Source organism: Staurois parvus, unplaced genomic scaffold (assembly GCF_062004578.1).
Source record: "Staurois parvus isolate SC_StPar_1 unplaced genomic scaffold, SC_StPar_1.0 ptg000839l, whole genome shotgun sequence".
NCBI lineage: Eukaryota > Metazoa > Chordata > Amphibia > Anura > Ranidae > Staurois > Staurois parvus.
Genome location: NW_028318635.1, coordinates 3488082 through 3713410, shown reverse-complemented (window position 1 = coordinate 3713410; position 225329 = coordinate 3488082). Strand labels below are relative to the sequence as shown.

Sequence of the window (225329 nt, the reverse complement as noted above, 5' to 3'; positions counted from 1 at the left end):
AGCCCACATGAAAAAGAGAGGGTGGTTTTTCGGAGCATGGGGACTGATGTTAAATTGTGGGGATTGTGGCTATTCCCGGAAGAAAGAGGATGCCTGGTGTGGAGGTGAAATACTGGAGGATCAGGGTTTGGGGAGATATCCCCAGAGGTTAGGAGAAGAAGAAGGGTGAGGAAAGTAACATGGGAGCGGGATGTACACGAGTGTACATGCCTTCCAGTCCTGGTGTTTGGGTCAGCAGGAGAGTGAAGTATCAGCAGGAGGTGATGAGAGCAGTAGTAGGGTGATGGTAGCAGTGAGGGTGAGATGTACAAGTTTTGGGGTGGAGCAGAGGGATAAAGAAGTGAGATTTTTGGAACGAAGGAAAGTAATATGAAAAAGAGGAGTAGAGGGGACATATTAGAAGGTACACGGAGTGGGACACAGACTTGTAAGAGATGTTTCCCAGGGTGTTTGCTTGCAGTTTGTCCAGCATGCAGTAGAGTTTCTTGCTGTTGTTGTATCTTCCTGCTGCTTGAGTTATCCTGCTTTAGTTAAACTGCTGTGTTTAACTGCTTCTTAGCACTCCAATAATGCAGCACTCATGCAAAAGCAGCACCCCATCTGTGTCTGTGCCCCCCATCTGTGATCCCCCCATGAGCTGATCTAAATTTATAGGGAGATGGTTGATCCAGAAGAGGGGAAAAAAATCCAGTAAAGCATGATCCAATTTGCTCATGCAGGGGAAAAAATTCCTTCCTGATCCCCCAAGAGGCAATCGGATATTCCCTGGATCAACTTTACTTATAAATGTTAGTAACCAGTTATATTCTGAGTATCCAAGAAAGAATCCAGGCCTTTTTTAAAGCAATCCACTGAGCTGCCCAGAACTAACTCTTGAAGTAGTCTATTCCATATTTTCACAGCTCTTACTGTAAAGAAACCTTTCCATGTTTGGAGATTACATTTCTTTTCCTCTAGATGTAAAGAGTGCCCTCTTGTCCTCTGCGATGACCTCAGGGTGAATAACTCTACACCGAGTTCACTATGTGAACTACTGATGTATTTATACAAGTTGATCATATCCTCCCCTTAATCTCCTCTTCTCAAGAGATAATAAATTCACTTCCTCTAATCTTTCCTCATAGCTGAGCTCCTCCATGCCTCGCATCAGTTTAGTTGCCCTTCTCTGTACTTTCTCCAGTTCCCCAATGTTCTTTTTGTGAATTGGTGCCCAAAACTGAACTGCATATTCCAGATGAGATATTACTAATGATTTGTACAGGGGTAATATGATATCTCTCTCTGGAGTCTATACCTCTTTTAATACAAGAGAGGATTTTGATTGCTTTAGAAACTGCAGCTTGGCATTGCATGCCAATATTAAGTTTGTGATCTACCAGAACTCCCAGATCCTTCTCCACTATTGATTCCCCCAGTTGTACCCCCCCTAGTATGTGTGATACATGCATATTCTTAGCCCCCAAGTGCATAACCTTACATTTATCAACATTAAACCTCATTTGCCACATAGTTGCCCAATTAAACAGTACATTGAGGTCGGCTTGTAAATTGGAGACATCCTGTAAGGACGTTATTCTACTGCACAGCTTGGTGTCATCTGCAAAGACTGAAATGGGATTTATAATCCCAGACCCTATATTGTTTATACATATTTTAAAAAGTAAGGGTCCCAACACTGAACCTTGGGGTACACCACTGACAACCCTAGATCATTCAGAGTATGATTATCATTAACCACTAATCTTTGAATATGATCGTTTAGCCAGTTTTCTACCCATTTACATACAGATTTTTCCAAGCCTGTAGACTTTACCTTACACATTAGCCGTGTATGGGGAACTGTGTCAAACGCTTTTGCAAAATCCAAGTATACCACATCCAGTGCCACCCCTCTGTCCAAGGTTTTGCTCACCTCCTCATAAAATGAAATCAGATTTGTTTGACAACTTCTGTCTTTCATGAATCCATGCTGTCTGTTGCTTAAAATATTTTTTCCAGCAAGAACTCATCTATGTGGTCTTTTATTAAACTCTCCAGTATCTTCCCAACTATAGAAGTTAAACTAACAGGTCTGTAATTACTTGTTAAAGATTTGGACCCCTTTTTAAATATTGGCACCACCTTGGCCTTACGCCAATCCAGTGGTACTATGCCAGTAATTAAAGAGTCCCTAAAAATTAAAAACAATGGCTTTGAAATGACAGAGCTCAATTCTTTAAGGTGTATGCCATCCGGTCCAGGTGCTTTATTCACCTTTATTCTGTCTTTTTGGATCATATCAATTGTGAGCCAATGTGAATCATCTGGAGCTGTGTCAATACCATGCCCATTATGGACAAGAGCTCCCCCATGCTCCTTTGTATACACAGAGCTGAAGCAGGTATTAAATAAATTTGCCTTCTCTTTGTCCCCAGTCACCCACTCTAGATTATTTTGTAAAGGGCCTACATGCTCAGACCGGACCTTTTTACTATTAATATATTGGAAGAATTTTGGGGGTTGGTCCTGCTATCTTTTGCAATCTGTCATTTGTTTTCAATTTTTGCGGCCTTTATTTCCTTTTTGCATATTCTGTTATATTCTTTGTAATGTTTAAATGATGATAGTGTTCCCTCATTTTTATATTTAATAAAAGCTCTTTTCTTATTATCTATAGCTTTTTTAACTTTGGCCGTAAGCCACATAGGCTTGATTTTTAGCCCTTTAAACTTGTTGCCCATGGGAATATATATTGCAGTGTGTTCACAAACAGTCTTTTTGAAGAACTCCCATTTCTGTTTTGTGTTCATTGATGCCAATATTCCCTCCTAGTCTAAGTCTTGTAGAGCAGCTCTCAGCCTTGGAAAATTAGCTCTCTTAAAATTGAGCATTTTATTTTTCTCATATGTGCTTACTGTGTACAGCTAACAATAAATGAAATCATGTTATGGTCACTGCCACCCAGATGTTCTTTTATATGGACATTCGTAATAAGCTCTGCATGGTTTGTGATTACCAGGTCCAGCAGAGCATCATTCCTAGTTGGGGCCTCTATGAACTGTATCATAAAAGTGTCCTGTAGTAGGTTTAAAATTTTTTGCCCTTTAACTGTTCCTGCAGTACCATTACTCCAGTCAGTTGCCGGTTAGTTAAAATCGCCTATTATTATCACTGTCCCAGCCCTTGCAGCCCTTTCGATCTGGACAAGGAACTGAGTCTCCACCTTCTCATTAACACTGGGAGGCCTATAACAAACTCCAATGATTACCTTTGTAGTACGCACCCCCATGTGCAGTTCCACCTATAATGCTTCAGCCTCATCACATTCTCCATCAAAATTCACACATTGACAGATATTCCTTCCTTCCCAGTGTGAATTGGTAGCCCCATGAAAAACCTGAACCTCCATGTATGGGAAGAACAAGTACAATCTTCCCTGCCTCCCAAAGCATAGGGAAGATGTATGGAAGATTCAACCTGATTGCCCTAGCCAGGTTAGAACACTGTCGCAAGGTGCAAATATTAATGTAGACGTTTCGGAAGGTTACCAAGCTGCACTAGGAAGGTGGTCTAGATATAGTGTTGCATGTTACGGTCCCTGCTGTACAGCATCACTTTGCCACTTGTTACTTTACTGGCATAAATACTAGTACTGTCTCACTTTAGGAATGTTTAGAAAGGAACATGTTCTGTGCTAATAGTAAGAGCATATGCCATTCTTGCATTTTACTAAGTCTGGTATACTCTGCCAAGCAAACATGTCTACATAATAATGGCAATTATACTAGCTTCTTGGAATGATATATTTATTTATTGACTAATAACTTGGCATAGTACATCATCTGTGAACAAACTATTGCTTTTTTATCCAATCGTAAGTTTACTTACCCATAACAGGGGACAGGCGCCAGTGAAAAATGGCTGTGATGGCTTAGCTTGGAATTGCGCATGAGCAGATCCAGAATCCGGAGCTGCCTGACTCCAGAGACCATCCGAGTGTGAGTGTTCAGTCGGTGCTGGCGGCGGAGAGTCTGGTGGAGGCTGTGTGCTACTCACAAGGCGAGCGTGATGACATCATGAGCATTTCCTGCCACACCGCCAGCCACTATGAAACCCAGGAGCCAAGCAGCTGGAGCCAGAACCTCATGTGTGAGTGTGAGTGACACTGACATGTATGAATGAGATTCATTGTTCCACGTTTTTGAGCATTTAAGAAGACAGAGCCCTATTTATTGGAATTAAATTGTTAAATGGTGTTTACATAATTAGTTGGGAGCAGTGCAACACTTTTTGCTAACATGAGACTCTGCATTCACACTTGAGCAATTTGAAGCTTGAAGCTCCAAATATGCTCAAACTTAAAAAATCAACTGTTCTTTATGGTGCCTGTTCGTGCGATCAGGTGTGAATCTTCCCAATAGTAAGCAGCACAGTGACTAAGTGGTTAGCACTTCTACCTAGCAGCACAAGGGTTGCCGATTTGAATCCCAACTATGGCACTACCTGCATGGAGTTTGCATGTTCTCCCTGTGCCTATGTGGCTTTCCTCCCTCACTCCAAAGACATGCTGGTAGGTTAATTGGATTTTGTCTGAATTGGCCCTAGTATGTGTATGTATGAATATGGGTTAGGAACCTTAGCGTGTAAGCTCCTTCAGGGCAGGGACTGATATGAATGTACAATATATGTGCTGCATAAATTGACGGTGCTATATGTGTAATAATAAATAGGGGCACAAACAGAAAAAAAACTGACTGTGGTCCTAAAGCCTCACCACTCTATCCAAATCTAAAACAAAAAGTTTCTTTATCATTCATCAGTAAAAGAAAAAGGAATCCGTTCTTCTGAGATGATTGGATTATACTGCTATTTACTGGTGGTTTTAGACACTGGCAAACAAAAAAGCAGTTAGACAGTCAGGTATAGCCTCTACCATTCCCAGAATGTTTCTGTTTTTTGCTAATATGTTAGGAGGTTGGAAGTCTTTGCAAACTAAAGTTTACCCTGTTTATTATTATTTTTATTTTATCCAAGCTTTTTTTTTTCAATTAAAGCCTCATCTTTATGCTGCTGAGCTAGGCTCTCTGTGCACCTATCTGGATTGGCATTTCCATGGCAATGCCATGGAGGCTGTACCTTACCCCACTGGACCAAATATTGTGGGACCTGCTTGGAATATTACCTTTTGGGCACTGGGTTCTGCCTGTAGTGCTTCCCAGACCTTTGGACACTATGTTAGTTAGCCACAGGGTGCTTTCTGAGCCGTGGTACAGTCTCTAGGAACTCTTAATAAGTACGCTGTATGGGCTAAGCACTAGGACCTACTACATGAATTGATAACATTGAATTCCAACATTACTCTCCTGTTCTGTGGGTTTCCTTGGAAAGGATTTATATGTTGAGGAAATAAATTCTTCATTATTAGCTTGTATCATGCATGCATTCTACTAGTGCTGGTACCAGTCTGGGATCACTAAACACCCCATAACTATCAAACCTTTTCTGGTACACGTCCTTCAATCTATTCTCTACAGAGTCTGGAATATTCCTCCCAAGGTTATAAACTCCTCCCACATTATATACATCCTCCAAACTCTTTTTAGATCAATATCTCTTAGATGGGGATTTTTGGTAAAAAGTGGGATGTTCCCCCTGTGGATCTGGTGATATCCCATCTCCATGAAACGCTGACTGCACCTTATGAGGATAATCCAGTGTTTAAGGATCTTACTGACAAAAGTTTGGAAGCCCTTTACAAATCCTTGTTTTTTTTTTTTTGCTAGCAGGCCCTACTATGCACTGTGCCTTAACAATGATATCTGTCTGTCAAACCTTAGGGGAATGGAAGCTTATGTCAAAGTATTAAGCAAAGGTTTTTGCTGACTCTTTGGTTGTGGAGCACTTGTTGTTGTTGTGTTGATGGACAGTACCATAGCAGTGGCATACATTAACCATCAGGAAGGAACCAAAAGTCTGGCTGTGGCATATGAGGGTAGAATGGGCACAACTTCACGTTCCAGCCTTGTCTGCCATTCACATACCAGGTGTGGACACTTGGGAGGCAGGCTACATCAGCCAGCAACACATGGAGCCTGAGGAATAGTCTTTTACAAATAGAAGTGGTCTGGGACCTGTGTTACAGATAGGGAATGCCTGATGTGGACCTTCTGACTCCATATTTAACAACAAACTGAACAGCTGGTGTCTCCAGATGCAGAGATCCTCTAGCAGAAGGAGGGAATGCTTTGGTGGAAATACCAGAGTATTTCCACCTCTGAAACTTCCTCCCTATCTTCTCCAAAGATGGAGTTGATTCCATTGATTCTTATAGCACCTAACTGGACCAAGGGGATGTGGTACTCTAAACTGATCAAATTTTGGGCAGACAAACCATAGGCTCTTCTAGATTATCTGTATTTCCTGTTCCAAGGACTCATTTAGCACCCTGATTTACAGGCACTGTTTTTAACAGCATGGCTGGTGAAGCCCAGGTCCTGAGAAACAGGGGTCTCTCAGATTTGGTAATCCCCATGGTATTAAAAGCTACGAAGTGTACCTCGTGCAAGGTCTACCGCTACATGTGCAAGGTTGATTTCTCCTGGTGCAAGAAACTTTTTCACCCTGGGAAATATTCTGTGGGAAGAAACCTGATGTTTAAGCAATCAAGTTTGGATAAACATTTGGCCCTGATTATCATCAAAAGACAAATTTCAACCCCTGCAACTTTATTCCAAAGACCAACAGCCTCTCATTAATTATTTAAGATTTTTTATATAGGGTGTCTCTCATGTAGCTAATTTTGTTCAACCTCCTGTGAGTTATAATTGGAATTTGGTTCTATTGGCTCTTCAAAAACTGCCTACACAGGTCCAACCACTCTGTGTTGTGATCTGCTCCTAAGTACTGTTTTTCTACAAAACTAATGCGTATTGAGAATGGAAGTTATACCGGACTAACCAACAGCTTTTTTGTTTCTCAGTGTTCGAATCTTCCAGTAGGCAACTGTATAACTCAAACATCTCAGAAATAACTGAATCCTGGGTCCCTCCAGGAAATAGATTTTTCAGTGAATACAAAACCCTTTTTTGCCTTATGTTATACTTTATTGTTGTTGATTGCTCCTTATATTGATTGTTGAATGTAAACTTGCACTAAGAAAAATATGTGTGCCATTACTAATTACCTTTTAAAAATTTTAGTTATCTGACTGACTTTGATTGTAATGTTTTACTGCTTCAAGTAAGGTTCAGAAGGATATTAAAAAAAACAACATGCATTAATTTTTCCATACAGGTTTTAAAGTGATTAGGAAAAAGTGTATCATTTATGACTAGGCAGAATATATGAAGAGCCAGTGTGGCTGATTTACCAATAGGTAAGTGAATGTTCACTTGTCTTACTGAAAACAGTAAAGCTGTGCTCATTATGAACACCCAGTCATGTGCAAACTGTATAGTTGCTTTTACAGTTGAATGATTAAAATTAATGCAACTTCACCTTATTCATTAAGATGAGTAAATGTTTAATAATAAACATTCTCTTTGAGAAGTAAAAATACTTTTTTGTAAATCATCTCAATAACTTGTCCTTAACGTAGTTTTAAAGCCTATTTTTTTTTATTAAATAGATGCTACACAGAGCATTCCCGTACCTCCTCTTTTGGAGTCCCCTGCCAGTACTCTCCGCTCCTACTTTCCTTTGTGTGCCCCTATAATAACCCATGTGTTGAGGGGGCACATGTGCAGACGTGTTCCTAAGCTAGACTGTGTGCATCCTTAGATGCACACAGTGCGGCTCAGCCTCACTTCCTACTCCACAGGATTCAACTGACAGCAGCAGGAGCCAATAGGAGCCTGTGAGAACAGGAAGTGAAAATAGAAGACCTGCAGCCAGGCAAAGCACTGGATCACTGACAGGCTCAGGTAGGTGTTTTGGGGTGGGGGGCAGGGGGAACAGTTAGTAGGATGGTTTTTACATTTATGCAGGAAAGGCATTAAGATACAAAAAACTCTTAGACTTTAGAACCACCATTTATAGTGGATGGGTCTCTCTAGCTCATTACTAGTAGTGAATATTTTGTGTCTGGCACTTCTAAAGTTAGAACAATAACTTTAGGGCTATTTATGAATCTATAGAAGTGGTACCTGTCAGTCTGTGTTTTCATTAATGATTCATGACTAGGCACAACCAACATTTATTTTTTCTACCTAAAGAAAAAGTGGTGACAAAAAGGGAGAAATGTGAAAATTTTGGAACAAATTTCTACTAGTGTATGGTCAGTTTCAGCAACGTGATCAGGTATATACTGTCAGATTCTGCTTCTCCAACAGCACTTTCCTAAGGAGGCCTTCTCTGGGTCCAGTCCCCCAGACCCAGTGGTTGTAAATGAGGTGGAGTTGGTTTGCGTCTAACTCCACTGAGCATCTTTCAAATCCTCCTTAACCCTCCCTCTCTATCTTTCTCTTCTTTCGAGACTCACTGCATTTGGCTGTTTTCTCCCATTTCTCTGAGGATTGTAGTGATCTACTGGCCTCCTGGACTGGTGTCGTGCTTTCTTGATGGCTTCTCTGCTTGGCTACCCTACTTTCTCTCCTCTAGAATACCCACTATCATTCTTGGAGATTTTAACACCTCCATTAATGTGAACAACCCGGCTACATCCCAACTCTTCAACCTAACCTCATCCTTTGCCTTAACACAATGGATACAGTCCTCCACTCACTCTGATGGGAATAGATTAGACCTTGTTTTCTCCCATCGTTGTACTCCCTACAACCTCACAAACACCCCTTTTCCTCTCTCTGATCACAATCTCATCACCTTTTACAGTGTCCTTGTATTCAAACACGAATCCCTCCAAGCAGCAGACAATTACCTGCAGAAACCTTTACAACTTAAACCCTTCTCTTTTCCTCTCTGCAACTGACCGCCTCTATGACAGAATCTCTCCCCTGCCCTAACCTGGCCACTTCTGTCTACAACAGTCCACTTTCATCCACACTAGATTCACTTGCTCCTCTAACTACACAAAGTATCAGGCCCCAACCATTTCAACAGTGGCAGACTGACGACACCAGAAATCTTAAGCGACATAGTCATGCACTGGAGCGATTGTGGCGTAAAACCAAATCTCAGCAAGCATGCACCCTATATAAATCTGCTTTCTTAACATACAAGTCCTCCATCCATGCTGCAAAACAAGCCTACTTTATCACTGTTATTAATACCTTGTCATCCAGTCCTCCTTGTTGTCTCTTCTCTACTTTTAACTCTCTGATTTCTCCACCTTCACCTCCACCCAGTAACTCACTCACTGCTTACGAGATTGCAAACCATTTAAAAAACAAGATTGATGCAATTCATAGGGGCATCTCTGCTACACAGACATCTATACCACTTAGCATACCTTATACTAAACCTCCCTCAACACTTTCCTCTTTTGACCTTGCTACTACCGAAGAGGTCACTAAGGTTTTCTTAAAAACCCATCTCGCCACATTCCCCCTGCGTCCTGTCCCCTCTCAACTACTACGGTCACCCTCTTCTTCTGTCCTATACTCCCTCACTCACATCGTAAATCTCTCCCTCTCTAATGGTGCCTTCCCCACCCCTCTAAAGCATGCACAGATCACTCCCATACTTAAAAAGCCCTCGCTGGACCCCACCAATCTGAACAACTTAAGACCCATCTCCCTGCTCCCGTTTACCTCTAAACTCTTAGAACACTTAGTCTACAATCGTCTAAGCTACTACCTCACTGACAACAACCTTCTTGACCCTTTACAGTCTGGCTTTCGCTCACTACACTCCACTGAAACTGCCCTACTAAAACTCACTAATGATTTACTAACTGCTAAAACCAATGGACACTACTCCATACTCTTACTACTTGACCTCTCTGCGGCTTTTGATAATGTTGACCATCCCCTCCTCCTCAAAAAACTCCACTCTCTTGGCCTCTGAGACTCTGCTCTCTCCTGGTTCTCCTCCTACCTATCGCAATGCTTCTTCATATAACTCTGTCTCCTCCTCTCCACTTCCTCTTTCTGTAGGGGTCCCCCAAGGTTCTGTCCTTGGACCCCTTCTTTTCTCCATCTACACCTCCTCCCTTGGTCACTTGATATACTCCCATGGCTTTAAGTACCATCTCTATGCTGATGACACACAAATCTATCTTTCTACTCCTCACCCCTTCAGTCTCCTCTCACATTACTAACCCATATCAGCATGGATGTCACTCCACTTCCTGAAACTAAATCTTTGCAAAACAGCGCTCATACTATTCCATCCAGCCTGTGCCCCCTCCCCTGACTTCTCCTTCAAGATTAATAATACAACCATCAGTCTCTCTCTTCTCATGCCAGGGTACTAGGTGTAATCCTGGACTCCCATCTGTCCTTTCAGACCCAAATCCAATCGCTGTCCAAATCTTGTAGACTTCACCTCTGCAACATCTCCAAGATACGCCGGTTCTTAACCGCTGAAACTACTAAGCAACTTATTCACTCCCTTGTTATCTCTCGCCTTGACTATTGTAACTCCCTCCTCATTGGCCTTCCTAATCGCAGGCTATCCCCTCTTCAGTCTATCATGAATGCAGCTGCCAGACTCTTCCACCTTACTAACCTTACTAACTGTTCCATATCTGCCATCCCTCTCTGCCAATCCCTCCACTGGCTTCCCATTGCCCAACGAATAAGATTCAAAACATTAACAACAACATATAAAGCCATTTATAACTCTGCCCCAAATTACATCACCAATCTTGTCTCCAAATATCACCTAAACTGTCCTCTCCGCTCCTCCCATGACCTCCTGCTCTCTAGCTCCCTTGTCTCCTCCTCCCATGCTCATCTCCAGGACCTCTCCAGAGCCTCCCCATCCTCTGGAACTCTCTACCCCAATCTATCCGACTATCTCCTACTCTGCCCACTTTTAGGCGATCTCTGACAACCTATCTCTTCAGGGAAGCCTATCCTGCCTTCAGCTAAAAACAGAGTCTTCTATTTCTCCTATCAGTTCATCCCCCACAGTTATTACCTTTTGTACTACCAGCCCCTCCTTATTAGATTGTAAGGTCCAAGGAGCAGGGCCCTCCTAACCCTCTTGTATTGAACTGTATTGTTGCTGTATTGTCCCCTTTTATATTTTAAAGCGCTGAGCAAACTGTTGGCGCTATATAAATCCTGTATAATAATAATAATAGGGTAGCCAAATTTTTTCAATAGACTGCCCTACACTGCAAAAAAGCTTCAAGTGGTTTTTACCAGTTTTGCCACTTGTTTGTTTTTTTGTTTTTTTTTTAGAAAATGCACATCTTGCCTGCCCCTTTGGCTTGCCATTTACAATGCATTGCACTGCAAGCACAACATGCAATTTTATTTTCTGCGTTTTTACGGAACACATTTATTTATTACAGGTACCATAGCTCCCAACTGTCCCTGATTTTGAGGGACTGTCCCTCATTTGGAACAAAGTCCCTCTGTCCCTCCTTCCACCTCATTTGTCCCTTATTTTGGTCTGATCTATATAGTTGTAAATAAAATGCACTATTTATCTATCAAAAAGTTTTACAGTGTTAAACATTTCACCTAATTTTTAAATTGCTGCATTTGTAAATTTCAAATGCCAATATAAAGGAATAGTAGTGGTAAAACCAATCTTTTTTTTGTATAATTCTCCTTTAGGGGGGTAGGGCAGGGGTGAGTCCTATGCCAATATACTTTTGCTAATAGGTGTCCCTCGTTCTCATCTCAGGTATGCAGGTACTTTTATATCACCATCAATTTATGCAGCACTTTACATATATTATATTGCACATTCATATAAGTCCCTGCCCTCAAGGAACTTACAATCTAAGGTCCCTAACTCACAGTCATATATACACATACTAGGGCCAATTTAGGGCCCTTTCACATGGGTGGACCGATCTGTATCATTCATTGCCCTCTATGGAGCAGCAGATGTAAATGGACATGTGTCCATTTACACCTGCCTGCATCTGATTAAAACAGATCGATGGGGATCCATTCCCCATCCTCCTAGTGGATTGGATGAATGGACAGGTGGTCCATTTATATCCAATTTCCCATAGAGGACAACAAGCTATGTCCATGTTCTCTCTGTGTAAATGTCATCCATCTGCTCAATGGGGATCAGTAGGCAGATCCCCGCTGAGTAGGCAGATCCACTGGCAGAGTCCACACTGTGTGAAAGTGGCCTTAGACAGGAGCCAACTAACCTACCAGCAAGTCTTTGGAGAATGGGAGGAAACTGGAGTACCCAGAGGAAACCCACCCAAGCACAGAGAGAACATGCAAACTCCAGGCAGGTTGTGTCATGGTTGGGATTCAAACCACCAATTTTAGTGCTGTTAGGCAAAGGAGCTAACCACTTAACCACTGTGCATACAAGATCTTGTGATTTTCAGCATGTTCATGTGATAGTATAGCATGAATGCATCCTCAAGCTTCACATGACACTATGCTCGGTGTGAACAGGCACAACTGAAAACGCTGGGATGATGTTGAATGTTTGGGAGCTTTGAGCTACAAAATGCTCAGGCATGAATGGGGCCCAAAACACCACAATATAAATAAATAGTAAATCGAAAAAGATACAACAGCAGTCTAGTAAAATAATACAAATCAGTACTAGAATATATACAGTAAGATTTGTTTTTAGCACTAGTTCACACCAGAATCGCATAGGAACGCAGTCCACGTTCCTTTGTGTTCCCCTGCAGTGTGATTTGGTAGCCCATTCATTTGAATAGTCTACAAATTGCACTGGGACACAAAAAAGTAGTGCATGCACTACTTTTAAAAAGCGTGCCGCACCAAATCGTATAGTACTGTGGTAGAATGCGATTTGGTGCCTGCAAGCGCACTGCATTTGGGATGCTGTTAACAATGTACTGGCACCAGCAGCAGATACCAAAGCCAGTGCGATTTGAGCGCCGTGCGGGAGGCGCACATGAAACCCGCCTTTCCAGCGCTGCTTTCTGGTGTGAAACAGACCCTGGACAAGACCAAGCCAGACATCTGAGAATGTGTTTAATAACAAAGGATTTCTAAACATTTCTGCTTGTGTTCAGTATTCCATAACACATAGTTTTCAAGAAATGTTTATATATATATCAGAGGTCTGTTGACATATCTTGGTGTACTTGTCCTAGCAGATGAATAGTAACAGGAAAGTTGTATTGAAGAGCTCTGAATAGACTGCAGATCTTTTCCCACCATCCTGGGCTGAGCAATGTTTGTGAAATCTGCCCTCCCTCCTGGCTCCATAAAAGATGGCAGATCTAGGAAACAGAAGTCTGTATTCTCCACTGCCTTCTAAAAACAGCTGGATGTCCCCTCCTCCCTCTGCCTGCGATCTCCCCTCTGCTTCCTCTTTTGTTTCATCCATTGAGTGGAGCAGGCTGAGCCGCATCACAGCAGCACACAGGAGATCTCAGCACAGGCTCAGCACTCATCATAGGTACCATGTATCCATCTCTCCTCTATTGCCAGCCCGAGGATGTTACAATGACTGACAGTGTCTGATGGTCCCTGCACTGGATTGCCCTTCACCCCCAGGAAGGACAAGGAAGGATCGGGGCTCCCAGGGAGCTGCCTCTGCTGTCACCGCTGTGCCCACTCTGGCTGCCCTATCCTCCCCCACCAACTTGTGTCCTTTGGCTGCAGGGAGTGGCTGGGAGCTCAGAGCCAGGGACAGACTGCAGGGCTGGGCTAGCACTCTCTGATACCCTGCCTCCCCACTGGATGCTGCTACTGCTGCTGCTGACATATCACAAGGTAAGGTCCTCATGGCTGATCATTCAGGGGTGATGATGGGGTGGTCAGATCCTGGAAGGGAGTTTCCCACAAACCTCACTGATGAAGATCTGCAACAAAGGAGCAGGCTACGACACAACCGGCGTGCTATGTATGGGCGGACAGCTCCATGCTGCCTGTCATCTACACACCCTGTGTGTGCAGCCACATGGTCACATCTCACTTATCCATGGCAGTCATCTCAGGTGGAAATCACACTTATATCCCTGCCTGGATGCATCAGCCGCCAATTGTTCCTTCCATGCATTGGCAGCAATGGAAAATATATGTATTATATTGTAGATTATTGTACACCAGTGCAAGCTGTATGACATTGTCAATCAGCACTGCTATGTTCATGTACATGTGTCTGCTGTCACACCCTTTTATAAGGTATTGAAAGGTAGATCTCTGTCTGTCTGTCTGTCTGTCTATCTATCTATCTTTTATTTATCATCTGTCTCCTCTATCTATCTATCTATCTATCTATCTATCTATCTATCTTTCCTCTACCTAGCTGTCTATCTATCTATCTATCTATCTATCTATCTATCTATCTATCTTTCCTCTACCTAGCTGTCTATCTTTTATCTATCATCTGTCTATCTTCTATCTGTTTGCCTACATTCTGGTCTATCTATATTCTATCTAGGTGTCTATCTGTTAGCTATCTATCTATCTTCTACCTAGCTGTCTGTCTTTTATCTATCATCTGTCTATCTTCTATCTGTCTGTCTACATACCGGTCTGTCTATCTTCTACCTAGGTGTTTATCTGTTAGCTATCATCTGTCTATCATCCATCTATCTGCCTACATTCTGGTCTATATCTATCTATCTATCTATCTATCTATCTATCTATCTATCTTGTACCTAGCTGTCTGTTATCTATCATGTCTATCATCCATCTATCTGTTTACATTTCTATCTATCTATCTATCTATCTATCTATCTATCTATCTATCTATCTATCTATCAATCTTCTACCTAGCTATCATCTGTTTATCATCCCTCTATCTGTCTACATTCTGGTCTATCTATCTATCTATCTATCTATCTTCTACCTAGGTGTCTATCTGTTAGCTATCATCTGTCTATCATCCGTCTATCTGTCTACATTCTGGTCTATATCCATCTATCTATCTATCTATCTATCTATCTATCTATCTATCTATCTATCTATCTATCTATCTATCTATCTATCTATCTATGTCTGTCTGTCTGTCTGTCAAGTGATCTGTATATGCAGGTTCTACAGTTTTTTGCTTTTACTTTTAGGTAGTGATAATCACCAGATCTTACCTATCTTTCAAAATTACTTTTCCACAGTCTACTCAAGGATTTCCAGCCTTGGTCTTGTGAAAACTGCCTATAAGTCATTTCTGAGACACCTCAGAGCTAAACTATTGACACACTATGACACAGTGAGGCGGAATCATTTCATGGATAAGGAATCAATTTTTTTCCTTTAAAATGTATGTAGTAATGTGTATGACTCCACAAATGCAATATTCTGATTGGCTTCTTAGGCTTTCTCACCTACCTCAAATCTTATGAGAGTCAGTCTAGCACTTTGGTTCAGGCATGCATATAATCCATGTGTGTGCTTTATTATATTCCTGATAGTGCTTTTGCATAATCTTGATGCTTCCTTGTGTTTTATCAGTTGATTTTCATCCAACTGAAAATATTGGTATCTCTTTCCAAAATCGAATATACCTATTATATAACAGATAAATATACTGGAGAGATAGATAGATAGATAGATAGAGAGATTGTTCATATTTTATTATATATATTCTAAAAATTATAAAAAAGAAAACTCAAATGCATGTGACATGTGACACACCCATCTGTATATTGCCGCATATTATTTTATTCTAAGGTTATATACTGGTTAATTCGTATCAATGACAAACTGTTTTACAGATTACAGAAGTCATTGTTGCACTGCAGATGAAACCATTTACCAAAAATAATGAGAATTATACTAAACATTTTTGACTAACATAATATTTATCTGAAACACTAGAAGTGTATTAACTATGAAGATGTTTGGCACTGGTGTAACAGGAAATAGTGTGACCAGATGAAATAAACATATTACAGATATGTTTTATGTGAACAAAAAATGACTTGAGTTTTGAGTACTTGAGTTGGTGAAAATACTGTTTGTAGCAGGCCAACTCCGGAATCAGGAAGAAGGTTATGCCAAGTGGACTAAAAATTGCACTATCACTCTTGAAGGGAAGACATACAAAACCTTTTGTTGGACTTCCACTGCATTTAACTTTTTAAAGCCTAAAATGGTGGCTAACACAGTTCAGAAATTTGCAAATGTCTTTCTGACAAGTACTGTATAGAAAGAAATATTTTCTTTCTGGTTGCTGAAGTAGTTTAGCAACAAGCATAGCAAAGGCAGTAATTTCTTGGAGACCCAATAGCCTTGGGGCCCAGCCTTAGTCATGGACAGGGCTTGGACAGGTCCTTGAACAGTTGACAACCAGATATATCACAGAGCAGTGATTGTTACATTTTGTGATTCTCCCTTGATATATGCATGGAGGTTTTTCCAACCTTAAAACCATATTTGAGTGGATCCCTAAATTCCATGGTTATGTGCACATCAGACAAATCTATATATAAGAATTCAAGAGAGTCAAATAATGTTGAATCCACAGTTCTCCCTGGATTATCCATATTAAATAGAGGGAAATGGTAAATTATCTTACTTCTCCTTTTCCAAGGGGACTGCAGGGGTTTAGCTATAGAGTTTGTCCATCCAAAAGTGTTTTTTTTTTCAGTTTTGTAACATGCTGCAGAGGATTACCTCTGTGCCTGAGTTCCTGGGTTTGCACACCATCTGTTGCCATTATGAGCACTTGGTACTCCCTCTACTGATTTTTTTTTTATTGTTATGGGCAGTGCAACAGGAGTAACACCCAAAACTCCCAGGTGGACAGAACCAGATGTGGGAGTTGGCAGGAAGATCTCAGTGGTGGAGTGTCTAAGACTATGAATAACCAGGGGCAGATTCAGGACAATCTATAGCTCAAATAAAATCTTACCCTTTATACCTTTACCCGAAGTAAAGAATTAACCTCAGTGGCAGGAATAATGCTTTAAGGGCCAGATAAAGGCCTGCACAAAGGGCCGCACTTTGGAGACCATTGCATTACATTATGGGAAATGTAGATAAAAAATATTTCCCCAAGAAGTGATATAAGCTTTGTATTACCTGCCAAAGGAGCCCGTAACCTGAATTCAGCACATTTTATTCAGGTCTTTGGGCTCTCGAACCTAGGTACCAATACGTTATCTCTAATAATGTGAGCCCCAAACTGGCTACTGCTTTTTTTTTAAAAAAAAAGGTGTTCTGTGATTGGAGAAGGAGAGATTTTGATGTTAAGGTGCCACTTGTCCACTCACAGAACACCTTGTAGTCTTTGAAAATATATACTTTTCTGAATGGAGGAGTTTCACAGTAAGGCCCCAGCTGTCAGTTTTACTGGTAGAACTTAAACTGACATCACCGTCAGAGGCTGTATATAAGTAACGTTTCTCAACAAGGAAGCATCACCACCAGTGGTACACACACCACTGAATGGACCTAGCTGATAAGGTTTTTGCCCATACTTCAGCTTTAATATTCTTGGGCAAAATATACAATAATAATACGTATATTGGAGAGACAGTCTAATCTAGTGGAAGCAAGTGTCATCAATGACATGTCTCTCAGATGCTGTTTGAAGCATCTCAGAAACATTTAGAGCCAAGAATAAGCACTTCCAATATGCATTAACTGATAAATGTTCTACAGTTCAGGAGAATGTAAAAACTTGGGTTTGTCATATTAACACTGGTCCTTTATTACATACTGAGTCACTGACTTGGAACGCAGAAAGGGAACTCATAACTTTTCTGACCTCACTGGCTATGTACACGTCTGTGACTCACTAAGTGAAGTCACCTATTAAAGCCAGGATCCTCATGACAATGCTGGACTTTGCATCTTTAAAGCCTGATTTGGCGATGGCAGCTTTCATATTTGTATCTTTACAGGTATTCAGAAGAGGGTTAATTTGGCAAAGTATGAGGATACAATGAGAAAATTACAAGTGAATTAAGGTGATCTTGTTGTGTGTACTTAAAGTTAAACTCTGGGCACATAAACCTTTATTCAAATATCTACCTCGATAGCCACAAGCGATAGAAATCTGATTTGTGTACCAAGTGTGTTTAGAAACCCAGTGATTACCTTGTAAAAATAGAAGTGATATCTTCACTGTGCTGCACATAGCCTATGCAGAAAGCAGAGCTGTACAAAGCACTCAACAAGTCCACCTAATACAGACTGCCTGCAGAAAACTGCAGGAGGGGGCGGATACAAGACCAGGTACCCTGCACAAGGAGAGAGAGCAACACTGTCTGGTCTTTATTACAGGAAGCTCTTGCACACAGGCAAAGTTTCACTTTGGATTGCACTTTTTGATAATAAGCAGTAGCACCTACAGTGATGGTTTAAATTCCTTCATCATGACTGTATTTATCATAATGGCATTTGTGGGCACATGCCTAGGACAGCAGGGCTAGAAGTGGCATCACAATTTGACACTAGTGACTAAATTCAGTAGAAGTGTAAGGCCTATTTCATATGGCCAGCGTGGTGGCGGTAAAAACAGAAGGCTGACACCCCCCCAGTAAAAGCAGACATAGGAGCCAAGTTGGGTCTGTATACATGCTGTGGCCGCAATGCTTTCCTTCACATCCACTGCAAATTTAACTCAACTTACCAGTTTGACAGGTGGCAACACCTGTCAAACCCACCCATTGCGGTCACTGGTACTGCACCGCATCCACGTGCCAAAAGCTCGGTTTCCAATTGTGGCACTATTTCAGTACAAAATCACCTTGGGATTGAACACCATGGACACTGTGCCTCTACCTCCTGTTAGGGCCAGTTCACACCAGAACACAGTGCTGGAAACCTGCGTTCTGTGCATGTTTCCCGCACCACTTTCAAAACGTATTGCACCTGCGATCTGCAGTGGGTGTCAGTGTTAACTTAGCAACACCCCAAATACAGGGTGCAACACAGTGCATTTGCCAATACTGGATCACATGCAACAGTTACACCATGTATTCCAGTTGCTGTGTGTTTTTAAAGTAGTGCATGCACTACTGTTGATAAGGTCCAGTGTGATTTCAGCCCATTCAAATGAGTGGGCTGAAATCACACTGCACCTGGATTGCATATGAATTGCATAGGGATGCACAGCACGTTCCTGTGTGATTTATGGTGTGAACCAGCCCTTAAAGTGCTACTAAACCCAGTAATATCAGTGTGTATATGCAGTAAAGCATGCTTGTTATACTCACTATGGAACCCAAGGAGTTAATCCTCCACATTGTGTAAAAAGGCTATTTGATCCTGTCTTCTCTGATCTTCCCCTTCTTCCACAGTCCCCAATCCATCTGCCGACATTACAGAGAGGCACTCTGCTCAGTTTGGTGTGTATTGCTAGAGTGTTTTTTTTACTGGGAGGGTGCATGTGATCAGCACAGGGCCAATCAGTACTGTCCAAACAGAGGGTCAGGGGTTATGCAGCCTTATAGGACAGTCAGATGAGAATGAAAACTCCCCCTACAAGCTTTAACCAGTGCTTGGCTGAACACTGATAGAAGTCACAAGACTGCTCTAACTGCTGATGAGAAACGGTATTTAGCAGTTTATATTTACTAAAATAATTGCATTTCCATTTTCTGTGTACTGTGGGAGACCAGATATAGTGAACGCAGGGTCATGGGTTTAGTAACAGTTTAAATAGCAATCCACTGTAAATGGCTTTTCAGAAGCAGTACAGACTGCTATCTGTGTGAAAAGGGCCTAAGAGAAGGAGTCCAGGAAGGGTGACAGAAGTTACAATACTCTTTAGTCCTCATGCACACTTGACGTGTTTACAGCGGCTGTTTTTGGCTTTTGGTGTTTTTTTTTTTCTACAGCCAGTAAACCCTCCAGCATGTTATCCTATGTATCCATGCACACATAGATTGTAATCAGCATTTTTTGGCAGGGGCGTCTTTTGGCTGGAAAAAAACCCAGAACTAGTTGGTTTCTAGAGTTTTTTAGCTGTAAAAACCCTCTAAAACTGAAAATGCAGTTAAACGTGGTAAACCTGTGTTTTTCTTTACCTTTTTTGAGTTAAAAAAAGTTTTTTTTTGTAAAAAAAAAAAAGCTAAAAAATGCTGCTAAATGCCAATGTACAAATGCTAAAAAACGCTGAAAAACATACGTGTTTATCGTGACTTTACACAGCTAACGTTACCAGCGTTAATAAAACGCCCAGTGTGCATGGAGCCTGAATGGTCATAGACGTAAAAAAACATCTTCTTTTCCCTGGACTATGCAGATGAAAAGTAGTGCTGCATGTGAAGCAGGCCAAAGGATGCCTCCAGTAGCACATTCTAGCTCTAGTTTTTTACTACAATAACTACACAACAGGAGAGATGGATCATGTACAAAAAATACCTCATTGTTATGATTGTTTCTTATTCATTGTTATCATTTTTTCTACAGCCAGTAAACTCCCCAGCTTGTTATCTTATGTGTTTATGCACACATGGACTGTAATCAATGTTTTATGACTGGAAAAAAACCCAGAACTAGTTGGTTTCTAGAGTTTTTTAGCTGTAAAATCCCTCTAACGCTGAAAACGTGGTAAAATGTGGTAAACCTGCGTTTTTTTGACCTTTTTTGAGTAAAAAAAAATATTTTTTTGTCAAAAAAAACCGCTAAAAAATGCAAACACAGAGCCTGAACATTCATAGACGTAAAAACCATCTTCTTTTCCCTGTTTCGTGGACTATGCAGATGAAAAGTAGTGCTGCATATGAAGCAGACCACACGATGCCTCCAGTAGCACATTGCAGCTCTAGATTTTTACTACAATAACTACACAACACAAGAGATGGAGCATGCACAAAAAGACCTCATTGTTATGATGTGTCAAGGACAGCACAATGTTTAAAGATGGTCCTGCCCTTCACAGCATCTTTGATTACTCTCCTGTGCGGAAATGTTCTTGATCAAACATTATTATTATACAGGATTTATATCAGTTTGCTCAGCGCTTTACAATATAACGGGAGACAATACAGCAACAATACAGTTCAATACAAGAGGATAGGAGGGCCCTGCTCCTTAGAGCTTACAATCTAAGACATGTTTACTACTTTGTTTGGAACCCATCCATGATTTTGAAATGACTAGAAGACCCTGCTTTTCTGTGTGTTTATTCCAATCATCCCTATTGTTCATAAACTATTGGTGACAGCTGATATCATTTTCACCCAAACCACATAACAAATTCTTGGATGTTTAGATCCAATTGATACCATTGGTATTAGGACATGTGGGTTGTATTTTTATTATTTACATGTACAAAGATAGAAGCTGTGTTGTATTTTCAGCCATTTTGGACTAGTTGGAAGTGATTTTACAGTGCTTGTAAACAGCCAGCCCAGTGGAGCTTTAGAGAGCAGGCCAAATTGTTCATCTCCAATAAATGGTGTAATTGCTTCCTGTTTCATTGTGCTCTTTTCAACTGCCAAATGCAATCAGGGAAATTCAGCTTTTGTTTGGTGTAATGCTGTATTCACTTCATTTATCAATGTTTGGTATACAGACTGTATTCTGTAGTGCTTTCTGTAACAGCAGCATAAATAAAGTTATTATATGGTGTTTTATATTATACAGTACCCAAGGGAGGACTTAGGAGGAAATACTGTGCAGTATGTGTTCCTGCTGAGAACCAAGGCTTCAATGGATGCATGGGTACTAATATGTTAAGTGCTCTTTGTGTAGTGTGTACTTTGGGCATGTTTTGTGAGATGTGTCACACATAGCACATGTGTCAAAACAGCTTCCTTTTTCCCCAGAATATACTTTGAGTACTCCTTTTTAAGATGTTTGTTTGGCCCTGCTATTGATTATTATCATATTTTATACATTCTCGTCAATGTTCACATCAGTGCACAAATGTAATCAATGTCTTCATGCTGCTTAACATGTGTGTAAGGCCAAGACCAATAGTTCCATAGGATTTAATAGGCATGCGTTTTTCTTCCTCTTTCTTTATGGGCTCTTTCACACGGGTGTTCCGTATGTCTGTTTTTCTTCCGTCCATTTATGAATGAAAAACGGACACCCTTGTATTTCTATGGACTAGTAGATGTAAACGGATGATCATCTGCTTACATCCGTTAATGTCCGCATCCGTTAAAATCTGTTTTTTTGAACGGAAGAAAACCCTATTTTTCTTCTGTAGAAAAAAAAACGGAACGGACAAAAGTCGATGTAAACGGATGAAAGATGGATGTAAATGGACATATGGTCTTTTTTTGTATTGGTAAAGGATGTAGAAAAATGGATGTAAACTAATGAAAGACGGATGTAAACTGATGAAAAAACTGATGTAAACTGATGAAAACTGATCAAAAAATGGATGTAAACTGATGAAAAAACGAATGTAAACTGATGAAAAACTGATTTAAAAAACGATGTAAACTGATGAAAAACTGATCAAAAAATGGATGTAAACTGATGAAAAATGGATGAAAAAATGGATCTAAACTGATGAAAAAACGGATGTAAATTGATGAAAAAACGGATGTAAACTGATGAAAAATGATATGTAAACTGACCTAAACTGATGAAAAACTGATGTGAACTTATGAAAAACTGATGTGTTTTTTCTTGGAAGAAACGTGACTGAACTGATGAAAAAAAAACCAGAACGCCCGTGTGAAAGGACCCTATTGCAAAAACAGAAGGAAAACTGATCATTGTGAAAGCAGCCTTATAAATACCGTTTTTGTTCTCTTCTTTATTTATAAGTGATCACATGACCTCTGTTCTCAGCTGCGTAAGGGGCTTAGACTGGTGAAGGTGGAGACTGCAGGGGAGTGTTTCAGCAGGAGGCAGTGAAACAACAGTACACTGATCTTCCCAGTGATTAGCTGCACAGGGGGCGTGTCAGCACAAGTCTAACCATTGGATTACAAGCAGACTGTGCTCCCAAGAAGAATGCAAAGAAGAAAACTGACCACATTGGGATGGATGTTCTTCCATGCCCTGATGTGGCCAGTTTGAAATAGGAAAGCAGGGTAACTGGCAGGATCGCCAGGCAATTCACACAAAGGAACCAATACAAAGAGAACAGGATAATTTTGTATAACAGTACATAGTACAACAGACACATATCAGAAATATGAAATGTTGGAGTAACATACTCTTTAATATTAGTCCTGGTGAAATAGCAATTTAAGTTCATACTGTATATAGAATCCATGGGCTCCAAGTCTTCAAAAAAATTCACGTTTATCATGTAAGTGTGCAGTCAAGTTCTCCATCTGCATATAGCCCACTTAGATATTATTGTGTTTTAAGTGGATTTCGAATGGTAGGAAATTACTGTGTGGGGCAGGGTTGCCAACTGTCCATAAATTTACAGACAGTTTGTAAATTTTGGCTCGATTTTTACCCTGTCTGTAAATATCTGTTACGGATGTAAGAAATATGGCCGTGAGACAGCTTCAAAGGAGAGCAGCGTTACAAATGTCCAGTGTGCATGAGGCCTAAAGGATATTTTTGTCATGCAGTATATTTGTAAAGGGGTCCAGGGCACTCACCAAGGCAAAGTCCTTGAGGACAGGTCAGGTAACACTGTGATGATCACACCACCAAAGTGCACTGTACACTTTTCCTGAGCCCTTTGCAGGGTTTTGTTCTTAACCTCACAGTCCACTGTCAACCTAGATGTGACACCTCAGAAGTTAGATGGGTCAGCATTGCAAGGGTTTTTATGAACTCTGTCTGCTCAAAAGGGTCATAACGGGTTGCCCAGGGGAATGCTAACGATTGCTTGGACTGTATAATTTAGGTCATCTTGGCTTTTGGCCCTAGGTATGCCCAGAAACCTAATATTATTGTAGCAATTGTGATCCTCAGTGTCATCTAAGTGTGTCTATATTACCTGGATATACTGTTGCTGAGCAGAGACCACCTTTTTAAGCGGCATGGTGTCTGAGTGGTCTCAGCAATATCCAGGCATTGATGGAAGATTTGCAAGTCAGAGGTCAGTCATGTCCTGGACTTGCTTTTTCTCTTAGTGTGAAAACATACTACCAATGTTGTGTGTAGTGGGGAACAGTGCAAAGTATTTTTTGAATGTACCTTTGAAATCCTGAGTATCCTTTTCATCCTCTGATTATTATTATTATACAGTATTTATAAAGCGCCAATAGTTCGCTCAGCACTGTAAATTACAGAGGGGAACAGAACATGTGACAGAACAATACAATGCAAAACATGAGGGGATCGAGGGCCCTGCTCTTTCGAGCTTACAATCTAGGAGGGAGGGGATGGTGGCACAGGAGGAGATAGCTGTGGGGGATGGAGTGGTAGGAAGAGTGGAGGAGGTCGGCAAGTTAGCAGGGGGCGGGGTAGGCTTCCCTGAAGAGATGGGTTTTCAGGGTGCGCCTAAAGGAGAGGAGAGTAGGTGATAATCTGATGGGTTGGGGCAGGGAGTTCCAGAGGATGGGTGACACCCTGGAGAAGTCCTGGAGGCGGGCATGGGAGGAGGAGACCAGGGAACTAGAGAGAAGGAGGTCTTGTGAGGAGCGGAGTGTGCGTGCTGGGCGGTACTTGGATATTAGGTCAGTGATGTAGTTCGGGGCCGTATGGTGGACAGCTTTGTACGTCAGCGTTAGGATTTTGAATTTGATCCGTTGCGCAATCGGAAGCCAGTGGAGGGATTGGCAGAGGGGGGTGGCGGAAACGGAGCGGTTGGAAAGGTGAATGAGTCTGGCAGCCGTATTCAGGATCGACTGAAGTGGGGATAGCCAGCGGCGAGGCAGGCCAGTGAGGAGGGAGTTGCAGTAGTCGAGTCGTGATATGATGAGGGAGTGGATGAGCTGTTTGGTGGTTTCTGGAGTTAGGAACGTGTGGATTTTGGCGATGTTGCGGAGGTGGAGTCTGCACGAGTTTGTTAAAGAGTGGACTTGGGGCTGGAAGGATAGGTTGGAGTCCAAAATGACACCAAGTACTCTGGCCTGCGGGGCGGGTTTGATGGTGGCGTTGTTGGACATGATGGAGAAGTCAATGGGGGGTGGTGTCCGGGCTGGAGGGAAGACAAGAAACTCGGTTTTGGAGAGGTTCAGTTTAAGGAAGTGGAGCGACATCCAGTCTGATATGTCGCTCAACAGGTGTGTGATTCGGGCGGAGACCGAGGGGGTGAGGTAGGGGGTTGAGAGATAGATTTGTGTGTCGTCGGCATAGAGGTGGTAGTTGAAGCCGTGAGAGTGTATGAGTTGGCCAAGGGAGGAGGTGTAGATGGAGAAGAGAAGGGGCCCGAGGACAGAGCCTTGAGGGACCCCAACAGAGAGGGGGAGTGAGAGGGAGGTGGTGGCATTATAGGTAACGCTGAAAGAGCGTTGTGACAGGTAGGATGAGAGCCAGGAGAGAGCAGAATCTCTGAGGCCGAGGGAGTGTAGTTTTTTGAGGAGGAGGGGGTGGTCGACTGTGTCAAAGGCCGCAGAGAGGTCAAGGAGTAGGAGCACTGAATAGTGGCCATTAGCTTTGGCGGTTAGCAGGTCGTTGGAGAGTTTGAGTAAGGCAGTTTTGGTGGAGTGTAGGGGACGGAAGCCGGACTGTAGGGGATCGAGGAGGTTGTTGTCGTTGAGGTGAGAGCATAGGCGGGTGTAGACTAGGCGCTCGAGGAGTTTAGATGTAAATGGGAGCAGGGAGATGGGTCTGAGGTTGTTCGGGTCATTGGGGTCCAGGGAGGGCTTTTTAAGTATGGGGGTGATGTGTGCATGTTTCAGAGGGGAAGGGAAAGTGCCGGAGGAGAGGGAGAGATTAAAGATGTGGGTGAGGGAGCGTAGGATGGAGGGGGAGGGAGGTTGTAGGAGTTGTGAGGGGATAGGGTCGAGGGGGCAGGTGGTGAGGCGGGCATCAGAGAGGATCTTGGAGACTTCTTCGATGGTAGTAAGGTCAAAGGTGTGGAGTGTTGGGGGAGCTTCAGTATGAGGAATGTAGGGTGGGGTGGGAGAGGAGGTCAGAGCAGTGGTGGGGTCTGATGCTGATGTATTGTGATCTCCCAAGGATGCCTTATGGTTGGCAGTGAAAGAAGGGGAGATCACAGTCTCAAAGGACCTTTGGAAAAAATCCTTGATTGCTTCCCTCCGAGTCTCTTAGGGCTTGTTCACTCTTGACTAATTTCTAACTCTTGCCAAACGCCCCTATAGCGTTTGACAGGCATTAGATAGGCATTTGGATAGTGTTTTAACGCTCCCCAAATGCTCTATGAGCGTTTTTGAGGCGTTTCCAAGCATTAAAACCACACCACAAATGCCTATAATGAAGTTTAATGGTATAAACGCCTCGCAAACGCCCCTCAAATGCTTACCAGGCGTTTGAGGAGCGTCACCATGGACTTGAATGGGAGGCTTCAACTCCTCCTGACTCGACATGAGGCGTCAATTTTGATGCGACGCTAACGTTTTTGCGTTTGAGGAGCGTTAAAAACGCTTCCCAAACTCCTGTCTAATGCCTGCTAACAAAGATAGTGTGAACTTAGCCTTAGACAGTCTAACTAGACCTGTATACCTTACCTCCCTAGCACATAGTGATGCAGGATAACACAGCTGTAGGTGCTCTGGGGATGTTTGCAGGCAATCGGTGGGAGAGCTTCTGAAAGACACATCTACACAGACCCATTGGTAGGTTTCTGCTCTGGTTTCAAGAATGTGTCATTCATTCATTCTATCAAAAAATAGAATGTGTCAATCATTCATTCATTCTATCAAGAAAATAGAATGTGTCAATCATTCATTGTAATATTACACAGTAATAATGCATATTGTAGCTGACGGACATCATTGTATGCTGATTGCTGGCACTCTACGCCCTATGGACCAGTTACATTTGCTTCCGTCTCGGATATTAAAGGGCTGTAGTTTGTAACTCAACTATATCGCTTGTGTAACTGAAGCACTGCTGTATCTGTAAGCTGGTAAGCAGTCATTTAAAAAAAAAAATAATAATAATGTTTAAACAGAAGCGGCATTTGCTCTTTCCTTTATAAATCTGTCTTCCAGTGCTTTGCTTTTTTGATCTATGACTGCTCCAATCTCTGCGTGGGTGTGTGATTTTTTTTTAAGCCTCTATAAATATAGCTGTGTATTAATGTTTTTGGGGGGGTTGTGATTTGTCTGTACAACAGCAAATGGATTTTACTTCTTGCTATGAATATAAGGCAACACAAAAATTTCTAATAATTAACTATTTTAAAGGTTTAATGTTTAAAGTGTATGGTACCCCAACATTTCATGAGATCACATATTAAAAAAAGTTTGTTTTTTTTTGGACACAGTACAGGAGATGAGATATATATATATATATATATATATATATATATATATATATATATCTACACACACACACACAAACATTTTATTTATTTTCCAGGTACTTACAGTCATGGCCGAAATTGTTGGCACCCTTGATATTTTTCCTGAAAATCAAGTATTTCACACAAAAAAGGTATTGCATTAACACATGTTTTGCTATACACATGTTTATTCCCTTTGTATGTATTGGAACAAATATAAAACAGAGGCAGAAAAGCAAATATGACATAATGTCACACAAAACCCCAAAAATGGGCTGGACAAAAGTATTGGCACCCTTAACTTAATATTTGGTTGCACACCCTTTGGAAAACATAACTGAAATCAGTCGCTTCCTATAACCATCAATAAGCTTCTGACACCTCTCACCCGGAATTTTGGACCACTCTTCCTTTGCAAACAGCTCCAGGTCTCTCTTATTGGAAGGACACCTTTTCCCAACAGCAATTTTAAGATCTCTCCACAGGTGTTCAATGGGATTTAGATCTGGGCTCATTGCTGGCCACTTCAGAACTCTCCAGCGCTTCTTTGCCATCCATTTCTGAGTGCTTTTTGACGTATGTTTGGGGTCATTGTCCTGCTGGAAGACCCAGGATCTTGGACGCAAACCCAGCTTTCTGACACTGGGCCCTACAGTGCGACCCAAAATCCTTTGGTAATCCTCAGATTTCATGATGCCTTGCACACAGTCAAGGCACCCAGTGCCAGAGGCAGCAAAACAACCCCAAAACATCATTGAACCTCCACCATATTTTACCGTAGGTACTGTGTTTTGTTCTTTGTAGGCCTCATTCCGTTTTCGGTAAACAGTAGAATGATGTGCTTTACCGAAAAGCTCTATCTTGGTCTCATCTGTCCACAAGACGTTTTCCCAGAAGGCTTTTGGCTTACTCAAGTACATTTTGGCAAACTGTAGTCTTGCTTTTTTATGTCTCTGTGTCAGCAGTGGGGTCCTCCTGGGTCTCCTGCCATAGCGTTTCATTTCATTTAAATGTCGACGGATAGTTCGCGCTGACACTGATGCTCCCTGAGCCTGCAGGACAGCTTGAATGTCTTTGGAACATGTTTGGGGCTGCTTATCCACCATCCGGACTATTCTGCGTTGCAATCTTTCATCAATTTTCCTCATCCGTCCACGACCAGGGAGATTAGCTACAGTGCCATGGGTTGCAAACTTCTTGATAATGTTGCGCACTGTGGACAAAGGCAAATCTAGTTCTCTGGAGATGGACTTGTAACCTTGAGATTGTTGATATTTTGCCACAATTTTGGTTCTCAGGTCCTCAGACAGTTCTCGTCTCCTCTTTCTGTTGTCCATGCTTAGTGTGGCACAGACAGACACACAATGCAAAGGTTAAGTGAACGTCTCTCCTTTTTATCTGCTTTCAGGTGTGATTTCTATATTGCCCACACCTGTTACTTGCCCCAGGTGAGTTTACAGGAGCATCACATGCTTGTAACATTCTTATTTATCCGCAGTTGTGAAAGGGTGCCAATACTTTTGTCCAGCCCATTTTTGGAGGTTTGTGTGACATTATGTCGAATTTGCTTTCTTTCCTCCCTTTTTTTGTTTTGTCCCAATACACACAAAGGGAATAAACATGTGTATAGCAAAACATGTGTTAATGCAATACGTTTCGTGAGAAATACATGATTTCCTGGAGAAATATCAAGGGTGCCAACAATTTCGGCCATGACTGTATATAGCACCGTCAATTTACACAGTACTTAGTGTACTGTGGGGCTGCACAGTGGCTTAGTGGTTAGCACATCTGCCTTGCAGTAAATGGGTCATGGGTTAAATTCTGGACCATGGTGCCTCCTGCATGGAGTTTGCATGTTCTCCCTCTGCTTGCGTGGGTTTCGCCCAGGTACTCCGGTTTCCTCCCACACTCCAAAAACATGCTGGTAGGTTAATTGGATCTTGTCTAAATTGTCCCTAGTATATGTGAGTTAGGGACCTTAGATTGTACACCCCTTGAGGGTTAGGGACTGATGTGAATGTACAATTTATATGTAAAGCGCTGCATAAATGGACGGCACTATAAGGCACTAAAGTACCTGAAATAAATAAATATATATTGTACATTCACATCAGTCCCTAACCCTCGAGGGGCGTACAATCTAAGGTCCCTAACCTACATTCATACATACACATACTAGGGCCAATTTAGACAGGATCCAATTAACCTACCAGCATGTTTTTGGAGGCAAACATGTTGCCTTTCTATTTTAAACTGAATGGGGTTTTTTTTCAAGATAGGGGTTCCCATATACCGTATTTTTCGCTCCATAAGACGCACCTGACCATAAGACGCATCTAGGTTTTAGAGGCGGAAAACAAGAAAAAAATATTCTGAACCAATGGACTGCAGACACAGTACAGAAAATGACCAGAGACTGCAGGCATAGTACAGGAAATGACCAGAGACTGCAGGCATAGTACAGGAAATGACCAGAGACTGCAGGCATAGTACAGGAGATGACCAGAGACTGCAGACACAGTACAGGAGATGACCAGAGACTGCGGACACAGTACAGGAGATGACCAGAGACTGCGGACATAGTATAGGAGATCACCAGAGACTGCGGACATAGTACAGGAGATGACCAGAGACTGCGGACAGTACAGGAGAAGACCAGAGACTCCAGACATACTACAGGAGATGACCAGAAACTGTGGACATAGTACAGGAGATGACCAGAGACTGCGGACATAGTACAGGAGATGACCAGAGACTGCGGACATAGTACAGGAGATGACCAGAGACTGCGGACATAGTACAGGAAATGACCAGAGACTGCGGACATAGTACAGGAGATGACCAGAGACTGCGGACATAGTACAGGAGATGACCAGAGACTGCGGACATAGTACAGGAGATGACCAGAGACTGCGGACACAGTACAGGAGATGACCAGAGACTGCGGACACAGTACAGGAGATGACCAGAGACTGCGGACACAGTACAGGAGATGACCAGAGACTGCGGACACAGTACAGGAGATGACCAGAGACTGCGGACACAGTACAGGAGATGGCCAGAGACTGCGGACAGTACAGGAGATGACCAGAGACTGCGGACAGTACAGGAGATGACCAGAGACTGCGGACACAGTACAGGAGATGACCAGAGACTGCGGACACAGTACAGGAGATGACCAGAGACTGCGGACAGTACAGGAGATGGCCAGAGACTGCGGACAGTACAGGAGATGACCAGAGACTGCGGACAGTACAGGAGATGACCAGAGACTGCGGACATACAGGGGTTGACCAGAGACTGCGGACACAGTACAGGGGATGACCAGAGACTGCGGACAGTACAGGGGATGACCAGAGACTGCGGACAGTACAGGGGATGACCAGAGACTGCGGACAGTATAGGGGATGACCAGAGAATATGGACAGTATAGGGGATGACCAGAGACTGCGGACAGTGCAGGAGATGGCCAGAGACTACGGACAGTGCAGGGGATGACCAGAGACTGCGGACAGTGCAGGGGATGACCAGAGACTGCGGACAGTGCAGGGGATGACCAGAGACTGCGGACAGTGCAGGGGATGACCAGAGACTGCAGACAGTACATGAGATGACCAGCGACTGCGGACAGTACATGAGATGACCAGCGACTGCAGACAGTACAGGGAATGACCAAGAGACTGGGGAGGGTGGGGGAGTGGGTACCTGAACTTGACAGGTACCTGCTCCCACTTCCGTGGAGTTGTCCTCCCTTTAATGTGGGCACCCAGCTGACAGCCGGGTGCCCAGTGCCCATGCGCAAGAAGTGCTGCGCTTTGTGATTGGTCCGGCATCTTCTGGGACCTGCCATGTGTCGCAGAAGACGCCGTACCATTCACAAATGCAGCGCTTCTCGCACATGTGCACAGGGCACCCGGCTGTCACAGCGGAGAGCTCACACTACAGAATGCCAGCGTGGGAAGACTGTACAGTGCAGGACCGAGGAACAGGTAAGGTTCTGTTACAGAGACGAGCGGCCGGCCTGGTATTCTTACACGGTGGGGTGGTGGGAATACCGGACCGGCCGCTCCATAAGACGCACTGACATTTCCCCCCCTTTTGTTTTGGGGAAAAAAGTGCGTCTTATGCAGCGAAAAATACGGTACTTGAAAGAGTAGTTGATGCTTGGAATAAACGTCCAGCAGACGTAGTGAGCCAGTTAATAGTAAATAGCTTCAAACATGCCCACAGAAAAAAAACACACGAAAAAGGGCAGACTCAATGGACCACTTGGTCTTTTTCTGCCGACACTTTTCTATGTTTCTATACTTTAATATAATATCTGTCTGTCAGATACATAATTATAAATGATACAATTGTAGTAGAGTTATGAAGTATTTAGCTACTCTAACTACTAGAGTAATTTTTTCTCTATATAATAATGTCGCTGATGGTGTATGTTATGAATACAATACATCCATATGTGTTCCTAGTTGCTTATGTATTCAATATACGTTGACACTTCATGGGATATTGTTACTTGGCTGGGTTTCGGAATAATTGATCATAATTCTTCTATCGTTTACAACCCAATTTCACCAAAACCAGTGACGGGTTGATTGCAAATCTCTCCAATGGGGGCACAAATAGCAACAAAACATATTTTTGTAGAATTGGAAAACCTGTGAATCTCTGAAATTTTTATTGCTGTCTGTTTCTTCCTGTTTATCCCTTTGACACCTAGGGGGTTATTTACTAAAAATGGAAAGTGCAAAATCTGGTGCAGCTCTGCATAGAAACCAATCCGCTTCCAGGTTATATTGCCAAAGCTTAACTGAACAATCTGAAGTTAGAAGCTGATTGGCTACCATGCACAAGTGCACCAGATTCTGAGTGCTTCTGTTTTAGTAAATCTCCCCCCTAGTGTCACAGGGATAAAAAGCAATATAAACTCTCCCTTAGAGTCACAGACATCAATAAAAACAAGTTTCTCCCCTTCTCTACTCCTTCTAAAACTAAAAATATTTTGGTTGGAGATGGCTTTAGGTTTTATCATAAATTATGAGATCCATTAAAAAAAATTTTTTTTGGAAAATCTGCTAATATGTGACATAATGACAAAACAATGCCACAATAATAAAGGCATATTGCATGTATAAATTTAATTTTGTCTCAAGAGTACTTTGATTCTGTAGCATTTTTTCAAGTGTTTGGGGACTCGGGGAGGGAACTTGAAAAAACCATTTAGATACTGCTGTCTATGTTGGCCTATTTCTACAGTAGTTTTTGGATCTAGAAAATACCATGGCTAATTATGCACCTTTTACTTTGTAATAAGCACCCTGTAGTTGTGGCAGAGAAATATGTAGGAAGTCCCCAAATGCAAACGTACACTGCCTGTAAACATCAAAGTATGGTCGGATGCACATGCATGACCTAGATGCCTGAAATGTTTTCATAGGTCCAGCTTCAGATGTAAATGCCCAGGACATCTGAACAGAAAGGAAGAAGATGCATTTTGACATCTCTGGTGCAGAATTATCTTGGGGGAAACAATAGTGATAAGATGAGATCTTCTGACTTGTCCGATTGCCAATGCCCCATCACTTCACACTGATGCGTGCAGGTTCTCATAGACATGAAACTATGCCTCAATCTGTCTTTGTAGGCAATCATCTGGTATCTACGGCTACCTTTACATTTAATAAACAGGGGAAGAAAACAGCATATCCTCTTGACTTATATTCATGGCTGGCAAGCAGTTCTATACAGTATACAGGTGAAACTCCAAAAATTAGTATAACGTGCAAAAGTTAATTTATTTCAGTAATGCAACTTGAAAGGTGAAACTAATATATGAGATAGACTCATTACATGCAAAGCAAGATAGTTCAAGATGTGATTTGTCATAATTGTGATGATTATGGCTTACAGCTCGTGAAAACCCCAAATCCACAATCTCAGAACATTAGAATATTACATGCAATCAATAAAACAAGGATTGTACATAGAACAATATCGGACCTCTGAAAAGTATAAGCATGCATATGTACTCAGTACTTGGTTTGGGCCCCTTTTGCAGCAATTACTGCCTCAATGCGGCGTGGCATGGAAGCTATCAGCCTGTGGCACTGCTGAGGTGTTATGGAAGACCAGGATGCTTCAATAGCGGCCTTCAGCTCTTCTGCATTGTTCGGTCTCATGTCTCTCATCTTTCTCTTGGCACTGCCCCATATATTCTCTATGGGGTTAAGGTCAGGCGAGTTTGCTGGCCAGTCATGCACAGTAATCCCACGGTCATTGAACCAGGTTTTGGTGCTTTTGGCAGTGTGGGCAGGTGCCAAGTCCTGCTGGAAAATGAAGTCAGCATCCCCATAAAGCTTGTCTGCGGAAGGAAGCATGAAGTGCTCCAAAATCTCCTGGTAGACGGCTGCGTTGACCCTGGATTTAATGAAGCACATTGGACCAACACCAGCAGATGACATGGCTCCCCAAATCAACACAGACTGTGGAAACTTCACACTGGACTTCAAGCATCTTGCAGTGTGTGCCTCTCCATTCTTCCTCCATACTCTGGATCCTTAGTTTCCAAATGAGATACAAAAATTGCTCTCATAAGACTTTGGACCACTGAGCAACAGACCAGGTCTGTTTTTCTTTAGCCCAGGTAAGACGCTTCTGACGTTGTTTGTTGTTCAGGAGTGGCTTGACGAGGAATACGACATTTGAAGCCCATGTCCAGGATCCTTCTGTTTGTGGTGGCTCTTGATGCACTGAGTCCAGCCTCAGTCCACTCCTTGTGAAAGTCCCCAACACTTTTTAATGGCCTTTTCCTGACAATCCTCTCCAGGCTGCGGTCATCCCTGCTGCTTGCGCACCTTTTTCTTCCACTTTTCCCTTCCACATAACTTTCTATTAATGTGCTTTGATACAGCACTTTGGGAACATCCAACTTCTTTTGCAATTACCTTTTGAGGCTTTCCCTCCTTATGGCGGGTGTCAATGATGGTTTTCTGCACAACTGTCAGGTCAGCAGTCTTTCCCATGATTGTGATTCCTACTGAACCAGACTGAGAGACCATTTAAAGGCTTAGTTACCCTTTGCAGGTGTTATGGCTTAATTAGCTGATCAGAGTGAGACACTTTGAGCCTAGAATATTGCACCTTTTCACAATATTCTAATTTTCTGAGATTGTGGATTTGGGGTTTTCATGAGCTGTAAGCCATAATCATCACAATTATGACAAATCACGGCTTGAACTATCTTGCTTTGCATGTAATGAGTCTATCTCATATATTAGTTTCACCTTTTAAGTTGCATTACTGAAATAAATGAACTTTTGCACGATATTCAAATTTTTTGAGTTTCACCTGTATATATGTGAAAAACGCAGGTATTAAGGTTTATAATGCCTTTAAAGTTTTGATGCAATATTTTACAGCTGCCTTAAAACAAACATGTCTTTTCCCCCTACAGTGGCTAATTAAATATCTACAGCTGCACATACAGTATGCTGTATATTTCCTTCACTCTTCTGCCTACTCATTTAACCTCTTAGCGCCGGCGCCTCCCGGCCCTTTAAGAGTTTCAGAAGTTGGGCGGGTTTTTAGAATCATGTGACCACCGTGATTCGCCGTCACGGCGGTCACATGATTGGAAAAGGTCCCGATCAAAAGGGGATATCGGGATTTTTCCGTGAGTCACGGACATATGTGCTGGGAGCGCGCAAGGTGCGCGCTCTCAGCACATATGTATTTTCTAATTTCATGCAAATATGCGGCCCTCGGCGTCAAGGCGCAGACGCTGAGAGGCTGCATATTTGCATGCGTTCGGCATCAAGGGGTTAAGCTCTGGTAACAAAGAAAATACTTGAAGCTGGATGAGCTGTGTGTAAGCTCTAATTGGATGGACTCAGAGCTTACACAAGGCTGTCTTCACTCCTGGTTGCCAACCAGAGCAGTAGTGAAGTGAAGGAATGGTGAGTGTATGCTGCTGGGGAGGGAAGGATCAAAACAAAACTGTTAGTTTGCTGCACATGGGTAAAACACAAGTTTGCTTTAAATATTGGAATAAACAGTTATGCAGAGAACTATTCATATTAAACTTTCTTTCACTAATTTGTTAATTTACCACTAAATCCTCATGCACACTGGACGTTTTTACAGCGGCTGTTTTTGGCTTTTGACGGTTTTTTTCTACAGCCAGTAAACCCCCCAGCATGTAATCCTATGTGTCCATGCACACATAGACTGTAATCAACAATTCTTGGCTGGAAAAAAAACCCAGGACTAGGGGGTTTCTAGAGGAGTTTTTTAGCTGGAAAAACGCTCTAACGCGGAAAAACGAGGTAAAACTCTGCAAACCGGCGTTTTTCTATTTTTTTGACCAAAAAACCGCTAAAAAATGCAAACGCAGGAAAACATCACTAAACGCTAATGCAAAAACACTAAAAACCTCACATTTTTAACGTGACCCTACACCGCTAATGTTGCGAGTGTTATCAAAACGTCCAGTGTGCATGAGGGCTTAAAGAGGATCCTAACCCTAGAAAAAAAAATGAAAAGTCAGCAACTACAATTACTGTAGCTGCTGACTTTTAATAAATTGACACTTACCGTATTTTTTGCTCTATAAGACACACTTTTTCCCCCCAAAAAATGGGGGAAAATGTCTGTGTGTCTTATGGAGTGAATATGGAGCGGCCGGCCCGGTATTCCCACAGCCACCGTGTTAGAATACCAGACCGGCCGCATGGCTCTTCTGTGCAGCAGAACCTATTCCTCGATCCTACCTATTCCTCAGTCCAGCGGTGTCCTCACCGTCTTCTCTCCCTGGCATCTCTAGTGGGGCACCCGGCTGTGACAGTTTGCGGCTTCACAGCCGGGTGTCCACTGTGCATGCGCGAGAAGCACTGTGCTTTGTGAAAGGTCCTTCAGTCTTCTGGGACCTGTCACGTGTCCCAGAAGATGGAGAGGGAGGACAACTCAGCGGAAGTGGGAGCGGGTACCTGACAAATTTGGGTACCCACCCCCTCCTCCCTTCCACTCCCCAAAGGTCTGCAATCTCTGGTCATCTCCTGTACTATGTCTGCAGTCTCTGGTCATCTCCTGTACTATGTCCGCAGTCTCTGGTCATCTCCTGTAGTATTCCCACAGCCTCTGGTCATCTCCTGTACTATGTCCGCAGTCTCTGGTCATCTCCTGTACTGTGTCCGCAGTCTCTGGTCATCTCCTGTACTATGTCCGCAGTCTCTGGTCATCTCCTGTACTAAGTCCGCAGTCTCTGGTCATCTCCTGTACTATGTCTGAAGTCTCTGGTCATCCTCTGTACTATGCAGTCTCTGGTCATCTCCTGTACTATGTCCGCAGTCTCCGGTCATCTCCTGTACTATGCAGTTTCTGGTCATCTCCTGTACTATGTCCGCAGTCTCTGGTCATCTCCTGTAGTATGTACGCAGTCTCTGGTCATCTCCTGCAGTATTTCCACGGTCTCTGATCATCTCCTGTACTATGTCCGCAGTCTCTGATCATCTCCTGTACTATGTCCGCAGTCTCTGGTCATCTCCTGTACTATGTCCGCAGTCTCTGGTCATCTCCTGTACTGTGTCCGCAGTCTCTGGTCATCTCCTGTACTGTGTCCGCAGTCTCTTGGTCATCTTCTGTACTATGTCCGCAGTCTCTGGTCATCTCCTGTACTATGTCCGCAGTCTCTGGTCATCTGTACTATGTCCGAAGTCTCTGGTCATCTCCTGTACTATGTCTGCAGTCTCTGGTCATCTTCTGTACTATGTCCGAAGTCTCTGGTCATCTTCTGTACTATGTCCGAAGTCTCTGGTCATTTCCTGTACTATGTCCGCAGTCTCTGGTCATCTCCTGTACTGTGTCCGCAGTCTCTGGTCATCTTCTGTACTATGTCCGAAGTCTCTGGTCATTTCCTGTACTATGTCTGCAGTCCATTGGATCAGAGTATTTTTTTTCTTGTTTTCCTCCTCTAAAACCTAGGTGCGTCTTATGGTCAGGTGCATCTTATGGAGCGAAAAATACGGTACTTGTCCAGGGATCTAGTGCTGACTTCACCTGGGCTGGTTCTTCGTCAGTCTTTTGGTCTCCTGCACTCCAACATGTTTACTAAAGAAAGCCGGCTGTGACTCCTTGTTCCTTCACAGCTGACCTTCCACTGCGTATGCAGGTGCTGTGCTTTGTGAATAGTCTAGTAACCTTTCAGAGCCTGTGATGTGTCCCAGAAGGCTGCGGGAAAAGAGGGGGAGTGGGGCAGAACTTCCGCTTGGATCACTTAGGTGACTTGAGTGGAAGTGGGATCGGGTACCTATCAAAACTAGTAATATGTAATATATGGCAGCTTATCTTTCCTTAAATATTCACCTGGTGATCCTGCCAGGAACAAGACCATGTACAAAAAGTTGTCCATATGCTGTGCAGGTTTGCGCAAATGTTTACATGCATATACCATAATTGAGCCCTACTGGATGCTTCTGCTGCTCAGGGCTGTTATCAAATATCAACAATGTGTAGCCAGTGGCTCTGCTGACTACACACTGTTGATGTTTGCATTTCCCCTAAAAGAGTCATTCAAGCGGCAGAATCACATAGACAGATTGGCCTCAGCCTTCAGCCATTCAGAATCGGCCAAGGTCATTCTCAGAATGCATTGGTGCTGCTTGAATGATTCGTTCAGGGGAGATGTAAACATCAATACTGTGTAGCATCGCTAGCTACACTTTATTGATGATTACAGTGCCTTGAAAAAGTATTCATACCCCTTGAAATTTTCCACATTTTGTCATGTAAATGTATTTTATTGGGATTTTATGTGATAGAACAAGTGACACATAATTGTGATGTGGAAGGAAAAATGATAAACGGTTTTCAAAATTTCTTACAAATACATATCTGACAAGTATTCAATGTATTCAGCCCCCTTTACTCTGATAACCCTAACTAAAATCTAGTGGAACCAATTGCCTTCAGAAATCACCTAATTTGTTAATGGAATCCACCTGTGTGTAATTTAATCTCAGTAAAAATACAGTTGTTCTTTGAAGCCCTCAGAGGTTTGTTAGAAAACACTAGTGAACAAACAGCATCACGAAGGCCAAGGAACACACCAGACAGGTCAGGGATAAAGTTGTGGAGAAGTTTAAAGCATAGTTAGGTTATAAAAAAATATCCCAGGCTTTGAACATCTCACAGAGCACTGTTCAATCCATCATCCAAAATGGAGAGTATGGCACAACTGCAGACCTACCGAGACATGGCCGTCCACCTAAACTGACAGGCCAGGTAATGAGAGCATTAATCAGAGAAGCAGCCAATAGGCCCATGGTAACTGGAGGAGCTGCAGAGATCCACAGCTCAGCTGGGAGAATCTGTCCACAGGACAACTGTTAGTCGTGCACTCCACAAATCTGGCCTTCATGGAAGAGTGGCAAGAAGAAAGCCATTGTTGGAAGAAAGCTATAAGAAGTCCCATTACCTATTTGCAAGAAGCCTTGTGGGGACACAGCAAACATGTGGAAGAAGGTGTTCTGGTCAGATAAGACTAAAATTTAACTTTTTTGGCCTAAAAGCAAAACGCTATGTGTGGCAGAAAACTAACACTGCACATCACCCTGAACACATAATCCCCACTGTGAAACATGGTGGTGGCAGCATCATGTTATGGGGATGTTTTTCCTTAACTGGGACAGGGAAGCTGGTCAGAGTTGATGGGAAGATGGATGGAGCCAAATACAGAGCAATCTTAGAAGAAAACCTGTTAGAGTCTGCAAAAGAATTGAGACTGGAGCGGATGTTCACCTTCCAGCAGGACAACGACCCTAAACATACAGCCAGAGCTACAATGAAATGGTTTAGATCAAAGCATATTCATGTGTTAGAATGGCCCAGTCAAAGTCCAGATCTCAATCCAATGGAGAATCTGTGGCAAGACTTGAAAATTGCTGTTCACAGACGCTCTCCATCCAGTCTGACAGAGCTTGAGCTATTTTGCAAAGAATGGGCAAAAATGTCACTCTCTAGATGTGCAAAGCTGGTAGAGACATACCCAAAAAGACTTGCAGCTGTAATTGCAGCGAAAGGTGGTTCTACAAAGTATTGACTCCGGGGGGCTGAATAAAAATGCACACCACACTTTTCACATATTTATTTGTAAAAACTTTGAAAACCATTTAGCATTTTCCTTCCACTTCACAACTATGTGCCACTTTGTGCTGGTCTATCACATAAAATCCCAATAAAATACATTTATGTTTTTGGTTGTAACATGACAAAATGTGGAAACTTCAAGGGGTATAAATACTTTTTCAAGGCGCTGTACATGTTGGCTCTGAGCAGCTGCAGCATCCAATAGGGCCAATGTACATTGTTTGCATGTTGTTTGAGCATCAGCATACAGCATAACATCATTTCAAATACTGACGGATTTTTCTATTATTTTTTTAAACACTGCTCAACACAGCGCAGAATTATACTGCCCAGCACAGCTGTGTGAATGGGCCCCTAGCCTTTTTTACTGCTGCATACAAAACTAAATGCTGTAGAAATCTGTACACATTTTGGTGCCCATGTGATTGAGCCCTAAGGGGGAGTTCAGCTTACTTTGGAAAAATGTCCTGTTATGTCGCTGGGACAGGAGATGAAGGGAAATGTTCCCGATGGGATTTGGACATGACAGGGGTACTAACCATCTGCTTCATGTTGCAGTACAATGTGAAGCAGATGCAATTATTTCTTGTTCCAGACATTTTCTGATTATGCCTGCACAGGATAATCCCTTTACAATTACACACAAATTGTTTATATCAGTGTTAAATGAGGTTTGGACTGCTCAGGTGCGCAACCTAAAATTAGAAATATCAGTACATTTTAGAAATTACACCTGTCTATAAAGACTATTTATACAGATAGCAGTGCTTTTGTGCATGTGTAGAAGTGTGCGTAGGTGGGAGGTGAGAGCGAACTATAGAGCACCACAGGAAAATAATATGGGCCTTCTCAGTCTGCAATCGTAGATGTTAACCTGGAAAAAGAGAACTGGAGGGACCTGTTAGTGCATTCAGAAGCTAGTTCGCTAAGGTCAATTTGACTACCAGTACACTTCAAAGGCAATCTCTTAACAGAGGCCTAACCCATTTGAAAAGAAAAAAGATAGGAAGCAAACAAATGTTGGCGTTTGAACAGATTTCCAGCATACATTGTCATCTATTGTCAGCCTAATATGTCATCTATTGTCAGCCCAATATATGGATATTGTTAATTGCCAAAGGCTTCGTGTACACAAGCCTACCACGACCGCCGGGTGCAGGAAAATGCTAATCGCGGCAAAAGCACGGTACCGTGGTTGCCGTGGTTTTGCCACGTTTTGCGTTTTCCTGTGGCTGGCAGTCAGGGTAGGCTTGTGTACACAAAGCCTTATGCAGGCCATAGACGGGCCATTTATTGGCCGATAACTGAAAAATCAGTCGTTGCCGATGCTGCCACCAATGTCTACGAAAAATGGCCGTTTTTCGTGGATTCTCCAGCACGACCGATTAAAAAGAAATGAGAAGATCCACAAAAAACGGCCAACGGCATTGCCCCACTAATGGCATGAATATTGGCCGATTTTTCATGCGGACAAAAATTCGGCCGATAAACGACCTGTCTATGGCCTGCATTAGGCAATTAACAATACCCATGCCATGATATTAGGCTGACAATAGATAACAATGTATGCTGGAAATCTGTTCAAACGTCAACATTTGTTTGCTTCGTATCTTTTTTCTTTTTGAATGGCAGACAAAACTTTCCTATCCTGAACGTGATTCTTTTGTGTTCAGGAGAGGGTGGTTTAACTTCATCTAAACGCGGCAGCTCCTAAACTCTGCTAAATGCCTATGTGTACTGGACACGCAGGCTTTTATGGAGTGGAGTTTTGGAGCTTTGGCAAAAAAAATGCCAGAAGCTCCTAAACTCGAGTTTAGGAGTTCCTCGTATATATGAATTATGCACACTGGACGTTTTTACAGCTGCGGTTTTTGGCTTTTGACATTTGGCTATTTTCTACAGCCAGTAAACTCCCCAGTATGCTAACAGCAAATCCCCCTGCGCTCCACAGAACCTAGTGACCAAAAAGTCAGCTGCTATCACCTCTTCTTTATACCTCAAGATAGTGCACACAAATAATATTAATGGTGAAGCGCTCAACTTATATAAAAGTGAAAATTATCTCCTACCTAAATATTAATAAATTATTCCCAATAAAATATCTAGTGCAACGTCCCCACATATAAATTATACACCCCCTGGTGGTATAGTGATAATCAACCAATGCTTTATGAACTGTGCAAAGTGATACATATATCCAAAAACAATTCAATGAAAAATCAAATGCAAAATAATTAGTGATGCCACACTGTGCAAAAATAATGAAAAGTGTTCAATAACTCCACTCCATGCTGTAATTGTGCTCTTCGTGATAATCTTGATGTGACTCCACTCAATAATAGCCAAAGTGCCCCCACACCTTCCAAATTCGACCCTTGCGGGTCACAAAGCTTTATATATAATATATCTCTGCCAGGTTTTTCCTCCTCCACTGCCTCCACCGACTTAATCCTCCTCCAGGCAATGAGTTCCACTCAAATCACTCCCCTCACAATACGGACACAGACACAGGGCGCATCTCTAAGTCCCAGGCCACGAGCCTGGGCGCATCTCTAAGTCCCTGGCTCGTGGACTGGGACTTAGAGATGCGCCCTGTGTCTGTGTCCGTATTGTGAGGGGAGTGATTTGAGTGGAACTCATTGCCTGGAGGAGGATTAAGTCGGTGGAGGCAGTGGAGGAGGAAAAACCTGGCAGAGATATATTATATATAAAGCTTTGTGACCCGCAAGGGTCGAATTTGGAAGGTGAGGGGGCACTTTGGCTATTATTGAGCGGAGTCACATCAAGATTATCACGAAGAGCACAATTACAGCATGGAGTGGAGTTATTGAACACTTTTCATTATTTTTGCACAGTGTGGCATCACTAATTATTTTGCATTTGATTTTTCATTGAATTGTTTTTGGATATATGTATCACTTTGCACAGTTCATAAAGCATTAGTTAATTATCACTATACCACCAGGGGGTGTATAATTTATATGTGGGGACGTTGCACTAGATATTTTATTGGGAATAATTTATTAATATTTAGGTAGGAGATAATTTTCACTTTTATATAAGTTGAGCGCTTCACCATTAATATTATTTGTCCCCAGTATGCTATCCTATGTGTCCATGCACACATAGACTGTAATCAATGTTTTTTGGCAGGGGCGTTTTTTGGCTGGAAAAAACCCAGATCTAGTGGGTTTCTAGAGAACTCAGCTGTAAAAGTGCTCTAACGCTGAAAAACGTGGTAAAACATGGCAAACCGGCGTTTTTGGACTTTTTTGAGCAAAAAGAAAAACGCTAAAAAACTGACTGATCTTTGGGTGACCTTCTCAAACAGATATAACAAACCACTTGCATTGGAGTACAGTGGTACCTTGGTTTACGAATTTAATGTGTTCTCCGGGATGTTTCGTATTACCAAAAATTTGTAAATAGAAATGCGATTTCCCATAGGAATGCATTGAAAAACACCTCCTCACTTGACGCCATGTGCTACCCACAGACTCCAGCATGCACGGGATCGGCGCTATAAACCTCCCAGGCGCAATGCATCCTTGGGAAACTTGTTTCGTATTGAAAAAAAATTTTGTAAACCTAGGCATTATTTTCAATGGATTTTCATTCGTAAACCAAAAACTACGTTAACCGAGGCGTTCGTAAACCGAAGTTCCACTGTATTTTACAAATTCAAAGGGAGGAAGTAAGGGCTCATTCACACTTGACTTTATTTCTAACTCTTGCCAAACGCCCCTATAGTGTTTGACAGGCGTTAGACAGGCGTTTGGGAAACGTTTTTCACGCTCCCCAAGCGCCCTATACGCAGTTTTGAGGCGTTTGGTAGGCATTTCCCAAGCGTTAAAACCGCACCACAAACATCACCTGCCAGGCGTTTGAGGAGCGGCACCATAGACTTGAATGGGAGGCTTCAACTCCTCCTGACTCAACATGAGGCGTCAGTTTTGCTGCAAAGCTAATGCTTCAGTGTGAACAGCACCGTGTGCTGCCATGTGCAGAATTTTCATAGGCGTTTGAGAAGCGTTGAAAACACTTCCCAAACACCTGTCTGACACCTGCTGACAAAGCTAGTGTGAACTTAGCCTACGAGAAGTCAGTTGTAAGGGTTTATATGTTTTAAACCCGCAGTTTTTTCTTCTACTTCTCCTTTATATTAGTATTTAAAGCTAAACAATGCAATAATATGAATGAAAAGCTGAAATGAGTAAGTTGAAAAGTTTAGCGCAATAATGACTAATTCCTTGGTCTCTAATTGCCCGCCATTTTTGCAAATTGTGATGCTTTTTTTTATCTCTTCATATGCTGCGCTTGTGTATTTAGTTTATTTCCTTGTCTATACTTCAGTGCATTTATTGTACTATTCATCAGAAAACTTGTAAGTTCTCTTTTTTGTTGGTCAGTGCTCTTGTTTCTGACTGTTACTCTGATGTTGTCTATTCTATAATAAAATCCATTGTAAAAGAAAAGTTTAGTGCAATAAAACCAGATTTCAATGTAAATAGTATGTTTAGTTTTATAGATCATTAGGACTCTAGCCACAGAGTATTGTCTTGGAGAACTAATGATGTGGCCCTCTAAAGACAGAAGATCACTAGAAGCAGTTTACTACCTTTGTGGCGGTAGACAATCACTGTACTAAGTCACATCCTGTCGGTCTTGGTGTGTTTGTTTTTCTGTTTAAAGGATTGGAGCACTTTGTAACAAACACACATAAATACCACATAAACATTACAGGTCTTACACCCCGGTCATATCGGGTGCGACTTGGCATGCGATTTGTATATCAGGCAACTTGCAAATGGCATGCCAAGTCGCACCCTATTGTCTGCAATTAGAGCGATCATATCGGTGCGGTTCTGACTTGTGTTGCGATTTGCATAGACATCTGTGTCAGATGTCTTGAAAATCGCAACAGAAATCATCAGGTCACCCGATTTTGAAATCGTGCGACTTCACTGTAAGTCGCACAATTTCAAAATCGGCTTTGATGTGACCGGGGGCTTAAAGGTGGTCAAGTGTAGATATCTATACCACAAGTTCTACTATACAGGAAGGTGTTTACAGTCTACCACTCAGTGTATCCCTTCTGCCATACCATGTACAGTGGGGCAAAAAAGTATTTAGTCAGCCACCAATTGTGCAAGTTCTCCCACTTAAAAAGATGAGAGAGGCCTGTAATTGGCATCATAGGTATGTCTTCCATTTTCTAATTATTGCTCCCACAGTTGATTTGAATCTTGCTTGTTTGTAGGTGACCAAATACTTATTTTCCACCATAATTTGCAAATAAATTCTTTCCAAATCAGCCAATCTGATTGTCTGGATTTTTTTTCTCATTTTGTCTCTCATAGTTGAGGTCTACCTATGACGCCAATTACAGGCCTCTCTCATCTTTTTAAGTGGGAGAACTTGCATAATTGGTGGCTGACTAAATACTTTTTTGCCCCACTGTATGCGCTGGGAACAGTCATCGAATGGTCAATGACTAGATTGTTTAGAGAGATGGCCCATGGTTCCAGGAAGGAACCACAGTGACAGATTTTATACAGTAGTTGACCTTGTGATGGCTATGGCACGGAGATCTGAATAAGTCTGCATCTGAGGTCTGTAAGTGTGTATAGCATTTTGACATTGACTGGGGTGGATAGGAAATAAAGACATTTATTTTAAAGAATGCCCATACTTTAAAACCTCGATCTTAGGCTGGCCATAGACGAATTGTCAGCCGATAAACGAAAAATCGGTCGTTGCCGTTGCTGCCACCAATGTCTATGAAAAACGCCCGTTTTTTGTGTATTTTCCAGCATGACCGATAAAAAGAAACGAGAAGATCCACAAAAAACAGCCGACGGCATTGCCCCACGTTCGTGCGGACGAAAATTCAGCCAATAAACGACCCGTCTATGGCCTGCATTAGATTCTTCTGACACTGACAAGCTGACACTCACTGTAGTAGTTGGCAGTACTATAGTGATAGCTGCTGTTTTCAGTGTCCTGTGTCCAGGGGGTAATTTGCATAGCGCTACTGCCATGAAAATAATTTTTTCTTGTTCTATGATTGGATGAGGTGGAGATCGTGATGCCTCTCCTTTCCACCTTGTCCAGTCAGACAACGCCTTGTATTTATGAAAAAAAATGCAAGGCATTCTGTGAATGGTGGCAATGCTGAGTGAGCAACACCTTGTGGTCATTCTGCAGAGGGAACCCGGAAGATAGCAGCTATTGCTGCAGAAGATCAGTCTACTGGAGTGATTGTCAGCTTTCTTAGTGGATCCTCAGGTTTAAGATATATATACTTAGAATGGTCCAAGATGGAGATAATCGCGGGAATCTGGCGCAGCTCTGCAATCTCTGAAACCAATCAGCTTCCAGGTTTTATTGTCAAAGCTTAACTGAACAAACTAAAGTTAGAAGCTGATTGGTTACCATGCACAGTTGCGCCAGATTCTGAGTGCTTCAGTTTTAGGCTACATTCACACTTAGGTAAGCGTTTTTCAGGCGTTTTTTTTCAAGTATTTTTTTCAGGCATTTCTGAGCATTTTTTGAGCAGATTTGCAAATATTATAGGAGTTTTTTCAGGTGTTTTGAATTTAGGTATTTTTGTTGTGGCCAATAGAAGTAGCTGCTGTTTGAGCTAAAAACACCAGAAAAATCGCATGAAAAAACACTGGTAACAAATTGCTTGAAAAAACGCTCTTTTCAATTTTCTTTCCTACAGGAAAGAAGATTGCATCGTCCATGGTCGGCTTAACACACCTGTGCATATCTGAGGGGGCCCTAAGCTGTGTTGTTCTTCAGGGGTCTAATGCAGGCCATAGACGGCCGATATTCACGCCGTTAATGGGGCAATGCCGTCAGCCGTTTTTTGTGGATCTTCTCGTTTCTTTTTATCGGTCATGCTGAACCATATCTTCAGACTGAACCATAGGCATGCACATGCTTAGTTTGGTGTGTATTGCTATAGAGGTTTTTTTTTCCTTGGGAGAGTGCATGTGATCAGCACAGGGCCAATCAGCACTGTCCAGACAGGTCAGGGGATTTCCATCCTCCTAGAGCAGAAAGCAACTCCTCTTACAAGCTTTAGCTAGTGCTGGGCTGGATACTGATAGAAGTCACAAGACTGCTCTAACTGCTGATGAGAAAGGGTATTTAGCAGTTAATATTTACTAAACTAATTGCACTTCCATGTTCTGTGTACTGTGGGAGACCAGATATAGTGAATGCAGGGTCCAGGGTTTAGTATCACTTTAACTGTGCTCCCATTGCATGAACTGAAGGCACAAGTGTTAATTAGATGAATCTAGTGACCTTCTCATTTCAAGAGATAATTTTTCTTTCTAGTTAAACTGGAGGGCTTAAAATTCACTTCATGCTGCAAGAGTGATATAATGAGAGAATTACTAAAGGATTTGGGAATATTCACACAATAACATGTATGAAGATTCACTTCCATTATCCCGTCATGTACAGATGGAATTAGTAACAGGGATTTTCATTTCACTTGACTGAATAATTGACGTGAATTTATTGTGTAACAGTCTCAAGTTCTTTAGTAAATCAGCCTCAGTGAATTCCAGAAATACCTTTTTACTCCACTCAGGATACTGAGATATAAATACAATGTTTATTTTTTTTAGGGGAGATTTGTGTATGCTTTTCCACTTGATTTGAATTATTATTATAGAAAAATTAGGTTACAAATCTTTTTCTAGTATTTTGTACTGCTCAATTCAAATGGTTGGAAAGGGAACCACTTCAGTACCGGACAGTTATACCCTCTTCCTGCCTAGGCCAGTTTTCAGCTTTGAATGACAATTGCACGGTCATGCAACACTGTACCCATATGACATTTTTGTAATTTTTTTTCACACAAATAGAACTTTCTTTTGGTGGTATTTAATCACCACTGAGTTTTTTATTTTTTGCTAAATAAAACAAAAAACACCTGAAAAGTTTGATAAAAAACGCACTTTTCTGTTATAAAATATTGCAAATATATAACATTTCTTCATACATTTAGGTCAAAATGTATTCTGCTACATTTCTTTGGTGAAAATAATAATAATAATTTAATTTTTTTTTTTTTCAAATGTTTCTATTTTTTTTTTATTTTTTATTACATTTGTTCTTTTTTTTACTATTTTATTTTTCAGCACACTGTGACCAAAGCAATACAATGTTACCATAGTAACATTGAACTACTCTGGGCAAGTGATCCGGATTTGTTTTTTTTTTTTAACACATTATGATTGCTAATACCAATGTATTTCATTGATATTTGCAATCATTGTTACTGAATGAAACTGAATAATTCTGCCTTTTGTTGTGATTAGCTGTGATTCGGCAAAGTGGATTACATGATACAGATGGGCTGTGATTGGCCCTGTCTGTATCATGTGACTTGCCCAGTCACAGCTAACAACACAATTGTATACAATGAATGGCATGACAGGAAGCCATCCATTGTATACAATTGACATGTGATCTGTTGTGATTGGTCACAGCGGTCACATGACACTGGCAATGGGACGGTGTAGTGATATGTCATTGGCTGTGACACAGCCGGTGACAGATCGTGCCGCTGCGTGGCCCCGCAGCCGCATGAGCAGCTCATTTTGACAGGACGTCATATGACGCCCAGTCACAACGGCTAGTGTCCCGTCCGGCCGTCAATCTACTATGGGCCAGGCGGGAAGGTGTTAAAAAACAAACATGTCTATTCTTACTTGATCTGTGTAGTGGTTTTGCACAGAGCATCCTCGATCCTCTTCTTCTGGAGTCCCATGTCTGTGTTCATGGCTCCTCCTGCCTTCCAAGAACTCCCTTTGCAAGTGACTTCCTGGGGGGGTACTCATACAAGCTCAATCCTGAGCCACACTGTGTGCATGTATTGACACACACAGTGTTGCTTTGCCCCGCACTCTCTTGTCTCTGGATTTGATTGACAGCAGCAGGATCCAATAGCTCCAGCTGCACTCACTGATTCCATTGAGGAGGGAGAGAGAAAGCAGCACCGGATCAAGATCGGGCTCAGGTAAGTATTTAGGGGAAGAGCTGCATCTAAAAGGTTTTTTTGCCTTTCTTACTTTTTTATCCCTGGAATGAATGTTAAATCTTTGCCCACTTATTTACCTAAATGATGGTAACTGAATTTGTGGACATTTCCATACTTACCTACTGTTTGCAGTGGTTTTGCACAGATTAGCCTGGATCCTCTTCTTCTCGGGTCCCCCGCAGGCTCCTCTTTTTTGTCAGGTGCCCCCACAGCTAGCAGCTTGCTATGGTGGCTTGGCCCTGCCCCCTCTCTCTCCCCTCATTGGCTGACTGACTGTGATTGACAGCAGCGGGGGCCAATGGCTCCCGCTTGCTGTCTCAGCCAGTGAGGAGGCAAAGACTGGGGACAGCCGAGGCTGTTGTTGACATCGCTGGATTGCGATGGAGCTCAGGTAAGTATTGAAGGGGCTGGGGGCGCTGCTGCACACAGGTTTTTTACCTTCTTGCAAAGAATGTATGAAGGTCAATAACCTTCAGCCTTTACAACCACTTTAATCTGTACGTAGTAATAAACACACCGCCTAAACTAAGCTAATTGGCAGACAGTAGGCATAGTAGTCAGACTTGAATTTCTATGTCATAATTATTCTCCTCACAATCATACTGAGACTCTATACAAATCCCGATTGTCTGAAAAGCAATGTCTCAGGCACATCCCCCATGTATATTGTAACAATGCATAGCCTAGCAACAGGTTTCTAAGGTATTAAATCACATCATGGGGGTTTGCCTATTCAATATCCTGGAAGTGTGAGCATTGCAGAGTACTGTTGTAGCTACTACAGAGAGTTACTGCAGACATACTAATATTGCTTTTAGTTTGTTTAGGTGAACATAAGGTCACACTAAACTTTGTTTAAAAAAATTATTTTTTGTAAGTCTTTTTATTTATTTTTTGAACATTCTTTATTTATAACGCTCTTTCACAGAAAAAACATGCAACAATAAGGCAAGTAGGTGGATTTCGCCATAAAAGACAATGACCCAGGTTCAGTTCAGATACATAAAAAGTCTAATTGCCATCCCCAAAAGAGCGTAGTGTAATACACTGGGCCGAGAGTCAATACAAACAGACCAGTCTGCTAATCATAAGCAAACACTAACAGCATCCAAAACAGAAAAAAAAAGAAAAGGAAAGAAGGGAGAAGGAAGAAAGAAGAGGAAGAAAAAAAGAAGAAAAAAAAAGGGGGGGGGGATACAACAGAGAAAGGAAGAAGGGATAAAAGCCACAGCAAAAGGGGCAAAAAGAGAATGAGGAAGGGACTTCAAGCCATCGAGCGCAGCAGGGAATCATATTCACTTGAGCAGGTAAACCAGAGACCAGTGGATCCATCTCTGGTGAAACTGGGGTCTTTTTATTTGTAACTCAAAAAGTACCTTCTGTTGCTGTCTGCCTCCTTCAGATTTCTTTATTTTCTTTTGCTGTGATCTGACTTCCTGCTAGAGGGTGGCTACTTTTATTCTCTATGGTCCCACTGTATGTAGGATTGTAGTCACCCTCTATCTCTTTCTTGCTCCCGAGATGTACTAGGGACCATGGGATTTGTAGTGTGCGAAGAATAGTGTACATGACCATAACTAATGTAGACTTCTTGTTCCAAACTAATGGAAGTGATAGGAAAAAGGAGAGGTTTGGGAGCTCACTGAGGACGTTACAAGGAGGCATAAACACAGTATAGACACAGCCGTCTATACCATGGCGGTGGTATAGACGGCTGTCCCTGTTGCTCCTGTATTAATGCGGAGTTCCACTCAAAAGCGGAAGCGCCGCTTATTTGCCTCCTGCCCCCCTCTGCTGCCATATTTGGCATCTTTTGGTGAGGGAGGGGGGAGCGGGTACCTGGTTTTGACAGGTACCCACTTCCAGCTCATTTCGCCATGGTGAAGTGACCTGGAATTTCGGCCCTCTCCTTGCTCCCGCAGTCTCCTGGGAACTTTCACAGGTCCCAGGAGACTGCCTGACCAATCAGAAGGTGCGGCACAACTCATGCATGCGCAGTGGGCACCAGGCTGTCACAGGCTGGTGTCCACACTAGAGATGCTGGCACCGTGGAGGACAGAAGGGACTGCGTGTGTGAGTACATTTCTGGACCCTGGGACAGGTAAGTGTGTATTTATTAAAAGTCAGCAGCTACAGTTCTTGCAGCTGCTGACTTTTAATAAACACAAAAAGGGCTGGAACTCCGCTTTACACCCCGTTCACATCAAAGCCAATTTTGAAATCATGCGACTTACAGTGAAGTCTCGTGATTTCAAAGTAGGGTGACTTGCCGATTTGAGGTGCGATTTGCAAGACATCTGACATAGATGTATATGCAAATCGCAACAAAACTAGTGCATCCACTACTTTAGAAATCGGTGCGGCTCCAACCAAGTCGGAACCGCACTGATATGACCGCTCTAATAGCAGACAATAGGGTGCAACTTGGCATACGATTTGCAAGTCGCATGGCATGCAAATTGCATGCCAAGTCGCACCTGATGTGACCGGGGGCTTAAGAAAGGGGAGGAATTTAGATCCACTGTTAGTGGCAAGGTTTACAGGATCAAGAGCTTCATCAACCATAATACTAAGCATCTAATATATTTGATCACCTGAAGAAGTTGTCAAGTACAATATGTTGGTAGGATGACTAGGAGGCTACGAGATCGCCTCCATGATCATGTTTATGACATACAAAAGAATCATTCTACCAATGTCACCAGTCATTTTAAGAGTGCTGGTGGAAGTGACCTTAGTGCTTTGAGCATACAGGGCATTGAGAGGGTGGACAGGTCTCCTAGGGGTGGAGATGGCTTTAGATTGCTGTGCAAACGTGAAGTGTTTTGGATTTTTTATTTGCGTACACGTATTTCCAATGGTTTGAATTTTGAATGGGATCTTACCTATTTTTAGGAGTGACTTCCTTGCCCTGCCATGGCCCCCTCCCTCTCTGATGTGATTATGTTTTACCAGCTTTTTGAACATATGCGTTTATTTGACTACATTTGTTTATTTGGTCTGATCTTTTTTGATTCTTTTCAATCTCTCTGCCTGTTCCATTGCCTTATTAGCCTTTTTGTTCTTTATTATATCTGGGATGGGGAGGATAGGACAGAGACTTTGTTATTGATCTGAGGCGTATCTATTTTTATAATTTGTATATCTTCTTATTTGGGATGGATCCAATATACATACATTTATACATGATGTGATGTTTTCTTCATGTTGTTTTTTGTTTCTTCTTCCCATACATTCTTTACAGCTTTATTTTCATTTTTATTTATATTTTTGCCATCTTCATTGTGCGACGTGGGAATTCTTGCACATATTCTGTGGTTGGCTAGTTGGATTTTATGCATTGCACTTTGGGGATGTTAAAATTGTTGTCAGTTGCAGAACTGTCTTTACCTTTAAATCGGTTTGGTGTAGCAAGAGGTGGACTCAGTGTTGATTAGGAGGAACAGCTGTTGCTGGTGCTTAAAACCAACATTTTGTACATGGGTCCACTGGGTAATGAATAAGCTCTGTTTTAGCGTGAAACGCGTTTACCTGCCAGTCCCCACTGTATTTCCACTGTCTGTATTGGTTTTATCTTGGTTCAATAAAGTGGATTGTTTGGAGTGCACCTGAACGGACGTCCTTTGTTCTCATCTATGCAGCACATGAGCTGGGCTACAGGAGGAATTGTGTTTGGAGATTTGGAGTCTACTTTGAGCAGCAATAAACATATATATTGTTGCTGAGGTCTTATGTTGCTAGTAGGGATCTACTGTTGAGGGAGAGGTTGCTGGCTGCTGGGGGATCTGTTGTTGCTGCTGGGTATATGTTGTTGTTGCTGCTGTGGGGTGATGCATTACTGTTGTGTGGGGTCCACTGTTGCTGGAGGAGTCTAATGTTGTGTGGGATCTAATGTTGCTGGGGTCTGTTATTTCTTGGGGGAATATTGTTGCTGGCTGCAGGGTATCTATTTTACTGCTTTTCTTGTTATCATTAACAAATTCCATATAAATTATTCTGCACCACAAAATGATTCTTGGTTCTGTATTCTCTAAAAGGGGCAGGACTGGGAGTTGGTTAGGGGTGGAACCAAGGGATGGTGCTCAGAGGAGGGTAGGGGTCGGAGACAAGGGGGGGACTCAGAAAGGGGGAGTTCTTGCACCTATTCTCTGAGGGAAAAAAAACCCTGGCCACAGGTGTATCAGATTGAAATTCTTAACGCTGACTTTTATTATTTTGTTTGAACAATAAAAAACTGACAGCAGTGCTGGCCTTTCCCTACTCCAGTAAAAAATAAAAACATTTTTATTTCACTTTGTGTTGCTGTTGCAGATTTCCTCTCATTTCCTGTCCAATAAAGCCATCTAATAAAACCATCAGGACAGAAAGCGAGAAGAAATCTCTCTAATAGTGGCCATTTATGCTTTGATAAATTACACATTTTTTCTGATTAGTGTCTAGCGATAGGAATAATGATTTATAGTTGACAACCCATTTGATCAATATGCCACACATTGGGGAAGGGGATTCCAATAAATAGATTTTATACGATCAGAAGCTATAGATCACATCTGTTTCTACCATGTAATCTCCTGATCTAGTCCTGCAAAATAAAGGTGTCCATTTATGAAACTGAGATCAGCATCGATCCTGAGGATCGCTGCTGGTTTCAGTACATTAGTGGTTTATGAAACAGAGAAGATCAGCAGAGATCATGTTCTCTGCTGATCTTCTCTGCACACAAAGAATCTGCAATCGACAGACACAGAAATGGCTAGTTTATGAAGGAGCGATGTCAGCCCTTCACTGGCGATCTGTGTGATAACTCTCCCTCCCAAATTCTCCAGCCCAGAGGTCCCAGAATCTGGGAGCGAAGGGAGAATCACTGGAGTTCTGAGGAGGAAGGAGAAATTCTTGAACTTTCTTCTTCCTTTTCAGAGCCACCAAGACAGTGGGAAAGCCCCCCTGCCTTTCACAACACCTCCAAAACCCTAAAGCAGTTTATAAATATATTTATGTTTGTGTGTGTGTATGTATATATGTGTATATATATATATATATATATATATATATATATATATATGGGTTTTTTTTATATGTGCACAGCCATCCAAAGCAGTAAGCAGTGTGCTCGAGCTGACAGGGAGGAGAACTGTTAGTAAACAACACAGTTCTCCTCCCTGCCGGAGATCCTCGGAAATCACCGGGCACCAGCAAGTAATCACCGGTCAGGGCCTGGTGATTGACAGCCACGACCGCGAATGGTGGTGCTGGTAGGGCGCATGCGCAGCTCACGCACGCCCCCTACCTGGAAATGCAGAATCACGTATATACAGTTGCAAGAAAAAGTATGTGAACCCCTTGGGATTACATGGAGTTTAGCATGAATTGGGCATAAAATGTGCTCTGAATGTCATCTAAGTCACAACAATAGAAGAACACAGTCTGCTGAACATAATACTACACAAACATTAGATGTTGCCATGGTTTAATTGCACATAACATGTAAACATTCACAGTGCAGGGAGGAAAAAGTATGTGAAGCCCTAGCTTAATGACTTCTCCCAGAGCTAATTGGAGCCAGGAGTGAGCCAACCTTGACTCCAATCAGTGTGATGATATTGGATGTGTTGCTGACAGCTGTCCTGCCCTTAAAAAACACACACCTGTTTTGGGTTTACTGGTTTCAAGAAGCACTGTCTGATGTGGACCATGCCTCGCAGAAAAGAGCTATCAGAAGACCTACGATCAAGAATTGTTGACTTGCATGAAGCTGGAAAGGGTTACAAAAGTACCTCCAAAAGCCTTGATGTTCATGTGTCCATGGTAAGACAGACTGTCTACAAATGGAGAAAGTTTAGCACTGTTGCTACTCTCCCTAGGCATGGTCGTCCTGTAAAAATGACTGCAAGAGCACAGCGCAGAATGCTGCATGAGGTAAAGAAGAATCCCAGAGTGTCCGCTAAAGACCTACAGAAATCTCTGGCACATGCTAACATTTTTGTTGACACATCTACAATAAGGAAAACATTAAACAAGAATGGAGTACATGGGAGGACACCACGGAGGAAGCCATTGCTGTCCAAAAAGAATATTGCAGCACGTTTGAAGTTTGCAAAAGAGCACCTGGATGTTCCACAGCACTACTGGCAAAATATACTGTGGACAGAAGAAACCAAGATTGAGTTGTTTGGGAAGAACACACAACACTATGTGTGGAGAAAAAAAGGCACAGCACACCAACATCAAAACCTCATCCCCACTGTAAAACATGGAGGAGGGAGCATCATGGTTTGGGGCTGCTATGCTGCCTCAGGGCCTGGAGGGATTGTTGTCATTGATGGGAAAATGAATTCCAGAGTTTATCAAGACATTTTGCAGGAAAAGGTACGACCATCTGTCCGCCAACTGAAGCTCCGCAGAGGATGGGTGATGCAACAGGACAATGACCCAAAGCATACAAGTAATTCAACAAAACAATGGCTGCAACAGCACAGAATACGCCTTCTGGAGTGGCTCAGTCAGAGTCCTGACCTCAACCCGATTGAAATGCTGTGGCATGACCTTAAGAGAGCGATTCACACCAGACATCCCAAGAATATTGCTACACTGAAACAGTTTTGTGAAGAGGAGTGGTCCAAAATTACTCCAGATCATTGTGCAGGTCTGAGCTGCAACTACAGGAAACATTTGGTTGAGGTTATTGCTGCCAAAGGAGGGTCAACCAGTTATTAAGTCCAAAGGTTCACATACTTTTTCCTCCCTGCACTGTGAATGTTTACATGTTATGTGCAATTAAACCATGGCAACATCTAATGTTTGTGTAGTATTATGTTCAGCAGACTGTGTTCTTCTATTGTTGTGACTTAGATGACGTTCAGAGCACATTTTATGCCCAATTCATGCAAAACTCCACGTAATCCAAAGGAGTTCACATACTTTTTCTTGCAACTGTATATGTGATATTGCACAACCGTTTCACCCTGTAGCAGTATTTCTGCTATAGGGCGGTCGGAAAGTGGTTAATATAAAACTATTGATAATATTCCGCCCTGGTCGATCGACTAAATTTCATTGAATCTGATCTAAATTTAATCTAAATTAATCAGAAGGGAAGTTCGATTGTTTGCAGTTTTACTCATTTTGATTGAATCGCACCATGATCAAGCATGTGTGGCCACCATAATGGATCCCTATATAACAGTAAACACCTGACTAATCCTTCCATGCTTTATGCAAACCAAAAAGAAAACTTTTGGTTGGAAATACACTTAAATTGTATGGCTCTGTTTGAGTCAGCGCCATGGGAGTATATAACTAAAGACTTCTTTAGGGTTCTACAACACAACAGTGATTTTGGATTGGGGCTTTGCAGGCATTTCAATTACTGGATTATAAATAAAATGCTAATTTTATTTGTCACAAGAGAATATTAAAAATAAGCAATGTTAATACATCTAGTGATCACAGTGCAGCTAGGAGCCCAATGAAGCATGTCCGCTTGGGGGAGGCTAGCCCACCTGTTCTCACCTGTTAGCAGCACTTTCTTGAAGTCTAACTGTCTATAACAGCAATGGGCAAACTACGGCCCGCGGGCCGTATACGGCTCGGCGGACCTTTTAATCCGGCCCGCGGAGCGTGGCAAACATTGGCTGTCAGGATGTAGGCGGGGCAGCGTGACGAACTCCTCTCCTCTCACAGTCCGCCCTGAAGACCGGAACGGCGCGGGAACACGGCGAGAGGAATGCGCGGAGCAAAGGTAAGTGAATTGACACAATATGGGGAATGAATTACTATAGGGGGGATGAATTACTATAGGGGGGATGAATTACTATATGGGGGATGAATTACTATAGGGGGGAATGAATTACTATAGGGGGGATGAATTACTATATGGGGGATGAATTACTATATGGGGGATTAATTACTATGGGGGATGAATTACTATATGGGGGATGAATTACTATGGGGGATGAATTACTATATGGGGGATGAATTACTATAGGGGGGATGAATTACTATATGGGGGATGAATTACTATGGGGGATGAATTACTATGGGGGATGAATTACTATATGGGGGATGAATTACTATGTGGGATGAATTACTATGGGGGATGAATTACTATATGGGGGATAATTTACTATATGGGGGATGAATTACTATGGGGGATGAATTACTATATGGGGGATGAATTACTATATGGGGGATGAATTACTATATGGGGGATGAATTACTATGGGGGATGAATTACTATATGGGGGATGAATTACTATGGGGGATGAATTACTATATGGGGGATGAATTACTATGGGGGATGAATTACTATGGGGGATGAATTACTATATGGGGGATGAATTACTATGGGGGATGAATTACTATATGGGGGATGAATTACTATATGGGGGATGAATTACTATGGGGGATGAATTACTATATGGGGGATGAATTACTATGGGGGATGAATTACTATGGGGGATGAATTACTATATGGGGGATTAATTACTATGCTTACTATGGGGGAATATTACTATACTTACTATGGATGGCATGGTAGTGGCTGGGCCGGCCAGCAGCTAGTCCGGCCCCCGGGTCCAATATAAGAACCCATTGCGGCCCTCAAGTCAAAAAGTTTGCCCACCCCTGGTCTATAACATGCTTTATTGGGCTCCTAGTTTCCATTGGAGAGGATGACCCTAGTCCAAGATTCTCTAATTTGGGAGTATATTTGTCTTAGCCTGCTGTATATTCCATCTTGGGCTCCTATATGGTTTTTCGAGTGGACAATCTGTATTCCAGCATCCTTATCAAACTAAAATTGGTGTTTGTTGACCTTGTTGAGCAAGACGTTCCTGGGCCCACTGGGAAGTGATGGTGGCACACATCTCCAGTGTGATGTGTTCTTACCAGTTGTATGTCATGTGATCCATTGGATTCTGTTTGTACCTTCTCATTTGCCTTGAAGAAGAGAGTAGCTCGAAACGCACCAAAATATGAGAAATTGTTACCCAAGTTGTACTGTGATCACTAGATGTTTAAACAGTCTTGCTTATTTTTAATGGTTTTGTATTATGTGGCAAATAACGTTTGTATTTCATTTATAATCCAGTAGTTGAAATGCCTGCAAAGTCCCAATCCAAGATCACTGTTTTGTGCTATTTTATGCATGTTGGCATTCTTGGATGAAGGGGGAGACACCTATAGATGTCCGGGTTCTCCAGAGTTTTGTTTTTTTTAATTGTTATATTGCTTTTATTTTTGATTAATTTAGGCTTGCTTTTAAAAAAAATGGTAAACCTAAATGGCCCCTAGATCATAGGGATACTAATTGAGTCTACACATATTTATATAAAAGTTCCCATGCATGGATCCATTTATTAAAGGATTACTTTTTCTAAAACTTTTATGTGTGTTAACAATACTCCGCTCAGTAAATTGCAGTATAGTATTACCATGCAGAAAAAAAGTGAGAGCAGCTTTCTTTCTTTGTGATCCTTTTGCTGTACAACATAATAAAACTTGTAATGCAGCTCATGTCATTCTCTGTGACCAGCACAAATGAATCCAGGCACATAAACAGGGTGCATTGATGTTTGGGCATGAGAGATGCTGTGTTCCAGTAAATTAGGCTCGGTACAAAACTGATGCATTTCTAGAAGGTCTCATTTGTATTCAGCGTGGATGCATCTGCCAGTCACAGTCTGTAGAGATCATTCTCTGGTCTCCCCGCTATGCCACATTTCAATGGCGTTAGGACTGTGATTGTTTAGCAGTCATTGAACAATATCAATGGGGTTGTTTAAAATACTTAGCAGAGACACTTATCTAGTCATTCAGCAAAAAAGATTCACTTGTGCCAAGACACCTTTGTCTGAATCCTAAACTGATGTATCATAATATTTAAAGCAAGTGGCAATACACAGTGGATATTAATTTTACGGAGCGGTTTTACCTGCTAATGGATTTGTATTTCTATCCAACCAGCTCTGAGGTTTCCACAGCTCTACCACGGTGGGCTCCATTCACACAGCGGTATTTTCCTCTTTACAATTTGTGGTAAAAAGTTTACCACGATTTTTCAAGATTTTTTTCACAATTCACAAGAAAATGCTACTAAAATATGGCATGCGGTATTTCATAAAAAATATACTGTATTTATCTCTCATAAAACCATGCAGCATTTTATCTCATCCAGGGGGATGGATACAGTGGAGAACAATTAGAACCCCTTTAGGTTTTATTGCTAATAAAGGTGTCCGTTTATGACACAGAGAATAGCTGCGATTCAACGGATCTCAGCTATTCTCTGGCCATTCACAGTTTATGACACTCAGGAGATCATGTCAGCCCTTCACTGGAGTTCTGTGTTCTCCCTCCAGATTCTCCAGCCCAGAGCTGGAGAATCAGAGGGACTGCAAACTAAGCAGAGATAATTTACCTCTGCTTAGTAAACTGATCTTTTACAGTAATCTCGCGAGATTATAGTAAAATCAGCCGTTTTCTAGAGTTTGTAGACCGTTCTCCAGCGTTTGGAGACCGTTCTCCCTTCGTTCGGAGAACTGCTTCATAAACTGCATTCACAGGAGAACTGTGTTCTCCGAGTATGCCGGAGAACTGAGCAGCGATCTATTACCGCTGGTTCATAAACGGACACCTATGAGGTAAAATGGTTGAAACCATAAAAATATGCTAACTCACTAATTTAGTGCAGTCCCTGCAGCATGTTTATTAATATAAAAGAAAAAAGGTGACTGGAATACCAGTCAAAGGGAAGCTGCTTTCACAGGACAAAAGTGGTGTATCAAAAACAACTAAGTTACATTAAGTAAATGCAAAATATCTTTCTAAATGTCAAATATTGAAAGAAAATAGTATCAAAAAGTACACACACACATACATACATATATATATATATATATATATACATGTATATATATACATACACACACACACATATATATATATGTGTGTGTGGTGTGTGTGTGTGTATATATATATATATATATATATATATATATATAGTGTGTGTGTGTGATTCTTGATGCTATTTTCTTGCAGTATTTCACAGTTAGAAAGATATTTTGTATTTACTTAAAGTATAACTGAAGGGAAAACATTGTTTAGTTTTGGATAGGGTGGAGAGGTATTAAAACCCCTATTTGTCCTGTTTACCATTATCATGAAGGTAGATCTCCCCAGAGGGACAACAAACTGACAAGGGTTCTAACCCTCCATTACTCTATCCAAAAATGAAAAAGAAAGTTTTGTCTTTAGGCTATTTTCATACTGAGTTTTTGAAGCGTTCTTGCATTAGAAAAAGCACCTGAAAATCTCAAGAAAAATGCTTCCCTATGTTTGTCTATGTATGTTTTCACACTGAGGCGTTGTGCGTCCGTTGCGGTGTAAAAACTCCTGGAGCATGTTTGTGCAGTAAAAAAAAATGCCCCAAAAATGCCTCTTCCAGTTGAAATCAATGGAAAGCGCCTGAAAAATGCCTCAAAAACCTTTTTGGTGCAGGTTTTAAGTCATGTGTCCTTTAACAGCTTCCCGACCACCCTATAACAGATATACTGCTACAGGGTAGCGCGGGTGCACAAAATCACATGTATATATGTGATTTTGCATTTCCAGGTAGGGGGCGTGTGCGCGCCCTACCTGCTCCGCCATTCGTGGCCGCAGCTGTCAATCACTGGCTCCCGAACGGTGATTACTTGCCGACGCCCGGTGATTGCTGAGCATCTCCGACAAGGAGAAGTACTGTTTGTAAACAAAACAGTTCTCCTCTCTGTCAGCTCATGCACACTGCTTTACAGCCATGCAAAACAGTGTGATTACAGTGAAGCACAAACACAGGGCCCCATAGTAAAACACACCCAGCACACAGTTAACCCTTTGATTGCCCCTCATGTTAACCCCTTCCTGCCCAGCACCATTAATACAGTGTACCTGCTTTTTTTTTTTTTTTTTTTAGCTCTGATCACTGTATTGGTGTCACTGGGGATGTCAGTGACACCAAGTCAGTTCCCCCCAGTGTCATTATGCCTGCCTCAGTCCCGCTATAAGTCGCTGATCGCCGCCATTACTAGTAAAAATAAAAAATTAAAAAAATTCCAATTTCTACACTGCCATTTGTAAACGCTATAACTTTCACATAAACCAATTAATTTACACATATTGGGATTTTTTTTAGCAGGCATGTAGCAGAATACATTTTGCCCTAATTTTGTGACGAAATTTGATTTTTAAAATTTTTTTTGCTGTTTTTAATGTTTAATAGCAAAAAGTCAAAAATATTGTTTTTTTCTCAAAATTGTTGATCTTTTTATAGCAAACTGCATCAAAACTGCACCGAAACGGAGTGTGGTGTGAACTGTAAGCAAAAACATATCCAGAATGCATCTGGAGTGCATTTTTGTGGTGTGAACTAGCCCTTAAAGTAGAGCTATAGGCAACACTTTTTTTTTTCATTTTTTATGTAAGGGAGGGTTATAACCCTTGTCAGTTTGGTTTTTTTTTTTGGGGAGATTTCCCCTCTGTTACTTTTCTGGGGACAACTCAAAATTTGGGATTTTCTTTTACTTTCATTTTCAATAATAAGGGTAAACAGGACAAATAGAGATGTCTATAGGTCTATGTCATCCGCTCTCTGGGGACTATACCAGTCCAGTTAGAACCCTGAGAAGAGATGCTGTGGCCATGAAAGATTGAAGCTTTCCTTAGGATTGCGATGTGAGACACTGAACCAACAGTCAAGTGATCATCCAGTACCAGGTTGCTCTCACTGTGTATATCCCAGAGGAGTACTCTTTCTGTGTTTTCAATTTACTGCTTGATGTTCCCCTTGGCTGACCAGTGGAGTGGTCCATGCAAATGTAGATCATCTGGATTTTCTGAATTATGCTGCTTAAAATTGCTTCCTTTGGTGTGTCTTTTTCCTTGTATTTTTTTTTTTTTAAAGACTGGTGTAGCCATAAACCTCAACTTTTAGAACTTCTCCCTGTTTGCTCAAATAAATTGCACTTATGATTGGTATTGCTTGCCAAGTGACTTTCCTTGTCATGGGCTTGTTCTGTGAACTGATTAGCAACCAATAATAAAAAGTATATGAATAAAAAGTATATTTCCGTAAAGTTATCATTTGGGCCAGTCAAATCAGTGGGTGCTGTAATTTAATTTATTCAGCAATTAATTTTTATCCCCATCCTGAATGGTTCAGCCCAGCTCTGTTTAAACCTTTCAAGGTAGTGAGAGTTTGCAGTATATAAAATTGCTATATGCAGCTGCCGTCTATAAAATGTTCCAGCTGTAGTATACATTACCTACAAGAATATACGCAGAGGTGATTACACAATAATGGTGGATTTTCTTCCCTTCAGGAGGTACAAATAGAATGCTCTTTTATTAGTCAAAGCTTCCTGAATTGAAGAAATATATTTCACGGGATTGCACCAGATCCTTCAGCCGTACAAACACTGTGACTCATACTGACAGTAAGCTAGCGTGGTTTGGGTTCTCTGACTTCCTGTTAGAGCTACAACTGCTTTAATTACTTCCATATGTCTCAGTGTTTATCCTACTAGCAAGAAATGACAGAATCTGCTGGGTTCCCGTTGGTCTTTCCCATAGGATAGCATGTGGAATTTGTAGGGTATAAAGCCCAAATGAATAAAGATGAAAGGAAACCAGTATAAGATAAGTCATTCTTTCCTGTTAAGGAAAAAAAATAAAATTTCATCTGATTTACCCTTTTTTTTATAGCTATAAGGGTTTTCTGTGAAACAGGAAGTTTGGAAGCTAGAATTTACAAGCATTGCAATCTCTTCCATCAGAAGTGCTGCATTTTGTATTTGGTGTAGCACAGCAGGGATTAGTTTTGTACTTTTATGTGCTTTAAGTGGTATCTGATTGTTATACTGCAGATTTGAAATACAATGAAAGATGTACTATATGCTCAGGGCCAATTTATGTAGCTCCACCGTGACTCAAAGGAGGAGAGGAAGAATATAGGTGGGTGAGCCCATCAAGACATTGAGTAGTGTTTTGGAAGAGCCATTGAACTGGTATTCTGGTAACAGGTAATACTGCCATATGTCCACGTTCCTTAGAGGGTCATACCATGATCTGGGCTCTACAGTTGAAAGTAGCTGCTGCTATCATAGGAAGTTATCTGGATAGTTAGGAATATGTCTGTGAGTCTAACACAAACTGCTACCCTAAATTAGCTGAACTCCAGACGTATTTTTTCAAGTCAAGTAGCAAGTCCTCTCCCGTGTTGAAACTGATTACTATAAATTTCCTGCAAACTTGCATCTCCACAATAACACCTTCAGAAGCTCCAGCAGCTATCTTGAGCCCACCTCTCATTTTCTGTGTAAATGATCTTAGTCATCAGCAGGGGCAGACTGACAACTCATGGGGCCCCCGGGCAATAGGGGATCATGGGGCCCCTGTGTCTTTGCCCAAACTCAAAAAAGCCTATGAAAAAGGTACCAGGGGCATCTCATGGGGCCCCCTACTGACCCCGGGCCCTCGGGCAGTGCCCGAGTTTCCAAATGGTCAGTCCGCCCCTGGTCATCAGTACCACATCATTATCATCTGTACTGTTGTTGCCCACCTCTCACAGGTAATAGCTTTCTCAGCCATCAATCATTTAATTCCCAACCATTATATGAAAGAATTTATCCATGGGATCCCTTTAGATGTTCAATCAATTGATACGTAGATTGCACAGCTTATGTCTGTGGCATCCAGTGGCTAGCAGGGAGGAGCATGCACATCTAAAGGGATGTCAAGGATGTGTTCTTTCACATAATGACTCTGAAAGAAGATTTGAGGCAGGGTGCTTTAATGTTTTCAATGGCCTGCTGGCCCCTCCCATCAAACTCTAAGCAAAGACCATCAGACAGACACAGTGTTGACGTCACTGTCTCTTAAGGGCTTATACACACTTAAAAGTACCCAAGAGAAACAAGGGGAAATAAGTCTCTCAATACTTTTGTAAAATTGCATTACACCAAACCTCATGGTGAATACAAGAACATGCAGTTGCCAATGCTTAAGAGAGTCAATTAATGGCAGCTCATTTCTCTGCAAGTTTGGAACACGTGTGATATTGCACACGCTCCTGACATGCAGAGATGTAAAACAAGCCTGAGAATGGAGTGCCTTAAGACTGAGAATAGTTTTAAAGGGTGCATTGCTGAAAAAAGGTTGAGAAACACTGTATTAATGCATAGAAATGCAAGGCAATGTGCATACTAATGCATGCATTGTCAGTGCTTTTTTTGTGGAGTACAGTGTAAAAGGACTCTAAGGGACCTTTTACACTCCCTGCATGCTAAACGCTCTGTGTTAGCATGCAGGCAGATTTCCATTTTTAGCTGCAGTGAGGTAGGGGTGTGATACACTTTTCAGTGCATTTACTTTATTTACTTTACTTTACTTCTTTTTTTTTCAACTCTATTGGTGCATTCATCAAAAACCTTTTCTCAAAACCTTATACCAGATACCCTAAATCTTAATGCAATAAATATCCAAAATAAAGTCCAAAGTGTCCACAAAAATAACTCTTCCAAATGTTGTGTGAAAATATCCAATTCAATTCACCACTCCAGGTCCAGGATACCTCAAAAATATGAAACTAAATATAGTGCGTTATCCTTAAAATTATCCAACGGTGTGTGATTCCATGCAAAACACTCGTGGAGAAGAAAAAAAAAAAAAAAACTATGAACAAACATAGCACTCTGTGAATCTAAAATTTAAACGTGAATATCAGCACTGCAAAAGATATGAATACATAAAATAAAATACAAGTGAACAGTCCGTGACTCCCCCACTTGTGAGGTGAATTCACAACAAGCTGCACAACCTGTGATAATGTGTTAAAATCAATGGTGCCACACCATAGTGGGATTCAATGCAATTACCCTCTCTCAGCTTAGACCAGCATACACAAGCACTCCAGGGTGTTTGCAGCTTTCACCCTGCGGATATGCCCAATTCAATCTCCCCCGCTCCTCATAAGGGCAGAGAAGACAATAATCAGTGGAGTGTGAAGGGTAACATAACAGCTTTAATCGATTCTTACATTAATACAAGGAAAAACCGTCCATCCTTTCCAGCAGTTCTCGAGAAGAAGTCGGTAGTGACGAAACGCGTGAGGTACGTGACGTCAGACGCAAAACCGGAAGGATCGGCGCGGACATCTTTGTTATTGGAATTCGGCTGTGAGAACTGGTGGAAAGGATGGACGGTTTTTCCTGCATGTGTTAATGAGTCTGAAAAGGGGAGAAATCTGTAGGCCACCATTGCTACTACCGTTGGACCTGCTAGGTGCCTGGCAAATCCCAAGCATGCAAATGTTGAGATATAATTGCTGCCTACTTTTATTCGTTCAGCAACTCGGAATGTTTTCAAGCCAGTAAATCACCATTTTTGGAAGGATGCCAGCAATTGGCAGAATATGTATTTTTTTAAAACAGGTTTCCTTAGGCTCCTTTCACACGGAACAGATCCATTTTTCTCAGTGGGGGATCTGTCTGTTGATCCCTTGCTGAGCTGAACAGAGCGGGCAGATGACAGGTCCATGTCCGCTTATGCAGAGCGGACACAGGCACAGCCTGCTGTGTTCTACGGGCAATCGGATGGAAACGGACTGGCTGTCCGTTTACACATGACTTGCCTTCCAATTCAATCCTGCCAGACGGAGGGGGAATTGGAGGTAGGCGGGTGTAAACAGACATCCTTTTACATCCGATGCTTCATAGAGGAGAATGGAAAGTCTGATTAGATCTGCTTGAAAAATGGACATGCAGACCTGATTGGACTGCTTGTGTGAAAGGAGCTGTATAGTACTTGCATTAACTTTATTCTGGTTCATTCAACATGCACAGCCATAGTAGAGGGGGCACTTGTATACCTACATCATTTTGGTTCCTCCCCAAAATTTCGATTTTGACAGATTGCCTTTGGTTTTTAAAGTGGTAGTAAACTCATTTTTGTGTTTTGTTTTACCTATAGGTAAGCTTATAATAAAGCTGCAGGTAAAATGAATATCTCTACTGTTGCTGTATTGTCTCCCGTTATATTGTAAAGTGCTGAGCAAACTGTTGGCGCTATATAAATCCTGTATAATAATAATAATATCTCCAAGCAGCAGCAGGTGATGTCACCGATGGGTGCTCTCTGAAGGAATGGCATACCCGTGCTGTTCCTTAAGAGCTTTGTGCCATGCCTGGGGCTCCTGTGCCCATGAGCAGGAGTGACGTCATCGCAGGTCTGCCAGTCAAACGACCGGAGCCCGCGAACCTGGAAGGAATACCGGGTGAAGATGAAATCCCAGTCAGTGGTGACAGCTCACCGCTGGAGGGCTTTTTTTAAGGTTTTAATGCTATCACATTATTATATTGCCTTTCTTTATTGCTTTTTTTTAAGTTTTATTACCCCCTTAACTGCTTCCTGACCGCCCTATAGCAGAAATACTGCTACTGGACGGCAAAAGTGCTCAAAATCACATGTTTATATATGTGATTTTGCAATTCCGCCATACGCTGCTGCGGTTGGCAGTCACCGGGCCCCAGCCAGTGATTACTCGCCGGTGCCCAGTGATTTCCAAGAATCTCCGATGGGGAGGAGAACTGTTTTGTTTTTTGACAGTTCTCCTCCCTGTCAGCTTGGGCACACTGCTTTGGATGGCTGTGCACAGCACAGCCATCCAAAGCACTGTGATTACAGTGAAGCACACTGACACCGCCCCCTAGTAAAACACTCCTAACTAACACAGTTAACCCTTTGATTGCTCCTCATGTTAACCCCTTCCTGCCCAGGGCCATTAGTACAGTGGCAGTGCTTTATTTTTTAGCACTGATCACTGTATTGGTGTCACTGGGGATGTCAGTGACGCCAAGTCAGTTCCCCCCAGTGTCAGAATGTCTGCCGCAGTCCTGCTATAAGTTGCTGATCACTGTCATTACTAGTAAAAAATGTAAATAAAATTTAAATAAAATCCCAGTATATATCCTGCCATTTGTAAATGTTATAACTTTCATGTAAACCATTTAATTTACACGTATTGGGATTTTTTTTCACCAAAGACATGTCGCAGAATACATTTTGGCCTAAATTTATGGGGAAGTTTGATTTTTTTAAACATTTTTTACTGGACATGTTTAATAGCAAAAAATCTAAAATATTTTTTTCTCAAAATTGTCAGTTTTTTTTACAGCACAAAAAATAAAAAATGCACAGGCAATCAAATACCACCAAAAGAAAAAAGGGAAAAATTGAATTTGGGTGCAGCGTTGCATGACCGCACAATTGTCAGTTAAAGTAACGCAAAAAAAATGACCTGGTCAGGAAGGAGGGTATATCTTCAGGAGGGCAAGTGGTTAAAAGTATCTTGTGTTTTGTTAGAAAGTGAGCTGATTTTGTCTAATCAGGTACCTATCTTGATGAGTCAAATTTTAGCAGGCAATATCTGGGTGGGATATGGGCCTGTGTTGATAATCAGCCTATGTTTTTTAAACACTAACCATTTCATTGTATTACAGTCATGCAATTTGTAACATTTATTAATGTCTGACACATAATGTTATACTTTGTATAAATCTGTTATGTCCATGGCAGGTTCTGTGTATCCAACAATAGATGCAGTTTTTACAGTGTATGAATTGCTCATAACATTCATCAAACTGGGTCTTAATTATTCAAGTGAAATGGAAGTCCATCATGTCTTGTACGATGCTCGGTGGGACTTAGTTTGTGTCTTTCCACTGGGGTACTAGGTCATAAATGACATGTGCAGTCTAAAAGTCTTGGCTGTTTTTGTCCACATTGTCCTCAGAATGTTGGTCAGCCAAGGGGAACACCCTTAGTTCTGGATGATGTAGATATGTGAAAATGGGTGGTCCATACAAGTCTCTTGTTATGTCATCAAAACAGTACAAGTATGCAGTTTACAATAACAAGGGTAGTATAATGTTCCTCTTTCTAAAAGCAGCTGCCAGCCTTTATTAGATGTTAGTATACTATGTACTATAAAGACTGGTTAATTCACACATCCAGATAGTCGCTCTTGTGTTCCAGGAAGACATCGAACACCTTTTGTTTTGATGCACCTGGAATGTGTTTAGCTGATATAAACTGGAGGTTTAGTTTATCATTAACCTCTTCCCAACCGCCCTATAGCAGATATGCTGCTACAGGGCAGCACGGGTGTGCAAAATCACGTATATATGAGTGATTTTGCATTTTTGGGTAGGGGCACACACGCGCCTACCCGCGCCGCCATTCGCAGCTGTCAATCACCGGGTCACAGATGGTGATTACTCTCTGGTGCCTGATGATTCACGAGCATCTCTGATAGGGAGGAGAACTGTATGTAAACAACACAGTTCGCCTCCCTGTCAGCTAGTGCACAGCACAGCCATCCAAAGCAGTGTGCTTAAAGTGAAGCACACGGACACAGCACACAGTTAACCCTTTGATTGCCCTACATGTTAACCCCTTCCTGCCCAGTGCCATTAGTACAGTGTCAGCGCTTTTTTCTTTAGCACTGATCACTGTATTGGTATCACTGGGGATGTCAGTGACACCAAGTCAGTTCCCCCCAGTGTCAGAATGCCCACCGCAGTCCCACAGTCCCACTAAAGTTAGCATTACTAGTAAAAAAAAAAAAAAAATAATCCCAGTATATATTCCGCCATTTGTAAACGCTATAACTTTCTCGTAAACCAATTAATTTACACGTATTGGGAGTTTTTTCAGTAAAGACATGTAGCAGAATACATTTTGGCCTAAATTTATGACAAAATTTGATTTTTAAAATTTTTTTACTTGACGTGTTTAATATAAAGTTCAAAATTTTGTTTTTTGTATTCAAAATTGTCAGTCTTTTTTTTTTTATAGTGCAAAAAATAAAAATCGCACAGATGATCAATTACCACCAAAAGAAAGCTCAATTCATGTGAAAAAAGGACATAAATTTTATTTGGGTGCAGCGTTGCATGACCGTGCAATTGTCAGTTAAAGTAACACAGCGCCGTACCGCAAAAAAATGGCCTGGTCAGGAAGGGGGGTAAATCCTCAGGAGGGCAAGTGGTTAAACATCAACTATTGCAGGCAAACATTTGCAATATGTGTGTACTAGGACTAAAGCCTAGTACGCATGATGAGAATATCGGGTGAATGATCATGCATTTTTTTTCATGCAGTCTCATATAAAAAATTAAGAGGTTAGTAAAGTTAGGAAATTTCTCGTAAGACAGAATGCATCTTCGAAAGTGATGTAATGTATTGTCTTGTATTATAATGTATTCTTTCGTTTCCAAGCATGCACGGTCTTGTCCCCCGTCCACCCCCTCAAAAAAAAAAAGCAGCTACAAATACTGTAGCTGCTGACTTTTAATATTAGGGCACTTACCTTTCCAGCGATCCAGCTGTGTCCTCACCCCAAGCTTATTCTTCAATCGACCATCGGGTGCTAGCGCCACCATCTTGTCTAAGGGAAACTGGCAGTGAAGCCTTGCAAGTTCACCACCGGCCTCCTACTGCACATGCATGAAACACGCTACACTTTATGAATGGACCACAGTCCTCTGGGAGCTTGGAAGTGTCCCAGAGGGCTGCGGGGGGTGGGGCTGAACTTCCAGCTTAGTTTGCAGCGGGAGTGGGTACCTGTCAAAACCAGGTTTCCGCTCCCCCCCAAAAGGTGCCAAATGTGGCAGTGAAGGGAGAAGGCAGAAAAGCAGAGCTTCCCCTTTTGGGATGAACTTTGTTTTAATTATAATTGCTTCTGCACTCACACTTTCTCTTTTCCCCTCTATAAAGTCCCACAAACACTTGTAGATCCTGCCAGTGAAGTCATTCAAAGCAGCTTCATGTGATGGTGTAGAACTTAGGAGAATTGAAAAGATGGATTTTTCCGGTGCCAAGGACACTTTTAGGCCTTATATAAAAATGTACAACTTTATTGCTACTTGATTACAATGAAATAGAAGTTAAAAAGCAAGCAATGCCTACCTGGAACTTGCTGAATTGACTACAATGTATTGTAGGGTCACCCACGTATGGGGATTTTGTTCCTATGGAAAGCATTTCTTGCTTTTTAACCTCTATTTTATTGCAATCATGTTGTAATACAGTGTACATTTTATATATGGGCAGCACACTGGCTAAATGGTTAGCACTTCCACCTGGCAGTACTCGTTGGTCGTTGGTTCAAATCCTAACCACGACACCACCTACCTGGAGTTTGTATGTTCTTCCTGTGCCTGCGTGGGTTTCCTCCCACACTCCAAAGACATGCTGGTAGATTAATTGGATCCTGTCTAAATTGGCCCTAGTATATGAATGTGAGTTAGGTACCTTAGATTGTATGCCCCTTGAGGGTTAGGGACTGATGTGAATGTACAATATATGTGTGTGTAAAGCGCTGTGTAAATTGACAGCTCTATATAAGTACCTGAAATAAATAAATATAGCTAAGAGCGTCCTTGGCACCAGAAAAATCCATCTATTCAATTCTTCTATGTTCTATATTAGCAGGATTAGGTGCTGGTAAAACACTTAGAGTATGATGGTGTGACAATAAGTCTGCACTACTCTTGAATTCAGAGCAGAGTAGTCACTCCGATGTAGTCTCTGTCAGCATGCACTGCAGTGGGACAACAATGTTGCAGGGGGTGTGGCTATCAGCATTGCCACTGCTGATTTATAATTTTGTAGTTTGTCAATCATCACCTGGCCACACCTGATCCTGCCCATTGCTTTCTGGATTGACAGCATTGCCTCTGTCAGTAAAACCCTACCATTGTGATTTGCAGTCTCTGGAAAGGGGAGAGTGTGAGACAATCGAATGAGGACATTTTTGTTTACTTCATGAAGCTTGTACATCACACATTAAGGGCCGGTTCACACTATAGAAACACAGTCCAGCTGTGTTCCGGATGCGTTTTAGCATGTACGTTTTTGATGCGTTTGATGCATTCCGGTGCATTTTTTATGCATTCCAGTTCATATTTTCCTTTCTCTTTTTCTTCAATTTAAATAGGGACATGTGCGTTCCAGTGCTTTTTTTGGTACGTTCCACTTTTGATGCGTTTTACTGCATTCCAGTACAGTTCTGTGCAGGAAAAATTCAGCCTATTCTACTTTTTTTCTGCACCCAGAACACACTGGAACTGCAAGCATTGATGTGAACTATGACATTGAGAACCATATAACCTACTTTCTGTGCATTTTGGATGCAGAAAAAACGCAACTGAAACGCATGTAGTGTGAACCAGCCTTAAAGCAGAACTTAACTCTCTCAATCAACATTGACTGTTTTTAATCCTAATGAGGCTAGCCTTAGTAAATAGAGAGGAAGGTATATTATATTTACATTTTTTTTTGCAATTCTTTATTTAGACATTGTGTATTTACAAAAGAAGTGCCGTTACTCCAATACACAATCAATGTAAGCAAGAGCTCCAACAATAGCTCATAAGAGCCAACAATAGCTCATAAGAGCACAACCTGTCAGTAAATTTCCAGTATCCGATAACACAAGAAGAGGTACATTATGTCTATATCAGAGACTGGTAAAATACCAAATATACTGGAAGGAAGTGGTAATAATTCCAAGATACACAATGCCTGAGTAAAAATATTTTACTGTGGGAAACCACCTCATTCGCTTAAACCATGGGAAAGGAGGTGGAGATGGAAGTGAGAGGGGGGCACAGGAAGGAGAGGGAATGTGAAGACGGGTCTGGAAGCAGATCCGGGGGCCGAGGGAGGCAGGGAAGCACGACACTCCACTACTCCATCCATTCCCCCCCTGGAGGGCCAGCCAGCATAAAGAGCCAGGAACATGCAGTAACACCATATTTACTTGTTTTAACCTTTTTTGTTTTACATTTCTTCAGTTATTTCCTGGTTTCTTGCCTAGGCCAAAATGATGGCATACATCCCAGGAATCTTCATGGACATTTCATCTGGAGGAGGGGCTTACTCAGCTCATGCCTCCGTGCCTGAGCTCAAGATGGCTGTAGCTAGGAATGCTAGGGAGGTATTTTATCAACAAAATAACGCCTGGGGCATGAATGGATGTGTGAGTTTGCTTTGAATATTAAAAATTAAGTAGATAGTGTTTTCAGTTTGTGGTGCTCAGATACAGTTCATTGAATTTGTTTAGACCAGGGATTCTTGAACATTTTCATATGAGGACCCAAATAAAATTGTCACTGTGCTTGGACACAAGAAAATATAACCAACATGCTATCACAGCTACACAGAGAAAACTAACATTCGCCTCATAATAATAAAAATATACAAACAGTAAAAATATGTTTTTCCATTCAAGTATAGTTCTTTTTTTCTCAATTGTAAAGCAGTAAAGTGAAAATCTAACATATTGGCAATAAAACAATATTTATAATTTAAAACAGAAGAGATTCCTGAGTGTCATTCCAGTAGAATTGGAAAAGACCTAGATCACCCCATGGCACTTCAAGGAGAACAAGAACAACCTGGCAAAAGCTGAGTGTGGGCAAGATTGCCAATAGAGGACCCCAGAAGAGGGGGTATGAGGTGGCTCTGTGCAATATTGCACAGAGCAGGTAAGTATAAACCAGTATAATATTTTAATTAAAAAAAAATAGACTTTACAATCACTTTACGTTATAGTAATAGAACTGTACTTCTGCATCTCTGTGTCTGCCTAAAATAAGGCACACTGGCAAAATGATGTCATCTGTGTCTGCTGTATACAGAATGAAGAATTTTCCAGGTTTTCCCTTGCTCATAGATCTGATAGATAGTACATTGTACATTTCTGGCAAGAACAGTAGCAGGGGGCTGAGTGCTGTGGGATACAACAAGAATACACATAGTGAAGAACATAAAGGCTACTTCACAGGTACTACAGATTTATGTGGTTGTATCATCCCTAGGATAACATTGCAAAACTAGGATGTACATGTTGACACTGGATACTGGCTAAAGGTAGACCATGATGGAAGATGAAGGCACTGTCCTACCAAATGAAACACTTTGACATTATTTAACATAGAAATGTGGGTCTACGTCAACATAGGAATGTTGCTTGGTACCTTATTAAAGCCCAACTCTGGGCAAAATATGACCTCCCTTTTATCCCTCCCTCTCCCCCCCAACCATCCTGCAGACATTTTATTTCTCCTTACCTTGTAAAGCAAGTTATACTTACCCAAGTCCCCCATTTAGGTCCCTCGACAGTGCCATTTCATCCCAGAGATGTGCTTTAAACATCCTCCAAAATGTTTGCCACAATGTAATTATTATTATTATTATTATTATTATGGCTTTTTATAGCACCAACAGTTTGCACAGTGCTTTACAAAATGAAAGCAGACAGTGCAATTACAATACAATTCAATACAAGAAGAATCAGAGTGACTGCTCTTTAGAGCTTACAATCTAAAAGGAAATGCTATGTCATTAAAAAGTTCTTTTAGCCTCCAAATTGACAATTGCCAGAGCTTGGAAGAAGCAATTCACCTGTTTTTCTGAGGTTGAATCCAGATGGTTTCTTCATAAATGAACAGTTGACTAGCATCCTCACTAACAGCCATGCTAAATTTCTCAAGAACCCATGGGTCGCATACCGTCATCCTGCTCTTTTAGTATAGTACTCACTTGCTTCATTAAGGGCTAATGTGGTGGTAGGGAATCCTCTGTGTCATGCTTCTCTTTTTACTCTCCGATTCCTTTACCCCTTCTTTCCCATTTTATCTTACAATCACAGCTTTTCTTATTTTCAGTCTTTTGTCCTTTCCTTGCCTTTATCTCTTTTTTCCTCTTTGATACTGACCATCAGTTAGCTCCAACACGATGCCATCTCTCATACCTTTCTAAGTTTTTTGATTCCAGCTACAATATTGCTGGCCTTTTGCAATTTTCATACTTATCTATATATGAACAAAGACATCATGATAACTATACTGTACCTTTTCTAGTTTTTTGATCGCACAGTTACTATAACCTTGGATTTTGGCTCTTTTTTTGGCTCTTTTTTTGCAATGTTAAAACCAATAAACTAGATTGTAAGCTCTAATGAGCAGGGCCCTCTGTTTCCTCTGTTTGTACCAAATTGTATTGTAACTGTAATGTCTACCTTCATTTTGTAAAGCTCTGCGCAAACTGTTGGTGCTATATAAATCCTGTATAATAATAATAATAATACAATTTGTTGCTCTGAGTAACACCTACACATTCAAGTCTTTTAGATGTAAGCTTTCTATTATCACATTTCTGATGTCTGCTATGAGATGCTATACAACGCTGTGCTGTCATTTAAATTTGAAAGCGTTTTTGTTGACCTATGGAATATTTGAAGCCAACCTCCATACAATTAGTTTATTGACATTCAAGCATTTTACCTTTCTAATGATTTGTGCACTGGCATTTCCAAAAATGATACCTTGTAATTTTTAACAAATAGAATTTTTGCGTATCCAGTGGACTGTCTGTTTTTACCTATTTGCTACAGCTTTGATTGGTCTTTGGTAAATTGTACACAATCTGTTAGTCTTTGTAGTGCAGCGGGGCATGCAAAATTTGTAATGGTATAAACCGTAAGGCAGGGTTCACAAAGGAACAAACAGCTGCTTTACCTGTCTGGCAGCTGTCCACTGCCAACTGCACTAGGGGACAGTGTGGTGCTCAATTTCAGCACATCACATGGCTCCTTTTTTTTGTTTACCAAATTGAATTGTAACTGTAGTGTCTACCTTCATTTTGTAAAGTGTTGCGCAAACTGTTGGTGCTATATACATCCTGTATAATAATAATAAAAACATATTGACATAGAAAAAACTGTGAGTTCCAAATAAACACGTTAGCCATTAGGCAAACCTATAAGATACAAGAACATAATCTATTTAAAGATGTAAGCAGTTAAAACAAAAAAAAAACATTTATTTCTGGCTAGATGACAACATTATTATTGACTCTCTGTGGCATTATTAACTTCCCTAAACCTTGTATAATTGTATTTATTTATGTGGCTTTTAATACAGGTGTGTTTTTGCATAAGGAAATGCACACGTTTGAAAAGAGAAGCACATACTTTATTTTCAAAGGAACATATTTCGGCCAGGGAGGAAACTCTAGCAGTGAAGATGAGGAATCCAGACTTTTGGCTTTTCAAGTGACGCTCTGGGTGGAGAGCAGACATTTCTTTGTCATATGTCTGTGCACAGCCAGCAGTCCTTATGAAACTTTTTTCTCTGTCTATGTGTTCAGCTTTGCCCCATAGTTAAAGTGGCTCTAAAGGCACAGGGTTTTTTTTAAACTTAACCTCCCTAGCGGTCTGATTATGTCAACATTTTTGTGCTCAAAGTGGTACTTTTTTTGCATGGAAATATGTATTTTTTTTTATTGTAGGCCTGTAATTTTTAGGAATAACTCACTGAAATCTGTCTGAACAAGTCTAGTAAACATCCCGGGTATGTTAAAATCTGAAACACAAAATCATAAATTATAATTTAATAAATAATCATAAAAAATAATAATATAATAATAATAAATTTAATGCAATAATATAATCAGATCAAAAACACTGAAATTTGAAATATAGCGCCAAGTTCGCACATCACTGAGCAAAGTCACAAAATCGTTTTCAGTGTCTGATGACAAATTTCCCCACGAATCATTATCACTCAATTCTGCAAGTGGTTCTGATTTACTATTGCTGTTCTCTAGCTGGTCTAAAACTGTTTTTGACCTAAAGGGGCGCTTTTTGGACGCCATGGACATTTCTCAGTTTCCAGGCAGAAAGAACGGTAAAAATGCAGGCAGGGCACAGGACAAAGCACTCGGGACAAAATGTATGTGAAATGCTTTGATACAGTAATGTTTTACTATGTGATTTTAGTGAATTTAGTGAATGTCACTTTTTTCACATTTTAAAATTTCCTGACGTCGCAGGGGACTGAACCCAGAAGACAGATGCTGGCATCGGCCGGAGGACAGTGCAGGGGACACTGCAGGAGGGACATCGCAGGAGCGCAGGACAAGGTAAGTGAAGAAGAGATCCCGGAGCAGCGACGCATGGTATTCCCGAGTGTAGCTCTGGGTTACCGCTTGTGGTGCTGAAACTTTACCCCGAGCTACACTCGGGAATACTTCCAGGGAGGTTAATGCATTCTCTTCATTAAAGTACACATACAGTCCAGCTCAAGAGTGCAACTGCATGAGTGCTCCCATAACAAGCAGCTTGCTATTGTGTACTCTCAGAAGAGAAGGAGAAGAGAACACCAATGGGGGACTCAAGAAGAGGAGGTTCAGGGCCACTCTGTGCAATACCAGGGCACAGTGCAGGAAAGTATAAATCTGTTTTTATTATAGGAAAAAAAATTGTTTACCAAATTCCTGTTTGCTGTTGTGATCTAACTTCCTGTTAGAGGGTGGCTATGTTTCTTCTCCATGATTCCACTGTATCTAGTAACGTAGCCACCCTCTTCTAGTTCGCTCCCTAGTGACTAGAGACCATGGGATCTGTAATGTATATGGAGCAGCGCACATGACCGCAACTAATGCGCACTGTTCCTTCCAAATCAAAGGAAGTGAGGGGGAAAAAGAAAGGTTCAGGAGCTCAAGAAGGATGTTACAAGGAGGCTGAGAACATAGTAAGAAACTATTTCATGAAAAATAGATTACTGAGCCATTAAAGCGCTATTAAACCCAAAAGCAAACATTTATTATATTGCAGCTTACCAGTTCTTAGATGTGATGGCTGCATTAGTTTTTTTAGGCTTTCTTTCTTCTATTTTCATCTGGCCATCCAGCCAGTAAGTCTGTTGTTTTTCAAAAGCACAAGCTCTCCAGCAGAATGTATCAATTACAGAGAAGAGACAAGCCATTTAACACTGACGGGTGCTTACGATGGTTATTTTTTATTTATGTAAAACCTTCCTAAAAGAATAAAAACTGTTGCAGTAACTGCTTATAATGTTTTAACTGGAGTTTGGCTTAAATTTGTTAGGGTATTTAAATTTGCAAGTACATCTAACACTTCCCTCCCCCAGACTGACAAATGTCCAAAGGTGCCCCTATGCTCCTTCATCCGGAGTGGGGGCACTCTAAAGCTGGCTACACATTATACAATTTTCTTGTTTAATTTCCTTTAGATTTCCTTTTGTTTTACCTTCAACCATGTAGTGCAAGGGCCTGCCTGATGGCATACAGTTTGAAAATGTTTTGGTTTGACCTCATATTATATGGTTTTAGTAAATCTAAGGAAAATTGTACATCAAAAATTGTATAATGTGTAGCCAGCTTAATACAGGAGATGTGTTACTGGCCAGATTACCAGGTGAAAACAGAGTGAAAGAAAAATAATGCAGCCGCCACTTAATACCACCTTAAGTAGTGTAAGTATTATTTTTGAAAAAAAAAAAGAATAATTTTATAGTGTCACTTTTAAACAATAAAACAATAAACCAATAAATGCACAAGGTCTATGCCCTATTATGACAGCAAATATCTACAATGTATCTCTTTATGTGTCACTTTTTAGTTACAGTACCCTTTAAATCAGACTTTCTCAACATTTTTAACATGGAGGAACTCGTAAAATAACTTTCATGTCCCAAGGAACCCCTGCTAATAATTACTATATCTACAAATCACAGTACATTAGTGCGATCAGTACATTGAGATAAAATAATAAGGAATGCAGCATAGTTAGCATACTCTATGCTCTGGATTGTTTTTTATGATCAAATTATTTTTAAATGAAAGGAATATCAAAATGAATGACGAGAAAAGAGACATTTGCAGTGTTCTCTCACATAGGTGCTCAGTGGAGATGGACCCCCTTACATTGGTGGTCAGCAGAGAAGTGTCCCCTTACATTGGTGGTCAGTGTAGAAGTGACTCCTTACATTGTTGGGCAGTGTAGATGTGTCTCCTTATATTGGTGGTCAGTGGAGAAGTGTCCCTTTGCATTGGTGGTCAGTGTAGAAGTGACTCCTTACATTGTTGGGCAATGTAGATGCGTTTGCTTACATTGGTGGTCAGTGTAAATGTGTTCCTTTACATCGGTGGGTAATGTAGAAGTATCCCTTACATTTTTGGGCAGTGTAAATGTGTCCCCTTGCATTGATGGTTGGTGTAGAAGTGTCCCCTTACATTGGTGGTCAATGTAGAAGTGTCCCCTTACATTGATGGTCAGTGTAGATGTGCACCCTTACATTGGTGGTCAATGTAGAAGTGTCCCCTTACATTGATGGTCAGTGTTGCTGTGTCCCCTTACATTGTTAATCAACGTATAAGTGTCCCATTACATTGATAATCAGTGTAGATGTGTCCCCTTACATTGGTGATCAACGTAGAAGTGTCCCATTACATTGATAGTCAGTGTAGATGTGTCCCCTTACATTGGTGGTCAATGTAGAAGTGTCTCTTTACATTGATAGCCAGTGTAGATGTATCCCCTTAAATTGGTAGTCAATGTAGAAGTGTCCCTTTACATTGATGGTCAGTGTAGATGTGTCCCCTTAAATTGGTGGTCAATGTAGAAGTGTCCCTTTACATTGATGGTCAATGTAGATATGTCCCCTTAAATTGGTGGTCAACGTAGAAGTGTCCCCTTACATTGATGGTCAGTGTTGCTGTGTCCCCTTACATTGGTAATCAATGTATAAGTGTCCCATTACATTGATAATCAGTGTAGATGTGTCCCCTTACATTGGTGATCAACGTAGAAGTGTCACATTACATTGATAGTCAGTGTAGATGTGTCCCCTTAAATTGGTGGTCAATGTAGAAGTGTCCCATTACATTGATAGTCAGTGTAGATGTGTCCCCTTAAATTGGTGGCCAATGTAAAAGTGTCCCATTACATTGATAGTCAGTGTAGATGTGTCCCCTTAAATTGGTGGCCAATGTAAAAGTGTCCCATTACATTGATAGTCAGTGTAGATGTGTCCCCTTATATTGGTGGTCAATGTAGAAGTGTCCCTTTACATTGATAGCCAGTGTAGATGTGTCCCCTTAAAATGGTAGTCAATGTAGAAGTGTCCCTTTACATTGATAGCCAGTGTAGATGTGTCCCCTTAAAATGGTAGTCAATGTAGAAGTGTCCCTTTTCATTGATGGTCAATGTAGATGTGTCCCCTTAAATTGGTGGTCAATGTAGAAGTGTCCCTTTACATTGATGGTCAATGTAGATGTGTCCCCTTAAATTGGTGGTCAATGTAGAAGTGTCCCTTTACATTGATGGTCAGTGTAGATATGTTCCCTTACATCAGTGGTTAATGTAGAAGTGTCCCCTTACATAGGCAGTCATTGAAGAAATTAGAATTGAACATGGGGACCAGAATTTATTTTACTGGTAAGGTTTCAGTTATAACAAGGGAGTTTGTACAAACAATTTTGTCACAGATAAAACTGACACTCATCACACCACCTTTGCATATAGGCTATTTCAGTGGCACAATTTTTAAGTTTGATAGAAGATGCTCAGCTTAACCTTATTTCGACACACATATTATGCTGCAACATATGGCCCAACATATTGTAATAAAATCTGCAAAGCATTAATGAGAAAGCTTGGCGCAAGGCAGGCTTCTGTACTACTTGCTTGTTACAGTTGGTGGATTTTGTACAATAATCGCAAAAGATTTTAGCTTTGCCAGTGTGCACTAATATCAGATTAATATGTAGGTTGGGATCTAATAACTATACCTACTTATGTTTTAGTAAATAGTAATAACTGTACTGTATAATGTACTTATTTATTTTATATTTATTTCAGGTACTTATATAGCACCGTACATTTATGCAGCGCTTTACACATATATATATTGTATATTCACATCAGTCCCTAACCCTCAAGGGGTGTACAATCTAAGGTCCCTAACTCACATTCATACATACACATACTAGGGCCAATTTAGACAGGGGCCAATTAACCTACCAGCATGTCTTTGGAGTGTGGGAGGAAACCAGAGTACCCAGAGGAAACCCACGCAGAGGGAGAACATGCAAACTCCAGGCAGGTGGAGCCGTGGCTGGGATTCGAACTAACGACCCTAGTACTGACAGGCGGAAGTGCTAACCATTTAGCCACTGTGCTGCCCATAGTGTACTTCTTACAAATTCAATGCACGCTCCTGGATGTTGTAGTTAAATCATTTCAAAGCTCTGGGTCCTTCTCTTGAAGACCCCATCCCTCTTTGAGGCCCTGCCAGTAGTGTGTTGCACTATCTTTTTATATCATCTTCATCTGGTGTCTTCTGGTCAGTCATGTGATGTGCTGGGTGGTCTTCGGTCTTCTACCTGTGGTGGGTAGTCGCAGATAATGCAGAGGGTGATGCTGATTAGATGACATCGGTGCTGCTCTCTGCATCACTGTATCGTAATAGTGCAGGGCCCTGTGCTCAAGGGGGGCAGAGCCATGGCATCCCATGCTCCAGTCTATCTTAGTGTTCTAGGCTAAGTGTCGTGCAATAAGACTTGAGGTGAAGGAGAAGCACTGTGGGACAGCTCTGGATTTTCTTTAAACCTCCAAGTGGATATTTAAAAAAATAGAACAGCCTGGCTTTAAAGCAGAAATTCACTCTCTCTGACTAGTTTTAATCCATATGCTGCTAGCCTTAGTAAATAGATAGGAAAGTTGATCATATTTACTTGTTGTACATTTTTTTACATTTCTGCTGTAACTTTCTAGTTTCCGTGCCTAGACAAATGATGTCATACATCCTAGGAGTCTTCAGAAGGAGAGGAGGGGCTTTCTCATCTAAACACACCCTCCTGTCTGCATGCTGGAGCTAAGGGCAGATGGATTCCAAGACGTAAATGCTAAATGAATCATCTGCTTGCACTCAAGATGGCCACAGCCAGAAATGTGGTGGGGTTAAGTAAAATAAGCATGGAAACATGGATGGGGGAGTTTGCTTTGAATATTATAAATTAATTATGTAGCATTTTTGGTTTGTGGTGCTCAAGTACAGTGTAGTTCTGCTTTAGAATGTTACTAAACATTAAATTATATGTAAATGCACTAGAGTTACATAAAACCCAGGGGATTTATTTTTAAATTCATACAAAGCAAAAAGAGTAATAGTAATTAATGTACATATATCAAAAGGTGCTTGAAACAAGCTAGTCTACATCAGTGTATGCATACATATATACACATGTTCATGCCGTTATACCCTGCATCATGACACAGCAAAAATAATTTCTCTTGGATCCCGTAGTGCCACCCGCCAAATGGGACCTATTCAAGTGAATAGGGCGGTCTCGCAACCATGTACATTGCTTTGAGGGACTAAAACAGGTAGTGAGGAGGTGACATTTCGCCTCCAACTGCCTCTCAAACACTCTCCGAAAAGTAATCCATCACTCTTCAGAAGGTACCAGTTGTGTAAATGAGCCCTAATGGCATTATATACAACGTACTTGCACATACCTACTAAATGTTAATTTCCCAACTTTAAGTAAATAAGTATATTCATGTAAAATATGTTTTCAAATATATAGCAAATTACAGGTATATTTGCATATTTTAAAAAAATTAAATATATTCAAATTAAAAATGCACACCAGTTTCTCATTAAATATTATTAGTTTTATTGCAATTATTTCCTTTCACTTGTTTCACATTTTCTAACCTTTCAAACTTAGATTTCTGATTATATTGCATTTGTATTCCGCAAATATATTGTTTTGTGTAAAGTTGCAGGGAAACATCCTGAAACAGTGGATTACATTGCTTAGTGATGAATAATAGCTGTGATGGATCACCTTGATAAATGTCACTAAAGAAACCCCAAGTAGCTACAGAGCAGAAGTCTGTATTACTGGGCATATAAATCAAACATGACACTTCTTTCTGCAGAGCCTCGCCAACTCCAAAAATATACAACATAGCAAAATCCTTTCAATGTTAGCAGGTAATTCAAACTTGTACATGTTTGGTTTACAACTGAACATGGGGCAGAGATGAAAAACACCATTTAATCTAGTTGTGTATTCAATAAAAGTCATTAATGTATTTTACATAAAACCCTCAGAAGTAACCCATTCAGTTTAGCCACCTGACTGTTAGATGAAGGAAAGGCCTGTAAACATTCTCTGTTTCTTTGTGGAGAACCTAATTCCAGAAGAGGAGAACATAGATATAATCTCATCATTGTACAGCACAGTTGTCAAACACAAGGCCCGCAGGCCGAATCTGGCCCTCCAAGCCATTTCATGTGATCCTTGCACCTCTCCTGCAGGTACCCCTTTGTCTCTGCCCCCACCTTGTCTCAGCAGTCGACAGCAGAGAGGAGAATGGAACTCCTCTGCTAAATCCTGCACTTCTCAGTGCAGCTGCACTCATCTCTGCCTCCCCTGGTCTCAGCATTCAGCAGACTCTGGTAACTGACTCCACTCCTCCTCTGGTCCTCCTCCAAATCCTGCACTTTCTGCTTTCCAGCTCTGCCCGGAGGGTGTGGGTTTCTTGACATCTGATGTAATGGGGGGTGGGGTGCTCTGAACATCTAGTTTTACAGATACAATTGGCCCTTTGAGGGAAACCATAATGCTGATACAGCCCTGCGATGAAATGGAGTTTGACACCCCTGTTGTACAGCATTCTTTTACAGTATACGTGGTTTTATAGAGTCTTTGTTTAAAGAATATAGCAAGGATGTATACGAATCTTAGCTTAGAACTGGTGATCTAGTCATGTTTATAGCAGTGCAATCTCAATACAAATGTACCTTACAGCGATATTCCTTAACAGAATCTTACATTGTAGGAGAAATATCTAAACTGTAAATATTGAGCGTCTGCAGACCTGTTGGAGACTCATCTGTATCCCTGTCCAGTATCATGCAGACTTACAATGTCTTGTTTTTTGTTACAAAGTTAAAGTATATGAACAAGAAAAACGTCTATATATTCCAGATATTTCGAAAATTGGGTATACATGTGGATATGAACTAGAAGTGTTTAGGTTTAACAGGACAGGGTAGTAAAGATGGGATTAATTAGGAAGGGTCAAGTTAGAGAGTTTGGAGGAGAAAGGGAAGTATCAAGTAGGGCATGAGGGATATGAGGGCGGAAATGAGTACTAGAGCATTGAGTATGAAAGGAACGAAAAGAGGAAGAGCAGTCAGAGTCTCGGCTGGAACCTGGGCTCATCACACCCCAACGTGGACTGAAGCCCAATCTTCAGAGGGTAATTCAAGGTCAGTTGCACAGCATACTTGCACATTGTGGCACACTTACTTGTGGATATACTCTCCTCCAGCCATGAAAATTGATCGATCGTTCCACGTACAGAATTTTTCTTCTGATTCTGAGAAGAAATACAAATCATTTAGGAGTAGAAGTGTTTCACAAACAGTATATATTTTTTATATTCATATATATATATATATATATATATATATACACACACTGTATTTCAGCTGCGTATTTGGTTGTTTACCTTCAGATGATCTAGTGTGGAATGTATCCATTTTACCACAGTACCACTTTATATTATATGTACTGTAGGCTCATTGGTATAATAAAAATATGATCACTTGCATGTCATATCCATTTTTGATCAGATTTGTTGTCCCTGACATGTTTGTTGTGCCTCCAAGCTTGTGTTTGGGCAGTGTGGGAGTTTGCTGCCCTGTGCTCAACAGCAGGACCTTTTCTTCTGTCTACCCAAAAACTAGTTGAGAGGAAAAAGTTTATTAAGTTATTTGGAAGAGAAAAATTACATCAAAATGGGAGGAAGGTATTCTATGAAACATTTTTGTAAACAGAAAAAGTTGCAAACATTATGAACAAGTCCTGGGGGGAAATGCTTGGTAGACAGCGTAAATTCAGGGACGTGGGATACTTTGGGATTCTGATTACAAGCCATATCAGAAATATATAAATGGCTTTAGTGTTGGCAAGGGCCTATCTATGGCAAGCAAAAAGTCAAATGATGCTAGATATGGCACCCATACTTTTTATCTAAGATAAAAAAGTGGAGATAGGATTTTCTGAAGGGAAAGTAGAGATGGAATGATCAATGATTATTATTCTTTCCTTCAATTGCTGTGCTTGACTGAAAAATTAAGTAGCAAAAAGATAATTAGTATAATTTGAGCTAATGTGAGACATTTTCAGTAGTTCACAGATTGTGAGACGACATTAAGCACCAAGCACAAAGTTTGATCCACTAGCTTAACCTTTTTATTTAATTTTAGTTTTTTATACTTGAGGTTTCTTATTTTCATTCTATAAAACAGGCACAATAGTATATTTTTTACTACAGTAGCAGCTGTTTTTCCATAATCCATACCTCTCCAGATAAAATATCAGCATTGCTTTTAGTGGCTCAATCTCAGCCCTGAGAGCTGCACAGAAAGAGAGGAACAGTAAACGGCACTACAAAGCAAGGAGCAACTAAAAAAAAAAGGAAAACAAAATGGCTGGCCCATGTACATATAATTATTAATTATATACATACAGTATTTATAAACAAAGTTTTAAAGTGGTTCTAAAGACAGACTTTTTTTTACCTTTTTTACCATGCCTTTTATGCATGTTATTTAAAAAAAAAAATGGTATCCCTAACAATCACTTTAACTGCTTTAGCTCCACCCCATAGCAGAAATACTTCTAAGGGTGGCAGCTGTGCGCAAATACATTACGTATATATATGTGATTTTGCATTTCCGGGTGATTACTTGCTGGCACCTGGTGATTGCTGAGGATTCCAGATGGGGAGGAGAACTGGTAGTAAACAAAACAGTTCTCCCTGTCAGCTCCTGCACACTGCTTTGCAGCCATGCAAAGCAGTGAGCTTACAGTGAAGCACAAACATAGAACATGATGTAAAATGGCACACAGTTAACCCTTTGATCGCCCCACGTGTTAACCCCTTCATGCCCAGTGCCATTAGTACAGTGTCAGTGCTTTTTATTAGCACTGATCACTGTATTGGTGTCACTGGGGATGTCAGTGAGACCAAGTCAGTTCCCCCCAGTGTCAGAATGCCTGCCGCAGTCCCCCGACTATAAGTCGCTGATCATCGCCATTACTAGTAAAAATTAAACAAAAAAGCCCAGTATATATACCACCATTTGTAAACGTTATAACGTTCATGTAAACCAATTAATTTACACGTATTGTGATTTTTTTTTAGCAAAGACAAGTAGCAGAATACATTTTGGCCTAAATTTATGACTAAATTTGATTTTTTTTACTGGACATGTTTAATAGCAAAAAGTAAATATTGTCAGTCTTTCTTTTTTTTATAGCACAAAAAATAAAAAACGCAGAGGCGATCAAATACCACGAAAAGAAAGCTCAATTCGTGGGCCAAAAAGGACGTAAATTTAATATGCATGCAGCGTTGCATGACCGCGCAATTGTCAGTTAAAATAACGCAGTACCGTAATGCAAAAAATGGCCTGGTCAGGAAGGGGGATAAAACTTCTGGAGGGCAAGTGGTTAAAACAGTACAATATGATAAGGATATTTGCTAACCATATATCATAGCTCCCAACTGTTCCTGATTTAGAAGGACTGTCCTGCTTGCGGAACCAAATCCCTCTGTCCCTCTTTGCTCTTTAATTGTCCCTTTTTTGGGTCTGATGCATAGATCTCTATAAAGAAGTGTACAATTTAGTTACTAGAAGTGTTATACTGTGATTGAAATGCTGGTATAAAGAAAAAGTAGTGGCAAAAAAAAATCACTTGTGAGTTTAACCTGTAATTTTTTGGCTAATAATTTACGGTAGTCCAAGAAAAATTGCTCAAAGATCTGGAACTTTTTTAGGGTGCCGATCATATACAGGGGTTAGACAAAAAAATGGAGGTGTGAGCATGATAACATGTTTCACGTTGAAAGTGGAAGTGATGTAATATATACAGTCCCATGAAGACTAAGATTGAGCTCTGCAGTCACAAGGGTCTCCAAACTACGGCCTGATGGCCGGATGTGGCCCTTTGCTAGCCTTTATCCCGCTCTTGAGGCACTATTGTTCCCAATGATATGAGGCACTATTCCTCCCACTGACACCAACAATGGGGCGCTATTCCTTCCACTGAGACCAATGGTGGGGTGCTATTCTTCCCACTGATACCAATGATGGGGCGCTATTCCTTCCACTGATATCAATGATGGGGCACTATTCCTCCCACTGATACCAATGACGGGGCAGTATTCCTTCCACTGACGCCAATGGTGGGGTGCTATTCTTCCCACTGATACCAATGATGGGGCGCTATTCCTCCCACTGATACCAATGATGGGGCACTATTCCTCCCGCTCACACCAGTGATGGGTCACTATTCTTCCCACTCACACCAATGATGGGGCACTATTCCTCCCACTGAGACCAATGACGATGTGCTATACCTTCCACTGATTCCAATGATGGGGCAATATTCCTCCCATTAATACCAATGATCGGGCACTATTCCTCCCACTGAGACCAAAGACAATGTGCTATACCTTCCACTGATACCAATGATGGGTCACTATTCCTCCCACTGATACCAATGATGGGGCACTTTTCCTCCCACTCACACCAATGATGGGGCACTATACCTCCCACTGATACCAATGATTAGGCACTATTCCTCCCACTGATACCAATGATGGGGCACTATTCCTCCCATTAATACCAATGATGGGGCACTATTCCTCCCACTGATACCAATGATGGGACACTATTCCTCCCACTGATACCAATGATGGGGCACTATTCCTTCCACTGATGCCAATGATAGGACATTACTCTTCCTCCTACTGACCACCAACCCTGAGACAATCTGTATTCTCACTGATGCTGGTCCCGGGACATTTTCTACTCCAGTTGGCCACAAGCCGGCCCCTCTAAAGTCTGAAGGACAATAAACTGGCCCATTGTTTGGAGACCGCTGCAATAAAAGCGTGATTTTTCATTAGCAATTATTGGTTAAAGTGTCCCCAACTTATTTATATTACTAATTAAAAATGACTTATTTCTAATTACTGTAGATTGCTAAGCTTCAGTGATCTCAACATGTTTTGCCTGTAGAGACTTTCTCAGGAGATATTTAGTACTACACCCAAGTAACTGTATAAAAATGAACAAACGATCCATTGAATTACATGCTATATGAAATAAGTAACAACAAAAAAATAACAAAAGTAACAAAAAAATGGTAGTCCACGTAACTTGCATTGCAGGGGTGTGTCCTTTCCTGTACATACCTTATACTAATGTGTTCCTCTTTCCAGAAAGTTAGGAGGTATGGTATATTGATTACCGTATTTTTAGCTCCATAAGACGCATTTTTTTCCCCCCATAAAATGGAAAATGTCAGTGCATCTTATGGAGCGAATACGGAGCGGCCGGCCCGGTATTCCCTCCGCCGCCGTGTTGGAATACCAGGCTGGACACTCAGCTCTTCTGTGCAGCAGAACGTGCTCCTCTGGCCTACCTATTCCTCGGTCCATCGGTGTCCTCACCGTCTTCTCTCCCTGGCGCCGGCATCTTTAGTGTGGGCATCCGGCTGTGACAGCTTGCGGCTTCACCTGGTCATCTCCTGTACTGTGTCCGCAGTCTCTGGTCATCTCCTGTACTATGTCTGCAGTCTCTGGTCATCTCCTGTAATATGTCCGCAGTCTCTGGTCATCTCCTGTACTGTGTCCGCAGTCTCTGGTCATCTCCTGTACTATGTCTGCAGTCTCTGGTCATCTCCTGTAATATGTCCGCAGTCTCTGGTCATCTCCTGTACTGTGTCCGCAGTCTCTGGTCATCTCCTGTACTATGTCTGCAGTCTCTGGTCATCTCCTGTAATATGTCCGCAGTCTCTGGTCATCTCCTGTACTGTGTCCGCAGTCTCTGGTCAGCTCCTGTGCTATGTCTGAAGTCTCTGGTCATTTCCTATACTAAGTCTGCAGTCCATTGGTTCAGAATATTTTTTTTCTTGTTTTCCTCCTTTAAAACCTAGGTGCGTCTTATGGTCAGGTGCGTCTTATGGAGCAAAAAATATGGTATTTTCTTGTGTTTTTTAAAAAAATCATCAGAGACTATAGTTTCTCTTTATCATTGTCACATATAGTTAGCACTGAAGCGTAGAAGAAAACCCATGGCTACGATATGTATATTTTATCATACAGCAAAATGCAGCAACCCATGGCAACTTTCTAGAACCATCTTTCATATTTCTGACTGCTTTATGCTGCTGAGAGGTTAAACAGGACAGCTGCTATTGGTTATTCCACATTACTGCCTCTAAAAATAAGCCAAAAAGGAGACACTAATAGCATGGCAGTCTGTTTAATTTCTTAAGCTTTGTGAAGTCATGCAGGTCACATTATTTCTTGATGCCTCCAGCATGAAAATTTAATCCGGGTTTTATCCTGATAGGCTGACTGAACTTGCTGACAAATGCTGAGTACAGGTATATAAAGTAATATGATTCATTTATGTTTAGACGGGGATATAGTAAACCTCATCGCACAGGATTTGAGGAAAAGCATTTTGTACTTGGCAGTCTACCAGCTATTGGCCGGGAAGATATGGCAGTTAGCCTTACTTTAAGAGATAGATTATACATTTCCTGGCAGCCCCTCACCCTCTTGTGTCTGCTCCATCCAAACCCTTTCATTATGCAGCCATCAACTGGCTGCCACGTGTGATAAAACATTTGGAATTGATTGTATCAAATATAAAAAGGGAGTCCTCATCTTTTTTTGCTGAAGCCCAGACAACACATGCTGTACTGTCAGATTCTGTCAGTGCAGCGAGCTTGTGAAACCCTTCTGGAAGCATTGAATGGACCAGCAGTAATGTGATGATTACAGGAAGTGAGCAAGCAAACGCTGGATTCTGCTGCTGTGGAGTCTGTAGGTCATTTGTTGAGCTCCCAAAGATGAACACCAGACAAATAGCTAAATACACAAAAAAAATTAAATGTGTAAAAACAGTGTTACCTCTGTCAAAAGATTTGTGATTCTGTCAGTTTCGTTTTGTTATCCAGCCACCCTTGTCAGACAGTCCTAAAAACTACAAAGCAATTTAAGCTGAACTCCACGGAGATGTACAAACTACCCTTGCAGTGGGAATCCCTTGGGCAGCAAGGGTTAAATGCCCCTTTTTGACTAAGGCAGTGGTCTCCAAACTTCCCAAACAAAGGGCCAGTTTACAGTCCTTCAGACTTTAGAGGGGCCGGACTGTGGCCATTGGAAGTAGGAAATGCCCTGACGTCAGTGGGAGTAAACAATACCCTATCTTTGATGTCTGTGAGAGGAATTGAGCCCCCTCTTTGGTGTCATTGGGTGGGAAGAATCATGCCCCATCATTGGTATAATTGGGAGAATTTGTTAACCCCGGCATTGGGAGGAACTGTGCCCCATCGTTAATGTCATTGGGAGGAATTGTGCCCCTTCATTGGTTTCAGTGGACGGAATTATGCCCCATTGTTGGTGTCTGAGGATAAAATATTGCCCCAAGGGCCAGATAAAAGCAAGCAAAGGCCCACACCTTGCCCCTGGGCCACAGTTTGGAGACCACTGGTCTAAGGGAACAACAAAAAGTAGTTTTTCTTTTCTTAGCCCACACTGTCAACATCAGCACATGTTGACTTGTGGAGGGGTACTCGGTGTCCTCATTTATAATGTAGAACCTCTGGTCCTGCATTGTACGTGACGACATCGGCTTTGGGGGACCAGTGAGAAGGAGCCTCAGGCGATACGTTAAGTAAAACTGAATTTAAATGGTATCCTGGGCAAGAAACACACATTTAACCCTTGCTGTGCAGGAAGGAACCCTACAGGATTCAACCTCTAACCACGCAAGTAACGCATATGTGTGATCACAGAGAAGGCAGGCTTTAATGCCCACACGCCACATGTATGTACCCGTGGATGACCAAGCTTTCTGTGCTGAGAGGGCACTTACTACGTAAGTTCTGACTGAGCTGTCATAGTCATCTCTTCGTTCTTAATCACGGTCAGGAGCTGATGGGAGGGACATCTGACTATGCGACCACCGTGACTATGCGCCAATCACAGTAGTCACTTGATGGATACGTCTGTCCAGCTCCCTGGGTGTAAAGAGCCATTTAACTACTTTCCACCCGGCCTATAGTAAAATGACAGCTGGGCGAGCCTTTCGTCCCTCTGGTAGGGCGTCATATGATGTCCTTCCCGGATCGTGCCTTGCGTGTGCCCGCAGGGCCACGCTGTGGTGAGATCTGTCACCGGCTGTGTACCTCGGACACGGCCAATGACATATCTGTGTACAGGCCCCGTTGCCAGTATCATGTGACCTGCTGTGACCAATCACAGCTGGTCACATGACAGTTTATACAATGGATGGCTTTCTTTCATGCCATCCATTGTATACAAGTGTGTCTAGTTGTGAATGGTCACAGTGATCACATGCACAGGCTGGGCCAATCACAGTCCATCTGTGTCATGTGATTAGCCATGGCCATTCACGGCTAATCACAACAAAAAAAAATGAATGAATTGATTTCATTCAGTTAAATGCTTGCTTATAGCAAATAAATTCTTTGCTATAAGAAAATTGTGTAAAACAAAAAAACACTGATTACTTCCTCAAAGTAGTACAATGTTACTATGGTAACATTATACTACTTTGGTCATAGTGTAATATGAAAAAAAAAAGAGAAAAAAATTTAATAAAAAACAAAGAAAAATTAAAAAATAAAATTAAATTTAAAAAAAATTATCAATTTTTTTTTCGTACTGTCACCAGTCAGTGTCCCTGATCACCGCCACACAAGTTATATGATGATTTTGTACTGCACTGGTGAAAGTATGTAAAAAAAATTGTGAAAATTATTTTTTTAATTTCTTAATTTTAGGAAAGAGTGACAAAAAATTTAAAAACTCGCCATGCCTCTTATGAAATACTTTGGACTGTCTACTTTGCAAAAAGGGGTCATTTGAGGGATATCTGTACTGTTCTGACATTCTTGGACCTCATGAAATTAGTCCTCAGGTTTGATCAATTTTCAAATATATAACATAGTTTATGAATTCTATAACTTTCCTACAGACTAATTAAAAAATACTGATTTGGGTTATTTTCACCAAAGAAATGTAGCAGAATACATCTTGGCCTAAATTTATGAAGAACAATTATTTATTTGCAAACTTTTATAACAGAAACAAAGAAAAACGTGGATTTTCAAAATTTTCAGTCTTTTTTTGTTAATTTAGCAAAAAATAAAAACCCCAATGGTGATTAAATACCACCAAAAAAAGCTCTAGTTGTGTGAACAAAATGATAACATTTTAGTTTCGGTACAGTGTTGCATGACCACGCAATTGTCATTCAAAGTGTGAGAGTGCTGAAAGCTGAAAATTGGCCTGGGCAGGAAGGGGGTAAAAGTGCCCGGTATTGAAGTGGTAAAAAGGATGACAGGACTGACGAGGAAGAGATTAAAGTGAAACTAGACAATATCCTTAATCTCCAAAAATAATCCATACACATCTGTTATTTAGTGGCCCTATAATTTTTTTTTCATAAAAGTTTTTGTTACTGTATTTTTCAGCCTCCTTGCAAGTTCCCCAACCTTTCCTTTTCCCCCTCACTTCCATTTCTTTGGAACTAGCGATGTAAATTAGTTGTGGTTATGGGCACTTCTCTATGCATACTACAAATCCCATAGGCCTTAGTCCATCTCAGGAGTGAGCAAGAGAAGGTGGCTACGTTCCTACATACAGTAGGGCCATGAAGAAGGAATGTAGTCAACCTCTAGCTGGAAGTTGGATCACAGCAGCAAAAAAACTGTGGAGATTTGGAGGAGGCTGAGAGCAATAAGTCAATCAGTAATCACATGAATAGGTGTAAGCAAGATGTCACTTCTGACATCATTGCTTACTACGTGTAAAATCTGTGAATGATCACAGAGATCACATGGTACAAGGCTATTCACAACAGCCTTGTACCATGTGACAAGCTGTGACCAATCACAGCTCTCACACTATTTCTCAATGGCTGCAGGAATGCAGCCAGAGAGAAGGAGAAATGATTGCTTTTACAGCCTTTGTGGGTGTAAAAGCAATGAGTAAAAAAAAAAAAAATCTTCATTACTCCCCACAAGTAGTATCACTATGGTGACACTGTACTGCTAGGGTGACAGTATGTAAAAAAAAAACAAAAACAAAACATAAATAATAATATGAAAAAATAAAGTAAAAATGTAAAAAAAATATTTTTATTGGTTATAAACTAATTTGGGTTCTTTTTTTTTAATAGAAAGATAACTGAATACATTTTGGCCAAGATTTACAAAGAAAGATTATTTATTTGTAAACTTTTATAAGAAAAACACCTTTTTTCAAAAATTTGGGACTTTTTCATTTATATAGCAAAAAAATAAAAATCCCAGTGGTGAATAAATACCACCAAAATAAAGTTTTATCTGTCTCTAAAAAATGCAAAAAAATTCATATGGGTACAGTTTTGCATGACCGCGCAATTGTCATTCAAAGTGTGATAGCACTGAAAGCTAAACATTGGCCTGGACAGGAAGGGGGTAAAAGTGTCTGGACATGAAGTGGTTAAGGTTGCTTTATGAAATAAAGCCTGGTGTAGGACTTTTCCTGCCTATAACTGAATAGTGCTGACCCATCCTTTCCCGGACTATGTGCTGGCATGCAGAGAATTACAAGAGACTGATATCAAAACAGGCCCATAATTCTTTTTTTTGTTCTGGACTGAGTGCCTAAGGATCTGATCCTTTGTTTTTATTGCTTCTACAGTCAGGTCCATAAATATTGGGACATCAACACAATTCTAACATTTTTGGCTCTATACACCACCACAATGGATTTGAAATGAAACGAACAAGATTTGCTTTAACTGCAGACTGTCAGCTTTAATTTGAGGGTATTTACATCCAAATCAGGTGAACGGTGTAGGAATTACAAGTTTGCATATGTGCCTCCCACTTGTTAAGGGACCAAAAGTAATGGGACAGAATAATAATCATAAATCAAACTTTCACTTTTTAATACTTGGTTGCAAATCCTTTGCAGTCAATTACGGCCTGAAGTCTGGAACGCATAGACATCACCAGACGCTGGGTTTCATCGCTGGTGATGCTCTGCCAGGCCTCTACTGCAACTGTCTTCAGTTCCTGCTTGTTCTTGGGCATTTTCCCTTCAGTTTTGTCTTCAGCAAGTGAAATGCATGCTCACTCGGATTCAGGTCAGGTGATTGACTTGGCCATTGCATAACATTCCACTTCTTTCCCTTAAAAAACTCTTTGGTTGCTTTTGCAGTATGCTTTGGGTCATTGTCCATCTGCACTGTGAAGCGGCGTCCAATGAGTTCTGAAGCATTTGGCTGAATATGAGCAGATAATATTGCCCGAAACACTTCAGAATTCATCCTGCTGCTTTTGTCAGCAGTCACATCATCAATAAATACAAGAGAACCAGTTCCATTGGCAGCCATACATGCCCACGCCATGACACTACCACCACCATGCTTCACTGATGAGGTGGTATGCTTAGGATTATAGGCAGTTCCTTTCCTTCTCCATACTCTTCTCTTCCCATCACTCTGGTACAAGTTGATCTTGGTCTCATCTGTCCATAGGATGTTGTTCCAGAACTGTGAAGGCTTTTTTAGATGTCGTTTGGCAAACTCTAATCTGGCTTTCCTGTTTCTGAGGCTCACCAATGGTTTACATCTTGTGGTGAACCCTCTGCATTCACTCTGGTGAAGTCTTCTCTTGATTGTTGACTTTGACACACATACACCTACCTCCTGGAGAGTGTTCTTGATCTGGCCAACTGTTGTGAAGGGTGTTTTCTTCACCAGGGAAAGAATTCTTCGGTAATCCACCACAGTTGTTTTCCATGGTCATCCGGGTCTTTTGGTGTTGCTGAGCTCACCGGTGCATTCCTTCTTTTTAAGAATGTTCCAAACAGTTGTTTTGGCCACGCCTAATGTTTTTGCTATCTCTCTGATGGGTTTGTTTTGTTTTTTCAGCCTAATGATGGCTTGCTTCACTGATAGTGACAGCTCTTTGGATCTCATCTTGAGAGTTGACAGCAACAGATTCCAAATGCAAATAGCACACTTGAAATGAACTCTGGACCTTTTATCTGCTCATTGTAATTGGGATAATGAGGGAATAACACACACCTGGCCATGGAACAGTTGAGAAGCCAATTGTCCCATTACTTTCGGTCCCTTAATAAGTGTGAGGCACATATGCAAACTGTTGTAATTCCTACACTGTTCACCTGATTTGGATGTAAATTCCCTCAAATTAAAGCTGACAGTCTGCAGTTAAAGCACATCTTGTTCGTTTCATTTCAAATCCATTGTGGTGGTGTATAGAGCCAAAAATGTTAGAATTGTGTCGATGTCCCAATATTTATGGACCTGACTGTAAAAACCAACACCGAACAGTTTTACATGGCAGATATTGTAAAGTTCTCTAAGTGCCAGCAATCAATCCCCAGAAACGGATCTGAAAGCAGTCACCAGCCTAAACTTTAAGACCTTATTCACAGATGTGTTTAGGGGCAGACTATGAATCCCTGCAGGAGACTCAGCGGGGTTTCTGGGAACAGCTGTGCACGGAAACCCCATACAAAGCAATAAGAGGCAGACAGCGCCTGTAGCCATTCACAAGTAATCAGACAAGCAGTGATTACCTGTGGTTGATTGGCCCTTGACTCAAGCAGTTTGCTCCAGGGCTGATCATCCACACATAATCGCTGCACTTCTGATTACATGCGAACGGCCGTGAATGGCTGCGGGCACTGTCAGCCTCTCATTGCTTTGAATGATAGTCTACAGCAGGAATCCCTAGTCTGCCTCTAAACACATGTGTGAATAAGGCCTTAGTTGACATTTTTATTAATTTTATTTAAACTGGGGTTTTATAAACATTTAATCAGATAAGTTGTTTGAGTCATTTTCTTTTTTTCTTTTATTTTTTGATAAACAAAGCTTTTTTTCAATAAACAAGGCTCTGTCCATTTTTGGGCCCATGCAGCCGCACCACCCGCACAGAGAATTACGGACCCGCGGGCGGGTGCCATTAGTTCTAATGGCACGCTGCCCGCACTGGGAAATGAAACCGTACTGGGAACCGAGGTTCCCCTGCGGGCTGCATTTTCCAAAGTAGTGCAGGGACTTCTTTCCCTGCGTGTCACGGGCACGGGAGTCCATTCAAATGAATGGGCTCTCATGCTTGACCAAAGCACGGCCGCATAGGTGTGCACCAGAGGTTAGGGCTCATGTACAATGCAGCTCCTAAACTGACGTTCAGGAGCTGTTCAGCGTTTTTTTCAGCAGCCCCTGAACTCTCCCTAATGTTTTCCTATGTGTCCATGTACACTATGTCGTTTACAGGCAGTTGAGTTTACAGTAGTTTTTTTGAACGCACCAAACTTGCGTTCAGGAGTAGATTTTACCAGCATTTCAAACGCGAAATGCGTGTAAACGCGGTTAACCACATTTCTAAGCGTTTGCATTTAGAAGTGTTTTTTAACTGTTCCATATCCAGATGCTGTCCAGAGCCTTTTTCATCATCAGAAATGAATGCAAAGAGTTTTCCAGGTATTCAAATGGCCCTGGTACACCAGTGCAGTCAGTTCCAGGTTTTGCGTGAAGGAAAAAATGGTAGAACGCGCTGCATTATGCTCGTGATGGGATCCATAGTGAATACAACCAGAAAAGACATGTCATCTCAACACATATTGCTCTCTCTGCTTCTGCTCTCTCCATTCCTCTCAAAATGTCTGAAATAGTTAATTATTTACTATTTTTCAGTGCATTCTGGGCATTTGGGAAGGTCTCCTGAGGTTATCTTTTAAAAACGCTTCTGAACGCAAATGCACATAAACACAAATGCACATAAACGCAGTATGCAAACACGGCTAAACTGACGTTTTTTAACCTACGTTTTCCAGCAGTCAGTTTCCATCGTTCAGAAGAGTTTTCCAAACGCCCCGTGTACACGAGCCCTTATCCTGAATAGCCTTCAGTAATACAGCTGCTATAATGTTTATATTAATATGACACAAGAGTAAAAGTATCACTGTGTCAAATTTCCCAACTTTTTTCAGCATATGTGAACATCTGTTGTAATGCTTCCTATGAACTAGACCGGTATTCAAGCATCCTGCTGACTTTCGTATAAAACACATGTGCAGTTGCCCTGAGCTTCTGATCCCTTCAGGATAAACTATTTAAGAAGCTGTTTTATAAACACCTCTCTATAATGGAAGTTGTAAGGGTACCTTGCCATGTTTGTGGTATCTATTCCATGTGCTGTGCTAACTTTTATTGCAGTTCTAGCAAAATTAGGTTGTCACTTATCTCCATAGTATTACTTACATTTTGTTATTTTGCTTTGAGATTGACTACATCCTTCAACCTATAAAATTAAAATCATTTACCTAGCTCCTGCCTCTAAAGATCCTGGCTTACAATAGGCTAGTGCAGGGGTCTCCAAACTTTCTAAACAAAGGGCCAGTTTACTGTCCTTCAGGCTTTAGGAGGGCTGGAGTGGCCAGTGGGAGTAGAAAATGTCCCAGCCTCAGTAGAAGTAAAAAAAAATTACATTGTGCTTGTAGTCAGTGGAAGAAGGAATAGTGTCCAGTCATTGGTATCAGTGGGAGGAATAGTGCCCCATCATTGATGTCAGTGGGAGGAACAGTTTCCCATCATTGGTGTCAGAGTGAGAAATAGTGCCCCATCATTGGTATAAGAGGAAGGAATAGTGCCCCATCATTGATGTCAGAGGGAGGAATATTGCCCCATGACTGGTATCAGAGGAAGGATTAGTGCTCCATCATTGGTATCAGAGGAAAGAATAGTGCCCCATCATTGGTATCAGAGGAAGGAATAGTGCCCCATCATTGGTATCAGAGGAAGGAAGAGTGCCCCATCATTGGTATCAGTGGGAGGAATAGTGCCCCATCATTGGTATCAGAGGAAGGAATAGTGCCCCATCATTGGTATCAGAGGAAGGAATAGTGCCCCATCATTGGTATCAGAGGAAGGAATAGTGCCCCATCATTGGTATCAGTGGGAGGAATAGTGCCCCATCATTGGTATCAGAGGAAGGAATAGTGCCCCATCCTTTGTATTAGTTGGAGGAATAGTGCCCCATCCTTGGTATCAGTTGGAGGAATAGTACCTAGTTGTTTATATCAGTGGGAGGAATTGTGCCCCATCATTGGTGTCAATGGAAGGAAAAATGCCCCATAGTTGGTGCTAGTGGAAGAAATGGTGCCTCCTTGTTGGTATCAGTGGGAGGAATATTACTCCGAGGGCCGGATAAAGGCAAGCAAAGGGCAATATTCAGCCCACGGGCCACAGTTTGGAGACCACTGGGTTAGTGTATAAGCCATTGCTTTGGTTTTCAAATGAAATCAAATGGTTTTTGGTACTTCAAGGTAATGCACATGGCCTGGTATTATTCCCTGTTTGTAACCATTTTCTTTTCCAAAAACATGTAAAATGTCTGTTTCAAATACAAATTTAGGCTCAGGCTTCCTTTTATTCATTTAGTTTTTATTAGAAAAAATTTTTTTTTCGAGAAAAAGACCAATTTAGTGTCTGTTTCTGTCTACTTCCGAACAATGTAATTTACCACATAGCAGTTGCACAGGAGAAACAGAGAACCAAAACAAGAAAAGTAATAGAAGAAAAAAAGGGAACACTGACTACCCTGAGACCAGGATCATTGATTCTTCAGGTCTTTCATTCTGAGAGTTACAAACCTGCAAATATGCTGTGAAAGTTTTAAAAGTTCTTCAGCTGTTCCATATATTGTGGTTCGTAGTCTGTCAGTTACACTGTGGTAATTCCTCCATTATATAGTTTATTTATTTAACCAAGACATAATAGTTTTAATACATTCATTTACAGCACAAAGACACATACACTATATTAGTATATTTACTAAAGGTAAATATACTGTGCACTGTCTTTGCAGTTGCTTTATATCCGAGGGGAAGCTCTGAAATGGGACGAAGCTCTACTGATTTCTTTTATCCAATTATGTGCAAGCAAAAATGCTGTGATTTTATTTTCCTTGCATGTTCCCCTCAGATCTAGAGCCACTGCACTTTAAGTGCATTTGCAGGGCATAGCCTATTTGCCTTTAGTAAATCATCCCCAATGTTCTTTGCCAAGTTTATTAAATGAAAAATTAAACTCACAGTTAGTAGAAAATCAAAGATAGCACTGCTCCCAAGTGCACACGTCTTCCCTGCAATGCTGAGTTCAAACACAGGTTGCCTGCCCATGAGCGTGTCTTCGCTCCATACACCAAACTCTATGTTTTATTTACTCCAAAATCTTGCATTAATAATGACATCTTTGTGAATCCAGTTAAAATCCCCAAAAAATCTCCCTTTAAACATCTCTCTTATATTGCCTTCTTGGGCTGGTGGAGGAGTTGGCACCTCTGCGTGCACAGCAGACCCTCCTTTCAGTGACCCTGTTCTGTGCTCGTAAGGCTATTGTCAGGAATGGACTCGCCACTGGTGGTGGGACTCAACTGCCTTGTGGGCTGCAGTACAAGTGCTGGCCAGCGGGTGCTCTCAGCAGCCAGAATCTCACTCCTGCAGTCAAGCTATCACCTGAGGCTGATTGCAGGAGGTGTATTTAAGCAGCACCAGGCCTGCAATCAGTGCCTTGGTGTATTGTTCCCATGTGTCTGAACCTGATGTCTGCCTGCCTTCCTGATCCCTCTGCCTGACTCCTGACATTGATAGAACTCTGCCTGCACCAACCTCGGCTATTCGTGACCACTCTCCTGCCTGCTCCTCTGGTACCTTGTTTGCCTGATTGTTCCTGACCCAGCCCGTCTGACTACGCTCTGCCTGCTCCTTTGTACCTTGTCTGCCCAATGGTTCCTGACCCGGCCTGCCTGACCACTCCACCTCACCAGTCCTGACTATTCTTGTCTGTGTGCTTGTACTTTCTGTTTCAGTTGGAGGTTTGGTTTTGTTTATATTGTGCATTTATATTTTTGTATAGCCTCTAATAAATTATATTGTTTACACCATACTTGAGCCTGTGTTTCCCTGCGTTAGCCCACACACCTCTGGTCATACCTGGAGCCCTGACAGCTATCTTGCTTCATTGGAAGAAATCTGAAGCTCCCACTTTCTCTTATTGGAAATCCCCAATTAACATGATGTTACCATTATATAAGCTGACCTACTGGAGCAGAGGTCCCCCCCCCAAAATTCGATAAGGGCTGGCATTGTTGGGTTTCTGCCTAATCTACTGTAGCATGAACCTTTAGGGATGTTTTCAGATGTTGCCTGCTACTGTGTTTGGTCCTTGGTATCTGTTGGAAAATAGACCACATACATTGATTGTCTAATATTGCCTTGCTTGTGGTTCTCTGGGTATGTTATGTGAGAAGTCGCTATTTTGTAAGGTTGGGGCACCTGGACTTTGACTCTGTTTTATTGAAGGAATTGCACTGTTGTTGGGAAGGGGGAGTGGGGATAATTTTGTAATTTTGTTGTTTTATTTTTGTTCTTACAGACTGTGCCCCGGTTAATTTCATTTTTCTGTGTATTATACTTGTTAAATTTAATAAAAAGAATTAAAAAAAGCATCTCTCTTATCACCATTATTAAGTCCATTTTTGGGTGAAATGCATTATAGCGGAATGGAATCTACAAGCGTGTTGACAATTAGCGGGATTTTGCAACAAAGCATTTCCTGCGGTGACCCTATCAGAACTTTCAGTTGTTGAGGAATTAAAATATTACGATATTATTTATATACAAAATTCAGGCATCTAATGCCCAGCCATGATGTACTGTCTATTCCAGGTCTATTCTTATATGAGAGACGTTTCAGAGCATACTTACATTATATCCATACTGGGGGCTTTTCCATTAGTCCAAGTCTACTGAATAGTTGCACACAATGGTAGAAGGTTTGCACATGGCCACCATCTCTTTATGCAGATGCTGATTTTGCCTGCTATGCCTGAGCTTCATGTAGAGTGAAAAGAAAGACCATTTAGATCTGGGTCCTCCAGAGAGATCTGTTTCCTAACCCCTATGGCACGATCAGCAGTGCAAATCAGATTTGTGCTGCTTAGTTTGAATTGTTTTATGTGTTGCTGTGGAGATACTGTATAATTTCCTTGCTTGTACACAGTGTGAGACAATTGCAACTGCCAGTCTTGTAGCTGAGCTCATGTGCACCACTGATTAGTAAAAATAGCAAAATATACACATTTGTTACATTTATATATTTCAGGTACTTATATAGCGCCATTTTACGCAGCACTTTACATATAGTATTGTACATTCACATCAGTCCTTAACCCTCAAGGGGCTTACAATCTAAGGTCCCTAACTTACATTCATACATATCCATACTAGGGTCAATTTAGACAGGATTCAATTTACCTACCAGCATGTCTTTGGTGTGTGGGAGAAAACCCACACAGGCACAGGGAGAACATCTAAACTCCAGGCAGGTGGTTCTGTGGTTGGGATTTGAACCAAGAACCCTAGTACTGGCAGGTGGAAGAACTAACTATTAAGCCACTGTGCTGTCCATTCCTACATAAGAAGGCAGCACAGCAGCATAGTGGTTAGGACATCTGCCTTGTAGCACTAGGGTCATTGGTTTGAATACCGAAAACAACACTACCTGTATGGAGCTTGCATGTTCTCCATGTGCATGCGTTGATACTTCTGGGTAATCAGCTTTTTTCCCCACACTCCCAAGGACATACTGGGAGGTTTATTGGCTTTATGTAAATTGGCCACAGAATGTGTATGTATGTGTGTGTGCATAGGATATAATGACCTTGGACTTTAAGCTCCTTGAGGGCAGGGACTGTGAATATACTATATATGTAGAGCATTGCATAAATTGTGGGTGTGGCATAATAAATAATTTGTCTTTTTCTCTGCAGAGATACAAGTGTAGGGCTAGTGTATATCCTTAGATGTGTATCTGGCAAAAGTTAACAACTGGTAGAAAAATTGATTTGTCACCTTTCCTCCAGGGGCGGATTGACAACTCATGGGGCCCCTGGGCAATAGGGGATTATGGGGCCCCTGTGTCCTTGCCCAAACTCAAAAAAGCCTATGAAAAAGGTACCAGGGGCATCTCCTGGGGCCCCCTACTGACCCCAGGCCCTCGGGCAGTACCTGAGTTTCCAAATGGTCAGTCCGCCCCTGCTTTCCTCTAATTTTGAAACAAACAAAACTATATGTATTTTTATATAAAATATACTTCTGAATAATACATGTTGAAATATCATAAACACATTCATTTGTACTGTATAAACAATGTGATTTTTTTTTTTTTTGTTCTAGGTATCCAAGCATGAGAGGAAGCATCCAAACCACACGAGGCTAATGGTTAAATGTGAGAAGACTTTGACCGAGGAGGTGAATTTGCTGACAAGGTGAAGCAAGAGCCACAAATATGCTGAAGCCAAGTGGATTGAAAATCCCAGGGAGGGGAGCCAAGCATTCCAGCCCAGTGGGAAGATCTTCAGCCGGGTCCGGGGTTACTAGCAGTGCTGGTTCTAAAGAAAGTATGTTCTTATTTATAGAAATGCACACATTGTTCATGCATCTTATTGAAATCAGCATTTGGTTTTACTAATAAGGAAGTTTTGACATTTTATTGTTCATGGAGCTATTGCACACATTAGAAACAGAGCTGGGAACCCCGTTGCATTCATGTTAAAGCTGACCTCAAATGTTAATACACCTGAAATGTTTATTGTTAAGGGATCTCCCTAGTGCTGCCCACATAGCTAGAACCCTAGGGTATTGGTCATTCGATCTTTGGGGGAGCCCAGAAACTGGCTGCTTGGCTTATCATTCTCTTAAGCAAACATCATATGACCAAATGCTTCGGCATTTTTTGTAGCCTTTTTCTCAATGAAAGGTATTTCAGACAGTTTTTTTGTCACTTTTTATCTATCTGAAGCCTAGTACACACAATCAGACAATCGTACAAAAGATACTGCTTTCGAAGCGATTGCACGATAATCTAATTGTTAGTACACAGCTTTCGTCCAAATTGTTAGGAGTGACAAGTACAAAATTTTTTCTCATATGATACCACATTGTATGATTTTTGTTTAATCAGTGCAGTTTTTGTCTGAAAATACCATACAAATACATTACAGGCGTACCTTGGTTTACGAACGCCTCGGTTAACGTAATTTTTGGTTTACAAATCAAAATCCATTGAAAATAATGTCTCGGTTTACAAATATTTTTCGTAAGATGAATGGATTAATTGGTTTTCAATGCATTTACGAATTCATTTTTAATCATGTCCCTGTACAGTATTTATGCCTTTAAAGTGCACTGTATAAAGAATTTTGAACAGATACGACTTTTTTTCTACTTTTTTCTGACCTCCAGAACAGATTAATTGGTTTTTAATGCATTTACAAATTAATTTTTATTCATGTCCCTGTACAGTATTTATGTCTTTAAAGTGCACTTTATAAAGAGTTTTGAACAGATAAGACTTTTTTTTACTTTTTTCTGACCTCCGGAACAGATTAATTAGTTTTCAGAACATTTCCGAATTCAGTTTTATTCATGTCCCTGTACAGTATTTATGTCTTTAAAGTGCACTTTATAAAGAGTTTTGAAGAGATAAAAGACTTTTTTTTTTTACTTTCTTTTTACCTCTGGAACGGATTATTTGGTTTTCAATGCATTCCTATGGGAAACCGCGTTTCGGTTTATGAATTTTTTGCTATACGAAAAGTCCTGCAGAACGCATTAAATTCATAAACCGAGGTACACCTGTACATCACTTTCAAATTTTTTTCTGTCGTACAAGAGTTTTTGTATCTTTAGCAACCTCTTCACTTTCGATATGAGACTAGCATACGAAAAAAAAAACCAGACGATCATACGTCTGATATTCTCATTGTGTTTATGGTGCTTTAGTATAGCTGTTAACAAATTTTAGTTTGAGTATAGGTCAGCTTTAATGCAAATCCTAAATGTACAGACATGCTCCACCTGCTAGCTGTAACTCCTAGCTATGTTTGCTTGTCCCAGCATTCATGTTTATGACAATTGAGAGGGTAGAGGAGGAAGGAGAGAAGTTCTGGCAGACATTACTGCATAATCACCAACCCAATGCCATTCTTGTTTGGCCTAAAGACTACTTTATTGGCACATACAGTTGGAGCCAGGAATTACAGCAAGGATGTTTTTTTCTGAAACACGTAAAAATGTGGCAGGTTATTCAACCAAACAGAATTATAATCGAGTAGCAAATAATTGATTGTGTGGGCCTAGCCTTTAAAATGCTTGACTTGAAAAAATAGCTACAAAAGCATATAAAACATAACAAGCTTTTCTCAATAATGTTGTTCAGTATTGACTATTTGCAGGGTTTGTATCTGTAACTGCTATTAAATAATAATTTCCTAACCATTACAGGACAATAAAAACGTACTGAGACCTATTTGTTATGCTTGTGAAAAGGGAGGTTTGTAATACAAAAGAGTAAATGCGATTTAAGTGTTTTGCTTGCTAAACATTTCAGAGCTAAACAATGCCAAAGCTGAAGCCAACATTTCATACAGTGACCGTGCCTCTTTCTCTGTAGCAGATTGTAGTCTGATATACACGAGTCATACATTTTTCTAGATTAGAAATCCAGCAGTGTGCTGCACGCCTAAACTGGGTTTGGGCAAAAGTAGCCAAATCTTTAGCAAATGTGGACATACTGTACACCTGTATAATCAGATCTGCCCCATAGTTGAAAATCCAGGATGTATAGTGTATAAGAAACTGACTGCTGGAAAACGTAGGTTAAAAAACGCCAGTTTAGCCACGTTTGCATACCGTGTTTAGACAAATTTATGCACGTTTGCGTTCAGAAGCGTTTTTAAAAGATAACCTCAGGAGACCCTCCCAAATGCCTAGAATGCCTTGAAAATAGTACATGATTAACTATTTCAGACATTTTGAGAAAAAAAGAGAGAGCAGAAGCAGAGAGAGCAGTATGTGTTAAGATGATCTGTCTTTTCTGGTTGTATTCACTATGGATCCCATCGTGAGCATAATGCAGCACGCTCTACATTTTTTTTCATCATGCAAAACCTGGAACTGACTGTGCCGGTGCACTAGGTCCATTTGAATACATGGAATATGCTTTGCATGCATTTCTGATGATGAAAAATGGCTCTGGACAGCATCTGGAAATGGAACAGTTAAAAAACACTTCTAAACGCAAATGCTTATAAACGCAGTTAACCGCGTTTACAAGCGCTTAAAACGTTGGTAATATCTCCTGAACGCAAGTTTTGTGCATTCAAGAAAACGACTGTAAACTCAACTGCCTGTAAACGACTGTAAACAACATAGTTTACATGGACACATAGGAAAACATTAGAGAGAGTTCAGGGGCTGCTGAAAAAAACGCTCAACAGCTCCTGAACATCAATTTAGCAGCTGCAGTGTACATGAGCCCTTATGGCCAATGTGGTTATTACACAGTTCAGTTTTCTTTGCTGCTCCTTTGTCACCCTGAGAATATTTTTATTTACTTATATTCTAAAAAAGGATTATTACATAAATTGCAGGTTCGTCTTTTGGACAACATAATTATTTATTTCAGGTACTTACGTAATGCCGTCAATTTACACAGTGCTTTACATATATATTGTACATTCACATCAGTCCCTAACCCTCAAGAGGTGTACAGTCTAAGGTCCCTAACTCACATTCATACACATACTAGGGACAATTTAGACAGGAGCCAATTAACCTACCAGCATGTCTTTGGAGTGTGGAAAGAAACCAGAGTACCTGGAGGAGTGTCGGGGCTGGGATTAGAACCAACGACCCTAGTACTGCCAGGTGGAAGGGCCCCATACATAAATTAGTAATATTTGAAGAAATGTATTCTTTCAGACTACTGCACATTTTTAATCCTTAGGCCTCATGCAAACAGAAACACCTGACGTTTGTAAAAGTGTCTAGCGCTTTTACAAGCGTTTAGGTGCATTTACAGGTGTCAAGCGCTTGGGCTTTAATTAATTTAATTGGCCAGAATAATAATTTATTGTGGCTATTGAAATAAATTGATCCTCAAGCACTAAAAACATCTAGTGTTAAACAAGCGTCAAGCATTTTTTCTGCCAAAACGCTGCTGCTCCTGGATGCAATGGCAGTTGTTTTTTTTCCTGCCTCTAAACTCTCCTGCCACTAAACGTTGCTAAAAGTCTGTGTGTGCATGGGCACCTAGGCTAACAAGGAGGGATGTTTGGAAGCAGGAAAAAAAACACCTGCCGCCCCTAAAAGCGGCAGTACAAATGTTCTGTGTGCATGAGGTCTTAAAGCGGAACTGGAGCACAATACTAAATCTTAGAATGCTGAGTCCTGCCGGCCTCAAACTGTTATGGAGGTCTGGTCAGCAAAATTTCTTTCCAGCAGAGGTCCGAATCTTAGCGTTATACCACACCACGGTCCCCCCCATACATTATCGTCTTCAGCGTACTTTTCACATTGTGGTCACATCACAGTTCCCTCTTTACAGCAGTCCTAGTGTCCTCAGTTCCCCTTCACATCACAGCCCCTCTTTACATTGCTGTGCCATTTACATCACAGTGCCTCTTAACACAACACAGTGCCTCTAACACAACACAGTGCCTCTAACACAACACATTGCCTCTAACACAACACATTGCCTCTAACACAACACAGTGCCTCTTACACAACACAGTGCCTCTAACACAGTGCAGTGCCTCTAACACAACACAGCACCTCTTAACACAACACAGTGTCTCTAACACAACACAGTGTCTCTAACACAACACGGCACCTCTTAACACAACACAGTGCCTCTAACACAACACAGTGTCTCTAACACAACACAGCACCCCTTAACACAACACAGTGCCTCTAACACAACACAGCACCCCTTAACACAACACAGTGCCTCTAACACAACACAGCACCCCTTAACACAACACAGTGCCTCTAACACAACACAGCATCTCTTAACACAACACAGTGCCTCTAACACAACACAGCACTCCTTAACACAACACAGTGCCTCTAACACAACACAGCACCCCTTAACACAACACAGTGCCTCTAACACAACACAGCATCTCTTAACACAACACAGTGCCTCTAACACAACACAGCATCTCTTAACACAACACAGTGCTTCTAACACAACACAGCACTCCTTAACACAACACAGTGCCTCTAACACAACACAGCATCTCTTAACACAACACAGTGCCTCTAACACAACACAGCACCCCTTAACACAACACAGTGCCTCTAACACAACACAGCACTCCTTAACACAACACAGTGCCTCTAACACAACACAGCATCTCTTAACACAACACAGTGCCTCTAACACAACACAGCATCTCTTAACACAACACAGTGCCTCTAACACAACGCAGTGCCTCTAACACAACACAGCACCTCTTAACAGAACACAGTGCCTCTAACACAACACAGTGCCTCTAACACAACACAGCACCTCTTAACACAGTGCCTCTAACACAACACAGTGCTTCTAACACAACACAGCACCCCTTAACACAACACAGTGCCTCTAACACAACACAGCACCCCTTAACACAACACAGTGCTTTTAACACAACACAGTGCCTCTAACACAACACAGTGTCTCTAAAACAGCACCTCTTAGCACAACACAGTGCCTCTATACACAACACAGTGCCTCTAACACAACACAGCACCCCTTAACACAACACAGTGCCTCTAACACAACACAGTGCCTCTAACACAACGCAGTGCCTCTAACACAACACAGCACCTCTTGACACAACACAGTGTCTCTAACACAACACAGCACTCCTTAACACAACACAGTGCCTCTAACACAACACAGCACCCCTTAACACAACACAGTGCCTCTAACACAACACAGCATCTCTTAACACAACACAGTGCCTCTAACACTAAACAGCACCTCTTAACACAACACAGTGCCTCTAACACAACACAACACCCCTTAACACAACACAGTGCCTCTAACACAACACAGCACCTCTTAACACAACACAGTGCCTCTAACACTAAACAGCACCTCTTAACACAACACAGTGCCTCTAACACAACACAGCACCCCTTAACACAACACAGTGCCTCTAACACAACACAGCACCCCTTAACACAACACAGTGCCTCTAACACAACACAGCACCCCTTAACACAACACAGTGCATTTAACACAACACAGCACCCCTTAACACAACACAGTGCCTCTAACACAACACAGTGCCTCTAACACAGCACCTCTTAGCACAACACAGTGCCTCTATACACAACACAGTGCCTCTAACACAACACAGCGCCCCTTAACACAACATAGTGCCTCTAACACAACACAGCACCCCTTAACACAACACAGTGCCTCTAACACAACACAGCACTCCTTAACACAACACAGTGCCTCTAACACAACACAGCACCCCTTAACACAACACAGTGCCTCTAACACAACACAGCACTCCTTAACACAACACAGTGCCTCTAACACAACACAGCACCCCTTAACACAACACAGTGCCTCTAACACAACACAGCATCTCTTAACACAACACAGTGCCTCTAACACAACGCAGTGCCTCTAACACAACACAGCACCTCTTAACAGAACACAGTGCCTCTAACACAACACAGTGCCTCTAACACAACACAGCACCTCTTAACACAGTGCCTCTAACACAACACAGTGCTTCTAACACAACACAGCACCCCTTAACACAACACAGTGCCTCTAACACAACACAGCACCCCTTAACACAACACAGTGCTTTTAACACAACACAGTGCCTCTAACACAACACAGTGTCTCTAAAACAGCACCTCTTAGCACAACACAGTGCCTCTATACACAACACAGTGCCTCTAACACAACACAGCACCCCTTAACACAACACAGTGCCTCTAACACAACACAGTGCCTCTAACACAACGCAGTGCCTCTAACACAACACAGCACCTCTTGACACAACACAGTGTCTCTAACACAACACAGCACTCCTTAACACAACACAGTGCCTCTAACACAACACAGCACCCCTTAACACAACACAGTGCCTCTAACACAACACAGCATCTCTTAACACAACACAGTGCCTCTAACACTAAACAGCACCTCTTAACACAACACAGTGCCTCTAACACAACACAACACCCCTTAACACAACACAGTGCCTCTAACACAACACAGCACCTCTTAACACAACACAGTGCCTCTAACACTAAACAGCACCTCTTAACACAACACAGTGCCTCTAACACAACACAGCACCCCTTAACACAACACAGTGCCTCTAACACAACACAGCACCCCTTAACACAACACAGTGCCTCTAACACAACACAGCACCCCTTAACACAACACAGTGCCTTTAACACAACACAGCACCCCTTAACACAACACAGTGCCTCTAACACAACACAGTGCCTCTAACACAGCACCTCTTAGCACAACACAGTGCCTCTATACACAACACAGTGCCTCTAACACAACACAGCGCCCCTTAACACAACATAGTGCCTCTAACACAACACAGCACCCCTTAACACAACACAGTGCCTCTAACACAACACAGCACTCCTTAACACAACACAGTGCCTCTAACACAACACAGCACCCCTTAACACAACACAGTGCCTCTAACACAACACAGCACTCCTTAACACAACACAGTGCCTCTAACACAACACAGCACCCCTTAACACAACACAGTGCCTCTAACACAACACAGCATCTCTTAACACAACACAGTGCCTCTAACACTAAACAGCACCTCTTAACACAACACAGTGCCTCTAACACAACACAACACCCCTTAACACAACACAGTGCCTCTAACACAACACAGCACCTCTTAACACAACACAGTGCCTCTAACACTAAACAGCACCTCTTAACACAACACAGTGCCTCTAACACAACACAGCACCCCTTAACACAACACAGTGCCTCTAACACAACACAGCACCCCTTAACACAACACAGTGCCTCTAACACAACACAGCACCCCTTAACACAACACAGTGCATTTAACACAACACAGCACCCCTTAACACAACACAGTGCCTCTAACACAACACAGTGCCTCTAACACAGCACCTCTTAGCACAACACAGTGCCTCTATACACAACACAGTGCCTCTAACACAACACAGCGCCCCTTAACACAACATAGTGCCTCTAACACAACACAGCACCCCTTAACACAACACAGTGCCTCTAACACAACACAGCACTCCTTAACACAACACAGTGCCTCTAACACAACACAGCACCCCTTAACACAACACAGTGCCTCTAACACAACACAGCACTCCTTAACACAACACAGTGCCTCTAACACAACACAGCACCCCTTAACACAACACAGTGCCTCTAACACAACACAGCATCTCTTAACACAACACAGTGCCTCTAACACAACGCAGTGCCTCTAACACAACACAGCACCTCTTAACAGAACACAGTGCCTCTAACACAACACAGTGCCTCTAACACAACACAGCACCTCTTAACACAGTGCCTCTAACACAACACAGTGCTTCTAACACAACACAGCACCCCTTAACACAACACAGTGCCTCTAACACAACACAGCACCCCTTAACACAACACAGTGCTTTTAACACAACACAGTGCCTCTAACACAACACAGTGTCTCTAAAACAGCACCTCTTAGCACAACACAGTGCCTCTATACACAACACAGTGCCTCTAACACAACACAGCACCCCTTAACACAACACAGTGCCTCTAACACAACACAGTGCCTCTAACACAACGCAGTGCCTCTAACACAACACAGCACCTCTTGACACAACACAGTGTCTCTAACACAACACAGCACTCCTTAACACAACACAGTGCCTCTAACACAACACAGCACCCCTTAACACAACACAGTGCCTCTAACACAACACAGCATCTCTTAACACAACACAGTGCCTCTAACACTAAACAGCACCTCTTAACACAACACAGTGCCTCTAACACAACACAACACCCCTTAACACAACACAGTGCCTCTAACACAACACAGCACCTCTTAACACAACACAGTGCCTCTAACACTAAACAGCACCTCTTAACACAACACAGTGCCTCTAACACAACACAGCACCCCTTAACACAACACAGTGCCTCTAACACAACACAGCACCCCTTAACACAACACAGTGCCTCTAACACAACACAGCACCCCTTAACACAACACAGTGCCTTTAACACAACACAGCACCCCTTAACACAACACAGTGCCTCTAACACAACACAGTGCCTCTAACACAGCACCTCTTAGCACAACACAGTGCCTCTATACACAACACAGTGCCTCTAACACAACACAGCGCCCCTTAACACAACATAGTGCCTCTAACACAACACAGCACCCCTTAACACAACACAGTGCCTCTAACACAACACAGCACTCCTTAACACAACACAGTGCCTCTAACACAACACAGCACCCCTTAACACAACACAGTGCCTCTAACACAACACAGCACTCCTTAACACAACACAGTGCCTCTAACACAACACAGCACCCCTTAACACAACACAGTGCCTCTAACACAACACAGCATCTCTTAACACAACACAGTGCCTCTAACACTAAACAGCACCTCTTAACACAACACAGTGCCTCTAACACAACACAACACCCCTTAACACAACACAGTGCCTCTAACACAACACAGCACCTCTTAACACAACACAGTGCCTCTAACACTAAACAGCACCTCTTAACACAACACAGTGCCTCTAACACAACACAGCACCCCTTAACACAACACAGTGCCTCTAACACAACACAGCACCCCTTAACACAACACAGTGCCTCTAACACAACACAGCACCCCTTAACACAACACAGTGCCTTTAACACAACACAGCACCCCTTAACACAACACAGTGCCTCTAACACAACACAGTGCCTCTAACACAGCACCTCTTAGCACAACACAGTGCCTCTATACACAACACAGTGCCTCTAACACAACACAGCGCCCCTTAACACAACATAGTGCCTCTAACACAACACAGCACCCCTTAACACAACACAGTGCCTCTAACACAACACAGCACCCCTTATCACAACATAGCACCTCTTAACAAAACACAGAGCCCCTTAACATAACACAGTGCCCCTAATACAGCATAGAGCCCCTCTTAATGCAAGCCTCCCCCTGCACAGTCTTATGGTACCTTTGGCAGAGCAGAGGCACTAATCCTTTTGAGGTGTACTCTTTCGGGCCTTCAGCCTGCCACCGATGTCATCCTTACAGCGGGCGGGAGTGGGAGGAGCTGCATATCAGGACTGAGGGGTGGGAGCTGCCCAAGTTATTATGTTAAGGAGCGGATGATTACCCGACTTGTTAATATAAAAAGACTCCTGCTCTCTGTTCTGATCTGCAGAGAGGACACCCAGCCATGGCAGTGGCATGGCCAAAATCTGGACAGGACTATGACTCAGTCCGGTTCTGGACCGTGGTCCGCCATTTAGAGGCTGCTGCCATAAAGAGTTCCTTTTCCCCTAGAACAATTGGCTACTGTTTGTGATACTTTATTTGCACTAACATCCAGATTTTCAGGACAAACTTTCAGGGTATACGCCATTTTTCAAGGTCCAAGCAGTACCCCAAAAGCTTGTCCTGAAAATGTGGATGTTAGTGCAAATAAAAAAGAAATCGCAGACAGTACTCAGTTCTTTGTAGCAAGTGCACTAATATGGCTACGGTTTTGTTTTCACTAAAACATCCTGGACACACATGATGCAAGAGAGAATATAGAAATTTTATTGCTGGGAAACCTAGATAGAATCTCTTATGGGATATTTCTGAGTGTCAGTGACTCTGTACACCACCCCACCCAACACGCAGAGCGCCTTACTGTGGTATATAGATGCCGGGTGTAGTGTCAGCATTTTGCATTTATCAGGACGAACCCCAAATATTTTTGCAGCACTTCTTTAAAGTGGAATTAAACTCCTATACTCTACAGCCAAGAAAGCTGCCATCTTGGCCTCTACTCAATCTGCAGTTGCCATGGTGTTGCACATGTGATCAGTTGTGACACCAGTCATTTGGTGACTTGACAGATCAGTTGAGGTCAAAAGTAAATGTGATGATTATCCATCATAGCATGCCTTGAATATAACTGTTTTGGGAAACCATTAAATTGATGGTTTTAGTTTGGCGTTAATAACTGAGAAAAGCTACTAAAAGTAGTTACATTAGTAAAATCATTTCAAAGACATTTGTATGTGTGACCATAACTCCCCTAGTCTACTAAAATTCTCTTAGAGCAGTTAGCAAAGAAAAAAAGGGATGACAAAAAATAGACAAATCCTAATTTATTCTGTAGCTGTAACTGATGAATAAAGGGGTGGAGTAGTCATGACTTCACAGGCCAGGAGAAGATGTACCCTCTGCATTCCCTGTCATTACTTTCTATTGTGGATGTCCATTGAAGTGCTAACAAGTACACAGATAATTGTGCATGCCTCTTTGCTAATAGCTAATGATAATATTTTTTTTCTGTCTTTTCATTATTTGTCAATTGACAATTATCCTAAAGGACCACTAGACCTTAGTTGTAATTTTAAGCTAAATAAGAGTTAAAGTAAGACCGTTATATTTTTCCCTATTATTTAGCTTTGGTCAGAGCCTGACGCTTCAGCTTGATTGTTGGGGAATAGAGGCAACTGAAGGGCAGTCAGATTTCAGGTGACCTCTGACCCCAACCATTCCAGCTGAAGTGGCAGGCCTAGAGAAAGTAGAGCTAAATATCCATTAGCATTAGACTGAATATTATTAATAATAAACCGAATATTTGGGTTTTTGCATAAACCCAGTTTTGACACAAACCCAGGAAGGTTAGGAAGATGAATAAAATGGGAAGATACTTAAGCTAGATGTCTACTTTTAATGACTTCTGTCTACCCTGCTTTCCACTAAGTAGCTTTTATTTATTTTAATAATTTCTGTTATGTGGCCCATGAATTCTATTTAAAGAATTTTAATTCACATTAAATGAACCCATTTCTTCCAAAATAACTTGAATGAAGTGTGTGCAGCCTTAACTTGCACTAACCATTATCCAGAGAATTAGGTGGCTTCAAAGTTGGTCCTTAAGTATGATGGCCAGCTTAAATGATAGTCAGTAATTTGGCATATGAGGTGACAGGGGCCCACATCTTTGCTTTCTCAGATCAATTAATGCATTTTAGGATGCTTAGAATTTGGATCTCCTGGGGTGAAAATAATCCAGTTCTTGAAGGATTCTTGCTGGACCTCGCATTATGACTTACCCTAAGCCTCAGTTCACACTGGATCCGACTTTGAAATCGTGCAGCTTCACTTGAAGTCACACGATTTTACATTCTGATGGCAGTGAGACTTCAGGTGCGACTTGATTAACATCTGTGTGACTTCATGCACAGATGTCCATGAAAGTTGCACTCAAAATTGGCAAAAGTAGTGCAGGACCCACTTTTCTGAAGTCGGAGTTGCACTAATTAGAAAGGTTCCATTGCCGATCATTGGATACGATTTGTCATGCAATTTGAACAGTCAAATCGAATGATAGTTTGCATCAGTGTGAACCAGGGCTAAAGACCACTTAATTTGTTTTTGTGCTTGTTTTTCATCTGTTTGACAGAAAACCTGTGCCTGGCACATCATAGATTGTGATGTTTCTCCCCTCAGTTTCCCATAGCTCTTACAAATGCTACCTAGCAAAATACACATATCTGCATTCATTTTTTGCAGTTGTTTTATTGCTTCAGAAAGATTGAATCTGAAAATAATAACATAAGCCTGTGTTGATGGGCCTTTTTCACATCAAAACCGCTTCTCTTCCCATACTAGTCTATCGGAATGCAAAGCAGCTTGAAGTATGTCAAATGCAGGTCAGATGATGGTCAGCTGTAGGATAAATGTAACTGTCAAAACAATAAGCAACATTTACCAGTTGACTCTGGCCCAAAACCCATCATCACAGGCCATAAATGGATCCCTGGTGTACAGAGATATGAGGAAACTGAGGTGGAAAAGGTCTCATTTACATACACTATGTTGCCAAAAGTAGTGGGACACCTGCCTTTACACATACATGAACTTTAATGACATCCCAGTCTTACTCCATAGGGTTCTATATTGAGTTTCTTCACAGAACTAGAGCTTTCTTTTGGTGGTATTTAATCACCACTGGGGTTTTTATTTTTTGCTGAATTAACAAAAAAAGGCAGAAAATTTGGGGGAAAAAAAACACGTTTTTCTTTGTTTCTGTTATAAAAGATTGCAAATAAATGATTGTTCTCCATACATTTAGGCCAAGATGTATTCTACTACATGTCTTTGGTGAAAATAACCCAAATTAGTATCTATTATTTAGTCTGTAGAAAAGTCATAGAGTTCACAAACTATGGGATATATCTGAAAATTGATCAATCCTGAAGTACTGATGGCCAGTCTAATTTTTTGAGATCCAAGAATGTCAGAACAGTACAGATATCACCCAAATTACCCCTTTTTGCAAAGTAGACAGTCTGACGCATTTCATAACAGGCATGGCGAGTTTTTTGAAGTTGTAATTTTTTTGTCATAATTTTTCGGAAAATTAAGAAATTAGAAAAATAATTTTCACTATTTTTTTTTACACACTGTCACCAGTGCAGTACAGCGTCATCATATAACTGGCATGGCTGTGATCTGACTGGTGACAGTACGAAAAAAAAAGATAATTTTTTTCAATTTTTTTATTATTTTTAATTCTTTATTAAATTTTTTCTCTTTTTTTAAGATTTTTTTTTTCATATCGCACTATGACCAAAGTAGTATAATGTTACCATAGTAACATTGCAATACTTTGGGGAAGTGATCAGTATTTTTTTTTTTTTTACACAATATGCTTATAGCAAAGAATTACTTTGCTATAAGCAAGCATTTGCCTGAATGAAATCGATTCATTCAGGGGGTTTTTTTTGTGATTAGCTGTGATTTGGCCACAGCTAATCACATGACACAAATGGGCTGTGATTGGCCCAGCTTGTGCAGTACCATGTTGGCCCTATTGCCAGTACCATGTGATCGCTGTGACCATTCACAGCTAGACACACTTGTATACAATGGATGGCATGAAAGGAAGCCATCCATTGTATACAACTGTCATGTGACCTGCTGTGATTGGTCACAGCAGGTCACATGGTACTGGCAGCAGGGCTGTTACACAGATCTGTCATCGGCCATGTCCGAGGTACATGGCCGGTAACAGATCTCGCCACAGCGCGGCCCTGTGGGAATGCGCAATGCGCGTTCTGGAAAGGACACCATAAGGTGTCCACCCAGAGGGACGAGCTGTTCGCTCGGCCATCTGGCTATAGGCTGGGCAGCAACTGGTTAAGGATAGGTTCACACCTAAGCAGTTTGCGTTTGATCCGTTTCTGCATTGCGTTTTGCGGTGTGTTTTGCACCTGCATTTTTTGCTGCGGTTTTCTTTTTTTTTTCCTTGTTGCTAGGTAGATTTAAAATGCATTAAAAAAAATCAGAAAAGCAGCAAAAATGCACTACATGCAGCATTTCCATTGAAGTCTATAGAACCAAAAATGCAACTGTTTGCTTTAAAAATGTCCCTGACCCTTTCCAAAAACGCACCAAGTGCAAGTGAAAACGAGGAGATGTGAACGTGTCCCATAGGAAATCATGTTAAATGGACTGTAGTGTGTTTCTGCAAAATGCAAAACATTGCAGAAAATGCTTAGGTGTGAATCTGGGGTTAAGGAAGCCTGTGCTGAAAGAATCTGACATTGCCTACCCCCTTCTGAACCTGGTATCTGATTGTATCTGGGTTTAGTGCTTTCTGAATCACTGACCTTTAAAAAACCATGCATTAAGTGAAGCTGGAAAAAAAATCTGAAATCCTGATCTGCAAATTTGTGCCAATATAGTACAATACAACCTTTGAGTCAACATAATAGTTAGGAAACTAACATATGTAAAAGAGAGTTCAGCAAAGGCATTTTGTTTATTTTCCCAGTACAGGTTGCCCTTTACCTGCATTGGGGTTCAGTTACGGGAATGTTGGATGCCTGTCCCCTCTGCACACTGAAGTTCCATTTCCTGACCCCTACGTCACTACTATGTCCTGTAGTGATGTATAGATCCTCAGATGAAATCATAGGGGACAGGATGAGGTGAGCCATTCAACACACCTGTGAATAGTTCTGATGTGGAGACCTCCTGGATAGGGTGACAACACAGATGACTACTGCCCATGATACGGTTTTGTTTGCACTAGCAATTACAATTTTAAGACAAGTTTTTGTGGCATTACCCCCTTCTTCTAAGGTCCGAGCATTACCAATACAGCAAGATTTTGCAGAAAACCTTTGTCAATTAGTACAATTTTTGGTAGATGCTGAAGATTCAAACCTCCCTGGCTGCAGACCAAAATCTTGGGGTCTACCAAGACCCATCCTGGGCAATGTAGCTGTTGGAAGATTGTGCACCAGCAAACACTGCTTTGGTGCTGAACTGTGATTTAGATTGTATTGTGTGCTTTACATTTCAGGGTTCATAGACCCTTAGATCAGTGGTTCTCAACCTTCCTAATGCCGCAACCCTTTAATACAGTTCCTCATGTTGAGGTGACCCCCAACAATAAAATTATTTGCGTTGCTACTTCATAACTGCAGCAGCTCTTCTCATTCCCGCTATACAAGGTGTCACACTTCCCCCATCCCCACCACACAGAGCAGCCAGCTCTCTTCACACACAGCCTGCTCTCACCTCCACACCGCCGCCATCTTGGATACACTCTTCCCTATCCTCAACCCAGTCCCCAGCTAGCCGACTTCCTGACAGAGGACACGCCCAATCTGTGGATGTCAAAACTTCTTCATTGGCGCTTCCCATTGACAGGTCACCTCGTCTGGTTGGTCAAGTTCTAGTTTAATCCCGACAACCCCTGCCTCACATTTACAGCTGGGGATGATGTCGCCGCTCAGCGATGATTGGGGGAGCAGTGCAGACAATAGGTGGGGCAGATGTTGTGGGAGATGATAGACTGGGGCAGAGGGGTCAGGTGTCATCACTGCTGACTGTTCTCTTACTCGTATGTGGGCGTATCTGCATGTGGGCGGACCCGTCTGGAGACGGATAGAGGAGCGATGTCTCATTTCCTAAGACCATCGGAAATATGTGTTTTCCGATGGTCTTAGGCGACCCCTGTGAAAGGGTCGTTCGACCCCCAAAGGGGTCGCAACCCACAGGTTGAGAACCGCTGCCTTAGATGTTCATAGAGGAACAGGTGTGTCACGATGTCTGCCCATCCTTCCTCGCACCAGGATTTTCCATAGTCTCACCTCTTACTGGGCTTCCATATGGATATTTCACATTTCTAGTAATGTTCTATGGAGAAAAGGGAATGATCAATGTCTTGTCACAATAAGATATTCAAAAATATTGGATAATTGTGGAGACAAAAAAAACTTAGATAGGATTTTCTTTTAATTTCACTACACCATAGTTTTTCTCTGTTACATGTTCCTACACACTGAATAAAACGTGTCTTTCAAAGAAACCTTTTATATTCCATATATTTGAATGAATTTCTTAGTTCCCATGGCAACACTGCCACAGAAGCTGCTGGTAGCCTTAGCAGTACAATTTCTGAAACATTTAGCTTTTTTCATACTTTTCAAAGGTGTTCCTCTTATATGCTGAAACATGTAGTATGAACATATGATTACATTGCAGTTCAATCTTAAAGGAAATATATGAACAACAACCATTTTTCTGCTAGAAAGCAGCTAGTGTGGCAGCTCTGATTACAGTGTGTCCCAAACTCTGTTTTCTGTCACAGTACAGGGAGAACAAAGGCTCCTTAAAAGCCTTTCAGACCTGGTACGCCTCTTGAGAAAAACAGCTGCCTTCAATTTTTTTTTCTTTTAGTAAGTTTTTGTTATGAAGAAAAAAGAAAGCCGTAATCGCTGAATTATGGAAGTCAAGATACAAAATTTAGAAAACAATTAATGATTAGAGTTTTTAGATGTTCTATATTTTACCTAGGGTTGCACCGATACTGTTTTTTTTACCGGAGAGCACAAGTACTGATATTTTCAGTGAAGAACTCAGCGATACCAAGTACCGATACGTTTGCGGTGCGATCTGAGCCCATACAAAATGAATGAGCTCAAATTGCACTGCAAAGAATTGCTTGCAATTTAAACAGGAATGCAGTGCAATTCCTGTCCAAATCAGATGGCTTCCCGCAATGCTACTAGTAAACCCAAGCTGAAGACACTATGACAAGCCTGGGTTCACACAGGAGCAGTGGGGGAAACTGCATGTGATTTGGTTTCAGGTATTGAAGCAATTGCACCAGTACAAGTACTGGTGCAAATAATTAGGATTGGTGTCAGTACGAACCCTACGAACCCTAGTTTTAACTTTTTAAAATTGTACAACATGAATACCAAAAGTAGTATATATGTATATATATATATATATACATATACACACTCACACACAATATTGCCAAACGTATTGGGACACCCCTCCAAATTACTGGATTCAGGTGTTCCAATCACCTCCATGACCAGACCACAGGTGTATAAAATCAAGCACCTAGGCATGCAGACTACTTCTACAAACATTTGAGAAAGAATGAGTCGCTGTCAGGAGCTCAGTGAATTCATGCGTGGTACCGCGATAGGTTGCCACCTGTGCAAGAAGTCCATCCGTGAAATTTCCTTTCTACTAAATATTCCATGGTGAACTGTTAGTGGTATTATAACAAAGTGGAAGCAACTGGGAACAACAGCAACTCAGCCAAGAAATGGGAGGCCATGCAAAATGACAAAGCAGGGTCAGCACATGCTGAAGCGCAGAAGTTGCCAACTGTCTGCAGAGTCAATAGTTAAGACCTCCAAACTTCATGTGGCCTTCAGATTAGCACAACAACACTGCGTAAAGAGCTTAATAGAATGGATTTCCATGGCCGAGCAGCTGCATCCAAGCCTTACATTACCAAGTGAAATGCAAAGCGTTGGATGCAATGGTGTAAAGCACGCCACCACTGGACTCTAGAGCAGTGTAGACATGTTCTCTGGAGTGATGAATCATGCTTCTCTGGCAATCTGAGGGATGTGTCTGGGTTTGGCGGTTGCCAAGAGAACAGTACTTGCTTGACTGCATTGTGCCAAGTGTAAAGTTTGATGGAGGGGGGATTATGGTGTGAGGTTGTTTTTCAGGGGTTAGACTTGGCCCTTAGTTTCAGTGAAAAGAACTCTTAAGACATCAGCATACCAAGATATTTTGGACAATTTCATGCTACTAACTTTGTGGCAACAGTGTGCCCCTTGCTGTTCCAACATGACTGCGCAACAGTGCACAAATCAAGGTCCTTGAAGACATGGATGAGCGAGTTTGAGATGGAGGAACTTGACTGGTCTGCACAGAGTCCTGACCTCAACCTGATAGAACATCTTTGGGATGAATTCGGGCGGCATATATCACAGGTGTGCTCAATGTTAAATCTTGACATGTTTGGTATCTATTTACTCAACAAATATCGGGGGCAATTCACAAAGTGGTATCTTACCACATCCAAGTATGCAGTAAGGTACCGCACAGCGTTTTTCCAAAAAAGTTGGCATTCACTAAAAACATATTCACTAGAAAACATGTGGTAATGTAGTGAGTCATCAGCTGTCAGCAGGTTCCCTGCTGTGCAGAGTGACTGGTCTTGTGTCCGCCTCCCTATAGTTGTTTTGTGGGCAGCCCATAGTGGCAGGACTTGCTAGATTTCACCCTACTCTCTGTACAGACTGTGTAGCACAGGGCTGATGTCCCTACTACATTTCCAGGTAATATCTGGCCTTGCATTGACATTTGATGTACTCCTTTTGTCGCTATTGACAAATATATTTTAATTAAAGTTTTTGTGCACAGAGTTCAAATTTAAGAATATCAAAGCAATTAGGTTTGAATGACAATACTGTTTTTGCACAGGAAACATGAAGAACACTGCAGAATAGATGGTTGGATAATACTGATGTCCAGGACAGAATGAGTAATTATAGTTAAAAATAAATATCAGATAAATACAAAATACTAAATGTTGACCTTGTGTCTTTACAGGCTCCCCTCTTCATAAACAAGGTTCTACATCATCTGTTGGTGCAGAAAAAACTGGATCAAAAATCACTGAAGTGGGCGATGAGTTCCTAGGAGATTATGTGGTTGGCGAACGTGTGTGGGTCAATGGAGTTAAGCCTGGAGTAGTACAGTATTTAGGAGAAACCCAGTTTGCCCCAGGCCAGTGGGCAGGTGTGGTTCTTGATGACCCAGTAGGAAAAAATGATGGATCTGTTGGTGGAGTGCGCTACTTTGAATGTCCGTCACTGCAAGGAATATTTACAAGACCATCCAAATTGACTCGCCAGCCTGTGGCAGATGGTGGAGGAAGTGATTCACATTCAGTGGAATCTTTGACAACGCAAAATTTGTCTTTGCATTCTGGAACTGCCACACCACCCTTAACCACTCGAATTGTGCCATTACGAGAAAGTGTGCTGAACAGCACTATGAAAACAGGAAATGAATCTGGATCCAACCTTTCGGACAGTGGGTCAGTGAAAAAGGGGGACAAGGATCTACGGCTTGGAGACCGTGTTCTGGTGAGTCTGTCAGACAGTTTCCTTGGAAGACTGATAATCTACACTTGTATATATGCCTTTGGTTTTTGATGAATGTTATTTACTGTAGTTTTATTTATTTTATTCTCCCAATCACCCAAAGTTTTCTTTTTTTAACAGCTATATGGAAGTTGCATGTGAATTCCAGAATGTAGCCTGCAAGGTGTACGGGGAAACACTAAAGTTGGTTTATTTACTAAGGAAATGAATGGGCACTCTTAGTAAATAAGATGAAGCTGTGATCACTTAAATCCTTTAATCACATGCAAATCCATTTTTTGAAATTTCCTTTGAACATGATTTGATATTTATATTGGACACAGGTTTATTTACTAAAGCTGGTTCAGAATATTGTGCACTTCTGCCTGGAAACCAATCAGGTTCCAGGTTTTATTGCTAAAGCCTAATTGAACAAGCTGAGGTTAGAAGCTGATTGGTTACCATGCACAGGTGCATGAGGTTCTGAGTGAGCCAGCTTTAGTAAATCTCCCCCACAGTCTCAACTTCTTTTCTCTCATTCTCTACACTGTGTGAACAACTATTATTTATTAAATGACCCTGTGGTTGCTCTACTTGTTCAGTGGTAGACAAAGGTATTATGGAAGCCATGTTTTGGGTTACTTTAATTAAAAATGTTGTTTTACAAAAAATGTTATCTATCTATCTATCTATCTATCTATCTATCTATCTATCTATCTATCTATCTATCTATCTATCTTGTATTCAACTTTTTACACATGGACAATAAATACATGGCAAAGCTATTCACACCAATATGGTTTGGCCATAGAAGTAAACATGGATAGGGTAAGACTGGTTGCTAATTGCCCTGCGTTGTCTCAGGACCAAGAAGTATCTGAGCATGTTCTGAATAGGATTGGATCAGTATTATGTCACTGTAGCACACTGGCTTCTGGAATGCAGTTTTGTGTAGGGGATTTGTGCTGCTTATCTTGTGATATTACCCTCTGTGAAAGACATTCATGAAGGATACACTGTCACAACTCCCTTCCATAATTACAGTGTACTGCTAGTGAACAATGAAATATATCTCCACCTTGTATATTATTATACAGGATTTATATAGCACAAACAGTTTGCTCAGCTCTTTACAATATAAAGGGAGACAATACAGCAACGATACAGTTCAATACAAGAGGGTTAGGAGGGCCCTGCTCCTTGGAGCTTACAATATAATAGAGAGGGGCTGGTGGTACAAACGGTAATAACTGTGGGGGATGAACTGATAGGAGAAATAGAAGATTCTGTTATTAGCTGAAGGCAGGATAGGTTTTCCTGAAGAGATAGGCTTTCAGAGATCACCTAAAAGTGGGCAGAGTAGGCGATAGTCCAATAGATTGGGGTAGAAAGTTCCAGAGGATTGGGGAGGCTCTGGAGAAGTCCTGGAGACAAGCATGGGAGGAGGAGACAAGGGAGCTAGAGAGCAGGAGGTTGTGGGAGGAGCGGAGAGGACAGTTTGGGTGATATTTGGAGACAGGATTGGTGATATAATTTGGGGCAGAGTCATAAATGGCTTTATATGTTATTGTTAATGTTTTGAATTTTATTTGTTGGGCAATGGGAAGCCAGTGGAGGGATTGGCAGAGAGGGATGGCAGATATGGAATGGTTAGTAAGGTGGATGAGTCTGGCAGCAGCATTCATGATAGACTGAAAAGGGGATATCCTTCGATTAGGTAGGCCAATGTGGAGGGAGTTGCAATAGTCAAGGCGAGAGATAACAAGGGAGTGAATAAGTATATACACTATATTGCCAAAAGTATTGGAACACCTGCCTTTCACACACATGAACTTTAATGGCATCCCAGTCTCAATCCCTAGGGTTCATTATTGAGTTGTTAAAATAGGAAATCCTCCTGCGCTCAACTATGAGATTCCCTAATAAGCCAGCTGCTGTCACCTATTCCCTATACCCCAGGATGTGCAAAAATGAAACAAAAAATGGTGAAGCGCTATGCAAATGCAATAAATTAATAAATAAGTGTATGTACACACAATTATGTGAATAAATATATATACATAAATATACAAATTAATAATAAATAATTACAACGTGAGACTCCAATCCTTGAAACAATATAAAGTGACACGTGCTCAAAACAGCAACACACTGTGTAAAATCAAGTGCCTGGTCTGCCAATTAATATGCATACACACCAGGTAAAGTGAAATATATACCAAAACAGATATCCACAATTAATATATCAAGTGATAAGTGCAAAAAAACACAAATAATAAAAATAAATAAACAACAATTGGATAAAATCATTCGGTGCAAACATCAATGGTGATCAGTCCAACACAAAGTGCTTCAATCTTCAGTGTACACTTGTAAGTGCTCTCAGTAACACTCTTATGTGACTTATCCCACAGTGGCTAAAGTGCCTCCTCACCTCCCAACATCAACCCCTAAGGGCCACAACACCTTAGGTAATCCTCAAATCAGACGGCGTCCCACAATATGGCTCCACTGACTCCAATCGGGCTCCGCTCCTAACTCAGCGCATCAAATATCCCTTTCACACAATAAGGCTCAGGCATGCATGAAAGGGGTAAAGAAAAAGACCTCCATAGTGTAATACCGCTTTTAATCTCCAAAAAAAGTCAAATAAATGGACATTCACATAAATTTATTTGGCTTTTTTTTATTATTATTATTTATGTTTTTTTTACATACTGTCACCCTAGCAGTACAGTGACACTGTACTACTTGTGGGGGGTTATGAAGATTTTTTTTTTTTACGCTGATTGCTTTTACTCCCATAACGGCTGTAGAAGCAATCATTTCTCCTTCTCTCTGGCTGCATTCCTGCAGCCATTGAGAAATACTGTGAGAGCTGTGATTGGTCACAGCTTGTCACATGGTATAAGGCTGTTGTGAATAGTCCTGTACCATGTGATCTCTGTGATCATTCACAGATTTCACATGTAGTAAGCAATGATGTCAGAAATGACATCTTGCTTACTACTCTTCATGTGATCACTGATTGGGGAATCAGTGATCACATGATCGGGACCTTGCACAGAGGTCCCGTACAACGATCGGTGTTCCACTGTGTCCGGAGGGCACAGCAGGCACCGAAACGCGGTGCTGCATGCTCCCAGGGAGCGCGCACAAGCAGGGGGCGGGGAGGCCATTTATAAACGGCCACCCGCCCCTGCACTGACACCGTCTGGCCGTTTATTTACAATGGCCAAAGGGGAAGTGGTTAAAGGCTGCCTTTTTCAACCAGGGTGCCTTCAGATTTCTTCAGGGGTGCCTTGATAAAATGCCTAAAAATTGACCCAAAATTATATACAAGCTGGTGGGTGGATTAAATCTGCCTTTTAGTTACACAAAGCCACGGGTTTTCATTGTGCACCTTTACAGGCTTCCAGCTACCGATATCCTAACAACCAAGGATGTAATTGGTTAATAACAAGGATGTTGGCAGCCTGCACAGCACCCTTGTTTGCTTCTCCCCTGCCCCTCTCTGTCTGTACGGGGGTCACATTAGCTGAGTGAAGTAGGGAAACTGAGGGAGAAAAGAAAAATGGGAACACAGTACGTGTGTGCAAAGGTGTGTTTAATTTGGAAGAATAAATCTCCTCTAACATTGGGTATCCTACGTGTGTGGATGTTGCTGCATTATGTAAAAATATTAGTTTCATTCTTTACATTTTAGAATTGGGTGCCTCGAGATTGTGCAGAATTTTAAAGGGTACCTTGACTGAAAAAAGTTTGAGATACACTTTTTTTAAGGTCAGAGACTCAGAAACTGTTGAAATCAAAGCAGCTACATCATAGTTAGTTAACTAGCATTTTCAGTAGGGTGGTCAGCAGTGGCAGGTTTCTCTTACCTTGAGGTGTTGGTATAGTTTTACTTCTGCAGACATGTTTTGCAATGTGGGGAAATGATGTGTTTTATGAAGATTACTTGTAGGTACCCTTTTAGGATAAAACAGGAACGCATTGGAGATATTTACAGTCATGTCTATCGTGATATTGGATTCACACTTAATGCCAGAAATTCCAGTAAACCATAACTTCCCCCCAAATTTTTTAGTAGCTTTGCACAGAGTAGGGAACAATGAAAATGTGTATTTCTGCTTGTGAGCACATTGGGCAAATTTTAATTTGCTTTCTGTGAATGTGATATTGGTACATGAAATGGGTGACTGAGCTAGGAAGGCATAGAGAGCAATAAAAACATTGTCTGATTTTCTAAGTCTGAGCCTAAGGCCCCTTTCAGATGGCCAGACTCCATCAAGCAGATCCACCTACTCAGCTATGCAGAGTGGACACTGACACAGCCTGCTGTTCTCTAAGGGGCGGTCGGATGGAAATGGACCACCTGTCCATTTCCATTCAATTGTAATCCGATCCGATCCACTGGACAAATGGGGAATGGATCCCCATCCGTTTGTTTGTAGCGGACAGGATTGAATCGAATTCCGGAGGGTGTCAGCAGACACATGTCAGCTGACATCTGCCGCTCCATAGTGAGCTATGGATGGTCCGATCGGGACCACCTAAAAAACTGAAAGGCGGATGCAAACAGTCAGTCAGCATGAAAGGGGCCTAAGTCTAAGTAATGTTACTGCAAGAAGTATTTACCAGTTGCAGTAACATTGCACTGATGCTTAAAGTGGACCTACCAATACTGTACCTTTCAGATTTACCAAATTACAACGGGCTGCTCTTTTGATATGGACAAACCTCTCTTCCTCTCCATTACATGGAGGGCAGGGCCATTGGTAGTATACAGAACATGGCTAAGAAAGGTAAAAATGCAGCTTACAGGAAGTGACCAGGACACTACATTTCTGGCAAGATCAACAAGTATTTTCTGTATTTACTGAAAATGTTCTTTGCTTGAAAACAAAGAAAACTAAAGAAGCCATCACATGTAAGGACTGTAAGCTTCTATATTTTTGTTGTTGGGTTTAGTTATTCTTTAATATTGAATCATATGATTTTTACTAATAAATAACTCATAATGTTTTACTGTACTGAATTGTGATGGATCCATTTAGCTTTACTGGTCTTCTTTAAACCATTTAAAAGCTGAGTTGCAGCAATTCTAAAGATGGCAAGTAAGTTATGTCATTATTTCCGCAATGATATTGCCAACCTAACCTTATTAATGGAATAAAATGAGCTTTGAGTTTAAGCTGCTTGAAGAGGTACCTGAGTATTAAATTCTATAAAAATGTTCAAAGCTGGTCTTTGCTACAATAGGCAGCTTTTAGTGTCATGGCAGTGCACTGCGTTAGGTAATCTCTTTGTTCACATGTGACAAAAGTTTAAAAATATACAGGCAGTTGTAGTATACAAACCTTTAGCATGTTATTTAAAAGGGTCAATCCATCTAAATGTATTTTGTTAGATGCTTGAGAGTTAAAACACTTGAATAGTGAGATAATAGCAGTTGAGTTCCCAAATCTGCACAGCAGTGACTATTATGGGGTTGGACAGGGGAGGACCTACCATTGTGCAGACTATGTCGCAGCACAAGGACCCTCCGGGAACTATTTATACTGTGGGTTTGGTGGTTGCTGGGACCGTGCATTGTCAAATTTTTTCTTGATGCCCTAAGGCTTTATATACTGTACACGAGCATCTGCTAAACTTGAATTTAGGAGCTTTTGGCATTTTTTTGCCAAAGCTCCTAAACTCAACTCCATAAAATTCTATGTGTCCATGTACACATAGGCCTTTAGCAGAGTTTAGGAGCTGCCGTGTTTAAGTAAGGTTAAACCTCCCTCTCCTGAACACAAAAGAATCGCGTTCAGGATACGTACTTTTTGACCACTGACCATGGAAAAACGCAAATCACGGCAACCGTGGTACCGTGTTTTTGCCACAATTTGCGTTTCCCAGAGGCCAGTTTTCAAAGTAGGCTCGTGTACATGAAGCCTTACCAAGTTCCTGGTTTGTAATATTCAAATGGTACTTGGAAGTAAGTACTTCCTTCATTTCCTATTTGAATGGCACTGAGGCTTGCTGAATGCTTCTTCTGTTATCTTTGATGCTGAATCTATACAATCAAAGTTCAAAGGTGACCTTTCCTTATCCCAGTTGCATATTTTGAACCATGTGAGAGTTTAGGTCAGACTTGTCAAACTCAGATGAAACAATGGCCTAAACCGAGAGAACTATATCTTCAAGGGAGCTGCGATATGACTACTGAGGGCTGCACCTACTTAATTCAAGAAGTGAATACTCAGAAGTGATAGCACTTTGGTAATTACCATCACAGTAATAAATGTAACTTACAACATTGTATCTTTTTATTTCTTGAAGTATTTAGATGAAAATGATGTAAGAAAGTGCAACTGGCAAACAGCTGGAAGCAGATTCATTTTGTTTTATCCGTAAACCAATGAGGATCACAAAGAAGGAGCGGAAGAGCAACTGTTTCACATACCTGGCTTAGAGTAATACAAAGTATAATAAACAATTGTGTATACATAGATAGTAGTGAAATAGGGGGAGCAAAAATTGCCTTTGTTTACCGCTTATTTCACTATCCCTGTTGTATTTTGATTTTATCTTTTAGAAAAAGTGAAGAAATGTGGTCAGAAAACCCCAGACTCTCAGGTGGACAGGAGCAGAATTGGCTGTTAAAGTACCCTAGAGATATAAGAAATCAGGAGCTAATTTAGACTATCTGGCTGCATTTAGATGGCTGAACTGTCCCTTTAAAGTTATTCTTACCATATTGAATTCTCTCCATTATGGTAAAATCACACAGAAATAGGGGTTGATTTACTAAAGGCAAATAGACTGTGCACTTTTCAAAGTGCAGTTGCACTCTGCAAGAGCAGTTGCTCCAGAGCTTAATAAATGAGCAGAGGCTCTACAGACTTCCATCATCCAGTCATGTGCAAGCAAAAGAACTTTTTTTTTTAAATTTTCCTTTCACATGATTGGGTATTCCTTGCAAGTGAATCGTTATATCATTTACAAAGCTCTGGAGCAATTGCACTTGCAGAGTGCAACTGCACCTTGTATGCGGCAGTCTATTTATCTTTGGTAAATCAACCCCATAGTGTCTAAATATATCTAAAGCTGCACACCAGTCAGCCATAAAAAAATTCAGTATTGAAGCAGGCATAAATGACCAAGATGATAAACACTTGTACCTATATTGAAAATATCCACTCAAAGGAATAGATAAGACAAGGTCTCTGCAATACAGCATACTCAGAAAGGGTGTATTACACAGACCAGCCTCTCTCAACCTTTAAAACCCAGAGGAACCCTTGAAATAACTTTCTGGCCACTATATCTACAACTCATGATACATTACTGTGGCAGTCAGTGGAAAGAATGCTCTAATTGTGGTCATTGGGAAGAATTACCTCCTTACAGATAGCTAAAAAGATCAATGGTGTCAGTGGGAATTTATCTGAGATGCAGAAGTTGCTCATTGCTCAAGGAACTCCTAGCAACCTCTGATGGATCCCTGGTTGAGAAACCCTGGCTAGACAGATTTGTTTGTTTTTTTTCTTGGAGGGGTACATGTGATTAGCACAGGGCCAATCAGCACTCTCCAGACAGAAGTTAGGGATGCTGCATCCTCCTAGAGCAGAATGAAAACCCCTCCTACAAGCTTTAACCAGTACTTATCTGGACACTAATAGAAGTCACAAAACTGATATAAACTGCTGATGAGAAAAGGTTTTTAGCAGTTTATACTTACTAAAGTAATTGCATTTCCATGTTCTGTGTACTGTGGGAGACCAGATATAGTGAATGCAGGGTCCTGGGTTTAGTAACACTTTAACCAACATTTTTTTATACTGATGCAACAAAATAAATATGCCCTTTATGTTTTATATGCCTGTTTTTCTTTCCCATGTAGTAGTTATTATTTCACTCAAATCTTTTGTATCATTTCTATTAATCTCATGTGCTGTCACAAACACATTATCACCAGTCTTCCTTCTGACAGCTTGTGGAAGCAGAGATAAGACAGCAATGCAAACCTTATCACTGCTGTGCTGCTAGAATACTGTCTGATTTCTGATGAGATTCAGATATTTATGGTAATGGACCTGAGTAATAAAATCAGATGGGCTTAGAAGAGATGTGGGAAGTGAATGAAAATAAAATCTAAATGATGAAAAGCTTTTACAAATATTTATTGTATAGATGTTTATTGTGATTGTTAAAGTGTTACTAAACCCAGGACACTATATCTGCTCTCCCACAGTAAATATAAACTGCTAAATACCTTCTTTCATCAGCAGTTGGAACAGTCTTGTGACTTATATCAGGGTCCAGCAGAGCACTAGTTAAAGCTTGTAGGAGGAGTTTTCATTCTCCCCTGATTGTCTTATGAGGCTGCATAATCCTTGACCCTCTGTCTGGACAGTGCTGGTTGGCCCTGTGCCTATCACATGCACCCTCCCATGCCCCCTAAGGGTCTGTTCTATCAGGAGAGAGATGGCTTTGGGACAGTCGAAAAAGGGGAGGATTAGAGAAGACAGGATCAAACAGCCGTTTTACACAATGCAGAGGTTTACCCCTTAGATTTCACGGTCAGTATAACAAGCATGCTTTAGGGCATATACAGACTGGTTTTACTGTTGTGGGTTTAGTAACGCTTTAAAGCAAACCAGACACTTAAAACTAGTGAATATAAGCTGTGTGCATGAATGTTCATCCACCCTACACTACATGAGCCCCCTGAACCCAGTCTTTGACCTCTCAGTTTACAGAAAACTGGAGCTTAAACACATCTCACTGCTTTGTGTAACACCATGCAGTCACATCTCATTGAGATCTGCATTGCATATTGGTATGTCAGGTATGCCAAGGCACTAGCTTACTTTTACTAGCCTTCTTGTGGAACAGGTGTCCTTTAATTACTATATTATGTGAAAAGCACTTCAATCACTATCACAGATCTCTTGGTATTCTCTATTTATTTTATCATATCCCTTCTTTTGTATACTTACAGGAATAAATATGCCCTAAATTGTTACTGTTTTAGGATCCTCTAGCCTCCAACAGTCATGTGCATTTATCTTTTCCATAATGTCATGGCTGGCATGATGGTGGAGAGCAATGATATATTATTCCTCTCGCTGACCTAATGGTCGTAAAGAAAATATGCATTGCTAAAATAAGCAGCTGTTGTGTTTCCAAAGTATAAAAATATATATGTACCAGTATACAACAAAAGTTTTCTGCCTGGCATTCTTTTGTATAGTAAAAAAATAACATCACCAAGTGCTCCTTGCAGTATCTATAGCAGGGGTATTGAATTAAAATTCAAAGAGGTCTGGTCACTAAAATTTTCTTCTGTCCGAGGTCCAAATCTCATGATCTCATGCTTGTGCTATGACTCAGAGTGTAGTCACTGTATGACTATAAAAAAATTAGAAATGTACAATTTCTATAGCATTTCAATAATATTCATTGTCCAAATTCAATTACGACATTAAACATGTGGACAGTTGGAACTAGAATGGCTTTACATTTGCTCATGTCTTTGTATGGAATACAATCAACTATCTTTAGCAGAAACAATATGGAAGCAAGTAAATAATTCTTTAATAAAACATACCAAGCACGTCCATATTTCAAGTAAAAGAAAATAGCACCTTTTGACTTAAATGACTGAAGGTGTCAATCTAAACTTGCAAACATTATCCTCTGTTTTCGTAAATTTTTTTCCTTTCCAAAAACCTCTACCTTTCCTGTCTAGTGAGAGAAATGGTCTTTTGATTGTCCTGTCAGTAGATGGAATCATGGCTTAAATGGAGTTACTGCTATTCTCATGCACATTTGTAGATGCTCATTGGTGAGCCTAGAATGATACTTAGTTTTAACCTCCCTGGCGGTATGATTATTTCAGATTTTTGGTGCTGAAAGCACCATTTTTTTGCATGGAAATATGTATTTTTTTTATTGTACACCTGTAATTTAGGAATAACTCACTGAAATCTGTCCGAACAAAAGTCTAGTAAACATTCCGGATATGATAAAACTTGAAACACAAAATCATAAATTATAATTTAATAAATAATCATAAAAAATAACCATATAATAATAATAAATTTAATTAAATAATATAATCAAACCAAAAACACTGAAATTTGAAATATAGCGCCAAGTTCGCACATCACTGAGCAAAGTTGCAAAATCGTTTTCAGTGTCTGATGACGAATTTCCCCACGAATCATTATCACTCAATTCTGCAAGTGGTTCTGATTTACTATCGCTGTTCTCTAGCCGGTCTAAAACCGCTTTTGACATAAAGGGACGCTTTTTGGAGGCCATGGACTCTAAGTTTCCAGGCAGAAAGAACAGTCAAAATGCAGGCAGGGGACAGGACAAAGCAGTAGGGACAAAATGTATGTGAAATGTTTTGAAACAGCAATGTTCAAATTTGCCGCCGGTCTGTACATCCCGACGTCACAGGGACCGGAACATGGATGCTGGCATCGGCCGGAGGAGATGGCCTGGGGCGCTGCAGGGGATGCATCGCGGGAGCGAAGGACAAGGTAAGCGCTGCAGGGACTCCCTATGCAACGCTGCATGGTAAGCCCGAGTGTAGCTTGGGGTTACCGCTTTTGGTACTGAAACTCTACCCCGAGCTACACTCGGGAATACCGCTAGGGAGGTTAATAATGTTCATAGTGGAGAAAGCCAACTCACAGCTGTACGTACATCCAAACATGGTCAAGGTATGTAGTGCTACCTTGGTTAGACACACACTAAACACACACACTTGGTCAGTGGGCACACTAAAGATGCCGGCACCAGGGAGAGAAGATGGCCAGCGAAACCAGCGGTGGTGAGGACATCGCTGGACCGAGGGACAGGTAAGTGACTGTATTTTAAAAGTCAGCAGCTATAGTTTTTGTAGCTACTGACTTTTTTTTTCTTTTTCAGCTGGAACTCCGCTTTAAGGTGTGATGTTATGTGTACTAGGAAAGCAATATTATCCATTGTGCTCTCATCTTGTAAAAACAGTGAAAACTGTTTTGCTTGTTGACGTTTGAGTTGTACTAAGAAAGCTGCTACCGTATTTTCCGGCGTATAAGACGACTGGGCGTATAAGACGACCCCCCTACTTTTCCTGTTAAAATGTAGTGGTTTGGGCTATACTCGCCGTATAAGACTACCCCTCTTCCAATGCACACCAGTGGGAAGAATCGTGCCCCATCATTAGTATCAGTGGGAGGAATAGTGCCCAGTCATTGGTGTCAGTGGGAGGAATAGCACCCCATCATTGGTGTCAGTGGGAGGAATAGCACCCCATCATTGGTGTCAGTGGGAGGAATAGTGTCCCATCATTGGTGTCAGTGGGAGGAATAGCACCCCATCATTGGTGTCAGTGGGAGGAATAGTGCCCCATCATTGGTGTCAGTGTGAGGAATCGTGCCCCATCATTGGTGTCAGTGGGAGGAATAGTGTCCCATCATTGGTGTCAGTGGGGGGTGGAATAGTGCCCCATCATTGGTGTCAGTGGGGGGGGGGAATAGTGTCCCATCGTTGGTGTCAGTGGGGGGGGGGAAGTGCCCCATCGTCGGTGTCAGTGGGAGGAATAATGCCCCATCATTGGTATCAGTGACACCAATGATGGGGCACTATTCCTCCCACTGACACTTGCTGACCCCTGTTCAGTATGGTGCTGCTGCAGCAAGCATATATGGTTGCAGCAGCACCTGTGCACGGCACACTTACCTTCACTTGATTTTCGCGGGGCCGCTCGGCTCCGCCCGGCTCCGCCTCCTCCCCGGTGATTGGCCGCCTGTGTGCCTTTCCTGAGCTACAGTTCTGGCGGCCAATCACCGGTGAGGAGGCGGAGCCGAGCAGCCGCACGAACATCCAGTGGCCGAACTGAAGGAAGGAGCAGCTGCGCTTCCTGGACCGGATCGTCGTGGGACCGGAGCCTGCCCACCCCTGTACTTAGTTTCACTTCCGTTGGAAGGGGGGGGCGGCGGCGGCACCGCACCACCCCCCTAAAAAGTGTCAGCATGCCGTATACCGGCGTATAAGACGACCCCCGACTTTTACGCCAGAAAATACGGTACTTCAGTTCGAATGGACCACAAGTATTACAATACGCTGCCATCTAACATTGTTCTGAAGTAAAAAGTCATTTGCATTTGCCTCAACTTCTCTAAGAAACTCTCTTAGTAAACAATGTTGATAGGATGAGGATACCCTGAGGAAGTTGATGAGTTTCATCATTGTGTCCATTATTTCTGCAAACTTTTCTGATAGAATGGCACACAGGACAGTCTGGTGAATGATGCAGAGGTATGCAAAAAGGTCAAAGTTGTCCTCTTTCAGCCATACCACAACTCCTCTCTCCTTTCTTACCATGGCAGGGGCCAGGGGCGGACTGACAACTCATGGGGACCCCAGGCAATAGGGGATCATGGGGCCCCTGTGTCCTTGCCCAAACTCAAAAAAGCCTATGAAATAGGTACCAGGGGCATCTCATGGGGCCCCCTACTGATCTCAGGCCTTCAGACAATGCCCGAGTTTCCAAATGGTCAGTCCGCCCCTGCCAGGGGCACCATCTGTGGTGACTGAGACCACCTTTTTCAGATCTATCCTCTTCTTTCTTAGAATCTCCCCTAATGGCCACATAGATGTCTTGTCCACTTGTATGTGGCTCAAGTGGTGTTACACCTAACAGGTCCTCACAACTTACATACACCAAAAGCTGGGCATTATTAGTTATATCTGTTGCTTCCTCAATGGCTAAATAGACGCATACTGCACTCTGAATAGCTGCATCAAGCTGTGCCAATACATCCTCTGTTAATATTTAAGTCTTTTTTGTTGCTGTGAAGCTGACAGTGGGATTTGGTTGATTTTTTCACACAGCTCATCTATTTGTTTACCCTCAAGTAAAGTTTCGGCAACAGCATTCAAGCACTCCTTTACAAACCTACCATCGGTACATGGTCTTTTGTGTTGCTCCAAAATCCATGCTACACTAAGTGAACATTCATTTGTATGCTGCTGGGCTGTAAATGAATGTGAGAGGACTTTGGTGGATCTGTCATACTGGGCTGTCAGTTCAGTTATTTTACGGGCCCTCACCTTGGAATGCTGTGGATATGTTTGCTCAAATGAACTGTGTTTTGTTTTGAAGTGATGCTACTTTTTATTATCACCATGGTTTCACGACAAATTAGACAAATTAATTTCAAACTTTCCATAGGAAGATTAAGCATATATTGGTCTGTCCATTCATCTTTGAAGACTCGATTTTCAGTGCCTGCATTCCTTTTTTTTGGTGCAAGGCATGCTTTCTGATGCTTTTGTTACTGTTTCCTCCACACACTCTGGTAATACTCTGTAAGTGTCCCCAATAGTGTTCCCCCTTACATCAGGTTCCCCCTCCAGAGTAATTTATTACATTGTGTGCCACCATCAGACTTCCCCCATAACAGTTGCCAACATCAGAGTACCCTCTTATATTAGGTGTCCCAATCAGAGCGCCCCCTTAAGTAATGTGTTTCCATCCGAGTGTCCCCATACATCAGACATTTCCTACAGAGGTCCCCCTTACATTGGGCATTCCCATCAGAGTGCCCCCTTAAATCAGGCATTTCCATCAGAGTGCGCCCTTACATCAGGCATTCCCATCAGAGTCCCCCTTACATCAGGCATTCCAATCAGAGTGCCCCCTTACATCAGGCATTCCAATCAGAGTGCCCCCTTACATTAGGCATTCCCATCAGAGTGCCCCCTTACATTAGGTTTTTGCATCAGAAGGCCCCTTACATTTGGTATCTCCCATCAGTGTGCCTCCTTACATCAGTTGTCTCCATTAGAGTACCCCATTATATAAGGTTCCCCCATCATGGTGACACCTTACATAGGGTGTGACCATTAGCGTGCCCCTTTACATTAGGTGTCGCCATCAGAATGCAACTTTAGATCATGTATCCCCATCACATCAGGTGTGCCCATCAGAGTGCTCCTTTACATCAGTTGTCCCCATCAGAGTGCCCCTTTAAATCAGGTATCCCCATCACAGTGTCACCTTACATCACGTAATCCCATCAGAGTGCCCCCTTACACTTAAAGTACCCCTTTACTTCATATTTCCCATCAGAGTGCCCCTTTCCATCACATGTGCCAATCAGAGTGCCCCTTAACATCACACGTGCCCATCAGAGTGCCTCTTTCCATAGTATGTGTCCATGTATGCCCCCTTAACATAAAATGTGCCCATCTAAGTGCCCCTTAACATAAAATGTGCCCATCTAAGTGTCCCTTAACATAAAATGTGCACATCTAAGTGCCCCTTAACATAAAATATGCCCGTCAGAGTGCCCCTAACATAAAATGTGCCATCAGAGTACCCCTTGACATAAAATGTGCCCCTTAACATAAAATGTGCCTGTCAAAATGCCCCTTAACATACATAAAATGTGCTCATCAGAGTGCCCCTTAACATAAAATGTGCCCATCAGAGAGCACCTTAACATAAAATAAGGGGCATGCTAATGGGCACATTTTACGTTAAGGGACACTCTGATGGGCACATTTATAATAAGGGGCACTCTGATGGGTACATTTTATGTTAAGGGGCGATCTGATGGGCACATTTTATGCTAAAGGGCACTCTGATGGGCACTTTTTATGTAGTGCCCTTCAGAGTGCACCTTACCGTTAAATGTGCCCATAGGCATGACCCTCTAATATTAAATGTGCCCATCAGAGTGCCCCTGTAAGAGCACATCCTACCTTGAGGGCTGACAGGAGGCAGGAGCTGTGCCGGGATCTATGCTGAAGAGTGCGCTTGTGGACAAGAAGGGAGCGGGAGTCAGGAGAGACAGTGAGGGGCGCATGTGTAATGCCATTGGTTGCAGGGATGACCGCCCTGCTGAGCGGTGGATCTATCATTCTAGTCCGGCGGGTTGGCGGAATTTACGCGGTATGTATCTTGTGAAACCATGCAGCATTTTATCTCATGCGATATCAGTGGAATGGAAACAGTGGAGAAGAATAAGAGCCCCTGTCCGTTTTTATTATTAATAAAGGTAAAATGGTTTAGACCGTAGAAATATGCCAACTCTCTAGCAGCATATGTTTAAATACAAAAGAAAAAAGGTGACTGGAATACCAGTCAAAGGGAAGCTAATTACAGGACACACATATATCAAGAACAACTAAGATACATTAAGTAAATACAAAATATCTTTATTACTATCCAATATTGAATGTAAATAGTATAAAAAAATCACACACATATATAAATACCCTTTTTCTACTCAAAATAATTATAACCAATAGTGCCGCGCTCCCGTATTAAAACTGTGTAGAAAATGCACCTAATGGGCACTTTTTATGTAGAGTTACCTTATGGTAATATGTCCAAAACTTAAGATATATATATATATATATAAAAAATATATATATATATATAAAAATTGATTGAACCTATAATAATCAAATTATATAACAGTGTTATTGGCCAATGCGAAATCAAATAGATAGCAAATATCAATAAACCGCATAACCAAATCAATATATTTGTAGAAACAGGGTCCTCTTTCAGTTCAGAAAAATCCCACTCCAAAATCCAGATGCAGTGTGATATTATTATGCACTTACCTTATGATTTGCCTAATAATTATTAGGCAAAACCCGCTTTTTGTCCTCAGAGGACAGATGTACCCATAATTCTCCTGCATGCAATATTCTCCAAATACTTTATGGATGGCTGTAGTTAGATAATAATCTCTCCAATCAATTGATCCCTGTGTTAAGGAATGGATGGATGGATATCTCCCTTTTCCCTTCCAGGGGTCTCCTCCTTCCTTTAGTAACCTCTCTCCAGTATATCACAGATGGATAGCATAAAGGAAAAAGAAACCATAGTGCCTTATCCTTTTTAGATTAAAGATTTATTAATGAACAATATTACACTCACATATGTGCAAATTGCAGTGAGCTTAAACAAGTGGAAGCATAACCTGCTGTGTATGCTATACTCGCCGTTCTGTCCGAGACAACGTCGTGACGTACAGTACAAAAAACTGTAGCTGCTGACTTTTAATAAACATACAGTAACCTGTCCCAGGGTCCAGCAATGTGCTCACCTGTGCCATCCCTTCTCTGCCTCTTCTCTCCACGGCTCCGGCATCACAACTGTGGGCACCAGGCTGTGACAGCTTGCGGCTTCACAGCCGGATGCCCACTGCGCGTGCACAAGTCGCTCTGCACTTATTCATTGGTCTGGCAGTCTTCTGGGACCTCTGAAAGCTCCCAGGAGACTGCGGGAGAAAGGAGGGGGCCAAACTTTCGGCTCACTTCACCGCGGCGAACTGAGCCGGAAGTGAGGGCAGGTACCTGTCACAAACAGGTATCTGCTCCCCCTCCCCCCCAAAAGGTGCGAAATATGGCAATGGTGGGGGGGAGGAGGCAGATAAGCGGAGCTTCTGATTTTGAGTGGAACTCTGCTTTAGATTGCCTGCACTTAGGAAACTCTGAAAGGCTCTCTAATTCATTATTGAATAATTAAATTCACAATCCAGACTGAGCAGACTTTCTGCAGTATGTTTGGGGTGTAGCATTATGAAGACTGGACACAATGTTCCTCCCAGTACAGTACATCATAACCAAAGAAAACGGAGTATTTGCTATAACAATAATAGCACTTAGTAACACATCGGTGGCCAGAAGTGTCTATGTAAAAGTTTCCACCATGGAATTTCCAAGTCAACTTTAATATGACAACATTCCTCTAAAAAGAACATTTTAAACAGTCATAAAAATATTCTTACTTTTCACATATTTGAGCTACACGTTAAAGAGCAATTGGCTAGGATGCGTTACAGCCATAACAAATTGTTCTCTTAAAAGGTTACAATGATTATTTGGAACTTTGGTAACAAGCAGCAAGATTATTTTTTTCGGATAGGATGTTCTTGATGGATAATTAATTCACAATTACAGATTGACTCAGCACAGAAATTTGAATAAAAACGTGCCCTTAATAGCCTCAATTTATTACAATGAAATTGTGATTCCTATAAATCTTTTTATTTTATAGGGAATGTATAGCCTTTTTAATGTTGTTGTTTTGTTTTTATGCAAAGAGATCTTGTTGAATTTTTTTCCTTAAATTTTCAATATTTTTTGGGTTTTTTTTGGATGGGCACATGGCATACCGGGTTCTCATGCCGAATGCATAGTGCATGTTGAAATCACATAAAGATTCAGGGTATATGCGTCTGCAAACAAACCATAAACACCTGTAGACATTTTATAAAGAAATTAAAATATGTATTAAATGATGAACAATCTGTCTAATCTAGGAACAATTTTGTTGTTTAAGTAATATGTGTTTCCATTGACACTAATATAGGTCATTTAGCAATTGAGGCGACCTAATTCCCGGGTTGAGTATACTAAGGATGTTTAGAAAGCCTTTATTTTGAAGTGGTTGTAAACGTTTACATATACCCAGTCAAGTGACTGGCCTCAGGTGATACACAGAGATGAAACAAATCCTCCTACATAAGTTGTACCTCTTTATCTTTCCCCTACATCTGTTCACAGTGCAAAATTTGCACAGGATCTGTCAGCGATGAAAAGTGTTGGGGAGCTGAAATTACATCAGTGAGGAGAGCTCTGAGAGCTGATGGGAGGGAAGGGATACCCCCCTTAACACAGCACACAGGAACAGAGTGAGGCTGTCAATCACATGCTGTGCCCTCGTGCCCTCCCCTGTCACCATTTGTCCCTTGGTATCAGGAAAACTCATCAGAAGTTACTCTTGCTTATAGCATCAGAGGAACAAGGCAGGGGACAGAAATGACACTTAGTGCTCTGGATTGAGACAAGTACAGACTATAGAGGGATATGTTCTGTTCATATTTCATGTCTAAGGTTTACAACCACTTTAAGTGTATCAAATAATAGCAGCCAATTAGAATCCATCTTGTACTGATTTTACATTAACAGAGTGCATTCTCATAGGTTGATATGGATTACTGCTCTTAAAGAAAAATTGTACTTGCCTTGCCATTGAAAAAAAAAGGTGTTAATGGATACTTGTCTGATAAAGTTGTTTAACTTTACACCACTGACTTCACACCATTGTCTTTTAAGACCATGCAGTGTCAATAAATATGTTGCAAAACGTGTAGATAGCTGCTGCCATGTTGTCTTCCCAGGCAAATGTATCTGTCAATCAGTTGGATCTCCTTCTCGAGATCCCACACATCCCAGATTTTGCTGGATCTGGTTGTAATGGGCAACCAGTGCTTCCAGTTTCCATGACCTGCTTCATGAGAAACAGCAGTAAAAGGCCAGGCCAAGGAGGCATGTGTCTGCCTGCTGAAGTCAATGGACAGGTTAACCAGTGTATCAAAAGGGGCAGGAAATAACTCTCAGCTTTGGTAAAAGTCATAGTGGTAGATTTACTAAAACTGGAGAGAGCACAATCTGGTGCAGCTCTGCAGAGAAACCTAATCCGCTTCCATTTGTTTTGTCAAAGCTTAATTGAACAATTTAGAAGCTGATTAGCTACCATGCACAGCTGCACCATATTTTGCACTCTCCAGTTTTAGTAAATCAACCCCATAATGTCTCTTATGAGTGAAAACAGGGATCCATTTAGAAGTCACGATGCCCCCAGCACCCCTTAATGATAATTCCTGTTTGGTCCCTTGTGTCATGTGATTATTTTAATACAAATGAAGACTACTGCCTTATTGGAGGCAGTATGCAGTTTGCTTCATATGCAGAAGAGAAGAATCAATAAGGAAACAGTTGTCATCATTTGTAAATTTGGAGGCTTGGTGTTACCTCTCCAACCCTCCACCCTAGGCACTTGCCCACAAGAGCCTTATGGTAAATGTAGCCATGAGTTAAATGAAAACTACTCTTGATACGTTTTTCACTGATGATTCAGTACATACAGGAAAGGATTTGTAACAAGATAGGGTTTCATTGTTTTATTGAAACAGATTCCAGTTTTTAGTATTTCTGTTGCCGGTTAAATGAATGTTAGTTGGATATGAACACTTTTCTTCAGTTATAAATCTCAGTCACAAGATTGGCTGAATAGAATTACAAATCCTTTGGCAGGTGAGTTGTCAGCTGAGCATTTAACTGCTTACCTAGAATTCGGCTTTAAAGTGACCATGTCATTAACTACTTCAAGTCCGGACACTTTTACCCCCTTCCTGTCCAGGCCAATTTTCAGCTTTCAGTGCTATCACACTTTGAATGACAATTGCGCGGCTGTGCAACACTGTACCCATATGAACTTATTAGCATTTTTTTGAGACAGATAAAACATTATTTTGGTGGTATTTATTCACCACTGGGATTTTTATTTTTTGCTATATAAATTAAAAAATCCAAACATTTTGAAAAAAAAGTGTTTTTCTTATAAAATTTTGCAAATAAATCTTTCTTCATAAATCTTGGCCAAAATGTATTCATCTATCTTTTTAGTAAAAAAAAGATAACCCAAATTAGTTTATAACCAAAAATTATAATTTTTCAAAAATAATTTTGACATTTTTATTTTATTTTTTATATTATTATTTATGTTTTTTTTTTTTTTTTTAACATACTGTCACCCTAGCAGTAGAGTGTCACCATAGTGAAACTCTACTACTTGTGGGGGGTGATGAAGATTTTTTTTTACACTGATTGCTTTTACTCCCATAAAGTCTGTAAAAGCAATAATTTCTTCTTCTCTCTGGCTGCATTCTTGCAGCCATTGAGAAATACTGTGTGAGCTGTGATTGGTCACAGCTTGTCACATGGTACAAGACTGTTGTGAATAGCCTTGTACCATGTGATCTCTGTGATCATTCACAGATTTCACTAGTAGTAAGCAATGTTGTCAGAAGTGACATATTGCTTACTACTATTCATCTGATCACTGATTCCCATAAAGTCTGTAAAAGCAATCATTTCTTCTTCTCTCTGGCTGCATTCTTGCAGCCATTGAGAAATACTGTGTGAGCTGTGATTGGTCACAGCTTGTCACATGGTACAAGACTGTTGTGAATAGCCTTGTACCATGTGATCTCTGTGATCATTCACAGATTTCACTAGTAGTAAGCAATGTTGTCAGAAGTGACATATTGCTTACTACTATTCATCTGATCACTGATTGGCCAGTCAGTGATCGCATGATCGGGATTTCACACAGAGGTTGCGTACAGCGATCGTGGTGCTGCAATCTCCCAGGGAGCGCTCACAGGCAGGGAAGCGGGGAGGATGTTTATAAATGGCCACCCACTTCTGCAGTGCTCCCCTCCGGCCGTTTATATACAAGGACCGGACGGAAAGTGGTTAAAAAAATGTTTTTTAAACACTTGTACTTTGTCACCAGAACACTGATCCATTCAGTAGAAATATTCCTGTGAAGTCCACATGAAGTCCACAAGTATTCAATAATGTTATTCTAGGAGATGATAAACATTTTTGTAAGGTTTTTAATCCTTATTTTGTTAGCATTAGTAAATAGATAGAAAAGTATATAATATTTACTTATTTTAAACTTTGTTTTTTTACATTTCTTCAGTTTCTCCCTGGTTTTCAGGCCTAGGCAAATGATGTCATACATCCCAGGAGTCTTCAGAAGGGAAGGAGGGGTTTTCATAGTTAAGCACACCCTCCTGCCTGCATGCCTGAGCTAAGGGCAGATGGATTCCAGGAAGTAAATGTTCCATGAATCATCTGCCTTTACTCAAGATGGCCATGGACAGAAATGCTAGGTGGTGTTTTTCAACATGATTTCTTAGCGAAATAAAGAATGGAGACATGGATCAGTGGGAGAGTTTGCTTTGCATAATAAAAATTATTTAAATAGTGTTTTTGGTTTGTGGTGCTCAAATGCAGTGAAGTTGCGCTTTAACATAGTGCACATTTTCATATGTAGAGACAGCTGTGTATATGAGCTTCTTGATTACTATAGTGCTCTGTTTAGATGCATACAAAACTGTGGCCATATGTGCTGTTGCCACTTCTTAGTGTCGCTTAGCAGAACTTTACTTATGTTTACATCTTCCCCTAGAATAAACTTGTCTTTCAGTCATTAAATGACTGAAGGCCAAGGTCATTCTGTGCCTGTCGGGACTTGTAGTCCAGTAGTTTACAGAACACTGTGAATGAATGACGCAGCCATGTAGGTGGAGCACCGCATGGCCACACTGTTTTTGGAAACTGACAGCTAGTAAGGGGAAACTTCACCCTGTGCTTTTGCCACAGGAAGGAGCAGCAGCTGCAGGATCAGGAACATGTTACATGTTCCACCCTAAAATGGGTAACATGTTCCAAAAGGTGAACTTATCCTTTAACCAAACAAAATGCAGTTAGAGGTTGATTGGCTACCACGCACAGCTGCACCAGAATTTGCACTCTCCAGTTTTGGTCACTGGACAACACCAGGCAGTGGCCTAGTGGCCTTGGCTATCAGTCATTCGGAATGAATAGCATTTACATATATGGAAATCCAAAGAACTGAGCTGGGCCAGTAAGTGAAGTGAAAAACCACCATTACCAGTCTACACATAGCAAGTACCCAGGTATGCAGATTCTGCAACAGCATGATCATTAACATTGACAGCTCCCTGTGAGCATCTATATTCTATACTGCTAAAAAAAATTAAAGGAACATTTTTTAATCAGAGTATAGCATCAAGTCAATTGAACTCCTGGGATATTGATCTGGTCAGTTAAGTAGCAGAGGGGGTTATCAATCAGTTTCAGCTGCTTTGGTGTTAATGAAAAGAACAACAGGTGCACTAGATGGGCAACAATAAGATGACCCCCAAAATAGGAATGGTTTTACAGGTGGAGGCCAATGACATTTTTTTCCCTACTCATCTTTTCTGACTGTTTTTCACTGGTTTTGCATTTGGCTAGGGTCAGTGTCACTACTGGTAGCATGAGGCGATACCTGGACCCCACAGAGGTCGCACAGGCAGTCCAACTCCTCCAAGATGGCACAACAATACGTGCCATTGCCAGAAGGTTTGCTGTATCTCCCAGCACAGTCTCTAGAGAATGGAGGAGATTCCAGGAGACAGGCAGTTACTCTAGGAGAGCTGGACAGGGCCGTAGAAGGTCCTTACCCATTAGCAGGATGAGCACTGCCAGAGCCCTACAAAATGACCTCCAGCAGGCTGCTGGTAAGAATGTCTCTGACCAAACAATCAAAAACAGACTTCATGAGGGTGGCCTGAGGGCCCGACATCCTGTAGTGGGCCCTGTGCTCACTGCCCAGCTCCATAGAGCTCAATTGGTATTTGCCATTGAACACCAGAATTGGCGGGTCCACCACTGGCACCCTGTGCTTTCCACAGATGAGAGCAGGTTCACCCTGAGCACATGTGACAGATGTGAAAGGGTCTGGAGAAGCCATGGAGAACGTTATGTTGTCTGTAACATCGTTCAGCATGACCGTTTTGCTGGGGGGTCAGTGATGGTCTGGAGAGGCATATCCATGGAGGGATACACAGACCTCTACAGGCTAGACAGTGGCACCCTGACTGCCATTAGGTACCGGGGTGAAATCCTTGGACCCATTGTCTGACCCTATGCTGGTGAGTCCTGAGTTCCTCCTTGTGCACGATAATACCTGGCCCCATGTGGCGAGAGTATGCAGTTCCTGGAGGATGAAGGAATTGATACCATTGAATGGCCCCCACACTTGTTTAACCTAAATCCAATAGAACACCTCTGGGATATCATGTTTTGGTCCATCCGATGATGCCAGGCTGCACCTCAAACTGTCCAGGAGCTCAGTGATGCCCTGGTCTAGATCTGGGAGGAAATACCCAAGGACACCATCCGTTGTCTCATTAGGAGCATGCTCCAACCTTGTCAGGCATGCCTACAAGCACATGGGGGCTATACAATCTATTGATTACCATTTTAAGTTGCTGCAATGAAATTTCAGCTAATGGTCTAGCCTGCTGCATAATTTTTTTACTTTGATTTTCAGGGGGTCTTTGAATTCAGTCCTCTGTAAGTTGATCATTTTCATTTCATCAAACAATGGGACATCCTTACGTTCCTAACACATTACCCAGTTCATATCAGTATGGATATCCAGCATGATATTTTTCCCCATTGAGATCTGATGTGTTTTCAAAGTGTTCCTTTAATTTTTTTGTGCAGTGTATATGAATATATACCCATGCGCAGTAGTCCTTAAAAGTGGAAATTAATGTTCTGAACACTTCTGTGAATGAATGAAACATTCCATTTGTATGCATTGATACAGTTTTGTCTTGTAACACTGAATCATACATAGGTTAGATATATTCTAGTATACTAATTATTTTCCATTGTGATCATATTTACGGTAAGTGCTTGTAAAAATTCATCATCAAACTGATTCTGTCTCTTCCAGGATGAAGCGTAGTGTATATAGTGACCATATTGTGTTTTTCCTGGTTTACATGCATGTGTATTGCCTTCCAGGTTGGTGGAACAAAGACGGGCGTTGTTCGCTATGTTGGAGAGACAGATTTTGCAAAGGGAGAATGGTGCGGAGTGGAACTGGATGAACCACTGGGAAAGAATGATGGAGCTGTTGCTGGCACCAGGTATAAATAGTTATCTAACAGTTCAGTGATTGTATTTCTGGGTTTTATATTGCTGCATTCAGGCTTTGTTTCAGGTCTTTTAATTTGCTTGAGCCTGACATATCTCCCTTATTATATTTGGAAGAGGTTCAAAGGAGAAATCCAGCATGTCCTGCTAATATGTAAACTGTCTCCATTAAGAGAATTTGTCTTTTGGGAAAAGAAGGCAAACTGCTGTAGGTGACTGCACATACCTGCAGCAACCTCCCAATCAAAATCCCACTGCGCTTTTAGCAATTCTGTATATTTCAGGGTCCAAATGCTTTTAACAGTAGTTAAGATACACAAGAATTAAAAAATCTTGTCTGTTTTTGTGGCTACCTTTCTTCCGCTGAATGCCATTCTTAGCTGGTCTGAATCATACCAAAATAATATCTAGCTTCCTTTTCATCACCTCTAATGTGAATGGTCTGTGCTTTTTACCTACAGCCACCAGATGGTATGTAGATGATGTAGCATGTTTATGATTGGCAGGACCTCTAGCACCTATATTCTGGCAGAAAGCTGTGTGATGCCTAGGAATCCACACAGCCAAGATCTTTTGCAGATCAGGAGGAGGTGAGCATAGACCTGGGAGAGGAGGCTGAGGCAGGGGGCTTACTAAAATAAATGTAATTGCCCTGAAAGGGTACTAAGCCAGTTGATAAGGACAACCTAGCATTTGCAGTTACTAACATCACAGACACATTTATTTATTTCAGGTACTTATATGGTGCTATCAATTTACGCAGTGTTTTACATATATGTTGTACATTCACATCAGTCCCTAACTCTCATGGGGTGTACAATCTAAGGTCCCTAACTTACATTCATACACACACATATTAGGGCCAATTTAGACAGGATCCAGTTAACCTACCAGCATGTCTTTGAACCAGCGATCCTTCTACTGCCAGGTGGAAGTGCTAACCATTTAGCCACTGTGCTGCCCACATAATAAATATTGGTGAAGTTAGTACCTCTGCTGGATCCTGCAGTATACCAAGGTATTGCACTAGCCGTGTCTACATTTTCTTTGTTTGGACAAACATGTAAAAGAAAATAGCTTGGCGTAGATCAGTGGTCTCCAAACTTGCTTGTCTTTATCCAGCTCTTGAGGCACATCTTCTCCTATTGATACAAGACAATATTCTTCCCAATGACACCAACAATGGGGCACAATTCCCGCTGCTGACATCAGCAATGGGGCCCATTGACACCAACGATGGGGCCCTATTTCTCCTACTGACACCAACAATAGGGCACTATTCCTCCCACTGACACCAATGATGAGTCACTCAAACTGACACTAATGATGGGGCACTATTCCTCCCACTGACACCAACGATGGGGGCACTATTCCTCCCCCTAATACCCAAGATGCATTGTTTACTCCCACTGACACCAGGGCAATTTCCACTCCCAATGACCACAGACTGGCCCCTATAAAGTCTGTGTTGTTTTAAAAACTCTATTTCTATGTATATATAATTTTCAACTACATATTCAGACTGTAACCCCTGCTTTCCAGCACTACATAACAGTTCAGCTTTACAGTTTCTTGGATGAAAACCATACACTCCCTGTGTAGCTGGTAACTTATCTTGCCAGTTATCAGAGAGTAATTGCACTGAGCCATTGATAGATTTCTATTTAGTGGCTCTTTTACAAATTTCTATAGTTAAAGATGAAGTTAAGAGGATTTTTTTTGTTTTAAAAAACCAGCAGGGACGGTTCCTACCATGAATGAAGGGTGTCCTGTAAGCTTCTAGACAGGCAGGGTTCTTAATGCAGAAGAGACATACCATGTCTCTTCTGCATTAAAGTTACTTACCTGTTTGCCCACACTGTACACTAAGCTGTGCACACACAGCTCAGTGTAGAATTTCAGCAATGGCAAGATGACCAAACTCCTGCATTTGCGGGAGTGACGTCATCTTGGCCTGGCCAATTAAAATGGCCAGGGATCTGTACTTGGAAGCCACTGGGCTGAGGATGTCAGCGGCTGGTGGATAGCTCTGGCAGATCATAGTGCTGGAGAGAAGATGAGTATACCCCATTTTAAGCATTAGAACCTAAGTTTACACAAGAGACATTACTAACCTACAGTGAGAAGTGTCCCTTGCACTGCTGTGTCCTCTTTAGGCGAAATCTTCTCTCTGATGTCCAATGCTGCATTAATAACTCAAATTATATGCTTAGTGCCAGTGCACTATAACACTTTCTTTTTTTAAAATGGAACTAAACCCATCAATTTAATGGTTTCAAAACCAGTTACATTCTCACATACCGGGAATCTAACTGTCATATTTCCTTGTGCTCTCAACCAAACAGTCAAATCATCAAATGATAACATGTGCAGCACCATGGCAGTTGAAGATCATTTAGATGGCAGCTTCCTTGGCTGAAAAGGATAGGAGTGTTTAGTTCCACTTTAAAGGCACTAAATTGATAACTGTTAACAAATAAAGGGAAACAAGGGTTAGGTATGTACTAAATTAAAGCACAACCATATGAACCCCTGTTGCCTAACCTGAAGCCCCTGGGCCATATGCAGCACTTTGAAGATGGTAGTCTATGCTCTGGTGCTTACTGAAGCTGAAAAATAAAAAGTATTCTTTAGACTGCCTCGTAGTTTTAAATGTTTGGCTTATTTCTTGTATACTGTTTTTTTTTTGTACTATCCATCCCTTCCAGTATTTTATGGGATTTTCCTCTGATCTTTTACAATATTTTTAAACTTGCTAAACTAAATATGAAATGTATCACAAGTAATCTTTAAGGAAGCTGTAAGAAACACAATTGTGGACACATTGTTTTGGAATAACTGTGATCTCTACCATATCCCTATATGATCTCTCGTCTAACTTGTCTCCAGTCTATGACTGCCTCCCAAAGCATGTCCTCAGTCTACAACAGCTCTCACATCATCTGTAGATGGGGAGTTTTTTTTGTTCAGTCAGTGGGTAGATGGAGGACTACCCCACCAGGACATTGTATTCTGAAAGCGAGATCCGCCACTGTCAGAATACACTGATTAGTGGTTGCCACCACTGATCAGCAAAAGTTTTCCAGAATGTCAAATGATCACTACTGTTGGGTACACATTGACCAGGAGTTGTCTGGTTGCTGCTAAACTGGATGAATTTTGATCAGTCTATGGCCAGTTTGATATCTCCTGCAGCATGGCTGCAGTCTCTGTAGTATGCCTGTAGTTTTGGGCCATCTCCTTGTGTGTTTGCAGTCTTTGCCAACTTTCTGTAGCATTACATTCACTGAATATTATGTGTGGTGATGTCAAGACCACATTCTATGCCCCCCTATGTCAAGCAAGTTGACGACTGTGGATACAAGCAAAAACAATTTTTTGTGGATAAGGTTGTGAAAAATCTCAAAAATGCATAATATTTTTTATCCAAAATGAGAAAATAAAATGGACCAACCTCATTTATAATGTGAATATGTCAAATCTCCCTGTACATCAATTTATACTAGACATTGTTAGATGCTTAATTCTGTGTATATTGCTTTTTGCAGGAGCATAGTCTGCTTTCTTATGGGCTAAAGCAGCCTTTCTCAACCAGGGTGCCCAGGCACCCTTGGGTGCCTTGAGGTCTCTTTAGGGGTGCCTTGGCAAAATGTCTAGAAATTGCTCAAAACTTGTATACAAGCCAGCGGGTGAAACAACCCTGCCTTTTAGATACACAAAGCCACAGGTTTTCATTGTGCACCTTTAGGACCTTCTAGCCGCCAGTGTCCTGACAACCAATGACATCATCAGTTGATAAGGAGAATGTCATCTGCCTGCACAGCATCCTAGTTTGACCCTCCCCTGCCCCTTTCATTCAGTGCTGGGGTCACATTAGCTCAGTGATAGCTAAAAGGGAGAAGGGAAACACTGGAATACTACTCAGTACCAATGTGCAAAAGTGTATTTGCTTTGGAAGAATAAATCACCTCTAATGTTGGGTGTCCTACATGTGTGGATGTTGCTATGTTATATACAACTATTAGAATCATTTTTCACATTTTAGAATGGGGTACCTCAAGACTGTCCATAATTTTAAAGGGTGCCTCAGGACTGTCCATGATTTAAAAGGGTGCCTTGAATGAAGAAAGGTTGAGAAACACTGGGCTAAAGGACCAAGAGTCAACCTGTAACATTGTACAGGCGTCAATATGCATAATACAATATGCAATTAGAATTTATTTACAAAGTCCCAATCTGTATAAAGTCTAAGATATTTAAGTTGGTCCGTGCAGGTCAGCTGAACACAATCCCGTCTATTGAATGTTTTTTTTCTAGAGGGATCATGAGTCATTTGTACCAATTAATCTTTAACACTAAGAAGGCTTGAAGTACATTATTAACTGCTAGAGCTGCACATAATGACTGATGTGGAAATGCCAGTGACAGAAGAATTTCATGGTCATACAGAAATTAGATATACACTATCTCCCACTGTTCTGGCCATCAAACCTTTCTTGCTCTAACAGCTCAAGTGCCATGAAAAACGGAGCAAGAAATAGTGCATCGTTGATACTCCCCCATTTGTAAAGGAAATGAGGGAGTAACATTTTCATTCCCATCCTTGATTCTGATGATGTATGTAGTAACTGAAGTGAAACTATGACATTTTTACCAGTGTTAACATCATAAGGAATCTTGCAATAATACTGCAGCTCAGTAACATCAAACAGTTTTATACCATAAGTCTGCTGATAGTAAGGACTTTATGGATATTGCCTCACAAGGCTATGTCATGAAAACATCTTGTGTAATCCAGGTATACCAGCAACTAGTGATATTTTTTAGTCAACGGGATAAAAACTTGGCAAGCATTTTTGAAGAAAGTGGTGTATACAAAATACAATGAATAGTTTTTTTTTCTAGCTTCAAAAGTTATAAATCCTGTTATAGAAAAAAAAAGCCTTTAAGAACAGGGAGGCTATCCCAGCAGAGGTATTATCACCATGCTGTATCAACATAGAATTTACTAGGTCTTTATCCATGTGGCATACCCTTTTGAGAAGCTTTAATTGTGACTGTAATCTCCACATCCCTTTGTTGCTCCTGAACTCTTGGGTCTTGTAATGTTTTAACATTATTAAACTAGCATTGTAGTAAATGTTAAGGATATTGTACATTTACATGAGTCAAAGGTATTATAGTAACTATATTGAAAATCAACATAGTTAAATAAAAAGTACAATATCTCACTTGATATAAAAGGCCTGAACATCTCGTCCAGTTGTAGCACCATTGGTCTCCATTTAGTACTGGTCCATACTCCATACCTTTCTAAAGCTGGCCAAACATATTACAATCTGATTGCAATCTCCTTTAGATTCACCATCAACTATGATGATGATATAGTAATACCATGCACATTAATTCCCTCCTCGAGCACAAGTATATCTTCTTTCTGTTGCATAGCAGTCTTAGAATTTGACTCAAGCTGCTGTGGGAGCTACGTACTAAGGAGGAAAGGATATGTGTGGAATTATGCTAATGCTTTTCAGCTGAACAGGCAGTCATTTCTGGTGAGTGAGGTGTCTGGAGGGGAGACTGTCTCACCGGATACACTGTGGTGATTTGAAGTAGTCATAAAAAGAGGATGTCCACAATTAATTAATGGACATTGAATGGTGGACTTTGATGCACTTTATCACCTGGTGATGGAAATACATCTATATATACATTTATATTCTAGTTTTATTGTATTATGAATACTCCTGTGCAGTTGTGTCCTAATTATGAGGTTAGGTGGTAGAGAGCTGTTATATGAAGAATTGCTTTGAGCTATTAACTCATCTACATTTATTGACGATGTAGTGCAAAGATCTACCTGGTTTGATGCAAAATGAATTAGTTGCTTAGGTGTGTCCTCATATTATATAGATTTTGTAAATCTAAAGGTGATTGCATTATCAGACTGTATAGTGTATTTACATCTTAAATCCCAAAAAACTACCTTTTCAGTGGAATCCCCTGCACTGGCCAACAGTCCTGCATTGCATGTGAGAATGGCGTGGGATGAGGAATAAGATGTCATACTTGACTTGCTTCTTTGTCCAGCAGGCTCCAGCCCTCTCCTTCTCTCTGGGTTGTAGTCTCATGCCATACTCACATACAATGCAGGACTGTTGGCCTTGTATTATACTTGAAGACATCATTTTGTTTGGTGATGCCATTGTGTAACTGTTGGCTGGGGCATCTTAGAGAGGAAGTTTCAGGGGACCAGTTGCAGAGATAGAGGAATCTACAAGAGCATGGAGTAGTCAAGTATTACACCTTATTCCTCTACCCCTGGAGTTAATGAGCATTTGACTTTTGTAGAGCGAAGGGATCCAGCTGCAAGGGTATTTTTTTTTAACTCCCAGAGTTGGGTTTTAGGGATGCATCATTATTGTATAAGAAATCACAATCCAGAGCTGGCTGAAAAAAATCATTGGGGGGCATTCAATAAAGGGGTTGTGACACTTTTCTGGAGTTATGGGTGTATTAGAACGTTTTGCACAAAATTCATGAAAGTCATGTGACAGTTTCCTTGTTATTTAAGATGCATATGACTAATTCAGAAAATATCGGTGATACGAAAAGTGGAGGTATTTCATGTTGGAGTGAATTGTCTTGCATGTTTAGGTATTGTATCACAGACAATTCTGCAGCAGAATTACAGTTACAGAATCTAACTTAAAAAAATAAGCAGTTAACAAAACACTATGGAGTGTCTATCAAAAAGTTTGCATAGAAAATTGTGGAAATTCCTGTGCTACGCAATGCCGTCTAGTGGCCAAATGCAGTATGTTTGTTTTTAAATCAATGAAAAACATTTGACCAGCATATGAATCCAAACTAAACTTCTGTTCCTAATACAGTGTTTAAGGAATGCAGGTTATTTTTTTTAAATTTGGATTTAATTTAATTTGGACAGCTAGCTTTGGCTGTCCATCCTACACTGACTATGGGTAACAGTGTGGGGCAGGATATTGAATGTTGATTATATGGTGCAAGTTACGCCTATTGTAGCACAAACAGGAAACAGATTTCTAATATGTTTTATAGCACTCTGCAGTATGAATTGCAGGGATTAAGAGGTATGTTTGTCGCACAGAGGGAATTTTTTGCTCTAGGATTTTATATGGAAAGAGTTACTTTAAATCCTAAAAATTATGGCCAGCATAACTATAAACATGAGAGTTGTATGGAATTTGTAGGCTGTTTTTCACAAATGATTTCAATGAAACACTGGGAAACCAGAAGCAATTAAAATTTAATATACAATCATTATCTAAAACCTGTCTGACCTTATGAAATAGTGATGAATGTCCTTTATACTTCAAAAATGCTAACAATTTCCAGGGTGTCCTCTAGCATCCATTCCAGTGTTAATAGGTTATGCTCATTAAGTGCTTCAGCAACCCCTTTTAAAAGTTTTCTGTACATTTTTATCTAGTCCAGATACTGTTCAAGTATTTCTCTCAGTTTAGCTCTGGCTTTATCTGCCTCTTTCCCACATTCCTCATAAAGCCTTTGTAGTTTAACCCAGCTGTCAGCACAGTGGGATTTGCTTTCCAGAAAGCAACATAAAAAAAAATACAGTTAAAACTGTAAAGAGGTATTTATATAGTCATGTTGTATGTATTATTCGTCTAGCTTGTCATGTGCATTTCATGACAGTTTGTGGTTAAACACCTGCCAGGCCTCTCTTGGGTCATCCAAAACTTTGGTGACCTCATACACTTGTCTAATTGACATTCCTCGAGTCTGGAATCAGAACAGGGAATGGAACATCAGCGCTGAGCCAGCTGGCTAAATTTCATATACTTGGCCATTTCAAAAGCATTAGCAGATCCAAAAAAGAGACAGAACGCAGATGATTTTGACAGAAACTCAGAACAGCTGTGGTTTTATTTTTTTAGAACCCACAGAGTGTGGTGTTTGTAAACACAGATTACCAAAAAGTGCACTATAATTACAGTAGCTAGTGATGTATCCATTGCAGGTGGCCTTTTCTTCTGGGGAAAATCAGTGCCGTAATGAACAGATGTGGAGACAACAGCTGGTTTACTATGACCTGCACTGTTGGCCAAGTATCCAGGACATCATGTAATTTATGCTGACAGTTTAACACGTATGTTTACATTTATGTGGAAATATTCCAGAAATTTCCTGTGCTGTAATATTGGGTTTGTTGGACTTTAAAGTATAACTAAAGGCAAAACTTTTTTTAGTTTCGAATAGTAGAAATTGAATAGGGTAGCCAGTTTTTATTGCCCTCTGTGTTTCCATTAGGAAGATTCACCCTCTCTATTTGTCCTGTTTACCATTATCATCGAAAGTAAAATAAAATCCCAAATTTTGGGTTTTCCCCAGAAAAGCAATAGAGAGGACATTTTCCAATTAGTTCTGGTGACCTGGGAGTCCTCAAGGAATTCCCTTAATTTGTAGGGATTTGGGTGAAGAAGTGAAGGTAAATCTCCCCAATGGGACACAGATGGCACAAAATAAACTGACAGGGGTTATAACCCTCCCTTACTCCATTTAAAATGAAAAAAAAAAAAGGTTTTGCCTTTAGTTCTACTTTAACCCTGAAAAGATTGTGATGTCCTGTTGGAATTCTGAGAGGCATCTTATACTAGTAGTGAGGAGAACAATCAATTCATAGTTCTTGATTAATAATAATTTGAATGCCAGATGGAGAGAGGATATTTTAGAACATCCACATTGATTTGAATGAAATCTTCCAGTGCATTCACCACACAGGTGCAGAGGGTAGGTGCTCAACCTTGGATTGCAATCAAATTAGACATGACTTAGACTGTATCAGACTCTTTTGCATGGTAAACTTTCCTGGTTGTCCTGAGTTCAGGAACAATGATACACAAATATTCCTATTTTTTCTGAGCATGGAAGCTGTTCTCTACTTCCTATTTCAACAGTTATCTCAGTGAAGGAGCAAGATAATCCAGCTACAGTACTTCCATAGTGTTTGTTTACCCCTGTTTGCTTGTGTAGAATGGGCAAAACTCACCCATCTGTCATAAAGGGTGTATGGAGAAATTCACCATTACATTTAGAACTAAACCAAAATGAGACCCTTTTGTTCACAAACCACTGCTTCTATTTCTTAGAATTTGACCTTTTACAACATATACAGTATATCCAAGGGTAGGCCTCCTTGGTATTTTTGGGGGCTTGATCTCAGTGTGCCCCCCTCAAAAAAAAAGGCTTCTACGTCTTTTACTCTTATGCATGGAAAACTATAGGTTTCCTTCCCCTCCCTGTGAGAGCAGGTGAGAGATCTTCTCCCTGCATCAACTGTCACAATTCAGCAGCTTGTAGTTCTCAAGGAACTGCCTGTGCATGCTTGTAATTCACTGATTCTTCCTGCCAGACAGTATACTGAGAGCCTGAAGGATCCTGGCATTGCACCCACGAGCTGCTGATGGCAGGTACAGTGCTATACCTGCAGAAAAATGTTTACTAGCAATTAGAAGTTGGGGAATCATATTGGTTCTAGTAATGACAGTTCTAAGAGAACTTCGAGATATAGTTGTTGGACCAATAATGGATCTTTTTAATCAATCTGTTCTAACAGGAGAAGTTCCCCATGACTGTCAGACAGCTAATATTGTACCTATCAACAAGAAGGGCAGCAAGGTAGAAGCTGGAAATTACAGGCCAGTGAGTTTACCTTCAGTTGTAGTCAGGTTAATGGAATCATTCCTGAAAAGAAGGATCACTGATCACTTATAAACACACAACTTGCTGGATCCAAAGCAGCATTGTTTTACTGAGGGCAGATCATGTCAGACTAATCTGATTGAATTTATAGACCATATTACCAATGTTTTGGACCAGAGTGTTGCTGTGGACATAGCATATCTTGATTTCAGCAAGGCATTTGATACAGTTCCACAACCCGAACTAATCAACAGTCACTAGTGGTGTACCACAAGGATCTGTACCAGGTCCTGTTCTATTTAATCTTTATGTAAGTGATATAACTAAAGGTTTGTTGAGCAAGGTATGTGTTTTGCTGATGACACAAAGGTGTGTAAATGGATTGATATCCATGGAGATGTCTGTAACATGGAACATTATTTGGCATTGTTGGAAGATTGGTCAAGGAAGTGGAAAATGCAGTTCAAAGTTTCTAAATGTAAAATAATGCACTTAGGGAAAAATAATCCTTTAAGAAAGTACAACATTGGAGGTGTATTGTTGGCCAGCACTACAGAAGAAAAGGATTTGGGGGTACTTATTTCAGATGACTGTAAAATGAGCAGTGTGACCAGGCAGTGGGGAAAGCGAATAGAATTCTATGACGCATCACTAGAGGGGTCACCAGCAGGAGGAAGAAGGTCCTGATTCCCCTGTAAAGATCTTTAGTTAGACCTCATTTACAATAATGTGACCAGTTCTGAAGACAAAAAAGATATTGATAAGATAGAAAGAGTTCAGAGATGAGTAACAAATATGGTGAAAGGTCTAGGTCAGGCATCACTAAATGGCGGACCGTGGTCTGGATGCGGACTTAGCCACTGTTTCATCCGGACCCTATCACGCCATTTAGGAACCACTTCTTTTCCCCCATTCTCCGCCACTGTTATAACAGCAGAGTGGACAGCAGGAGACTGAACATTTCTGGAGTGAGTGTGGAATAACAGCACAGTATTGAACAGATTGCGGGAGCAGGAGCTGTCATAACATATCGGGTTCGGATGCGGGAAGCACAGCATTGAATAGAGCGTGGGAGCTGCTGGAGTTAACCAGCGGCTGATTGGAAGCAGGGTAGTCCTAGCAGGCAATCACCTGCTGGTTAATGCAAGGGAAGGGGGGGGCGGGACTGAGGACACTGAGTTATAGGGATTGTGATATACAGTAGGAGAGGGCTGAAGAAAAAATGTGGCTCAGACCTCTGTTGGAAGAAACTTTTCCTGGTCAGACCTCCATGAGTTTTAATGCAGTACCCCTGGTCTAGGGGATAAAACATATCAGGAGAGACTTCAGGAACTTAATATGTATAATCTGGAGGAAAGAAGGGAAAGGAGAGACATGACTGAATCCGTTAAATACATCAAGGGCATTCAGGAAGGCAGGATTTTCAATATGGAACCAAAATCAAGAACACGAGGACATGACCTTAAACTAACTGTAGAAAATTCAAAACTTCTTAGAAAGTATTATTTTACTGAAAGAGTAGTTGATGGTTGGAATAAACGTCCAGTAGAAGTAGTGAGGCAGACAACAGTAAATGCCTTCAAATATGCTTAGGACAAACACAGATCTATACTCACACAAAAAAATAAAGGGCAGACTCAATGGACCACTCGGTCTTTTTTCTGCCATCATTTTTCTATGTTTCTTTTTTTTTTTTTTTTTTTTTTGGTAAAAAGTAGACTTAGCCTTTAAGATCACCATGGTAATGGACAGTTTTATAACTGCACAGACAAATTGCTTTCTGACTTGTTTTATTGTTACAAGGTATGATTACAGCATGCAAAACACTGTATCCTTTACCCAAGGTTAACATTGTTACATGTCTATGTAACTTTAATTCACTGCATATAATACTCATGTACAATAACCAATATACTTGTATAGCACATTTTTATCACAGCACAGATGATGATGAAATGTGTGCCCACATATTAATAGGGTCATTTTGAGAGGGGGAAAATGTATAATATGTATATAATGTATAAATTGGAGCATCACTGTAAAGTGAACTATAAACATAGCCACACTAATGCAATCAGGAGATTATAAAACAATACAAATACATTTAAATGGACCCATTAAAGAGTGTAGAATGTTCTTGCAACATTTCTGTTGAAGTCCATGAACCGTATAAGAGAGCAGCAATTGGTAGAAAGGAAATCTGATTGGGTAGCTCTCTAAATTTTTATGGACTTTGAAAAATGTAGTACATCTCATAAGAACATGTAGTGCTTCTAGAGGTACCCCCTAGATGAATGGTACAATATCTCCTGTCCCCAAATGGAGATACTTCAATTGGTTGGTGACATTGACATTAGTTGATGTGTTAGTAATGAGGCTTTTTTTCAGTATGACACCTTATACATGGTCACATTACTCAGTGTTCTGGTTGGGGACAAATTATATATCATGACATTAGTCACTGTGATGATCAGTAGGAGATTCTGTACAATGACATCAGTCACTATGACATTTGCGGACATATACAGTGTCTTCAGTTAAAGTGTTATTAAACCCACCCCAGGAAACACAGTCTGAATAAGCAGTAAAGGATGCTTGGTATACTCACTGTGGAACTTAAAGAGTTAATCCTCCACATTATTATACAGTATTTATAAAGCGCCAATAGTTTGCTCAGCGCTGTACATTACAAAAGGGGGACAGAACATGTGACAGAACAATACCAATACAATGCAAAACATGAGGGGATTGAGGGCCCTGCTCTTTCAAGCTTACAATCTAGGAGATTACACATTGTGTAAAAAGGTTGCTTGATCCTGTCTTCTCTGATCCTCCCCTTCTTGCTCAGTCCCCAATCCATCTGCTGACAGTACAGACTCCTAGGAGACACACTGCTAATGCTAGGTTTGGTGTGTATGGCTAGAAAGGTTGCTTTTTTTGGGGGGGAAGGGTGTATGTGATCGGCACAGGGCCAATCAGCACTGTCCAGACAGAGGGTCATGCAGCCTCATAGGACAGTCAGAGGAGAATGAAAACTCCTCCTACCAGATTAACCAGTGTTCAGCCGAACACTGATAGAAATCACAAGACTGCTATATACTGCTGATAAGAAAATGTATTTAGCAGTTTATATTTACTAAAATAATTGCATTTCCATGGTGTGTATGCTGTGGAAGACCAGATAAAGTGAATGCATGTTCATTGGTTTAGTAACACTTTAATGACAGATTATAGACTGTAAGAACACTGTAATCTTTGACACCCAGGGTTTCCTTACCAGCTCCCATTTCCTCTTTGCTGGAAGAAGATGGGGCAGGTAAGGAAACCCTACACAGTCCTGATCTGACAGTTCCAATGCAGGAGTACTGTAGTGGCAAAAGGAGAGCTGGAGGGGAGAGAGAACACAGCCCACACCTCCTCCAGGCTCTCTTCTGATTTCCTGATTCCGCTTATCACTTCCTGTGCTAAGCTGACAGGAGTAGTAATGCTGCTGTCACTTCTTCTGTCAGCTTATAGCATCAGGAATGCTCTAAGCACCCCCCCCTCCACACCTCACATGAAACCACAGTGCCCAGGGCAGCCGCCCCTCCTACCCTCCCCTTGTCCCAACCCTGGATCTAGGTTTTCCAAAAAGCTTGCATCTTTAATAACTTATGTTAGGCAAAGTTTCTGCATTAATTGCTGACATACGTTGACATAAGGCAGTGTGATAGGTGGTATGACTGATTATACAGTGATTTTAGTTGGTTTAGCAGTTGATGGGAGATTCACCATTTGTGTGCCAAGCAGATGAAGTCATGGAGGTGAAGTGAGCAAAGTCAGGAGCAGAGCACAGTACAGACAATGAAATGGAAGAGAGCAGACGGTGTGGAGAAAGCTATAACAGATGCTGCCATAGGGGACAGTGCAGCTGTGACAGGCTTAGTGCTGCCAGTATACAAAGTCCAAAAAGACAGTGCGCACAGTATGGAGGTATTTGAGGAGTTACAACAGAACAGCTGCACAGAAGCTAGAGCTTGGTAAGGCCGGTTGTAGACAAAATGGGCCCAAAGCCATAATCCTTTAACCCTAGCACAGTGCTATTTCATAAGAAAGCTCAATGATAGTTCTTAAATAAACTTTACTCAGAATCAATATTAAAGCTGCACACAATACAAATATCATTGATTTAAAGCAGCAGATCCAACATAGCTGGAATTGGCTATTATAAGTTTTACCTCACAATATAAAGAAAAAGGGGGTGCTGTTGCGCTTAGGAAAAATATGTATAAAAAATATATACTATATATATATAATACCTATACATCAGCAGTCCTAATTGTGAACTCTTATACACAAAATCGTAAATATTTCAGATAGACCACGCTAAGGTCATACAATCAACTAAATGCCAGTGTACAAATTAAAGTGATAACAATAGACAAAAAACAAATAAAATATTGGTATTCAGTCCCAACATGTGAATTTAAGTGCAATGGTGCTGTATCCTTAACGATGAACCACCATACTGAGGTGACAAGTGATTCACTGTGCTCACACTGGTGCCCCACATAGATGTAAACTCATCTCATGATCACCTATCTTTAGGTTAGTCAAATGCGCTTTTGGGACTATCCCAGTATGCAGTATGGTATTGTTGGCCAGTAATTCCTTCACTCTCTTAACCGTGGTTGCTGGTGGTAACCGGTAACCCTCCACTAGGGCTGCATCAATAATAGAAAGCTCCTCTCCTCCACAGGTAGTAATTCAATCTCTCAGCATAAATAAAACAAAACCAGACATCCCATTGTGTAAAACCGTAAATTGCTTTAATAATGGGGTCAAACAATAAAAATGACCCTTACATAAAAAGTGCCTTTCCTGGCACTAGGTGTATTCAGCCTTGTTATTATGAATGGGAGTTAAAATGGCCACAACTTCCTGAAGACAATCTATTGGTCGAAACGCGTAGAGGGCTTATGACACAACTTTTGCCGATGTCACTTCCGCTGTTTGGAACACACGCTGGAACGCGGCAACCATTTTAACTCCCATTCATAATAACAAGACTGAATACACCTAGTGCCAGGAAAGGCACTTTTTTTGTGAGGGGCATTTTTATTGCTTGACCCCATTATTAAAGCTCTTTATGGTTTTACACTATGGGATGTCTGGTTTTGTTTTATTTTATTTTATGCTGAGAATATTAATTACTGCCTGTGGAGGAGAGGAGCTTTCTATTATTGATGCAGCCCTAGTGGAGGGTTACTGGTTACCACCAGCAACCACAGTTAAGAGAGTGAGAGAATTATCGGCCAACAATACCATATTGCATATTGGGATAGTCCCAAAAGAGCGTTTGACTAACCTAAAGATAGGGGGTCATGAGATGACGGTGAGTTTACATCCATGTGGGGCACCAGTGTGAGCACAGTGAAGCACTTGTCACCTCAGTACGGTGGTTCACCATTAAAGATACAACACCATTGCACTTAAATTCACATGCTGGGACTGCAACCCAATATTTTATTTGTTTTTTTATCTATTGTTATCACTTTAATTTGTACACTGGCATATAGTTGATTGTATGACCTTAGCGCGGTCTATTTGAAATATTTACCCCACAATAGTCACTTATGGGTCCAGTAACAGATCACTTTGTAAGAGTTTCCAAGGCCAATTAAACCATTTTACCACAAACAGTGCCACTATAGTGGAATTTCACTCTCTCAATCAACACTGACTATTTTCAAGTCTTATGCAGCTAGCATTAGTAAATAGATAGGAAAGTATATCATATTCAGTTCTTTTAAACTTTTTTTTTTTACATGTTTTCAGTTGCTTCCTGGTTTCCATGCCTAGGCAAATGATGTGTGTGAGCGAGGCCTTACTAAGAAAATTACCGATTATGCTGACCTCTTGTCCTGGCTGTTGCTGTATACTCATTTACACCACATGCAATGGAATGTGTTTTTTTATGTGCAATTAGAACACATACACAAGAAAAACAATTATTTCAATGAGCCTAGTTTATACCACTGCAGTGCTTTCATGTGCATTGATAAAAAAAAAGTACAGCATTTTGTGCACTTAAAGTGGTTCTAAAGGCTTTTTTCTCTTTAAAATAATAAACACACATACTTACCTGTTCTGTGCAATGGTTTTGCAAATAGCAGCCCCTGTTCTTCCTCTTCTCAGGTCCCCTACTAGTGCTTCTGGGGCTCAGGTAGGTATTTGAGGGGGGCTGTAGGAAGAGCTGCACACTGAAGTTTTTTTACCTTCGTGCATAGAATGCAAGAAGGTAAAAAACCTTCAGCCTTTACAAGCCTCTTACAAGCCCTTATATGAGCGATTCTGTATTGTTATGATCTTTATCTCTGTGTAATGCTATAGTACATACTGGTATTTCTGCAGTCACTGACATCTGGAATTGAATATATCTAATAGTAACAAGGTTCATAAATGAAAAGCTATTCTCTGTTATCCAGTCAATGAATATTGGCCTAATGTGTTTATTTTGTTACTACAGGTACTTTCAGTGTCCACCAAAGTTTGGCCTATTTGCTCCTATCCACAAAGTGATCCGCATTGGTTTTCCATCTACAAGTCCTGCTAAAGCTAAGAAAAGCAAAAGGATGGCAATGGGAGTGTCTGCATTGACTCACAGTCCCAGCAGCTCCTCCATCAGCTCAGTGAGCTCTGTGGCATCTTCTGTAGGAGGCAGACCCAGTAGGAGTGGCCTGGTAGGAGCAAATTGTTAATGGAATTTTGAGGAAAGTACATAGTTAATTCTATTAACAGGCAGTAATTCATTTCATAAACTTTAACGTGTTTTAATAATTTTTTTCCATTGGCATGATGCATGACATATATTCTTCAGCTCTGCCAAAGTATTGTGTGTTGGTACTTTGACACTGCACTTAGTTATTGGACTTCTTGCACTATGTGTGGGAGTACATAAAGTATAACTTAAGGTAAAACATTTTTTTTTAGTTTTGGACAGGGATCAAAACACCTGATTGGTTTTTATTGCTGTATGTGCTCCCATTAGGGAGCTTTGTCCTCTCAGTAAGAGAAAAAAAAATTGTATTTTCAAAAAAAACTGTTAGAGGCTGAAATTTTGCAATGGGGGCACTAGTTCTGGTGACAATCAGGGATTCGCTAACTTTAGAGGGATTTCCTCTCGCTTCCTGTTTTGGTGTTGGGAAGGGAAATCTCTCCAGTGGGAAACAGATGGCAAAACTTACAGGGGGTAGGTGTCTAACCAAAAAGGGAAAAAGTTCTACTTTACTTCTACTGTAAGAGTTTTTATGTGAACTTGTACTTGAGCAACAGAAGTACTATGGCTAACCTTGCCATAGTAATATACAGTAGTGTGCAAATGTTTCAGGTAGATGTGTAGAAATGCTGTAAAGTAAGAATGCTTTCAAAAAATATATATTTAGTTGTTTATTTTTATCACTTTACAAAATGCAAACTGAGAGAAATTAAGAAAAATCTGAGCCAAATCAAAATTTGGTGTGACAACCCTTTGGCTTTAAACTAGCATCAATTCTTACACTTGCACATACTGTACATTTGCACAAAGTCAGGAATTTTGTAGGAATAGAGGTGTATGATTAACCAATTATACCATGCACGTGCTAGTGATCATCAATTTCATATGTAGGTTGAAACACAATCATTAACTGAAATAGAAACAGCTGCGTAGGAGGCTTAAAATTGGGTGAAGAACAGTCAAACTCTGTTGCTAAAGTGAAGTTGTGGAAGACAGTTTCACAGGTCATACACCATGGCAAGACTGAGCACAGAAACAAGACACCAGGTATTTTGACTGCATCAGCCAGGCCTCTCCCAGACAAAGATTTCAAAGCAGGCTGGGGTTTCAAGGTGTGCTGTCCAAGCTCTTTTGAAGAAGCACAAAGAAATGGGTAATATTAAGGACTGTAGACACAGTTGTCGACCAAGGAAAATTAAAATAGCAGATGAAAGACACATCATGCTTACTTTCATTCAACATTGAAAGATGTCTAGCATCAGCACAGAGGTGGCTGAAACCAGTGGGACTCCCATCTGCTGAGTGGAGAAGTCTTGTCAGAAGTAGCCAGAAAAAGCGATCCACTGAGAGCCTGAGCCAGCCTCTCTTGCCCCCTCCACAGCCCAAATGTTTCAGTGAGTGCTGGGGGGGCAGAGCAGAGAGCCAGAGAGTGACAGTCCCAGCTCGCTGCTCAGAGTGGAGGGAGAGAACGGAACGATCAGCGGTGTCTGATCGATCACTTCTCACACATAGAACCAGCAGGGGACAGATGCATTGGATCGATGCTGCAGCCTCTTAGGTGTAATTTAAAAAAAAATATTCCTAAACTTGTCTTTTATTGGTGAGAAATACAGGCAGATACTTAGTCATTATGTAATACCATCAAGGAGGTGTGTAGTTGGCCCCAAATTTATTCTGCAGCAGAATTACGACCCCAAACATACAGCCAATTTTATTAGGAACTATCTTCAGTGTAAAGAAGAACAAGAAGTCCTGGAAGTGACAGAAAATTTGAGGCAGCCTACATCCACAGAAGATCAGTGGTTAGTTCTCCAAGATGCTGAGTTCCTTCAAAAACTGTGTCTGTACCTAGATGAATTGATACGGTTTTGAAGGCAAAGGGTGGTCACACCAAATATTAGTATGATTTGGATTTATCTTCTGTTCATTTACTTTCCATTTTAACTGATAAAAATAAGCTAACACTTCTTTTTCTGAAAGCATTCCTAATTTACAACCTTTTTTTTGCCTAGTGCATGTGCCAATTTTGTCTAGTTTCAGGGCAGTGCTGCCAAACCCTAACATAGTATTATATAAAGAGTAGTGCGTTGCATAATCTGCCACCTTTTAGAACAACTGGGGACTCCAGTAATGTGAAATCTACCCTTCACATTTCCCATGTTTGTAAGTCTATTACAAAGGTGTCCAACTTTTTGCTGGACTCTTTTGTTAATTTTCTTAATTTAAATTCTTCCAAGAGTAGTGTTAAATCCTCTTTTGGTGATACATTGAGACAGCCAGGTAAGTTGTCAAGTTTCAGAAAATAAACAATATACAACTTAATGATTATAAATTTAAATCTGAAATGTTAGTTTTGAGAGGACTAAGTCTGTGTAGTATATGGTTCCACTGACCAGTGAAGTAGCAAATTACACAACAGGATTCTGTCAATACTCATCTCATAGCATAATTAAAGCATGTTCAAGTAACAAGGCAGTCAGGAACTTGTAACTTATATCAGGCTTACAGCCATGAGTTTTTATACATAGTAAACACCTACATCTTGAAATGAGAATGAAAAGAAATGTATTCCCTACATTATTGTAACATGAATCCAACGGATTTGCCTATAGCTCACAGAAACATCGTCTCGCTACGCACGGAAAATCTCTGGTACAACTGCACTTCAAGAGGCCCTGAAAGAAAAGCAGCAACACATTGAGCAATTATTGGCTGAAAGAGACCTGGAAAGAGCTGAGGTAGCTAAAGCCACCAGTCACATCTGTGAAGTGGAGAAGGAGCTTACACATTTGAAAACACAACATGAAAAGGTAATCCAATGACTATTTTTTCATTCATATATTCATTGTTATGTTATATGGCTAGATATTAGTGCTTTACTAGTGTGCAAGAAAGCCCGATCTGCTGTTGAGGCATCTTTTTCATTTCCATCTTGCACGTAAGTGAGTTACTACTTTTGGCACTGGCATTAGATCACATATAAACATCGTTACCTACTGCAAACAGAATTGTGGCACTATATACAATTACTATAAAGAGTATTACTGTCATTGTTAGGACACCTATATTGGAGCCAGCTCAACAATTGACTGCTACTTTACTGGATTATTAACTGAAAGTTGCTTGGATTTTGATGCAGTTGTATAGAATGAAAGAAATGTTAACTCATCAGCTATAAATAGCTACATTTGGCCATAAGTGGGTAAGAAGGTCCCCTAGTGGTGGAGGAATGGAAAAACCTTGTCCTCCTCATCGCCATCTTGCGACTCCAAGGCTACCAAGTGGTGCATGGCCATGTAGCCCAAATTGAATTATACCGAACAGTCAGTGGGTGGCTTCTTTGATTTAACTGGAGATTCAAAAGCAAGTTATCTCCAATTTCTCCCACTCACATTACAGACCATCAACCAGCAGAGGAATTCCTTTCGCTTTGCCTCTTGCAGGTAGGGCCACAGAATGTAATAGCAGTCACCGGACCAAACTATATTACAGGCCCTCCAGGGTATATTAACCCTTCACATCAGATTAGACATAACACTTTTCCCAGCTCAGCCAATAACAGAAGGTCATGTCCCAAAATTTGCCTTTGTGAATGCTTTACTCAACAGCCATTCCTTTACAAAACCCAGCTAGTGGCATGATACATCTTTATAAAGGAATACACATCCTGCGTATAGGGGCTGACTGTCACTATTCTGAGTCTGAGTTTCTGCATAGCTGCCCTCACAATATATCACCCTGAGTTATATTTCACAGGCCAAAGATGGGGCCCACAGTGTGAGAAAGCATGTAGCTATCTTGCCATCACAAACAAGAGTCTTTTATGGCAGTCTCTTCCTTGCACCTATGTCCTTAGCAGCATCTCCTACACTTTTTATAACCTAGCAAGGGAGAAAAAGTCCAGCTGTACAGGTGAAACTCAAAAAATTAGAATATTGTGCAAAAGTTAATTTATTTCAGTAATGCAACTTAAAAGGTGAAACTAATATATGAAATAGACTCATTACATGCAAAGCAAGATAGTCCAAGCTGTGATTTGTCATAATTGTAATGATTATGGCTTACAGCTCATGAAAACCCCAAATCCACAATCTCAGAAAATTAGAATATTACATGCAATCAATAAAACAAGGATTGTACATAGAACAATATCGGACCTCTGAAAAGTAGAAGTATGCATTTGTACTCAGTACTTGGTTTGGACCCCTTGTGCTGCATATACTGCCTCAATGTGGCGTGCATGGAAGCTATCAGCCTGTGGCACTGCTGAGTTGTTATGGAAGACCAGGATGCTTCAATAGGGGCCTTCAGCTCTTCTGCATTGTTCGGTCTTATGTCTCTCATCTTTCTCTTGGCAATGCCCCATAGATTCTCTATGGGGTTCAGGTCAGGCGAGTTTGCTGGTGTCAGGGATCCCGGGTCCTCGGCGGCGCGCGCATGCGCAGACCGCCGATTCGTCCCAGCCGTTGAGCGCAGAATCCTCGGCGATCGCGGCGGCCGCGCATGCGCAGTAGCGATCGCGGCCGCACCAATGGGAGAGCAGGGCGCCCTATTTGAAGCTGCCTGTGCATCTCCAAGTTGCCGCAAGGTCTTGTTCCAGTCCTGTAAGTACGCTTCCTAGTTGCCAAACTCTGCCTGTTCTGACTTATGCTTACCTTCTCCTGCTCTGACCCCGGCTCGTCCCTGACCATCCTTCCGCCTGACCCTCGGTACCTCGTTGCCCGCTACCTGTTGAACCTGGCTTGTGACCCCGACTATTCTCCGCTTACTCCCCCTGTACCACGCTGCCCGCACAATTCCGACCCGGCTAGTCTGACCTCGTCCACTCCTGACAGTTGCCCATCCATCCCGCTCGGATCGGGATCTGTCATCCCATCCATCCCGCTCGGATCAGGAGCTGTCATCCCCTTCACAGCAGGCTCAACCCGGGCACATACCCCCAGCGGGACCCCTCTGCCACCGCCGGGGGTGCCCAGGAACGCGACCTGGTTTCAGTCTTGCACCAAGTCCATCCCCACCATCAGGGGCCCTGGTGAAAAGGCAGACTGGGACTTAGACTCCGCGCCCTGGGAAACCCCGTGCCGTGGACCACTAGAGATCCCGTTGGGTGGAGCCTGACAGTACCTTGCGGCCATGACTGAGCCTGGAAGGGGAACTTCCCCTCTGGACGACATCTGCCAACGGATGGAGACCCTTACACTGGGAATTAGGGGCCTACAGGAGGGTTATACGGAATTGGAGAGTCGCATGCAGACTTTAGCTACCTCTACCAGGGGGCCTGGGGAACCCGCACCAGAACCCCGTGTCCCCACACCGGAACGTTTTTCTGGAGACCAAGGGAGATTCAGGGCCTTTCGTAACTCCTGTCAGTTATACTTTGACCTCCAGCCCCGGACCTTTTCCTCCGAATCGGTGAGGGTAGGGTTCATTATTTCCCTACTACAGGGAGGACCCCAGGACTGGGCCCACCGGCTCCGAGAGAATCGAGACCCCCTGTTAAAGTCGGTAACGGTATTTTTTGAGGCTATGGCCCTCTTGTATGACGACCCCCTGCGCACCGCAATGGCCGAGAGGGCCCTATATACGCTCAGGCAGGGTCACCGGACAGTGGAGGAATATGCCGCCGACTTCAGGCGTTGGCGTAGTGACTGCCAATGGAACGAGGCGGCTCTGCACCACCAGTTCCGCGTAGGGTTAGCTGAATCCCTGAAGGACGAATTGGCCCGAATAGACATACCTAGCACTTTGGAGGCCTTAATAGCTTTGACTATACAAATTGACCGCCGGTTGCGGGAGCGCAGGCAGGAAAGGGGCAACCAAGGACGAGGCCCAACGGGAACACCTCCTCAGGCTTCAACCCTGTTCCAGCCGGCTAGCCAGAATCAGGATGCTATGGATACACCCGAAACCGGTCCATCGGGAAGAATCCGGCCGACACTAACACCCGAGGAACGCCAGAGGCGTCTTACCTACCATCTCTGCCTCTACTGTGGGGGAGCAGGCCATATGGTATGTACCTGTCCAGCCAAGAGGGGTAAGTGCTCCGCTATTTTCTCTACGGTATCTTCTAACAGCGTGGGCAACACTAGTTACCTAGCGGTACCTGTGTCACTTCAGCTACCAGGGAGAACAGTAGTGACCTTGGCTATTGTGGATTCTGGGGCGTGTAGTTGCTTCATAGATTTAGACTTTGCAGCTCAGCAACAAATTCCTCTACAAACCAAGGAGGTGGGATTGAATATTTTTCTAGCAGATGGGTCACGCATTAAGTCAGGGGTGGTGGACCACGAGACCCCACCTATCCGTACTACCGTATCGACCCATCACGAGGAACTCCTTCGGTTGGACGCCATAGCATCCCCATTATTTCCCATTATTTTGGGGCTCCCGTGGTTACGTGCCCATAATCCCCAGGTGGACTGGAAAGCGGGTTCTATCCAGTTCCTCTCCACATACTGCCAGCAGCACTGCCTCCCTAAGATCTCCCCGATACCGCCGACCGTGTTGTGTCTAGAGACAGATGCGAAGCTGGTGCGAGTCATTCCTTCAGTCTACCATAATTTCCTGGATGTGTTTAGCAAGCGGGGGGCAGACTCTCTCCCCCCGCACCGAGCTTATGACTGCCCAATTGATCTCCTCCCAGGGTCGGAAATCCCATTTGGGCGGATATTCCCCTTGTCCGAACGGGAGTTAGGGGTGCTAAAGGAATATATAGATGAAAACCTCCATAAGGGGTTTATTAGACCCTCCACGTCGCCAGCCGGGGCGGGCATTTTCTTTGTGGAGAAAAAGGACAAGTCCCTCCGGCCCTGCGTAGATTACCGGGACTTGAATAAGGTCACAGTAAAAAACCGTTACCCGCTACCACTGGTCCCCGAACTTTTTCAGAGGCTGAAGTCTGCATCTGTCTTCACTAAACTAGACTTGAGAGGTGCCTATAATTTAGTCCGTATCAGAGAGGGGGACGAGTGGAAGACAGCATTCCGTACCAGATTCGGGCACTATGAATATTTGGTTATGCCCTTCGGCCTATGCAACGCCCCTGCCACCTTCCAGCATTTCATAAACGATGTGTTCAGGGACTACCTAGATATCTTCGTCATCGTATACCTAGACGATATCCTTGTTTTTTCCCCAACCTTGGAGGACCATAGAGGTCACGTGAGGCGCGTGTTGGAACGGCTCCGCCAACACAGCTTATATGCCAAGGCAGACAAATGCTGCTTTGAACAAAGTAGTATTTCGTTTCTGGGTCTAACCATCTCTCCCACGGGAATAGCCATGGACCCCCAAAAGGTTTCGGCCATTTTAGATTGGCCAGCGCCAACCGACAAGAAAGCGGTCCAACGTTTCATCGGCTTTGCTAACTTTTACAGAAAGTTCATTAAGAACTTTTCAGGCCTAGTGTCCCCGATCACCCAGCTGACCAGGCAGGGGGTTCGCTTCCAATGGACACCTGAGGCACAGAGGGCTTTTGAAGCCTTAAAGGAGTTGTTTACGGCAGCTCCTATTTTGAGCCACCCTGATTCGTCCTTGCCATATGTCTTGGAGGTGGACGCATCCGAGAATGCGGTCGGGGCGATCCTGTCCCAGAGGAAGGGCATCAAAGAGCTCATGCACCCGGGGGCTTTCTTCTCCAGGAAACTAACTCCTGCGGAAAGGAATTATGATATCGGGGATCGGGAGCTCTTGGCAATCAAGGTGGCACTAGAGGAATGGAGATACTTGTTAGAGGGAGCGGTACACCCAATATTGATTTTTACGGATCATAAAAACTTAGAATATCTGAGGACAGCTAAACGTTTGAGGCCACGTCAAGCCAGGTGGGCGCTGTTCTTTTCACGGTTCTTTTTCCACATAACCTATCGGCCAGGGTCTAAGAACACAAAACCAGACGCACTCTCCCGCATGTTTGGGGATCCCGAGGAGAATCCCAGGCCAGACACTATCCTGACCCCAGGGAATTTCCTAGCCCTCCAATCGGAGCTCCATTCGCAACTGCAGACCGCGTCCGTAGGGATGCAAGGCCCACCCGGTGTCCCCTTATTAAATAGGGAAGGACTTTTCTGGAAGGAGGATCTGATTGTGGTCCCTGAGGAGGCCCGTACCTTGGTATTAGGATACTGCCACGATCACCCGCTGGCCGGGCACTTTTGGGTACGTAAGACCTTGGAACTGCTGCAGCGTACTTTCTGGTGGCCTAATATGGCCAGAGAGTGCGAAACCTACATAAAGACTTGTCCCGTTTGTCAGAGAAACAAACCCACCAGGAACAAAGCTTGGGGTCTCTTGCGCCCATTACCCATACCCGACAGGCCATGGACCATGATTTCCATTGATTTTATCGTGGAACTTCCACCCTCTCAGGACCACACAGCAATCTTCGTGATTGTGGACCGCCTGTCCAAGATGGCCCATTTTGTACCCTTAAAGGACACACCTACGGCCCTTGAAACAGCACGTGTGTTTATTAAGGAAGTAGTAAGACTCCACGGAATTCCCAGGGACATTGTATCTGACAGAGGGGTTCAGTTTACGTCCAGGTTCTGGAAAGCTCTATGTGAAACCCTGGGGATTAAGTTATCATTCTCTTCTGCTTATCACCCACAGACCAATGGCCAGACGGAGCGTACAAACCAGACCCTAGAGCAGTACCTCAGGTGCTATACCACCTTCCTCCAAGATGACTGGGTTACTCTCCTGCCGCTTGCAGAATTCGCATATAATAATGCGAGTCACTCTGCTACGAGACAGTCCCCGTTTTTCGCAAACTATGGGTTCCACCCTGTATTCCTGCCAGATCTAATCCCAGAGGTCGCAGTCCCAGCCACGCAGGATATGTTGACCTTTCTGTCAACCAATAGCAAGGTATTGCAGGAAGCAATGGCAAAGGCCCAGGATGACAACAAGAGGGCGTTTGATAGGAAGAGAAGAGGGGAATTGAGTTTGCGGCCAGAGGACCAGGTTTGGTTGTCCACCGCCAATTTAAAAATGTCCTGCCCTTCAAAGAAATTGGCTCCCAAGTTCTTGGGGCCTTTCCGGGTCAAACGTAAGGTCAACGAGGTGGCATACGAGCTGGCACTGCCCGAATCTATGAAGGTTCATCCGGTCTTCCATGTGTCCCTGTTGAAACCGGCAACTCCAGACCCCTTCCCGGATCGAAGGTCTAAGCCACCGGAGGCAGTAGACGTGGATGGGGAGGAGGAATTTGAAGTTGAAGCTATCTTAGATTGCAGGAAGAGGGGAGGCCAAACTCAGTTTCTGGTTAAATGGAAAGGATATGGGGCGGAGGAGAATTCATGGGAGCCGGCCCAAAATGTGCACGCCCCAAGGCTTGTGCGGGAATTTTTTCGGAACCAGCCGTTGAGTAGGGGTCGGTTGGGCATCTGGAGGTTGCCCGTAGGGGGGGGGGCAATGTTAGGGATCCCGGGTCCTCGGCGGCGCGCGCATGCGCAGACCGCCGATCCGTCCCAGCCGGCGAGCGCAGAATCCTCGGCGATCGCGGCGGCCGCGCATGCGCAGTAGCGATCGCGGCCGCACCAATGGGAGAGCAGGGCGCCCTATTTGAAGCTGCCTGTGCATCTCCAAGTTGCCGCAAGGTCTTGTTCCAGTCCTGTAAGTACGCTTCCTAGTTGCCAAACTCTGCCTGTTCTGACTTATGCTTACCTTCTCCTGCTCTGACCCCGGCTCGTCCCTGACCATCCTTCCGCCTGACCCTCGGTACCTCGTTGCCCGCTACCTTTTGAACCTGGCTTGTGACCCCGACTATTCTCCGCTTACTCCCCCTGTACCACGCTGCCCGCACAATTCCGACCCGGCTAGTCTGACCTCGTCCACTCCTGACAGTTGCCCATCCATCCCGCTCGGATCGGGATCTGTCATCCCATCCATCCCGCTTGGATCAGGAGCTGTCATCCCCTTCACAGCAGGCTCAACCCGGGCACATACCCCCAGCGGGACCCCTCTGCCACCGCCGGGGGTGCCCAGGAACGCGACCTGGTTTCAGTCTTGCACCAAGTCCATCCCCACCATCAGGGGCCCTGGTGAAAAGGCAGACTGGGACTTAGACTCCGCGCCCTGGGAAACCCCGTGCCGTGGACCACTAGAGATCCCGTTGGGTGGAGCCTGACAGCTGGCCAATCAAGCACAGTAATCCCACGGTCATTGAACCAGGTTTTGGTGCTTTTGGCAGTGTGGGCAGGTGCCAAGTCCTGTTGGAAAATGAAGTCAGCATCCCCATAAAGCTCGTCTGTGGAAGGAAGCATGAAGTGCTCCAAAATTTCCAGGTAGATGGCTGCGTTGACCCTTAATGAAGCACAGTGGTCCAACACCAGCAGATGACATGGCTCCCCAAATCAACACAGACTGTGGAAACGTCACACTGGACTTCAAGCATCTTGCAGTGTGTGCCTCTCCATACTTCTTCCATACTCTGGGTCCTTGGTTTCCAAATGAGATGCAAAAGTTGCTCTCATCAGAAAAGAGGACTTTGGACCATTGAGCAACAGACCAGGTCTGTTTTTCTTTAGCCCAGGTAAGACGCTTCTGACGTTGTTTGTTGTCCAGGAGCGGCTTGACAAGAGGAATACAACATTGGAAGCCCATGTCCAGGATCCGTCTGTGTGTGGTGGCTCTTGATGCACTGACTCCAGCCTCAGTCCACTCCTTGTGGAAGTCCCCAACACTTTTGAATGGCCTTTTCCTGACAATCCTCTCCAGGCTGCGGTCATCCCTGCTGCTTGTGCACCTTTTTCTTCCACACTTTTCCCTTCCACATAACTTTCTATTAATGTGCTTTGATACAGCACTTTGGGAACATCCAACTTTTTTTGCAATTACCTTTTGAGGCTTTCCTTCCTTATGGAGGGTGTCAATGATGATTTTCTGCACAACTGTCAGGTCAGCAGTCTTTCCCATGATTGTGATTCCTACTGAACCAGACTGAGAGACCATTCAAAGGCTCAGGAACCCTTTGCAGGTGTTATGGCTTAATTAGCTGATTAGAGTGGGACACTTTGAGCCTAGAATATTGCACCTTTTCACAATATTGTAATTTTCTGAGATTGTGGATTTGGGGTTTTCATGAGCTGTAAGCCATAATCATCACAATTATGACAAATCACGGCTTGAACTATCTTGCTTTGCATGTAATGAGTCTATCTCATATATTAGTTTCACCTTTTAAGTTGCGTTACTGAAATAAATTAACTTTTGCACGATATTTTTCGAGTTTCACCTGGTATATTTCACATCCACACTATATTTTCTGGCATCTCAACAGTTTTGTACTGACATACGCTTATTATTTCCTACTGTGGGCCAGTCTTTGATGGAATGGGGTATGTCCCTGTAGTAAGTTGTACAAGTAATGGGACTGCATAGTCGGTGTTAACAAAAATTATGCCATCTTAATAATTTAAAAACTCCAACAATTTTTATAGTGGAATTGGTTATACATTCCATGAGGGTTTGTCTATGTCCCTATTTGTCAATCCAGTGCAGTCATCAGGACAGTATGGCAGATCTCTCTAAAGGGATGTAGATAGGAATAAAAGGTTGTTTTTTTTTAGTAGAGTGGAGAATGGTTACAAGCTTCATTTAGCACCCATTTACAGTGAGCAGTCAGTTGCAATGCTACATACTACACACAGCAGATTGAAGGATGCATATTGGAAACCAGGTTTTGGTGTCCTTGTATAGGTGCTCATGTGTATACCAATTGTGTTATTTGTTTTTTAATTTTCTGCACAGCAGATTTCAACACAAAAGGTCCTATAATATCTGATAGAAAATTTTATATAACATAAATATATAATATTTTTAAGATAAGCTAACTTTAAAAAAATACTGTATATCAAATATACATTTTAAAAACATATTGTGGAAAGGCAAGATTTGTACAGCTACAATCTTCCACAAAATAACATGTAATTATAAAAATACTTCTAATTCTCATATGATGGATATAGTAAACCACATGACAGAGGCTTTATGCTTTGCCGATGCTACAAATCAGCCTTTTATTAGAGAAAGCCATGCATGAATATCACAGTGATCCCCTCATACAGATAACCAATAATACAGTTTCTGTTTTATGCAGTCACGCATGAATCCAAGGAGGAAAACATTGCTTGGCTGTAGATATTGCCCATTAAAATATGCATCAGATATATGAAAAGATTTGTTACTCAAGCAACACACTGGCATAGAACTGTAGCTAAGCTCTGTAGACTAGAGTAAAACTGAATCTACTGTAAATGTCTGCAGGATATCATATTGCTCCTGAAGCCCATTTACCTTAAATATGGGTGACTTGTGTCTGGGAACTGTCCCAGCTGTTCCCTATAACATACTAAATTCACCAGGTTATATTACTTATTACTAATAATTTGAAAACTGAAAGCATTTTAAATATTTCCAGTTTAATGCTAATATTAAGGGTCAATATAAATCTTTTTATTTTTATTTACCCTAACAAGCAATCTCAATTTGCAGTTGACTGTTTTGGTGTTTAAAATAGATTGTACACAAGATGGCTTTCTCTGTGCTAATAGATTTATTCTTTGCCAGTATATTACAGAGGCAGAAGGAAATCTACAGAGGGCTTGCGCTATGGTAGAAACAACACAGAAAGAAAAAATTGATCTGCTTAACCAACTAGAAGAGGAAAAAAGGTAAAACATTAGAAATACATTTGTATTAAAAATGAACCATTTTTTATTTGTGATATGCAAATTACAGACAGAGTCTGCGAGCAAATAGATTTGCATTTGATTGGGTTTGTTGGAAATTTTTGTTAAATTGTTTATAGTCACTGGTGCCTCACTAAGGGTACACATCTGTTCTACACTTAAGAGCCTTTTTTTCTTTTCATATTACATACTTTAAATAGCAATTGTGTGTTGAACTTTTCAAAGACTTTTTACAGCTTGATGAATTAAAATCATTATTTTCTAGGCAATAAATAGATAATAAGTGCACTATTGTGATGGAAATTAAATGTTATGATTCTCATTATACATGTTTAATTCGGGCTCTTATTGACAGAAGCGCAAAATTACAGTGCAGTGATATGCTGCATATACTGACAAATAAAACAAGCATCCTAAGTAGCCTTTGGACACAAATCTCCTGTGTCTTTGGCAAGTTTTTAATATCATGCACACCCAAAAGAGATGCTGATATGCCTCTACAGAACTTAAAATATTCAATATCTATCGATGAAGAAAAATGCAAAAGTGGGGGAGTCACCTGTATATCAACCACTTGCCTACTGGGCCAATTATGGTATTTCTCTCCTACATGTAAAAATCATAATTTCTTTGCTATAAAATTACTCAGAACCCCCACAATTTGATGGTGTTATGCCGAGTAAATAGATACCAGACAGGTCATGCTTTAAAATTGTGCACACTTGTGGAATGGCATGAAATTACGGTATTTAAAAATCTCCATAGGTGATGCTTTAAAATTTTTTACAAGTTACCAGTTTAGAGCTACAAAGGAGGTCCAGTACTATAATTTTCGTGACGATACCTCACATGTGTGGTTCGAACGTTGTTTACTTATGCGGGCGTGACCTACGTATGCATTTGCTTCTGTGTGTGAGCACGAAGGGACAGGGGTGCTTTACATTTTTTTTTTTTAATTATTTTTTTTTTTTTACACTTTCCCTTTATTTATTTTTTATCACTTTTATTCCTATTACAAGGAATGTAAACATCCCTTGTAATAGGAATAAGGCATGAGATGTCCTCTTTATGGAGAGATCTGGGGTCTATAAGACCCCAAATATCTCCTCTTTGCTGGAAAGCATGAAATATAAAAAAATAATAAACTTCGATCTCTGCTTTCCAGCAAAAAAAATGGCAGTGTTTACATCTGCCAGAGCCAGAAGTGATGTCATGACGTCGCTTCCGGCCTCCCAGGGTCATAGAGATGGCCAGGGATGATCTGGTTCTCGGCAGTCTCTATGGTGCACTACCACCACTGCCGGATTGCTTCTCTAGCTCCCCGATCGCACGGGAGGGCACGGAGATATGCCACTGGACACCTGCAAAAGCAATCCAGCAGCTAATGAGCTGCTAGGACAGCTTTTACACAGGAGGGAATTGCCAGCTGAAATAAAAGATATGTGGATGATGTTTGTAGCTGCAAGCATCATCCAGATATCTCCACTGAAACCCGAGGACGTCATATGACTTCCTACGGGCAGTAAGTGATCTCAAATTTCTCAGTAAGGAATTAAAAACCTAGCTCTGACTACAAAAACCCTACTAATCACCAAAAAGTGTTAAGCACACCGGAATATATAAACACGTATACTGTATACAATGTATTAGTGGTACACTGAAATGAAAATGCTGGATTGAAACCAAAAATTCAGGATGCACTTGGCCGAAAACCAGAACTGAAATAGACAGTTTTTTTTTTTTAAAAAGTATATTTTTTATATATGATTGTGTTATATTTGACTATTTAATTGATATTCTGAGTTTAAATGAATATCAATTTAAAAAATACAACCCAGTAACGTAAAATAACTTTTATTGAAAGTAGCACACAAAAATTGGAATGAAAATTAATTGAATTATATATAAAATCAAAAATCTTAAACAGAGGCGTTTTTGCATTGATGTCAGTAGGGGGTGTTTTGCATTGAAGTCAATGGGATGCGATTTTGCATTCAGGTCAATGCGACGTGATTTTGCATTTTGGTCAATAGAGGGCTTTTTTGCATTGAAGTCAACAGGACGTGAATTTGCATTGAAGTCAATTATCATTATCAGTACCTTTTTTTCAATCAGCAAAATGCTGATAACCCTATTTTCGGCTTATAATTTTATTGGTGCATCACTACAATAATATGTATAAATTAGTTTTTAAAATGAGACAGAAAGTAAGAAAAAAAGAAAAATTAAAAATCTTGCTTAAGAATAAAGGTATATAAGTGCAGCTAATTATGGTAGACCTGTAAAGGCCATTTGTTTGTCTGAAGTACCAGAAGTACCAGAAATAGCCTCACTTATGAAATATACCCTTAGTCTTTGCCAAGTTTTTAAATTTTTCTTTTTTTCTTACTTTCTGCCTCATTTTTGATACGAATGAATAAATATACATTTTATATAAGTGTTTAACTAATCTGGTGTGCTTAAAGTGTTACTAAACCCACAACAGTAAAATCAGTCTGTATATGCAGTAAAGCATGCTTGTTATACTCATTGTGGAACCTAAGGGTTTAATCCTCTGCATTGTGTGAAAAGGCTGTTTGATCCTTTCTTCTCTGTACCTCTCCTTTTTGAAGCGACCACCTCTTATCGCCAAACTGAACCGCAGGCATGCACATGCTCAGTTTGGTGTGTATTGCTAGAGAGTTTTTTGGGGGTTTTTTCTTGGGAGAGTGCAGAGCCAATCAGTACTGTCCTGACAGAGTTCAGCGAATTTGCATCTTCCTATAGCGGTAAGAAAACTCCTACAAGCTTTAGCTAGTGGTGGGCTGAAAACAGATAGAAGTCACAAGACTGCTCTAACTGCTGATGAGAAAAGGTATTTAGCAGTTTATATTTACTAAGATGATTGCACTTCTATGTTCTGTGTACTTTGGGAGATCAGATATAGTGAATGCAGGGTCCTGGGTTTATTATTATTATTATACAGGATTTATATAACGCCAACAGTTTGTTCAGCGCTGTAGTTTAGTAACACTTTAACACTTTTTGGTGATTAGTGGGGTTGTTGTAGTCAGACCTAGGTTTTTTTTATCCCATCTTGAGAATATGTCTTCTTTTATATACCTCTGTGTCAGATCCTCATGATGTTTGGAAGATTCATACTAACTGGGTCCCTGATGTCAGCTATCAGAGGAGAGGAAAATAAAGGGAAAAGGTTACTGTATATGCTTCATTGCCCGGACACAAAATGAGCTGATACGTTTAAACAGTTTACTAATTCTGCATAGGTCAACTTCAGAAAACAGATGAAACCATATGTAACATTTGTTTCGCTATACTCTTGAGATCTTCAGACCCGTGCAATGCTACTGTATATAGCAGTACTCTTGAATAGTGTAACAGCACTTTTCAAAACTGCACTCTTGGAGCCTTAACACCTTCGCCTATCTCATGTCTGCTCTTTGATTGACTATATGAGTGACCTTTTTTTCCTTTTGTAGACATAAAGTATGCAAACTTCTCCCTTCACCCATCAAAACAGAGCAGAGACTCCTGCTAACTAAGCTTTTTTTAACTTTCAACTAGTATGTGTTTGCCCAGTATAGAGAAAAATTTTAGGTTTACAGTGGGTGAATTAAAAAAATATTTAAACATTTTAGAGAAGTTATTGAAATAAATGAATTTTTGTAAAGTTGCTTTGAGTTAATACATTTATAGTCCATGAATTATTGGTCTATCTGTTATCCCATTAAATCTGTTATCCCATTATAGGAAAGTAGAAGACCTCCAGTTCAGAGTGGAAGAGGAATCCATTACAAAGGGAGATCTTGAGGTATGCGATTACTTTATTTAGCTAGACACTTCATTTGGAAAATCTGTTATGACAGTAGTTGGGGATCAAAAAAGCTTTATTACCATGGCTTTTTTGCACAGCCCGTAGACTTGATTTCTCTTCCTGTACTGTACATCACCAATTAAAGCACTTGACTGGTTGCTCTGAGGAACATCACTATTTTCCTGAGTGCTGGGATAGGAAAATCTGTGACCAAGTTCTAGCAGACATATTAAAGAAAAAGTGATTGGTGATGGTGGAAGGTGTAATACCCTTGTCTAGGCAGTTGTAACAGCTAATCTAATGGGCATGCCAAAGATATATTGGTACTCACTAAGAAGAAGGTACAAAACTGTTTGAAGAAAAGTATCTGGGATGTCCATAGCAAATAGATTCTATCATTTATAGAAAAAATGAATTTGTTTACTTTGGGTAATACGTTCTTTTTTCCCCAAAAATGAAGCCTGTCCATTTACACGGTACTATTATCAATACAGTATGAAAGGTATTTCTGCATATTACACTGGCATCGGTACCTGTTCTTCTCCCTGAGTTAGTCACCATGCTGACATGGCAAAGCCAGTACAAGGTTCATTCCTTACTCCCTATAGAGCAGGGAATAACTGGTGTCTGGTTTTAAAGCAAGATTTTTATGTGTGATAATGAATACTTCTGGCCCTTGATATTTTGTGTCTGGATTACCCATACAAAGTCCGATGTTAAAAGCAATGTTCCAGTTCAGTGTACCACTTTTAAAATACAACTGAAGATTGCTGTTTGACAGTCTAAATCAGTTCCAAATCCAGTTACTGTGTGATATACAGGCCTTCAGGGGCGGACTGACCATTTGGAAACTCAGGCACTGCTCGAGGGCCCAGGGTCAGTAGGGGGCCCCATGAGATGCCCCTGGTACCTTTTTCATAGGCTTTTTTGAGTTTGGGCAAGGACACAGGGGCCCCATGATCCCCTATTGCCCGGGGGCCCCATGAGTTGTCAGTCCGCCCCTGCAAGCCTTATAAAGTAAACAGAAAATGTCCTTTCCTGATTGAGCCAAATCTTCTTCATTTCTTTCTCATTTTCCCCTCTCCAGGTACTGCAGATCACAGTGGTAGGGTTTCAGCAACAGAGGCAGTTCTGTCAATGCAGAAAGCAGTGGGCAGGACTAGGTGTGGCCAGGTGATGACTGACAAGTTACAGGCTTGTTAATCAGCAGTGACAGTGCTTATAGCCACCTCCCCTGCCACATCTTTTCATCCCATTGCAGTGCAAGCAGGCTCATCCTACATGAGAGTGACAACTCTGCTCTGAATTCTGAAGCAGTGCAGCATCGTTGCCACGTCATCACAGGAAGTGGCAATAGATGGACTTCACTGACAGGCTCAACAGGTATTTGTGGGACTTTGCAGGGGGACTAAAGCTGGCTATGCACGGCGGACTGCTGAACGAAGCAAATAAAAATCCAATAAATTCCTCCATCCATACAAATAAGGTAGATGGAGGAATCCTTCTGCTGGGACATTGGATTTTGACAGTGGCTCCTGCTGTTGTCAGAATACAATAATCAGCTGCTGATCCAGGAGAATCTACCAACTTGTCCGTTGGACAGAAGCCGATCAAATGATTGCCACACACTGAACAAAATTTGATCAGTGTATGGCCAGTTTAAGAGAAAACTGCAAGTGCAAATGCCCTTTTACTTAAGTGCTGCAGCACATACATTTTTAAAGGGATGCTCTAGTACTACTTTAAGCTTTACATTCATACTCATAACTCAAAGAAAATATTGCACTCTAAGGACAAGTAGTGTGCAATGCAAACATAAATTGTGCTTCATATTAAAACACTTTTTTATTAAAGAAAGAGATTATACAGGAGACTGTTATCAGTGTTTTGCTCTAGAAGCTTTCTTATCAGAGCATTACTAGAACGTATAAATATCGGGTCCCAGCCAAGACGCACAGGCACACTGGCTCTCTGTCACAATGTCCCCATTCTTTTGCAGTTCATCCTCCCAGATGGCCCCTTCCATTGACATTCATTCAAATAGAAACACATTGTGGAATGACATTCAAGTGCCTTTGTGGGGAAAGCTTCCGGGCTCTGTGATCATATTTCCAACTGAAGAAGTTAGATAATGTATTCAATCACCTTTTTTTCCTGTATCGATTCAGAAAACCGTTGTTAGAAATATGGCAACATTTGACACATGGTCTAAATCTAGAAACGTGTTATCTTTGTTATTATCAAAAAAGTGCTCCTAGTGCAGCTTCTGCTAGTAGGGCTGTATACTGATACTAATCAATGATTAAAAGGCACTCAGAATGCGCTATTCTTGTGTCTTGGCAGCATGTCTCAACTCTGAAAAAGAGAAAGATATAGATATCGCAGTGTCAGTATATTTTAAGTTGGTGATATTATAAACAGTCAATCCTGCTGATCTAGAACAGGATGACAATGCATACATGATTTTCAGGGTTGAGAAATTAGGATGCAGGAATGCAAGACAGTCTTTTTACATTCACAGTACTTAGCTGCTCAAGTTTATCTGATCCAAATAACAGCATTTAACATTAAATTGTTTTTTCACCCAGATTCAGTTGCCTTCTATTCCAAACATGTACTGTATAAATGGTCTCTTGACCTGGTGTAGTTAAATGAAGTCTTCTTCTTCTTTTGGTTTTGCTACTGGCTGTCTCAACTGTGCTGTCCACATTTTCTGGCATCTGGGGCAACCATTCACAAAACTGGAGCAACCATTCCAGCCTAAAGACAGTATTTTTCTCATATAGATGTTGGATAATATTGCAACCTTTTTTTCCTGCTGTCTCTCTTTTTCCTATCCCCTGGGTGCAGACACAGACGCAGTTGGAGCATGCCCGAATTCGGGAGCTCGAGCAGAACCTACTGTTTGAGAAGGCAAAAACTGCAAAGCTTCTCAAAGAATTTGAGGACCAGAGGGTATAGTAAAATGAAATCAGTGACCCCTACCTAAAGTGCAGTGTGCTTGCCAGCTTCATTTACACCCCCGGCCCTGACCTTTTTGCTTTTAGTCATTTCTGCCCATTATGGCTTCAACGGTTTTTATTTTTGCATCCACTTTTCTGTGCACACCCAAATAAATTATTATTTGCCAACTGTTTTTTTTTTTTCAGACTTAAAGCAGTAGAACTCTAAATGCACAAGCCAAATCAGTGCGGATCTTATGAAAATGTTCTCTTTACACAAAAAACAAAACCTGTTAAAGAATTATAATGCAGATTTTATCAGGCAAATGAACATACAATGAGAATTTGTTATGATATACATAACAGGCATCTGTTATCTGAGGATAATGGTATACAGTGCTACTGCTTTAAGTATGCTACACAGCACATAGAATCATTGGCTTTCAGTTAAACACATGAGCATTTTTATAGCAAACCTCATTGTCTCATTTACTTATTTGTAGTGACTCACAAGTAAAAGTTATAAACATTCATAAAAAATGATTCAGCCACCTCACCGATGCTATTTGACCTCAGGTAGACATTGTGAACTGTATTCATGTAACTTAATACAGACTAGCATTACATTCTGTAAGTAAACTAAACTCTGTGACTTTACTGTGCTGTACAATGATTTAAATAATATGAAATATAAAATAATATGAAATTCATGTACGGTAAACTTACATATGGCTAGGTTTCATTAATCACAAGGTTAACATTTGTTAAAGGTAAGATGCAAGAGGAGCTTATATGACACATTTAAGTGCAATAGATCTTGTTTGTCCATAATTTTCTCATATAAACAAAACAAATTACCCTTATGCAGATAATTATCTATCTCCTATTATTATGTGGATCGCTATATTGTCATCACATTGTTTCTTTTGTTCAGTGTACAGGCGAAATGTATGCATCAGAACAAAATATGCAGATCTGTATAACCAAATCTTTTAAAGGTTTGGAACACTTAATCTGGCCATTCATTTTTAAAAATCAAAACCAAATCAAAATCAAAACCAAATTAAAAAATGTAATGGTGTTGGAAAATTTACCCCAGGTTTTTGGCATTTCTCTAAAATGTAAGAATGTATTTTGTTGGGAAGAAGCTGAAAACTGATTTTGCCATACTTTAATTTTCTTTAAAATAGCATTTAAAAGTGTATGGCAAGAAAAGATTTTTTTAAAAGTAATATCTAAATTTACCTTAAATTATAAAAGAAATATCTAAACTTACTAGCATACTCTGGCTTGGATTAGACTCCCTGACCAGATTTTTCAACAGGAGCAATACAAGACCATGCATAGGATCTTCAGCCACCTACCCCCCCCCCCCCCACACACACACACACACACACTTACCTGGTGGACTGGGTGGCACATTTCTAATACTCACCCACCTAGAGGATCTATTGTTGTCACACTGAGATCCTCTTGTATTTTGCCACCTCTCGGTCCCGCATTGCCATGTTGATTGTGACATCATCAAGAGGCCCGCCAGCTCTTACATGTTCATGTTACATGTGCCTCCTGATGATGTGGCCCTAGGCACATCCCCCCCCTCCCTTCTGAATGAAGTGCAATGCCTCCTGGGTTATATGACATGCAAATCCCAGAAGGCAAAGGGAGGACAGTGTAAGGCTATATTGGCAGCAGAGGGGAGGAGGGATGGAGAGGAGGGAAGTTTCTCCTGAGGGTGAAGATCCGTTTTAAGGCATTAGGAATTTTAGATTACATTTTTTCAGCTTTCAAAGCACGAAAGTCATCTGAAGGCCAGAAACAACTAAATTCTATATGGTGATCCTTTGAAGTCATGTTCAGAATTAGGCACAGCTAAAATACAGGCTCTGTTTTACCACATTTTAACTTTTTACCTGCAGAAATCGACCATCATGACTTCAGAATCTTTCTGGCCACTTGGTCCAAATGATAACAGACAAATCATAGTCAGTATGACTAATGTCATGTGCTCACATAATGTGAAAAGCTTTAAAAGCAGTGGCATGAATAACTATCTATCTATAATCAATTTTTAAAAAGTCATTATTTTGGAGCTTGTAAGTAAAGTAAATGCTAAAAACTGTAAAGGTAGTTTTGTGGTCACAGGGTGACATTCTCTTGTAGTTTTAGCAGATACGCTACTGTAAAATACAGCTTGCTTTAAGTTTACAAAATACTTTGAATATTGACTTCTGAATCAAAATAAAAAAAAAATTAACCTAATGTCAAGGTCTTAAAGACTAAGTTGTACTTACAAAGTTACATACCGTATTTGCCGGCGTATAAGACGACTCGGCGTATAAGACGACCCCCCTACTTTTCCTGCTAAAATGTAGTGTTTGGGCTATACTCGCCGTATAAGACTACCCCTCTTCCAATGCACACCAGTGGGAGGAATAGTGCCCCATCATTGATGTCAGTGGGAGGAATAGTGCCCCATCATTGGTGTCAGTGGGAGGAATAGTGCCCCATCATTGATGTCAGTGGGAGGAATAGTGCCCCATCATTGGTATCAGTGTTAGGAATAGTGCCCCATCATTGGTATCAGTGGGGGGAATAGGTGCCCCATCATTGGTATCAGTGGCAGGAATGGTGCCCCATCATTGGCATCAGTGGGAGGAATAGTGCCCCATCATTGGTATCAGTGGGGGGAATAGGTGCCCCATCATTGGTATCATTTGGAGGAATAGTGCCCCATCATTGGTGTCAGTGGCAGGAATAGTGCCCCATCATTGGTATCAGTGGCAGGAATAGTGCCCCATCATTGGTGTCAGTGGGAGGAATGGTGTGCCATCATTGGTGTCAGTGAGGGGTGGAATAGTGCCCCATCATTGGTGTCAGTGGGGGGAGGAATAGTGCCCCATCGTTGGTGTCAGTGGGGGGGGGGAATAGTGCCCCATCGTTGGTGTCAGTGGGGGTGAGGAATAGTGCCCCATCGTTGGTGTCAGTGGGAGGAATAGTGCCCCATCGTTGGTATCAGTGGGAGGAATAGTGCCCCATCATTGGTATCAGTGACACCAATGATGGGGCACTATTCCTCCCACTGAGACTTGCTGACCCTGTTCTCGTATGGTGCTGCTGCAGCCAGCATATGTGGTTGCAGCAGCACCTCTACACAGAGCACTTACCTGCTGCTCCGGCACTCAATTTTCGCGGGGCCGCTCGGCTCCGCCCCCTCGCCGGTGATTGGCCGCCTGTGTGCCTTTCCTGAGCTACAGTTCTGGCGGCCAATCACCGGTGAGGAGGCGGAGCCGCGCAGCCGCACGAACATCCAGTGGCCGAACTGAAGGAGACGCCGCGCTTCCTGGACCGGATCGTCGTGGGACTGGATCCAGGTAAGAGACGTCAGCCCCTGCAAACCCCTGTACTTAATGCCGCAGCCCCCCTAACATGTGTACCGGCGTATAAGACGACCCCCAACTTTTGAGAAGATTTTCAAGGGTCAAAAAGTCGTCTTATACGCCGGCAAATACGGTAGTTAGTAAGGTTGAATAAAGACACCAGTCCATCCAGTTCAACCACATGCATTACATGAATAAATGGATATTTTGGATGGACATTTGAATCATGTGGAGTATAGAATGCTCTAGAATAGAAAAATGGAAATTTTAAGGGTCAGGCCAATTGAAACTGGCATTTATGGACACACTGATTGGCTCAATAACGCACAGTTTTTTTTCTTTTGTTTATCCCAGGGATTCCAGTGTCAAGGACTAACCACCAGAGATTCTTTCTTTGAGTAGCTGCCAGAGTAGTGACCTCGAGGCACTTCCTATAAAACAGAAGTATGAGATCACCTCATTATGGCAGCAGGGTATAGCTCAGACGTCAGGTGCAGCAACCATTCTGCTAGGTTCCCAAGATGAATAAAAAGCTGTTGGCCTATTCACCTTGGTGACATCTGTCCAAAACAAAGTGTCAGGTTTTGGTGTACTGTTCTTTTAATAATATCAGAGATTATTAATCAGAGCATTGAACTCTGTATAGATGAAAAGGAGCACTCTCATATGAAAAAATAACACTTGGGAGTTACGTCTTGTCCAGCACACGATCAACATTACGCAAGAGCAATACCAGTTGGTTGTTGACAGTTTACTGATACTGACTAACAAAGAGCATCTAACACGCATCCATATGTCATTCCCAATTTGTTTTTTTTTTTATACCACGGCATATAAGATATCTTGAAAGTTCTATTGCTGAAGGTTAATCTGTATAGAGTAATGGAGAAATACAAATTAAAATATGTCAATGTCGCAAGTGACTAAAACATGATGCCTTGGTGTAAAATAATTCACTAAAATAGATAACAATAATGTCATTGTTTAGCATTCAGATTACTTGTTGCACTAATAATGTGATATTCATGTGTGCTTTTTATCCTTTATACAGTTAACAACAGTAGCAGAGCAAACCAGAATTCAGCAGCTGGAAGAGGAACTGAGCCTTCGTCGCAATGAGATTGAAGACCTCCAAAACTGTTTAATGAACTCCGGTCAGTCAGAGACACCTGAACATAATATTGGACTGCAAACCGAGGCTTTGCGGCTACGAGATCAGCTTCTGTCTGCTAGTAAAGAGCACCAAAAAGAGAGTAGCCAGCAGAGAGACAAGTATGAAAAGAATATAAAAAGATACCAACAAGAGATTGAGAAATTGAAGACCTCAAATGAGAAGTATGTCCAGGAAATTGGAGAGTTGAAGAAAAAACTGGAACAGGCCACAAAGGAAAACATAGGCATGATGGACAGTTGGAAATCTAAATTGGACAGCTTAGTTTCTGATCATCAGAAATCATTGGAGGACCTAAAAGGTTCTCTGGTTACCAGCCCAGACTCACAACATAAAGAAATAGTGGAGCTTAAAGCCAGCCTTGAAAGCCTTAAAATGGAGCATCAACTGGAACATGAAAACCTGAAGGCTAAAAATGAGATAGAAATTGCAGTCCATGTCAAGGAAAGGGAGAGCCTGAAAATCAAACTCCAAGAGGTTAAAGATGAAGTAGAGGAAGTAAATAACAACTGGAGATCACAATTAGAAGCAAAAACCAACCAACACCTCAAAGAGCTCCAGGACATTAAAGACAAATACCGAGAAGGAGAACAACGAGTATGTGAGCTAGAGAAGCTTCATGCAGGGTACAACGATCAGACACAAGCCATAGCTTACCTTAAGGAGCAGATTTCTGTTGCCGAAAACAAAATGCAGGACTATGACATGCTTCAGAAAACAGACACAAGAAACAAGCAAGAGATTCAAAGATTACAGGAGAAAATACTTGTTACAGAAAACAAACTACAATCAATGGAGGCTATTCATTCTTCACAAAATGCTAATGTAAGATATATTTGTTACTTTTTTAATCTATCACTTCTGGGTATGTTTGACAATCTTTGTAGACAGTTACCACCATAAGCACCCAGAGACATGCATGACACAAACATTTTTTTTATAGTCAAGTACGTTGAAAATTTTTTGCCACGTTTTCCATTGATTTCAATGGGGAGGTGCATTTTTTTTCTGCACCAAAAACGCAGCAAGCAGGATTTTTTAAAAAAACACACCCGAGCTGCAACAGATCAGTGTGAAGAGTTCCATAAGAATAAATGGTCACACGTTGGTTGTCCACTTTTTTTAATGCAAAAGTGGAAGAAAAATGGATCAGTGTGAAAGCAGCCATATAGTGAAAAATCATCAAACGCATTCAGAATTCATTCACATCTCGCCATGTGCATTAACATGTGTTGTGTTAAGGCATTAAGTTCACTTTAAATGGGTAGTTAATTAATTAATGAATTAAAGAAAAGTATCTGCACTGTTTTTGACAACACAGCACACCACAACACACAGAGCAATTACATCATTGCGTTTTGGTGGGCAATAGCAATGTGTGCATGTTTTTACTGTATATATGTGCATTGTAGGGCCATTCAAAATGAATGGCAACTTGCATACAATTTGATAATGCACATGAAAATGTGCTATAAATGAGCTTTCAGGTAGAGGTGTGAATGAGCCCTAAGAGGGAGAATCTGATTAATGGTTATTGCCAACAAAGTTATTTCAATAAAAAAAACAACTTGTCTATAATTTTTAATACAATAGAGCAAATACAGCAAATTCATATCTTGCTAGTAATAATAAGGTAGCATCATCGTTAAACAAACATTTGTGGGCTTTGAAAGTGTTTAGTGACTGCTGGAAAAAATCTTTTAGGAGTGCCTGAAAATATGTGTATAATCTATCATGTGAAGCAGTGCCTTGTGAAATAATTTTTCGTTGGATGAATTTTCAGCTTCTGTTTTAACAAGAATAAACTGACACTGGACCTTTTTGACATCTGACATAAAGGTCTCTTTATGTACAGCTTGGCTAATATAATAAATTCAAAGCAAATAGAATTGGAGCATAAATTCTCCTGTTACCAACTGCAATCAGATGTTATATTTCAGATAAAGCAAACATATCTTTGGTTTTGGCAATGGCTCTACTTTTACTTCATATATGCTTACTTTGATCTGTAGCAGGAGTATTAAATTAAAATTCATGGAGGCCAGTAAGTAAAATTTTCTTCCAGCAGGGGTCCAAATCTCATGTTTTTGCTATGGCTTTAATAGAGTATACGTAGACATTGTGAGAAAGATTTACTAAACTGGAGCACTCAGAATCTGGTGCAGCTGTGCATGGTATCCAACCAGCTGCTAACTTAAGTTTGTTCAATTAAGCTTTGACAATAAAACCTGGAAGCTGATTGGTTTCTCTGCAGAGCTTCACCAGATTTTGCACCTTGAAGTTATAGTAAGTAACCCCCATTATGTCTATAAAAAAAATAAGAATTGTAGAATTTCTATAGCATTTCAATAATATAGATATTGTTAATTTTCAGTGTGCCCCCTTACATCAGGTGACATCATCAATGTGTCCCCTTACATCAGGTGCCCCATGAGAGGGCCCCAGTACATTTTAGTGCCAGACAGACAGAGGGTGGGAGCCAGGAGGTGATGCAGACTGCAGGTTTGGACACAGGAAGGTCTGCTTTTGCCTTCCGGTGATGATAAAGGGAGGCCCTAATGTGAAGTCAATGGCTGTTAGGCGCTCCTAACAACCAATCACTACAGAGGAGTGGGGGGGGACGCTAAGTTGGGGACTGGCTGGCTGACGGTCTGGATAAAACTATCACTCGGTCAGGGTCTGGACCACTTTTTACTGATACCAGATTTATAACATTATTTAAGTGCATATTGTATCAATAATCTAGATGCTGGCAGGATCAGCAAAAACACAACCTACTTTAGCTGTAGAGAAAACTGCTGAATCTTCAAGAACTCTTATTGAGAGCATAATCCCTCTATTGTTTAAAAGTGTTTTGTTACTCTAATGTTTCCATCACTCAGAGCTATGATTTTGTGAAAACATGTGAATAGTATTTGCTGATTGAACCTATTTTGTACTCAGTAGCTTCAGGTAGTAGCTTCAGGTATTAACTGAACAAAAACTGGCAATATCATGAATTATTAAAGCAATCAGGAAGATGTTACGCTGGCATTCTAATTTTGAAATTCATTCTTTATATATTTTCTCTTGCAGATGATTGAAACAAATGAAATGTCTGAAGAAAAAATAAAAACGAAAAAGACAATAGAAGGTATAGTCTTTAATTAAAATCTGTGTTTATCAAAATATAAATCTAAATTCTATGGCTGAATGACTTTGCAGTACTGAAGGATTGTTTCCTTGTTTCCAAAAACTGTTCTTGAGTGTCATTCAAAGCTGAATTTCAGCAGATTGAATGAAAAAAAAAAATTAGCTGATTCCCTCATCTACACATTTGATGTGGATGGGGGAATCCTTTTCACTGTGCTATTGTACTCTGCTGGCAGAGAGCCTTCCCCTCTGGCAGAATACAATGATTAGTGTTGCCAGGTATAGGTGCACTTACCATTCGGGAAAAACGGACGGGCTTGTTTTACACAATTCGATCGATCAACTTGCGTACAACCAGCTAGCCCGTAAATGGATCGAAATTTGGACTGTACCTGCTCAACTGGTCAAATTCTGATCCATGTATGACTGGCTTTACTGGCTGTGCTGTCTGATAAGGGAGGCTAGGATCATAAGCCTGGCTATGCAGAATTACTGATGTTTGTAGAAGGTAAAAGCCTACTCTTCAACCATGTATTTAGTAGTTTTTCTGAAGCTTCCAGTTTAAAGTTTTTGTCCTGTCAAAGCTTATTTTTTAATAGAGTGTGGAAGGGTTAATATCTTTACCAGGTCCTACTGCTATACTGGGCTCCATTTCAGAGACTTTCCCTTACTCACTCTCCCAATGACAATGGTTTTACCAGACAGGAAGTCTTAAAAGAGAGAAGAGAAAATTCCCAACAGCAACACTGAAAAAAATAAAAGTGGGATTAACACTACGGGAAGGTTTTCTATTGCTCTCTGTATCCCTGCTGAAGATTTTTCTCCACTTCCTGCTTGGTGAAATCTCCCTAACAAAGCCCTGCATAGGAGGAAAACCAGTCAGAGGTTCTAATCCTCCCAGAATCTATCCAAAACTAAAATAAAATAATTTGGCTTGACATACAGGTTAATGTTATAGGCTTTCTCCTACTCATAGAATGATAGGTGATTCTTTTAAAATGTTACAATATGACATGTCTGGAAATATATGACCTGTTAATAGGATAATACATTTTGTCAAAATATTGCATTCAAAGACCTACAGTATATGTTATGCTAAATATGCCATTGCTTACTTAGCAGTTTAAGCCTTGGTGTCTGTAGTCTAAAATCTTTACAGTACATTTGTAATAGCAAAAGCAGAGAAGAGAGTGACCTGTTGTCATGGTGATGCAGTACCCAGTAGACTCTGGACATTAGCATTTTATATTCATCCCAATCCATTTATTTGGGATAGACCAATAAAAAGATCACAAGAAGCAGATGTTGATATCATTGTTTATCCAAAAATGTACAAGTCGAAGCTGCTCTGATGCAATCTAATGTCCATTGACATAAGCCCTTAATAAAATCCAGAAATACTGGTCTAGGGCTGCAAAAACTCCCCCCTCCCCTTGGTACAGTTGTGATAGCGTGACAGCTTAGCTTTTTAACAGATCTTGTTATTACCAGTCTGTGCAATTTTTGTATAGTCTTAGAGAGAACAATCCACTAACGTGCAAATCTGTATCTGTGAATTTGGTGTATAAACTACGACAAATGCAAAATGTGTGAATTTTTTATGCATAATATTTTTATTTTCTTTGAATGATCCACTAAAATCCATGTAAAATATTCTTCCCAAACCCCAAATTTCTCAAGAGATCAGAATTTACACAAGTAAAGTATCTTGTTATTCAGATTAATTTATTTATGCATTGTTCCATAACGTAGACATTGAAGAATGACTGATGTAAACCAATGTATTCTATTAATAATTTATAAACTAAAATGATGACATGAAATTAACCTGATTTCTCTTCCTGGGTTCATTCATCATCATAGCAGTTTGATATGTCAGCTGGAGATGCCTTAGGGGTAAAACAGAGGGGTCAAGGTCACAGACTGAGAGTCTTATTTTTTTGCTTTACATACACACCCACAACATGTGTCACTTCTGTAACCTGGACATCCATTGTGCATTTGAAAAGCTAAAATTGAAGTGGAAAATTAATCTAGATTGAGTTTCCTGGATGAAAAAATCCACACACACCAGAGTGGGATTAGTTTTAAGGACCATACTGTTTTATCCTTGTAAAGTCTTCATTCCTAACTGGGATGCATAATGCGTTATTTTACCATCTGGATCCCTATGATTCATTTTGCACTGCCTTTTTGCCAGTTTACCCAGGAAAGCAAGAAATACCTTCCAAAGCAGGGAATTCTGTCACAATATTTGCTGCCCAAAATTCATTGCAATAAAATATGTAGGTCTGAGTCTGTAAAGATTGGAACAACCTAGGAAATTCAATTTCCTATAATGGAACATTGAACAAAAAGAACAGCAAAACCACCAGCTATACTTTAACTAACAAGAACTGTAAGGTTACAGTGCCAGATAGATCTACACCTTAATATACATTTAGGTTCCAGGTCTACCAACACGCATAATAAAATAGAGGTTACAGCACATCTAAAATACCCAGAGTGTGCTATAATTTGGCCATTCTGTACCAAGTAATATGTAAAAAAATAGTTACAGCATCCCTTATGGGTCGATTGTGAATTCTTTGACATGATGGCTTGACCAGATTTTAAAGAAAGTTATGGTCCAGCCTAGGTTATGCTGGGATAATATATTTTTAGCTCTGCTACTACAGGGGTCTGCAGAAGAAGCAATTTGGGCAATAATGCCTTTTCATACACAGTAAACAACAGTGTTCCCATCATGGTGGATTAGGTTTATTAGATTTCTCCCCATTTATGTAACTTTAAAATAAACATAACACTGGTTGGAAGACTTAGGTATTGCGTGTAGCGTTGTCTATATATTGTAGTGTCTGTTAACAAATTTTCTTTATATTTAAACAAAACCACATAACGCAAACAAAGCTGGGACTTGGCATATAACACTTCAGGCAAGAGACCAGTCAGTTGGGAAGTGGGGACTTGAGAAGAATATTGAAGGCCTGACAGGCCATATGGATCAATTTGAATTGAATTTCTTTCCAAATTCTTCCAACGTCTCCTGTCTCTGACAGTACCAGCCTTGCAATATACTGTCCTGACTCTCTTCTTGTGTTTGTTGGGTCAGCATGGCCCACTTAGGAATATTATTTATATAAGGGACATGGAAAGTTAACTGTTCTTCTAAAGAGTGTGGTGTATGAAGCATGAAGATTTTTCTGAAATGGGTGTAGAGAACTGGAGTGTTTTGTGTAGTTCCTCTGGTGATTGTGGTGTTAGATGAGATATGAGCAAACATCAAATTTGTTCATGCTGTAGATATATAGTGACCTAGGCAAATGTCATGCCAGTTTGAAGATTTTGGAGTCTGCTGCTTGAGAAGAAATCAAGAGTTTCCTTATCAATCTCCATGCAATCATTATTTTTCTTGGAAGAAAATTATGTTTTATAGACAGAGAAAACCTATTTGGTTGACTATTTAGGACTCCAGATAGGGTCCCTGGAGAGACTATATGGGGTTTATTTACTAAAGCTGGAGAGTGCAAAATCAGACTCACTTCTGCATAGAAACCAATCAGCTTCCAGGTTTCATTGCCAAAGCTTCATTGAACAAGCTGAGGTTAGAAGCTGATTGGTTTCTATGCAGAAGGGAGTCTGATTTTGGACTCTCCAGCTTTAGTAAATAAACCCCTATGTGTCTCAGGCTGGTTAGTGTAGTATGAGGTGTTATTGAGCCAGTCTCTTGTATACTGTATCTCAAAATACTATCCAGATTATGTACCAGCACTGAGACTGTAGAAAAAGCATGTAATGCATGTCTGCTGTCTTTAATTTATAGTCTAATTACTATATCCCGTAAACTCTGTCTGGGCTTACAGCCCAGCCCCAGTCTAAATAAAGTCTTTCATAGAATAGGGAATGGTTGGAGCTACTGTCAGCTTTTTACAGCAATCTCTGTCTTTATTGGAAAGGCTTATTCTTACTTCCTGTCAGGACAAGAAGTGATGAGAAATCCCTTTAAATGGGAACCCAGACAAAAACAGAAATGCATTTTTAGTATAGTGAGAAAGAGTTAGAACCTTTATCAATGCTTTTTACTGCTCTCTGTGCCTTCATGTCTCAATGATGCCTGCACCCCAAAATTCTTGTATGGGTGTCAGAGGAACAGGAAATGATTGGAGAATCTCCCTAGTGGGGGTCATATATAGAAATAAAAGCTTGACAGAAATTTCAACCCTTTGTGTACTCCATTCAAATAATGTGTCCTTTTCCATCGTTATAAAGCTCCACTACCTTGTTACACAGGACTTTTGACAGTTCTTTTCTGATCCCCATGGCTCAGTATCTAGTCTAGTCAGTGCTTTCACATAAGAGCCTAACAAACTCATTGACTATTTATACACTGACACTAATGCAATTTAAAAAGCCACAGATGTGGGACATTAACCTCTAATTGGCATTTTAACCCTTGTGTGTCTGTACTAAGGCCAAATATTCCAGGGTATGTAAACTTTAGATCACGGACATTTTGGGTGATTTCTGTTATCATTATGAAAAAGGAGCCAAACGACTATTTGATAATAAATGGCTTCATATGATCATCATCCTGCAATAAAAGAGCATTTTTTAGCATGATCAGTTATATTTTCAATATCAATGCCAAATTATCACAATTTCTACCAGGGTTTGCAAACTTTTGAGCACAACTGTATATATATAATTTATGTAACCCGGAAGCAAGTGTTTATACCAAGATCTATGATCTTGGTGCCATTTCTTGCATTTTGCTATTAAGTGAAAGTGATCTGGTTGGCTCTACAGTGCTGAAAAGGGCCAACCTCCACCCATATAACAATGAAAAAACTGCCACCCAAGTAGGTAGATCAGCCTATGTAATAACTCTCTGTCTCATCATAAATAAAGATGTGGGTTATAACCCCAGAATGCAAAACAAAAAAACAGCCATAAAAACAGGCTTCGGAAAAAGACAGTTCTAAATAAGCCCAAGCAGAGTAGTATTGCAATTTAATTCAAAATCCTTTATTATAAAAAAAGAGGTGAAACCTTGCAAGGTAATCAAACAAATAAAACACACCACAGTAAATTTAAAATAAGCAGTCCAGACTGCAATATGACCAGGTCGTCAGTAACATCAATTAAAGCAGCCAATGGCCACACAGATGCTCAAACAAATGCCACTGATGCATATAAGCCCATTTAAGGTGAGTGGAAACAAAACAGCAAAGCGCTGTGTATAAGGTAAATGTGAAGAGGCATAAATTGGTCATCGATATCATAAGTGCTTCAAATCAGGGTCCTTAATCATAAATGATCTTATGGGTTGAATTTTACAAGTTCCAATGACCTTGAAGTGGAAAGTTCTAAGGTTCATATAAATAATTTGAAGAACACTATACAGTTATCCAGTTACATCCATATAAGTAGATCATGTAGATAACAAAAAGTGCAAGCAATGGGCATCGGTCCTTATGGCCGCAACACATATAGAGCCAGGAGTTGGAAAAGATGGCACCTGCTTCAACAATAGACATGTAATGCCATATTTGGTAACTTCGGATTGGCATAAGGGTTTAACAGTTCAGCATACGTTCAGATGTTGACACAGATCCAGCTGAAGTGGAAAATGTAGGTAAATAGACACTGGCATGCGCTGACAGTCAACCCCACCATTGCTGACCTGATTGGAGATAGACCTCAGATGGTAGTGCGTAGAACTTGATGATGTGTTAGTGCATTCAGAACATCAAAAACAACTACCAAAAAACTGGCTAACTAAACTCTCATATTTTAAAGGGAATGTTCCCTTGTGGCCATTTGTCCATATGTTGAAAAAAAGTCGACTGTTCACCTGAGCAGACAAAACAACAATATTTGAAATTCGTAGTTATATAAACTGCTCTACTAGCAGGGTTATATATATGCTACAATGTCCATGCAATAAATTCTACATAGGAAAAACTAAAAAATCACTGTGGGTCTGCATCAGTGAGCATTTGAGAGACATTAGAAGTAATATCACTAACACTGGAAAGGAGAGAGAGAATCCCCTAGCATTACATTTTAGGGAGGTACATGGAGGTAAACCAGATGGTTTGAGAGTAAAAGGCATTTTTTCCCTTAAACTATCCCCTAGACGCGGAGACTTTGATAAAGTTTTACTTCAGAAAGAGAAATTCTGGATCTACACACTGGGAACACTCATGCCCAGAGGCCTGAATACAGAACTTAACTTTGGGGTATTTCTGGAATAATCTAACATGAGGTTGCCATAGAAGAACCCTAGACCATCGAGATGATATTTACTTGATCTGATCTTGCTCCTCCAAGAAGTTAATTTCAAGCTGTATAATATTTTTAGTAGGGTAGAATTTACTGTGCCATGCCCTGCTCTTCCATCCCTTCTATTGTTAATTAGGGAGCAAAATGTAATGACACATATATTCCAGTAATGATTTTAACTATTACTAAGTAGTGCTGACAATCTAAGACGAGAGGGTGCTGTATTACCATTACTAAGCAAACAAGGGCTATTTAAACCAGCATCTAACTGACCCCTCCTTGTTCTGACGAAGTCCGCAGTGATTGGCGGACAAAACGTGTCAACGTAGTGACGTCATTGCATCCGGACATGATGACTACAGGTGTCTTTTACGTGAGCAAACAAGGCCGAATTTGGAGCCACTCTTGCAATGCCTAAACATTACATAGACACCCCTACTAGGAATGATGCTCTGCTGAACCTGGTCATCTCAAACTATGCAGAGCTTATTATGAATGTCTGTATAAAAGAACAAACATCTGGGTAGCAGTGACCATAACATGATTTCATTTATTGAGCTCAAACGCTCAATTTTAAGAGAGCTAATTCCAAGGCTGAGAGCTGCTCTCCAAGACTTAGACTGGGAGGAAAATATTGGCATCAATGAACACAACACAGAAATGGGAGTTCTTCAAAAAGACTGCATGTGAACACACGGCAAAATATATTCCCATGGGCAACAAGTTTAAAAGGCTAAAAATCAAACCTATGTGGCTTACGGCCAAAGTTAAAAAAGCTATAGATAATAAGAAAATAGCTTTTATTAAATATAAAAATGAATGAACGCTTTCATCGTTTAAATATTACAAAGAATATAACAGAATATGCAAAAAAGAAATAAAGGCCGCAAAAACTGAAAATGAACGACAGATTGCAAAAGATAGCAGGACCAACCCCAAAAAATTCTTCAAATATATTAATAGTAAAAAGGTTCGGTCCGAGCATGTAGGCCCTTTACAAAATAATCTAGAGTGGGTGACTGGGGACAAAGAGAAGGCAAATTTATTTAATACCTTCTTCAGCTCTGTGTATACAAAAGAGCATGGGGGAGCTCTTGTCCATAATGGGCATGGTATTGACACAGCTCCAGATGATCCACATTGGCTCACAATTGATATGATCCAAAAATATTTTAAACAGTATAAAGGTGAATAAAGCACCTGGACCGGATGGCATACACCCACGGGTCCTTAACCTCACTGGAGGTATACCCGAGTGTAGCTCGGGGTAAAGTTTCAGCACCACAAATGGTAACCCCCGAGCTACACTCGGGAATACCTTGTAGCGCTGCTCCGGGATCTCTTCTTCACTTACCTTGTCCTTCACTCCCATGATGCTACACTCGGGAATACCTTGCAGCGCTGCTCCGGGATCTCTTCTTCACTTACCTTGTCCTTCACTCTCACGATGTCCCTCCTGCAGTGTCCCCGGCAATGTCCACCGGCCGATGTCGGCATCCGTCTTCTGGGTTCCGTTCCCTGCGATGTCAGGACGTACGGGGATGGAACGGTGGGAAATTTAAAAATGTGAAAAAGTGACATTCACTAAATACACTAAAATCACATAGTAAAACATTACTGTATCAAACCATTTCACATACATTTTGTCCCTAGTACTTTGTCTTGTGCCCTACCTGCATTTTACCGTTTTTCTGCCTGGAAACTGAGAAATGTCCATGGCGTCCAAAAAGCGTCCCTTTAGGTCAAATGCGGTTTTAAGCCAGCTAGAGAACAGCGATAGTAAACTAGAACTACTTGCAGAATTGAGTGATTCGTGGGGAAATTCGTCATCAGACACTGAAAACAATTTTGCGACTGAGCTCAGTGATGTGCGAACTTGGTGCTATATTTCAAATGTCAGTGTTTTTGGTTTGATTATTTTATTGAATTAAATTTATTATTATGATATTATTATTATTTTTTATGATTATTTATTCAATTTTAATTTATGATTTTGTGTTTCAGATGCTAACATACCCGGGATGTTTACTAGACTCTTGTTCGGACAGATTTCAGTGAGTTATTCCTAAAAATTACAGGTCTACAATAAAAAAAATACATATTTCCATGCAAAAGAATGTACCGCTTTGAGCACAGAAATATGGACATAATCAGACCGCTAGGGAGGCTACAGAATTGAGCTCTGTCATTTCAAAGCCATGGTTTCTAATTTTAAGGGACTCTTTAACCTCCCTGGCGGTATGATTATGTCAGGAATTTTGTACCAAAAGCGGTACCATTTTTTTGCATGGAAATTTGGTGTTATGTATTGTAGGCCTGCAATTCTTAGTAATTACTTACTTAATAAATACTCATAAAAAATAACAATATAATAATAATAAATTTAATTCAATAATATAATCAAACCAAAAACACTGAAATTTGAAATATAGCGCCAAGTTCGCACATCACTGAGCAAAGTCACAAAATCCTTTTCAGTGTCTGATGACGAATTTCCCCCATGAATCATTATCACTCAATTCTGCAAGTAGTTCTGATTTACTATCGCTGTTCTCTAGCCGGTCTAAAACCGATTTTGACCTAAAGGGACGCTTTTTGGACGCAGTGGACTTTTCTAAGTTTCCAGGCAGAAAGAACAGTCAAAATGCAGGCAGGGCACAGCACAAAGCAGTAGGGACAAAATGAATGTGAAATGCTTTGATACAGGAATGTTTTGCTATTAAATTTTCAAATTTGCTGCCGGTTCCGGCGCCCGTACGTCCCGACATCACAGGGACCGGAACACGGAAGCCAGATGCTGGCATCGGCCGGAGGAGATGGCCGGGGACGCTGCATGGTAAGCCCGAGTGTAGCTCGGGGTTACCGCTTTTGGTACTGAAACTTTACCCCGAGCTACACTCGGGAATACCGCCAGGGAGGTTAATGACTGGCACAGTACCACTGGATTGGGGTAAGGCCAATGCGGTGCCAATATTTAAATACCAAGTATTTAAAGACCTGTTAGTTTAACTTCTATAGTTGGGAAGATACTGGAGAGTTTAATAAAAGACCACATAGATGAGTTCTTGCTGGAAAAAAATATTTTAAGCAACAGGCAGCATGGATTCATGAAAGACGGAAGCTGTCATACAAATTTGTTTTCTTTTTATGAGGGGGTGGCGGTGGACATAGTATACTTGGATTTTGCAAAAGCGTTTGACACAGTTCCCCATACACGGCTAATGTGTAAGGTAAAGTCTACGGGCTTGGAAAATCCATATGTAAATGGATAGAAAACTGGCTAAAAGATCGTATTCAAAGAGTAGTGGTTAATGATTCATAATCTGAATGGTCTGGGGTCATCAGTGGTGTATCCCAAGGTTCAGTGCTGGGACCCTTACTTTTTAATATATTTATAAACGATATAGGGTCTGGGATTAAAAATCCCATTTCAGTCTTTGCAGATGACACCAAGCTGTGCAGTGGAATAACGTCCTTACAGGATGTCTCCAATTTACAAGCCGACCTCAATGTACTGTTTAATTGGGCAACTATGTGGCAAATGAGGTTTAATGTTGATAAATGTAAGGTTCTGCACTTGGGGGCTAAGAATATGCATGCATCATACATACTAGGGGGGAGTATAACTGGGGGAATCAATGGTGGAAAAGGATCTGGGAGTTCTGGTAGATCACAAGCTTAATAATGGCATGCAATGCCAAGCTGCGGCTTCTAAAGCGAGCAAAATCCTCTCCTGTATTAAAAAAGGTATAGACTCCAGAGAGAGAGATATCATATTACCCCTGTACAAATCATTAGTAACACCTCATATGGAAAAAGCAGTTCAGTTTTGGGCACCAATTCACAAAAAGAACATTGGGGAACTGGAGAAAGTACAGAGAAGGACAACCAAACTGTTAAGAGGCATGGAGGAGCTCAGCTATTAGGAAAGATTAGAGAAACTGAATGTATTCTCTCTTGAGAAGAGGAGATTAAGGGGGGATATGATCAACATGTATAAATACATCAGTGGTTCATATAGTGAATTCGGTGTAGAGCTATTCACCCTGAGGTCATCACAGAGGACAAGGAGTCATGCTACGTCTGGAGGAAAAGATCTGTAATCTCCAAATACAGAAAGGTTTCTTCACAGTAAAAGCTGTGAAAATGTGACATAGACTCCCTCAAGAGTTAGTTCTGGCCAGCTCAGTGGATTGCTTTAAAAAAGGCCTGGATTCTTTCTTAGATACACAGAATATACCTGGATACTAACATTTATAGGTAAAGTTGATCCAGGGAATATCCAATTGCCTCCTGGGGGATCAGGAAGGAATTTTTTTTCCCTGCAGGAGCAAATTGGATTATGCTTTGCTGGATTTTTTTGCCTTCCTCTGGATCAACTGTGGGTATAGGATTATAACTTCTTTTTTTTTTTTTAATGGTTGAACTGGATGGACTTTTGTCTTTTTTCAGCCAGACTAACTATGTAACTGCATTCTGGTGAGAAACCTGACTAGCCGCCATCTGGGACTGTGCACTTAAAGTGACAGGTTCTGTGACCCCTTGCTCAAGGATTCCCTCAGTACAGCTGGATGAGAAGTGGATTCATCTGGGGTGGTACACCAGGAGAGGCTGTAGAGCTCTGCAAGAAGAGATCTACTGCAGAGACTTGTACATATTTGTTCAGGAGTTGTCCTCAGTTACAGTTCCCTTGGGCATCCCAGACATCCCTTCACCCCATCCAAGCCTAAGAACTGGTTACTGTCTCCCATGTGCAAGTTTGGAGAAAGAAAATGCGTGTTGCCTAGCTGTGCAGAACTATAGGGGGACCCAAAAACTCAGCAACTCCTAAGGGGGAGGTGCTACAAAAATAAATGACAATAGTAAAAAAATTAAAAAGCACCCCCACCCCCCTACACATACACACTAATACAAACTCACACAAATGGTCCTGCGCACATATGAAAACAATGATTATACCGCACATGTGAAGCTTCACCATGAACGTAAGAGCAATAATTCTAGGTCTATCATTCACGTTTAATTCTACAATGAATAATGCATCATCTATGAATAAAATAGCTTACTGTAGTTTGTCGCCATTTCTCAGATGCACACAGTTTTCATGACATAGTTAGCATCTACAGTATTTACTTGGTGTAAACCAAAAATTGGGTATTATATTGTGTTTGTGTGTACTAAAATTAATTTTAGTGTGTTTTTTCCTGAAAATCTCCATTTGATAGACAGTTGCTTAAATATCGTGAGACATAAAAATTGCATCTGCCACCATTTTATTCTACAAGACCTCAGCTTTCATAAAATATATAATGTTTGGGGGTTCAAAGTAATTTTCTAGCAAATAATGCTGTTTTTAACATATGAGTGAAAAATTTTAAAAATGCCCCGGACAGCAAGTGATTAAGAAATAAATACTTTTGAGTAAAGTTGGGCTGTATGGACATGTCTTTTCAGCATTATTCCCCCAATAACCCTTTCCTTTTTTATTTCACTTTATCCTCTACAATGTTTCATGCCTGGTATTATTTTAAAACTAGGTTTAACACTTTTTAAAAACCTAAAATCAGGTGTATAATGATAGACCTATAGCATTACAAAGCAGAAAGAATCTACTTCAGATCTAGGATTCACAATCTGGAAATGTCATATACAGCTTAAATTAAAATTATACAATAGCTAAAATATTTTTGCCTTTTTTGTGGACTATTTTGATTTATGCCTTTTCTTGACAATTTATTTCACTTTAAATTGAAATGGATATTTCATTTAAATGCTCAGTGGAAATAATGCATTCATCAGTTTCAAGCTAGATCCCCCCATTTAGTTTTTTTTTTTTTAATGGTTTTGTACAAAGTAACTTGATTCTCGCCAGCTATAGTGAAGGTCATTAGCTCCTTGTAATGGGCACAAAGTCAATATGCAATCCAAGACATCCCATGTGAGATGTACACCTGTCATTGCTTACCCATTCTTGTTCATACAGTGGACTGTACTGGATCTCTCTACTGTAGCAATTTGTTTTTAGATTATGATTTTATATACAGTTTATATTGTCCTATTGACTATGCATGCACTGACTTAGTATACTGTGTATAAGAAGTCACTAAAGTGATGCAAAACCTATATGCAATAAATAGAACAACTCACATGAGATTTATTTTGCATTTGCGTGCAAATTTGACATAATTTTTTTAGAGGTTCAGTTAAGTATTACAAATAAAAATGAGTTAAAGTATATCTATAGACAAAACTTTTTTTTCTAATTTTTAGATTGGGGAGGGGTTCGGTTTTATTTCTAGGTGCAGCTCCATTTGAGAGATTTTCTCTAACTTTCTGTTTTTTGGGGACAGCATTTTACGAGACAGAAAGCGAGGGAAAATCCACAACAGTAAAATAGACAACAATAGAAAAACTGACAGGAGTTCTAGCCTTTCCCTATTTAAAGTGATATTAAAGGCAGTTTTTTTGTTTAAAAATAACATACATGTCATACTTACTCACTCTGTGCAGTGGTTTTGCACAGAGCAGCCCGGATCCTCCTCTTCCCGTGTCCCCCACTGGCACTCCTGGCCCCTCTGGCACCCGAACAGGCTCACTCCTGAGCTGCTGCTCTCTGTGTCCATTGACATACAGAGTGCAGCTTGGCCCCCTGCGCTCTCCTCATTGGCTTCACTTGTCTGGTGAAAAGGTTGTCCCCGATACAAGAAATGAGGGGAACTCTCTCTTAATTGAGCCCTGGACAGTAGTAAAACCCTGACAGGAGCTGTAAGCCTTCCCCATGCTATCCAAATCTAAAATGAAATTTGTGGCTATACATACTGACTCACTGTCAGTGGTATAACATGTATATGTGGTGTCCTGGAAGTGTACCTTATTCCAAGGCACTACCCATATGTGCATCAGCGTTTGTCCATGACATTCTCCCAGCACGGAGACCAAGCCAACAGCCCTGGGTCTCATACTAATGATCAGGAGCCATGAGGACCAGCTCCCAATCACATAATTGCTGTTATAGCTTGGGATTGGTTGTCACAGTGGTCACTTTGCATAACCCACTCCTATATTGTCATTCTCTTTCCAAATGGAGAAAGATATATATTGCTTTCTCTAGCTAAAGGAGAAGAATGTAAAAAAAATACTAATATATAACCATAACAGATAAAATAGCTAGATCAGGGCTTTATCAATGTTAGTGTCAGCGGCAGGGTCCAAAGGCAAAGTAAAGGTCAAATGTCAGAATTCGTGTCAAAGGTCTGTATGTTTTAGGTAAGATTAAAAAAACAAAAATCAAACCATAAAAAACCTCAAAAAACAAAATGTCCATTATTGTACACATGGTAACACCACAAATGTCAGGAGTAGGAGAATGTACTTTGGGATTTATTTGGTGGTGGGTCATGGTCATGGTAATGACAAGAAATATGCTGTTACATTTATATTTTTTAAAAATATTTTGTACCAGTTTTCCTTTGATAGTAACAAATTAGGAGATATCCATTAACATTTACCACCAAATGAAGCCCAATTTCTTCTGAAAAAAACCCCCCAAAGTGTAATTTACCTTAAACAACTAAGTAGCTGCAATGATATGTACAGTTTTACTAACATATGCTGAAGTTGCAAAACTGTCTTCAGACATTGAAAATCTGTTTTACCTATAGGCATATACTGTTTAAAGGAGTCTGAAACTGTTAATATTTTTATTCAGTTTTCTTTCAAATTTCCCTATTTTCTCTTTTTTGCTTTCCATGTAGATTTACAGCTGAAGCTTAACAAACGAGACAGAGAAGTATCCTCTATGTCTACACATATCGAATCACTTAGGGCTCAAATCAATGGTATGGCTATTGGTATTTTGTGGCATAGCAGAGAAAATTCTGCAGTAGTGTACTGTACAAATTTGAAAATGTGTTTAAAGCTGAACTCTGGGATAAGTAAAAATGTCTAAATACAAGTCATGTGTATTTTTCGGGAATCTGGGTGTGCTTTGTGTATTTCTTCCACATCAGTCCAGCAATTCAGTGTTAAACTTTGCCTCTGTGCAGGAACTTTCTGTAATAAAGACTGATCACTGCAGCTCCTTCTCCTTGTGCAGGGTCACTGGTCTTGTCTCCACTCCCTCCGGTAGTCTTCTGCAAGTAGCCTGTAGTGGGTGGACTTGTTGGGTCCCTCCCACAGCACTGCTTTCTGCACAGGCTATGTACAGCAGTGATTATGCCACCACTACATTTTCAAGGTAATGACGTGGTGTGCAAAGGCAAACCTTTGAAAATTTTTGTGCCCAGAGTTCAGCTTTAAATTACCATGATTATTTTGGTATCAGGAGGCACTTTGTTCTATTTAGCTTTGTGTGGCTATAGTATATTATGGAAAAAAACCTTGACAGGGGAGAAGGAAGGATCCCATCTCAAACAAGATTGGATACTCAGCTATAATTATACTTTCTAATAATTAGTATGGTAATTTATTAGTAATAAGCAGTATTCTTATTCTCTGATATGGTCTTAAGCGTACCTCAAGTACATTTTATATGATTGGACTTTTTTAGGAGAACTACAAAAGATGCATGATTAATTGCTTTCAAATATGTACCTTCCAACCTGCCTAGGAGACAGGCCTCTACTCCTGTACTCTTGGTATAAAAACAGGGATATTCACACTTTTATTCCAGTGCTTGAAAAAGCTCCCAATAACCCCAGCTGGGAGTAGGTGCCCTTGTTAAGGCTGGCCATACACTGTTATTTTTTTGTTTGTTCAGCCAGCGGGATGAAATGAACAGATTCCTCCATCCAAAAGAACGAGGTGAATCCCCCCTCTGGGACATTGTATTCTGACTGTGGCACCCACCACTGTCAGAATACACTGATTGTTGGCTGAAGGTAATGATTGCTGTAAAACGTTTCTGATATGTGCGGGGGTGGCCACACACTGGTCAAACTTCAGCCAGTTACTGTTGGTTTTTGGCCAGCCTAGCTTGTTTGCCTAGGAGCAACGGTCTACCAAGGTACACATGGTGAAAGAAGCGGTGCCATCTAAGTGCAGCATTCATTAAACAACTTATTGAGAATAAAAAATGGCAGCTCACAAGAAGGTTGTGATAAAGCACTAGGGTTGAGTAGAATTGTCCTCTGACGATTGTATTCATACCTAGCACTTTATCACAACCTTCTTGTGAGTTGCCATTTTTAATCTTCAATAAATTGTTTAATGAATGCTGCACTTAGATGGCACCGCTTCTTTCATCAAGTGTTTTCTCCAGAGTCCCTTCTAGCTCTTCAGAAGCTGGTAGCCTCTGGCTCAAGCACTGTTGGAATCATATCGTATTTGACTGACGCTTGGATCATATGGACTTTCCCTTGATTGTTTTTATTTATTCTTCGACTATATATTATTGCTGTAATGCCCACCCCAGCCTCTGCTGAGTGTGCCAAATACCCATCTAACCTTATCCATCGTCTACCAAGGTACACAACAGACAGTCATATCAAAAGTGTAATTAATTTGTTGATTCCTTTGAACATGGTTGAGTTTCTAAAGTGAACACAGGTTTCACCTTATTCAGTTAGCTACATGAACATTCTATACTCTTTTGTGAATTTAGCTCAATGCATTTAATATAATAAACAGAAATATTATTTTATTTAACTGTAATTACTGTGATCGACAGCACTGGAGAGTAAATGTAAATCAGGAGACAAGAAGATGGATTCATTAGTAAAGGACAATAAGAAGCTAGAAGTGGAACTAGAAGCTTTTTCTAGGAAATCTCATGATGCATCAGGCCAGTTTGTCTTGATCAGCCAAGACTTGCTAAAAAAAGAAAGGTAAGTAACATTAAAGTGATTCTGAAGATTCGGTTTTCATTTTTTTTAAATAACAAACATACCATACGTATCTACTATGGTTTTGCACAGAGCAGCCTCGATGCTGTTCTTCTGGGGTCCCCCACTGGTACTCCTGGCCCCTCCGTATTGCCGAATGCCCCCATAGGAAGCTGCTTGCTATGGGGGCACTCCAGCATGCTCACTCCCGAGCCAGCTCTGTGTGTTCCTAAAACCGCACCCCCATCCCGCTCCCTCCTCACTGGCTGTAATTGACAGCAGCAGAAACCAATGGCTTCCGCTGCTGTTTTTGAGCCAGTGAGGCGAGAGAGCACCGAAAGAGCCTCTGCTCATATGCACATCTCTGCATTGAGATCAGGCTCAAGTACATATTAGGGGGGCTGGGTGGATAGCTGCTTGAGGAAGGTTTTTTTACCTTAATGCATGGAATGCATTAAGGTAAAAAAACCTTCTGCCTTTAGAACCGCTTTAAATGAATTATGATGATATTTTAAAATGTATGTATACACATATATAACTTTTTTCTTCAGTTTTGCATTAAGTGGAGTAGAGTAATAATCAAGTTATTTTTGCTGTCTCTGTCCCACTGGGGAGATTCATCCGTCTGTTTGTCCTATTGGCAACTGTCACTGACATTGAAAATACCTAATATTTTTTTAAATGAAAACCAGGCTTACTCTGAATGGATGAGGTGAAGAGGTGGGAGGGACTTCACAATTTCCAAGTCATCCAATCAGATATTACCTTGTATCTATTGAAGAGGTTTAACATGCATTTCCAATTTTCTAAGACTTACATAATCACTGTACTTTTGGAGAAAGCTAGCATCTAGTCAAATGTTTTGCGTGTTAATATACGGTAGCTACAGCCATTGAATTCCTAAAAGTAGATGCTTCCAGTCTGCTTAATAATGTAGCATAGCCCAATTATAATCTGCTGTGGACTTTTGTAAAAACAGTGAACATACCATCTCATAGTGCAGTTCTGCTCATAAACCCTGAACCTCTGTGAAAATAAAACAAACATTAAGGACATTTCCTGCCATTTTGTTTAGATTATCTACAATTTGGAAAATGCTGGTTTCATTTATTTAAAAATATATAGATATCTGCTTGCTTGCTTTTATCTGGCCCTTGAGGCACTATTCCTCCAACTGATATGAGACACTATTCTGCCAACTGACATCAACAATGGGACACCTTTTCTCCCACTGACACCAACAGTGGGGCACTATTCCTACCAATGATACCAATGGGGCAATATTCCTCCCCCTAATACCAAATATGGTGGGTTTACTGCCACTGATGGCAGGAAATTTACCACTCTGGCTGGCCACAGTCCAGTCCCTCTAAAGTCTGAAGCACAATAAATTGGTCCTTTATTTAGAAAGTTTTGAGACTCCTGTAATAGACCAACACTTGAGTTGCTAATCAGGTGACTTCTGAAGGCAATTTGTTCCACTAGATTTCAGTTAGGAAGTAAAGGGGGCTAAATACAAATGCACACCACACTTTTCAGATATTTATTTGTAAAAAATTTTGAAAACCATTTATCATTTTCCTTCCACTTCATAATAACTGTATGTGTGACGTTGTGTTGGTCTATCACCAAATGTGGAAAATTTTAAGGGGTATAAATACTTTTTCAAGGCACTGTATATCATACTCTTTCCTTTATATACTGTACATTCCTACCGTGGAAACCATTTACATAATGTTCTAAATGTTTTATTAATTCCAGGCAAGACTAAAATAAGTAACTTGTTGCATTTTTTTACTTTGCTATTGTACTGTAGAAGTCTCAATGAGCTGAGAGCTTTATTACTTGAAGCCACTCGGCATTCACCAGGACCTGAGAAAGACCTAAGTCGGGAGGTCCATAAGGCAGATTGGAGATCAAAAGAACAAAAATTAAAAGAAGAAATCAAAGTACTTAGAGAAAAATTAACGGCTTTGGTGAGTATTAAAAATTTTCTAAAAGCGGCTTTCACCAATTTTTGATTAGTATTTAGTTTTTAGATTTTTCTTTGTTTCGTTTTTAATTTAAACACGCAACGTGTGCATTTTCTGTTTTCTTTGACTCAGCTGCAGTTAGCATTGGTTTCCACTGAATTTCTATGAAGTCAATTTTTTGCATGTCCAAAAATATTGAAATAAAAGTTTAATTCTACCATTCTGTACCTTTTTAAAATAGTATTAAACATTCCAGAGTGTTTAGTCATTTCCTTTTCGATTTATTTAAAAAAATGAGTTGAAAGCAACTGAAAAATGTCCACACAAATTAACATTTCATTACTCTAACCTGAAAATCAAAATGGGTGGCTTGTTTTGGTTGGAAACAACATAAAATGATTTAGTGGGTATAGTGGTATACTTCCAAAAATTTGTGAACACTGCTTTCACTAGAGAAAAGTGTTGTGGTGGAGTCGGATTATAAGAATAGAATACATACAACTGAAAGCATATTTTAACCCGAAAACAAACATTTATTACATTGCAGCTTACCAGTATATGTTTAAAACCCTATTCAGTCAGTGCAGCCTCAATATACCCACATAAATCAATAACAATACTTAATAGATAAATTGTTGCTTGCTAAAACACTGTGCTGGGCTCGGTTCACACCCCTGCGACTTGGGATCCAACTTGTGAGACCCCAAGTCGCACAACATGTGAAAACCCAGGTTAGTCATGAGTGCTGTCTTAATTAGCACTGACTCCAACTTTAGAAAATGTTCCTGTACTGCTTCAAGCAGAGGCGGACTGACAACTCATGGGGCCCCCGGGCAATAGGGGATCATGGGGCCCCTGTGTCCTTGCCCAAACTCAAAAAAAAAAGCCTATGAAAAAGGTACCAGGGGCATCTCATGGGCCCCCTACTGACCCTGGGCCCTCGGGCAGTGCCTGAGTTTCCAAATGGTCAGTCCGCCCCTGGCTTCAAGGTAACTTCTATCTGACTTGTGACCATAGACTTTAATGGAAGTCGTTTCCAAGTCGAATCCTCATCTATATTGATGTGATTTGGATCCGACACACTTTTTTTTTTTTTGACCAATTGGAAAATATAATTTTTTTTGTTAAATTTAATTTTGTTGATTGAATTTCTACCTAAATCCACATTTTTGGAAGGATTGCGATTTGAATTGGTCGAAAATTGAATGACTAATCAGAATTCTGTGTAAATGGTCACTAAGGAGCGAGCCAGGAAGCCCGCCGTCGTGTTCTTAACAACCGATGACTGATAAGCTGTCAGTGGGTCCATACCAGACTCTTATGGGAGCATGCAGCCCGGCAGGTCAGGAAAGGGGGGGAACAAGCGATCATCCCCCCGAACCGTATCAGGCCACGTGCTCTCAACATGGGGGGGGTGCTTTGAGGGAGGGGGGCTCCCCCCCAAAGTTCCTTGCCCCAATGTTGATGTGAAAAAAGGCCTCTTCCCCACAACCCTGGGTTGCGGGGAGGGGGTCGACTTCTTAAAATCTGGAAGCCCCCTTTAACAAGGGTGCCCCCAGATCCCCCCAATCTTTTTTCCAATTGGTAAAAAAAATAGCAAAGTCGCATAGCAAAGTCCTGTATGAAGTCATATCAAAGTCGTACTCAGGTCGCATCAAGTTGCCAGGAAATCTCCTGGCAAATTTGCAGTGTAAATTGGGTGACTTTCAGGTCGCAGTAGTGTGACTTGAGCCTTAGTGATTTCACAACACCTCATAAAGATAAACAAATAAATATAATGTAGCGCAACAATAATGTCCTATTAACAAGTATTAAATAAAGTCTTTTGTAGCCATGTGATGAAACACCACTGTGCAAAATGTTGCATTATAATCTTCAATCTGTGTATGTGCCAAATGTGCCTTCACCAACCAGGTGAAAAACATGCCACCTCACCTTAGACCTCATGAACAGGTCAAGGTACGCTCATCACATCATAATGTATACACCTGTGTACACCTGGTATAATCTTCATACAATCTTCCTCTTGAGACTGCTGTGCAAATTAAATCCTCCCTCTGGCGTTCTCATGCATTATATATTATGGATACTTTTGCAGCCCACTCTATGCTACCAATGTCAAAGCAGTTTATTCTGTTCCTGCCCAGACACAACCTAATCCGACAGCTGCCGCTGCTTACAACCGCTGAGTCGCCAGTCTACAAAAGTACCGCCCAAAATCAGCAAAATTATAATGGCACATATTGCACAGTGGTATTTCATAACACAGCTATAAAAGACTCTCTTGGGACTTATGTCTTATGTTAATAATGCATTATTGTTGCACTACATTATATTTATTTGTTTACCAGTCCATATGATTGCTGCATTAGTTTTCTTTTTTTCAAGCTTTTTTTTTCCTTTATTTTCACCTGGTGTTCCTGCCAGTAACACTTTCTGTCCTAGTGTAAGAATGCTTGCTGACTGCACTGTATGTATGGAGCAGTAGTAATGTCATCCTAGCACAAGACTGCAGAACACCCCTCTTTTCCATAACATAGGGGAGAGATGTTTTGTAGTTCACAGAAAGAGATGGGAACAATGATATATAGCATAGTACAGGAAAGTATTATCTCCAAAGATTTCAGGAAATATCAACATGTGCAGTGATTGATTTACTGAAACTGAAGAGTGCAAAATCTGGGGCAGCTCTGCATAGAAACCAATCAGCTTCCAGGTTTTATTGTCTAAGCCTAATTAAACAAGCTGAAGTTTGAGGCTAATTGGCTACCATGCACAGATGCACCAGATTTGCACAAGGTGGGTAGTGTCTCTTGTGGTATTAAGTACATGGCCCGAACTATAAGATCACTTTGGGCGTGCTTTGGCAAGCACTGCAGAAATGTAGAGAAAGGTTTGCCCAAACTCAGTATCTCCAGACACTGTTGCATCATGATAAAAACCCAGATTGTCTGAGCGTTCATGTAATTAAATCAATTTCTGCCTCTCTGCCGGAAGACAAACATTTTAAATCCTTGTGTGCCAGAGAGACATACTGGATTTTTAAACTACACACCATGTCTCCCAATGGTCTCAAAGAGGAACTTGATGAAAAACCATTTTGTAGTCCTCACACTGGGAGCAACCTCTGGCAGCATAATCTGACCAATTACCCAGGCGATTGCGTTTGTAATTCACAAGGCTCAATGGTGACACAATCTTTTGTCTCACTGTCCAGCATCTTTTCCTTACAACATTGTCACCAGTTTCATTACTGATCATTGTCAACCGTGAAGATCGTTGTAGATATACATGCACATGGTTGCATGTATGCGTACATGTGCACACACATTTTAACATGTACATAAGTTTGTTGGACATCTCTTATTTCTAATGATATCTTTCTATTTTTTATGTTCAATCTACATATCATCCATTATCATGTATTCATTTACATTATTTAAAAGTAAAATGAAAAAATGTGGGGTGCTGAGCTGCAACACCAACATGTGGATATATATCAGCAGCCAGAAAAAGGTACAATGCCAGGTGTTTGGGCAAATTCAGGCAACCTCAGAATGACCACTGGGACAGTGGGCCAAACACAATAGTCAAAAACACACTGGATAGGTGCTCCAGGTAATTCTCATAAGACCGTTCTGTGGAGTCAGCTATATTGAGCAGGCTTAAATACTGGTAGATCCAAAGTCCATAAATCCACGAGTCAGAATGTCCAGTTCAAACCATAATTTATTGAATTAACCATCAAAAGTCTTACATAGTGCTGCACAGTGTACCGCTTGGTGGATAGACCCAGGCTGAAGATAGACGGAATGTGCCAATCTAGCTGAGATGACAGATTGAATCATTGACAGGAGACCGCTGGCTGCAGCAAGGGATGTGGAGGAACTCCCGGCACCAGAAATGGCATTACTGAAATCAAAAAAGTCATCATCTGCACGACATGGACTACTGGAGTGCACCAGGGAGTCAATAGCTACGCCAGTTGCCAGGATAACATGTTTCGGGATACTTTGTCAAATCCTGATGTGCTAACCGGAAACACAACCATCTTCTTGCACATTCCCTGACCCTAAGATAGGCCAATCAACTACCAGTGGGCACAATATGTGAATTAATTAAAAACAATTTTAATTTAAGAATTAGATGACTATACCGCTATATTAATACAAGAAAATAAAATAATAATATAATAGAAAAATATTTATAATGTTATAGTCACTCACATTATATCTAACCAATGTATGTGTGATTGAACCATAATTGGATGAAAAGACTAAAAATAACTTTAGGTTTAAAACCCATGATGCCCCAATTTTGTTAAAACTAACTTATTCAATATATAAAGAAAAAAAATTTGCATACATCATATAACTGATTTCCACACAACATATGTACACTCAAATATAAACCTATGACAAACAATTGTTTTTAAAAAAGGGAGGGGAATGAAAAACAATAAAAAAGGGGGAGAAAGAAAAAAAGGAGGGACCAATGTATATACTGGCATCCATGCGCACACGCCTATATATGTGAATGCATATCCATGTGCAGCCACAGTTATATTAGACTGTGAATTTTGGGATCTTCGTTGACCCCCGGTTCACATATATGCGGCCGCTCAGGCCGCGTTTTACACGGACACGAGAGCTTATTCATTTGAATGGACTCCCGTGCCCCGTGACATGCAGGGAAGAAGTCCCTGCACTTCTTTGGAAAACGCAGCTCGCATGGGAACCTCGGTTCCCAGTACGGTTGCGTTTTCCAGTGCAGGCAGCGTGCCATTAGAACTAATGGCACGCACCCGCAGGTCCGCATTTCTATGTGCGGGTGGTGCAGCGGCACCACCCGCACAGATGTGAACCTAGCCTCAGGCCATTTGGGGACATGGTATCTAGTTTGTGAATCTAAAAGTTCTCACACTTGCACAAGACAGAAAACCTTTCATTAGCGGTAAGGGACTATATTCAGCTCTTAACAGGTCAGGTTTACATCCATACAGCTCTATAATACTGCTGCTGTTTATCATGTATTCATTTTATTTTATTAATAGGATACCTTGTTGTTTTGATACATTGTCTACTTTTGACAAGATGATTTTTTTTTTTTTCACAAACTCCATTAGCCTCTCATTTCTTTCATATTGCTTTCATGCTATGGAAAGATTTTTGTCTATTGTTTATCCAATGGATTGGTATGCGGTCATTTTATTTAATCTATTTTTACATACTGTATTTATATTATAGGATATAGATCATCCTTTAATTATGTAGGTTTACACAAAAGCTGATTATTTGAAGTGAATGAAGTCTACATATAAAAAATACTTTTTTGAATGTCAGGTTTGTTTATGACATTAATTTATTTATCTACTGAATTATTTTAACGCACAATACAAGTTCTTACAATTTTATACAAGAAAATATATTACTTTGATTTCCATTTTGGATGAAGTTTGCGTATTATTGTTGCATGTGGTTAATACAATCCTTTCCTGGGGTTAGTGGTTCCTGACAGCTCTGCACTTCCTCCTGGTGTTTGTGTCTGTCTCTCTTCATTCCTGGGAGAGCTGCATGAGCTTCTCTGGATCTGCCTTCCGAGTCAGCCTTTATATTCAGTGGGTAGCCCAGTTTCTTACAGGTTGGTTTTAAGCCTGGTTCAGGTGCAGTTCCCAATGTCACACACTTTACCACTTCGCACCTGATCTTCTGAACAAATTTGCACTGGACAGGGCTTGAAATTGCACTGAAAATTGACCCTGCACATATGTAGGTTTATACTTGTTTTCTGTTTTATTAATCTGATAATTGTTTGTAATGTAAAATAATCAATGAGATTTATAGAATAATAATGGAAAAAGCATCTGGAATGTTTAAATACTTATGGTGCATTTGATCACAGTACATTGGACAGCATCAAGTAAAAATACTGCTGCAATTCTAGCTGTAGAATACATTACTTATTTGATGCTTCCATGCCTGTACATCACAAATGTGTATTTATGACCATTTTTTTTAACAAAAGGTATTTTCCTGTTCATTAGGATAAAGAGAAAGCAGGAACAGATCAAAGGAGATACTCATTAATAGACCCATCCACAGAGTCGGAAGTTCTGAAGTTGCAACACCGTTTGGTTAGCACAGAAGATGCACTTCGAATAGCTCTAGACCAGGGTCATCAAATGGATAAACTAATGGAGGCCATGAGAAGCAGTGCTGAAAAGTCTCAGGTATAGTTTCCAAATAACCTCACTGTGCTCTTCCTCAGTCACCACCAGGACTGGGAGGGAAGGGGGGACAGGAACGGCAGCTGCCCTGAGCACAGTGTCTGTATATGTGGGGGAGCGCCATGAGTCAGCAGCCCATAGAGTACATTCAGCCAAGCTGAAAGCTTGCTCTCACTCTTTCCATCCTTTACTGACCCTCTCTGCTACCTGGAGGTTGCCGTACCTGACAGGAGGAGCCCAAGCAGAGTAGCAGTGATGTCTCCAGTGGTGAGGTACATTGTTTGTGCCAGTGTTTTTTTTTACACTTTGCAACTGTCAGACAGGCAGAACCTGCACTGTAGGGTTATTATCATAGATCCCAGCTGTAGAAGACAGTCAGGGGCATCACATCAAGAGAGGGGGTGCACAGCTTGACATCTTCACCCTGGGCATTGTCCCAGCACTGCTCACCACATTCATCTTCTTGTCTCATCATAGTAGAACAATCTCTGCTTACCAGGCTGCCCTATAATCCAGTAATTATCTGAAAGCAGAAGTTAGTCATTACAATGGCATAAAAATATAATATCACCTTTAGAATGCCAAAAGGGAGAACACTCTTCCAGTCCAGGCCAATTTTCAGCTTTCACTGATGTCACACTTTGAGTCATGCAACACTGTAGCAATATGAAGTTTTTATAATTTGTTTGAGACAGATAAAGCTTTCTTTTGCTGGTATTTAACCATTTCAATACCGTGCAATTTTACACCTTCCTGCCCAGGCCATTTTTCACGTTTCAGCGCTCTCACACTTTGAATGACAATTGCGCAGTCATACAACACTGTACCCAAAATAAAATTTTATCATTTTCTTCACACAACTAGAGCTTTCTTTTGGTGGTATTTAATCACCGCTGGGGTTTTTATTTTTTGCTAAATTAACAAAAAAAGGCCAAAAATGTTGAAAAAAATACACGTTTTTCTTTGTTTCCGTTATAAAAATTTACAAATAAATAATTGTTCTTCATAAATTTAGGCCGAGATGTATTCTGCTACATGTCTTTGGTGAAAATAACCCAAATTAGGATGTATTTTTTAGTTTGTAGGAAAGTTATAGAGTTCACAAACTATGGTATAGATCTGATTATTGATCAATCCTGAAGTACTGACGGCCAATCTAATTTCTTGAGGTCTAAGAATGTCAGAATAGTACAGATATCCCCCAAATGACCCCTTTTTGCAGAGTAGACAGTCCGACGTACTTTATAAGAGGCATGGCGAGTTTTTTTAAGTTGTATTTTTTTTGTCATAATTTTTCGGAAAATTAAAAAATTTAAAAAATTATTTTCACTATTTTTTTTTTTACATACTGTCACCAGTGCAGTACAGCGTCATCATATAACTGGCATGGCGGTGAACAGGGACACTGACTGGTGACAGTATGAAAAAAATATATATATATATTTTTTTTTAAAAAATTTTTATTTTTAATTTTTTATTACTTTTTTTTATTTTTTTTTTAACATTTTTTTTTTCATATTTTACTATGACCAAAGTAGTACAATGTTACCATAGTAACATTGTACTACATTGGGGAAGTGATCAGTATTTTTTTTTTTTTTTTTACACAATTTGCTTATAGCAAAGAAATACTTTGCTATAAGCAAGCATTTACCTGAATGAAATCGATTCATTCAGCTTTTTTTTTTTTTTTTGTGCTTAGCTGTGATTTGGTCACAGCTAATGACATGACATGTGCATGTGATTAGCTGTGACCATTCACAGCTAGGCACTAGTATACAATGGATGGCATCATGAATGAAGCCATCCATTGTATACAACTGTCATGTGACCTGCTGTGATTGGTCACAGCAGGTCACATGGTACCTGCAACGGGGGCCGGTACTCAGATCTGTCATCGGCCATGTCCGAGGTACACGCCCGGTGACAGATCGAGCCGCTGCGCCGCTCTGCATTAGCGCAAACGGCGCATGTGCGGGATCACGCCAAATGGCGTGCACCCGGAGTGGAGAAGCAACTTTGAAGCCGCCAAACGGCCATTGGCCGGGCGGCAAATGGTTAATCACCACTGGGTTTTCTATTTTTTGCTGTATAAATGAAAAAATACAGAAAATTTTGAAAAAAAATAAATATTTTTTGCTTAGTTTATGTTATACAATTTTGCAAATAAATCTTACTTCATACATTTAGGCCAAAAGCATTCTGCTACATTTTTGGGGTAAAAAATAACCCAAAACAGTGTACATTATTTAGTCTATTGGAAAGTTATAGTCTACAAACTACAGGATATATATCTGAAAATTGATTGGTTGAGACCCGGAAATGCCGGAAGTTTGTATGGGGTGTGGCAGTGATCAGGACATTGGTATGAGGTATGGCGGTGATCAGGAAGCTGGTATGGGGTATGGCGATGATCAGGATGTTGGTATGAGGTATGGGGGTGATCAGGACGCTGGTATGGGGTGTGGCGGTGATCAGGACGATGGTATGGGGCATGGTGGTGATCAGAATGCTGGTATGGGGTATGGCGGTGATCAGGATGCTGGTATGGGGTATGGCGGTGATTAGGATGCTTGTAAGGGGTATGGCAGTGAGCAGGATGCTGGTATGGCGATGATCAGGATGTTGGTATGAGGCATGGTGGTGATCAGGATGCTGGTATGGGGTATGGCGGTGATCAGAATGCTGGTATAGGGTATGGCGGTAATCAGGATGCTTGTAAGGGGTATGGCAGTGATCAGGATGCTGGTATGGCATATGGGGTTATCAGAACGCTGTTTTGGGATATAGCGGTTATCAGGATTTTGGTATGGGGAATGGCAGTGATCAGGGTGCTGCTATGGTGTATGGCAGTGGTCAGGGCACTGGTATGGTGTATGGTGGAGATCAGTGCACTGTTATGGCATAGGGCGGTGCTCAGGGAGCTGGTATGGCACATGGCATTGATCATGGTGCTGCTATGGGGTATGGCAATGATCAGCACACTGGTATGGTGATAATCAGGACATTGATATGGTGTACGGCGTATGGCAGGGATGATCAGGACATTGGTATGAGGTATGGCGGTGATCAGGAAGCTGGTATGGGGTATGGCGATGATCAGGATGTTGGTATGAGGTATGGGGGTGATCAGGACTCTGGTATGGGGTGTGGCGGTGATCAGGACGATGGTATGGGGCATGGTGGTGATCAGAATGCTGGTATGGGGTATGGCGGTGATCAGGATGCTGGTATGGGGTATGGCGGTGATTAGGATGCTTGTAAGGGGTATGGCAGTGAGCAGGATGCTGGTATGGCGATGATCAGGATGTTGGTATGAGGCATGGTGGTGATCAGGATGCTGGTATGGGGTGTGGCGGTGATCAGGACGACGGTATGGGGCATGGTGGTGATCAGAATGCTGGTATGGGGTATGGCGGTGATCAGAATGCTGGTATAGGGTATGGCGGTAATCAGGATGCTTGTAAGGGGTATGGCAGTGATCAGGATGCTGGTATGGCATATGGGGTTATCAGAACGCTGTTTTGGGATATAGCGGTTATCAGGATTTTGGTATGGGGAATGGCAGTGATCAGGGTGCTGCTATGGTGTATGGCAGTGGTCAGGGCGCTGGTATGGTGTATGGTGGAGATCAGTGCACTGTTATGGCATAGGGTGGTGCTCAGGGAGCTGGTATGGCACATGGCATTGATCATGGTGCTGCTATGGGGTATGGCAATGATCAGCACACTGGTATGGTGATAATCAGGACATTGATATGGTGTACGGCGTATGGCAGGAATACTTTTGTTGCTGGCACAACAGTCTGTGAGCGTACATGGAGTCTGACAGGCTACTGTACACTCACAGGCTGCTGCATTGGTTTTCTCTGCTCTCACAGTGAGAGCAGAGAGAACCAATCTTTACTTTCACTTTCTGTTGTTGGACACACCATGTGTTTACCCGGACAGAGCAGTAATGTGATATGCTATGTCCAGCTGGCACACAGATCAGCGGGCTCCTGATGCGTACTCTGTGTGCTGCGCAGGGTCCACCGATGTGGGCTGGCGTACAGATACATTAGCCACATTGCCACTGCTTCCCATCCGTTGTTTATTATGGCAATGGGCATACAGCAAGCAGTTAAAGCAAGCAACCTGTAGTCTGCCTAATGTTATATCTGGAGATAAAACTGGTCCTTACCTGTATACAGACCCTTTTTTTTTAACATTATAGGTGTAATCTTGGTGGGAATGAGAAGATGGTAGATAGATACTATCAATTTCTTTTGCACATATCAAAAATCCCATACATGAACAGTAGGAAATTCCCTTCACAGTAGTCTCATATTTCCTATTTATAAATTTGTGTGGCGTGTTCATAGTGGTTCCTGGCAAGGAAAGAGCAGGATAAATTTTTCTTTCACTCATCCTGCCATATTATGTGGAATCAATTTACTAAAGGAATAATGCATGTTTAATTTGCAAGATGAAATTTCATTTAGCCTAAGGTGAAGTCATGCTGACCATCCAATCACATGTGAGAAAAAAATGCTTTTTTTTTAAATTTCCTTGCACATGTTTATTTATTTATTTATTTATTTATCGAGTTTATATAGCACCAAAGGGTTTGCTCAGCGCTGTACAATAGAGGGGGGACAATACATGAAACACAACAGTAACATCAAACAGTACACAAGGGGTAAGAGGGCCCTACTCTTTCGAGCTTACAATCTAGGAATGTTTGGGTATTCTTTGCAGAGTGAAATTTCACTTCATTCACTAAGTAAAAATGTCATTTGTAAAGTGAATGTGATCTGCCCCTTTAGTAAATCAATTGAATTGTTAGTGAAATTTTAAACACAGGGTAGAAAAAGGCCCAGATAGGATAGACAACTGCATCAACAGAACGGTTAAAATGATAAGAGCAAAAGAAAAGTAGATGGCACAAACTTTCTGCAGAAAGTCAGTATTTACATGACTATGCATGGTTCTATATCTCAGGACAAACTGGAATTTCTCATGAAAGCTGCCAGTTTGTTCTTTAGTTAATTGTACTTCTTTTTAAAAATTGGTAGTGTTAGGCTACGCTCACACTAGCTTTGTCAGCAGGCATCAGACTGGCATTTGGGAAGCATTTTTAACGCTTCTCAAACGTCTATGAAAATTGTGCACATTGCAGCACACAGTGCTGTTCACACTGCGTTAGCACCGTATCGCGTTGCGTTGCATCGCGGCAAAACTGACGCCTCATGTCTAGTCACATGGAGTTGAAGCCTCCCATTCAAGTCTATGGTGCTGCTCCTCAAACACCTGGCAGGCGTTTGTGAGGTGGTTGCGAGGCTGTTGCAAGACGTTTGCGGAGTGTTAATACCATTTAACTTCATTATAGGTGTTTGTGGTGCGGTTTTAATGCTTGGTAAATGCCTATCAACCGCCTCAAAACCGTGCATAGGGCGTTTGGGGTGGGTTTGGGGAGCTTTAAAAACACTTCCCAAACACCTGTCTAACACCTGTCAAACGCTATAGGGGCATTTGGCAAGAGTAAGAAATAAAGTCAAGTGTGAACGAGTCCTTACAGGTTCACTTTAACTATTATTATTATTATAATATAGTATTTATAAAGCGCCAATAGTTCGCTCAGCGCTGTACATTACAAAGGGGGACAGAACATGTGACAGAACAATACCAATACAATGCAAAACATGAGGGGATCGAGGGCCCTGCTCTTTCGAGCTTACAATCTAGGAGAATAAATACATTTATATACTGTAGCTATGTGATGTTTATCTTATTTTATGCTGGTTTGATGCAACATCAATAAATTGAAATGAAAAAAAATGAGATAAATAAGATTTTTATATTTACACATTAATGTAATCAGCATTATCAACAAGGTACAATTCTGTGGAAGGAATCTAATTTCTTTAGAACTGATATCATGTAGGTTTAAAATGTTTAGCTAATTCCCAGAAAGAACGAGTGACCTTGTGAAACTTTTATTTTTATTTCCTAACACTCATTTACTGAATTATGTGGATCAGTGTCATCATTTTAATTTAAACATTTCATCACATAGCTGTTAAGATTACCTGCTCGCAAGGGCTCCAGGACCCTTATTAATATAACTACAGTCAACAAACAAAAATGTATATAGGATGTATTTAAACTGCTCACTTCCAACATAAACCCTAAAAGGGCGTTATAGCAAAATCAAAAAAGGTATTGATTTTGACTAAAGGTGCACTTGTCAAATAGCCCTTGGTCTTAAACATTGGATCACACAGCATATAAAATGGAGCACCCACCAAATGGACCTTCTCTCAAGACTGTCAGATGGGAATGCCAAACCCTCACAGGGTTTCCAGGTATAAAACATTGACGGTTAACAGCATTATATCTGATTTTATTTTATTTTTTTCTCACAGATGACTGGAAACTCAGGGTCTGCCAATGGTATCCATCAGCAGGATAAAGCACATAAACAAGAGGTATGTTGTACTGGAATGTAAGGGACTTTCAAACTCACATTTAAAAAAATATGATACTCGCTCCACCCCAGTTATGTAATGCTACAGGATAATAAGTCTACATTGCTATTATGTTGTATAATTGTTCAAAATGTCCTATTAATACTACTTAGGTAGTGGTTTAACCATTTGCCGCCCGCCCTTTGGCCGAATGGCGGGCGGCAAATGTCATCAGCGTTCCGGGTGGACGCCATATGGCATCTTCCCGCACATGCGCAGATTGCGCTCCTGTAGAGCGGCGCAGTGGCGCGATCTGTCACCGGCCGTGTACCTCGGACACGGCCGATGACAGATCTGAGTATCGGCCCCGTTGCCGGTACCATGTGACCTGCTGTGACCAATCACAGCAGGTCACATGACAGTTGTATACAATGGATATTCATGCCATCCATTGTATACTAGTGTCTAGCTGTGAATGGTCACAGCTAATCACATGCACATGTCATGTGATTAGCTGTGGCCAAATCACAGCTAAGCACAAAAAAAAAAAAAGCCTGAATGAATCGATGTCATTCAGGTAAATGCTTGCTTATAGCAAAGTAATTCTTTGCTATAAGCAAATTGTGTAACAAAAAAAAAAAAATACTGATTACTTCCCCAAAGTAGTACAATGTTACTATGGTAACATTGTACTACTTTGTTCATAGTGAAATATGAAAAAAAAATCTTAAAAAAAAGAAAAAAATTTAATAAAAAATAATAAAATTAAATCACAAAAAAAAATATATATATATATATATATATTTTTTTTTTTTTTTTTCATACTGTCACCAGTCGGTGTCCCTGATCACCGCCATGCCAGTTATATGATGACGCTGTACTGCACTGGTGACAATATGTAAAAAAAAAAAAAATTTTAATTTTTTAATTATCCAAAAAATTATGACCAAAAAAATACAACTTAAAAAAACTCGCCATGCCTCTTATGAAGTACGTTGGACTGTCTACTTTGCAAAAAGGGGTCATTTGGGGATATCTGTACTATTCTGACATTCTTGGACCTCAAGAAATTAGATTGGCTGTCAGTACTTCAGGACTGATCAATATTCAGATCTATCCCATAGTTTGTGAACTCTATAACTTTCCTACAAACTAAAAAATACATCCTAATTTGGGTTATTTTCACCAAAGACATGTAGCAGAATACATCTTGGCCTAAATTTATGAAGAACAATTATTTATTTATAAACTTTTATAACAGAAACAACATTTTCAAAATTTTTGGTCATTTTTTGTTAATTTAGCAAAAAATAAAAACCCCAGTGGTGATTAAATACCACCAATAGAAAGCTCTAGTTGTGTGAAGAAAATGATAAAAGTTTAGTTTGGGTACAATGTTTTATGACCACACAATTGTCATTCAAACTGTGAGAGCGCTGAAACCTGAAAACTGGCCTGGGCAGGAAGGTGTAAAATTGCCCGGTATTGAATTGGTTAAAGTATAACACAATCGGGCTGAAAAGAACCCAAGACAGAAGGCTATTTCAGAGGATCAAACAGTTTTAACAAAAATGTCTTTGTTACCAAGTATGAAAAACAGTACAAAAATTATGTAAAAAACACACTTCCACCTTTCCACAGATTAAAATGACAACATTGCACAGAATAAAATGTGATGCATACTAGCACATTATAACATTTTCTTGCAGGTTTTTTGTTTTTTTTTAAAGATTGCATTTTACTACCACTTTAATTGAGCAAGCTGAGGTTAGAAGCTGATTGGCTACCATGCATAGGTGCACCAGATTCTGAGTGAACCAGCTTTAGTAAATCTCCTGTGTGGGTTTCCTCTGGGTAGTCTAGTTTCCTTCCACATGCCAAATACATGCTGGTAGGTAATTGGCTCCTGTCTGAATTGACCCTAGTATGTGTATGTATAATTATGAGTTAGGGACCTTAGATTGTACGCTTCTTAGGGACTGATGTGAATGTACAGTATATATATATATACACAGTATCTCACAGAAGTGAGTACACCCCTCACATTTTTGTAAATATTTTATTCTATCTTTTCATGTGACAACACTGAAGAAATTACACTTTGATACAATGTAAAGTAGTGAGTGTACAGCTTGTATAACAGTGTAAATTTGCTGTCCCCTCAAAATAACTCAACACACAGCCATTAATGTCTAAACCACTGGCAACAAAAGTGAGTACACCCCTAAGTGACAATGTCCAAATTGGGCCCAAAGTGCCAATATTTTGTGTGGCCACCATTATTTTCCAGCACTGCCTTAACCCTCTTGGGCATGGAGTTCACCAGAGCTTCACAGGCTGCCACTGGAGTCCTCTTCCACTCCTCTATGACAACATCACGGAGCTGGTGGATGTTAGACCTTGCACTCCTCCACCTTCCATTTGAGGATGCCCCACAGGTGCTCAATGGGGTTTATGTCTGGAAACATGCTTGTCCAGTCCATCACCTTTACCCTCAGCTTCTTTAGCAAGGCAGTGGTCATCTTGGAGGTGTGTTTGGGGTCATTATGTTGGAATACTGCCCTGCGGCCCAGTCTCCGAAGGGAGGCGATCATGCTCTGCTTCAGTATGTCACAGTACATGTTGGCATTCATGGTTCCCTCAATGAACTGTAGCTCCCCAGTGCTGGCAGCACTCATGCAGCCCCAGACCATGACACTCCCACCACTATGCTAGACTGTAGGCAAGACACACTTGTCTTTGTACTCCTCACCTGGTTGCTGCCACACACTCTTGACACCATCTGAACCAAATATGTTTATCTTGGTCTCATCAGACCACAGGACATGGTTCCAGTAATCCATGTCCTTAGTCTGCTTGTCTTCAGCAAAGGGAAACTCATACAAATGAGCGTAGAGAGGCCACTCCAGGTGGAAACATGTGAACAATTAATCATGAGCTCACCACTGCTGCCTTGTTAATCATTTGCATGATGAAGAGAACTGAAAAGAATAAGAGAACATTCCTGTCAGCTCCAAATCACGTGGTGTCAGTGTACCGGCATCCCGGGTGGCGTCAACATGGCAAGCAAAGGCAGTGTCCGGCGTCGGCTTCAGCTGGGAACGTATGCAGGGTTACCAAGATGATGTTTCACGCAGTTGCGCTTTGTCAAGAGACTTGCAGCCGAAAGGAGTATTCTTCGATCTCAGCTCCCTTCAGAGCGGACGGGCCGTCCTTTGGAGTCACACTGTTCACTTCAGACTTGTCAAATTTTATTATATTTGCTACTTTGTCTCACCCAATAAAGATGCACCTTCATTAAGGTGCTTGACTGAGAGCATTTTCCACAGCGCCTTCTTTTCGGTTATCTTCGGCAAACTGTTTGTGGGCTTTCTTGTGCATCATCTTTAGAAGAGGCTTCCTTCTGGGATGACAGCCATGAAGACCAATTTGATGCAGTGTGCGGCATATGGTCAGAGCACTGACAGGCTGACCCCCCACCCCTTCAACCTCTGCAGCAATGCTGGCAGCACTCATACATCTATTTCCCAAAGACAACCTCTGGATATGACGCTGAGCACGTGCACTCAACTTCTTTGGTCGACCATGGCGAGGCCTGTTCTGAGTGGAACCTGTCCTGTTAAACTGCTGTATGGTCTTTGCCACCGTGCTGAAGCTCAGTTTCAGGGTCTTGGCAATCTTCTTATAGCCTAGGCTATCTTTATGTAGAGCAACAATTCTTTTTTTCAGATCCTCAGAGAGTTCTTTGCCATGAGGTGCCATGTTGAACTTCCAGTGACCAGTATGAGAAAGTTAGAGTGATAACACCAAATTTAACACACCTGCTCCCCACTCACACCTGAGACCTTGTAACACTAACGAGTCACATGACACCAGGGAGGGAAAATGGCTACTTGGGCCCAATTTGGACATTGTCACTTAGGGGTGTACTTTCTTTGTTGCCAGCGGTTTAGACATTAATGGCTGTGGGGACAGCAAATTTACTGTTATGCAAGCTGTACACTCACTACTTTACATTGTAGCAAAGTGTCATTTCTTCAGTGCTGTCACATGAAAAGGTATAATAAAATATTTACAAAAATGTGAGGGGTGTACTCACTTCTGGGAGATACTGTGTATATATGTAAAGTGCTGCGTAAATTGACGGCGCTATATAAGTACCTGCAAAAAATAACAAATAAGTTGTGGCAAAAACGTACTGTATAATATGCTTTGAACAATGTGCAATTATCTGCTTGTAACACAGGATTAAAGTCCTCTGTACTTTCCTCCCCTCCAGCGATGTAGTTCATAATTTTGATGATTATCCAAATGACACTTTTGCATTGTCAGCATTATTACTTATGATAAGAATCACAAGGGCAAGGCTTAATGCATGCTATATAAGAGTTATAATGAATGATTTTGGATTTTATATTGATTGCTATACTGTATGTACAATCTACTACTTCTAAGCACTTATCTATATCTTTTTCTGTTGCAGGAAAACCATTGATATCACAGCAGAGTATAGCGCAGAGTATAACGCCCTTCTCAGTATGAAAAAGATGCTTTCTGTATTGGGACTGGCATATCAGAAAGACTTTGTATGCATTTTTCATGTGTGAATAGAAGTGGACAGTGTTCATTTTTACAGTTAGGTTTCACCAGGACAATCATTAGAAGTTCACAACCACCATTTCCAAAAAAAGTTAGATGGCAGTCCAGGAAACATTTCTCCTCGCACAGAATCTTGGAATGGCCTTTCAGCTTTTTGGACAGAACCTTTAGTTGGCCAGTTCTAACGTTACACTACCACCAAAATAATTTTGTTTGTTGATAGATGGCATTATATAAACTGTATTGGAACGCTAATAGATTTGTAATTGAAGCACTAATAAGTTCTCTATCTTCAGTCTGATTATAACCAATAAAGTGTTGCAGAGGATGAATGTAATAAACACAACAAGGTTATATTCACACAATACATATGTATTTGTCCTCTTCACCTTAGTGGGGGTTCAGCTATGCTCCTATGCCACTGGAAGTATACTCTGGAATGGCACTGCTTTAAAACAAGGGCAGTAATTCATGATCATGCATAATGTCATAGTGCAAACCAATGTTAACGTAATAAACAGGTACATGCATTTCCTTTTTTTTTTTTTTTTACTGTTGGGGACTTTTTTAATTATTATGATGGCCACAGTTGAATTATATCTACAAAATGCTCCTCATTGTATGTTAAGGTCAAGGTAATTCTTAAGCATCTGGATGACTATGTGCAATTAACTCAGTTGTACTCTAATGGACTTCTGCCTAATAGTACTAAATATGGCTGAATAATCATTGAAAGACTGTAAGGTACTTTGTGTTATTTTTTTTTTAACATTGTATGTTATGGTATGAAAAAAAAAATACTTTTGACCAAGAAAATTTTATGTTAGATAAACTTAAGGGTTTAAAACATGAACATGTAAGATATGCCTTTTTAAATAAATGTAATTCCTTATTTATCTTAACACAGAAAGAGGTGTCTTATCTTACAATACCTGCAATTGTGAATATGTTCTTCTTTAATTAAAGAACTGGCGACATCCTTTTATTTAGTCAATATAGATTGGCATTTCATATTTGTCAGAATGCAGTTATAACTAGAAAAGCTACAATTTCTGGGGAAATTGTGTGAAGTGCTCTTGCCTCCACCAGTAGTCTACAAATGGAGTGGGTGGAGTAACTGGTTGGAGTGGCTGGAGTAACTGTGAAAAGGTTTTGTCAGCTCCCACTCTAGTTTTGAACATTCCGCCATTCATTCCTATGGGACCAATTTCACCACAAAAACGCCGATATTTCGCGAACCATTCGGCGAAACGTTCCACAAAGTAATAGCACACCAATCGGGAACAATCCGCATGTTTCGGTATATTACTGTCTATGTAGTGTAAAAACTGTGGGAGGCATTAGGGTGGTAAATTTGGCTATAATAATAAGAATATATATGTGAGATAACAGTAAGTGGTCTTGCCATGCAAGAACACCTAATAATTGTATTATAACCATGCGGTGAATGGATGTCACTACTGAGCTCAGTTTAGTCTATTATCGGTCACACTAATAGTGACTTCTTTATGCTGAGCACAAATATACTGTCCATACAAATATCTTTTGTTTAATTGTTATGAAGGCATTTATAGTTATAGAAACACCTATCATGAACATTGAAGTCAGTCTCTCTACAATGTCAGGAAATCCATTGTGAACGAATCTTAGAGATACAACACAGAGAACTAAATGTTACTCTAGAGCAGAGGAAATGCCTTTTCTGTGTAGCCTCACAATAAGTACACATCTACAATAATGTTTTTCCCAAGTTATTCATTGTACTAGCAGCTAATGCACTAACTGACATTAACCACTAGGTGTCATATGACTCATTCTAGCTAATAGATTCCTGGTTGGTTCTATGTAATTCTTGTAAGAAGTATTATTATTATTATACAGGATTTATATAACGCTAACAGTTTGCGCAGCGCTTTACAAAATGAAGGTAGACATTACAGTTACAATACAATTCGGTACAAGAGGAAACAGAGAGCCCTGCTCATTAGAGCTTACAATCTAAGAAGTACAATATGTTCAAGTAATGAAATATTTAAGAACATGATTCTAAAAGATAAACATTAAGACAGTCACTAGTGCTGAGTGAACCTTCATTTTGAGCCGAAATGGGAGAATTCAAAATAAAAAAGACTCAAATTGCAAACTCTAATTTTATTAAAGTCAACGTGGGGCCATTTTTTTTAAAGGTCACATTTGGCCCCTTGGTTGATAGGAAAGCTGTTGGGGAGCCCCCACTGAATATTCGTTTGCTTCTTTTAGATGTAGTTTGTTGTTACCTAAAGTGTTTTGAACAATTGGTTTGAAAATAGCATTTTGAAAAATATAAAGTGACAGTAACTGTGGGATGCTTTGCATATTTTACTATTATTTGCTATTTTTCTACAAATAGTAAAATACACAAAAATAAGGAAAAGGACAACAAAAAAATTGTCTTGTTTCAAGTGGAAATTTGACCCCTTTTTCTCTATTATCTAAATATAATCTCAAATAACAACTATATAACAAATATCACAAAAAAATTTACAGGGCAAAGCAAAGTTGATTCACCCTAGGTTCACATCTAAGCATTTTCTGCAGCATTTTGTAGAAACCCAGTACAGTCCATTTAACATGATTTCCTATGGGACATTTTTAC

General features: G+C 41.0%; 1 protein-coding gene across 2 annotated transcripts; it reads left to right on the top strand.

Annotated features, from left to right (window-relative positions):
- Window positions 1-13286: 13286 nt before the first annotated feature.
- CLIP2 (CAP-Gly domain containing linker protein 2) lies at window positions 13287-223596 on the top strand. Of its 2 annotated transcripts, XM_089655395.1 has the most exons (17): window positions 13287-13781; window positions 100761-100984; window positions 119613-120151; window positions 143621-143745; window positions 159963-160176; window positions 162824-163021; window positions 172782-172885; window positions 176654-176714; window positions 179568-179672; window positions 184091-185035; window positions 187286-187343; window positions 201382-201465; window positions 203295-203451; window positions 205265-205424; window positions 211465-211650; window positions 218054-218116; window positions 222579-223596. In XM_089655395.1, the coding sequence occupies exons 2-17, from the start codon at window positions 100873-100875 to the stop codon at window positions 222588-222590; spliced, it is 3123 nt and encodes a 1040-aa protein (XP_089511521.1). In that variant the 5' UTR covers window positions 13287-13781; window positions 100761-100872; the 3' UTR covers window positions 222591-223596. The 2 variants fall into 2 exon arrangements, with proteins under 2 accessions (XP_089511521.1, XP_089511522.1); XM_089655396.1 differs by lacking the exon at window positions 179568-179672.
- The last annotated feature ends 1733 nt before the right edge of the window (window positions 223597-225329 follow it).

Bases quoted from the DNA above. Each gene is read 5' to 3' on its own strand.
- CLIP2 (XM_089655395.1), top strand. From the start codon at position 100,873: ATGCTGAAGCCAAGTGGATTGAAAATCCCAGGGAGGGGAGCCAAGCAT. The intron at 100,985-119,612 runs GTATGTTCTTAT...GTGTCTTTACAG, and splicing joins CAGTGCTGGTTCTAAAGAAA to GCTCCCCTCTTCATAAACAA. The intron at 163,022-172,781 runs GTAATCCAATGA...ATTCTTTGCCAG, and splicing joins TGAAAACACAACATGAAAAG to TATATTACAGAGGCAGAAGG.